This window comes from Anopheles nili, chromosome 3, assembly GCF_943737925.1.
Source record: "Anopheles nili chromosome 3, idAnoNiliSN_F5_01, whole genome shotgun sequence".
In the NCBI taxonomy this organism is placed as follows: Eukaryota; Metazoa; Arthropoda; class Insecta; order Diptera; family Culicidae; genus Anopheles; species Anopheles nili.
Genome location: NC_071292.1, coordinates 35679925 through 35966748, shown reverse-complemented (window position 1 = coordinate 35966748; position 286824 = coordinate 35679925). Strand labels below are relative to the sequence as shown.

The 286824-nt window shown below is 46.7% G+C and overlaps 18 protein-coding genes across 20 annotated transcripts; 9 read left to right on the top strand and 9 right to left on the bottom strand.

The window, feature by feature from the left end:
- The first annotated feature begins 76137 nt into the window (after positions 1 to 76137).
- Positions 76138 to 168831, top strand: LOC128724160 (muscle M-line assembly protein unc-89-like). The gene is made up of 8 exons (XM_053817925.1): positions 76138 to 76159; positions 86981 to 87203; positions 92903 to 93160; positions 93240 to 93436; positions 163311 to 165461; positions 165555 to 165941; positions 167929 to 168456; positions 168542 to 168831. Exons 1-8 carry the CDS (start codon positions 76138 to 76140, stop codon positions 168829 to 168831), a joined length of 4056 nt encoding a protein of 1351 aa, XP_053673900.1.
- Positions 168832 to 176453: 7622 nt separating this feature from the next.
- On the top strand, positions 176454 to 186026 carry LOC128724159 (protein cappuccino). Its single transcript, XM_053817924.1, has 8 exons — positions 176454 to 176811; positions 179639 to 179809; positions 180300 to 181025; positions 181525 to 181691; positions 182097 to 183570; positions 184329 to 185390; positions 185459 to 185756; positions 185825 to 186026. The coding sequence occupies exons 1-8, from the start codon at positions 176454 to 176456 to the stop codon at positions 185934 to 185936; spliced, it is 4368 nt and encodes a 1455-aa protein (XP_053673899.1). The 3' UTR covers positions 185937 to 186026.
- Positions 186027 to 186224: 198 nt separating this feature from the next.
- On the bottom strand, positions 186225 to 188375 carry LOC128725357 (DDB1- and CUL4-associated factor 10). Its single transcript, XM_053819097.1, has one exon. The coding sequence runs from the start codon at positions 188373 to 188375 to the stop codon at positions 186492 to 186494; it is 1884 nt and encodes a 627-aa protein (XP_053675072.1). The 3' UTR covers positions 186225 to 186491.
- A 483-nt stretch (positions 188376 to 188858) lies between these two features.
- LOC128723490 (probable RNA-binding protein EIF1AD) lies at positions 188859 to 190411 on the top strand. Of its 3 annotated transcripts, none has more exons than XM_053817238.1 (2): positions 188859 to 188876; positions 189420 to 190411. In XM_053817238.1, exon 2 carries the CDS (start codon positions 189572 to 189574, stop codon positions 190070 to 190072), a length of 501 nt encoding a protein of 166 aa, XP_053673213.1. In that variant the 5' UTR covers positions 188859 to 188876; positions 189420 to 189571; the 3' UTR covers positions 190073 to 190411. The 3 variants fall into 3 exon arrangements, with proteins under 3 accessions (XP_053673213.1, XP_053673212.1, XP_053673214.1); XM_053817237.1 differs by lacking the exon at positions 188859 to 188876 and adding an exon at positions 189020 to 189102; XM_053817239.1 differs by lacking the exon at positions 188859 to 188876 and adding an exon at positions 189120 to 189190.
- Positions 190412 to 192661: 2250 nt separating this feature from the next.
- LOC128724158 (uncharacterized) lies at positions 192662 to 196081 on the bottom strand. The gene is made up of 7 exons (XM_053817922.1): positions 196078 to 196081; positions 195738 to 195898; positions 195397 to 195657; positions 195141 to 195337; positions 194361 to 195058; positions 194075 to 194281; positions 192662 to 193995 (listed from the first exon to the last, which is right to left on the bottom strand). Exons 1-7 carry the CDS (start codon positions 196079 to 196081, stop codon positions 192662 to 192664), a joined length of 2862 nt encoding a protein of 953 aa, XP_053673897.1.
- A 2654-nt stretch (positions 196082 to 198735) lies between these two features.
- On the top strand, positions 198736 to 199709 carry LOC128726060 (uncharacterized). Its single transcript, XM_053819841.1, has 2 exons — positions 198736 to 199504; positions 199576 to 199709. Exons 1-2 carry the CDS (start codon positions 199262 to 199264, stop codon positions 199687 to 199689), a joined length of 357 nt encoding a protein of 118 aa, XP_053675816.1. The 5' UTR covers positions 198736 to 199261; the 3' UTR covers positions 199690 to 199709.
- Positions 199710 to 199778: 69 nt separating this feature from the next.
- On the bottom strand, positions 199779 to 201290 carry LOC128724157 (uncharacterized). Its single transcript, XM_053817921.1, has 4 exons — positions 201191 to 201290; positions 200984 to 201127; positions 200758 to 200896; positions 199779 to 200694 (listed from the first exon to the last, which is right to left on the bottom strand). Exons 1-4 carry the CDS (start codon positions 201288 to 201290, stop codon positions 199779 to 199781), a joined length of 1299 nt encoding a protein of 432 aa, XP_053673896.1.
- An 883-nt stretch (positions 201291 to 202173) lies between these two features.
- Positions 202174 to 205596, bottom strand: LOC128725662 (nonsense-mediated mRNA decay factor SMG8). The gene is made up of 5 exons (XM_053819422.1): positions 205547 to 205596; positions 205347 to 205485; positions 204400 to 205272; positions 204204 to 204305; positions 202174 to 204133 (listed from the first exon to the last, which is right to left on the bottom strand). The coding sequence occupies exons 1-5, from the start codon at positions 205594 to 205596 to the stop codon at positions 202373 to 202375; spliced, it is 2925 nt and encodes a 974-aa protein (XP_053675397.1). The 3' UTR covers positions 202174 to 202372.
- A 2568-nt stretch (positions 205597 to 208164) lies between these two features.
- LOC128724156 (uncharacterized) lies at positions 208165 to 208592 on the bottom strand. The gene is made up of 2 exons (XM_053817920.1): positions 208350 to 208592; positions 208165 to 208278 (listed from the first exon to the last, which is right to left on the bottom strand). The coding sequence occupies exons 1-2, from the start codon at positions 208590 to 208592 to the stop codon at positions 208165 to 208167; spliced, it is 357 nt and encodes a 118-aa protein (XP_053673895.1).
- Positions 208593 to 209050: 458 nt separating this feature from the next.
- On the top strand, positions 209051 to 210400 carry LOC128725888 (replication termination factor 2). The gene is made up of 4 exons (XM_053819661.1): positions 209051 to 209119; positions 209188 to 209568; positions 209645 to 209771; positions 209856 to 210400. Exons 1-4 carry the CDS (start codon positions 209051 to 209053, stop codon positions 210158 to 210160), a joined length of 882 nt encoding a protein of 293 aa, XP_053675636.1. The 3' UTR covers positions 210161 to 210400.
- Positions 210401 to 216993: 6593 nt separating this feature from the next.
- LOC128724154 (uncharacterized) lies at positions 216994 to 226934 on the top strand. The gene is made up of 9 exons (XM_053817919.1): positions 216994 to 217948; positions 218639 to 219698; positions 220397 to 220578; positions 223855 to 224494; positions 224576 to 224771; positions 224863 to 225226; positions 225304 to 225680; positions 225766 to 225912; positions 225989 to 226934. The coding sequence occupies exons 1-9, from the start codon at positions 216994 to 216996 to the stop codon at positions 226070 to 226072; spliced, it is 4005 nt and encodes a 1334-aa protein (XP_053673894.1). The 3' UTR covers positions 226073 to 226934.
- A 494-nt stretch (positions 226935 to 227428) lies between these two features.
- On the bottom strand, positions 227429 to 229232 carry LOC128722932 (dolichyl-diphosphooligosaccharide--protein glycosyltransferase subunit 1). Its single transcript, XM_053816624.1, has 2 exons — positions 228618 to 229232; positions 227429 to 228548 (listed from the first exon to the last, which is right to left on the bottom strand). Exons 1-2 carry the CDS (start codon positions 229192 to 229194, stop codon positions 227746 to 227748), a joined length of 1380 nt encoding a protein of 459 aa, XP_053672599.1. The 5' UTR covers positions 229195 to 229232; the 3' UTR covers positions 227429 to 227745.
- Positions 229233 to 230323: 1091 nt separating this feature from the next.
- On the bottom strand, positions 230324 to 232584 carry LOC128725259 (guanine nucleotide-binding protein subunit beta-like protein). Its single transcript, XM_053818988.1, has 3 exons — positions 232395 to 232584; positions 231961 to 232169; positions 230324 to 231049 (listed from the first exon to the last, which is right to left on the bottom strand). The coding sequence occupies exons 1-3, from the start codon at positions 232501 to 232503 to the stop codon at positions 230429 to 230431; spliced, it is 939 nt and encodes a 312-aa protein (XP_053674963.1). The 5' UTR covers positions 232504 to 232584; the 3' UTR covers positions 230324 to 230428.
- Positions 232585 to 233646: 1062 nt separating this feature from the next.
- On the top strand, positions 233647 to 240735 carry LOC128725260 (serine/threonine-protein phosphatase PP2A). Its single transcript, XM_053818989.1, has 5 exons — positions 233647 to 233876; positions 236913 to 237122; positions 237223 to 237576; positions 237643 to 237833; positions 237967 to 240735. Exons 1-5 carry the CDS (start codon positions 233775 to 233777, stop codon positions 238037 to 238039), a joined length of 930 nt encoding a protein of 309 aa, XP_053674964.1. The 5' UTR covers positions 233647 to 233774; the 3' UTR covers positions 238040 to 240735.
- Positions 240736 to 241426: 691 nt separating this feature from the next.
- On the bottom strand, positions 241427 to 245561 carry LOC128723615 (tudor and KH domain-containing protein homolog). Its single transcript, XM_053817373.1, has 3 exons — positions 245463 to 245561; positions 242876 to 244160; positions 241427 to 242796 (listed from the first exon to the last, which is right to left on the bottom strand). Exons 2-3 carry the CDS (start codon positions 244113 to 244115, stop codon positions 242390 to 242392), a joined length of 1647 nt encoding a protein of 548 aa, XP_053673348.1. The 5' UTR covers positions 244116 to 244160; positions 245463 to 245561; the 3' UTR covers positions 241427 to 242389.
- A 994-nt stretch (positions 245562 to 246555) lies between these two features.
- LOC128726338 (2-phosphoxylose phosphatase 1) lies at positions 246556 to 248547 on the top strand. The gene is made up of 2 exons (XM_053820142.1): positions 246556 to 246649; positions 246753 to 248547. The coding sequence occupies exons 1-2, from the start codon at positions 246556 to 246558 to the stop codon at positions 248456 to 248458; spliced, it is 1800 nt and encodes a 599-aa protein (XP_053676117.1). The 3' UTR covers positions 248459 to 248547.
- Positions 248548 to 252659: 4112 nt separating this feature from the next.
- LOC128725170 (uncharacterized) lies at positions 252660 to 279155 on the top strand. The gene is made up of 7 exons (XM_053818893.1): positions 252660 to 252749; positions 269935 to 269952; positions 274791 to 277811; positions 277881 to 278018; positions 278090 to 278297; positions 278364 to 278579; positions 278657 to 279155. The coding sequence occupies exons 1-7, from the start codon at positions 252660 to 252662 to the stop codon at positions 278743 to 278745; spliced, it is 3780 nt and encodes a 1259-aa protein (XP_053674868.1). The 3' UTR covers positions 278746 to 279155.
- A 2145-nt stretch (positions 279156 to 281300) lies between these two features.
- Positions 281301 to 284801, bottom strand: LOC128722927 (protein numb). The gene is made up of 3 exons (XM_053816620.1): positions 284724 to 284801; positions 284340 to 284588; positions 281301 to 284266 (listed from the first exon to the last, which is right to left on the bottom strand). The coding sequence occupies exons 1-3, from the start codon at positions 284799 to 284801 to the stop codon at positions 282893 to 282895; spliced, it is 1701 nt and encodes a 566-aa protein (XP_053672595.1). The 3' UTR covers positions 281301 to 282892.
- Between the last annotated feature and the right edge of the window lie 2023 nt (positions 284802 to 286824).

Genomic DNA, 286824 nt, shown 5'->3' with positions numbered 1-286824 from the left:
AATGATAGTCGTCCATTTCATTGTCTGCAACTGGATTGGTAGCGAAAAAAAATAACACAAGATTTGTAGGGCAAAAAATTCAATAGCTACCACGAGTCACTAAACACAGTTTTTGTACTGATATGAGGCACGATTATATTGCTTAAAATGGCACGAAAGCGAGATAGATATACATTACTCATTACATAATAGGTTGTATTTTGTATGAACTGGTAAATGGCATGAAAAACAGAACGTACCACAGTCAATGCACAATGTGTTAATGTATTAGTCGTGTTAGGGGAAGTGTATCTACGTATGAAAAATATGAACATTCTTACTAATCTGCAAAATGTCCATAGAATTAATTCAGCCATTATTCCAAGGCAACGAGCCAAACGTTGAAACTTGATACAAAAGTTAGCTGGCAGATTCTGCGTTCTCCAACAGCGCGATAAATACGTTCAACTGGGCGTACTGGATACGGTTTGAGACCTTTACGGTGTTGATTATTACGACATTTTATAATGTCTCGAGCGAAAGTCAACATTTTGGATCCAGCTTCCAACTAAAATAGCCTCACCACACCGTTATACAACACGGTGACGACCTTTGCGAGCTCCACCGTTACTTCCACAAGAACGATGACGAAGGTTCTGGCCTTACTGACGGGGGTTTTCGCCCGGGCGGTAAACACGAAGCACAACATCGCCAAATGGTACCACCGGCCTAGGGCGGATGAGTTTTTCTTCTTGAGCCGCGCCTCGGTGGCGAAATGGAATTGTGTCTCTGGTGATGCTGGTTTGATGGGGTAATGATGTTATTTTTGCGACTGCTATCTGTTATTACGGGCGTAGTTTGTCACAGCACGGGTGGAGCACTGGCGTCATCGTGGTTTTAGCGACGTGGTTTCCGTGACGAAGCTCCGGCATTTGCAGCGCGCTTTTGTCCCGGGTGGAAGTAAATATGTCGATCGCTCACGGGGCGATAATCTAGCGCCATAGCACCGAGTGAAGCTGAAGCTGGAGAGCCTTGCAGGTTTTCAAACTCTCTCGTCTGGTACCGTGTATCCGGAATGGAGCGCTAACCGCGGTGTAATCCTCGCGTTCGCATGAAACAAACGCTTACGAGAGTGTCGATACCGTCGGCGAAGGAAAATATAAACAACCCAGTTCCGGTGCTGTGGCGGATATCGTCCCTCCGGGAGTTCTGTGTGCAACGGTTTTGCGAGCACGCACTCAATTTCAGCCCACAATTGATCCAACACCCACTAGCAAGCATCTGTTGGAAGTGATAGCATTTGCTATAAAACTTACATGTTTGCAAGCATTAAGTAACATTTAATTTTGAATGTTTTATAGGTGGTCAACAATTTTACCACTTATATTGATGACAACAATTATAAAAACTATTATTTACCTACCTTCAGAATGTGTTGAAAATGAAACGAAAATTCCGATTTTTTTTGCATAAACCACAAGTTATTGGGTAAGCTTCGGTTTTAGGATGTGTTCTTATCTCAAATAGATGTTTTGTCAGTGCTCAAACCCCAATTTCGCTTCAACTCGATTCGAGACTCATTCAATGCAACGCGATTGTTCAGAAAATAGATACGCTAAAAATGAAGCTTATTCGCCTGTAAAATACCTGCCATGTTGTTGATCTGAGCGGAATTCAAATTAAATTTCATGGACAATAAATGTGCGAACGTTTTTTCTTTCCATTGTCTCGATCGTTGACTTATTCCAGCAAATGGCACTACTGTGTTCTGCGTCTACGGTGAATGTCTTTCCGAAAATGAAACGAACCTATTTCGCCTCTTCTGGATGGTGCAAGCGTCGGAAGCAAAAATGAATGACAGACAGCTAAACAGTCAGAAGTTGTGGAATTAATGGAATATGTTGGCGCTACTCGATTGTAGCGTTATTCAATGAACCTAACCCGGTTGAATTCGCATCCTGACCAGCCAATACGCACCGGTTGCTAATTGTCATATCGTCCCGTGACGAACGGGGTTGAAAGCATTCCCGTTTTGCGCAATAAATCCGGCTTTTTGATCCGGCGATTTGTGTGTACCCGGCAGGCCCGCTGGAAGGGCTTTTCTCAGTACACGTTCCGGCTGGCTAGCTGGATAAATCCTTCATGATCAGGTCGCTTGGTCGCTGTCGTTAAATCGTTCGGTCGGTTTAAATGAGATTGAATGTGCGCGTAACGAGAACAACTCGAACGGATTGCCACCGAGCACGGTTGACGGCCAGTGATGGATAAAAGTAATTAAAATTAATAGGACATCTCACGGGTGGATAGTACGGTAATTAAGCTTCCGTTTACAGTCATTGAAACCGAACGATATGGCCGTCGTTTTCCAAAGCTAGTCCCGCACGCCGGTGAAAAGTGACTCCCAATGCCATCGGGAAATAATCGTTATTATCCGCTTGCAAAACACCTTTTTTGTAGCAGTCATATTATGAGCCTAGTCTGGCTTCTGACCCTCCAAAGGTGGACCACCGGCACCGGATGGCCGGAAATGGATGGATTTCGGGCTAACAGTACCCTGGCTCTGGGTGGGCTATTTATGCTCATCGATGGTTTAGACCGTATCCGGTTGGCAGCGCGTCCAGTCGACAATCGTTAGTATTATGATCCGCTTCCATCTCCAATGGTCGTCGTGCTTGCCTTGCTGGTGGAGTTTACTGTGTCGAAAGCGATACTCATTCGACGATGGGATTTCGCAATGGCAGCTTAAAGTAACTTTTCGTAACATTCTTTTTTTTTTGTTTTGTTCTGTCTCAAGTCCGCTCGGTACGATCGTTGAATACTACACCGCGAAACGCCTAAATGTATGCAAGGCATTCGTGTTGGCGGTCGTGGAAACAAAAGTGAACGGACACACACACACCCACACCCACCCACAGGTAGGGATTGGAAATTTTGAGCACTCAGCCCCCCGCAGGACTGCCCACGGCGCTACATTTCCATAATTGACTAATCGACCAGCAGTAAACTCTCTTATCAAAGGCTCATAAATTACGCTAATCAAAAGCGCTAAAAGCCAAACAGAAGGCAGAAGAATTGTGTGAAGCAATCACGTGCAGAAAGTTGTTGTTAACACCGTCGAAATCCACCCCCATTGGCCGCGGGGACACGCAGCTTCGGCAGGGAATGCATTGGACAGCCGCGACGGTGTTCGCGTTGGTCACTTTACCGGACCAAAGTGAACACCATCAACAGCAGCAGCACACACACAAAAAAAAAGTCGCAGAGTATAAAGGAAAGGGAACTTTTCCCAATAGGCTTCGTGTTGGTGCAGTTTGTCGCCGGACCAGAACTCATGTTTAGCATTCCGGTGCGTGGCACGGTGGGCACGATGAAATACCGCCTCTGAAGCTAAAGTTTATTTTTACTTAGCTTTGACTTAATTTTTACGGGCCATATTTTTACTCGCTCGCTCCAGCGCGAGGTGTCGACTGGAGAACGCAAGCCAGCAGCAATCAGCAGGGCTGGTGGAATTTTATTGCTTAGCTAACTTTTCTTGCTTCTCGCCTTTTTTTGTGGTTGTTTTTGTACTGCTTCTTTCGCTTCCTGGCTCTTCCATTCCCTGCCGTCGACCCTAGTACTCGTGCAGGCGCACGAAGAAAAAGTTTAGCTTAGCGTGCTCGATTTGAAAGTCTTCTCAATGGAGATCCAGAACAAAACCAGAACGAACGAAGCCGAAAGAGTCGCAAGAAAGGCAAGCCTCCACCATTGCAATGGTTGGTCCGGTTCGAACTTACCTCGAGGCCGCGGGTAGTAAAATGGTTGTTAATGTTTATCTGCGCGTACACATGGCCAAGCACTGCAATGCAAACAATCGGGTTGTGCTGATGCAAAGGAGAGGTTTGGTAACGCAGTTCTATCGTGCTTTATTTTCCACACACTGACTGTCGAGTGCGTTGGGGCTGTGTAAAATGAAATCGAACGGGTAAGGATAGAAATGGCTGGAAAAACACACATGAGGCCGGCCGCCGTCTTCTTGCGAAATGTAAACGATTGTTGCGCATGTTTTTGAACCATATCGAGCAATGTTTTTCGTGTAAAAAATCGTGTTTATTCTCTTGTTTAAAAGTCATATCCTGCCATACAGTGCAAATAATGTACACTTTAGAACCACTGCTTGAGCTAATGCTTCATCACATGCAATCATACTAGGCGTAGTAATATTGGAGCTGTTTTTTTTTTAACAAAACATTAATGAGCTCCTACGAAATTAGGTAGCTTATGTGATTATAACAATTTTGCGAAACATTTCAATGCAATTGAATTAACATTGAATGGTAATTGTTTTGCGGAAACAAACATGCTACTCTTGAAACAGCTACGGCATCGATCGCATCCGATTCCAGGTATAATAAAGCTACCGATGAAGCAAAGCTGTGGACTAATTTTGTAACCTTTCAAAATGATTGTGGTTATAATTGACGCGTTTGTGTGCGAGAATCGTTGTGATAATTGATGTCAAGCGCTTCTGTAACTAGGAATAATGTATCGCAACAAAGAAATATTGGCTTTCATCCTGGTAATTTACATTACAAAGCATGATTGCAAACCCAGCTTCACATTCTGTTGTGATTACTATCGCGTTGGATAAATATGATCTGAATCATTTGTTAAAGAGCATGATGAAGGTGACACTGTAAATTTTAATTAGGATAATTGACTTAGATACAACAACAGTTCACTGTATTATTTAGCTTCCATTATAGTATAGAACATTGCCAAGAATGTTTCAATTCATGTTTTTTTTACTTATTATGAAGCTAGTCAGATACTACGATAAATTGGTCCGTTCTAAGCTAACAAGCTGTTAAATTGTGTTAATTTATTTCCGGCTAATGTTATCATTTCGACATCGCTAGACGTATTGAAACATGTTCGATCTTTCCTAACGATTAAACAAATTGTATCAGGCAAACAGCTTCATAAAGCTACAAAAAAGCTGCCTCCTCTTTTGTCTACTTGTTTGGAACACCATGTCGATCTTTTTGTACGAATTTAGACATCCACCGTCGCACGGAACAAACAGAACCCCTATCGGGATTATCTTAACTCACTGTCAGTCGCATTACCTACCACGTTGGCGTCTGGCTGAGCTAAGTTGCGCTAAGAAGGCGACATAAGACGCTTGAATCCCGGTGCCGACACGAACGTGGGTGACGACGATAATGCCGCTTCTTACTGTCTCAATTATGCAAAATTTGAGTCGCATCTTTCGGCAACCTGGTGGTTTTTCGCGTTGATTCGCGGTGTGCGGTCAGCGGAACTCGTTCGGGCCGAATTTCGAACCGCAACATCAAACCATCATCCCCCGGCAGCCTCGGAAGGCTCGGAAAGGGGAATTTAAATTAATTTATTGCAACAGGCAATCGGGCTTTCCGAGAAGCGACACTCGGCGGCAGCAAGCGTTTCACAAAAACTGGTTTTATCTGACGGTCATGCTGCATATGTTTCGCGGTGGATACGATGTGGAAGGGCTGTTTTGTGGCTATGAAGATGTTACATTCAGACGGGTGGAGATATGAATCGTATGAGGGAGATCTCGTGGCATGATCACAATGCTGAGCGAGGTCAGAATTCAAACACGTGCATTTGAGAAAAAGTACAAGTTTCAGTTGGAAGAAAGCTAACATTTTAAAGAAAAACACAAACACAGCACACGTTTAGTGTATGTTTTTTCATTGCATTGGCTATTTTTTTGTGAACATACAATCATTTACCTGCATATTAACATCAAAAAAAAAAGGAAGGAAAACGCGCTGTATACCAAAAGGTTCTTTTAAAGTTCTGGACAAGTTCCTTTGCAATATAAAACATTTTCAAACAGCCCCAACGCACTGGAAAGTTCTTTCGAGTATTGGTTCGGTTAAAAAAGCATCAACAAAAATTTCAGGAATTAATGATGCCATCATGCGTTCAATAACTCCACAAATGTCGGTCGATGTTCATCTCAAAAACTATTTCCTTCGAAACGGACGGAATCGAACCCCCCATATTCACAGTATCAGATCTACATTGCTGACATCATCGATAGGGACTTTCAGGGAAACTTACAGAAACATTTGCTTAGTTTTACTGCAGCTATGGGAATCGTTCAGTTGTGTAAGAACAAATTAGATCAATTAACGAAGGCTTGCGAAAAAAACGAAAATTCGTCGAAACTTTCGATAGACCATCCTACCATCGAGTGCATGCAATGGAAAGTCGATTGGCAATTAACCTTTGCATTCGAACTGAGCCGGAATCCTCGTCATTACTTCTCAACATTACCAATTTAGAAATTTAAGCGAAAGCAACATTTCCTTTCTTATCACAGAAGCTCCACCGGGTCAAATACCGTTATTGATATCGGACTGGCAGAAAAAGGTAAATATTTAGACATCACGGTTTAAAGTTACAACCGAGACTTTTTGAGTCGTGTTTTTTTTTTCCTCCCCATTTGGTATATCGATTTCGTATCACTCAAGCTCGGGGCGATCGAGAAGTCAAATAAATTAACGAAAAAACGGCCCCGGAAAAGAAAGCAAAACAAACGTAGTCAAACAACAAAACCGTAAGAATGATGACCCAAGAAAACTATTTTCGAAGATTTCCCACTTTCGATCGGCCGAAATGAGGGCCCGAATGCTGGGTTTCTTTTTGCTTCTCCTGGCTGCTGTCCCGGGATAAGTGTAATTGTTTGTCGAAGCCTGTGCAAACACGCCGATACTTTTGTGTAGTGGTGTTGGGAAGGAATTGGGTAGGGAAAAAAAGCACGCAACATCGCTGACCCTAAGAGCTAGGCGGGTGGAATTCGGAACCTTGGATGGGGAGGCTTCCCACTCGGCTTGAAAGGTTAAAATGATAACACTGACACATTCGAAAGATAAATGCGTTGCCCTTCGGAAGCCAGCAGAAGCAGAAGCCGCAACGGTTCTTGTGCGTGTGATTCGGGTGGGTGCCAGGGATAGGTCTACCTTCCGAGGATGCGACCGCAGCTTAGGGATAAAGCTGTCCTTTTTATGCTCGACCGATGGAAAAATTATGCAGAAATCCTTTCAAACTCGTGCAAAATATGTGCTCGAGGAAATCACAAAAAAAATCCGTTAGCTTTTGGAAAATTCATTTCGCTACTTCCGTATTCGTATATTGGGGCTGAATTGGCACGGTGGTTGGAAAGGTTGCCAACTTTTACTCCTGCCAAATCTTTAAATACATTAACTAGCAAAATGTTCAAGCAGCGGAAGGACTGTATTATACTGATGCAAAAAATTCTTTACAATTTCTAGAATTTCAATCGCGTGAAATTATGAAAATATTCAAGTATCCTGATAGAAGAAATGAGGACAAGAGACAGAAAAAGAAAGACACCGAAAAAGAGAGAGAGTGTTTAAAAAATTTAAAAAGGAATGAATTCGTGCACATGAAGCGTCGGAAGCAGTTAAGATTATTTTTATCAGTTGGAAAACGCCTTCAATGCCATAAAATGATTAAATTAACGGAAACCAATTTTTGAACTTGATTTTTCTGAATTATATTTTTGTATTTTAAGCTAATCCACACTCTCTCCACTTTTTGGAACAGAATAATATTGTGTTGATAAACACATAGTTAGCTAGCTATACAGTTATCTACGAGTCAAAATCCATGAATAAAATGAATACAAAATGAATAAAATGAAAATAAATTTGAAATCATATATATTTTTTATTGTTTCAGTTATCTAAATTATTTTAGTCTACTGAAGTAAAATTCTTCGATTTTTTTGAAAATGAGAACGAGTGTGCACTAAACATAGTTTGCTTTGACTTATGGTTTTCCATGGCCTACGAGGTTCCATAAAATATATGGAAGATGTTCGGGATAGGACTCATTCCCAGAATTTCGGTAGGATTACGGAATTATTTCTTATGTTCATAATGAGAACTGATTTGTTGCAGATGACCGTTTGCAAATGACTTACTTGCGAATTTACTCTATTTTCTACGAAGTTGTATCTTTCATCAATGTAGATAAGAAGTGACTTTGGGGAAGTAATGGTAATGGTAGTAATTCACTAACCGCTTCATACATCTGAACTGACCGAATGTTGAAAGATTTCATCTTACGTATCTGACCGGTGTGCGCATATGAACTTGTTTACATGTTCCAAATAGATTCTGGTCCGAAAAATTGCACAAATTTGAGCCCCCTATTTTCCTTTTAATTTATCTTAAGCCGATATCCCATCGAAATGCTGGGCTAATTAAAACCTCCTTGTAGTGAGTACGTTTTCCATTACACGAAGACAACCTGTACAATAGAGTTGACACTTGTGTGGCGTGTGTTGAAGAAGGAATGACTATGCCAAGTGGACAAATTCCCACGAGACTTTTAACACTACAGTACCCTATCCCCTCAAACACCACGCTGTAAACACCACCATGCATTTACGGAGAAGCATGGCTTCGTATCGATCACCCAATCCGAAGAGCCAATTCTTCTCCCTAAACGCAATGAGTGTACGTGACACTCTTGACATGTGTCAATAACTTAAATTAACAAACAGTAACGATTCACATCCTTTTTGTGGTTCTCCCCTAGATCCTGCCTAGTCACAAGGGTGCTGTGTGCCAAGGTTCAGGGTTACATAAGGTTCAGGTTCCGAAGCGTGTGCCTAATAGAACGAAGTGAAATCGAGATTCCAATGCGATATGTGTGTGAAAGTATTGAATTTTGTGCGACAAAAAAAAGCAGTTACCAAACCACAGCTACTACAGTAGTATCGTACGACAGCACCAGCTACGCTTGTTCTATCATGCATTCATGATGGAAAAGGGATTAACTTCAGCAAACGGTTCCGCAATTCCGGGCTCCGGCAGCGGACCAAACGTGCAGCGGATTCCATAAAAATCCTTTTCACATCATTGCCCAAACAAAGGAGTGCATCTTTATTCAAACACACATGAGTCATTGAATCGACGCATAAAATCATATCCCACTCCGGGCGGGTTTTTCCACCGTTCTCGTTCCCAAAAGCGCTCTATTCGCACGTGCTGTGATACCGTAGCAGTGTGTTCTGCAGCGCGTCCCTTATTTTCTCGAACGACCCAACCTGTACGGGGTTCTTTTTACGATTCGAATATGCTATCTCGCAGATCCGGCGCGGAGGAAATGGCTTTGAGCTACGACATCCAGCAAAGAAAAACCTCGCCGCCTGTATTTGCTACATAAAAAAGGAGGAGATCTTGGGCACCTCCCGTGGCCCAACGCGTCGGGCCACTGCTGTTTGGTTTCTGCTCGGTACGGTAGATAGCGAGCGGGAGTATCTGTTTGCTTACCTTCGCTGTGCTATTTCTAACCCCGTTTCGCCATCGGATGCATGTATCGCTTTCGATATTATGGTAATAGTTTTGACTATGATTTCGTTCGACTTTCTCCCTTCTGCTCTCGATTTCGATCTGCGGCACTGCGCAACACGGACGGCGTGCCAGCGCTTCGGGGAAGGAAAAGCACGGAATGGTCGGAAAAATCGGCACCGGCGAATATTGTGCCGAGCATTACCATAAATATATCTTGCTCCGCTCTGCGGAAAACGCAGATATAAAAGCAATAATGCCCGCCCTAAGACTGATTTCTGCGCTCTGATACCGGCTCCGATGGGTGGGCGTCCCGTTTCCGTCCCGATAAGTGGGTGGATTCTGTTTTGTGTGATTTTATTTGAATTTATAACATTCGTCTTGAATTGATTCGCTGGGCTCTCGGAACCATGTTGAACCGGGATATCGCCCCCATCGGAAAACGGTTATCCTTGCGCATCGGACCCTTTTTGGGGGGGCTTGAGTGGAAGGAGTACGCATTACGAACAAAGCGGATAGTGTCAACCGTTTGCGCAAGGAACCCGCCAGGTACGAATCCATCGGTCCTTAATGATGGCCGTGTCGAGCAGCTTAGCAGCACTATCGTTAAATATGTGTGGAAATAAAGAAAATGCAAGGCAAGTATACGGGCACGGACCTTAGCCGATACGGCTTGTAGCTGAATCATGATAATCCTTCGCAAGAAGATCCCCATCGAGCAAGGGATTTGGTCATGAGTGAAGGGACGACGGAATAGGACGAACAAGAGTATGCCTGTGTGTGGTAGATGGTCAGATTTCATCAAACAATTGGGGTTAGTGATGAAATAGTAAAAAAAATATTATTTTGATACAGTTAATGCGACAAAATCAATAACAAATCAAATCAATAACTATTCACTAAAATTATTACAATTGATCATTTTTCAAAGACTTATGACGGACATCTGCTTTAATAATTCGGCTTTAACTGCTCTCGTTACAGACTCACTCCAGAAATGTGTAATGGAGGTAAAGTGTAAATTAATCGCAATTCATCGTTTGCAACATGAAGGAATTATTGGATGGAATGTCACAAATGCCAACTACTAGTAAAAAATATAAGAACAGCGTTTCCACCGGTCTACATTACACCCCACACCAAACGATATCAGCAGGTTGATAACTTCCGTGGAAGTAATTTGGTTGATCGGTTGATGCAATATTTAACACCCAAACGAGATGTAATTTCACAAGCTTGATCGTAATTTTACTATCGAAGAACATAATTGATTTTCTCCCGATGCACGCGCCAAAGGTCTCAGCGTACAGCGGCCATAGGTGTAGATTGGAGAAAAGTTGCACCATATCCCTAACCAGCAGTGGTACGAGGTGGTGCATAAGCCGTGCCATGCACGTGAAGGTGATTGACGTACTGCATTGTGCGATGTAGATTGATTTTCCTAAAGCCATCCCGAATCGAATCCCGAACCGTCGAAGTTACACGGATTTTTGGATAAATAAACCATGAAGTGGCCGTGCGGTGGCCAAACGGCACCAGGTCCGGACGTGCGGATAGCATAGAATGGCAGGTGTTTCTGGCCGCAAGCCCGTGCCGTAATCCCAAGATAAATCATTTATTCATTCCTTTGCGGTAAATTCCGTACATTGATTTCTATTATACGTCAAACGGTCCAATCGGACCGCGCGGGAGCGCGGGTGGTTCTGAGAATGAAAGGGACAAAAATGGCGAGATTTTCCAGTCGGTCAGTTGCTGGGGATATATTGTCTTTCGGCTGGTGGACACCCATTTGCGCTGGAAATCGATTTGAAAAGAACAACAGCTTGAATGCAGTCGGTCGGTTCATTTCGGGATCGGGTTTTTGTTTTTGCTTCCGGCTGCCTTTTGAGCGATTTGGCAGATTCCGGAAAACTGGTAGCGCGCCCTGGCACCATTTCCTTTGCTCTGTTGTTGTTTATTTTCATGATCGATCGGGTGCCGCTAGGGAAAAGGCTGCTGGCTTTAGAAAACAACGTCCACCTACGATGGTAAGGGTGTTTAGCCGCATCGCAACCGGCCTGGTGACTCCGCTACCAATGGCTGAAAATGACCGAGTTAGAAACCGGCCTCCCACACAATTGTTGGGGGAGGTTGGCGTTGAAACAAACAAACGAAAAGGCAAAAAAAAAAACTGCTAAAGCTGCTCCGTAAAGCTCCGAACCTGATGCACCGATTGTCACGCAGATAAAGGCGTATTCTTTTTGGCGTATGCGCGTTCACAAACGCTGAAGTTTTGAGTTTTCGATCAACTCGCAAACGTCGATCAAGACAAACGAAAATGCGGCACTGTTATCTTCGCTCGAAACGGCATTGCGCATCCGGACGGCGAACTTTTCAATCCAATCAACCGCTTTAACTTAGATTGAGCCCCGATAGAGAGGGGCACGATAAAAGAAGCCATCCAATTGGTGGTAAATCAAATTTCATGGCATGCTGCGTGTTCCGAGCTTATTGACAATTGCACCGATGGAATGGAGCTTTTTCGGAGCCACGCTATAGGCACATTTTATTTCCCTGGTTTTAATTTACAGTACGTGCTACGGCCCGTTGTTGAAGCGTTTTATTTGTGTAACCGCATCGCTCGCAACAAGGCTTGTGATAATTGTGGGTGTAAATTTTTAAATTTTCATATCCATTTGGCTGGGTGGTGGTGTTTTGTTAAATTTAGCTATAACGGCAAAGAAAGGTCTTAAATATTCATGCACCCATTGGGGATGTGCGCTTGCTACGGAATTGCTGCGTCATATTAGTGCTCGTTTTCCGTGGGTGCATCGCGAGTCCTTTTTGCTGTGGGCCAGTGGGTGTTGTGGTGATGACGAGTGGGAAAGTTTTTTTACCTCCCACGAGCCCCAACACGACAGCTTCTAGAAATAGCTCCCAGAACATTCCTCCAACGATTGCACTACGGCAATGCTCGGCTAGGAGCACATGGCGATGGGCAAAAGCGTGCCAGAGTGCGATAACGGCCACGGTCAGCTTCTTCTGGGCACGTGAGCCGTTCAAATAGATTCTCAATTCCCGTGATCGCTGCGGCGGTCGAGATGTGGAGCACCACTAAAAGACAAAGACACCTTGCACAAGATGGTCCCTAATGCGGTTTTGCCCGACGAACGAACTGAAGTGGGACGGAAGTGGACCGACGAAGGGCAGAACAATCACCGGAAAAGGATAAGAAATATTAAAGTGCAATTAGGCAGATTTCTGCTCGGTCTCGTTTAATGATTATTGTTATGACTATTATCATTTTTATTATCGCGACCGTTATGATGACTGCTCGAGGTGATATTGGTGTTGAACTTGCACTTTCGAGTTGCTCGATCGTTTTGCGCTCACCTCAGTCAGAGAGCGCAAAGACAAGGACAAATCTTGGGCAAGAAGTGTAGAACCGGCGCTCAAAAAGTGACATGAGCACATTTTGGAAGCTTTTCCAGAAGCCAGCCAGTGTTCTGGCCTTTCGTGCTAATGGCATTGTTTTAAAGTTTGTTTTTGTATGTCGTTTTTATTTCGTTTTCACTAGGCAAGTTTTTGATAGATTTTCAGTTCTCGAGAGCTCGTCTCGAGCTAGCTCGTCTTTTGCTTCCGATGCAAATCTTTTGCCATCTATCATCGTTACGCCAGAGATTCTACGCCAAGCGTTTAGAAGTGGACAATACCCTTTTAACCGATGCCACTTTGGGTCTGCTATGGGTCCATACATGCGCCGAAACGGATGTGCTCGAACGGATTGCTTCCAAGCCGGGCTGATTATTGGTACAATAAAAATTTCATTCAGCATCTATTATTCGTTTCAAGATGTTTTGGGTGGGATCCTCGATCACGGGAGAAATAATATTTTGTTCTCCTCAATCGGGTTTTCCCCCGGTTGCGATGGTCCTGTTTCACAAGATCGTGCTCGCATAAAGATAAGCTCGAGAAGAAGGAGGAGAAGAAAAAAAAAACGTGTCATGCCGAAAACGTAAGCCGAACCATACCGCTTTTGCTGAAGGGAATTTGAACCAGATTTCTTGCTTCTCAAGTGGCAAGCCCCGAACAGTCGGAGGGTTGCGAGCGAAAAGCAGAACCAACTTGCGAGAGCTGCTCAAGTGCCCTTATCCTAGTGGGTTTCGGGACTGAAAATCGAAGCCCATCGCTTGCACGGTGCGTTGGGAAATATGATCGTGCATAGCGTTAGTTTCGTTTCGGTTCAGCACGGTAAAAGATGCTGGCGAACAGCAGTGCCTGAGAAGACGATCCCTTTTCCAAATTCCCGGCCGGGCGAAGATTAAAGCCGTCCGCCAGGCAGAATGGAAAATAAATCACCAGCAACCACGAAAGCAGCAACCCGTTGCAGCTCGCAGGATGATCGTGATCCTTTCTACGACGGTTGGGCCAACCATCTCGGCCTTGGTGAACGTTTGTTTCGGTAATTGGTTCCCCAGACGTGGCAGTTGGAAATGCGTTTAAGGCTGCGCTGGCAGACCGGGACTCCGTAAATTGTCACATCCTGCCACATGTTTGGTATTTGGCCCAAAACGGTACCCATGAGCTTTGACAAGCGCTGCGAGTTTTGGAATGATTCCTTTTTTATTATGTGTTTTTTTTAAACAATGCAAAAATAAAATGACCAAAAAGCATTGTTGTTGCAAATGGTGCAATGTTTATGGGTCTTTTATTTATATAAAGCTAAAAAAGTTTTATCAATTACTACATTTTTGACACTGATGAGACTAACTGCCCACCAACCATGGGTTATGTGAAATAGAATGAATTACGAATTATTAATTATGAATAACATAGTTTTACGAACAATATTGCTAGGCCGTCATTGGATTATAAAAAGTTAACTCAACTGATGAGAACTAACTAAATATTAGAGAGAAACTTGATATTATTATGGAGCTCTGAATTGAACTCTTTGCTTCGGGCAAACGAAAACTATGACGAAATTTAATTTATCATAGAACTCGAAAAAATAGAATTCACTGAAATTGCATACAATCAAGTAGTTCTTAACGTATTTATCTAAAACACTGAGATAGTTCTCAGTTTTTAGCTTAAATTAAAAAAAAAACAAAACAAAATCCTTATTTTATAAAATTGAAATATAAATTTACACAAATAAAAGACTGCAGAAGTAGTATAAGTATCCTAACTCATAAATGGTGTGTAAATTTATTAAAAAAAGAAACCTTGAGAAACTGTCATGACAATTTGTACTTTATGTTAAAATATTGTTCTTCAATAAACGAACTTTGTTTTACCACCAAAAATCCACCAGTACTTTGCTTACATAAAAGGCAAATTAAAATTTGACAAAAATAAAACCTTTCATAAACGAAAGCCTGCTAGCGGTCGTGTACTCACCGGAAACAGAATGAGCCACCACCACCGGGATACGGATACGGATGCGGGATGTTGTGCAACATTGTTTGGAAGCAGCACGTGGTTGAAAAGTGGCCTTTAGCATCGCAAACCAGTGTGTTCTGTGTCAGCGTGTGAGCAAAAATTAAGCAAAGCTGACGCTGCGGAGTACCACGTTAAATACCAAGCTAATTATTTTCCAATGTTTCAGCACACCAGCCCTGATTGAAGCCGCAATCCCAGATACACCACGAGGCGCGAGGCGATTATCGCGGCAGGGGCATGATAGCAACAGGAAAAAAAACGGACATCCACAAAAGACACTCACACACCGCGTGGGCCTGCAGGATGGCCGATAGGCGGCCGCTAGTGGCCCGCGGTGCACCGAAAATCCACTCGAAAGCGCAAACCAGAGCATGCAGAGCGGAAAAATAACCGAACACCGATCAACTGGTCAACCGAATGTGTGGCGTGCGGTAATGTGGCGAATGGGGAGAAAAATCAAAAGCCAAACAGGAAACAGCTAACAGTTGGGCAGCAAAAGCGACGCGTGGGTGGATTGGTGCATGATGATGCAACGATGCAATTATTATCCCTCCAGCGGTAGTGGGGAACAAATTAATGCAATGAATTTTTCACGATTACGATGTAAACAATACGGGCGGTTTAATTGAACGGTTCACGGTCGAAAGGTCACCCAGACGCAGGATCATAAAGGGGTGCGCCATTCAAAAAAAAGAAGAAAAATACAAACAGGATGGTTCCAGCCAAGGTTCCGGTGAGTGCGCGCGATAAGGCTCCGGTCAATCGGAGCCCATTAAAAATGGTACCGTGGCGTGGCACAGATGGCACCCATAAAAGCAGCAGCAAAAGTGGTTTTGGCCAGCTTTCGGGCACACCTGAGCCCGTGGGGTTCAGGTGTTAAAACAGCCGCGCAATGACACAGCCGAAGGAGTTGCAGCTCGATAACCGGGGCAACCTCTGGCGTGGATCGAGAACGTGGGTGGATTGCGGGCGGTTGTTTTACAGCAAATAAAATCTACTGCAACCCCGGGGCCCGGGGTTTTGCGATAAATCTATCAATCAATTTCAGATAGGAAAATCACCAACCTCCGGCCGCTTTCGGCGTTTGGAGGCGCATAAAGCAGAAAGTATGACGCAAAGCGTGCTCGGTGTTTTTTTTTTCGTTCCTTTCTTTCGTTTCGAGCGTCTGCCAGACGGCGTACCCGGCGTATCGGTATCGTAAAACACGCTTTTTCTTCAGAATTCCGCTGATAATCTCAATCCAATTTGGTTCACTTTCCGGGGCCCCATTTGCCCGGTTTGCCAGGTTTGCCGTGCGAGAAGCAATCGGATCAGGCGGATCCCGGAGCGTCGGTAATGAACCTTAAATCTACCGCATAAAATACGGTGCGCTTTATCGGCGTGCACTCGCCCCCGTGAAACCCGTGACCCTTTTTGCACGTTGCACGTGAGTGCGTGCGTGTGGATGCCTTTTTAAAATATAAATCCCGCCCAGCCAGGCACGAGGATGTAGGCACGAGAGTTTAATCGCTTCGGAACTGCTGCATGGGTGGTTTTTTTTTGTTTTTCTTTTTTGGCGCTTAATCCGCTACCGTGAGCTGAGAGTGACGATTCGTGCATTTTCCGATGGCGATGGATTACTTTGAATCAACCAGAAACGGTCGGCTTTCGAATCCGCAATATCCATTACATCGCTGGTAGTAACAAAATAAGGACCGGCCTTTGCCGATACCGGACTCCACACGTTTGACTGGTGGTTGGCGCCAAACGATAACCATCCGGCATGTTATCCCGTGGAGCGACGTACATTGTGCATTAAAACGGCCAGCATGCCACGCACCCGACCGACCCGGCCACTTGCTGATATATCCGTGTGGATAAAACCTGAAATTAAAATATGCTACACTTGATTAAACCAGGCTCGCCGGCAGGGTTTCGGTGGCTAAAACCTGTCTTCGATTCGGTTCGCTTGTTTCGCTCCCTTCTCGGTTGGGTTAAACAAATAAATCATAAGGAAAATTGTAATAAAATCCAATCGAGAGCACGTGCAATGAAGGGGGATCTACACTGCGAAGATTTCCCGCGGTGCGGCCACATGATTCATGGCTTTCTCACTGCACTGGTCTGTCCCGTGTGCCGGTTCAACCCTTGGATGGGCGCAATTGAGACGCCCTTCCTGCGGTACAAGTGCCAGCCGGCGCTAGGGTTGAGTGAAGTCCTGCCGCTAATCTCCGGAGCGAGCAGAAATGCGTCATTGCGATATCAGGGGCGTGCGTCGTGAGGGTTGTTTCCCCCTAAGGCCTGCCAGCCTGCCAGCCGACCGACTGATGGCGGATTTGCGAGTAATTTAAAAGAAAACATTTGATGTTCCCTTAATTTAGGGATAAGTCACCGCGATTGTGCCGATGACGATGATGATGATGGTGATGCGCATCATCGTTTTGTAGGTCGCGTCGTCGGTGTCGTTATCGCCGGTCCAGGTTTGGCCGTGGGTGACGGTGAAAAATGACACATAGTTTTTTTGTGGCACGGCACTGGGAAGCGGATGAAGTGTGCCCTTCCGGCTTAGGGGTGAGTGCTCCGCCCATTCGTGAAACAAAAGCCCACAAACGCATCCCGTCGCAGTGGAAAGGCGTTTAGGGGTGAAAAGAAAAACGAGAGAGAAAGACAGAGAGAACACGAAAAAAAGAACGCAACGACTTGAGCGATACTTGCCCTTAGGGGGATTCGCCGAGCGCGGGACGATTTCCCATTCCGAGGGGTGATCAATTTCAATTCACTTACGGGAATTCATTGCCATTCTAGAAATAATAGATTGCGCGCGATAACACAGCGGGAAAGTTTTTGGCGGTCTCTGATGAGTGGCTGAATGCGAAAGAGAGAGAGAAAGAGAGAGAGAGTAATGCGTGGAAAAAAAACGAGAGGGAGGCCCATTTCAGATTTCCCACCCTACTATCGCGGGAAGGACCGAATTTTTCCCCTAAGAGCAATAAGATGATAAGCGAACGTTTTATGCACTGGCTGGACTTCCGGTGGTAAGTTTCTCTATCAATTTTTTTTCTCGCTCCCTAAAGGCGGTGTCTCCGGGTTTTTCCCGCCGGCAAGCTCCTGTGCTGCCTTCTGGCCCACGCTCGTTCGGTTGCGATTGTAACGAGCGCACGAGGCGAATGGTTTTTGATGAAATCGTTTCGAGGGAGCGAAAAAAAACAGGAGAAGGAGAAGGAAAAGTCCCAGCAGCGCCCCGGACACTTGTGCCGTCCTGTCGTGGAAAACTCTCGATGGCGAAGGAAAATTATTCAAGCGCAGAACCACACTGCTCTTTTCGGAAGGTGGAATCCCCGTCGGTAAGGGGAGTGAATAGTTTTCGGTGGAAAAGGAGAAGCAGAACTGCAAGGACAAAACATCCCACCGGGGTTCCGTATTTATGACGCTTTGACGGCGAGACTTCAAGCGAGATAGAAAGAGTGCGTGTGTGTGAGTGAGTGAGCAAGAGACAATGACAGTGACAGTGAGCGAAGTGATTGCCGTTTACTGCGCAAGGAATTCAGTGTGGGTCGAAGATCAAAGCAAGCTGCGGGAACAACTAGCCGGCCGGAACTGTAGCCGAGGAAATGGCAGCAAATAATCGATACCCTTGACGATGAGACGACGGTCGATGGGTAACGACCGATTCGAGCGCACCATTTATCGAGAGACTTTTATGGAACATTAAAAATTATCCACCCGTTCGCCACCAGGCGGGGGTGGAAGGTTTATCGATTCACACTGATGCTAGGACACTTGGAGTGGTTGCCATTGGCAACGGTTCGCAGTGACATACGCTTTCGTCTGGTGTTGATGCGTATCAAATCGCAGCGCAACAACGCTCGACCGCGGAATGAGGCTCTTTTGTTGAGTTATTAGCGACTGGCGGGTGGAAATATGGAGCGGTGGAGAGAAAAAAAAACAGCAAAGATAAACACCAGGACATCTGCTTTGAACAGTTTGGCTTTATAAAATTGCATGCTCGCGTTTGCACTTTCCTGCGCCGTGAGTTAACGCAACGCGGCGAGTCGACGGCGGGCTTTCATCGCCATCTCGCTACAAAACGGTTGTGCTGGAAACTTGTCGGCTTCTGGGCTGCCAGAACCGGTGTACGGTATTTTCCATTGTTTTCCCTCTGCGCTGTCGGCGTGGCAAAAATTGAGTCGCAAACTTATTCCATCAAAAACTTGATCGTCCGTCCATCTGAGAATTCATGCCTGCAGCCGACCAGCTAGGAGCGTAATAAAATGCAAGGCTCATCAAACAGCGTCAAATGCACTGTTGAATGAGCGATTCGGACATGTTGTGCGGCCAGATGGGCCAGATGAGCGGATCGACCCCCCCGGTGTCGATTGTAAACGAAGTGGGCGAAATTAATTGTCTGGCGTCTCGTCAACGACAACGAGCATCGGTAAACGAAAGCGATCGGCTAAAAATTTACCATCAAACAACAGTTTCGAATCTGTTGGCGGTTCCAATTTAAACTTTTGCCGGGTGCGCTACGGACCTTCGGCAGAGCGCATCATACGAGCTGGACACGCCAAATCACTATTGGCGGGATTTATTTATTGCTTCTTTTGCCATTCTTGCGTCGTCTTCTCCCCAGGCGATACCGGGAACTTTCAGCCCCCACTCAACACCAAACGGTGTTCACATTTTGAAGTGGAATCAATTATTTACTAGCCCCGGTTACGGGCTCCGAGAACGGTCCCATCAAAAGCTGTGCACCCAAAGAGGCGGACTCCACGGAAGAAAGTAATTTTTCAAACGACTTTCCAACCCCGAATGTAACTACGAACCGGTGGCGTGAGTGAGGTTGACTGGTCAGAGGCAAAAGACGGTTGGCAAAACTGTCAAATGTAGGTTATCACCTCGCTGACCGGCTTGGGACGGCAGATTCCCCTGGGTAGTCCGGTCCTGGGCACGGCACAGGGTGCCCATGAATTATTCAGCTGATCGATGAGCGAAACCGATAATCCCTGGACTTGCTGCAATATTTATCAAACGCTGCAAAGGGTTTGTCGTATCAAACGCACACGGGAGTCGACAGGCCTCACACAATCACGGCTCAAAACGGGCAACTAGCTGATTGAAGCAAAACGTCTCAAAGCGGGACTGCTTGATTCTTGGCCCATCGAACATCTGGACGAACGAACCAACGCTTCCCAAACGAAACACCTGTTCAGAAGTCGATAAATATGTGTGTCAGCAATTATGGCGATGATTTTCTGCGATCCGGTCTTCCAGGGATATGTGATTATTTGTCATATTTTCCGTCGTTATCACTTCAACAAAGATTATCACTTCATTGTTGTAGCATGCACAACTCTCATCCAGGCGTGTTTCCATTCTATGAGATTTCTAAGCCATCCAGAAGGGTTCGTTTTCCTTATCGACAAAAATGTCTCTCAATGAGTCACACCTGCAGCATCGCTCATGAGCGATAAGCAAAATTTTTCATGCACAGTTCTCTTGAGGATTGATTCAGAAGCAAGCACAAACATGAAAAATCCGTGTCAGCTGATAGCCGTGCTGATAGCAGCATGACACATGTCGAGGTGTTTAAATGTGTTTTTTTTTCTTCTCAAGTACTACCAACAAAACATACTTTCACTTTCAAATGTTCCGGTAATTACGAGCTACTTCAACGCAATAAGCGTTAATTTTCCAGCGAAATTGATGTGCTCCTTCCCACGCGTTCCTATAAATTATATCATCTTCCCCATGACGGACGGGGCCCATATTGACCCATTTACAATTAGTCAAACAATTAGTCGTGTGCCAAAGAGAATAGGAAATAAAAACGCTCCCGCTAGACCGCAATCCGGTCGCCACCCCATCGCCGGGGGGATGCGTTCGGTTCCGATATCAAAATCCCGCGTCACCGCCGATCGTTTCAAGCTTCAAATTGCGTAATTAAGAACATTAAACTTTAATAACCATCATAAAACGTACCATTCCACCCCTTTGCCGTGACGAGCCGGGGGCGCCGGTTAGCCGGTCGAGAAACCGCGCCTTGATTGGCCACCGGTAATGATTCATAAAAATCCGATTCCGAATCAAAAGTTCCCTCGGTGGGGTGCTTCGGAAGGCATTTAGAGACAGGCTATGTACGAAAGCTTCCAAGTTCATCCAACACACGCCCACACGTGATGGATGGATCACGCTGCGAGGGTGGTTCGTGGTGACGGGAATCGCCAGTGGAGATAGAGACCAGCTAATAATACAATTTCCAATCGAATTTTCCTTTCAACCGGCGTGCTGGTGCAGCGAAAAATGTGCCACTGGCAAATGTGGCCAGCTCCAACTGCAACCGTGCCGCGCGTGAGCGTTCGTTGGATACCTTCCGATTTTTCACCGATAACAACTCGATTACAAGAAGCGTTTCGGAAGTGAGGAAACTAGACCTTGGAGCAGATTTATTCGCATATTGGTCAGCGCTTTCTCGTTCTTTCTGTTCCCCTGGCGCACGAGTGTGAAAGATGTCCACGCTCGAGAGGAACGGTCTCACCGGAGAGCGTTTTAAATCGCGGGAAAACATTGCATCTGCTCTCGAGCTCTCTTCCTGGGGAACGAATCTCACGGGAAAGCGGTCGGTGAATGTTTGGCAACACGGCCATCGTCGTGAGTGCCCCAACTGGGATGATGGGCGCGATGTGAGAGAATTGTTTGTGAATTGAAGGGTTCGCTGCGGATGTACGAACCATATTCGAGGATTTTTCGTCGTTGCTGTCCAAATCATAAGGCTAGAGGAACGAAAAACATGCCGACTATTTCATCAATTGCAGCTATGCTATAATAGGAACCGAAAGGATCTATAATTTCTATAATATAACTTCTATATCTATAATATAATTATAATATCGATGTTTTGTATTGTATTTTTTTCCATGCGTGCACAAATATGGCAAGACCAAAAGTTTACATCCTGAACTTCCTCCAAAAAAACGTTTATTTGTACCCATATAATTATGGATGGAAGGTCGTTTCGTTCATGAACACCATACATTGTTGATAAAACCTTTGTCGATGTTTAAAAAAACTTGATAGACTTAAATACAATTCAATACAAGCATACTTTTATCAAGCGTAAAGAATCTAAACTATATTCTATCACGAGTTTTCTCAATAACATAAGATATTGAATGTCATGTTATTGAATGTCCTGTTATTATTATTATTTGATCGCCGAAACAGTGAATTCATGTGAGCGATTCAAACGTAACGAACTTTGTCATTCGCAGTCGTATATCACACATGATAATAATCATGATGGTATCATCTCGAGAGAAATACGTTGTCTGAAATTGACTGCTGTACTTTTCAACAGGTTTTTTGTTACGGGTTTTTTATTTCATTCTAGTTAATGTTTGAAGAACTTAACGTTCAGCTCTTGCCTGAGCTATGCGCTTTACTGCTCTGCTCATTTAATGCGCGCATATTTCCAAGAAAACTGGATCAGTCTTGTCAAGCATCAACCAGCAACAACAAGTTGTGAAAAACAACAATCGAAAAATCGCTTGCAAGTTATGAACGTTCTGATGTGCTTCAAGGATCTCTTAAATATTCTTATGCGTTCTCGTGTAGTTTATAATTTTCCGCCCAACAACCGCTACCAAAGATCGAGCGGGACCATATGGATTTTCTCTCACAAATCCACCCCAAGAGCGATCAAACCCACGCTATGAGAGTGAGTTCCACACGGCGCACTCACAACGCCAGCATTTAGCATGCATGCTGTGCCGGGCAACATCGCATAGCATGAGCATATCGAGCAATGTTGGAACTTCCGCTGATTCTCTCACGACTCTCGCGATGCTTTCCTGACTTCGCTTCGCCATCGATGCGTTTCGCTCGCGCGATTCAGTTTGTGGCATCCATTCGTAGTTGCGTGAGGTCCTACGCGGTCTGTGAAGCGCACGGTAAAAACGTGTATTCGCGGTACGTCTTCAGCGAGCAGGCAGTGCGCGTGTATACAAATTATCATCAGCTCGCGCCCACAAGCACAGTGTATTGCTCGGGAAGCAAAATGTGTTCCTAATTGGTAAGCGCAACGTTTTGTTCTATGGCGAGTAAATTATTGCGACATGACGCTGGGCCGGACAGGATTGTGTGATGAGCGAAATTGTGTACCTTTTGCCTAGCTAGAGAAATCGAAGAAGGCCAGTCGTTTTATCAGTGCCAGTGACCTTCAACCTCAACTTATCCAGCTATTCTGGACGTTCTTAAGGACGGCAAAAATAAAACCCGTGATTGGAGAGCTCCTAGCGAACGGCGCGTCCGCAGAGAACGGCCATCATCCGGCGACAGCCAGGAGACTCTAGAAGGACCTAAGTATGATTGATGGGAAAACTTCCGGAAAAACGGCGTACTACAACACCGGGATGGCTCATTGTTGTCTGAAGTACCATACTGCAGTAGGCTGTGAAGCCGAACTGTCATCTGGAGTGTTTGAACTCCACGATTGCGTATAGTGCGGTTTTATAGTGCTGTGTGCAAAGGAACAGAAACGTCCTACTCTGTGCAAACTATGCAAACAATGTGCTCGATACCTGTGCAAAGGTGTATCTGTGCGGCGGAGACAGTGTGTTTGGGGGTTTATTTTGCGCCGGTGTGCTATTTCCGGTTCCTCCATCGTGAGATGTATGTGTGCGGTTAGTGTTAGTTGCGAGAGGTGACGAAAACAAATCCGTTGCATAGAAATGCTTCCGTAATCTAATTTTATCGAACCAGAAAGCCTGCAAAGCTCGCCGCGCATGGCAAGCTGAGCAAGCTGAAACGTGAGCCAACAGAATATCTGGCATGATTTTCAATGTGGGCATGGGGGGCCTTTTGGTTTCGATCGTCCTGCGTCATTAGGAATGAATTTAAAATCCTGCTCGCAAAAATAACACGTCTACGTAGGCGAGAATGGAGGGAATTTGTGCTAGTGCTTCGTTGCACGCGTTAATTATGTTTGCGCGCCACGACAGTTGGGCGGAGCGAAGGCGAGAGAAAGAATGTGTATGATTTTGCGATAAGTGCAACCGAACGAAATGAAAAACAAACAAACACAATTGATTTAACCATTTGCTTTCGCAAGCCGACAAGCGATAATTATGTTGATTACACAAAAATTGAACTCGTGCTCCGGAAAATCTGCACGCCCTGTGCGTTTCAATGTGCCCGTACGTATGGCTGTGTGTGTGTGTGTGTCGCGGTGGTGGTGGAAAAACGGTGCATTTTGTTATCGTGGCCGTTGAACGGGTGCAAAGGAACGAGAAAGCAAAGTGACCGGAAGCAGGAAGTGCAGAAGAGTGCGGGAAATACGCTCCAACACACACACACACACAGCGTGCACACGTGCGTGCACAAGAGAAGAACAGTGATAAACCCGCAGGCGTGTGCGAGAGAGACAGCCGGATAGAGTGAGAGCGAGAAAGAGAGTGCGAAAGAGAGAACGGTGACATTTATGAACGTGCCTCATATCCTGGCAACGGAGGATTCGCTCGCTTGCTGTGTTTATCGATGGCTTACACCTGATGAATTAATAATGATGTTTTAATTAACAATATTGTGAATTATTTTCCCAGTTTAATGTTATTTATTTTTTCTGCCACCGCGTGTGCTCAGGTGCAGTGTGTGCGAAATTCATGCATCGTTGGATTTAGCTGCCATTTGCGCGAGGCTTTTGCGAGACTGAACCGGTGCGATAAAGTGACCCATTGTGGCAGGTTGGCCGCCACAGGAGACATGCCGGCGAGAAGGCAAACGCCCGTGTACAGTGGCGTGGTGAATTAACCTTACCGGAAAGGGTCAATCCTTGTTCGTGGCGGTGCGGTACCGCTTCATTAGCCAGATGGTGCTAGAGGTGCGCCTGGTCGATGCGTGCAAAAAAGTTCACTAAAAAGCGAAGCATAAGCAGCGGCTGGGTGGAACGTGTGAGCCCTGCTTACGCAGTAAAAAGTGTCCCGATTGCAAGTGGCGGAAGTGCTGAACGAAAATAGTGACCCGGTGCTTTAGTCAGAGTGTGGTGGGTTTTGTGTTTCCGCTTGCCGGCGGGAAATTGATGCTGCAGGGCGCATCGCATAGATTGCTATCGTTAACGCTGCAACCATCCGCTTAACGAGATAGTGTGTGCAAATAGCATTAACACAACACCACCACCACGGCAGCTCGGCTGGCAGGTGGGAAGGAAAAATCAAATACAAAAAGAGTTGGTGCAAAAATTGTGCCCGTGTGTTCGGCTCACCGTCGGTGCGGTATAATGCCGAAATGTTGATTATTGAATCATTGTGCCACATAAATAATTATCCATGAAAAATCGATCGCACCGTGCATATTTGTGTAGCCCGATCAACGAAAGCAACAGTGCAGTGAGTGGACGCGTGTGTGAGTGTGTGAATTGTGTGGTGTTTTCAGCGGAAAAAGAATAAACCGGAAATATTTCGCCCCCATTGTTGGCGCTCCATCCACGTGGCAGGAGAGCGTAGTGCAGTTGCGGAGCACTTTTGGCGCTGGCGGCGATGATTGGTTGATGGGTTTTTATACGTGGCATCATCCATTTTCGAACCAATTATCGTGGGCAATTTGAAAAATTGATCCACCCTTTTTGTCTCCGTTCGCATCCTCGCCGCGGTTCCGGCCGTGGGGGGCTCTTTGATCAACAAACACAGTGCGCCAGGGCTCGCGTAGAACCATAATAAAATAAAATCATTAGCAAGTGAAACCCAACGAGGCTTCATTGTGATACGTCGATGCTAGGTGCGGATAACCGGAAACAACAATGAGCTGCTTCCGCAGAAACTTGGTCACACGACAAGGTAAGCAAAACTTGGCTCTTTTTTTGCAGCAATGTATGTTTGGGTTACGGTGTGCGTTTGCTTTCGCAACATGAATGGTAAAGTAAACGTTTATATGTAATGAGCATTAAGTGGCCAAAATGAAGGGTGGCTTTGGCCTGTAAGGCCAATAGATTACAATTAAAATATCCTATAAACACTGTTTCAGCGGTGCTTTAGTGGAGTACGTTAATCCCATGACTCGTTTCCGGTGATTCTTTTTTTTTCACGAATGCAACCAAACCTACCGACCGATGCGATTGCCCGTAAACGCATATTTATTACAAGCAATTTCGATCGCCTCACACAGGTACGGCCATTCGCAAAAGCTTTATGCTGATCAATTCTGCAACTGGATTACATCTTCATTTTTTCCAATTAAAAATGCATCCAATTACGGCTTGTTTGCCTCCCGCGTATTCACCGTACTCCCGCGCATTACTGATAGCGCCTTGAGCGACTCGATCAAACGTACAACTTTACTTTTTAAATGCCGAGCAATAATTTCACGAATCCCGTAGCGACGGTGATTATCGACTATTAATTGATATTTCACCAGCAGAACTGTCACCGGCATAAGTATGATGAAAAATGAAAATTTGTATCGCCGCTCTGCCTCATCGATATCTCGTGCGCCATCCCCAGCGATATCGCGAGCCGGATGGAGCAAAGTTGTACCATAAAAATATCCTTGCCCGTTTCAATTACGTTTTCTCGCGACATGGTCATTATCGGGTATTTACTTTGGGCCATAAAAAATGGTGGAAAATTGTTCACCTTTCGTGCCCGGTTCATCCTACTGCCTACGCTGCTTCATTCGAAGCGTTTATGATCCCGTAGAGAACGGACGACATTTGGCCTAGTTTCGCTTCCTGTTTACTCCATCGGTTCTTCAACGCTGTTATGTCCATACCCAAGCGGCTTAGCAGACACTAATTGAAATAAAAATAAACATAATAACGATCATCCTTAATGAGCTTTCGTAGATTTGAAGTGCAAAACTCATTAACTCAGTTCGATGGGCGTGCAAATGAGAGTCCACAGAGATAGTTTGCGAGAACATTTTTGCCGGCCTTATATTAAGCAGCGATAGTTGCGGCTTGCCCTCGAACTGAAAATATGTCGCTAGAATATGCTTGTCAGCAATTGGTGGAAACGGTAAATCTTATCACAATTCATCATGCATAATCTCGGTTGGAGTACGGGTTTTGATTAACCAAATCCAGTATTCTCCATAATAATCAATTTAAGGTTTTTAAACTCTTGAGTAATCATTGGAGGATTTGTTGCATTCGTATGACCTTTTAAGATTCTGATTAACAAAAAAAATAATGATAAGGCAGACTTTTTCGTTAATCATTGTAAATGGAGGGCGAACTTCGCTACTCGCTGCTAACAAAAAATCGTACAAACTATTATAATCCCTTTTTTGGAATTAAGGCAAAGGTACATGTTATAACGAATAACAGTTTTGTCAGCCAATATATATATATTTCTTTTTTACGTTTTGCATAATTAAAACCATGCAATAAGTACATTTTTAACGGGGTCTTGCAATTGTGAATCACTTTTTACCCGTGCTTCATGGGCCATTTGTAACATAAAACAAGGAAAATTAATTGATTTTTCTTTGCCTTTTTTTCCGCACCAGAAGGCGAAGATCGAGAAAAATCCCGTAGCCTTTCGATGAGCCGGTGGGTTTTAAATAAAAAAAAAATCGTCGGTTTCGCAGTGGCTTTGAGAAGCGAAGGCTTCTATTGCGGCTCTCACCGAGGCAATAAAAATGATTTATTGAATTTCCTCTCTGACCTGCAAAAGTTTCACCCTCTGCTTTGGGTTGAGGTCGAGGCTGGCAGCGTCTTGCGGGATATTTCTGAATATATTTAAACCATCGCGTATTCTGCCGCTTTCAGTCGAGTATACCCGCCGAATAACGCGAGCGACCTGAAGCAATCCCATGTCTTGGGGATCATGACCCGGAATAACTGGGATTTGAACTACAGTAGCAACCGGGGTGGAAAGTTTGCAGCCGTTGCGAACGATCGAGAGTGGAGCTTGTTTTTTCCCTCAATCTTGACGGGTCCTAGAATTGGCGCCGGGACATACGGTATGACGGAGCCGGTTTGAATTTGACGAAGGATCGCGCAGTATTAGGGCAGGATCGGCTCGGTAGGATTTCCAGCATAAATGGGATTTTCGCTAATGATTGCTCTTGGCGTAACAATGTACTGAAATTGGGCCAGATGGAATCAATAATAAATGTTTCGCCGACACGAAACTGATTTCTGAGCTAGGAACCACCATCGGGCCGATATGGTCGATGAGCAGGATTCGAGTCCGGCAGTTGTGGGACGAAATTCGATTTCTAACCCATCGAGCTGGGTCGAGCCGCCGCTTATCGAATGTGGAGCAGGGTCGTGGTTCCAGACCACGGTTCTACGACTGGTGCTGATGCTGGTGCTGATGCTGGTGCTAATGCTCTGCTAGAGCGACCGAGATCTGGACGGTCCGCGGAGAATTCGACCGGATCGGGAAAGGTGAATCTCGTGTCGGTGGGATTTATCGTCCCATCATAATAGCACACGCACCGTCGGAGATTCAGAGATCCCCCGGTTGTTCTCTATATCTTCATCACGCCGTAGATCAGCGCGCCAGGCCGGGACTCCGGGCTCGACGTGGGGCAGGTTCTGGCAATAAATTTACTTTTGACTCACTTTATTAGTTTATCGAACTCGACTGCCCACCGAAATGTACTAACAAGAGCGCGCTGTCGGAGCCTCTCGATGCCAAAGGGCACGCTGGATTATTCAGTAGCCGTCTGACGAAGGGAAAAATAAGACGCTTGGTTCGCCCCGAGAGCCACCCCGGGGTGGCGCAGACATTCGGCTCCTCATCAATGCACGTCCACGGCGCCGGTTTTCGCCATCATCGACCCGGGCGAAGGTTAAGCTCGTCGCTGAGCCCATGTGCGTGTCCTCGGGGGAAGACGCACTTCTTGGGGCGAACCGATTATCTTCCATTTTCTCTCCATTGAACACTCCGCTTGATTAAAGCTCGACCGTATCAATATCAATTTCTGTTAGCTGGGTAAATTTGTACCTAAGGCACACCAGGGAGCAGGTATGTGTTTGTACAAAATAAAACAGGATCTCTGGCCCAAATGGGGAGTCGCTGAAGGTGGTCCACCCTGACACCCTGATGCGGATGGACAGCCGGCTTCTCGCCAGGGTACCGAGAAGGTGACCAATTTGCGATAAGGATTTACAGCTAGTTGATTGGTATTCCTGCTGCGTCGCAAGAGACTAAGGGCTTATGTGTAATTGGAATTAATACGAACGGCTTTCGGAGCCGGGCCGGGTAACGAGCTTCTGCTTTCTGCATACCGTCCAGTGAGGCGTTGCGAGCGTGTTATGGGGTGTGTGGCGTTAAGCAGCATCCCTTCCATGTAAATGATGCTGACGAAACTGCGCCAAATCAACAGAAACTTTTCCCATAACACAATCTCGAGAAAATCTGTCCGAAAGCGCTATCCCGTTTGACTGTTTCTCCGGGCAGGTTTCGTCACATTCACACAGCGCTTGATCCGGTGCTCGGCGTTAACTGTAGGCTGTACTACATCGATATCGCAGGATCATGCCAACGTTTGCTTGTGAATATGACATTATCCTAGCTGCTCGGATGTCCCGTCACTGATCAGTCAATTGCGTGAAACGATCGATTTTGGCGTTGGTCGCTTTGGTGAGCCTTTCCGCCCCAAAACATGCCGCCCAATTGTTAGCTGGAAAATCACTTCCCCCACATACAAGCTGCTGTGCGAGCTGTGAGTTGATCGAGCATCACCACAACGCGGCCTGGTGAGTTCAGGATTTAGGGCTTCGGGAACAAAGAGACGCCAGAAACGTCGAGCATGATGGAAGTAAACAAAAGCGTGCGAAAAGGCTCATTTCTGAAGCACGACAGATTGCGCAACAAGCCTGTCGATTGCTTCCGAAATTTGCATAAGCCGCCTGCCGTGTGCCGAATTTTTTTTCCGCTGCCTCAGTCCGTGGGTTTGAGCACTCAGCCTTGGTGGGAAGCGATGGGCTTTTGCCGTTATGCGTCACGTCGACGTAGCAAGGATGGATTTGATGGATGCTCTCACCTTGTCGGTGGCATCCTGAGCCGTGCGTTAAAAGCTCGTACGCTTTTTGCCTGCCTCGGTTCGTCTTGTTGAATCCCTGGATGCGAGTGCGTACGCTGGTTGGGCCCGCTTGATCCTGCAAAGCCAAGGCTCTTAGTTCACAATACATCCGGGTGATCTCGAGTAGGCTCAGACCGGCTAGTTGCCCTGGATGTTACCGTTCAATTCACAGCCCACATGCGTTTCAATTACCCGTCCGCTTCGACTTCCGCTTGGGTCCACCTTTTTGTCATGGGGTTGTTCTCGGGGAAAAAGTTGACGGAGAAACAACATGTCCAAGCGTCATCTAGTATCGCTCGCACGGTTTTTGTCTTCTGCGCTTATCGAATTCCGCCGGGAAACGCAGTTTGAGCCGTTCGGCTTTCTTCTCGGAAGCAGGGTGAAATTGAAGTGCAAACCGTATTCACACAGGCTATATCGAATCTTTTGGTCATCCCGTGCGTTGGCTGCTAATGGTTCACTGTTTATTTGTTTCTTGCTCGCATTTTGCTCCGCCTCGTCATCTCGGGACGTCATCTCGGGGTGATGTAGAAGCCGGCGTTAATATCTGCCCTCGGCCTACGGTGCTTAGATGTTGCTCGAGCGTCGACCAACGTTCGTTGCGAATTTGGTTCACCCAGGAGACTTAGTGCATGGAGAGGTAGTGCTTTTGATGAATTTCCCCGAAAAACCCGCTCAACTTCCGGGTCCACCTGGTGGGCGGGGGTCGATTTCCCCATTGAGTATCCTCCGCCCAGGTGGAGCACTAAAAGGTGCACAAGCATGACAATCACCCCCAATCAGAAGAAGCCAAGCACAAACACACACAAATTATTCCCGGTACATGGACGACTGCACAAACCATACAAACGTTGAGGTCGAGTTTTTTTATTCAGGGGCCTCGCAAACTCGGCTAGAACGAGTGCTTGAACCGTTCAACTGCGCCCAATCGACTGGGCTGGACTTGGGAAAGGAAAACCGTGCTGGCAGGCTGAATTATTAGGGACGATCTCGTGTGCGTGCTCCTTCCAGGGTTGACGTGAGCGCGGGCGAGGGTTGATTTGGGTTGGCTTGGGTTATGGGTGAAGTACTGATAAGCACTTCACAAGGGAAATCGCAGGACCGACGTCGATTAAGCATTTTCTTCGGTTGATTGGAGGTTCGATGAATGTTTACCGGATCAATTGGCGCATGATTGATTTTCGCTGTACCCGGGATCTTTAACCGAAGCGTGAGCCCATGTGTAACCGGAACACCGGAAGAATGCCACACACGCACACACATTCTCGGTGAAGAAGTAAAGGAGTGTGTTGGAATGGTTTACAATGATGCTGTGTGTACTTATGGCTTTACGGATGGTAAGAAATGGGCCATCAATAGTAATATGCAAATGGGTTTTTATATGATGTCTTGCTACCTTAAAACGAGTTGACATATAATTTATTTCTTCAGTAAATGTTACGTAAAAATCATCGAAAGCACGCTTGGATATCTGCTGTTTAGTTGAATGATTATCCCTTCATTTGTCATCGATCCGAAGCGTGGGTTTGTTTCATGGCTGTTTTCATCCGAAGATGGGACCTATTGAAGTTGCCAACCACCTCTATCAGCGTTGCTAATTGATCTTAACACATTCTGATATTGCTGTGCACGGGTAATTAGGAAAATTATGCGATGTGGTCGTAATTTGCATTTGAAATCAACTTCTCGAATGCCTTCGTCTAGCATAGGGACTGCTGATACTGCTCTTGCTACACGTTGGGAGGGCTTGGTACTTCAAAGTGTTTTGGGAGTACCGCTAAGTCTTCATCTCAGAGACCTAAAGAGCAAATATCAAGTAAGCAATTGAATGGCTTTAATTTTCATCCTTCTTTCTCCAAAGCTAGCCCAAGTCCGGCCGTTATGTGACGCTTTCCGACACCATCCAGTGCGACGGGCGTTCGCACAAAAAGGGCAATTTAAACCGGTTTGCAGGGGGTAATACGTCGTGATCTAATTTCATAAAGCGCCGTAAGAAACGCCGACCCGGGCTCTCGTGGCGACCCAACCCAACTGCAAGAGCAACACGAACCTGGTGGTCAAAGCAACGCGACCGGTCGAGCGACCTACTGCATCGGGCAACATTCAATCGGAGTCAATTGGATTGAACGTGAAGTAATTCTCCGGGCCACCGTGGTTTGTGGGCTGCCATTGGCATTCGCCGGTTTGCTGGCGAGGCGTTTCAGGCGACTTCCGGCAGTGGGGCCTCAAGTCCCGTTACCTCGACCGGGAGGCGACTCATTTTCCGCCCCTTGCAGCGATATTTTTCGCAGCCGATCGGATAATGGTTGTGTGTTTTCCTTCTGTGATTATATAAAAAATCGAAGCCACAATAGGGCATTGGCGTGGTGTGTTTGCCCTGTGGGCAGTGGATTTACCTTCATTTTCTAACCTTGTCAATTTCCACCGACGTGCCTGGGGTTTTCCACGGCAAGAGGTCAAATAGTCTGAAAATTGAAGCGTGTATAAAGAACGAAGCCACTTGAGCTTCACCGAATTGAGATTGGTTTAGTGCTATTATTTGCTGAAATCTTCTAAAAGCTTCACGACCAGGTAAGCTGCTTCATCAGGTGTGCTTATCTGCTGGTGGATCGTAATCATTATATCCACACATTTTTATTCTATTTACCATCGATCGAAGTAAATTTTGTGCATCAAAATTCTGTCCGATTGCTGGTGTACGATAACTCACAAGAGAGGGAGTAATCATTGGTAATAAATTAAACAGATACATTTTTAACATAAGCGCAATTCACTGTATCGTCTTATGCATCGCTAGTATTATTCCTAACAATGTTATTACTGGACGCAAGGGTGGATATGAACTGGTTCTGGAAAACCGACTGGCCGGGTAGCTCACGAGCACATGAGCTAAGCTGAGATTTTGTGTGGTATGAATTATTTCTTTCGCAAGATAATTGCGATCATTATCGATCGGCATCGGATCGGTGGTTTCGCTCGATTCCGTAGACCGGCAGCAGTTCCCGGGCTTGTGAAGCGAGTATATTAAGATTGGAGCTGCGTTCGCTGCGGTTATCGTCCGAGGTCCCGGTTCAGGAAATTCTCTACCCGGTTTTTTATTGGTTATTCGTGGTTGTTTTTTTAGCCCTACTCCTTTCGAAACAGGTAAGGTACACGCGTGAATGAACACGATCGTGAGGAGGAGACGGCAGTGGAACTGATGAAGCACGTCCGTTGCTTTAATTCGAACAAATTATCTCTTCGCAATGGCTCGCAGGAAAAGAAGCGAGAAAGGTAAAAAAGCTTATGCTACAGCATATCTATGCACTTGCCTTTAAAGAGTTAGAGTGTTAGTAAGCTCTTTGGTTAATGATGTTTATGTTTCATCGTCTCGCATTCCGTAGATATATTTTACATATTTCGTGAATGAAAAATTACCTAAAAGTGGCCAAAATTAGTTGGGTGTTTTCTTCTGCAAAATGTTTTAAAAGTTTCATGCATTTCTAAAACTTGCTTCATACGGCTAATAGTAAAATAACCCTCACAGAAGGGAAAGCGCAGCAATGGAGAGAAATTATGCATTGAAATTCTTGATTCGTTTCGACGCAGTAACTGTTTCGCGAAATCCATTACGTTGATTGTCTGCGTCATTCTTAAGTTCTCGCTGCGTTTCCCATCCAGCTCGGCCTTCAACTGCGATTACGCCGATCGTTATCATGATCGTGTTTGGTAAGTTTTGTTTAGTCCATTTTCTTTTACGGAAATCGATTGATAGACGCTGTCGATGGAAACTCTCGCCAATGCAGCATGAAGCAGTACCATTTTCAATTGCATTTATATGCGTGTGTGTGTGTGTGTGTGTGCGGTGAATCAAATGGAACTTTTCGGTAGGAAATCCCATTCAATTAAGCTCGAGGAAATTGAGTATCATACAAGAATAAATATTTGAATCAAGGGGTTTCGTTACGACACATAGCGAATGCTATTTACTGATGGGCGTACTTCCATTTATTTCTTTTTTTTTTTCAAATACAAAATCTCAGAGAGTACGTAATCAGAAATTCTCTAAACGGCAGTGAGCGAAAAGATACAGCTCTTCGCCATACTAATACATACCATGCTCGCAAACCTGGGGTTACTGTGGCGTAAAATAAAGGAGCAGCCCTTTGAGTTTTTTCCCGGTCGAAAGGGCGCAAAGCACGGGCTTAGACATTCATAAGCAAGTAACGGACGCTGCTGTAGCGCCACGAATCTTTCATTTTCTGTACCGTCCGTTAAAACAGTATTTCCACCGGGTTCATTTTTGCTGCTTTTATTTATTCTCCTCGCGTTTTTTCCGTTGAAAGAGTTGTTGAAGAACGAACACTCCGGTGGGTAATGCCCGAGTCGGGACCAAATACGGAAACCTCCTAAAACCCGTAGTACCTGGTCAACTTTAAAAACGCTCACGTAGTAGCGATGAATTTTTAAAATTTAATTTTATACAACCTAATACTCCCATCGATCTCTAACTTTAACTGAGCTATTGCTGCACGATGTTGCTTTACTTGAAATGTCTGTAGTAGCCGCACCATGGAGACCCCCGCTAGGAAGTTGCTGGAAAACTGTGAAATATTAAAGATTAGGCTATTCGTGTTTGACTTAATTGAAAATCGATGTGAGTAGCATAGATCGTGTTTAGCGAATGTTTTATTCAAATGTTCGTTATGGAAAAATGCTAATGATGTAGGATTCAAAAACCAATTCAAATGGAAGAAAACTAACTAAACCATTGTTATATTTGATATTCATAACATTGATGAAGCATCATTTTGTTGAGACATTTTCGTCGACTATACTCATGTTCGTCGATAGATTCCAGAACTAACCATGGCTAGTCGACGCAACAAAGTCCACACGAATCGAGGCTGTGTTGTTCTTTTACTTCAATAGCATAAAATTGCTACTCTTGCCGGCATTAGCCATCATTTGCCCTTGAAATTTCCCACCCTAATACTCGTTGGCTATCAACTATCGTGTAAAAAAACCTACGCTTCCTCACTTCGTAAGGACCGTTCTTATTACAGCCTTAATGTTTGGAAAAAAGCCATGAAAGTTAAGAATTCTGGCAATGATTGCGCTAATGGATCAAAATAAATTATGCAGATTGTTATATATTTTACGATATGCGAATTTGTTCGCGCTGTTGTGCTCGACTGTACCTTGTTAAGATTCATTGTTTTACTTTCCCTTCACGGTGAGCGCAAACACTAAAGAGATTGCTCTCCAGGGCTCGATTGTTGCTCGCTGCGCCCGGTAGTCCCCGGTACCGGCGGAAAGGCGGAAAAAAATCTTCCATCATCAGTCGATCGAGCCTACCGAGCGCGCGGTCTTAAGTCTGCGCACGGCAAGAAGCGGTTTGCAAACAATAAGATTTATAATTAATTTCACTGCCAAAGAACAAAGCACCGTAGGAGCGGGAGAATGAAGCAGAAAAAAGATGCTATAGCTCGCGAAGCAAGGGGGCCTAATAAAAATCTTATAAATTTTAATAAACGTTGAAGAATTTTCCGATCAACTTTTGGTGCGTTCAGATTTTCCACCATTTACTTCCGCACACTTACACCATGAAACGTGGAGGTCGGTCGGAGAAATGGGGCCAAAAAGTGAGTGAAGTTTTCGAGCAGGGCCGCAAAGGTCATCCCTTCCACAGGGCGGGCATCGGACGCGATGTTTTATTAGGGTGTAACTTTTTCGGTACGCTTTGTAGGCCGCGTGCGATTTTTTGTGTCGATTTTTGGTCATCCGTTCCTTAATTATTTCATCAAGAATTTTCTGATTTATGAGATTCTTAGCATCATTAGTTGCGTTTTAGAAAACTTTGCCATGACCCGTCCGTCTATTTCATACTTTTGCTAAAATTATCGACGCCGTGTTCTTGGATGGTGCTACAAAACAAAGGAGCAAAAAGAATGAAAATCGTAAAGAAAATCGCAACATCAACGTAGTAAGTGGCACATCTTTTTCGGCTATTTGTCATGCGATTAGCAGACTGTCATAGGAATCAGGCGGAAAAGAGGAAAGAACCCCGAATCTCCGTTGATGACGATCTTGGGCTTGCTTTTTATGGGTTCCGGTGCCGAACACATGGCAAGCACATTGAAAAGCTCGTATTCCTTTCGTTGCCGTAATCTCATTCATCATTTGCATTTACAAACTCTGCTAGAACACAGCAAGCTTCAAGGGTATGGAGTAGGGTAACTGTTTTGCTTGACAGCTTCCAAATGAAGGATATCATTTGAGTATTAACGGGGGAAAAAAAAAATGTAACACATTCATCCGACGAGCCTTCCAAACCTTAATATTCGTAAGGAGAACCATTCCTAGAAGGCAGATGTAAATGGACAATATTCTGTGGGTATTTTTTCAAAAATCAAAAATCGATATTTAAGCAACACAAACCATACACTTCTTTTAATATCGTTACATTGAGTGTGGTACAAATTTTCATTTGAGCTATTCAAAAATCGTTCAAATGGGCTACCTTTGATGTTCTCACATCCACAAAATTAGAGTGTATGTAAATACCGTTCCACGGCGAGCAACGTTTCTACGCACCTTTGGTACGGGAACTCTGCTCCCCCAAACCGGCGTACATTCCTTTAGTTAATATGACTCCAACGGTTTAGATTTCTAGGATTCTCCATGGTTAACTTGCTGACGTTAACATGATTCTACAAATGCGAAACCATAAAAGTTACCTTTGATAACAAATCACTGGCGTGTAAGGAATGATGCCACCATACCAGCCGGTAAAAGCGTACACAAGTAGGCATTGAGGGTAATGTGTTGCTTCGTTTCGTGCAAATGATAATGACGGCGATGATGATGACGACGATTGGCACGTTGAAGGAGTTGCGGGAATGGTAGATGAAAAGAAACTCGAAACTCGAGCTCTTTCTTCTTTCACCGCGGCTATGAAGTTGTTTCTCGACAACGTAGAAATCCGATACAGCTTGACGTTAGCAGAAAAACAAAAATCCAACCGAATAGGACTTCACTTTTCTTGGCGTTATCTCGCGACTGCGAATATACGGCGAGATCTGGCACCTGTTAAATAAACTCTCTCACCCACACACGTACACACGCAGTCGTGGTTGATGTGGATAAGATTGAATGGTGTAAGAATCAAACTTGAAGGATGGCCTAACAGTCAAAAGACAGTCTGAATGTAATTATTTCTGTGACGCTGATCTAAACGTTTGCAAACGCCTACAGTAGGATAAAACCATACTTTGTACAATTTTACCCAAGCACAGGAGGTTTTATTTTTTCATTTTAAAAACAAATTTATGAACGTAGCGCGTGAGGAAGCCCAAGAAATCTGCTTCGCATTTTCACTCGGCACGGGAGAGTTGTTTTATGAGGAAACCATCTGCAGGATAAGTTTTATTTCCGCTCGAGGGCGGACGATAAATGGAATGAAGGCGCACGAATGCGCCCAGAATCGGCCACAGGAGCGAAAGCGGCAGGATTTCGACGGCAGAGGCGGAGATGCGCCAGAAAAAGGAAGTCTCGCATATGGCTCCATTTCGTGAGTTTCCCTCGGCACGCAACAATGGGCGCTTCCCGAGTGGCGCTGGGAGCATTTCCGGGCCGGATTTTTCCTGAGGGTGTACCACCACAACCCACCGGAACACGGCCCCGGGACCCGCTCGACAGACAGATGCCACCATGTTGGAGAAATCTAAAGAATGCCAGCACGGAGCCGGAACACGGATGGATAGTTAAGTTCACGTGTGTATTGGTTGGTGGTCCGTGCGATGCGCGTCAAGGCGCCTCGTGTAAGCCAGCACGTGGCACCCGCACAGGGCACAACCGGATGGGAGCAGATGGAAAATTAAACTTGGAAAGGAATTCCCCGAGATTTTCCCTTCGCCAGTGCTAGGAGCGAGGACGAGCCTCGGGATGATTTACTTACATCTGCATTCCGCAATTGCCATTTTTGATGGCTGAACATCAGCCTTCGTCAGTCGCTCGTCAGGCACCGGCTGCCTAAGGGATCATTTTGAAATAATAGCATTATTCTATTAGCAACATGACTGCAACCGTAATTACGGCCGTAAGTTGTGTAAAAAAGTCATGTTTCAAGCGATTTTTCTCATCGCAACTGTAAACCACTGGGTACGTTTTGTGCTTTTGACTGACGCCTTTGAATGGTAAAAACAAGCGTAAAAGAATATTTCCATTTGAATGCCGATTTACTTATACATTGTATCACCCTGTACGAACAGATTAGCAATATTATCTGCACGTACTGTAGGTACAGAAGAGAATTGACTTGAATCGGGAAGGAGACGAAAGAAGCAGACCCATCCGCACCAAGTGTTCTTGCGTCTTGTGCTGCTTCCGGTTCTTCGTAGAATCGAGCTAGCTGGCGTTATCCTCCGGTTTTCCCGGGCACACAGACTATTGAGATTCTCTCTCTCTCTCGGGGGATTCTTTAAAGTCTTATTATTATGTATTACGACCATTATCCACGCCACACGTGGGCTTCTTCGCCCATGTGCACCGCACATGTGTATGTGCGGGTGTTTGCGAACAGAATCCTGCCGTGGTGCTCGGTTGGTGGTACGGGAAAATGGAACGAGTGCTCACGAGGACAACGGCGTTCGTTTTAAGCCAACTCAAAAGTTGAAGCAAACGAAGTGGAAGGATCTGAGTAACAAGAACTAGCCTTGCGGTGAGCAGACAGTACATTTGATGAGGGAACGGAAGGCGTCGTCTACGTCAAAAGCAAAATCCATTACATTGATGAGGAGGAGGTCTAAAGGCTTGTTAAATGTGGGAACGTTTTTGGGGCATGTGAAATATGCATAATTTTTATTTGAGGCATGTAATAGGCGTAATTTTTATTTGAGAACTGTCAGTCGACCTGTACAACTAAAATAATCCTGAAACGTACAGTGTGCTTGTACTCTGATTTGTTACGGAAAGTTACCTCGCGCGTTATTAGAGGCGCACTTGGGAATTTCGCATGTTTGCCCGAACGCTGTTACATGAATATCCTCCCAGAAGTGCATAGATATTGGCTCAATAACGGTGCAAAACTTATGCCAACTAGCCTCGCAAGCTAGCCAGCTTTACGGAAGGCAACGTCGAAGTTTCCCGAGGGCCGTTAGATATGATTAAATTAGTTCCCGGTACAGGGATTAATGTTTACACATGTTAACATCGTGCATGGTACCGGATGTGAAGACACAGTTTTTTTTTCGCCCTCCATTTGCTGGCTGCGGGCGTTGCCTGGTTTACTAACGTCGTGGTACAGGTTAAGATCACTTAGGGGCAAACCAATGCACCGCGGTCAAGCTACGGACATCAAAGATCCAGTTCCAGTTCCCTACATGAAGCCAGCACGGCCACAACCCGGATGCGCTACGTCGCCTCCAAGAGCAAACCATGCCACGCAACACCCTCGGCCTCGATAACGGGTGTTGTCACTAGCCGCAGGCATGCGGCCAGCCGATAGAATGCATTCGATTGGTGCATCCGAGGCAGACGAGTCGACCCCAGAGCGACGCTGGTGCGAGGCGTGAAATGATACATTTTCAATGCAAATTATGTGCGTCGTACATAATTACCGCCCGACAGCCACCATCTATCGCCGATGGTCGTGGCGTCTTCTGCAGAGCCCGAGCGTATGGTGCCGGCAACCAGATGCACTCGCCGGACGAGCGACTGCAATAAATCTTCCAGATTGAATGCAGTCGTAATTGACATTCTATAGGCGAGCGTATTATCTCGCATCATATAACAATCATAACAGTATTTGCATCCGACTGCACTGGAGGGCGCAACCACGATGCATTGCGCGCATTCCGTCCCGCTCGCACGAGCGAGGCCTTCGAGTCAGTTGCACTTGCATCGTGCTGGCGTGGCTGGTCCGGTGCTCCGGTTCCGACCGGAATCCGAGCTGCATATCGCAGCAGCATGTGGGATTTCGAATAAATATGCAATAACAGTTGTTATGGGCCGGTGCAACCGGAGCACAAGATGGATGTCTCCTAAGGTGATTAATGAATGGAATATTTCAAAGTAAAATGATGAACTGGAAGCACACTTGCGAATGAAATGTTTCCGAGTGCGACAGTAGGAAGTTGTTCGAGTTTGATTGTGCACCGGTTGGAATACGATATTGTGGAGCTCGTGGAGCTCGTGGAGTGGCAGCTCTCGGAAGAGAGCTAGCACAGTCAGCGCCTTGGGCGTTGGATTGGAAGGAACTCTTTGCCGGAACTCGACTCGAAACTATGATGTTTGGCTTTTAATCAAATTTGTGTCAAAATCAACACGCTGTGTCGTGTCGAGAGTGGTGTCACTTTACGTACCGGGCGCGCACTCTTTTTGATCTCAATTACCTTTGTCACCCTGACGGACGTAAAGTCCAAAGTCCCGGCCACGTGCAAGCTTTCTCGAGGCGTAATCTCTACGGGATCTGCGCCGAACCGCGCTTGCTTGCTCGCTGTCGCACTCGACATAAATACTCTTCTCCGTTACCGGGCCATAATCCGATCTGCTTTATTTGAGCAACCGATCATAATTTGATCCACGCGCCCGCGGAAAGTTTATCGTTTCCGAGGCGCTGTTAGCGTCCATATCCACGCACCGATAAGGGCGGCGAAACCAATTAGGAGCACAATAAATAAATGTGATATGTTTTGGTGGTTGAAGGTGGCGCAAAACTTCGCCACCAGCGTCGCCACGATGCCCGGTTTGGCTTACACAACGCGAAACCAGATCCTTGTTTTGGCATTCGTCGTTAGGCAAGTTTTTGACGAATTTGTCGAAACAATCTGAAATTTGGTCGCACCCGAGTGTGGCACCGTGGCGTGGCATACAACCACAGGTGGGTTTTTTGGACGGATAAACCGCTCGCTCGTTTGCTGCTGGCTGGCTGCGAGCAAAGTGTTATGAATTTGACGACAAATTTGAAACACGAGATTTGCCGGTGCGTTTTCGGTTACTCGCCCCGTCGACGCAGTACACCGAAAGTTCCATCGTTTGCCTCCTATCCGACGGCTCCTCGGGTCCGCTGAACACCTTGACCAGTACCAGAACCAGGACCGTCAGCCGGGACAAACTACTGCAGTAACATAAATACCAAATCGTGCTCATTAATAACAAATGAGAGTATTCATGCTACACCGGATGGCGTCCTGCGAAGTTTCCCAGCGGGATTGCCGGAATGGGGCTCTAAAAACTAGTCAACTTTTATCTTTATCGTTGCCGACGACAAAAGCAGGTTTTCCCGTTGTTCGTACGGTGGGTTCTCGGTTCGTTTTCGTCCTCGCCGAGAGCGAGACGGTTCGGCGAGAACGTCAAGTAAAAGGACACCTTTGGCGCGTGGTGTCCGTCCGGTTAGGCGACGATTAGTCAAATGCACTGCACGACGTTGTCTCGAAGTCCGTTCGACGTGGTCTGTCTTGGCAGACGCGTGCATCTGCGCTCGATGGAACGTGAAACGCTTGAAGTTTTGCCCCCGTCATACGCAACGTTTGATGAAATGAAGTCGTTTACCGTCTGGTGCTGCTGCTGCTGGTGCTAGACATGAGCAAGTATGGCACAAAATACGCGGACACCCGTCGTGAACGGACAATCGGGGGACTCGTGAATGATTCATGTCTAGGTAAAGTAAATTCCTGCCCCTGATTTCGTACGCATTTCCGTACGTCAACGGCGGGTAGTAAATTATATTTTCATGACTATAGCAGAAGAAATATGTTTTATGACACATGTTACCCGTTCAATGAATAATAAAACGGACGATTCTCGGTTATTGCTTCCTGGCCGGTAGCGGGACGCAATGTGGGAGCTGGCCCTTTGACGGGCCGCTAGGCACGTTTCTGCACTGCCCTTGCGCACGTCCGTCGTCGTCCTGACGTGCGTCCTGGTATGTGTGTGTGTGTGTGTACGCGAATAATGCGACGCGTTGCCGAAATATCTCGCTCAGGTTCACAATTTTCCGAGAATCGTCCTCGCTCGTCTGCGGCATTTCCCCGTTTGAATTATCGTCACTTGAGCCGGAAATCGAAGGCGGCGGATTGTGTCGACTCGTTGTAAGTGTTCTTCAAGGAAATTGGGCCGAAACATCGATTCGCAATCGTGTTTTGATCGAACTACTTGAAATGTGATACACGCTGGGCTTACGGCTAAAGTCTGGTAACATTGACTTGCGATGGATATTGCATTGAATTTTCACAAAGTGTAACGACAAACGTAATCAACTCTCAAGTCCGTCTTTTCCGTTGCTATGCTTTGTATCAGTTACAATAATTAAGACACACCCTAGATGGCTCGGGTAAGCTTGTGAATCTTTTCCTTTTAGGCGCATCCTTTTATGAGTTATTTCTCTTTAGCTGACTGCAAAATAATAGAACTCGCCTTTGTGCTGTGGTGATTTCCACAACAACTGTCAATTAAAGCTCAAAAATGTTGCCTCGATCAACCGCCCTCCGGTGCTCCTTACAAACCGGCTAGATGGCGTTAACGAGACGATCCTGCTCCACCGTCGTCGGTGACAATTATTCGCTCCGTTTGCTGTTGCGCCAAAAACCGGCAAAACGACCCACAATGGAGGATGCCGAACTCGGACGTCCAACGCAAAGCCGGTTGGATTAAATTTCATCCTTTCATCCTTCCACGATTTAAATAATCATTCTCTTCTTGTACGCCGAGCGTTATCCTTGGCAGCCTTTTCCGATCCTAGCGACAAGCCCGTTCACGCCCGCTCGGCTCCACTTTCTGCGGAAGATTGTCATAATTCGTGAGGTCGCTGCCTCAAACACGACAGCTGTATTTACGCTTTGTCCATTAAATCCCGGCATAATCTTGCCTACGAAGCCTAAGAAATCCGTTTCTTGAGCCCATCAGAAAAAGGGTTGAGCGAAAGGAGGATGATCCGACGAACAGGAATTTCCGCCATTGAAGGATATTTTTCGGTTGCCCCCAAAAGCGTAGACACGCCACCACTAATAAGCCGATGTTGATGTAATAAATTATGCTTTCATGTCAATGGAAACTGACATTGTTTCCGAATTTCGGTCACAGAAGTAATTGGATTGGTTGAAGCATTTAAATGCGAAGGTAAAGCACGTACAGAGGCTCAAATCCGGCATGCCGAGTGTAGCGTTTAATTTTGCTAAAGCCACAACACCAACATCGACCGACCTTTGCTGTGTTTGTCTTGATGGAGCTTTATTAGTTTTCGCGCGACTTCGTTTTGTGTTTCGTTCCCCCGTCCGTGTCGGTATCGGGAAGAAATTTCCATCGAAAACGAATCCAGAAGGTGTTAGCGTTGCAAATTGATAGACTTTCCGCTTTCTCCATCCATTTGTCTAATGCCGGCTTCAGTCTTGATCACACCGATGGTCCCACATTGGAGCCAATTACGGAACGACCTGAGCTCGTACAACCGTCCGGGAAGGTCGCGGAAGCTGAAACACAGGTTAACTAGAAAAGAAAAACACACAATCACCCCTTCACACACACACACACACGCACACCCAGTACAAAGGACGAGAGAGCCGATGGTAAATGTTTCACTTCTTTGCCTGCCATTCCGACTGGCGATTGGTACCCTGCCACATAAGCTGTGTGTTTTATGCCGTGTGTTGCAGAAGCGCAGAGGCGAGATGGAAATGCTGAGCGGACAAATACACCAAACCATGTCTCGGACTCCTAGGCTCTAGATCGACCACCATCGTTGGAATAGCCGGTTGCCGGAGAAATAAAGGAAAAATTGATTCCACACTCGTTTATGTGGATTATAACCATTTGTGCCCGATCGGAAACAGAACCAAGGCACCGGTGATGGCTTTTCCGTTTCCGTTTGCCCATTGTGCTAAGTGGGATTTCCGTGTAAGGATGTTGGATTGCCCTCGGAACGTTCTCGCATGGAACTCATCGAAGCATCGGTCGAGCTGCAGGCACGCGGTGTTTGATGCCGTACGGATCCGGACTTCTTTGATGCCGCATCACATGAAGTAACCAATGTCTTGAGCCAGATCCGTCCTGATTGCTTCTGCCGAACTGCCGAACTGCCGAACGAGTCAATTCCGTGGCTCATTCGTTATTTCTAGCCGCGACGCGTGACACAAAGAATACTGCCAGTTACCGCCGAAGAGAAGCCTTTTTTTGAACGCGCCTAAAAAGGGCCAAGTGCTCAAACAATGACGAAAGGTCACGATTAAACGGCACAATCCTTACGCAAACATTTCTCTTTTCGACCGCTACCGCAGATATCGCGACGGATGGCTGTCGAAGTGTCACGTCGATGAGGACGGACGAAATCGAGAGTCTACCGATTTTCATTAAACCCATCATTTTAAATTAAACCACAATCACACACCTTTCCTCGTCTCAGGGTCCCAAGGATCTCCACCTCGAAGGTCGGCTTTCCGAGAGCCTTCGCGCATACCGTGAACCTCAGCAATTTTCCACCCACTCAAGGCATTGAGACAATGGCAACCACGAGTTTCACTCAGCTCGATGGCACTTTATTCCACGCCCTCCGGGCCTCAGGCTCGCCCTAGGATGTCGGCATGACCTTAATCTGTAATAAGCTTCCTCCGGCGGTGTTTTCCGGGTGCGGGTTTTCGTCGATTGGGCGAAGGTAAATCAGCCCCACTTTATCACTACGTTACGGTATCGGAATGTGGTGCTCAAGGGAGGTGGGTGTGTTTCTTCTCGAGTGCGTCACATGAAAGCAGCAGCCTACCGGGGACGAAAGGTGCCCACGAGGACGACGCAACCGTAGAGTTTTGAGATTTCCAAGAAGATAGACGCGAAGGCAATGGGTAGTAGTAGGGCTAATTCCAGCACCGAGCAAACGACCTAAGCTCCACGTGTGCCATCCATGAGTGTGACAGCAGCGAAGAAGCTCGAGGCTTGGAGTAAAATATGCAAACAAAGAGAATAAAACCGCAAACTACGCCAAACGGGGTGTTGTGCGAGACTTGGAAGTAGTTTGGTAGTGAAACTCTTTTCGCTACCTTTTCCGTGGCCAGTTTCTTGCGGCTGACTCCGCTACCACGAGTCGTGGCACTCGAAACACAAGATCACCCAGCGGGAAGTAGCGAACGAAGCATAAACAAGCCACGGTAAAACCCCCAAAGGCAAGGCTCTGCTTCATCTCGCAGACGAATGCAACCGAAAACCGACTCGCCCGACTCGTCGATAAACGATGAACACATAAAAGCTTTCGGGAAAAAAGTTTTAATGCACTTTCAAACCACCCAGTGACGGTCTCGGGGAATCGTTGTGGTCTTCTCGCCGCGAGGGTTGCAGTTGCCAGCTCAAAATGAAGACGTTGTTATCGCATCCCGTTTCCCGAGCTGCCCGCGACCTCGAAGAAGCGAGTTTTCTCGTTCTCGTCTTACCGTTGACTTTGCTCGCGGATGCAACGGACCGTGGGTTCTTATTTTTCTTTTTCACCGGACCTCCTACGTTTTGGAATCGGGTCGAGGTGTTGCGCGAGATGGACACGCTCAGGGACCACACGCAAGCCAACGATATGTGATGGCGGTCGGGCTTTTTTTATGATACCATCTACCAGCCGGCGGACTCCCAAAGGGTTGTGAGATGTTTTTTTTTTAGGTGGAAGCGAGATTCATAATCCAGCGTAATTTACGCGGGATATAATGAACGTTTTTAATCACAATCGAGCGGATCCACGCGTGCATTTCGTTGGAGGCTCGAAACAGTTTGCTTTAGAAGCATCATCTCGTTCACCAAAAGCACAGCATACCTACACACCCGAAGTAGGTGATAACACAATTTGAAATAACGTGGTGTCGGTGCATCGACACCATAAATATCACGTCGTTGTGATTGCTGCGGTACGAGCTTCCGGCGCATCTCGTAGCATGTGCCGCGATCGGCGTAATTTAAATCACTTGTCTGTCTCGTGTGTAATTTAACCCGAACGAATGAACGCCCGACGGAAAACATAAACCCCGCCGTTCGACTGATCGATCGATATGCGTGGTTTCGATGGCGCTCAGGTGCAAGGTGCCGGCTGCAAACCGCGAAAACCGCATGCATAAAAATTTGACACCCATACACCCACGTGTGTCTACGCCCGTGCCTATCATGTTCGGTGTTTGGAGGGTGTATTTTTTTTGCCCTACCAGCGTTCCTCCGGTTTAAAAACGCAACCCAACCGCGCGTTCTTTCCACGTGGCTTCGGTGTAGCTACTGCAACACAACACAAATTAGATTATCAATCACCCGGTGGTGGTTGGGTGGGATAACAATGTGGTGTGGGGTGTAACAAAAAGTTCGATCGACACAACGCGAACACGTGTGGTTTGAATGCGCAACGGTTGTGATTGCTTTTTTAAATTATACTCCCAATACGTTCAAAGCGTTGCCATTGATTAAAATATATTTGCAGCCGTTTGAAAGTCACTATTTTAAATCCAGCTCATAGCACCAAACTACCAAACCTTCGTATCGTGCGTCAACGTGCGTATGTATACGAATCATACCACCTACCGCTAGGCTCGTAATGCCACACGCAAAGAAGTGATAAAGTTACCACTTGCTGGGTTTCCTTCGATAACAGTACTGCAGGTCACATTCCATGGAGGCCCGATTTGCTATGGTTCCCCCTCGAATACTCCCTCACTGGCGTCGAAATGTGGCTAAAAGTACTAGTTAGGCGGTTCATTTGGAAAGGGAGCCAAAATAAAAGTCCGGAAAGCCCGGTCGTACACAGTTAAAGTGCCCCCATGCCGATGGAAACCTGTGCCGCTCTACATGACTTAAGGAAATCTGAACCTTGACACGAAATCCTTATTCGGGTGTGCCAAACACCACAGTTACAAAGGCCCACAATGGTTCTGCAATGGCGGCGTGAAATACGAACGAGTCCACCTAGCCTTGGGCATACTTTGGCTTGGCTGCTTTGATCAGAAGCTCACGAGTACAACATCGAAGGGCAGAATATACTACCATTGTTTGAGAGAACTGAAACGCACACGGCTAAGCGATGTGACGAACACCGCTATGTGAAGAGCCGTTGGAGTTCGTAAAGGCGCTACGGACACGGATTGGAGTGCGAAGTACGGTCCCAAGTATCGTCAAACATGGGATAATCATTGATTAGCCGTGCGAATGAACAGAAGGATTTTTCACACACAAGAAACACGCACTGCTCGGTATCATTTCCATGGCAGTGGCACACAGCCTCCTAGATCAATTCGGTCCGGTTGAAGTTTTTTTCTCATGTTTGCACAGCAGCCAAGCGTAGTGGTACATCTCATTTTACGGTGATTTTAGACGGATTTTAAGAGGAATCGAAACAGCACCGCTATTAGGGCGAGGCGCATGGGATCTGATGTTGGGATAGTTTTTTTTTGTTTGTTTGTTCTATGCTGTAGCAACAGTTCAACGACTCTTTGGGAGTGCGAATGATCATGTGAGAGAAATTGCTTCTAACGTGTGTTTTCTTTTTCTGCTTCTTTTCTGGTTTACTTTCAGGTAAGCGTTAGACGCCGATGTATCACACTTGCATGATTGATCTTCGGGACAGTTCGCGTATTAAATGGGACGTATGCGTTTTGTACTACAACAGTTAGGTGAAAATGTATCTTTGATTTGTTTTTTAAGCCCCTCCAAATCGCATTGATTGTGTCACGACGAGAACCACCCAAGCATCCTTGATTTGCGAGGAAAAAAAAAGCTTTTATTTCCTACACACATGCAATTTTACAAATAAACCTGTTTTTTTCACTCACCCACAAATTGTACATCAAATTGAAACAAATTTGAGTAGAAAAGCTTGGTGTTAAAATCAATACCACAACCGGGCGCTGCGAAAAAGGTGCCAAATTTATGCGGGACATGCGACGGCCACTAAGCCATTAGGGACAACCATTGGCAAAAAAGTAAAAGGTCGGTAGGCGGTTAAATAAAACCTGCCGACGAAGAGGCGGTAGCCTAAATGGAAATCCTATTATCCGCACCTTCGCCGCTCGGCATGCATCACACTTTGATCATGCTCCAAGAAGGAAGCTCGACCTGAGCGTCCGGGTCGTTCTATTTCCTGCAGCTCTTTCTGGCCTTCACTTGTGCCTTCGTTTCGTCCAGGCCCGTGGTGAGCGAATGCGTCAAAATGGGATCCATAGTTTTGCTCATTTTCTTGGGTTTCGGATTATTTACGATGAAAGACATCGAATAAATTTGATTTCCTACTCCGATAAATTTCCTATCAATATTTTATCGCACACTCCGGGTGAGAGGGTTTGAGAGTGTTTTTTTTGCGCTTACATAAAAATATTACACCTCAATTTTCCCATCGTTGAGCGAACATCGAACTGTGTGTAGTCGAATTTCGGAGGCCCAGGGCCGCCCGGAATATGATGATGAGGAAAATGATTATGTTTAGGATAACCCAATAATTTACCCACGTTCGATGCTCGATGTTGGCTCAAGGGAGACTAATTGGTTGCTGGCGCATATCAGATATCCTGTATTTGATGAGTATCGGGAAATGCCATACGGTTCAAAGGCTATTTCAGATTACGGTTACGGCTTGGCGTTGTGCACGACGCAATTGATATGGTTTTCGACACATCTACACCTAGCTTGTAATTGAGCGACTTTGGTCTGACTGGTGAACTGAGCTCGGTTGGTTTGGCTTGTTGTTGATCGAATTAAATGTTCACTGAATAACATTGCACATTGCTGGTGTGTGTTCTTCGCATGATGCGCGGACCACAACGAATCTCCCAACGCACAACGGAACCGACCATCCTGGAGGAAATGGAACGTTTGACCTTTCTTCCGGCAGACCGCCATCATCACATTCGCATATCCAACGATCTAGCAAACACTTGTTACACGGGGGGTCCAACGATGGGCTTCCTGTGCCAAGAGTCTGGCGTCTGAAACACCAGTGACAGTGTTTGCAGGTGGTCCCCGGTCGATGGCCACAGTGGCCAAACAGCTATCAATGACAGCGTCCGAACTGGTAAATAATGTTTGATTGGTTAATTAACAGACACAGCCCGGGCCATGGACAAACGCCTGGGCACAAGTGTCGCAGCGGGCAGCAGTGTGTAAAGAGCTTCCATTAATGAAGCACCAAGCAGTCCGCCACGAGTGGTATGGTGAGAATACGCTCGTAAGCACAGCAGGAATTGATTAAGCACCAGGAAGCATAAGATTTTATCCTTAAAGCTTTTGGACAGCGACTGCGTATGTCATGCGATATTCAATGGCGCTTCTACAATTACAGCAGCGTCGTTCTTCGATCCCGGGCCTGCGATTTCGTGCACGAGAAATATTCAAACTCGCTTCAAAAGTGCTTCATCAAATGTTGGCTGGTATCTTGATGAGAAACAATGCGCTGTCTGAGCTCAGCTGCTAAACGCTGAACGCTTCTTCCGCTGATTCCGAACCGATATTTTTCGTTCGCTTCCAACCATCCGGGACGCCACCTGTGGACCCATCCATTTCGATCGATTTTAATTAATTCTCTTTAATTCACGTCATTTTCTATTCAACGAATCCAACACTGCTCCGGCGGGTATTGCCTCCCGAGACGACCAGTTGGCGAGCAGTTGTTTTATGGTCGAATGCGTCGTTATAAACTTTTATTTCCAATCGATAATTTCTCTTCGTCAGGTTCTGTGAGTTTATGTTCTGTTCTCGCTTCGTCGCAAAGATTCCCAACACGACGCCTCGGATATGTTTCCTGTGCCGGGTGCTGCGCTGGCACTGGCTCTGCTCTCGAATTCGAAACCGAACGGATAATGTCACCGGCAGAGATTGATGAGATAATGAGACTGCCCCGGACATGTTCGTAATTTGAATGAACGTTTGATATCCAGCAGTTCTGCCAACGTTCCCGCTGCTTGTCAGTGGCACGGCTAGACCGCAAGACTGTAGTAGTTAATTAATGTGCCCTCAACGCTGCTGGTGGTAGCCGTGTATCAATTGCCAAGCTGCTGTTGGCCATGGGTATGATTCGATTACACTCGCGTTGGCTTTATTGGGTGAGTGAAAGAAGGCTCAAACGGTGAGAGATTGTCTCGAAGGCACTTAACTGCAGAAATAAACCCGATCAAGCTCCGTTTCTTACCGAAAGGCGATGAATCGTGACCTAAAACCGTATGGAATTGTTGTGTTTTAACATCGAAGCTAGTCAATCGGTGCGTTGGGTTAAAAAAGCGACTTCTGAAAGCACACTGCTAGAGCTTTTTATTGCTCTAAGATCTTCTGCCGCTATTCCCAGCATTTACCGATGATGTTGGATCCGTACCGTTGGATGGAGTCAACTTTTTCTCAAAAAAAAAACTCATAACATAGTTTGTTTCACCTTAGCATCATCCATCCGTAGCCGGTAGCGTGCTTTCTTTGGAAAGCGCATGAAAAGATATTTATAAGCAGCAAAAACCATGTTGATCTTACGTGCGAACCCACCAAGAGGGATGTTCGCTCTTCTTGTTCGCCTCTGTCAGCCACTATCAATCCGTTACGCCGAGCGGTTCTACCAGAATCGATAGTGGCGGGGCAGAAGAAAAGTGATCAAAACTTTAACAACAACCAAAATAAACAACCGGTAACCCGGAGCCCGGGAATGGACGGGAAACTGCGGTATGGCAAACAGAAATCACACTTCCGCCGTGCGCTTCGGTTGAGATTTAATTTTCGTTTTTCCATCATCGCGTTTTGGCATCATGCATTGCCACCCGGCGGCTGAATTTTCTGCAGAATGCTTAACTTTTGCGCCAAGCGGTTTTGTTTGCTGTCGGTCAGGGCGGGCTCGTTGTGTGGTTATGAACCGATGAATGGCTCTTCTTTTTCGCCTTCTTCCAACTTGGGATTGGACTCGAGTTTTCCGTGATTTTTGCTGTTCGATCTGCGTCTCGGAGCTTTTGCAACTAGTCTTTTAGAGTGCTGCATGATGAACAGTCATCGGGTTGTTTTTTTTTGTTTTGACACACGATCAATTGACGGTAAGTATTTTCTAAACAACGCCACCGAGCGTGCTGTAACGAAATGTTCTGGACGATGTAGGGAAATTTTTGAAAAGCGATTGTGGCGATTGTCTGTCTTTCACCCGCATCGAATCGATCCCGCATTGAGAGAAACTTTGCCGATTGAACTCGATTTGGCTCGCCGAGCGGCGGACAGATAGACGACAACTTTGTCAAAGCTTTGACAAACTCGCTCGGTTACTATCCGCTCACATCTCGTTAAAGTTCGCCAACACCCCACTCAGACCATTGTCTTTCTGCCGTGGGTATTTCGTTGTGGAAGCCGGCTAAGCAGCGGTTCGTTAGGAAACGAGCTGGCCACCATCACCGTCCGGAGCGATTGTTCGATCTGAACGATCGACATTTGGACTCTGCTCCGCTTAAAGCAGCACCCCAAACTGGAGCGATATATATTTTGTGTGTGTTCGTCTCGCTTTTTCCATCTCTCACATCGCCGGTATCCGATGCTGGAGCCCGCCGGCAAGATAGTACCACGCCGTGCAATACCTCACGGGCCGAAAAACCCGCACACAACAGAAACGGTTGACAGCCCGTTGGGGTGGAATGGAAATTGGGCCGAGCGGGGTTGGGAGGCTTAAAGTCACGAGAACCGCCGTGGCAGCTTCAAGATCCGGCGGCGCGTTCGCTGGCTCACCTTTGGAGACTTATTTATGGTTAATTTAGTGGGAATGAATGTCAATGCGAAGGGAAACGAGCGCGGCTTAATGGAAGGAAACGAACAACCGAGAACGGACGGTCGACGGAAGAAGGACTGATTGTTTCTGCTCTGAGCGGCATTTAAGCGGCCGGTGGGGGGAAGAGACGAATAGTAGACATTTTAATTTCGGTCAAATAACGAAAAAAGGCTGTTCCGATCCGATATACGGCGTGTATATATTTTTCTTGACATGTAAATTTTCGATCCCAGCGTTCCTGCGCCATCAGAACGCACGCGAGTGAACGAGTCAAAAAAGCAAAAAAAAAAAAAGACTTCCACGGACGTGGAGTGAGCGCACGTTGGAGAGCTGGCGAGAAGAGCGAGAACGGACGAAGAAAAGTATCGAAAGGCCAGCGGCGGAGAAAAACAATAACAACACCAAACCGGACTCCAAAATCAACCGAACAACATTGTTCAGCTGATTGAAAGAAGATTAAATATTACGGGCCGTTCGATTGGAAAGAGGTGTTTTCTTTGGTGCCAGGGGGATTAATTTTAGCTCTGTGTGTGCCAAGCGAAGCGGGCACATTGGGCCGTCCGGATTGTGCCGCTCGATTGGTTGCGACTCGGATCGGACTACCGGGTCTGGGCCGGGACACCCGGTCAAACGAGGCCGATTCGTCCTGCGACGACAGCCAGCGCTGGTGATGCCTAAAATTGGTCGAAACCTGGCGTCGAAGCGTTGATAAGTGAACATAGGCATTTAAGCGGATTTACTCGCTTCCATGGCGTCGGCAAAAGGTGCGTAATTCCTTGTACTGTTGGCTCTCTCTCTCTCTCTCTCGGCTGTGTGCCCCGTGTGTCCGTGCAGTACACGGCGTGGGTCACGGTGCTGACACTTCCGGCGAACCCCAAAAAGAAAAACCCAGAACCGGCCAACTAGCCAACGGTCAACGGGCTGTGCCGGTTCGCTGGAGCTCTCTTGTTGCGTCTGCAGATGACAAGTTTCACGTCGATTTATGCCGAGCTCCATCAGACTGCCTCTTCCAAATCGGTCGATTACAGCGAACTTTGTATTGTTCTGTGCGTCCTAAATTCGAGGCCCGTTTCGAGAAGGACCCATTGCGTTGAGGTGCTACTATTAGCGTCATAAATTATCGATTACTTTTAAATTATATTCAAATCCGCTTTCACGCGTTCTCCCGGGCACGTTCCCCTTCTAAGCAAATATCCTTTGCAGGATGGGCATACCGCGTTCGGGCTCGAGTGGAAACAGCCCGGACCCCGGCCGGCTTTATTAATATTCTTCCGGAGCCTCGAGATAGATTACGGAGCCTAAAGGAGTGACGCGTGAGAATCTTCCGAAAATAAATTACTTCGGCGTCGTGTGCCACTAGACCTCCGATCTCAACCCCGTTTTGAACCAGCCATTGTAAACCCAGCCACGTTGTCAAACTTGCCGTTGCCAATGGTGGCGGCATTTTCCCATCCAACACCATGGGCTCACAGCTTCGTTGGGTTCGGCCTGACGGCAATTAGTTCGCAAAACTCTTCAAATAACAAACCCCAGTCCCTTTATGGGTGGGCAAGCTCACAGGACGGACGATACCGGCTCGTCGTGAGGGTCGGGAAGAAAATTGAATTTAGTTCCAAAGTGGCGCTCTTTTTCGGCGTGAACTATAATGGGCCGTACGCCGTACAAATCAATTCATTCGCCCGGATCCGCACGGCGAGCGTTTATTTCGGGGAAAGAGACGTAAACTGATTTCGCAGACGATTGAGCATTTAAGAGGGACATTTTCGCAGATAAATAGGTTAGAAGTGCTTGCTTTTTAATTGGATTACACGGCGATTAAAAATACTTTTGTTCTTATTTGCAATGCCCGAGCCAAGCCGACCCGCCCGGGATAGGTGGCTCCCAAAAAAGCCTATGTTTATCGTTCGCACAATGCGCGCTAGATAATTGGTATTATATTCGAAAAAAAAAAGGAAAAAGAAAGTTAGATCAAACTGCAAAAGCTACTGGTTGTTTGGTGGATCAGTAGCAGGATTGGGTGAAAAAAAAAGTTCAACATCCACGGTGATTATAAGAATAAACGCTCGCAATAAAAAGGCAGAAATTATTTTATCTGATTACCATCCCCAATGGAAGAGGTTGCGAGGTTTTCAGTATATGGTGATTGAATTTCAACACGTGGCCGAGTGTACCACGTTTATCTAAATTGATTTCTCCACTTTTCGTTCCACGTTCTGCGCCGCGTTTTCGTTCCGTCCCCGATACCTGCTCCGATAATGTCCTCGTTTCGATCTCCTTCGATCCGATTGGCGTCCTCGGTAGAGGCGTCCGTCTCTACCGTCCCACTGGGAGCGTGGAAGCGTGGAAAAAGCGCCGAAAGCGAAGCACCGATGGAAACTGGTTACTACCAACGTGTGGCGTGCCATTATCAAGATGTCAACGTTCAATGATGTTCGGACCGGCCACGTAGGTTGGGAGGGCTCCACGCTTGCAGGAGCGTTTCGGAAACGGTCTCACACCGGGCAGCTGCCACACCGGGTCGCGATAAGCTTGTTCTGCTTTTTCCTATCCCATCTCGACGCGCGTTACGATGTAATAAAGCAGAGAGAAGGCAAGACCCACGACGAGGCCGCTGGGATAGCTTTATTTTATTTTAATTTATTTTCTGTTTGTGCGCTTCCACACGCGCCCCAACTGGGGCCTCGCTTCAACGACTTGTTCCACGCGAGTCATTAATATGTTTTATCCAATTTACGACGCATCATCACAACTATGGCTTCGCTGGAGTTTCGATCGAACCCACGACCGCTAGGTGGTGAGTGGAAAATCTTCACCCAATGTCGGTAGGCTCGGCTCGAGGTGTCGCACACACACACACACACATACGTGCAAGCAATGCAGTTTGTGTGTTTGTTTGTTTTTTCTTCTCTCTTCTTTTTATCATTCCCATAAACGTGCCTTTCCGCCGGCATTCGTTCGTGGTGGCAAAGCCCGTTGGGTTGTGTTTATTCGCTGCGGTCTTTTCGTGACACGCCACGGCAGTGGGTTCTGGAAAATATGGGTTTTCAGCACGGTCCGGTGCGGTTCCTTGGCGAAATGCCACCACCAGCGGCCGTCGTCGTGGCAGTTTGAAGGATAACTGACGTTTGACCTAGCCGCCGAGGGACTTGAGGGTGTCGAATATGATTTGTGGCGCCGAGCCAGGTCACAACTGTCACTTCAATTTCGTCACACCCGGCGGAATCGATGCTGTGCTGGTGGTTGGTTGTTTGTCTCTTTTCACTGGAAACATTACAGTGGTGCGCAGACAATCGTAGACGAAAGGATCTCGGCGAAATAATCCAACTTGGGTGTCGATTTCTTGTTTTTTTTTATTTGCGTTACGAAATCTGGAAAGCGGAAACAAAATTATTTTGCATTTAAAAAGCCCTGTCCCCGGGTCATCGATTGGATTACGCTGCTGTAGGTGGCGATCGTTCCATGACCATGATTTCGGCCTGGTTCGTTCGTTCTGCTTGCGACGGAAAAAGACGAGACCCAAAGATAACGGCTCCCCCGCTGTCTAACCCCCTGGCGATCGCCGACGTCCGTTGGCGGAAATGGGAAAAGAGTAAAATATGATATTTTTTATGATTATGTCAAACGTCAATAAGAGCTCTGCGGCTCCCCACGATGGATGAAAAAAAAGCTCAAAACACGGACCGGGCCCAGTAGCTCGCAGCTCAAACTGTCTATCTCATTTCCCGAGAGGTGGTCGATGGGACACGGCTCGAACGGCTCGTCGTTCCAGGCGATTTTCGAACCGAACCGGAACGGGCCGGGTAATCCTCGCTTGCTTTTTCTGCTTGCAGCAGTAGCTGTTCGGCCTGTCCGCGGAGCAAGAGCACTTTCCGTCGAAGGGGAGGGCTTTATGAATTCATGAAAAGACGACGAAACAAAACAGAGAGAAAGCAAAAAAAAACGCAAACGCGCCCTGACAGGAGACAATGCTAAATAACTTGATAAATAAATAATATTGACAAAGGACGTGCCCAGCCAGACCGGAAGATGGCGCAAACGGGCTGGCGGGTGAAAACAAAAAATTGACAGAACCGGAAGGGCATGAAATGGGTCGTCCGCCTGTTCGACGACGTTCTGGTGTTGGCGCTGTTAAAAAAAAATGGCGCCCCTGATGTCGGCTGATAACGTCGCCGGTTACAGACCGCGAGGACCTTCGTTCCGGTGGACCAGTGGGCCGGTAGACGCAGGAATAAGCCACGAAATCTAATCACAGCCGCCGAGACGGCTGGCAAGGGTGACCATTTTTTCGCACCTTTTCTTGTCGCCCGAGGAACGCCGGATGTGAACACTTTAGTGCGGCGTTTACGACACTGCAATGAGTGTGGCGTGCGAATCTCCCGCACACCCAGCTGACAGGGTGCGGCCCTTGTGAGCGTAATTCCGAGTCGGATTAGTGGATTTTCCCGGTGCTGACGCTGGCGGCGTGATCCGTGCTTACGGTGATGAACGCGCTCTGCCGGTGACGGCCATCCGACCATCCGGTGGAACGTAATGTCGCATTAAAGAGTTTCATTGCCCTATTTGCCTTACCGGTCGCGCTGCTTTGTGTTGTTTCTTGACGTGACCCTGGTCGTGAGATGGGCTCAGACTTGGGTGTGTGTTTATTCTGCAACCTCAATTACTGCTTTTGTCGGATTGCGCGTGCACGTGCAATGTCCTTTTGCTGCGACGTAACAGTGTCCGCTCATTTGGAGCCCCATTTCGCGCTGAGAATCCGAATCAATCGGATCGGTTTTGGGCACGCAAACATGTTTCGGAGTTCATTCGGTTCCTTTTTTATTCGAAACCGGTTCTGCGAAACTAAGATTCCAACGCTGCTAGCGTGCACATTTCGCTGTGGTCTGCGAATGATGTATGAACGGCATAAATTATGCACCCTGGATAAGCCCGCTGCATCTTGTGGCCGTATCGAGGGCATTGTCGTGTCATACCGATGGCTCGCATTCATTTATCAGAGGCTCGCGAGGCTTGCGAGGCTCGTGGTGGCGTCGTTTCGTTTCATTTGTATTCCCCGCGGATGACTGTCACGATCCCTGCGGTACCTTTTCAATCAGCCAGCCTCCAGCCAGCGGTGGCACTCCACTGGGGGGCCCAGCAGCTTTCCCGAAACCCGAAAGTAGATTGTCTTCCATTGATAAACGACGCCCGTCGCGGCCGTCTCATTCCGGGCCACCGATCGCACCGTTGCAATCTGCTCGAGATTCGCTCAGCCCATGTCGGCAAAACCGCCCCGTAAGTGTTCTCAAGAAGTTGCTTCAACCTCCGGCACGGGAGGTCCGACCGCTTGAGACCGTAAAAGCTTCGTCTCGCTGCCGGCGCGCCGTTCGGAGGAGAATTATTAAATGTATCATACGCTGTGTCGCCCGAGGGCTCCAAGGCTCGGCTTCAGGTTTCGTGTGCTCGAGACAGAGGAGTAAGATATAAAAATTCATTTCAGTCTGTCGGCTCACGCCCGCCCCGGGGGCCGTGGTTGAGGGAGAAAACAATAAAAATGATGCCACTCTCGACGTTTTAGTAAAACAAACATATTCCCCGATTGATGCCGCGTTCCACACACCGATTCAAACCCTTTCTCGGTCCGACCGACTGGCCCCCGGGGGCGGGTTTGAGTGCCGACGACGAGAAGTGCTATCGTCTTATGCTTTTAAGCTCTTCATATTCCAACTCCTGCGCGTTTCGCTGTGTTCTCGGGTTTCGTCTCGCGGTTCGCCGTGGAGGCTGCGTACAACGCCGGGCGGGCGTGACTGGCTGGAAACTGGAAATTGTATCATTTTTGAAGTTGATTCACTTCACTCCACTCCGGGTTGGGGAATCGTGCCGCAGCGAGGAGCTGATTCCTTTCCGAACATACCCTTTGGTCGGGGTTTGTAGAACGCGAGCTTATTTCGACAGCGAAATAATCTCTCTGTCCGTTGGTTGGCCTGGGCGATCGGGCGGATACGCGCAGACGGCGGCGATCGATTATTAGATAGTTAATGCCACATTTTATACGATGATTTCAAAATAGAAACCAACGCGTGCAGGCAACCGCTCGGCGTTGTAGAGTGGAGCCCTATCCATTTTTCATCACCCCATGGGCATTTTTTTCTTCTCTCAACTGCCCCTTTTTGCTATCGCTCAATTAGGTTTTGTCGAACATTTTACTCAAATCTGCTCATTTTGCGTGCGTCGATTCGATTCGATCCGAAAAAAAGAAAAACAAAAAGAACAACCGATACGGAATATCGAGAACATAATACATCAATCAAAATTAAACGACTGTGCAAGTAGTCCAATCCAACTTACCCGTCGGAAGCGAGTCGCGCAAATTGACCGAACTTCATCGATCGGTGTCACGTTAGCGACCGTGTCCCATTGTCACCCAGCTGTGGTAGCTCGAATTTCGTTTAATTTCATTGATTCGATCAAATAAACTCGCCCCAGCAACTCGACTCGCACGAGCACAGAACGTGGCATAATGCCCGAAATGATTCACCCATCAGAGTGCCGGATCCCGTCGATCCGCTCCTATCAGATTACAGTTTACACACGTGGCCAACGACCGTGGCAACGGAACTGTCACCATCGATTGACTGGCAATTGGCCGGGAGACCTGCTGCGAGCTCGCGACAAAAGCCGCACGATTAAGCTTCACGCGGTGCCTTCGCGGTGACACTTTTTCAAATATGGTCGCTGGCGAAATGTTGTTAGGGAATAATTGAATCAAAATTGACGCAGCTAGACACATCTCGCGGTTTTTGCTATTGACAGGGTTCGTCGGTCCCTTTTCCGAGTGGGAAATTTCTTTGGTGCTCTGGGTCGTTGAAAAGACGAGAAAACGTGGTGGATAAATTTCCACCAAGCTCGAAGGGGTCCACGGACGATGTGTTGTGTTCGGTTAAAAATCGGGCAAAACGACGCAAAAAGGACGCAACGTCTTCAAGCCAGCCTTGTGCGAGTCTTGCTCGCCGATTCCGGTCACGTCCTGCCTGTCGCACTTTAAGTGAAGCAGTTCCGGAAAACAAGTCACTTCCATTGGCACCGACCGGCACTGGCCGGACCGGGTCGAGGCGAACTGGCATCGTTAAATTGAAACGAGAAAATAGACGTAGCCCTTCGAGCGGCCGGGAAAGCGCTCCCGAAAACGCTCCGACACTCGGCACAGTGCCCGGCTGACGGCGCAAAACCAAAAAATCAGCGAAAGCTGAAATAATAATATCATTAAACGGTACTGTTATTGCAGTTGGCCAAAGCCATGCGGATGCTCCGGTGCCCATTACCGACGCCCCCGGAGGGTATCGGGTCTGTTTTCCGGTGTTTACCCTTTGACGCTGGCACCCTCTGAAAAGGGGTGTACGCTTGGGATATTTTCCGAAACCCGACGATCCCGACATCGTGCCACCGGAAAGCGCCTCAGCGCCTGAGCGCCTGAGCGCAGGCGATGGCACACTGCTATGGGGTCCTTTGGGTTTTCCCCCGGATCGTGCCATCGCGCGGGCTTAAACATTACAAAAGAGCGAATTTAGCTTTGATTTGAGGTAACGACCAGTTTGGAATGAGGTGGATGCATCCGGTGCAACATTGCAGCTGAGCCACCGGTGGCAGCTGGGCTGCACCGAGGGAGATACTTTGTGCGGTCCCATAAGGATGTTCAAAGCGTTCCCCATTTTCCACCGATTCGGTCGTATCAGCGAAATCGCGATTCCAGCCCCTTCTCTCCAATGGGATTACAAGTGAAAAATACGATGGGGGAAAACCCATCCGTGGCATTTCACGGTCGGGGCAAACGGTGGAAAATTATCAAACCAGCGTTGACAGAGCGCTATTCGTCTCTTTGAGGTCCCAGCTCGGATGGAATTATTTGACGACCTAACATAAGAGAGAAAGAGAGAGAGATACACCCAGAACATTGTTCGAAATGACCGAAGCAATCAATATTAATAAAACTTAATTAAAAATGTAAATCCCTCGAACAATGATCTGTCGTTGGACACAGGGGACATGTGCGGGGGTGTGTGTTTGGGTATGATGGGAAAGGGGGGGGGGGGGGTGGTGATGGGAGATGACAAGGAATCCACACCGGTTGTTGGGGAAGTTTATTCAATTTACTCTGTTAACAACGTGTGACGTGCGACTTCGACTTTGGGCTGATGGAAGGACATTTTTAAATTATGTTTTCTTTGATGTAAATCATTTCTCTCTTGTTCCATTTATGCCATCGGAGGCATTTTACGCGCATAAGCAAGGCGATGCAATATCAGCAGGGATTCCGCTTTATTTCGTTTCCATAGCAACGTCACAAATACGTCACTCCCATTGGCTTCTGGTACGTTACGTTCGGTTGCTGCGATATTCAATTAGGACATTACAGCCCTTTTTGTGTAAGGGAATTATTCGCTTCTGTTCGTTCGCTCGTTACTAGATTCATCTTAATGCATTTGATTTGAAAACAAATACCGCGTTCCCGGAACATGATCGACCGCAAGAATGTCTTTGAGGAAAGGCCCGCTTCCAAGGATCCACTGAGTGATTTTTCTAACAAAAATGATTTTCTTGGAATATACGCTTCTGGGAAGCAGCATTTGCCGTAGAAGCAATAATGTGATATGTTTTCTCATACCAATTACCAGCATCGGTGAACATTAGCGCATTGATTGCTGCCGCATAGCGACCGGAGCATGAGATCGTAAATTATGAAACACATTTACGAAGAAACATGTTAACAAAAAGGCTTGCATTTTTGATGGCGTTGCTGGTACGCCTTGGTGCCGGTACAGATGGTAAGGATCCCTCGACGCCCGGTAGCATCATCTTGTGCGTTTATTTATATCACATCTGCACTTGTTCTCACCACCGTCTGGGTGAAAATGAGGTGAAGACAGTGGAAAAACCCACTCGCACCCTTTACCCTAGGGGCTGAATTACTTACCATACGGGTTTGCGCTTGACCTAGTCAAACTGCGGCTTCATTCTTTCGTTTTTATTACATTACCTTCGGTAAGCACCCTTCACTCTGGGCCATCTCGGTGGGTGTGCTTGTTAAAAATTCGCTTTCAAAAAAAAAACAACAAAATACAAGTGCTGCTGCTGTTTTTGCATGCCCTCCGGAAGAGCTCCACTTGGCGCGAGAGATCTTGGCCAGGAATCTGGCCCAAAATCTCGTTACTCGCGCTGTTGCGCAGAAACCACCAGCGCTTGGTGTGTGTGTGAATTGCGGCAAACTTTCCCGCGATTTTCCACCAGGTCTTCGCTTGAAGACAACGGGCCAATTTGATGCTACATTTTACGATGGCGCCAAAGGGGTGTGCGCCAAAAACCGCACGCCCGCAAATGAGCCAAGTGTTAAGAAGGAAAAAACAGCAACCCCTGTTGTCCTCGCTGCAAGCCAAAGAAGACAAACGAATAGCACACAAATATGACTTCAAGCGGTGGTGGGCCACCATGGTTCGAATAGAAAAGAGAGTCCTGCTCAGAGGACGTCCCGTCATTGCGTCAGATACGCAGCTATGTATAAATATATTTTGTGCCAGTTTCCTTTCACTGGAAGGCGAAACTAAAGCTCTCACCGGATTACGAGTTCTTGGATCCCGTTCGGTCAGCTCGTGCAAAAGTCCTTTTCCGGCTATTCAAGTGGCGTCCAGCCTCAACGTCGGGATACCCTTGCTCTCGCTTTCCGGTACCCGAACCAGGTAGTAGCTTTTCCACGGCTTTCCACGAGCTTGTTGTTGTGTTGCTGGCGTGCGCTGACGGTTGAATTATTCATGTTTACTGATTCCAGGCCCGAAAAGGTGGCAACCGGCGTTGCTTGGCTGCTTCCGCTCGCTGTTCGCTGCAGACGAATATTTGTCAATGCCAAGGTTCGTTTACGATCATGGCGCAACGCGCGTTGTGCGGGAACGGTGGTCCTTTTCCCGGGCTCGGGAACGCAGCCAAAAACGCAACCAAATGAAGAAGGGACAAAGCAAGCGTACACCTTCCGAGAGCGAGCTGTGCGTGTGTTTAGCCGTGGATGCCGGTCGTTAGGCGAAGCGTAACGACTCAGAACATGGGACACCGGCGAAAGGTCAAATCGGCACGCGTGTGGGTCGAAAAAAGGCGAGGAAACAGCGGCACGCGTTTATAGCGCGGCCGGTGGCGGAGACGCCGATATTTTTCCAAGCATCCATCCATCGAAATGTCGCCCTCAATGGGCCGTGAGAGTGGCGTCATTTTGTTCCGTAGCATTTCCTCTCGCAAATGGTCGGTGGCTGGTCATCGCGGGGTTCACATTCAACCCTCGACAAGGGGTGGACCCTCGAAATGACATACTCTGCTGGTTCCATTTCCTGCATGCTCCGCTGCCAAAGATGCCGCTCATTGATTTTCGTCGAATTTTCCATCCACGAATGGATTTCCCTGGAACGCCCATTTTGCGAGACCAATTTTGCGATATATGTTTCTGGTGAAATGTTTCCCTTCAAAAAGCGCCACCTTTAGTGCGCCACGTGCTGTACGCCATGGTGCATCATAAATTGTCCAAAGGGTGTAAAAATCTTGCGCTATCTGAGCCGGTTGCAAACACCCGCTGGTGAAGGACACGAACAAAAACGACGACTTCGTTCCATCCTGCGACATAATCCGCCCGGCTCGGTGTGCTTTGTTGCCTGTGTTCATTTGAGGATCACACGCGCGGTAGACAACATACCGCTTGAGAAAGTAAACGGGTAAAAGCGAGGACGCAAGCATCGGTTGGAGCTTTACTTTCAAACAAAAAGAGACCGAGAGAGAGAGAGAGAGAGTAAGAGCGAGAGCCCAACAGAGCTGACAGGATACGACGCAGCGAGCTTGAAAATTCGCCAGCAAGTTACAAATGCTGGAGCGAGAGTGTGCACCGAGATAGCTAAAATAACCAATTCATTGGAATGTTGGGGGCTTTGTGATCGTTCTTTTGGAAAGATATTTAGGCTGGAATGTTTCGCACCGCAGCCGACAATGAAAAGATGCCACTCCGTCGCGCTCGATACAACAGATTGCTATTTGACTGCTTTCGTAAGTAAATTAAACGTCATTTGTAGCCTTTATTTAAACGTTGCCAATGGGTCTTAAGCGCTCAAATGGTTGAACTATTCGATTAACACAATTCAAACACAATACGGTTGTTGAAAAATCGAGCCAACTGTACCGTAGAAAGCAAAACAACGCGACGTAATTAAACGTACAGCCTGTGTCATATTCTGTACGTTCTTGATAAAGCGAGCAGAGAAGAAATAACCCCAAGAGAAATATAATTTCCAACCATCCGTTTCACCTGGCAACGGTTTTCCAAGCAATCGACCAGCTGATTGCTTTTTCATGGTTTTTAAGAGGTCCGCTACGTGCGGTTTTCGGTTGCCTTCCTATAGGTCGCGGTTGGCTTCCACTTTCATTACACTCGTTTGGGTTCTAAGGCGTGTTTTTTATGTGTATTTATTTTTGCAGCCCAGAATGCCTCGTCACTGGGTCAAAAAAGTACTCGGACAGCTGAGGAGCTGCCGTCACGGTGGCAATAAGACTAGGTTTCTTGGTTGCCCTACAAAAAAAAACATAACGACAGCGTGGATATCGAAACCGTTTGGTTGATATAGCAGCGGGCCAAGTCGTTTATTCAAAGTTGATCGATTTTTTTAGCTTTTATCGTTACAGAAGTTTGAGGTTTTTGTATCATCATGCGATAATTAAAGCACAAACGTTTATTCAATTCCTTAAATAATTATTTTTAATGGACAAACTATACAATTTTGGGACTAGATAAAAAGCATTTACTTAGATTTTAGAGAAGAAAGTTTGACAAATTACATTATTTCATCAATTTAAGACTTTTGACGCATCCTATGAAGTAACACTCTTTTAATGTTGTCTCTTTACAGGTGAGTTTCTGTGTAGATGAATCAGATTATGATCGTGGAAACAAAACAGTGCAACAATGTACGACGATGGAATTGAAACAAAAAAGCATTGACAGTTTTCAGAGGTAGTCGTTAGCCCCAAAACTAGAAAAATCAAAAGTGCACTGCATTCCAGAACACTTTGCAGTAATTGTTCCTACGTCAAATCACTAGAAGTGACGAGTTTTTTTTTTGCGTGGAAAAGCAAGAATTTCTCGCTCATGGAGGGACAGATTCGATGATCCACTTCAGATCCAGTTCCGAAATCCAGTGCTCTCATCCGGCTCACTTCTCGGTAGTGGGTACATGGCAGCGTACCGAGGGCATCTGGCAAAGAAATGCAGAAAAGATTTTCAATGCTTTTAACTTGCCGCTCCTTTGCAGAGTCCTTGATTCAGAACCATTTCGCCATTTCGAAGAGAATCCTTGATTCCCAACCAGTGTCATCGCCATTACCATAATGCACATGCATTCTTGCCATGGGTTTAGTTTTATTCAAATGAAACCCGATAACAAACCACGCGATGCGCGGCTCGACTTTGCCAAAGCAACGTTCGTTTTCCATTTTTGCCAACTTCATGTTGCTCTGCTCCAAACCGTTCTGCCTTTGTGCATGAAAATAGAAAGCTTTATTATTCGAACTATTTTTAAGCTCTAGTACCGCACTAACGCGAGCTCTTTGAATCACTAACGGAAATTATTACAACTATTTGTTGATATTGTTAACGATCAAAATATCAAGTAACTTTTGGTCCATGCTATGATGAAATCTAAGAAATTAAGTCAAGTTTCCCATTTTGTATTATGCATTCGAATTTTAATATATGCAAACATGCTAACGATCAGCAGTATCGTTTTGGTGAATATGAAAAAATAATAAGACACGATATTCGCGCAAACAAAAACCAAAAAAGCTAAAGAAACAACTTTATTCCACGGTTTATCCATTTAATGTTTCCAAAATTCGTCGTATTGGCACAAGTGCCTTTAGCACATTGAATGGCCAGTTTCCATTCGTCTTTCACCGGATAAGCAGCACCTAAAGGTCGCCCGCTAACCCGACCATAATGCGATAAATTGACACAATCCACATAAATAAGATTAGCGCACCTTAAGTGTCAAACGTTCCGTAGGCGAAAGGTAAACATGGGATAAAACTTTCCAGCATTGTCTTTGACTTGGCGACCTTTTTCTTGCTCTAGTTCTTTGGAACACTAAACCACACCGCTGGCCAATAATAAGTTGTAAAGCCTGCTCAGCATCATAATCCAATGGTGTTGCGAAGGCCTTAACGTAGCGTGAACTCGTGGCGTGGGCTCGTCAGGGACAATTGAGCTGAGGACAATGTTCTACGAGCGCTTCTCTACGAGTTAGGCAGCATTCGTATGATTTGGAATCCACACCAAAAATTTGTAAAACATTTTAAAGTTCACTAACGCAAAAAGGGGTTACATGACAGTACCAATCGTGTGCATGTTTCACCATGGTAAACCGGGATAGACGGATACAAAACTTTAATCCTATCACATGCCACACATTCACTTCTCGTCAGAGCCACGCTACATACCCAGTACGATGCACATCAGGCCATCCGGGCACATCGGCGAATGAATGCTCTGAAACAGAGAGGAAAAGTGATCAATTTTATCTCCAGCCAGAGTACGGTGGTGTGGTGTATGTGCTCGTACTGCAATCATTTGCATATTATGGTAATTTCTGTTGGATGATGCCACTGTTTTTTTTTGTTTTCCCACCGGCCTTTCTTGTTTAGATCGGGAGCTTCCATGATGAATTTTCCACCTACAACAACACGCTGTAAGCCACGCTTCGTTCAGATTTAGTGGAGTGTCTTTTTTGCACTTGGAATGAGAGAGAGAAAAAAAAGAAACGCAAGCAGAAAGGGTGAAATATAGCTTAACCCAATTGAGGCTCATGCCTGAGAAGAATGAAAAAGACATTTTCTCCCAAAAGTGAAATTAATTAAAAATTCAAAATGATGCTTCCAAATCGGGTCAATGCTGCTGTTTCAGGTCGGGACCGAAGCGTCGGTGTGAGAAAAAAAAAAACTCCCAATGGATCTGTCCCATTTTTTATGGGCCCGAATGGGACCACAACCGGTCACTTGACGACTTCCCCATCGTCTGATGGTTCACATAATCGTTCATTGTAAGAAACGGCGACACGGACATACTAATTTAATTATCATTCTCATCGTCCCAATACTTTTTTTGTGTGGTGTGTTCCGGTTCTCCAGTTTGTTAAGTGATCGTACAACCCGTACAACCGCTGTGAATATTTCATGGCGATTTAACGTGGTTCAACAATGATATCATTAGAAATTGTAATGGTAAATGAACTTAATTTTGTAAAAGCAGGGCAATATACCAAACAGTCCTCGGTGGTTTATTGCGAACTTTATACTTTCGTTATAAATTACCGTGACTGCATATGCTTATTGCTGAAAATTGCTGAAAAAACACACATTTTGAGACGCATTGTTAACGGATTTTTTGTACAGATTTTTTTTAATCTGCCAAAACACTACGCCCAACGTAATACGCACCTACGAACGAAGCGCAAATGCTTCATCACGATTTATTGCAGCTTTTCGGATGGCTATACAAACGAACACACCCAACTCGATGATGAGAATGATAGACACGGCGCTGAGGTGCTAGATATTGCTGCTGCGAACCCAACGTGACATCAGACAATCTGATCCAAGCGTCCCACACGTCATCCGCTAATAACAATCGCTTTAGAGTGGCTCCACCGCGGTCTTTGTCATCTCCGGTGGGAAAACCGGAGTGAATGGTACCCATTTTACCCGTGTGACGAGTGAATTCGATTTGACGAGCTAACCGAGTCCAGGGCAGACAACGAACCGCTCTCGAGCTTGCGGGCGACACATCGAAAAGCACCGAACATAGATAATGCCATCGCGATAGCATAAATGTCACCTTACTTTACGCTTATTGACTCATAAAATTCGAAGAAGGGAATGCTCTTAAAAGCAACATAATCATCAAACGCCTTTCCGAGCAGCTTCGCACACACAGTTCGCCCTTCGGTGGGCCGCAAAAACGGTCACAAGGCCCCATCGTGGGCAGCGAATGGATCGCATCCCGGTTTCCTCATATTTGTAACGAAAATAAATAACTATATTGTCTCACCGGGCGACGACGGCCCGTGTGGGTTTTGGCCTTTAAAAATCCGACCGGCCATCGTATGGAGCGCCACGCATGCAGGGCCGCTAAGAGGCCCTTCGGAGACGACGGAACAGCACATTTATCAACCGCGCTATTCGCGTCACATAAACCATTTCACGGGGACAACGCATCGGGCGCATCTCGAGCGCGCCTCAGGCAAATAGAACTGTATGGTATCAGCATTATTCATTGCCATTCTTCACGGATGAAGCAACGCCGATCACCTTGCCGGTTTTTATCGCTCTTGTGGATGGCATCGGGCGTAAAACTCTAGAACAAAGCATTTGGCCCTCAGAACTGTAATGAAAGGCAGGATTCGTTTCACAATAACTTTGGTAATTTCATCGCTTTGGGAGCGTTTTTCGTACCCAACGACAGCCGCACGGCCAAGCCGAAAACGTTCCGTCGACGAAACGATAATTCCAAATGGCCACACGCCAATAGTCCGCGTGCTCGGGCGCTTAACTCTGGCCTTTCTGGGAGCGAGCTTTCAAGAAACATTAATTAGAGAGACATTGCGAACCATCCATTCGGTTTTTGCCAAAAAAAAAGCACCGGAAAATGGCCGACCCACATTAAGGGCGCTGTTTGAAAATTTCATTTCCGATGCCCGTAACTCGCGCCCGTGCAGCATATTCCCATGCCCGGGCGTAAGTGTGCGCCAAATTTTTCACCACCACCGTCGAGAGGAGCGAGCAAAAAAAACGACAAATTTATATCCTTTCCGCTCGGCTGGATTAAAGGCTTCCTAGCGCTAGCGAAGCTCGGGCACGTCGAACTGTTCCGGGTCTCGAAGCCCTCGCACAAGATACTGCACACCGTAATTACATTTTTATTGCCATTTAGAATGTACTTTTCCCGGGCAAATCGTTCTTTCATGCAGTTATCTTCAAAGTCCAGTAAATTGAGCCAAAACGCGTGCGCGCGCGCGTCCGTCCGCCGGTGTTGCTAAACCGACAGCACTGCAATTGTGGTCGTTTTAAGTCGACCTCAAATTACCCCAAATCGGTTCTGACTCGTTGGTGAGAGAGCGGTCGGGCTCATTCCGCGAACGGACAGTTTCCACATCCGCCACGATTTTTCTTGCAATCAAGCTAATTTCACTGCCCAAGAACGACGTTCCTTTCCGTTCGCGTTCTTGCTGAGAGATTTCTTTCGTTCCCTCTCATGCAAACCACCACCGGCACAACCTTTGATCCTGACCGCGATCCCAATTTCAATCTGTTCCTGTACCTCACCACCATACCGGGGCACATATTGGTTTTTACTTTCATATCAAAATTAACTTCTAGGGAAAACAAACCATCGAACGTGCCTTTTCGATCGTCATGATCCCGGCAACGACCCTGCGTTGGAAAGAGGAACCGAAAAAAAAACCCACCCCAGCAGAGCGGAAACACGGGCCAGAGCAGAGCCCCGATAATGGGAAGGTGTTTAAAAGTAATTTTCATTATCCATCCATCCGGCGGTGCGTCGTCCTGCGTGCTCTTTAGCTCTTCGAACGCTCAAGGATCGAACGCGTCCCGGACGCCACAAACGAGCGTCGGAACGTGATCCGACCGGGCAAGACGTGACCCCGAACCCGGACGGGCCCCGATGGTGGGCGAGGTGAAAATTAAAGATAAATATACTTGATCAACACCTGAGCCCGTGTCCGGTGCTCATCGCTCAGCATCGATGCGCACACATCCTACACTTAGAACCGCCACGGATTTGCCCACGGAGTAAATGGGCTTCCTTCGACCGTGAACTGCACTCAACTTAGTTGTGCTTACGCCGTGCAGTGTGTTTATTTTTCTGCTTGCTCCGTTTTCCATTCCACGGATCAATCCGCTTTTTATCGGGGGATTCGTTTTCGTCTTTTTTTTTGTTTTCACTGCCTGTGCCCCATGTGCAAGGGAGGCTGCCATCGGCATCGTCGCCGTCGGGGAGAAGTGATTGATTAGGTTTAATGTTTGTGTTAGTTCCTTATTTCATATGTAATTTATCTTTCGCCCGTTCGCACTCGAGCTCGAGCTGTTGAACGTGACGAAGGCGCACAACCGTGCGTGTCTCAATTTGAGCACTCGTCTGCTTTTTTTCCCTCGTTTTGTTTTCGGTAAACGGATTTGCATAGCTCCGGAAATCCTTTGGAATACGTGATGAAGGACGTATCGGCCCGTGGTGATTCAACAGGGCGAGCGTGAGCGCATCCGGCGGGCTAAACGATTCCGGTCTGACCTCGAGCCCATGAAGCCCTTGACCGGTGATGGCGTAATTTTTCCTCGCCCTATAGCACACGGTGTGATTTATATGTGCCATGATTACAGCAGTCCTGGCTCACGACTCGTGGCATCCTTTTCGCGGGGCGATCAAAAATTGACCTTGAACTTGTTCTGCACTTTTCTCGTTCACTTTTTTTTATCAAATTTCGCATCCCTTCATTCGGGTGAATGACATCACCCTGACAAGCGAGATACGCGAAATCGTCTCTCGCAATCAATCTTCATAATTAAGCCGAAGCGGTGCCATCGTGCCGCCGTCCCGGACTAATTTGCGATCAAATATAAACTATTCTATCGGGGCGAAGCCCGAGCAACAAATTTAAACTGCCACCAAGCCCCCAGCGTGGAACCGAGAAGCGGACGCAACTCGGACTATCTCCGGTTCCACGCCGATTCCATTTCCGGACAAATTGCTGCTACAGCCCATTGTTACGGCAGCGCGCGCAGCGAACCCGACGGTGGCTTCCCTGAGTGAAAAGCCGGGGTTCGATTCCCAGCCCGGCCCCCGGGGTCGCGGGAAAACGTTCCCACCCTCGTAAACTGCAGCGACCCGGAATCGCCGTAATGTAAGCGAACGCGCCCGGAAAGCTGTGTGCGCCGGGAACTGGGTATGTAAAGAGCGAACGAGCCGAAAATAAAAGAAAAGAAGCAAAATAATATTAAATTCTGATGTGCCATTATATTGTAATCAAAATAATCATCATAATGGAAATTAGTATAGACGCTGTTGCTTTCGATTGTATCGTCCGTTGGAGCGATCATTTTCGGCAATGCGTCTCGCGAGTTGCCGGATCTCCGTCTGGTTCGTTCCCTCGGTTTCACGGAGGCGTCTCGCTCAAACTAATGTAGGGGTGAAACCAAAACGGCGTACGGGACGATGAAGCTAAAGTGGAAATACATACGAAAAGCAGCGAACCCCGAAACTGATCGTTGACCGCTTTTCACCGGACGTGCGTTCTTAACGCACGCACGATCCAAGTGGCTTTTCTCGAAACTCCCTCCCATCTAAGCGCAGTGGATTTTCCGTCCACGTCCTCGTTCGCCTGTCCGCACCTGCCAAAATTGGTCCCTCTATTTATTTTTTTTTCTTCCTTCATTCGCTGATTAGAATAGAAAGGCAACCCCGAAAAAGGCTGCGGTGAGGCGCGATGGATCGAAGCGGCTCAGGCGGACGGTGAACGAAGATTAGAAATGAAAATATTATGATTAAAATCCGGCCGCTATCTTCGCTTTTTTTTACTCTTCCCCACTGCGCCAATTGAGGCTTCACGCTTCAACCACGACCCTCCAGCTGAAGGGCTCGCGATTCCACAGCCAGCCCTAAGCCGAGACACCCGTATGAGCGCCTCGACCGCGGTCAGAACGCATTGCTCGCGACCCCGGAGCCAAACCGCTCGTAGAGGTTCTTGGAAGCAGAGTTCTCATTCCATAAATTATCATGTTTACCGTAATTAATGGTCTTTCCGCTGCAGGGAAGGTGCCTACATTTGGCCATGGTCGTATCAGTTCTCTTCGGAAGTTGGCGAGAGCAGAGTGTGTGTGGTTTTATTTTTTTATTCTTCTATTCAGCCGCTTTCTTCGTCCATTCTATCGCATAGCCCTGGCCTGGGAAGCACACCGCTAGCTGGCGGGACATCTAGCCACGAGAGATGAAAACTGTGAAGATGTGCTTGCGGCCGCGGCTGCATGTTCCGGAAATGGTGCGAAAATTAGTTTCTGTTTTATGTGTTTAGGAAATACGGCCGGATTATGTAAATCACTCCCACCGAGCTGCGGCGATGTAGCTATTTGTTTCGGTCTATTACGCACCGGTCTCTTGCCTTGGTAGTTGGCCGGTTGTTGCGTGTTGGTGTACTGACCAACTCGAGATGTCACTCGAGCTGTCGATGAACTTTTTCGGAGGGAATCTCACCATCTTGGGTGCTCTAGTTCAAGTACGAAAACGGCTCGAGCCACACACCAAAAGGCGCCCACCTCCAGTCCGAAAGGGTAAATTATATGTTCGGGCGTTTGGGTGCCGTGTTTGTTTTTTTTTTCTCCCTCTCGCCCTCTCTCTCTCACTCTCTCCGCTGTGATAATGATCTTCAAATTGATCTCGAAAAGCTGACCCCCGTTGGAGCGAAGCCTCTCCAGCCGATCGGGACGTCGCAAGGAAATTATTAACGAGCTGAGAAATGGATCCCGCGTGCCAAACTTTGAAGAGTCTCCAAAGGGCTAAGCTGGCTGCGGGAACGGATAATTAGCCGAGTGATCTTTTGTTGGTTATTCAAAATACGCGCTAGCACGCTGCTAAATGACAGGGTGGATCGCTTTTCCGTTCCTAGAACGCTGTGTCTGCTTTTTAAGCTTCTCTTTTTCCATATGATTGATTGATGTGCGGTGCCGGGTATGGGTCTGTCATAATTGGTTCCTGCAGCATAGCTCGCGATAGAGCGATTTCTATAGCGCGCTCTGCATAAAGAGGCACAGCTACGATAATCGCTCGCTGAGGGAAAAAGCAGCGAAAAAGTGATTGATATGTTAACTCTTTCGTGAAAGGCTCCTGACGGCTTTAGGCTGCTGGCTGGATTGTCTCTAGTTTTCCGTGGTTCATTTAGCGTAAGAAGCATTCGGCCGAGGTTCAGCCAGTTGATCGAATAATGACGAATAAATGGTTCATTGTCGGTTGGTCGCGCTATGCTGCCTCAAAATCCAGCTTCACGCTCCCACGAAATAAATTCACCACATAGACGAAAACAACCGACCCCGGAAAAGGAGCCTGAAGGGAAAAACTCTGAGAGTCAGGTCTCCCCACCGCGTCATGCCAACACCTCGATCACGCGATTTTCGCAATGCATGTCTAACAAGCCGCATCATTGCTATGAATAATTTTCATTTTTCGGTACGTGCCGTTCGCTGGCTCGCTGTCGTTTGTCCTTTCGCAATTTCACCTGCACGGCATCGATAAGCCGAGATTAATATTCAAAGACATCATTATTGTGATGGAAATACAATACAGATGCGATACCGCGAACCTTTGCTCGCGAAATGGCATCGGGAAAGTTTAGCATTATCAGCTGCTTCGGCGTGCGCAACCGGGAACCTTTCTCGCGCTCCGCAGTATTTTCTTTTTCCATCTGCAAGCGAACCCGATAAAAGCAACCTATTTCACATTTTCCTACCACGTGGTGGCGCTTCTCGTGCAAGCATTTCCCACCCAAAGCCCGCAACGACACGCGCGGTTTGAGCGGTTTTCCGTCGCGAATGTGTCAGACACATTTCTTAGGTGCTTTCGCTCCGCCGCACAAACAATGCTGTGATTCGAAAGCTCACATGCTGAACACACGCGTAATTTATTCCTGCTCTGTACGGTTCACAAACACAACTGTGCCGCCTGATCGTACCGCGATATGTCGGGGTGGATTTTTTTTCCCGCGGCTTCCGCGTTGTTGCAGAAACAATTCTCACCAACAAACCGGTGAACTCTTCGCAGGGGACAATTTATGCGATCCGCTAAAATTATCTCTTTTGATTGTGTTTTCCTATGGCACACATTGTGAAATGTGCCCCTTTCGCCACGATTGGTTTACACTCAGTGCTTTCGTTCGGCAAACATTCCAGGTCGTTTCGAGTAGAAGCGTGTTTATCAAAATTGTGGCGATGAGTGATTACTCGCGATCGGATGGCCAAACCATCGTGTCTCGTTTGCTCGAACGCGATCGTCGATTTCCAACGCGATCTGTTTGCCTAACAGCATCCATTTACAGAAAAGTCAATGCCTGCTGTGTTTGCATCTAACCACACGTTTCGCACCCATTTCATTGCAACGCGCCGATGGATCCGATGCATGTTTTGTGTTTAGTCTTTGCAAACGAGAGATGTGCTCCTTTTTTGACGCTTCAAATAATCCTGTAGTGCAATCCATTCCACGTGTGTGTTATGTTTTTTTGTGAAGCCAGAACTTGTGGTGGGTTTGTTGCGGCTTATACGGGAGTGAACACACTCCGTTATGGTCCAACGGTTGACGGGGGTCAAAAATCGAATTGTAAAACGTTCTGCAACACTCCCAGCGCCGATTGCATCCATTTCGTCGAAAATCTCCCAGCGCATCTATTTGCACAGCAGCAGGAAACGAACGAGAAAGAGAGAGAGAGAAAGACGAATGCGCGCATAGCCATTTGAATGGAATAATGTAGAAAAAATGTTGGTTCGAATAATATCAATTTTTTGCCTTAATTTCAAGCCCGTACTTTTTTGCCGTTCAATAAAAGAATTATCAGAACGACCAACGCTGCATGCAACCACCATCGATGCTATTTTTACTAACCACGGTGCGGATGAAAAGCCATTTTCCTGCGTGTTTGCTTTCCACGAATGCTACACCATCCGGTGATTCATCGATTCAACGCCCCCTCGGGGCCGTTTGCTTAGCAATGGAAAATAACTTGAAATTAAGCCACTCTCGGAAGCGTCGTTGGTTGGTGTACGCGTCCGGTTCGATCCTGCCGCCGGTTGTTTTCCTTGCCAGTTTTCGTATTAATCTCGGACCCAATCACAACACCCCTCCGGCGGAGTTATGGGAAGTTTAGCCCCACGAAGCAAAAAAGAACCTTCGCCGTACTACCTGTCCATTGTTACCATCCTTGCGGTCATCGTTTCGCTTGAGAGATGGTTCGTCCCCGTCTCGGAGCCTCGCGCGAAGGGTCCTTGCGGAAGAAAAACACCGCCAGGAGAGGCAGCACGAACAAAAAAAGGCCACAAAGAAAACACTAGACGGGCGGGCAAAACCAACAGATTCGTGTTTTTGAAGCCGCCCTTCGGACGGGGATGGCGAGATTCTACAAGCGGCTAAATTAATAATGAAAAAATAACGTCGCAGCGAGCGGACGGCCCCGGGGGGAAGGTAAATATTTTTTGAAGAAATTAAAATCGAATGAAAAGTAATGCTCCTGATGGGTCGGCCGCACACATTCACACACAGCGCCTGCTGCGATGTTGCCCTTGGCCCATTCGCGCCCATTGTCGTACGGTGACGTCATCATCATCATCATCATCATCATCATCGTCGTCGGGAATGTGACGGGAAAAGGTGAACGAGTATTAGCAGCGAGCCGGGCCTGGAATTGGATTTTCATTATTATTATTTTTCCGCCCCCGAGCCTTGTAAGCACTTCAAGGCTCGGTTCGAAGCTCGTCTTCCGGTGGTTCCGTCGAATGATGGATGAACGCGAACGGAAGATATGGTACTTCCTGATTGAGCATCAGTGCGTGTCACGGCGTAGCGAAGTGTGATGCGATGCAAGGATGGCCGAGTGTCCTAATGGAAAAGGAAGTCGTTCATTGATTCATGGCCAAAGCACGAGCCAGCAAAGCGTCCTGGACATCGAGGAATCGGTACAGAAGTCGAACGAACGCCATGATGACAGCGGATAAAAATGATGCGCGGTAATTGTACGGTTGGGCCGAAAATAGTCGTCCGCCGGCATACGCTGTCATTAGAGGGGTGAACTCTGCTGTACGGCCGCGGTTAGTCTCCGGTCAACAATGGCCAACAGAGATGGAACGCGCCGACGAACGTGAAAGGCTTAAGAGCTGAAAGAGCTGAAAAGGCGCATACTCGCGCGGCATTGTCAGCGAGAAAAGTTTGTCCCTCGACCGCTACACGATGCGATGGCGGTGGCGTTTTGCTGCACAGAAGAAAAAAAAAAGCGACATTGCGCTCGGGAAGTGGAGGATTCCAGAGATTTTAATCTCTATTGATGGTTGCGGCCGCCTCGAATGGCTTCACGTGTTTCTCATGAGCAATAGGTCCGACCCGCTGTCAAAACAATGGCGCGTTGTCGGACGGATCTCGGCTTCATTCCGGCGACTTGGTGGAGCTCTCTCTCTCTCTCTCGACCTTTATTCCTTTTTTGTTTCTGCTTCACCACGCCTTGCGTCGTGTTCTTTCATCCCTGGTGCGCATTCTTACGCCACGGTCGTGTGTTCCACGCGCTCCATTATCGACCACGAGTTTGATGGCATCTTTCCATCCGAGACTGTTGGAGCAAACCCCCTTTCCCGAGATGGACTTGTAACGGCAAAAATGGTACCAGATAACCGGCCACCGCGTGGCGTGCCTCTAAGCTTAAAAGTGCCCGGGGAACGAGCGAAAAGTGCCACGCACAAGCGGGCAGGTCAACATGAGGAAAAAGACAAGCTACACAACCAAATGGAGCCCAGATATTGTCAATTCCGAGCCCTCGGGGCAAAAGCGGTAAAGACAAAAGCACAATTGAGCAGCGAAACGTGAGCAGCCCTTTTTCGGAGGCCTTCAAAACTCTCGCGACGACTCGCACGCCGGCAATTAGTCATCAAGCGAACATCGACCACGAGAGGACCGCTTCTGAGGCGCAAGATCTGTAGCGACGATAAGCGTACCCGGCTTAAGTAATCGACTGCTCTGAAGCCACATCATAAACGCTCGTTCACAGGCCATGAGGGCCGTCCCGGCTTCTTCGGCATGTTATCTGTTGAAGGGTTTAAAAGTGCTTAACTTCCATGGTTTGCATCGGTTTGCTTCCCACGCGCGTGAACTCGCTGGACCTTGTAATGCAGGCAATTACGAGAATTCGCGATCGCTGGATGCGATTTCACGACAATATTTGCCAAAACCTTGAAGCTTACAATTAACGATTGACGCTGTCTTGTCTCCTTTGCTTTGTATCCATGCGATACGCCCTATCGTCATCACGGAATGCACATGGCCACACGGCTTTCATAACGCACCAGCCCAAGGACACGTTTCCATTAGATATGGCGGCGCATTTCCCGAGAGTGCGTTTGCTGGCTCGCGGGTGGATTTTAAGCGTTGACGATTGTAATCCGATCACTCTGCAGAGGCACTCTCTCGGCAACTCTCCAGCAACACCAGCGCATTCCGGCCGCATTCTGGATCATTTCGCCCGAAGGCATTTCCCTTTATTGATAGCGGAAATGGCCGTAATCACGCTGATGGCGGTGATGGATGCGTTCGAATGTGGACCGTGCGCCACGAGGTGCTCTGCGAGACGCGAGCAAACACGCCAAGATGCTGCACATGTTTGCGGGACACCCGAGATTCCCGTGCACGGCATGCGAAATGCGCCCGCACTATTCGAACGTGCACCGTAATGCGACTGTTTGGCATTCTCAAGGGTCCCTGTTGACACGAATTCCACCTGGCGGTGCATGTCGCGTCGTCATTACGGCTTCGCGGAACTGTATGTAATATTCATTAGCCGGATTTGCTGAGTGTGTGCTGCAATGATAGAGCCGTATTATTATCGTAGGCTCATGAAACAGCACCAGAAGGACCGTAAGGGATGCGTGCATTTGTGGGACAAATCGATCTCACCTTGGATTCATATTTTTTCCCCATTTGCACCCGTGTAGCATCGTGTTGTTGAGCTTCGCGACAGGACCCCGGAACATTGTGAATCAATTTGACAAGCTCGAAATGTCTGGTGTACACGCAGCCACATCAATACAAGTTGCCATTTTTGGTCATTTGCATACAAAATTAATTCCTCACACCGACCCTAGCGACCGGCCTTCAAGCTCAGCTTCGGCAGATCTACGCCACTCTAACCGTCGACAGGCGACGATGCCAATCGACTACTGATTGGTTCTATCAGACTAAATTTCGCATCCACCCGGCGTCGAATGGAGCCAGATTCAGCCTCACGCCACAGCTCAGGGAGGTGCTTTTCTCTCCGGACGGCCACAAATGTGACACATTTTACACACTCAGCTAACTTTCGATAGCGTCTCGGAGGCAAATTCCCAGCAGTTTTCACCCAATCTCGTCACGTTCTCGGGCACGACCTGAGGACAAGTCACGTGTGCCTCGACCGAGTGCCCGATCTCGATAGGGATGCTGGGAAAATAGTGCCGAATGATGATTTCCCAGGCGGTTGCAAATCTTTCACCACCACCACCACCACCACTCGGTTGTTCTCGCACCTCCACTAGGGCGATAATCGCGATATAAACTAATGTCATTCGACCGTATTTCGCCTCTCCGTTTGACACTTCTCGCCGGCCTAGGGGGAAAGTCCCTACGGGGCAAACTTTCAGCAAATCTTTTCAATGATCGATTTTTCGATTGTGTTCGATTCTTTGGCCGATTGGCCGGAAGGACGACGAGTTTCGAGCCCATTGGCCCGAGGGCGTTGACGGCTGCTGACGTCGGTTCCGGAGACGGACGGTCGAATCGAACCGTCCCCATTTCAAGCCTTCGTCGATGCGAAGGTAAGAAACGGGGCTTTCGGGGCGATATTGGGTTAAAAGTTGCTGATTGATTACCGCTGCGTCAGAAAGTGTGTGATTGATAGCGCTTGATTGTGTGTGTTTTTTTGCTTCTTCTTCTTTTTCTTCTACTTCTTGGGCGATAATCCTACGCAGTCGTTCACTTTGGCCAAGTAATTGGGCGGTTCAAAAGATTCATCGAAAATATCGCAATAACCTCATGGTGGGGATTTGCTTCGAAAAATTCCACCCACATTAGGAGAAGTTTCGTAACAATAAAATACGCAGACGGGCACGATTGGCTTGCAAACGGTTCGAATTAAACATGTAATTAACCCGCTGAGGCGCTGGCGCTTCATTACGCTTTAATTGCCAGAAAATGCCTTTGTATGCACGGCAACGGAAACTGCAACTTTTCCAACCACCAAACACTGTTCATTAAAACTAGCGCTTAACCAGTGCATTCTTGAGTGGTTGCAAACGCTCGCAAAAGTAGCAACTGTTGCCCATATACTAATTACTTTCCAACGCCTTGGACTTGGTTCATCCGCTGCTGGGTTTTGTCCGAAACTTTTCCCACCCCAAAAAGGCAGCCCCGTTTTCCACCAGCATATAATCCGCGCGCTGATTTTCGCTGACGCGAGAGCGTGCGCTTGGGATTGCATTTCGTGCTACCGGAAAATCGCCCGCTCTGCGGCCGAGCACCAGCAAGATGTAACGCAAGACGAAAAACAATCTGCTTCCCGAGCACCACCTTCCTCGATCGCTTTTCCGGGGCGGCAAGTCCATTCGCAGCCGTGCCATTTCGCAGTTTAAGCACGCCGGGAGCCACTTCAGACGGTGTGGCATGCGGCAGTGCATCATAATATTTTTAACAGTAGTTTATCCCATTGCCACCCGCACGGTCTCGCTCCACCGGGAGTAGCGCGGCTTTTCCCGGAAAAACGGCGTCCTTCACGCGCCACCCCGGAGTGGCGTCGTTGCGCGAAACGAGATCCTGTCGAGAATCTAGTTAACTTCGCAGCCCACCCACCAGAGGGCGGAAGCTGAACGTGAGCAATTTGTACCGCTCGTTCCCATTTGTCTAATTTTGCCTGCATATTTTATTCATTACCATCTCACCTCGCCGGGCACGGCCGCGAAAGCGAACGCTTCCGGAAGGATCTGTTCACCGGTTCACGCAATCCTTGCCGCGCTCGCCGCCAGTGCCGACGCCGCACGCTAACACGGGCACAAAGTGGCCACTTTCGGGGTGGTCCCAGCAGTAAGTATGAAAAATTGCGCAAAAGTGATACCAAACTGAATTAAATTCAATTGCACGAGGGCGCTTCTCGGCACCGAGCGACCATCAGCAAATGGATTCGCCGCGCAATGGCACTCCGCCGTGGCGCGTTTGTAATGCGCCGCTAAACTCCCGGCTGACGGGGCAGCAAAAATTACCATTCCGGGGATTACTGATTGCGATGAATTATGTGCGCCCGGTGTGTGTGTGTGTGCGTGCTGGTTGGCTAAGTCCGTTAGCCTTTTGCTGTCCGTTGGCGAGAAGGGCTTATTAAATTACCTTCCCACCTTTGGTGGGGAAAAAAAAATCCACCGCTCGAAAGAAATCCTCACCTTCATTCGTCATTTCCGCGGGAAAATGTCACCACGGTGCATTTCCCGGGATGTAAGAAAAACTCTCCTTCCTGCTTGCGAAGATGCGAAGGTCAGCGCTGGTGGAATAACAATGTGGATTCCGCGACGCGATTCGCTCCAAATCCCGTGCACGGTTCCAATCTACCGTGCGGTACCGTGAAGTACTTAAAAAAACTTTTTCCACCAACAGGCCACCGCCGGCATTACCATACAAAGTAAACCAATCGGTGGCTTTCTTTCGTCGCGCGAAATGCGCAGAACCGATTCTCGGGGAAAAGTTAGATAAACAAAATGAGATTATGACGCCAGCCGCATTCCGAGCGGATTGTACTTCATTTCCTTCGCCGCCGCCGCCGCCGTGGAAGTGCCGCCGCTTGGGAAGCCGATCGAAATTCATCGCAAAGGCTGGGTGTGCCTCTGGCATCCCGTTGTTCTGTTTGCGTCGAGCCGAATCGCCAAACAATCGAGCGAACCATATGCATTACGGCCCCAGCGAGAGCGAAAGAGTTTTCCGTGTCACTTCCTGTGGGATGGGTACACTTTCGGGCGCATGGTTCGAAAAGAAGTTCGGGGTCAGCTGCAAAACGCCCGCCTGACGCCGTCACTGACAGGTTGAGCTTCGTTATCGTGGGTGGTGGCGAAAGGCGTTCGCTGGGACGGTAGAAGACGAAAAAAAAACGGCACGAAAAGCTTCACAAAATAACAAGCGAAAGGCGCAACCCCTTGGGGCGAAATCGAATCGCTCGAAGAATCGCGCAGGGAGTCGGAATGTGCAGGGCTTTCGAGATCCATTCAACCCCCTTCTGGCTCGCAGGGCTTTGACGAACTTTGGCAGGCTAAATTTGTTTGTGTTTTCTTCAATTAACTTATAATCGAGTTTAACAGCCAGCGACCAACGCGTGCGCGCGGGGTGTTTGCGTTCGCTGCCGAGGCAACACTCGGTCAACATTCAACAGCAATGTCAATATTTGCCCCCGAATGGGAAGTTCTTTCTTTTTGGCATTCGATTTCGTTTCATTTTTTTTTTTCGTTCAGGCGCTACCACGCTCGCCCGTGCATCGCAATTTATTGCCTTATCGACGGCTATAACTACCCACAGACTGGGTGAGATTTAGCTCGGTGAAAATACTATGCGCTATGGGCTTTTTCCGAGCGGGAAAAAGGATTTCATTAAACGCCCAATTCGTCGTACTGCGATACAATTCAAGTCGTTCCCAGAAGGCATAACAATATCGATCAATAGGCGCGCTGCCAATCGGGCGCTCTGCAGATGCTGGAACGTGATGGGACTTCGCTTGGTGGGGCGTTACTTTTTGCTGCTGCTGGAAGTACACGCGTTCGATCAATACGCTGCGGTAATGTACTCGGCGCGGTTGGAATCGAGAGGAAGAAAAAAAAACACCGGAACCGGCACACGAATTTGATTATTCACCCACTGTGAGATCATCGCACGTTTTGAAGAGCCAAAGCCACCTTCAAACCTACTGCGAGCTTTCCTTCGAACGTCCTGGCAATTACACTTTTGTTCAGTTATTACATTTACGTTCTACCCCTCGGTGTGAGCTTTTGTGCGTTTTCGACATCACGGGTCATGAGTGTCACTTCGGGATCTGATGAAGCGACAAATTAACTCCCATTTCTAGGCAGCAGACGGCATCCCCAGCGTCTAGCGTGCTGTGTGCTTGTCCTTCGAGTTGCCTTGCGCTAAGGACAACCACAACCCGGGGAGCACCTTTTCATCAGGCCAATATCGGGCAGGTACGCACGCAAGTACTTAGGTGTTCGAAATGGTCCACTGCCCGTGACAGCATCTTGGCAGGAAAACTGTCAAAACAATTGGACTCGTGTCGGAGCACAAGGGATATGTGTGAAATGTGTGCGCCGTGAAGTGGAGCTATCCTTTGGATCGAAAAGGATCGTCCGCTACCGGGCAGGTGTTGCTTCCAGTCCTTCGCACACGGCTTTCGCGTGGTAAATGACCTTGGGACGGGAAATGGTTTGACTACGCGTTTTCAATTTTCGTACAGCCGCCCTTAACGCGGGTGACCGGTCCGTGCGGATTGGGAATATAAATGAGCTCCAGCAGCATCGGTAGCAGCGAGAAAGGGCAGAATTTCAATTTCTCCCCCAATCGCCGAGGCCGCAAAAGTTTTGATCGATTTTTCAGGGTGGGGCGGTCAAAGAAACTTTCGATATAAATCTCATTTTGCTTCACCGCTAGCGGAAAAATGTGCCCCTTCTCGATCAATCGGTTCACCGACCGTACTGTCGACCGACGGTGGAAATCTTGAATGCTGCTGCACTGGAAAAGTTTATAATTTCTTTTCGAATCCGTTTAGTGTATTATCCATCAAACGTGCGGTGCCCTCGAACCGGCATTAGACGAAAGTAGCCCGAAGCGGTCTACTCCACCCGGATTAGGTCGCAAAATTGGCTTTCGCTTTGCCACACCTTCTCTGGCTGATCTGCTGACACCGAACGACCGTTGGAAGCTCCGAATCTAATCATTGACATTCCTGCCGAAACGCACGTAAACACGGTGTCCCTTTATGCGGCAAACTAGGCCAAAAAGCTGTGTCGAGTTGTGGTTTCGTTTGTTCGAGTTGTGAAGAACGCACAGACACCCAAAAAAAAACAACTCTTACCGCTGCTCGCGTGCACCGACCCCTAGCGGACTGCTAAAACAGCCAATCATACGCCGGGCTAACTTCCGGAAAGGGGACTATAATGGTCGTGATTTGTGCAGGCAAAATTCTGCCAACTCAACGGACCTCCCGTCCAGACTCCGGGACAACACAGGACTCACCGGGAGAACAGGCGGAAACTACAAACCCCCAAAATAGTACGCCAGAACGAACCGGAATGAAATCAGATGAACTTTTCCTCTCAGCAGCTCGTAGTTTTTTTTCTGTGTGTGTGTGTGTATGTCTGCTTCGGTTGGCTTTGCTTTGTTTTCGACTCGCACTATTTCAAACCGGATCCGTATCATTCCTTCATCTGCAGTCGAATCTGATCCAGGCCACGGAAGGAGCCAAGCGGCCGAACTTCGGGCAGCGTCAATAGTTTTTGCTCGAGCTTTTCCTTTGTTTTTTTTTTTTTGCTCTTCTGTTTTTGGCCAGTTGTTTTCCCTCCAGCAGAAGAAAATAGCGGCCGTTTGGTAAATTGACTTATCATTCCCGGTATCGCACCGCCGGATCTACGCGACTGATTGCATCTGTCCCTGGCCTGGCCATGGGATAGGAAACATTGCAGATAGCCAAACAAACAGCATTGTTCCCGAGAAAAACCCTTGTTCCATCGGAACGCATGGGATGGTGAGCAAAAACAGAAAGCAAGCAGCCGAACAAGCTGAGTTAGCTGCAGGATCGTGTAGCAGTCGCAACAGATTTAGCCCGCTTTTTATACGCCAGTTCAATCTGCATTTAATTTGGTTTTATATTTCCGGGACGTCTAAGATGCTGCGAGCTGTTGGGATTGTCGATGAAGCAAAATCGATCCTTAAAGCCCGGCAGATTGCGGTGGCTTCTCGGTGGCTTTCCGTTAAGTCAAAGCCTCATCAAAGCAACCACGGTGTTTGTAAATTATGCACAGAAATTAAGCACCCTTATAAACGCAGCACGCGCACTGGCCAATAAAACACGGAAATCGGATTTTGCAACGAGCGGGCGAAATGCAGGGCTGCAAAATAAATTAAAAAATGCGCTCGCTTCCCAGCGACAGCCAACTCGTGCAGCTAAACCCCTTGAAGTCCACTGAAGGAACCCGATGAAGAAAACAGTATCCAATTTATTTGTGCTTCGGTTCGGTGTTCTGTTTCCCCGCAATCGCTCTCGATATGCCCGGTGTTGGCGAGCCGTGAATAGCAAGCGCAATAAATTGACTCGTGGTGCACGGTATTACTTTGCCATTGTAAACACCGCGCTGGATGTCGAACCACAACCACGGGCTGCACCGCGGAACCGTAAACGGATATAATCGCTGAGAAATTTTATTAAATTTCACAATACCCAACTTCGCGTCCGTACTCCAGGACGCGTTCTGTTCAACCCCAACACATCGCCATGGCTGTGGGGAACATGGCCAACATGGGCTTCTTTTTTGCTTTTACTTTTTGCAGCTCCAGTAGATCAGCCTCAGTCACGCCCAAATGGGGTCGCTCGTAATAAAAGGCACGAGTCGAAGAAGGCTGAGTTGACATGAATATAACTTCCAAATCGCTTGGACTTTTCATGTACGGCTCTCTCTCTCTCTCTCTCTCTCTCTCTCTCACTCGCACTCTTCTCGTTCTCGCTTACATACAGGAGCATGTAAATTTTAATTTATGACAATTTACAAACACTGCCTAACGACCAGCGCGAGGAAAGGCTGTCTGGGTTTGGAGGAGAGCGTGAAACTCGTTCGAAACGAGAACATAACCTCATACAACACGTATCGAGCGGAAAAGTCGTCCAACATTCACCACCCGTCGTCGAGAGCTGCATATCATAAACTTTCCTGGCGCAAACGTAGCCCACGGTCTCGAAACTTTGCGAACACAAACATCGAAATGTCCACCGGTTGATCTTCCGTGGTTCGTGTCCACGTCCAGGAACACGCGCCGACTCTCGGTTCAGCGCAGGTCAGTTTAAAGGGCCAACATGAAACACGGTGAAAAACAGGATAAAAAGAAGAGTCCATGAAACACGAGAAAAACGAGAGAAATGAAAAAATGAAGCTCGCAGCTCGGCCTCGGAGCATATTGTCTCAGCTGCTCGATCTGCCGCTAAAGCCCGGCACCAAGCACACGCAACGGGCGTATGTGGAGACTCACAGACTCGCAGAATGAAAAAGTACTGCTGCAGCTAAGAAACCGCCAACCCGCGAGCGCTCAGAAGCTCAGACAATGGCTCCACATGGTGGCTGGTAAACTGGATTAAAGCTGCAAAGTTTACCGCCCCCGGGGCTAACCTCGGAGACATCTGGACTTTCTTTGCTGCAGCTTATTTCACTCCTTCGTTCGTTCGGGGCCGTCCGCAGTTTTTCAATTATTATTTCATCCCCGGTATCGCCCTCCTCTCTCCGGTGCAAAACCCCTTTTCCGTGGGCCTGTTGCGTCGATGGCGCTTTCTGGCGACACATCGGCGCGCTGTCACGTTATTCCGGTGGAAGGTTTCCGTGCCGTTTACTAAAACCCCGACTCAGGCGATACACTTCTTTTTTTTTTTCTTTCATTTTTGTTGCTGCTCGTCCTTGTTTGCCGTTTGCCTACCCACTTTATTCCACCGGGCACTTTTTAATCTGCTCTCCACAGCTCATCCGCCCGTCGGCCATCTTCGCCACGTGGTGTGGCTTTATGCTGCACGTTTATCGCGCACCAAACACACACAAACACACGTGCGCGAGACAGTGCGCTTTTCCGCCAGTCGATGTGCGCCCCAACTTCACCATGATTAACGATTTGTGCTTAATTTTAATAACTGCACAGCTTTACCACCGCGGCCCGGTCGACACCCACGCGGGCGGACGATGAAACGGATAAACTATTGCTATTTATTTTATTTATTATCTTCAGACAATTTGTTGCGCCACACAAAAGCGTCCATTAAGCGCGTGGACGGTTGCGGTTTCGGATTTATTTTTTTCTCCACATCCTTTTTTTTTTGTTTGCTGTTTGCACGCCCAGTGAAATATTATGCTGCCCAGCCGGCGGCTGCACAATGCTCGCGCTTTTCCTGCATCAGTGGCGTGGCCGTGGCTTCCGACGACGTTGCGTGTGAGGATAACTCCGATGGGACATTGCATTGTTAATGATTTTATTCGATTGTGCTTATTAATTTCGATTCAATCAGTGCGCTGGTGGTGTGCCGTGGAATGAATGTGTCTATTTGATTCGCCGGCTCCACGTGTTCCATCATGTTTTGATTTTATTCGGTCTTTAGAGCAAAATAGTTGCACCTTGATCGTTAAGCGCATTCGATTGTTGTTCGTTGGATCGTTACATTAGATCGTTACATGCGAAATATTTCTCCACGAAATGTGAAATATTTCGCCACAATCATCTCATGCTGCATCATGCTTGGGTGAGAATGCTTGGCTCGGTTGCTAGGCTTGAATGCTTTCAAATTAATTGAGTTACAGAGCAAAAAAGAAACAGTCAGGAAGCCGTTCCTGCTGGGCATGGATTGCACGAAGCAGCGTGATAGCGCCGCGAGATACTTGTCAGAGTCATTTTTCGGGGCTCAAAATGTACGCGCGAATGGTTTCAATGTAAATATCGCTACGCGGCCGAAAACGCGGGTGCTGTTGCAATGTCACCGTCACCCAGAGCGATACCATGGCAACCCGTTTTTCATCCTGGAGGTTTCGTTTGCAGGTACATGCGTTCAAAATCTTCACCACCGGGTTCGCTGTAAGCCTGCATGCCGATGGTTTTCGATGCGGAATTCAGTGGCCAACGTTCGTGTCATGTCCGGCATCGTCATCCGGTACTCACTGAAAAAACAAAACCTGCAAAAAACTAACCCGATGGCAAACTCGCCCGCTAAAACTAACCGGCGTGCTACCCAGCGTACCGGACCGATGTGACGTTCATCAAAGCGAAAACGGGCGCGTGTTGTTAGTTGGTCCCTGGAAGTGAAACACCTACCCGGACACGCAGATCCGGAGCCGAATCCGCACCCAAATCCTAGGTGCTAGAGCTTACAGTCCGGCTTCAGCTCAGTATGTCCGTAACCGGCTCGAAACGGTAAAAAATCACCATGCCGATGACTCGGGATTGGCCCGCAATCCGGTCCGACATCAGGTGCATGGACTGCATGGGCGAAAGATTTTGTGGATTGGATTTTATTTATGAATCAGCCGCTGGTAAGCGCTCGAAAAATTCGTCCACCAACGACGACCGTAGAAGATGGCTCGGTGTTTGTGGGTGGGATAATGAATTTCGCGGTTCGGAAAATTCCGATCTCTGACCGGACTAACACACACCCAAGCCCTGCCGTGGGGCCTTTTTCTTAATGAAAACTTTAAAACCAGCTGCTTCCTCGGACACACGTTTAGGGTAGTTTTGATGATATATTCATGGAAAGCTATAGACACACTCGTGCGCCATTTTTTTTTTCGGCGAAATGTAGCACACACTGGCAATGGTGGAAGCATATTTTGGCGATAAAAATAATATAACTGCCCCATCAGGCAGGCATGTGCGCCCGCCAGATTCGCAGAAAGCGCATAAATTTGAGATGAACTGCGAAGGGACAAATAAAAACGGCTTCATGAGTCGCTTGCAATTGCGCAGCTTTCAGTTCAAACGCAGCAGCTCGTCCGCAAACGGGCTGGGCCGTATTTTATTCGTCTCATTTTACACGCTCCCGCCCGGTTCGCTTCGGTCATAAAGGAAACAAACAACGCTCGTTAAAAAAGCGGCAAAATAGCCGGCGATAAAGTTGTGACAATTTGCGTAAAGCGTTTTCTGTGACTTCACTTCCCGTCATTTTTTTTCCTTCTCTCGCTATTTTTCGTCGGCTCGAGCACAACACTGCACAGTAATGCGGTAATTGGGCTCAGAAAACTCGGCACCCGGCACCTTTGGCTTCGCTTCGATCTGCAACTGAGTGGCGTGTACTAGAAGAAGCCGCACCACTGGTCACCACTGTCCGGTTCCGTCCAGTTTCTGGTGTCTTTCTTTTTTAATGTCCAACCCATAAAGCGAGCGCGAAAAGTACATTCTAACAATAATTATTCACGTAAATGGGCCGGATGGTCTGTACTAAATTTCAAACATATTTCATAATCCCAGCGAGCCGGCAAATTCGCGTGGGGCACATCTGGCACACACAGGCGATAAGAAGTCGGTAGGATGCCATCGTTCATTCGTCAGCAGCGTCGTTCTAGCGTGTCGGCTTTCATCGCCCTCCGTGACGTGATGTTCTAACGGTCGTATTAATCATTTACGTTACGGAACACACCCGCGAAGCGTAGGTTTGAAGCTCTAAAAGGTTGGCAAGACGCAACAATAAATCAATAAACTAGAAAGGATTTCTCGATGCATCTTCCCCGGGGTGACCGAGGTGTGTTAATTGAGCAACAGCAACAGCAGCAGCACCAGCAGTAGGGTTAGTCGTAAAGCTGGCCCCACACTCAAACGCATTAAAGCCCTTATTTTATATCACCTTCCCTGCCATCGTGACCCATTAGCAGCGTGACCCTTGCGTGACGCGGTTCGAGCGCCTTCTGATTAATTGCATTTCTTTCTTTCTTTCTCTCTCTCTCGTTCCAGTGGCGGCATTTTCGGCGGTAACGCTGGCAACATTGTTCGCGCTCGTCATCATAGTGGCCGCGGACGAGATTCGAGACACGCGCGAAGGCGAAACGGTGTCGCTAAAGTGTCGCTTCAGCGAGCAATCTGTTTCCAGCGATTTCTCCTACTATTGGGCACGCTCGACGGGCAACAAATTCGACAATGTTGCCATCAAGGACGTCCAGCTTAACACGAACTACAGGTAGGTGGGGCTGTATTTACTGCCTCAATCAACAGTGCTGCCGGTCGGGGATCCGGTTTAATATTCCGGATGCAGTCCGGTCGGAAATGCACATATTTATTTCCCACCGTGAGCGCGCCGCGGCGTGCAGAATTTTCAGCAAATAAACGAACCATCATCACGAATCCATTATGCGCTGCGTTCGACCGGCTAACAGTGGGTCCTTGTGCCTGCATCGCGTCCCGAACCCACGTCAACGGATGTTTGTCGTGGTCGGTGCAAAACGCCCGCCGGACGCAGGCTTTATCGTCGCTGGTGCACCGGATTGATGCCAATAATGCGGCACAGGCACGGCAACCGAAAGGGGTTTTCGCGAAAATGTGCACACGGTCGATATGATCGGGAAATGACAAGAACCGCTCCGTTTTCCCACATTCCACCGGTTGAGAGCGATGTGCAACTATTGATTTTGTATTCCACCCCAGAATGGAGAACGATTTGGTGGAGCATATTTAAATGCAGCTCGTTCGTTCGCCCAATACACTGGCGAGCAATTAGGAGGGTGCCAGGCCGGTTAGTACGTGAAAATCATTACCGGTGCAATCGTGCACGAGTCACGCTGCCCGACGGGTGCATTAATTTTCATACACCTGGCAATTTTTCATGATCCGCCGAATCGTGCACGGATGATGAGTGAGCGCGCAACACAAACCAGCTCGCTTGTGGGATGAAATATTGAAAGAATTTTTGTAACACACTAAACCGTTGGCACAATTTTTCTTCCTTTTGGATGGTTTGGCGGTCGATAAATCTCGTGCTATCGAAACAAAACAACAACAGCAACAAAAAATACTCGAAATATTAAACCCAGCCCAACAACAACGTGTTTAACGGACGCAATCCCGTCACTAACACGCCGCACACTAATCTTTCCACGGATTTACGCGCGAAACATATGGGTAAAAGGGGATAAACGAGAAAAAAAATGGCCTCATTTTTGTTCAGCTCGCATCGAAAGCGATTAAGCTCGGAAACAAATTTCATTACACCGAGCGGGCTACTACCCTGTAACGGGCGTCCCACCCAGGGTCAAACCCGGGGCCTCGTTGGGTCTATGTGATTTTTGATTTCCAGCACCCTAAAATCCCTCTTGCACCTTCAAAAATTGAATTTTTCGCTTGTGCCCCATTTTTTTTTTGTTGTTTACCGGTATGCTGTCCTGCCCTTTGACCACGGTAAAAAGGACGTGCGAGGGCAGTAGCAGGAAAGATAGAATGGGGAAAAAAAAACACCCCCAATGTGTACACCTTATGTACTGCAAAATGGTACATCCCGCACCGATAACGAAAAAGGGTGTGACCTGGTTAGGGGATGGCTCCGGGATGGTTAAAGGGTTATGATTCACCCCACCAAAAAAAAAAAAGGAGCGCCCCCAGCAAACTCGATTGCCGGCTGGCAAGCGAACCAAAACCGACCGGCTGGCCCCTGGGCGGTTGGTTCGAAAAGTGTCAAGTGACTGATAAAATGTACACCGAAAACAGGTTTATTATTATTTCATTCTGACAGTTAAGCAACCGCAGCATAAAGACCACGGTGATGAATATTAAACATTTTTAGCGCATAACCGCATAAAAACGGCTTCCCGAGTGCCGAGTACCGAATGCCCAGCAGTGGCCAGTTTGGTTCCGGTGCGAAGGAAGGAAAATTGCGTGGAGTGCGCCAGCGGGGAAGAAACATCGCGTCCGGAAACGCGGAAACGCTAGAGATGAAAAACAGTGGAGGAATAAATTTCCGAACATCCCGGCAGGATTTCGCGCAAAACAACAGACTATGGGTGAAAATAAAACGAGAGCAAACAAAAAAATAATACGCCAACCGCTATCACGATTGGTCAGCAGCTTCTTGGGGCAATTTTTCCCGCACGTACCTGCTGACTCGGATTGGAATGAGAATTTGCATCCTGCTTTGCGGCACAGTATCGGTATTGAAGTGGTTCACAGTTTGCTGTTAGTTGCACCGCTGGCATGATCCGCTTTCAATAGAAGGTCACATTGGCGATGCTATTTTCTTCGAGCTATTTTCTATTTCACCCGCGATGATAGAGTAACGATGTTGCAGTAGCATTTAATAATAAATACTGCTTTGTCGTTCCATGAAAAATCGATAAATGTTTAAAAAAAACGACTGACGTCAACTGCCATTGATTATCGTTAATTTCTATTGCTACTCTTGCGCTAGAACTGTTTATAGACTGTTTTATTTATTTGGCATCTTTCACGAACCGGAGCAGCGATAGTATGTATCCTGACTATCAATTACGTAATTTCCAGGTTCAATTTTTATATTAGCTGCTAGCTGTGGAATATTACAGAGCTTCCTTCAAATCAGCAATGAATAAGATATAATTGCTTACCCATTTCGCCCAAATCAAAAACCAAAGCAACTCTATTCATTCATATTTGAGTACACTATAAATCAATTGGTTGATGTAAGAAGCATTAGTTTGCTGCTACATTCCTGACCACACACACACACACCCACACCTACGAGTTGTGCAATAGTTGGTGTATCAACAATGGGCGGCGGCGTTTTTTTTTTTTGGCATCCCGAGAAGGTGTAAAAGTTTCCTACGAACTTGGTCGTCCTGTCGCTCGCTCCACACAGCTGTATTAATGCCTGGCCGAAGGTCCTACGGTCGTCCTTTCGGGACCTTTGCTTTGTCCCATTTGTCGTTTGAACTTTTTTGCGTCATTCCGAGAAGCTTTCATGGTATTTGTCAAATAAGCATTACAACCCCGCAGTGGTACTTGCCATTCGAGTCGACGCGCACGTGCACAGAAAGTACGCCGACTCAACCGTTCGAGCGAAATGCGATGCGATTTGTTTGAGTTGGCTAGAGTTTGGTTTGGTTTTATTCTCGGCCACCCAACGGCCCCCTGTCCTTTGGGTTGCTCGGTTGTCATATCTGCTCATCGAACCGATTGCCCCGAGGCGGGTTGTGGGCAAACTAATGAAAGTATGCGCGGTTTTGTGGGTTGTTGCGAGCGCGACCAGCGCGTTTGAATTAGACTAATTTTCGCAGTCATTAGTAATTCAAACAAATATTCCAATCAATCAACCACCACTTCAAACAGCAGCGCACAGTTCAAAAGGTCTCCATTCGAGAACAGCCGGGCGGTATGCGGCTCAAATCCAAAATCCGTGCTGTATTTTGGTGACTGTTTCCTTTCGTAGCATTTCTAAATATACACACACTCTCTGGAGTCCAACGAAATGTCCTTTGCCTTTCATGCACGTCTTTAAAATGTGTTCCGCGCAACAAGGCGTTCGTTCACTTAGAACACGCTCAATCAAGCCGCTACTGTTACAGAAATAAAACGGCTCACCCGGTACCTGGAAACCGAGGTCCGTAGAACGCAAACTGAGAAAGTTATTCATTATATCGTGACAACCATAGCGCCCCATACCAGGCTTGTTGTTTCAAAGTTCCCCAGGCTTGCAACAAAGCTTAGCAACAAAATACAAAAAAAGGAAGCAAGCTTTCCCAACATAATTATCCCAAGAATAACAACTACTTTACTCAGTGCTCGGTGGCGGCCGTATCCCTCCAGGTCCAAGCCGTCCAAACAGTCTGTCCGAGGGATATGGATCGTTGTTTATGCTTCAGCTGTCGCCTTCAAGCGCTCTTATCCAAACTTTCCGTCAGCGTGGCGCTTCATCAAGGTTTAGCGTTATATTTTGCTCCCCCAACCTGCTCACTGGGTGCCCCAAAAGTTTAAGACCCCTGACCTGACGTCGGCTGCGTCCAGCTTATAATCGGGTGGCTGAATGTGTTACGCCCCCAGCCACCCAAAAAATAAAACAAAAAAAAGAAAACAAAATATCACCGACAGCATGGCGGCTACGCAAACTTGCCGAATCGTAAATCATTGAATCGTTTCCCATTGTAGATGGCGTGTGGCATGATTTATTTTATGATTGCTTTATTTCTTCTAAATTTTTCCCTACTCCCAATGCCGCAACGCCGGATACATCGTGGGGAGAACGAGGGCACGCGTCTGGTGGATTTTTGCGGGTTCGAGCGGAAGCCGGAAATGCCCCCTAGCGAAGGGCTTCGGTTAATACTGGCCTCCTCCTAATTTTATGGCTTCACATTCGCAATCACTTTGCGTTGCGTTTTATGTACCGCTGGTGCTATTGTTTTGGGGCCAACCTTGCCGAACGGAAGCGCCTACTTGATTGGATACGGTCGTACGGTTGAAATTCCTCGCAGGGACCTTTCTGCATCGCGCTCTGTTCGGATTCGTTTTTGTTACTGCATGCCAGCCACAGCCGCCTGCATCGAGTGCATTTCACACACTCGATCTATTTTTCCAAACCAAATCGTGGCGTTCGATTGCCGCGTGTATTCACGCGGAAACCCACGAAAAGTGTTATCTGTGCTTTCTTACCGTGCTTGGTTTTGGCCACGCCAAGGTGTGACGTTGCCAGCTGTACAGATAACGGCCAACACCGATATCTGGGCACCGGGCATTCGCCATCCGCATCCGGGTTTCATGTTTTCTTTGCACCTAAGCGCCTACTAAAACAATAGTCACCACACGACGCGGTGCATGCAGTCGAAACCGCACGCAATCGAACACGGTTTGGAAAAACACACATACGCGCGCGCACCCCCCATGGTGGGTGGAATTGTTTTTCCCGCCGTGTTTTCACAAATTATCTGCGTGGAAAATGCGCGGATCCGCGCGTGCACGAATCGCAACCCACGGCGATGCTCACTCGGAGTCCCAGCGGCGTAACCAAATTCCATCCACACCGTTGCCAAAACGCCCTAAAATACAATCATATCCGGCGGTGGAACGATCTGTGCGAATATCTCGAGCCGGAATGCGGAAAATTGAATGATCGCTCATGCGACTAGCGCAAACGAGCGGAAGTAAGCCGCACGGAATGAGCTGGAAAATTAATTTTACTGCAAGTCGTTTGTGTTCTGTTTGTTGATGGGTTTTTTTTTCGTGCCGACTTGCTTGCTTTGTTTACGCTGCTGCCATTTTTCCACTTCACTCGGATTTCGGTGTTCCGGTGCGGCCCAATTCTAGAAAATCGGCACGAGCCGCGCACTGTCTGCAAGCAAGAGACCAGCCCGGATTGGCATGAATTTTAATTGTTTGCTAATCATGTGGAATGGTTTCGCGTTGGGTCCTAGATCCGTACGGCAGACTGAAGTAAAGCAGACTCGAATATGCAAACCACCCACCCAGGGAAGGCGGGAAGGCACCCAGGGAATACGTGCGGTTGCTCCTTTTTTCCTGGCTGGCGTGGCGTAATCTAGAAACGCTCGATTTGGACAGCCCAAACATGGCGCGTACGCGTTGTGGCACGTGCGTGCCAGATTCAAGCAGTACGCGGAATCTTTCCGTGGCAGTGTAAAGGAGTCATTGTTATATTTAGAGCCTGCGGTGCACGCCGTCGGGTGGCCGGTTTCGGAATTGGAATAATAAACAACGGCCACTCGCTCATGCCCATGTCTGCACGTTTTGTTTGACGCATGAAGATCGAGACGGCGCTGCCGGATGTGGAGAAGTCCATTACTACATTAAATTTAGAAGATCTTCTCGAGCAGACTGGTGCAAGGCGGGGAGATTTTCCTCGGTCCCGCTCGATGCTTTCATCGCCTCATGTGTCATTCGTGCCCTTTCGTTGCTTTTCCGTTCCAGAATCGACTTCCGACCCGAGCAGGGTATTTACGATCTCACCATCATGAACACATCGTACAGCCGGGACAATGGGCGGTTCGAGTGCCGCATCAAAGCCAGCGGTACTGGAGCGGACGTGCATCAGGAGTACTATAATCTGACCGTCCTGACACCGCCCCAGCCACCGTTTGTCGAACCGGTCGAGCTGTTGGCCACCGAAGACGAGAAGTTCGATCTGACCTGCAGCAGCATAGGAGGTTCACCGGATCCGTCCATCACGTAAGTGTTGCCGCCGAAAATCTTACTGTCGACGCGAAACCAAACACGAACTGACGATGGTCTGCTTTTTACTCCTCAGGTGGTATCGCGTGGGATCGGAAAAACCACTCAAGGCCACCTTGGCCAAGGGCGGTTCGAAGGAACTGCGCACCTCGGGCACGCTGTCGATTGTACCACGCCGCGAGGACGATGGTGCCAAGTTCCGTTGCGTCGTCTGGAATCGTGCCATGTCGGAGAAGGACAAGCTGGAAACGACGGTCACCCTGTCCGTAAGATGTGAGTACAACTGCACGCACGTGCTGCACAACAACCTTCACTTCACTTCTCGAAGCTTTCCGACTTTTCCAAAGAACTGCTTTACGCCTCCAAACGATCGATCGTAGCGCTTTGAAGCGACAGTTCCTCAGATGCAGTGTGCTCGAGTCATGAACGAGTCATGACGTGCTCGGGGCTCAATGAGCGTTTTCACCGTGGAAAAACTCCACCAAACTGAACCAAACCGACAACTTTTCCAGACATCTTTCATTCGGTGATGTCGACTTCAGAGCGAGTTGAGTTGCACGCGCGCGCGCGCGCACTCGGAACGAAACTTTTGCTTGGTTTCGCGAGTCAAAACGCCGAAAGGTCGCTGCAACACGCTAATAGCTTCATCCGCTGTCGTTGATTGAAGTTGTTTGTTCATGTCCCGGGTGGACCATTTTTCTTTGCCACACCAGCGTGCAGTGGACAGCGAGAAACGTTTTCTTATCGCACCGGTTCCGCACCGGAACAGCCAAGCAATATGTCGATAAAACTCACGCAAGCACACTGCTGCGACGATCGAATGACATCCTCGGAAGCATTCCCAGACCGCCACCCAACGACTAATGAGGTGGTCCTGCCGTGGATAATTGGCGAGTTTCCCGCGTCTTGCGTCATCACCTGCCTTTGTTCCTTCGCCAGCAGTCGCTAGTTTTCTCGAGTGCAGATTCTCTTTCTCTTTCTCTCTCTCTCTCTCTCTGTGCCAATCGGAAACCAATCGACGGCTCGTAAATCGTGCATTCCGCGAGTGGAACCATTTTTATTGGCTCGATCCCGGATGGAGCACGGAAAATCAATATTTAATTAAACGCAACCACCACGCCAAAAGAAATTGATAAACTGCTCGCTCGATCGCTCTCTCGCTCTCTCCGGGAGTAGAGCGCGTGGGCAAAAAGCGCCGAAACAATTATGGATCCTCATACTAATGAGTTCCGGGTAGAAGCTCATAAAGCTTCCGTCGTCGCGCAGCGCGTACCAATGCTATATTTGGCAAATCGATCGACCGACCGACCGAGAGTCGGCGGCTGTCATTTATCTTGATGTAGTGCAAACTGAACTACTTCGCTTGCCTGCAGTAGGGCAGCCTCTCGCGGCCGAGAATTGGAGGAAAATTGGATCCACTTGGCCCCTCGCAACGGCCGAGAAATTTGATTCCTCGCCCGGGCTAGGACTCATATGTTTTCTGCCCGGTGATCAATCTTCCGCCCGGGATGGGCCTCCCTTTCCCGAATTTCGGGGGTGTGATAAAATGAGAAAGCCCCCGGAAAAGGGCGACCGTCCATTACCCGACGGAGCGCGTTCACGTATTCGCTATCAAACAACCACCGGAACCATTTAGATCTCCGCCCCGGTTTTCCCGGCATTGAATCCAATCAACGAATGGATATTTATACATATATGAAGGAGGGTTTATCATAAAAGCGTATTTATTATCATTTCCCACTTACGCCCGCCAATGGTTATCGATCTTCGGGGCGTCGAATTGATGGAATACGTGTTTCCCTTTCACCCGGGTCTGGGCAGGGTGGCGCTTACTAAACACATTTTTTTTCCCGTTGTTGTTCCCGTTCTACCTGCCAGGCCACGGTTCATCAGCACGCCTGTGAACCGTGGCCAGGGACGTGTTTGAATTACGAATCGAGATTAACCATTACGGGACCGGCGTGTGTTTCGAATTTTCGTTCCAATCGTTCGTCCTCGGGAAAAAAAAACGTTCGGCACAAACATTTTCCGGCGTCAGTTTGACATCGGGGTACGAAACTCCTTACAGTCCAAGACGTCGATTCATTGGGAGTACTCCGGTGTCTTGATCCAAGAAACTTCCATTGGCCAACAGAGATCCGCATACAATAAGCGAGCTTCAAGGGAATGTCCATTCAGCGTCCGGTGGAAGCTTATGCGTGGAAATTTATAATAGTAATTTTCGTGGTTTATGGACTCCGGGAGCGGTCTTCTCGAGCGGGAGATTACGGTGATGGTAAGGTAAGCCGGTCGTCATGACCGTTCCACCTCCACCATCGGTAGCTAATGGCCTGGAGACCGCCCGAGGTCTGGGATAATCGGTCTTTTTCCTCCAAGCAGGAGGGCGAAATTTTGGCCAACCCAAACTGCTAGCTAAGATGTTTCCCAGGGATGGGCATCTCGACGGCACTTAATTGAATCGCCAACTTTTATCGTTGATGTATGGCCAAAAATGGTCATTCCGGAGGAAAACGTAACGTACCGGGGAGGGAACACTCATCCACAATTTATTTCCGCCGTGTTTCAACTCGACCGTCCTGCTTTGCCCTATTGCAGTTAAACCGATATCTTTGGACGTCTTCCACCTCTCGCTTGTGGGGTGAAAACTTATGCAAAATCTAGCACTAAAAAATCGATATCTGAACAAAAGAACCTTCACTGGACCGTGTCTATCTGTGAAACAATTCGTCCGTTACGAAAGCTGTGGGAACGGTAGCCAAACATCAACCAGGATCTGAATCTGAGCCGTCCAAACAAAAGGTGTTGCCCGACATTACGTCAAAACATCGGTCCACCTCGGTCTTCGGACAGACGGTGCGGCCCATCACCAGCTGTGTAGATCATAATCTCCGTTAGCGCGTATCGTTCACCACCGACTACGTGACTCCTTCTGGCCGTGCTGTGCCATTCGTTCGAGGTTCACCCCATCTCGAGACCGGGACCGATTTGTGGGACACTTCGATCCACGCGACATAATTGAAACGATACAAGCAGACCCGAAACCCTTACCACCTGGGCTGCGTTTCACTTTCCAAAACAGAAAAAAAACCCACCCCACAACAGTGGAACTCGGCGCCTCGACGGACAGAGACAAAGACCAAACGCAAATCGCTCGGTTAGAAATTCCGTTCGCGAGACCAATCGAGCGCGGAATCGAATCCGGAATGTGGTGTCCACCTTTCGGTCGTGGCGGTCGTGTTTTTCTTTTCTGCCCTTTTTTTTGGCCCCCTTTTTGGCCTTTTTTTTTCTCCGGCCTCAGTGCCCGAGGTGACACGCGCTGCCAGGAACGATTACGACCGCCACCAGATGGAGTGACGTGCATTGGTCGCGGCCTGTGTCGACCGAACCATTTTCGGGTGGTGCGAGATTATTGTTTCGACCCGCCACAGCTGCCTGCTGCCTTCACTTTCGCATCCCGACGAAAACCCGGGTACTACACCCAAGGGAGCCATTGATTGAAAACGAGCACGTACCGGCCGGGGACCGCTGTCGTGACAACGGACGCGAAACCGGAGCAAAGTTCGGCTCTAATTTAGCTCCAATTACGCGAAACGCAAGATTAAAATGTTACGAGATAAAAACGCCACACAAAGGAAGCAATGGTCCTTCCCGCTCTCACACCGAGCATCCGAGGTCCAAGCAGCGTCACGAAAAGCGATTTAACAATGGAAGTGAGCGATGTTGCGTTATTTGTTCACTTCGTTATGGTTGTTGTTTCTCGTGATTGGTTACATCAATAAAAATGGGTGCTTTCGCTTTTCATATTGACGCGCCGTTTCGGTTGCTTTCGGCGCGCGAAACTTGGCGCGCTTTTCTTTTGCCTCGTTTTCCCTGGCCATTTTTGGTGTGTTGGCGATTGCCAAAAAGTGGCGCTTTTCGGTGGTACGATGGGCAAAGTTTACGGCCGTACGATGATAATTGCGAAATTGGCAAGGGACAGGCAGGCAGACAGGACGTCCCTTTTTGGCGAGGACGACGTGCGTGTGTGGGTGCGATCGGTCGACGAATGATTCACAACCGGCTGTTGATTGCCGCGTGTTTCCCCCGGGTCGGCAGGATTATTTCGATGAACCGGCTCGGAAACCATAATTCCGTCCAATCAATCGGCCGACGGTGCTGTTGATTCGCTCAAGAACGTCGGCGCGGATTACTCGCTGGCCGGTGAGACGTCGTGCGAGATGGAAACACACGCAAGCCGACGCCATTTTGATTGCGTTACTGACGAATCGAAACGATCTTTGTTTCATCCGGCACACCGATATGATCCGAGGCTACGCGCTTTGATTTCTCTCGATTTACAATCCTTCGAACAATTTCAACGTCGAAACTTTACGACGAGCCAGCATGGTAGGATGCGCGTTTTTCAATCGAAAATTAATTAAAATATTAGTGCTCCACAAAGCCCCCAAAGTCTCGTTCTATAGCCCTCCGGAATCTAAAGGTACATCGCAAAACCGATCGATCGGTGGCCGCTGAGTGATTTTGATTAATGATATCTGACGTGGCATCCCCGTGCCGGAGAGAACGAAATATTCAATTATAATTTTCGCATACTGAGATAAATGATTCAGAGTGATCTGGCCGCTGTTCCAGCGTGAGTCGATCTGTGGTGGAGCCGGTGGTAATAAATGAAAACATCAAACACCCGAGCGTCGACGGTGCGATGGCATAAATGGTTTAAAAAATGCGTTCATCTTCCGCACCCTGGAACCGATTTTGGTGCCGCAAGAACCACACCGCAAATCGTGACGCTGCGTCACACAAGGTGCTGATTCAAAGCACTCCGAAATCTTTGCGCCACGTTGCTTTTCCGTCAACAAGAGCGCGGTAAAGATGGCCTTCGTAAAACGAAGCGCACAAGAAGATATAATTCCAGTACGGCTCGTTTCGATTGGATCGAGCTCGAACCCAAAAAAAAAACCCCAAACCGACGGCAATAAAGTGTTTACCTTTAATGACGGGGCAGAAAAAAAAGCGGTCCGATCGGGATAGGGATAGCCATAAACCGATGCGAAGCGATGGACGATGAAAAAAAAACGAAACTGCGAAACGAGTAGTATAAAATTTCAATTCACGCGTAAATTATGGCCTAACAGTGTCCGATGGCGATGGCGTCGGCGTGGATGTTGGCGCAATTTCATTCCCTGCCCTAACCGCAGCACCCGTAGGAGAGTAGACCGTAATGAAGGCTACGCTTGAACGCACGAGCCCGCTTTCGGCGCCTCTTTGGCCGTTTTATTTTTCGCATTTTTGTTTTTTTTTTTTGCTCCACCCACCACCCCACAACATCCGATGGCTCGGGTTGGTTTTGGGGCGCGTAAAAAGTATTATCCTGCGACCGCGACCGATGCCAAGATGTATGGGTGGCACGGCAGGAATATTTCATCCGTTGAATCGTAATCAATAAATGCCAAACCGTAAATGAACGCCATTTGTCATTCATCATCATCATCGTCGTCATGTCATTCTCGTTCAATCGGTGCCAACCGCAACAGGAAGCAATCGGCGGTTGAGGCGATAAAAAAACAAGTGTGCCAATTTTCGGTCGCCCAGTCGTTTTCCCGCAGGACACCTACGCATCGAATGATCGAGGTTTTTCCTCTATGATTCGTGCGCACAAAATTGATGACAAGCCGCGAGAGCTCGTTGAAGAGTGATCGCATTTTTGTGTCCTTCCTGAGCGCATGAGCCCTTTTGGGTCTAGTCACACCCATCGCTACCGATTTTGGGAGTTGATCGAAACGAATCTTCTGCTGTTCGATGTAAGACGCAGACGGGTTTCTCATTAAATCGCCTTTTCGATCGTTTTACCCTCGGGACAAACAATCTAAAATGTCACGCATGCCGTTTTTATGCACCCAGCGCATGATTACCAACCGCGATCGAGCCCATGTTCGATCGAATTCGATACGGACAATAGTGCTGGAGGCACAATTTTGCCTCCAAATTTGCCAAAGGTGAGCCTAATAAGCGCACAATGCCACTCGCCTATCGCCCGAATTAACGCACCATAAAAGATCGATCGTGATTGTCGATCGCGCTCGGAACAATCGACTACACATCGATCGGTGTTTAAGTTTTTGCTCGCACAAAATGCACACCCAACATGATGTCTCGACAAAAAGCGCCTAAGGTCACAACCGGATTAACAGGCCCGCCGGGCGAAGAAACCGAGAGACCGAAAACCGGCGAATGCGTTCCGTCCCATTTCACTTATGCAACTCTAATCAGCAGATTGAACCAAAACCAAAACCTCGAGCACAAGCAAGCACAAGCTGTCTCCGGGAATCCCCGGGAGAGAGCTTTCTGCGCGTCTGCTCGACGAGGGCTGCCAGCGTTCTAATTATGATCGGTAATCAACGCTAACGAAGCTCCCGAAAGGCTCGGGTAAGACGCTCCGGATGTGCCACTCCTCGACGGCCAGAGGCCCTTCGAATCCTCGCGAAGGGCGTGCGGGAAGGCCATTAAAATTAATCAAACACGTCCGTCTGGCACCGAGGACGGGACGGGACGGGACGGGATTGTGCTTTTTCGGTGCGAGCAGGCTTAAACGAATAAGCCTGATGAGCGAGCTGTGGCGGCATCCGCGAAAGCTCCAAAAGAAGCCGCACAGAGTGGTATGAGAATCAAAAAAAGAAAAGACTATACGACACAGGCCAAATCCACCGGCAGAGAGCGGGTTCTGAGCTCCACCCCGAAGGTATTTATAACGGTGGATTATAATTAGTGGGAATGTGATCGAATTATGCTCGATGGTTTATGGGGACAGTGGCACCACGGCCCGGTGTCTAGCTCGTTCAAGCCGAGGCTAATGGAAAAAGGCTCACTCTCGCCGGGTAAAGACACTTTCCCGAGCATAAGCGGGGTCTCCGTGGCCGCCTTCCGACAAACGACCGGTGACATAATGCACGGAACCATATTTTCTGCTCTCCAATGTCGAGGCTACCAACACTGCACGGTATAAAATACACAAATGCACGCCGCTCGATACACAACGCCCAAGGCGGGTTCCATACGCTCGGTCGAAGTACATTTCGCAAGGGTTTATTATGGCATGTATGTGGAACGCAATTTTCCATACACACACACACACACACACACACCCGGTCGCCGTCACGCTGTCGGACGCCTGGTTTGCTATCGAAGACGACAACGACGACGACGACGACAACGACGCTGCCAGGGCTGCCCAAAGAGCCACGGCGCTGTCCCGGCGCATTTGGAGTTTATTTGCCACAGACGCGTAGTGTTCGCGCACTTCTCTCACAGGAGGTTGAGCGTTCTGTTTCGTCGGGCACAATGGTGGTCGAAAAATTCAAAACACTCCGGCACCAACGGCCCGAGCGCTGAATACACGAAAATTGCAATCAACATATATTACCGAGTGAAATTAGATGGCAATAAATAGTTGCATTCCATCTGTTTCTGGCCACCGTGACTGTGTGCTAGAGCCGTGTGACAAATTACGTGAGCTTCGAGTCACGTCCCAGCAGTAGCAGGGACAGAGCGTTCGCATGATTTGTACCACCATCAACAATCATAGTTTATGAGGCCGCCTCCACGGCAGCCAGCTTGGGGCGGTGGTTTTTCGCGATTGAATCGCGAACCATTTTTCTCGTCCGTCTGTTGGCATGAATCATCTGCAACGTTTGGTGGATCTTTAGCGTTCTTTATGCAAGTTCGACGCCCTTGCAGTTCGTCCCAAAGTCGTGACATTGTTCTTGAAACGCCGTCATGTTGAGCGAAAATCGAATCCATCGAGCCATCGCGAGCTGCTGGAAAATTTGTTCAAACGTGAACCCCCGCGAACGGCGTAATCTTTGCGATTAAAAGCCGACTCATGTTCGCGTGAGTGGAGCAGCGAGATTTTGCTCCATTTCTCAACAAGCAAAAAAGGGCAAAAATCAAAAACTACTTCACCGGAGCCCGATGACGAGAAGAGCCGTTTCAAATTGATGGTGGCTGGTGGCGAAACATCGGCGAAAGGCATAATCCATGTCATGGGAAACAATTAATAACGCTCAATTATCGCGGGCGCGCGCACGTTGTTGATGAATAAAGTATTGTCTCGCCCACTTGCCGTGTTAGACAAGGGTGTTTCCACAGCCGCCAGTCTTTCACGGGTCCAGAGCCCTCCAAAGCCTCACGCGCGGGTGCAGCTTTCACTGCAACACGGCCCGGTTGAGGTGTTCGTTTTATCGTATCTGCATGATTTCTCACAGCCCGCGCAACGGCGGCAACATAATCCGGAGCATCCCGTGTCGGAGCAACTTTACGGATGCTTTCGGAGATAATGAGACTTCAATTGAAATGCGGACACAATGGCACACCACAACCCGGCCAACCTGGGTCTTGCGCGAGCGAGAAAAATGCCCAACTCCTCCCCATCAGTAATGCTCACCTTTGCACCATTAATCATGTGCGCAACAATCAACACAATCATAACAATAATTCCACCGACCACCGGGCCCCAACTCGGACCGGGTTCCCTTTTCTCGAGGGTCCTGTTCGTTAGGACGCGTCTGCTTTTGGTCGGCCGTTGAATCGCGCTCAATACGCTCGGGTCCAATTTAACGATTCCTGCTCCATTGTGTTCCCGTGACGGAGCCTCGGACGAGTTTTGAAGCCCACCATCGTGGAAAGAAGGGTTGTTAAACGCTCGGTACGCGGTGCGCGGTGTTGCTGTACCGAACCGAGCCGTTATCAACGGCTCCCAACAGCATGGGCGTATGGCAGCAAAAACCACAAGCCACTAACGTACTTGAGCGCAATTTAGGTAAAGAGGAATGCCAATATCTGGGCGTAATCCCGGGCCCGGCACGCTCAAGGAAGCACTCAACACACACACACACACACACGCTAGAAGATGGAAAAAGCTATCGAGATGGAAGCCAACCGAGCTCCTAAAGAGAGACAGAGAGAGAGAGAGAGAGTGAGAGTGAGAGAGTGTGCCCTTTGCGAAGAAGCAACAAGACCTGATAGGGAAACAAAAGTAACCTCAAAACCCGGTGAAGCAGCAGCAGCAGCAGCAGCACACCACCGAAACGCCCTTCGGAAGGATCATTACGAAACGGTTCGCACCAGCACCCGGGTTTCGAACTGATGAGTCAGGTTTGGTGGGTGAAACGGGCCACGTGGATTGGATTGAAATTTAATGATGAAATGGATCACTTACCCGGCCTCACCGAGTGATGCTGCTGGTACGCGGCATTTCGTCGACCTTTGGGAACGCCCGTGTGGTCGAGCTTTTCGGGGCTTTACCTGCTGCTGTGACCTTGGCCACTGTTGATTGAAGGTACTCGAATGCGAAAGGGCACGAACGGACAGTACGTATGGGAACGGACGCATGTAAAAAAAAAGTGGCCCAAAAATGCCGAACCCTGGATATCAGAAGCCCCAGCATCCCTCATCGTGATCATCATCATCATCATCATCATCGGCGTCATCATCTTGGGCCTCCTTCCAGAGCCACCTTTTGGGGTGCCGGGTGTGGAAGTGATTATCGATTGAGATAAAGCGTGAATTATTTAGAAAACGACCACCCCGTAGACAAGGGCGATCCCTTTCACCGACCGGGGAGGCTTGTTTACTCCTGACACTTTCAAATTATCATTCCGTTTGATATTGCGCGTCCTTTCTGGTGTTTCTTCGCCGGCTTTCATCCATGCGCTTGGTTTCTCGGGTGTCTGCTCCGTTCCTGCTCGTTTCCTGCTTCGGTAGAGCGGAAATTTTTCCCTTCAAATCCAATCCGTCCGATCGCTCCACGCCCGGTTTACAATCAGCGATTTGGGCAAGAGAATGTGCGAGCGTGGGAGTTTATGAAAAGCGCTTCGCAGGAGTGCGAAAAAAAAAGCCAACAACGAAAAACCGTTCCGGAAAGAGTAAAATAAAGAAAACGCACAGCAAAAAAAAAAAAAGAACATCGCCCGCGTTTCGGTTGAGCGCCATCCCAGCGGCCATTCTGGATGGTGTTCTTCGCGGCGGGTGTGCCTTCTTTTACGCCTACCATCAACACCGTCATCATCAACATCAACATCGGTGGCCAGATGCAGCGCAACTATTTCCGTGCGGTTCTGTCGGGTGGTTTCGTTTTGGGGGCTTTCGCTCGATTAACGTCAGGTCGAGGCACTTCCTCCGAAAAGGGCCCCGGAAGTGCGCTCGATCCTGCCGCACAAAGCCTCCCGAATGGCTGACTGGCAGTTGGAGTATAAATAATTAATTATGTGCTCTCGCTTATGGCCGCCGCGAGCTGCTCATCGATAGCGTTCTCACGTAAACGGCACCATGTTCCACGTGACGCTCCACGTGGCGCTTATCTAAACTCCGGAGGTTCGCGAACGTCGCTTTGGGTAAGCAATCAATTAGGATTTTTTTTTTGCAACCCCCACGGTGGTCGGTGGTGTTATTTTCCCTGTTTTCTCACTTGTCGGGGGTGAGCTCTCTCGGGGTTTTTTTTTTTGAGTGGGGTTTTCTTCCCAACCACCCGAAGGAGCCTAGATTGGAGTAGTATAATTTTCGGGCTAAAGGCTGTATACGGTAGCGTCAGCATGACCCTCTCCCTTGGTACAAGGAACAAGCACACCAAAAAAAGGGCATCCCGCACGCTGTGGCTATCGCCATTTTTTATCCCATCGTAACCGCAACGGCGAATGCTGACTTTGTTAAGACAGCTCTCCCGCGGCCCGCCGTAGGTCTTTCGGGCTCGAGGGCCGTGCACAAGTTTAAGGGCCAACGAGGCATAATGCGGTCGGTAACGCTAAAGGCAAGGGAAAAAGTTCAGTCAATTATTGTAATTTGACGGGGCCGCCTAACGATGATGGCGATGATGATGTTGATGGTCGCCGTCGAAGTCCGGCCAAGCCATAAGTATGATGAATATGCGCGCCTCGGACGTTGAGCTCGGTTCGGTTTCCGAGGCTTGATTAATTTTTAAGACGCTGATGAATGGGACTCGGCCCCATTTCAACACCTTCCTTTGGTTGAAATGGTGGTGCCCTACCGGCGGTATTGGAGATGAAAAGTCGGTACGGTACTATTTGTTCACATTCCATTACCGATGTTGGGTGCATGGTTCACACCTCGACTGGCCAAGCGCAAGCGAGTATTGAGATATGTGCCAGAATTGACACCACCGTGGTCGTGGTGTTCCCGGAACGACACCTCACCGATCGAACCCGCCTGTCTCGGAGCTTTTCATGAAGGGACAAATATTGATTTAAGAACGCGCTTCGTTTTCGTTAGCGCGTTAAATTTTCCACCAACGACCGGTCCGGTTCGTTCGTTCATTGAACTCTCATACAAGCCTTTCAGCCACCATCACCACAAGGTTCTTTTCTCAAACGGCACGGGAAGGCAGAAATGGATCCTTCAAGCAGCTCATTGTGCATTGTGCAACGCGATTGCACTACATACTGACTCCGGAACCGTGGGCCTTTTGCGCCCGCGTTTAACGGGTGGTCGCACGAGTGCACCACAGAATGTGCGCTCAATTATCGAAGCTCGATCGTTGGGATGCTGACAAACACGTGCACGTGTGTTGTGCACCGAGATCTGGCACAAAACGCACCACATTCCCGAACACAAATCGACCCCGTTCGATGGAACGCCGCCCATCGGCTTGGGGTTGGAAAAATTGATGATTATTTACGTTACAGTGCGTATTTTGGGAGCTGTTTACGTTCTTGGTATGCTGCATTTTTTTCTTCTTCTTCTTCTTCTTCTTCTTCTTCTTCTACCATACCCACCTCCGTGATCGGTTCGCCGACACCGTGTTGGTGTTGCTGGGCAGCTTCCCTGTTTTTTTTTTTCCTTTTTTTTCTTCCATTTCCATTTCCACACCCAGCACGCGGTGGTGATGCCTTCTCGCGCGAGTCCATTTCGAATGTTTTTCAACTCCACAAAACGAACCGAACCGCGGGTCATTGCATCTGGAACGCATGAGCAGACCGAACAATGTGTACAGCTCGTCGAATGTAAACAAAACCCGGGTACCCCGGGTACCTCCGTATTTGATTTTTGCGCCCTGCACACGCCCTTCGTTCAACGCCTTCGACGAGACGGGGGTTGTGAAAAATGGCCGCAAGAACCGTACGGCCCAGAAGCTGGGAAGACGCACATCCAAGAAGCGATAAATTACAATGTAAAATAAACAATCGCCCATTCGTAGCCGCACAGCATCTTGCAGCTTTGCCAGTGCGCCACGGTTGAGTGCTGCAGCAGGAACACCCGACCGACGGCCCGCGGAATCTGCTGAATGGTCTGATGTTCATCAACTCTAATCAAACCGGATCACACGTAAAAGAGCGAGCAAGCACCGTCCCAGTGCATTGTCCCAAGCCGGGTCGTGCCGTGGGGGGTTCGATAGGTGAGAAAAGCGAAAGCCCCTGCGGTCCCAGTTGCTCCGCTTCTTCTCGTTGGTCCGTTGTACTTGGCCCGCTTTTCACCATTCGCTTTCTCACCGTTCGCACGCCAACCTTTTTTCCCGGGTGCTTTCCGTTTGCCCAGACCCCCCCCCCCCACGAAGCCCGCAGTTCCATTTGATCCCATTTCGCTCGATCCAGTGCCACTTCCCGGGCCGAGCACTCGCCGGCCTGACAATGCAGAAAATTACGGATTACGGGCCCGCGATGGCGTCCGCGGGGATGATGAGCGAGTGTGCCGCGGGAAACCAGAAAACAAACATCATTAGAGGCAGGACGGCAGTTGTAAATTGCATGGATGCGATGGCGCTCTTCGCGTTACGACGTGCGGTGCCTTTTTGCGGCGCCGTCCCCAATCGCCATTAGTCCGCCCGCACCGCCGGGCTCACCCGAGTGACTTTTTCCCGCTTTTCCGGTCCCATTTTTGCCACGCGCTCGCTCCTACCTTTCACCCAGCTGGGCGGATGGAACGCGCCCTCGTTGGAGTTTCTGCTCACGCGCCACAAACTATTTGCCCGCGCCCGGTTCGGTTCGGTGAAGGAAACCGCCACGTGCGCTTATCACAACCTGTGCTGGCTGTCACTCCGATTAGGAGAGCAAAATGGGACCTCACTGCGTCTCGTAATGCGTCTCGAATGAGCACCGACTGATGGGGAGTATTTCAATAACCGTCTGGTTGAGACGATTTGAAGGCGCGCCAATGGCTCCCGATTTAAATCCGCGCGAAGACGCAACAATAGAGAACCCAGTCACGGGGCTTTAAGCTCTGAGGCAATGAGTTTAAACGTACCATGTCATGGGTGTTTTGTTTATGTTCCGTCGCGTTTGACAGCGCGAAAACCACGCACGCTTACTTTGATCAATAAATCGTGCTGAAAGACGTGCCGCATTTTTTGATGAAAACTGTGTATAGTTTGCAAATTTGTCAAAACTTCCAAAACCAAAAGTCAAATCTTCTGCTAATCAAGTGTTTTCTGTTTCTGTTTTCTTTTTTCAGGTAAGTCCGCTTTAGATCTATGCTCCGTTAGCCCTTTTTCGCAGCCGTGACAAAGAAGGTAACATCTGATAGCGATTAACCCAGTGACAAACGCGTGGACCACCGACGATGGCGTGATTATCATGCCCCATTTCACGCCAAAACACCCAAACCACCTGCGACCAGCTCATTACGCTGGGTGCCGCTAAATGGATGCTAATGATAAATCAAACAAATCAATTCACCCCCCGGTTCACGCTGTTTGCGGACGGCGCAAAGTGCCACAAAAGCGCGAACCGTACGCCGTAAAACGTCGTCCATCCTTCGCCGAGCCGCGCGCGAGCCTTCGCGAACAGATTTATGACATTTTCAACGCTCTGCGACTCCGGTGTGCCCTTGGGCGACCCTTGATGATGGCGCGAACGGAAGGATTCGCCTGCCAGGCGGTCAGTCGTCGGGCGGCACTAATTATGAGAGCAACCCGGCAAATTACCTCTAAACACGCTAGCGTTAAAAATGGGAACGAACCATGGCACACGTGCCCGCGTCATCCCTTTTGCGCCCTTGGCTCGCAACCAGTGTAGCCGGCGTGTGTGTGAATTAGAATAATGCACGCGAGACACGCCAACGCGGCGATGAGCGGCGAGGTCCTTCTTCGAACCGGGCGCGAAGGAACACTTCCTGGGCATAAATTCGCCAGTCGCTCCACCAGGGAAGCGTCTGGGAAAACGGATGTGCCATCGAATTCGGCACGCACGTGTGGGTCCGAAAATGGGGCGAAGATTTCCTCCCGTTCATACATCACTTTGAAGTCATACGATATCGTGACCCGGTAGTAAATAGTACCAGCAACACCCATTCCCGGCTAGTGCAAATGATAAACGGATGGGTGGAAAAAAGGATAGCGAATTTCTCGCATACCGTTTTGTCCGCCTGTGCGTGTGCCTCTGTGTGTGTGTGTACGTGGGGGCCAAAGCTCCCACATAAATCATGCGGCACATCATCGAGATCGTGCGCTCGGTTTTCCCGGGGACCGTCGCCGGGAAACATGCCGAGGCCAGGTGCTATTCACATTTGCACCGGGGCCAGTACTTGTAAGGGTTCGGCACATTACATCGATAGGATGGGGCGTACGGATGGGTTTCCCGTGAGCCCGCGTGCAAAAGTCGAACGCCCTTACCGTGGACGGTTGCAAAAAAAATTAAAAAACACACACACACACGCCAGCCAGCAATAATGGTGCACTGGCAAATGCTAGTTGCGGGCTCGCAGGAAGTGGCACTTAAATCGTTCGAAAGGAAAAGTATAATTATACCGTTTCAATAGCACTGTTGCGCTGTGCTTCCGTCGAACAATTCGTTTTCACCTCGACGTTCCCTGTTAGCCGGCAGCTAGCTACTTCTCGTTTGGTTTAGAGTGCCCGTTGGAGCCGCCATCGCTGGTGAAATAATCACAAAACGATTCAATGTTACGGGGGTGCTTTCGTGCGTTGTGAAAGGAGCTTTTCCGGGGATCTTTTCCATGGGCCATTCATCACAATGTTGTAGTTTTCGAGAGCACTGTGAATGTGTTGCTAATTATTGGCAACTCGATGGGTCATTTTTGTGGCTGTTTGCAGTGATATTTGAACATTGCTCGTTTCGTCAAGATCGCCACGTGTTTTGAGACAGCTGAAAGGTGTTGTAGGTCAGATAAAGCCACCAACTGAAACCTATCCTTTGGGTGGGTGATGTTATGACCTCGTTCTGAGGCTTTCGTCCTCGTCAAGCTACCCTTAATTACGAGTTTCACACCCAAGCGCAACACGCACCGGCCGCTTGAGTCCACTACATTCCCTAGGACACACTATTTATCCACTTGGGCATGCTCACCCTCGACAAACAAACCGTTCTGCAAGGCGTTCTGCGAGAGCGTGTGTTCGGCTCAAGTGGTTGCAAGCAGCGAAACAATAGTGCGCCACACAAGGAAAACATGTAATAGGCTCCTTTTTCCCCACTCCGACCACAACCAGCCCAAACACTCGAGACAACCGACGGCTCCGAAACAATGGCGCCTGGTGCGAGATGTTGCTCGAGCAGCTTACAACCGGTCATGAACTTCCGCTCGATAGCGATTGCGTTTCCTTCCGTTTCCTCACACACGTACACACTCTCGCTTGTAATTACTTTAGAATCTCCCACACTCGAGCACTCCACCAGGTCTCTTGCGAATAAGGGCGCGTTTCAGCAACGCACCGGTGTGTGCGAGAAGGATTTCCCAAATATTTGAGTGCTGCATGAGTGTGGGCTTTATTTTGAGCCGTAATGTCCGCGACCCGCCTCAGGTTCAGGCTGCAGGGAAGAACTGTTTAAAGCACAACATCAACCCCCGGGCCCGGCCGGCCGAGAGGCTTGGCGAGGAGTTTTCATGCCACTTGACGGGAGCTTTCGACCGGCATCAGAACGAAAGCTGGAGTGCGCGCCCACTGGAGTGTGTACGGAACGTGATCTTTTGGCTGGGGTTTTTCGGCCGCTCAAAAAAAACCGGCAAGTCATCCACCGGTCCTGCGTTCGGTCGATGCTATCACACGCCGCCCTCTAGCTAGCGGTCAAGATATTACTGCCGATAGACGACTCAGTCAGTGGCACTGTGGCCAGACCAGCTGGAGTCCATCAGGGGCTATGGAGGCCTGGCGGCGAAATAGCGAGCGATTGGAAAAATGGACAAAAGTGCTAAATGCTTTTAAAGAGCGGAAAGCTTTTAACTTTAATTAACAGTCCGAAGGCTTCCACCGGGACACGCGCCCGTGTGTGTGTGTGTGTGTTGTTCGGTAATGGAGACTGGAGCTTCGAGTGCTCGAGTGCTTCGAGCGCCACGATTAGCGGCACGGTGTGGGAGAAAAACCCATTAATTCATCAAACGTGGATTTAGAAGACTTTCGATGCGACGCCACACGATGCGCCTGTCTTTGGCGGGGTTTTTTTTTATGATGAGGTTCGGCAAGGATATGCTGGTTGGCCATCCCGTTTTCGAGCCATGTTTCACTTTATTTAATTCTGCTCCGCGCAATAAAAGCGGCCCTGCGGTTAAAAATAATGCCACCCCTGCCAAAAACATTCACCCCGGTTTCGGTTAGAAAGTTCCCGATTGAAGCACCATTATCGCTAATGAATTAATGAATAGGGTCAGCTATTAGCGCACGCCCGATAAACGATACTCATAGCTCGGTCCTGCGGCCGCTCCGGAAAATACGTATATATATCGACGAGCGGACAAAACATTAAAAATACCGTTTTATCGGGTGTATCGTACTCCCGATGGGTTCCGATCGCGTTTGACACGTAGCACCGGTGGATGGTTATAATTAATTCAATCCCAACCGTCACAAGGCCCATCTGGCCTGGCCCTTGCATACATAATGGAACCAGCGACGCACTCGAAAGCTGCTGTGAAGTCAGCTCAAAGCTTTAAAACGACAGGCATACTTGGAAAAGCTGAGCTGAAAATGTCACACTCGCACGTGGAGAAGCACCCACATAACGGGCACATCCGATGGAGGCTCGGGCAATAATTGAGAGCCTGTAAAGGTACGCCATTTCGAGCGTATTTGCACACTGCAACATTCATCAAACCGGTGTAACGCGACACTTGTACGACGTTGTAACCTAATTACATTGTACAGTCTGACCGCCCTTCGAGTACCGTTTGAATCCAGCGCCAGAACTCGTAAGCCAGAAAGTTTATGCTCGTCCGGAAGGACGTCGACTCCTGGCACTGGCACTGGCACTGTCGGGCAAACAATTTATTTGCTCCCGGAACCATCTGTTGCAGATGGCACCCGAGCGCATGGTGATATCTTTGCCGTGCCATCTTGCTATCACCACCTATGCCTCGTCCGGACTCCGGTCCGGCGGATGCACTCCATTGTTTGCATATCTAATCACCGTAAACCGTAACCCAGGTTGACACCCATGCATCTGTGGAAATTTCGCACCCAGCGGTGACTGGCTGGCTGGTGAAGAGTGTGTGGCCAGGTCGGAAAAGGCCACGACAAAGATCGGGGGGTAAGCAAATAGGGCTCAAGAAAGCGTGTGACCTCACTGGGTGTTTGCGTGTGTGTGTATGTTGCATCCGTTACATTTGTCATTAAAATATAATTTGCGTCCGCTTACTCGCACCACGCGCTCGAGCATGTTGCAGGATAATGAACGACTTACCTACGATGGTGCAACAACTCGGGGTGGTGCATTATGCCATTATGCAAGTTTGGGGGTAAGCGTTCGCGCTCTTTCCCAAAAAAAAAGCAAATGGAGCGAATTTTCCAGGCACAAAACCTGACGAAAAATTGCGGCTCGTTCAGTCGTTGACACCACGTTGCCGCCTTTTGATCTCTCCCACGCCCTCGCCGGCTCCCGGCTTGCCTCCACACACACACACACACACACACACACACACACACGCTGTATGATAAATTTATCCCAACTGACGCGACGAAACACATTTTCCATTATTCCGTCTGACGCCTTTCCCTGTCTTATCCTTGGCCGGGGCGTTTGATCGTCGGGTGAAAAAATCTTGCGCCTCCATCGCGCGCTCCATCCGCATCAGTCGCCGTCGGAGCGTTTTGTCATCTGGTCCCGGTGTGTTGTGGCCCTTTTTTCTTACCCCCCCCCCCCTCCATCTCCCACGATACATACACATACTCGTAAAAATGCTAAAAAGCTGCCATGTCTCCGAGCGCAACCCGAGCATGCCTTTTTGCCATCCATTTCTCACTTTTTGCAGCAATCCATAATAAATTTTATGCAAAACTTTTCCACCACACACGGTTCGGAGTGTGCCACGCGGCCACACACTGACTGGCGCGGCTTAAAGTTGATCCTTGTGCGCTGGTGTTGTTTCACTTACGCAACGCTACATAATTCACACCACTCGGTCCGACTCGGGCGATGCATCGGCGATGTGGACGATTTGCACGCCCGGAAAAGCACCGCACAGGAACGGTGGAAAATCGCACCCGAAATGCAGGACCGGCGGTGAAAACGGGAATCAAAACGGATGGTGAATATTCTCCAAAACCCGGGTCGTCTAATACATTTTCATATATCATATTCTCATTTCGCCTCCGGCGGCCCGTTGGTGGGAGTGGGCCGAAAATTTATGCACACTTTTGATGTGTGTGCGAGAAGCGGCGAGGTGAGGCGAGCAGATTTTCACTTCATATTGTGTCTGCACCACCTTCGCTTAACCCCCGGGCAGGCCCGGACCAGAGCGAAGACAATTTACCATATTTCGCCGAAGCCGTCGGGTTTCCACCGGGCATCCTGATTTACGAGTCTGCTGCATATTTTATTTAATCACGAAACACACGATACACGAGAAATCGAGCGCCACGCCGTGGTTGCCGTGCTCTGTTTGGTGGTTTTTAGTTGTTGAATAGATTATCCGACCTTAAATTGCTTTTTATTATCGGTCGTGCAAGCGCAAACCGCAACCAAAACCTGCCCAAACCCCAAAAGTGACAAATTAAAACTGCCCTCCCCAGGAGGCACAACCACCGGCATCGTCGCCATTCGAAAGGTAAACCTCAAACGATATCCACGACATAACCCTCAAATTGTCGTCGACCCTCTCCGTCCGGTGTGCCTCAACGTTGGCGATCCCAAACCGGGCAACAAGCGCAATCTGATAAAGCGTATTAATTTAAACTATCGACAACAGCTATCGCACTGTGGCGCACGAGCTAATCTGGAAATGGGCATAAATATTTAACCACCCCTAATCTCGCCCGGTCACCTACACATCGGTAGCAGGCGAACGACATCGACCTGCGATTGCCTCGATGTCAACCGTGTTCCGGAATCCATCCACCGACCTACCCGACGGTGGTTTGGCAAAGCGAGCTGCAGCCCAGACACTTCCGGCCAATTTCCGAACAACCCTCCGCCACACACACACACGCACACACGGAACGAGCCATTCGGAACGAGCGAATCGGAATAAAATCCAACACTTTATTGAATGCATCTCCTCATAACTATTTATGTGTCGATAGGAAGGTACGTAAACGAAAAACTATAACCGCCTCCACCGTGCCAGCCAATCTCGGGGCTCGTTCCGGTTGGTCGTTGAAAGAAGCTCCTGCAAGATGCGCCTGGAAAACGACACCAAAAGGACATCTAAACCCAGCCAACATGGAAAACGAGCGAATAATCTATTTTGCCAGCGCCAGCGCAAGGACACACCCGAACCCGTGTGGTGCTCAACTATTTGCGCAGGCAAACGGGACACAACGCCAGCGCTGGCCTGGCCTGATCGTTTTGCTGAGCCGAGCACCGAAGTGCAGTGTCGATTCCCTTTGAAATGCATCCCGAGTGGGGTGACTTGGGCAAATTCGCATTCGCAGAGGACGGAGCGGACAGGACACGACCGACAACGCACCAAGTAATGATGTCACCCGCGTTTCATTGGCTCTTCCTGATGCGAGTTCGAGTGTGCCTCGAGTGGATGTGTGGGAGTGTGTGTGTGGGAGTATGTGTGTGTGTGGGTGAGTGGGAGGAACGATTGTGCATCGAGCCATTTGGCGGATGGAAAAGCGCACCGCTAGCCGGCTAGAAGATGGCAGCAGAGAGCTTGAGAGCCGTTCGGTGGAACGATGTTTATCTAAACAGTGCATTCTTTCGCTCGGCATTTTGCCTTATATTTTTATTCGTCCGCACCAGCCCTCTCATCGAGATGTCCCGGCTTTCCAGTGCATTCCGGATCGCTTCGAGGCAAATCGCTGCCATAGCTCGACGTTTGCCATTTGTACAACGCTGCGTCCTGTCCTGCCTGCCGTTGGCCGCGCTTTGCTTTGCCACCTCTCTAATGACATAATACGATCAGTTTTATGGCGATAGGATTGTGGTGGGTGAGGATTGGGGTGGCGCTGGGTGCATGATGCTTCGTACGACTCGTTCAATTCCCCACCCGAGAGCAACGGAAGGTGCATGAACAATTTCAAGAACTTTCCCCGTTCTCAGCATCCGCCGACAGCGGTATGTGGGGAAAATGTCACAAAAACTCACACACACACACACACACGTGCTCCCCTCATACAGCAAGCCGCCTTGGGCTAGGAAATAGTTCCGTGGCCTTTTAGCCCTTTTTCTCGAGAAGTCGGGGAACCATTCGACGAAAAATCGCCCTTTTTGCTGCTGCTCGAGCTGCGGAGCGATAAACCGTACCGAAGTGGCACCGGTCCAGAGGCAGCTGGGAAAATGCGCCCTCCCCCGTACCAGACCCGGAGGATGGTTATAAATTCACGCAAAGAAAGAACGATTATATCCGATACCTTTTTCCGGGTGGCCTTTTCGCACCAGCAGCAGCCTAACAGGAGAGCGAGTGCACTTCAACACTTTGATGTTTTGGGAATTTACGCCGGTTTCCGTTTCGGAGCATGCCGTTTGCAATTTCAGCAGGATGTATCACTCATTCGGACGGGTTTTTTTTAACAACCGGTACAACAATGGTTTAATTACCGGACAAGTCACCGGGAATAGCAAACGAATGGTAGCCCCCCCTTTTTGGCAAGCTTATATACGATATATACGATTATTGGAACGCATTTTTGTTAGATCAGTGATTATGGAATCTTATCCAGCTCGCAGAAAACCCGGTACTTCATAACATCCATTCGAAAGCACCCCGTGCCACGTTAAAAAGCGTCGGTAGAAAGGATAAAATGTTGCAAACAGAACCAATCGCTTGGCAGGCGCTTTGCTGCATGCTTGCAACGACCCTGTTTTAAGATAATGGTTCAATTCTTTTCAATCCCGTGCTTCCAATTTCCCTGAACGTGCTCACGCGCGCCACATTGCCACCCCCGTGTAGTGGGTGTTCTGGTCTTCTGGTCTGGCTTCACATGCCGTTGGCCTCACCGTTGGCAGCAAACGATGGCGCTTGTCGATTATGGGGTCGGCCCTTCGGTCGCCCATGGGCGCATGGAAACGATCTTACATTAGATCTTTCAATGGACCAGTATTTATATCTGACGATGGGAGTAAAATGATGGAAATAAAAGCCACAATCGCCCAGCCGCCAGAACGACTGCAGGGGCAAGATCGTTTTAGGTGTTGTGTGTGTGTGTGTGTTATGTCCTATCCCTTCCCGAAGGGCCCTGGGGCTTGGTTCCCGTACGACAACGGCATGTCGTCGCTGGCTCTCTACTGGCCAAACCGACGTTCGAGATAATTGACCCAACTAATACAGGCGGACCACGCCACCAGGCAGCCCTTTACTTTCTTTTCTTCATACCGACGGTGAAGAGTTATGCACGCGCGCGCGCGCGCCTTCTTTCTAGGAGGAAAAAAAGCAAAGTACCAATTGCTCGTACCAGCGCGTGAGATGGAGGAGAATTTTCCTAGTCTTTCTTTTCCTTTTTCCCGCGGCCCATTCCGTGTCAGACAGCCTCCTGACATTCCTTTTAAGGCACGGCTAAGTGTTTGCCCGTCGTTTGGTCCACCGCGTGCATGCTCCAGTTTGGTATGCGCTCGAATGGACTAAACACGTTAGGGACACGGTGCCATTTTCCGCCGCCTTGCGCCATGCGACCATTAGGGCGTGCGAGGCATGGCAAGTCGTGTTTCGATCTATTATAGGAGCAGCAAAACGCTCTACGCGATGAAGGTGTCGTATCGATGTATCGGGCACCGCACGGTCCGTTGCGTATTAAATTTCGCTCGCTCGTTTTGCTGCTGAAACCCTCCCCAAAACAAAGGAAACACACCAGCCCGGTGAGGTGAGCGTGCGCAACCTTTTGGATTGAGATAAATTTCTCCAGCAAAAAGGCGAACCATTTCGAGGATCCGATACCGGCGCTGTAAAGGTATCGGCGTTGTAAAAGGAGCGCTCGAAAGCAGCGTTCGAGAGGAGAAAATTGGAATCCACGGTACCAAGGGACCAGCATTTAAATACGCTTCACTCAATTCCATTGCTGCGTGTGTCTCCTTGGGGGTGTTCTCTTGCGTAGGCATCTCAACAGTGAGCTTCTGCAACAACAAAAAAACACACACAAAACAAGAAAAGCAAATCTCTTTGATGCGAAAGCTTTCGCGTAAGCACTTTCCGTTTTTCGTTCGTTGGACCGTTGATTACTAGACCAGCAGCTCGCGTGACACACACGCAAAGGACGACCTCGTTATGTTTTTTTTCTTCGTTGGCGTCATCCCTCCTTTGGCGGACGAAAACACATAAAACATGATCTCAACATTTGTAATCCTTCGGCTGGGGGCAGGGCACAAATGTAGCATTGCACACTGGCACACTGGAGCACCATTCAAATCTTGAATGAAAGCAGCAACTCAGGCAACCCGGGCAGAGTCTCGTGCCGGACGTGAAGATCACATCGCAGCAAGCCATTTCTACAAATACTCTGACAAAATTGACCGAACAAAAGCCATTTTACGGCGTTGCCGGCGCACAAATGGCGGCCCTCGGGAGCCCCGCAAGATGGTGTAAACGGAAGGAATGAATCATTTGATGAAGCGCCATAAAAAAGCTCCTACTTGTCCTCGTTACGGGGCAAAATTTTATGTCCATAAACCATATTTTCGCTAATGCAACATGATAATAAAATCTTCCTATCGTTTGATCCCTCCACCGATCGTCCTGTCCGAGGATGGTGCTCGGAACACATACGCCCGGCTCCCACACATACAAACCCGAGCATTGGAGGTACACATTTTTATCTTATTCTTCACTTTTGCCACGACCCCCCATTTCCCGCGATGTGCACTGGAGACAAAGAAATGAAATCAAATTTTTCCGCAAGTGTGAGAAATGAAATCTGCGAAAGTTGTTCCACTCCTCTGGAGCAGCCTCCGGAGCTAATAAATCACAAAATGAATCCAGCGAGAAGGGCGCTCGGTCCCCTCTCGGTGTTCGGGGAAAATCCTCCCCAAACCAGCGGGAACTAGAAGCCTCCACGGGTTTTTTTTTCCTCATACCTACGCATTTCCACTAGTTGTGGTTCCGAGAACAGTTCGGGTCGGGCTTCTTTTTGCATCTTTCGTTCATAATTTTTCGATTTCCTTGCCATTACATCGGACTAACCGCTTGGCGGGATGGCACAAACGCAAACAAGCGCCCGAAGAAAGCGCCCCAGCCGCACACCACCGACCCACAGAAAGCGCACCCGAATCCCCCTTTGCATCCTGGTTTGTGCGCAACCCAACGAATCGTTTTCGATTCGGGCGATTTAATGCCATCGCAGCACACCTCCTAAGCGCAGGACGTCACGCTGGCTTGTTTGGGCTTACCGCACCAGCCGAAGGATCGTTTTGTGCCTAGTACGGCACTAGTAATGGCACTAGTACTACCCTCGATCCGTAGCCTCGTACGTCCGGTACGCCGGCAGCAGTAAATTGCGCACAAAAGTAAGGGAATAGATTTATGCGGTTATGTGTCATTCGTGTAATATATGGGAAGACAGGATGTTTTTCTTCATTGTGGGAGGGGAGGGTTTCTGTCGGGTTTTTCTCGAGTGCTTGGCTAGCTTTTTGCCCGCCATGAGTGCCATGAGGTCGGCACCCCCACGGGCTCGCTGCCAATGCGACGCACATCCTAAACATATGCTTTTAATATAGCCTCACGCCCGAGCGTCACGGGCACCGAGTGTGAGGGCTTTTCCGGCTTGTTCGAGTTCGCCAGCAGCAGTTCATTTGCATCGAACGACGCCTAGGAGACAAAAGTTTGCAGCCACCGTCACCGAAAGCCCACAGATGGAATCCATATGGTTGGCAAGCGGTTGTACGCCGCACGGAAATTGATTTCCACGCGCGCCCGGCCATGAGGCCACACGAAAGAAAGTAAAAAAGGACGACCATTTTTCCCGCTTTGTCGGAGGATAAACGAACCCCGGTGAAGGAGAAAAACACACACCATTGTCTGTGCGAAGAGTCATCGCCAACGGCGAGAAATTGAAATTTCGCCCTCGCCAAAGCCACACCGGGCATGATCGTGAACGGGAACCCGCGGGAAGCCAAAGCACATGCCGCCGCGGTAGAGGAATATTTGATTTATGAAAAGTGCGTGTTGTGTTCCGTGTACAACGGACGGGTACAACAACGCGAGCCGTAACACGAATGTCACGCCAGCGACGCGCCGCTAGTGGCGTTGGCGGTGAAATACCTTTCTTAGCGAACCGTACAAAGGCTAGCTTTAATAAGCGCTCTCACAAATAACACCTCAAGCCCGTTTGCCGAGCCTAATGAGCTCCAAGCTTGTGCCGGGGTGCTCGCCTTAACCACCCCGAGGGGCGGGGTTTTCCATGGCGTAGAGTTTCATGGCCCGTTTTCCATGCTTTATTCATTCATTAACGTCCCTAAACCTGTGCCGCCAACGTATACAATGTAATTTTCCGTAGCGATGTTTGTTTTTCCACCCGCGACCCGTGATTCGTCCTCGGATGGCATGAAGCGAAGGATTTACCGACCGCCGGACATTCCTGTGCACGCGCGGGTCTATGAGGACTCGGAAAACAGGGCTTTTGCTCTTGTCACGGTTTTTAATAGAGTACGTCGCCGTAACAACTCAATCAAACCGCGCTAGAGCGGCTTAGTGGCAAATCATTTTGACCCGACGTTATCATTAGCTTCACGCCTGTGTCTGTGTCAATCGATACCACCGGGGCGAACGAACACAGCGAAAGATGCCCGAAACGCGTTAACACTTCGCTTATCTATGTTTGAAACGGAGCCAGCATAATTTTGTCGCGAAATTTGCGCAATTTTGCGCTTCGCTGCAGGGCTCACGTTACCATAGCAACCATACGCCATAGTTACGGGAAGCTTCAAGAGGAGAGCTTTTTTCCGTTTCGGTGTCCCGTTTCTCGGATTTTTTCGCGCACTTTTTCGGAAAGCGAACACAAAACCGATGCCCATCGCGCTGGCGTTCCAGAAGCGTCTTGTCTTGTCGGTGCCGTTGGAACTTGAAAGTTAATTAACGCCCGAGAAGATCGTATTGCTACGTGCCGCTCATGCATACTCCTGCCGGTAATATGATGGAAGCGCCCGGGAAAATCCGGTCGCTCCTTCGTTCCGGCGAACGGAGAATCCATCCCCTTTTGCTGAGATCGGAGCGCACGCCCAGCACGTTGTGCTTATTATGCATTCCTCGCCAAGCAACGCCAGGCACGTTGTGCAATGGATTGTGTTGTGAGCAACGGCAGCAGCAACAGCAGTAGCCGCAGCGACCCGGATATTATTACATCTCAAGCAATCGGTTCCTTTAGCTCTTGTGAGCAGCCGAGAAGGAACATGCGAATCAACCATCTCTATCGTTTGCGGGAGACGTGTGGAATCCCGGTTCGATTGCTCAGCATGTCCAGCCGGCTAAATGTGTCACTGTGTGCTGGGTGGAATGGTGAAAAGTTTGATTCAATTACACAAAAACACTCAGCTTCCGGCCTCCAACGGGCAACAGTGCCCGTCCCGTCCTATGACTCGGGGCGGTTATTTTTCCGACCCACTTCGGTGCACTCGGCTCGCCCGTAGCCGTCGATGAAAGCACACACAGCAACGGACACGGATTGGATCGAGCGAGCGAGCGGAAGCTAGAGAAAAAAAAAACACAAATATATATTTATTCAGAACGGTACCGAGTGTATTTCTTTTATCTGCTTCAAAAGCTCACTTTAACTTGCTGCCGACGGGCTGCTGTGAGCGCGAAGCGGCAAGCGGTAAATGAAATTTAATAGAATTATGTTCCGCAGCGTGAGAGCGCAAAAACAGGATTTTGAAACATATTATACTGGCCCAAAAAAAAACCCCAAACCATTCAGCCCTGGCTGCCCTTCTTCCGGCAGGATCCGTCCGCCAAGAGCCGTACTTTAGCTCCGTACAATCACCGGCAAGGCCACCATTATGTGTGCATTTAACTTCCCAATCCGTATCCCTCCGGCAGGGTTGCACTATTTCGACGAATAAAAATACGGACGGCTGCAACGTGTAAGCAGCAGCAAAGCGTGCACCACAAAGAGCAAGAGATTTCCGTGCAGAAAACGCGGAAAACATCCGTGAGCGGGATCGCTTTTCACCCGAAACTATTTTTCCTCGGGTTTTTTGTTTATTTACCTACACTCGTCCGAAGAGTTTCACTTCCTACCAGCGAACCAGCACCAAGGAGGCATGCGGTGTGCATTTATTTTCGTCGGAAGGTAGCTTTTCTTTTCAAAATTTTCCGCTCCATTTGGAGCAACTGCTTCAAAGTAGTCGCACCGGATTTGCTTGCCCACGGTGGCGAAACCGGGACCGGGACTGCGGGCGCGCAAATCTGGCTCCAAATCTGGTGCAGCCTTTTGTTGCGAAGTGTACCAAACTTCCCACTTACAGCAGCGGGCCAACTTGAGAACGAAGCATTCATTCATTCATTCATTCATTCGTTCGTTCAGTCGTTCCTTTCCGACCAAATGCAATCCGGCATTATCCGCTTGTGTGCTGGGCGGCTTACAACTTTCCTGCCAGCTCGAGCGAGATAAGGTAGAAGATAGAACACTCCCACGACTTCGAAGCGCCTTTCGCCCACCAAACAACACCGAGTTGGAACTTTGTGTGGCGAAAATTGTCCCGCCGAAGCGGTGGCCACTTCTGGATGCCATCATTTATTGATAAACCTGTCGACAAATTGGCATTCGAAGTGGCTCAAAAGCTCAAGTTTGTTTACTTCGAAAGTGAAACCACCACCAGTGGGGGGTTGGGTGCAACAACAACAACAAAAAACCCACCTTCTAGGGGGCTAGGATGCTGGCCGCAAAGGTGTCCTGTTGGGTTTGTTTGAATGTGTGCGCCGAGACGCCCGGAATCCCGAAAGTTTGTCACATTTCTGCAAGAATAACAATGAACTCAGCTGCCGCCTTCAGCGAAGAGCACCCATCCGAGCCACCGTTGTGTCGCAACGAAACGTTGTGCGCGCAAACACACGCATCCTTTGGCTGTGAGGAACCCTGGATCCTTGCAGAAGGATCTGCCCCACATCAACATGCCAAAAACCCACCACCGACGACTGGGGGTGGATTCCCGGGCACGACAAATCGCAAACCTAAAACTGTCGCGTCATATGACGGCGACGATGACGTCTGAGCTTTTCCTTGCGGCAGGCAGCCTTTAAACCTGCCTCCGCGCAAAAGTGGAAAAGTGTCTGTCACACTCACTGTCACAACTTGCCCGTGCGGGGAAGAGATAACTTTCCACCTCCGGCCGAAAGGTAAGAGATCAAATTAAATGTTCGAAATAAGTTTCCGGCGCGGTGGTTCCACGCCCGAGACAAACTGTCAGTCATTTCGCGTGCGGGTTGGCGTTTCAGGTCGGCGTGAAAGCTGCTTGCTTATTTCGATTCGCTCGCAAACAGATCAAACAGCAAGCCAAGAACTGTCCCGGGCGCTGTTTGCGAATCTCTTATCGCCTGCTCGGTAGTAAAAGCCGACTTTTTAACCCGTACACATTCGGCGCGTTTTGGGTGTTGGTTTTCGAGAGAAAATGGAACTAATGAATTTGCGTCACCGTTCGGCGTTGAAGCCTTTCTCGGACAGACGCTCGAGAGTGCGCGAACGCTTCAAAAAGCCACTTGCAGCGATGTTATTTTACGCAGTCAGCGACAACGACCTGCTTTTGCTATTTAGTTTAGCACCAAAACCAAACTTTGCCTATAATTTGTGCACGCGCGCTCTAGCGTATCTCGCGGTGCGATGCGTTACGTAACCACGCCAAAAAGGGACGTTTGATCGCACTCGCGGCCCAACGCGGTGACGAATGTCAAGTGCACTAGGGTGCTCGGTCGCCAGGAAAACTTCCCCATAATTAACGATCCGATCGATGCCTCCCGGTGCCACGGTGCATTCACGCCCAAGTTTTCGCGTTTTATTGCCGGCGGCATTGGCATCGCAACCCGCGCGCATTTTGCTCCGGGAAATGCGACTCCACGAGCGCGAGCGCGAGCACGGGAAAGTGCAAAGTACACAGCGATTGAGTGTTTATTACCCGAACCCCACTATCTTCCAGCCTTTCGCAGGAGGTGCAGCATTTTCGGAAGCCCGGATCCGGCGCACGGTGGCGGAACGATTTCCCAAAGTACTGTATTGGTATTAAACTTTCAAGTGAAGGAAAATTAATAGCATAACCTGAGCGTGGGCTTCTCCGGTGGCGGTGGACTTGACCAGGAAGAAACTGTTGGATGGAAGGGAGGGGAGAGCAATCCTCCAGTGTCACGCCTCCACCGGAGCAGGCCGATGGAAAACTTTTGCGAAAATGGAAAACTTTCCGCCCGGAATCGGGTGTGCTCTGCTTTTTCGCTTACATTAGCCGCAGGTTCGTGCTCGCAGACGTGTCTGCGTTTGAGACTGCGGCCTTTTTGCCAGCTGCGCGAGTGAAATCAATATCAGAACCACAAACTTTACAGCATCAGCTCAGCTACCCGTTGGACGCGCACTCGAATTGCTGGCTCGCTATGCTGATCCGAGTCACGGGGATCCTTTTCGCCGCAATGGTGGCGCTGATGACGGCCATGATGAAGATGGCGGTGATTGGATGGCCTCTCATTTATCATCTTATTGCGCGTGGCGTAAGTTTTTGGCCGTAGTTTAGCCAAGCCGTACCGAGCACTACACACGGGTGGGAAACTTACTTTACCCACACTATGGTACCACCTTAGAGCTAGATGGTGGTAATAAATCTTCCCCACCGAAGGCGCGTGTGCACATTCTTTCGGACGATGCTTCTTCCGATAATGCTTATCGCGCCCAAAGAAGCGATAAGAACTCACCGCCGGTGGGATCAGTTGCGTCATGGCCATGTGCAATTATTTTATGACTCCATTTTCCCGACGCGCTGTAATTTTCATATCGCCGTAGTTCTTATCATCCATCAACATCAACAGCCTCCCGGTGGTCCGTCTTGAGAGCCTTTCCACACCAACGCCGTTTGGTCGTTGGTTGGTTGGTTGGTTGGTTGATTTTTTTGCTTTATTTCCACTGCACACCGAGGCAATAATATCCTGGGCCGATCCTTGCGGCCGGGCTCGTTACACCGCGGCCCTGACTGTTCACACCATTACTCAATTAAACGACTAACCTTTAGCACGCGCCCGTGCTCGCAGACTGCTCGTAGCACTACTCGTCTCGTTGGGAAAGCGTTGGGAAAAGCGCTAACGATATCGTTAGCCCAGCGCACGAGCGCTCCACATTCGATCTGCACCGGGAAAGGACACTCAAGACACTCCTCCGCTGGGCAGACACGTACGTGTTAACTAAGCCCCGTGGTTCCGCTTCCGTTCGCTGGGTTGTGCGAAAAAACAAAAGGCAAAGAAACCGGAAATCCACCCCGTCGTGGAGGGTGGCGGGTCGTACCGTGCTCTCGAGCCGTACCGGTTCGCCGGCAGAGTGTAACAGGATAAAAAGTTATCTCCCGAGATGTTTAAATAAGTTTCCCAACTGGAAATTGCACTTTTCTTTCATTTCCCTTCCGACCGCGCCCGGGCTGGTCAGCCTCTCTTTCCCCACCCACCCCAACCGGGCGGAACGGAGCTCCTGCGGAACCATCCTTCTGCCGCCATTCTTCTTTTGTACACGAGCCGCACTGCCACGTTGGCCGGGAAAACCCCACCGGAGCCTGAGCGAGTGGGGAGCACAAGTTAAAATTAAATTCTTTTATTCCGCCATTATTACCCGCACTACTGGAACCGGCGAGCCAGAGTCGGGGTTGAGGGAGACAGACGAGCACTGCCCGTGTTATTCGAACTACATTACCACCATTTCACCAGGGATCGACTGGTTCTGCTAGGGCTTTTCCGGCTGTTTCCGGTTTGCACTTCTGGCGCAACTGCTATCGTCTGCCGGAGATGAAGCTGCCCCCAAGAGCTGCAGTGCCGTAACGCCCGAGTAGCCTCTCGTCCCCCGGTGCATTCGCGCGGGGTGGGAAAAATATAAAAATTAATTTACACATTCATAAACAGGCGCCAAACGAGCCGCCCGTGCTCCTGCTGCTAGTCCGTGCTGCAAATGACACAATCGCTCGCCGGATGGACGCAGGACGTCGTGCCGTCACGATAGGGTAGCGATTTTGAAAGGAAGCAACCGGTTTGTGAGGGAAAACACGACAAGATGCCTTTACCGGATGCGGAAAACTCGGTCGCTATTACAACCTCTGCGCCGGTCGAAGATAGGACGGGGTACAGGTCGTTTACCGAGCACGAGCCCGTGTACCCCTTTGCCGAACTTAATTTCGTTCCATTAATGCTAATGAACGAAAAATTTCCATAATTTTCATTAGTTTCCTCGCCAAAAATTATTTCTATTAAAAGTTTGCCTCCTTCGTGCGTGTGGTGTGCGCTGCAGGAAACGCCGGCACTTTGGCCAACTATTCACGCTAAATGGTCTGACCAAGAATTGAATGCAAGTAACGCGTAACGTGGCCCCAGACCAAGCCGCTTTATGCTGTCGCAGTAATACAGTTGCATGAGCAAATTGTTGCCGTCACATTTCCGACATGCCGTTGCACGAGTTTCCACGAGTTTTCACGAGTGATGGATGGTGACACAAATAATTTCGCAAAGAAAATTCACCCCAAGCAGCTCAATGCTGTTTGATCAATACGAAATGATGCTTTGACGCCTGGTGACGCAAGACAGTTGGTCTGTTTTCCCCGTGAATTTCCACGTACAGCCTACATTGATTGTCCGACGACTGCGCGCGCTCGGTTACATCTCATACAAGCGAAAAGCATAAAACCCGCATCCAAGCAAGCACGTTTATTCGTGAACACTAACGGTGACACGACGGCCTTTGTCCTTTTGGGTGTGCCTAGCAACGAATTCGCGTCTACACTCACGTCAGCATCAAGCCAAGAGAGAGACAGAGAGAGATGGAGAGAGTAGGCGCACATTAAAATAGTGTAATTTGAGACAGCAAGCAAGGCGTAAACTGTCGCCTAGGCGCTTTCGCCGTTTCGGTGGTGGTTAACATTAATTCGCACTATAAAAATTCCTGTCCCACTGCTATGATGAAGCTGGCCGGCCCTGTGAGACACACCGTGGTCGATGCTTTTTTGACAGAAAAACGGTCAGAAACCAGATCATGTGTCGTATGGAATGCCGGTTACAGCGTAAATTATGCTGCCGTGTGACCCAACCCCGGACCTTCGGAGGGTGAAAGTTTCAGTTCCTTCGTTCGATCGCATAAACATTATACGGCGTGTCGGTATTCCTATTTCGGGCGCTTCCCGGTGACTCGGCCTCAGCGTAGCTCCCGGGCAAATGGCGGAAGCGAAAGTAATAAACTAGCGGGAAAAATTGAAATTTAATGTCCCCATATAATAATCACATTATGAGATGCTTTACGATTATGTACACCCGTGGTACAGTCAAATTTTGCTGCCGGCCACGGACCACGAGGTCGACTGGCTCGAACTCGATCGAAAGCTGTGTATTAGACACACACACATACACACTTGCACTCGCACTCGCTCGCACAAAAAGACAAATCACGTTGCGCGTATATGCACGTGTTAAAAGCTTCGACAGCAGTTCCCAAGGCAGTGGAATGTTAATAACGTTGACACTTCCGAGGCCTGCTGATCGATGGCGGCACACGGATCGATCACTCCGGGGTATCTGGCATTGGCACAAGTGGGCAATAAAATGACTGCATTATGTCGCAGCTAGATCCACTAATAAGCACTCGGGCGTTATGAAAAATATCACCCATTAATGGCGTTGCTGGAGGCGCTGAGAAAATAATCAGTCCACAGCCAGCGGCACAGGTAGCACGTCGGTTTTTTTTTTGTTCGCCTATTCAAACATCAACACGAGCAGGCTGACAGGAAACGATAACCGCGGGCCTATTCGATTCTCGCTCGCAATTATAAATCGCTGCTTTGCTTTGCTTCATGCCGTATCCTGTTGAATTCAAATGCTGTCCGATGTTGGCTAACAAAGAGCGACACTTGTTCGTCACCCGCCGTCGATTTAAGGGCGTTACCGCGTACACAGTAACTGCGATGGTGCTTTTCACTCAAACAAAAACATCGTTAAGACTGTGGAGAGTAGAAAAAATGCATACATTAATCCAACGCTCATTCCGGAGACGGGTGGTCCTAATGAAAGCAGCGACCCCAAAGCAGCTCTTAAAAGCCGGCTTTTACATGGAATGGGCTCGCAGAATCAAGCAGAAGCAGAAAGAAACGCCTCGTAAGGGTTCTCTTTCTCGTGCGATGAACGCGTCGGCGATTGCACTTCAATGAAAACTGCATCCATTCACACGTTCGCCCGACGTCGCATACACAACCGACACCGTGCGGTAATGAAAGCCAAACCCCGTGAGAGTGTAGAAATGGGGCTCTCAGATGCGGCTTGGGCCACCATCGCCACTAAAAGATTGAATAAAACGTCGCCCATTGTTTACAAGATTACGGCGGAAGAAAGACTACCGTCGAGGCAGAATTTGATGAAGTTATTAAAATGGGAGGTGTAATTGGTGCTGGAATCAAAGTGGAACGCCATTAGGCGGGATAATTGTTGCCATTAGCGCTAAACGAGGCGCACTATCGGGATGAGCCGCTACTGCAACGCGCGTTGGCGTAATGAACGCAAGCGCTGTTGCGCGGAAACCACGTGGTGAGGGTGGAATTTTGATTCGAGCTGCGAGTGACTTTCGAGCGTACTGGCGGATACATATTTTAAGCAAAGATCGTGAGATTCCAAAGGCCGTTTGATTAGCGTTCGCGAGGCGGTGTACAAGGTGTACAAGAGATTAACCGAGCTCCGTTCACCCAAAAGCATTCCCAAATGCGATTAACGTGCTCCCAAGACTCATTACCTTGCGTTTGATTGTGTTGCGATCGCATCTCTAAGCCGTACCAAACGCCGGCATTTCATCCTTCCAGCAACAACGCGTTTCCGAACGCCTTCACCGGCAGGATAACGAATGTCAAGGAAGCACAAACCGTGGGAATCGGTTCGTCCCAAGGATCGACCAACGCATGGAGCACTTTGTCGCAGAACAATGGCAAACGAAGGTTGAATGTGTGATGGCTTATCAATCAACTGGAAGGCTCTGTGTGATGCGCTGCGGGCGGCAAAATCGAGAGATCGAGAGGGAATTATCATTTTTCTTCCGCCCATTCGCCCATTCGCGAGTCCTCACCTCCGCCCAACGGTTCCTATTGTTCGCCCACCGAACCGAACCGTGACGCTCCCGTGCCGTATCACTTCTCGTTCCTTGCCCTTTTGACATCCGACGCCACAAGGACGCACGGAAGCAGACGAATGCCCTTCGCCATCACGAAAGCCCTAGCGCCAACGCTACCGGGAAGCTAAAGCGGATGGCGGCATTACACAATGCCATCAATACCGGCGAGCTTTCTCACAACGCACCCTTAGCTGCTACACACGACGCTCGCTCGGTGCGTCTGATTTCCGGCGAATTTTCCTTCCCATCCACGTGCTCGCACCTTTACGGCAGGAGGGAATTTATTACCTAACGGTTGGAGACGGATGAGAGATGGGGGCTGGAGGCGCAAAGGGCGCACCACCCACACGACTCATCCCAATCAAGCAGATAATGTACTCGCGTCCCTTCCCGATATCATCTCGCTAGTCTGTGAGGGTTTCTACGAGAGAGGACCGAAGGGCCAAAAAAGGACACCCCGGAGGGGTTGGGGGTGGTATTTTCTTTCGATCCCGACACCCACCCCTGCCAGTGGGGGTGTGCTTGTTTCGGAAAAAGAAAAATCACCTTTCCGGGGCACCTTTCCTGCTCGGCCGATCGGCCTTCACCGTGTGGCCTTTTGACAGTGTTACCCAACGGAAATCGCAAAAACCGTCTCTCCCTCTCTCTCTCTCGCTCTCTGTTTCGTTCTCTGACCAGCACACACACACACGTACGTACGTACGTACGTACGTAGATACTAACTGATCATTCGCTGGCTCTGTCTCGCGTGGCCAGGCTCCTGTAAGAGCACGGTAAGGAAGCTAGAGCCTTCGTTATTTATTGCGCTTTTCATCCTGAGAAGTGGCCTCCACTCGGTGATAAACACTGAGCCAAAGAGCCCTCCTCTGGAGTGCACAAAGGACCGAAACAGGACGAACGGCGCGAGAGCGAATGGAGCGCACGGAGGCGAAAAGAAAAACCTAGCTCCGGTGATAAGCGCCTCCACCTTCAGTGAGCAGCCGAAGGAGGCTGCGTTTTTCTTTTCGTCCTCATCGTCGACTTCTTTCGCTTCCTTGGCCACGATCTGAATGTGGCCCCCAGGACGCGATGTGCTCGAAGCTTGTTTTTTGCACCAAACGCTCGTGCCGTGTTCGCTGAGTGGATAAATTCATCATCCCTTCCAGCATGCGGCACCTTTACGCAACTTCTTAAGCAGGCGCCGAGCACAGTTGCCAAACGATACAAATGAAATAAAAACAGGCCCCGGTGTGTTTTTTTTTTGCTTTTTTCGAAATTCGGTCGCCGTCTGCTGCCTGGTCTTCCACTGCACCGGGAGGCCGGGCTTTACGCTTTGCTGCGCGACGCAGCATAAAACATATTTAATGAGAGCGCTGCTGAAAGGACGGAAAACGGCGACTGCATGAAATGAATAAAGCAAAATAAAACAGCTCCGTGCGACGTTTGTCTTTCCAAAGCACTAAATGCTGCCTCCTTTTTGGGACGCTCCCGGTCGAACAGGGTGTCGGAATGGAATGGTGCTGTTTTACGCCGGAAAATGATTTTTCCCTCCCCATCCACAAATGACACACACACACACACGCGCGTCCTTATCGCTCAGCATCATTAATAACGTTTTTAAGGATTAACGTGCCTTGTTGCCACTTGAATGATGCAACTTTTAAACGCGTGATTTTTATGAAAATAACTTAACACAAAGCGCCGCCAGCAAAGCGTTATCGATCTGCTAATTAGGCTGCAGTTTATAATTCCGAGTGGGAAACCAACACCAACGCCCAGGAAACATAAGCAAGGTGCTCATAATTTTCCCTCATAATCTCATTACCCCCTCCCGAGCGTGGATCTGTTTAATGTTCGCATTAAACTATGTCACATTTTGACGCATTCCCTGGCAGCACCTAAACCCCCGGACCCGTTAAGAAATTGGCGTAAAGCCGACCTTCCGCCGAGCAGCTCGAGTTTGCCGGAGTTAGCATTTTTATTACATATTCTCCCTGCCCACCCACTGTCAGGAATCTCTGTCAGGCATCACCATCATCATCATTATCATCATCATCGTCGTCGTCACCACGTCGTGATCAGTGACGCACGATGACGAAACGTGTCCTGGGACGGGTTCGACTCGATACACACATTGCTCGACGCGTACACACACTCCCAAAAGCGCAACTTTTTACGAGTGGCAACTTATCAGTGGGGTGGGTTGTTTTTTTTCCTTTTTTTTCTCTTTTGCCCTATGCCTTCTCGACTACCCGTAATTACATTCTCCGTTGCCATGGAGATGTATCCTCTCGCTTCCCCGAAGCCCGGCACGGATTACTACGATCATCCACGTGTCTGCCAGGTAGCGCAAGCACGGACAAGTGTCGGGATTTTTTTTTCGTTGTCTCCTGCATGCCACATGCCTAACCGAATGAAGAGAAAGGTAATCATATTAATAAGTTAATACTGCGAAGATCAAAGAACGTATTACGCACACCATCCAGTGCCTGGTCCCGGTCGAGCCGGGAAGGTGGAGTGTAAGAATTTCCGCCTTCATCGAAAATCTTGTTACTTCTCGCGACTGGTTCAGGAAGCAAGCAAAAAAGAAACAAACTGGAGCAAACTGTCCTGGTGGAGGCGCACAAAAACAAAACGCCACCACGGTAGGTTCATTTGAAATGCTACAAATAAATTATCCTGTCCCGGCTGGCGGAGGATCGCCGTACCGTGCAGGATGTGAACGCAAAGGATCTCCCCGTTGTGGGGTCACGCACACACTGACCGTGTACGCGTTGATTCGGTCCAGCGATGGCGACGTTGGGCAACCCGGTGTACAACCCGATACGCCGTCGTCGTCGTCGTCGTTGTCCTCGACCGACAACTTTTGGAGCGTAAAATTTAAACAAAGTTTTGTCGTCTTGTCCCCCCCCAAAACGCCTGCTGGCATCCCTCGGCCCTCGGGTTCACAGGCCGATAAAAGCGGGAAATTATGCTCTCCCGATAAGCTTCGTTAGATTCGAACAAAAACCATGCGGTGCGACCCACCACACCAAGCCGCAACCTTCGCATTTTCTACGGCATATTTCGGCCAGCTATGCGGCACTGCCACCAGCAGTAGCAGGGTGGCCTTGATTGGAACAAATAAATCAATGCGGGAACCGATTCCGGAGAAATCGCTGCTAGTTCCGGGAGCACAACCGGAATGGTACGTGTAGACAAGATTACAAATCATATCAGACAGCCCGAGCCACCGGCCAACCGACAGCGAGCTGCTCCGTTCGCAGGAAGTGGACGCCTTCTTAACCTGTTTCCCAGCTTCCACCCCCACTGTTCCAACCCATTCCACCCATTTCACCGTGCTTGCTAAAAGGATACCGCACAAAGTTCGTACCGTCTGCGTAAATCATCGATCCGGAAAATGAAGGACCCAACGGGGGCTGCTGGAAGGACCTGCTGGAAAGGCTGGAAACGCCCGAACCTGAGGGTCCTGAACCCTGGTGACCGACACTAAAGCTCGACACCACACCAGCTTTACCCTTCCGGACGGTTCCGAGCCGAAACCTGAGAGTTGAATGGGAAGTTACGTAAGGGACAGTAGAGATTTTTTTTTCGTTTCATTTCGTTTTTCCTGCATCTCGATTCGCCGATATCGACCGTTTCTTCTCAATTAGTTCGATGCGAACGGGTGGCGTCCGTTTTTTTTTGTTTCGTCCGTCCTTTCGGAGAAGTAATAACGAAAAAGCACCAACGTACAGCCACAAGTTTGATGAATTTTGCTAATTGACCAGCTCGAAGACCTGCTAGAGTCTAGGTAACTGGGGCGTTTTTTTTTTTTCGTCATTGCGTTGATGAGCGGATGAGCTAAATCCTCGCATAAAAGCAACGATAACACCTTGTCGAACAAGCCAAGAGGATACAATTTGAGCAGTTGTTAATGAAATGTATCCGACAGCGGGTATTCGAGCGCCCTCCAGCATAGAGGCAATGTTTACACGCCATGTCGAAACGTGTGCCTCCATCTCCGAGCGAAACTGCGAGTATCCTGGGCTCCAAAAATATCGCTATATCCATCTCTCACTGCTCCCACAGTATAGGGGAGTGAAAGAGAGAAAGCCATACTCCCACTCCCGAAGGGCACCGATTTATTTCGTTGTCATCAATCTCATTTCTGTGCAGCAATCCTTATTGATCGGCTTTCGCCACATTGTAACGAGCGTCATGCATTACGCACGTCGATTTGAGCGGCCATCAATACACTCCCGGTTTCGACTTCTCCCTTTTCTGGGTGGGTCGGTTATCCTTGCGAGGCCACAACATCCTCACAACGTTTCGCTTCCAAACCCACCCACCGGTGAAAACGGGGTATGTAAATTTTCCATCCTTTCGAGCGCTGTCGGCTTGGTATGCGTGACAGCCAGGCAGAAGCATGTCCGACATTTTGGCAAACGCCATTCGCCAAGAAAGGATTTCGCTCGATAAACCCAGCCCTGCGTACTTTTCCCCGGTTGCCTCTCGAAAGCCCGGGAAGACCTGGAGTCCCGAGTCGCAGACGGCAAGGCACGTCGGAACAGGATAAAGATTTATCTGCAGTCTGCGTGTGCGAGCCCGGTAAAAGCTTTCACTTCGAATTGATCCCGACATTACGATGATTGCGGCACCTAATGCTCCGTACCAGGCGTATCGACACTAATTGGCGAAAGTTTTGCACGAACGGGCAGACATCGGGTCGTCAATAACTTAAAATGGTTCTTCGAAAACTTTTTGGCCGAACGACATCGCTCTTTCGTCGTTTCGAGTGTTTTTCCGACTCCATTTTTGGGAGGTTGAAAATTATGCATTTATACACTGCTTGGTGCATTCGCATGCGCCCATGTGACTCTAGCGATCCTAACCGACAACGGGCACCACAAACACATATGCTCCCTCGAGCGCGCCTCCAAGACACCCACACGACACTCAAGATGGGTGGCAGGAGCGCGAATCATCCGTGCGCAGAATGTTCTCATATTCCGACGATCGCTCACACGGTTGCCGGAAGCGGGCGAGGAGACACTTTTAATTAAAACGGTCAAAATGCGAACCATCTGGTAATGGATTGCAGGGCCACGGCAGAACGACGAATCGTTTCTTCATCGCTCGACCTGCATTTCGACATTGAAGAGGCGTACACTAAGAGAAGTAAAAAAAAAACAATGCGAAAACCCATTCACAAAGACTCTCCGGGTGCACTCGGCGAGTCCCAGTCAACCGGTCGGAAAATGGTTCCATTGAAGAGCATCGAGCAAAAAGAAAAAATCAAATAACGTCCGACGGTGTTCCGCTTCTCTAGCTTCAGTGCTTCAGTGTGTCACCGGATTTATCCGTTTCATATGGGGTTGGTTTTTTTTGCCTGTTTTTTTTTGCGAGCTTTCCACGCCAGCACCCAGAAACCGGAAGCCTGCACAGCGAGCATCAGTTGCATTCTTCAAACAATCCCCTTTAAGATAGGACAATATGAAAGCACTTTCATTACATGTCATCAGCAGCACTTGGCCCGAAAATGGATGGGTCAGATGATGTTTACATTCCTCGGTCCAGGGATCGCCTCCAAAAGCGTCCCACCATCGTTGGGGTGACCTCGGGGTCGTACTTCACACTTGACAAAATCTTTTCACCACTGTTGCTCCCATGTCCAACAACCGTAGAGAGGGAACGTTTGAATCTCTCGAAACGCGCACATGCTGGATGATGCCCTTTGCAGCGATTAGATTGGAACCGGGCGCCTCCATCGGGCCATCGTCCCATCATCCTGCTACGGTAGATCGATTGCACAAAAGGGCCACACATATAACCGCCCTTTTTCCCGAATGACGTATCTAGGAGTGCTAGGTGTTCGTGAGCTGGTGGAGCTGGGAATAAAACAGATTATCCTTGGCACGAGGAATCGGTTACGTAACGACCTCGTGTCCCATTTCGTTGGCGTTGGCGTAACGAGACGAGCGCTAATCTTGCAAACGCAAAAAAAAAACCAACCACACTCCTTACCCTCCTGAAGAAGCACGTGATGAAAAATTCCCGGAAAAAGGGGTCCGCCGGTAATGAAATAATCATTTAATATGCATTACACGTCCTGCCGCGTGGCTAACACACACGCGCTGGAGCTGGATGATAAAACAAGCGGAAATGGCGAGAAAAAAAAACGTAAAGGAAAAACGCACCTATGCGGCAGGGTGGCAGAACGGCACAAGGATGCACTGCTTTTCTTTTCTTTCCCCCGATGGTCCCGGAAAAGGGCTTCCGGGTCCGGGCGTTGGCGGACCTAAGAGCGAAGGGCGATGAATACGCCGACGGTTGAGTAATTGAAAAATAAAATCTAGGAAAAATGGAATTACCTCCCTTACCCGGCACCTGTGGGACGGAAAAGCCACCCATCCACCCACCCTCCCTGTCCGGGAACCCTATGCCGTGTCCTTGGCGGGCAGATATCGCCTTACGCCTGCTGCGAACGCCGAAGGAAGCCAAATAAAGTCAGCCAGTTTTTGCATAAGTAAGCCAGCGTTAAATTTATGGTTGTATCTAATGTTACGCTGACAATAACGGCCTGGCAATAACAACAGCTTCAGAGAAGAAGAAGAAGCTCACACACAAAAGAAATTTTCCTCGCATGGCGGCCTAATGCGTATCGCTTAGGTGCCGTGCCGTGGTGCCGTGTACGTTCGCATCTATTTTGGGTTGCCCGTCGTCAGACGCTCGAGAGCAACTCGCGAAAGAATAATGTCGGGCTTTTTACCCATATGCATACAATTTAGCGGCTTCCCGAGCCCCCGTGCCCCGTGCCGTGAATGTGGTTGCGTTCCTCCAACCATTTTTTGTATGAATTAACCATAATGCTATCAAAAGGAGAGCAAGCTTTCATTACGATTCTCTGCATTTCCGTTTAGCTGTAATTTAGTTTCAACAGCACGCCACGTGAAAGCGGTACACGCACGTGGCCACATACCGTGTGCAATGTATCATCTGGGGGCAAATTGTGCTGGCAATTGTGATATTATTTCGTGTAATTGGAAGCTCACGTCCTTGCGATTTCGTTTGGGGTGGCTTAATCGGCCTAATAACGCATCGGAATTTGCTCACAAAGCTGCCTTAAGGACAAGAAAATTTTCTTCAACAACGCCTACTCGGTGACATTTAAAAGTGCTCGAGTGCTCGAATGATCGAAAACCCACCGGAATGAAACCACCGACCGGTATGTTGCTGTAGCAAGGTCTTTAAAAAACGTTTCTTTTTTGCCTACCAATCGGCCTGCGGGTCGGAACTGGCTGTGAACTGGAAAGAGCGAAAGCAAATCCCTCCTACAAGACTCCCACACCGGGCGACACCGTTAACGTTTTGCGCAGTCCTTCGCCCCTAGATCCAGAGCCCCCAGGCCCTTCACGTCATAACTCGACGGTTTTACGCCGTATGGCGGCTGTCACCGTGCGTCCGTGTGTCCTGCCGCATTTGTCATCCTTTGCCACAATCACTATCCATCAGGGCCCATCAGCAGCGCCACCCTCGGAGGGAGGTGAATGCTCGGAGGGAGGTGAATGCTCGCGATGGGCCACCACCACCACCACCATCACCAGCAGCAGCGCAATGTTCTTACCCATGTGTCATAAATTTAAAAAGAGGATCTCGCCAAAAACGAGTTTAGAGGCTCACTTTCGCCACATTTGATGCATGACACTTTTACGGCTTGTCAGCGGCAGTCGGCTTGATTAATGTATCATCTGCCGTCTGTGTTGCGCTTTTGCTTTCTCTTTCTATCATCGCGCGCTCTCTTTCTGCCTTCATCATCCCCCATTTGCCAGGACTCGCCACCCACCCCCAGCCACGTTTTCATCTTTATGGCCAAGGCTCATTTCATTTTTCCGACCCGCAAATTTCCTTCAACATTTCCAGCCGGCGGCTTTATCGCTCTATCAGTCCCTTTTCTTTTGCGCGTCCGATCCTTTGCGCCAGCCCTTACCGCTCCGGGTCGTTCGCAGGCAAAATGTGGGCATAAGCTCCCGGCCCCAGCTTGCGCTATTACACTGCAAGATACTAATGCTTTTCGAATTATTTCCCTCGGAAATGTGACTTTTTGCTTCCTCATCCGATGACTATCCTGTGGGGGCCTCCCTGTCCCGGTCTAGTATGCCTCCCAAGCGCAGCCGTCAACCTCGGCAACTTTGTCAAGGGCTTTGCGTGACCAAGACGACGCCCAACCCCATCGCGAGGAGGTTTAATGATTTCATAATTAGGCCCGCCGCAACCGACCGGTGGAGGGCCGGAAAAGTGTACCGGAAAAACTGGAGCACGCCGAGGACGTAAACCGGCCCGAGCCGACAACACAAATCGGGGCATACCCGCGATAAACTAAAGCTTCCCTTTTTGCGCAATTATCTGTTTTATGTAAATGACGCCGACAATTGGGCCGACGGAGGAGGAGCGAGTGCACGATTCGAGCCAAAAACGGGTAGCTGTGGCCCGGGAGTAAAAGGATTAGAGGGCTGGTCAATCTTTCTGCCGAAGGCGAACCGCTAAGATGGGCGCCATTTCGGCGTATATTTTTTTTCCTTTCCTTTCACTGAGCCGATGAGCCGAGGATTTGAGCTCATTATGGAGGTATCATTCGACCGCGCTCCAGATGGTGACAAAAGCTGACCCATCTGTTGGAGCTCACCAGGCGGGAACATTAAGCGAAACTTTCGCTCGAACAATGAACCAGTTTCGCTCAATGAGGTGATTATTGGGGCATTAGATCTACGCCGAGTCCGCGTTCGCTTTGGGCTCATCGTTATTACAAAGAAGGTTCTTTAAAAGACGTCCACGTCGCAACCGCAATTCGGTGGGGCAAAAAGTTCGAAAGCTAAATAAGCTTTCGAGTTTTGAGGCGGCATTGTTGCGGTGACAGAAGCAGTAGGCCATGTAAATTATTCGTCCATATCTACACCCCACTGCTTCAGCGGACACTGCATACGGCCGTTCCATATCGTTCCCGTTCCATAAAATAAACCTAAATCACCTCACCTAACCCAGAATGTCTCTCTTATCGTGCCGTGTTTGGCTTGGGAAACACTTAAAAATAAAACGCTCATCTTCAGCCCAAGTAGCAATCAAACGCTCGAGATTTCAATACTCATTGGCATTCGACGGAACGATAGAAAATGCATTTCAAGCGCTCTAGCGAGGGTTTTAGAAACCACTGCAAACAAATCCAGGGCAACATACTGATAAGCACGATGCACGATGGCCACCCTCACCCCAACAGAGGACGTGAATTTGGAATCAATAAATTAATGACGTCGTATAAATAAAGCCGGATTAAAGCTCTCCTTCAGCACGTGGCGTGAGCATCCATTCGAGCAGTTGGAACGGTATCACCCTTGTCCAGTTTGCGGCGCTTATGAGCGACCAATCGTTCCATCGGCGTCTCCTTCCGTACTCACGTTTCGCCAGACCGAAAGCTGATTGCTTGTATTAATTACCACGCGTCCCGAGTCCAGGGACGTCGTTCCAATCGACACAATGTAAGCCAGAGCTGTGACCCGGACACTACGAACGATACCGGTCATCGGAAAAATGGGTCCCGGAGGCGTTGCGCAAAAAAAAAACAAAGAAAAAAGAAAATCCCGTCGTTACGGACGACGCCGCAGACGAACGGCGATCGTGATTGCAACAGCTTGCCGTATATTACCTTCCGCTCTGATTTGCGATAGCAAACGCGCGCGATTGCTCCAGCGCAGGTCGAATCCATCGAGCATGCCAGCTCGCCCAAGGGTCGGTCAGCTGGATCCTTTCAGCCATTAAAAAGCGATAAAATAGCTCTTCCCGATTGCACTCCGTACGCATACACAACCCGATGGAGCAATCCATTAAAATCCCGTCCATGGAACGGAAAAATGGTCCGCCCCGGGTTTGAGCTGATCCGGCTGGCCTAGACCACCTCTGTTTCTCTGTGTTGCCGACATTTTGGCCGACATTCTCACTCGGCACCGGATCGAGCATCACCAGCAGCATCTTGACCATGAGACGCGCATTCTTTCCCGGTGCTCTGGCGCTACGTCCAAAACAACACGGCCACTTTGGCCCGGCCAGCACGCCGGGGCGGTCTAATTAATAATTTATGAAGTTCCCGAACCAATAAAATTTCTATTTTTATTGCCCTCGATACGGGCAATCCGTTTTCTACCGGAAATCAATATTTATACTAATAAACTGATTTATGGAGTGTTTTGTTCGATATCTGTGTGCACTAAACTCGGTGGCCACTCGCGGGACCGTTGCGTACACTCGGGAATTTCTGCGGTCATTTGTTGTCGCTCTTTCTCTCTCACTCTCTCGGGACCATTTTGCTGGCCGCTAATAATCGCCGTTGGACGTTGGTTTCGAAACCATCTATCGTAAACTATCGAAAACTACCGAAGCGCTCGAGGTACCACACTGGTTCTCGACTGTTGTCCACTTGTGGTGCCGAACCCGGCCAAACTTCACTGTCTGCCCCGAGAATTGGCTCCCATTTTCCGGCGCTATGGAGTATCGCTTTGATTGCACAACTCGTAGAACCCGGCACGGTCTATCGCGCCGGAAGAACGGAACAGTTGCTGGCAGCAGAACCGTTTTATTACCTCCTTGTGTATGCATATAATCAGCGCACAACAAACCATTCCCACAATTCAAATCCGGCACGATAAAGACCGTTTCCTTGGCCTGACCCCGACTCCGGGCCTGGTTCCTACCGGGGTTCCGATTTTCGTGAGATATTCTTTATTGCTCCCCGTCCGTTCGCATTATTTCGGACTTTCGTGTGTCCGGCTGGCCATTGGGGCCCGCACCCGCTGCCAGCTTTTGTACACTTTGCCTAATGCTTTGGCTAATGGTGCGGCCAAGTTTCGACAGGAACCTGTGATAATGATAAGCCGGATCGGGTTTTATGGAAGTCAGTTTATTTTGTTCCTATTTTGCACCAATTTATTTTGCATAAAGCACCACAACACACAGCCCAAAGGAAAAACGCCTCTCCGAACACGTTGGGCGCTTTTGGGAAATTATAATTCAATTGCTTTCCGCTGCGATTGGTTTCACACCTTCTCGAAATGTTGTGCGCAAAACAAAAAATAACAAACCGTGGGGGTGATGGTTTTTGGAAAAGTTTCTGTTGCTCGTTCGGAAAACTTTGCCATTTGCCCTCCATCCAAGCGCCCAATCGACCGGCCAGTGCCCGAGAACCGACCGCGGTGCCTTATCGAGTGGCCTTTATCTTTATACGTATGTATCATGAACGACTCAAAAGTGGCCAACGCTCTCGGTTTCGTGCTCGCGTGCCAGCTCACTTCCATTCGGCAGGCCCGCAAAGCAAACAGCACCATGCTAATGTTGCTCCACCGGTCTATCGGTCCTTGTGTTGGGTACTACGAGACGACGAACGAACGACGCTTGACTTGGACCACGAAACGGACAAGGAAATGCGCTACCCAACTATGGTCACACAAATTCCACCCACCCGGCGTGCAAAGGGGGCCCTTTAAATAAAAAAGCAAAATTTACGAACGGAATAATGGCAACGGCCATCGCATGGAAACCGGTACGCGAATGTAAATCCGAGTGACCGAAAAAGGGCGGCTCGTACGGAGACCAGTACCCGGGAATGTTTCCCAACGAGCGCGCTTGCTTTTCAAGCACGAAAGAAGGGCCCAAAGTACGCCAGAATTAAGGTCAAGGCGGTAAAGAATTCGACGTCCAGGAAGAAACTTTTCTCCCGGACATCTCCTGGGCGTCCCGAAAGTTCCGGTCCCAGTCCGCTTCGTTCGCTAGTTTCCCAACGGCTGATGTTTGATTATGCTTGGGTGACGTTTCGTTGCTTGGTTGGCAACGCGAACGATTTACGGATGATTAGTGTCGCTGGCGGAGTTTTACGCTAATTATTCTCGCCACACTGTTCGCGCGAGACTATTTAACGACGCTTTTTTTTTTGTTCCTTTCTTTTCACTAACGCCTTACAAACGAACTTCGCCCCTAAACCGGGAGGGCCGAGCACGTACTCGAAACGATCGAAACGAGGCGAACATACTTCAAATATTTCCTTCCTTCAGTTTGTTGGCACTTTCGGCGTGCCCGCGAGCCCGCGGTTTATTAGAAGATTTATGACTAAATAAACTACCTTCGACCAGCGAACGCAAACGCGAGACCGAGAAAGTATAACTAAATATGCTGCTAATTGATAGTGCTGCCCTTGAGCGTATGCTGCGTCTCACACGAGAGGCCAACATAAAAGCTAACCGAACGAGCCGTGCTCATAAACACTCCATACATGGCGACCACCCACCAATCAGTGGCCGCAATGACATTGTCACGAAAGGAATCAACATGATTAAAGTTCGTAAAACTCATCGCCAGCAGCTAGGAGGGGTTGGCTTTCTTTTTTTCGTCAGGCTTGCCCAATTATCGTCACCTTCAGGCACGAGAAAAAGGGCACCGGGACTCAACCAGTGGTTTGATTGCTATCGGTCCAAGGCACCGGCCTCATAATGGCCTGTAACCGACGCCGCCAAACCACCCCGGCCTTTATCGCACGCCGAGCTTCTGGTGTGGGGAACGAAAAAAGGATTAAATGCCGACCAGGGAAAATCATGCTTTCTTCGAAAGCAGCAAACGAAAATGAGGGTGTGGAAAAAAAGTGGGTGGAACCATGTGGAAAACTCCTGCGGTGGAACACCTGAACGCCTCCGTGTAATCACGAACCGACCGAGCAGCGGGAGTAATGGCTTTTCACCTCCATCACTCACGGACGGTGACTAATTGCCCGGGAACCAATGCCAATTAATCGTTTTCCATTTCGCTACCGTTCCGCAGTATTATTTATGTTGTTAACTTATTTTCCTCTTCTCATCTTCATCACCTTTTCTTTTTTCTCTCTCTCTCTCTCGCAGGTAAGTTGCATGACGTTCTTTGGGGATCAGGCTCCGCCAAAACGGCTGCCTAATCACACATCACCTCACCGAAAGTATGGTAAAACCTGAAGTATGCCACAGTTGTACGTCAGCTGTACCTCGTAAGTGGAAGCCATTCTTCAGACCGCCTGGCATGAGCCGCCATGCGAATGATTAGAAGTTGGGCACGGAACCCCTGGAAGGCTTTTTGTCTCAAACGACGACAGCGCAGGTGGATCGCTAGTGGTTTGTTCTGCAATCACTTTCGAAATCCGTGCGAGCTGGTTCGGTACGGTGCGTGTGCAATTTGGTTGCAACGTTGTTCCATCGGCGAACAGACCGGTCTCAACACCTGCCACTGAGCTTGACAAACATTCAAGATTTGATTCAATTGTACATTCCTTGGCATCAACGGCGTCAACAGCGTGCAGCCTAGGCTCGAGTGGCCGTGTGGCAGCGAAACTGTTGAACATGCAATTCACTCTCACACGGCAAAAGAAGCATGCTAGGAAAAACTAGCATGAAACCCACCCATCCATCCACATCGGTTGCAGAAGGAGAAAACCTTCGCAAAACGCTTCTGCAACATGTGACAATGGCAACGTCTGCCGCAGGACGAATTGCACGAACGGCGGCACCACGATAAGAGTCGGTTGGTGAGCTGGCATGGGATGGTTTCATTTTCGTGATGGTTTCAATTTAAAGTTCCTCAGGGCCAAGACCGCCATCGTCGACCCGCTAAAGTGCATGTGAACGCAGGCTGGGAACATTCTGACTTTGGCATCAACGATCGAGGTCGGTTTTCGCGCGTGTTGCGGTTCAAGAAATTGTTACCATGGTAACGGTTTGGATGATGAAACTCGACTCTACGACGCTTTTCCCTGCGGCACTCATGCCATCACAAGTAAACGCCACACACACACGGTCAATCGTTTTGCTCACTCTCTCTCTCTCTCTCTCTCTCTCGCTCTATCCACCAAAGTTTCCAGCTAGCTTTGCAGCCAGTGGCGATGAGAGAACTGCTTGTTCTAGCTCCTAAAAAACCCCACCCATTTGTGGCATGTAACCGGAGCCAACTGCATTTGAGCCTTTCGTTCGCAAAGAAGTATTGCAAGCAAGCAAAAAGAATTGTGTGATTGTCGAACCTAAAATGAAAATTGCCATACACCTGCCAAGACGTGCCGACCAGCCACTCTTTTCCCGGTGGGCGATGATTTTATTTATGACGTAGGTAGGGGTTTCCGTTCACCGGACCGCAGCCTTTTATGGATTGTTCCAACCGCACGAGAACTTCCACCGACCACAAGCGTGTGGGTGGGCGGGAGAAACATATTTATGCGGCCCAAAATTTGGCCCCACGCGCACGAGCTCGAGGAATGTTATTTCCCAGCGCGAAATATTTTCCCCCAGCTTTATACCGAGAAAAATTTCCGTACTGTGAGCGAATTGCGTTAAAGGCGGTAGAACCGTTTCGCAGCGGGTCTGAATAAGGACATTTCGCTACTCTCTTCCGTTGGCTGTGTTTAAACAGAACGCCAATTGATGGTTGCCAAAACAATACGAAAAAGCAAAAGTATACATTTCGATTAAGCTCAAGTGTTGTCTTCCGGGTGCTCAGTGTCACCATCGCTAGGAGTTTTCCGAACGTGAGATTATGTGAACCCAATAAATGGCACAACTTCCAAACGGATCAAAACTAGACACGCTCCCAAACGTCGATGTACCACCACGCGTCCGATCTAAGTCCGATCGCTTCGTAGAAGCACTTGCTCGGTTGAATTATTAAAACCTACGTCTCGTAGAGCGCCTCCACCCGGAAGGCACATCTCGACGACGGTGTTCGGTTAAGTGTGTGCCTTAATAAAGCCAAACCGAGCGACGAGCGTTGGGGGGTTTGTGTATGCTGAGCAACCGAGCTCCAGTGGGCTGGCTGCTCGATGTTTGTCTGCTTTTGATCCGCAAATCTCTTCAATGTTGCACTTTGGTCGCCGGAGCTTCGGTGGCTTTGGCGAACTTGACAACAACGCAAAAAGAAATAGGCACGAAGGAAAGGAAAGCGACCAGCCTCGTTTGCTCGTATGCATTTCGTATGCCGAGTGGTTTGGGGGCGTGGGACGAACCGGGGGCGAATTAAATCGACCGGCACACCGACCGAGGAAGAAGTACCAGTTGACAGTGTAATTTGGGAATTTATTACATCCTTCTCCGGTCCGGATTAAGGATACGGATTGTGAGAACATGGTGCTCTTTGGCCACCCGTCGATCCCTTGCGGTGGCGTGTTTGCATCTGAAGGTGTGTGTGTGTGTGTGGGTGGGGTGGGTGTTTGTCTGTGTGCATCGGGTAAACAGGGACAAGGATTGAGCACTGCACCTTTGAAGTGTGCTGCATCCCTGCAACATCGCCCAGCATCAGCAATATTACGACTTTTTAGTCAAGCACCATCGACATGGCACTAAACAGGCTCGTGTGTGAGTGCGATGTTGTCCCACCCTTCCCCTCCCCCCCAAAACCTACCCCAAGGTGGCTGCCGACACACGAGCTGCTGGATAATGATAATGTCGTAACGATGTTTTACGACACTCGTCGTGCGCCATTTGCCACACTTTATAGCACGTTCAACACACACGTGAACCCCCAAAAAGGGTGCATCATTGAGGCTAAATACCCAACAACTCGAAGGCTGCTGACACCGCGTGTGTTTGTGGGTTTGTTCCTTTGTGCTTGGTTTAAAAACTATTTATATCCATTTTTGAACCAGTCGCTCTGTTGAAAGCTATTCTTATCTATCACGTAATTATTTTCCTATGTTGCTGTGTCTGTATTTATTTCGAATAGTGTACTAAGCGTGAATGCTAATTTCCGGACGCAATTCCACGGTGAGCTGTGTTGCCACTGTCGTCTAACCTAACCTCACTGTTCTGCACAGCCACATTGTGCCGTATTCCGTGTCCCGGAGAGTTCTAAACACACGTCCTTCATGCTTTGAGGTAGTCCTTTGTTTGCTGACTGCCAGTTTATCCATCTGCCCCTGCGCCCGCACGCTGAACCAGGAATCCTTTATGGTTGTCCTGGGACGCGTGTTTTTTTTTTTTGTTGTTTTTCGCTATTTTTTATCAACGCTGCACAGGAGGATCGTACCGCCCACGTACGGTACGGTGACTGGTTTTCACCGAAGAAAAGTGGAAAAATAGCACGAAACTCACCGAGCGCAACTACTAATTGCATTTATTCAACGTAAAAGCGCAAGCCCAGACTCGGTGCCGGTTGACGAGCTCCCGAGTTCTAATGATGCCCGGGCTTGCAGATGATCAACGGGACAAACGTGCAGCGAATGCAAACTGCGAACCGACCCACCACCCCGGTGCAGGCAGCTCACCTTGTAAACACTTTGCAATGCTTCTAATTTCCGCGGCAAACATTTCATCGGCCGCCCGAGCGACCGGTGGCGATAGTTAGCATAACAAAGCGCCACAGGATGTGCGCTCACGGTTGGTCGGGAAATGGGTGCATGGGTGAAAAGCAGAGTCCAGAGGGAGAGCGAAAAAAAAACAGATGCCCTCGTTTTACAGCGCACAACCAGCCCAAATCGCAGCCGCGCTTGGACAGAGCGTGAAAGGCGGCTGGTCCAAGGATCCGCACCACCAGTGGCCTGTATGTGCGGGTTTTCGGAAAAAGGCTGCTAAAAAATGCATTGCAGTATTTAGCAGTTTATGTGCATTAAAATTCAACCCCACCTGGACGCCGTTTCGGAGGTCCACCGGTGGGCGAGAGAGAACGAAATCGAAAAGAAACCGTCGTCGTCAAAAGCACACCGCGAGTGTGGCCCTCGGAATGGCCTACGATGAGTCTCGTGACGGACCACGATCAACCGTGAGGTGTGAGTGTTTTTTTTTCGCTCCTCCCGGAAATGACACTTCTGCACGGTGGTGCACACATACGCCTATCTCTCTTATGGGTGGCACAGACAGGCTCACACTCGTGCAATTCCTGCAGTCTAGCTCAGGTGTGGGCATGCAACACATCAGCTCACATGCGGGTCCGAACGGATAAAGACCGGCACAAAGGCAGTTTAAATAAATCTAAATTAAAAGAGTGCGCTTCTGCTATTCATCCATTTATCATACACATAAAGTCCGGTCCCGAACGGCGTGACCGCGCTTGCACACACACACACATACACTGCAACCGGCCGAACTCAGCTGAAACCGAAACGCAATCCTCAGCCGGTAATGAACAGTCGCAGTCGCAAGAGGAGTAGTCCATCTTCGCTGACCGCCACCGGACTCGGCCCGGGTTCCGTTCTCGATCGGGCCATTTATGCAAATTGCACACAATCCTTCCCAAAGCCAAATCCCGAACGAACGGGCTGGAAAGGTGGCTGGTTGTTTGGTTGGCCGGGTGAAAAGCGTTTGTACGTAAACATTCAACAAAGCGGTCTTACAAACACACTGCCGGTGAGGCGTTGTGCATCAAAATGGGCACCAGCAGCAGAACCGTGGAGGTGCATTCGAGTGGATCCCCGTGTGCGTTCATCATGCAGCCCAAAAAGGGGCTTCAAATGCTCGTTGGGTCGGGATTCAACCGGGAGGGGATTTTGGTATTCACGCTGGAAACATTCGCCGAACCGAACCGAGCTGGGTTGGTTTTGGCAACATAGACGGCATTTTTTCGAATCAACTGAATTCCTATGGTGCTATATGGATGTTTGGAGATTGGAGGTTTCGTTGATTTGCTTCCATTTTATCGCCCATTCGCCCATTCTCGTCGATGCATGAATTTTGAGCGTAAAAAATATGCTCATAAATCGGCTATCGGAATGTTTCATAGTGCATAGTCGCATAGAAACAATCATGATTATTCAAAAGGTTAGTGCGCAAAGCAACGAACGTAGAATTTAATTGTGAACCATTTCTGGGCTGACTTTTTATCTCACTACGCTAAAGTGGAGAATACGCAGCATTCGAAACGTGTTGCATACATTCCTTCCTCTATATCCGGTTGTATTAATTATTGGGAAACAGAAAACCTAGCTTAGTTGTCGTCAATAGCTTGCAAAACAATTCCAACGACATTAATCAAGAGTCAATAACGATCGCTTCAATGAAAAAAAAACTACAATGCTGCGGTAGGAGAGCTGAAAACACATGTATGAATCAACGACTCTCATCTGCAACGCTGCTTCGTATTCTGCTGCCTGTTGTTCTTGTGCTTGTGCACGATAAACCAAACCGTACATGGAAAAAAAAATTACAACACACTCATCGTCGGCCGATTCCCTCCGGGATGCTGCTAAAATCTATTTAGTACGAGATAATGGATTCTGCCATGTCTTTTCCCCCCGGCTTCGTTGGTCCCCACTAACAGGTGCACCAGGTGAGTGCCTGATTGGAAACAACCATGCCTCCGGTAGCAACCCAACAGGGTCACACATACAGCAAGTGGGCACACACACACACAACTCGAGAGACAAACGACACGGTCGAGAAAGTGGAGAAAAGCCAAACCGCCACCACGGGGTGTTACAAATGAAATAAACTAACAGCACCTGCGACTAGAATTTCATTAACTTTTATCTGCACAGTGCCCATCCGCGGTCGCGGGTGTAAAATGGCACGGCCCCTGGGTGGGTCAGCACCTTCACTACGACGTGTGAGGGTGAAAATCGTTCCATTAAAAGCAATAACAAAAAAAAATGCTCCGATTAAGAGCAACTGATCGATCTGTTTCACCGCACCCACACACATACACGCGCGCGCGAGCGTTTAATATCGCTTTGCCACCTTTCAGTGTTCGTTTTCCCTAAGCACAAATGAACCGAAGCTGCAGCGACATTGGTCCGTGTTATCAACACACGATCCGTTGGTCTTGGTAAATGAAAAATCATCCCAACAGCCGCACACACTACCTGATGCCGAATGCCGTGGGGATGCTTTTGCTTTTCGAGCGCTTTGCAGTTTCTCGCAGAACCCCGAAGCGATAACGTGATAAACACACTGATTCTTCCGGAGCTGACCGTGCAAGGATAAGGCGCACGGACAATGGAAAGATTTAAAAGAAAAACAGATGGCTGCTCACGCTCGAACACAAAACAACTTCTGCCGTGGCGCATCCTTGCATCGAGCTGCGGAACAAACGAAGAACAAATCCTCCGTCCGCACCGGGACCGAACAAATCCTTTCGGTGCGATCTCGCATTGCCGTAGAACATCCGTTTGCACCCGAGCCGGGAAATCGCCCTGCTGCTGTGGCCAGCACGCGTGCGGGTACGAGGAAGCGCAATGAAAAATGGATTCCGAAAATAATGATTCCATATAAAACAAAGCGTCCGAAGCAGAAATAGCCCCACTCGAACGTGTATTACGCTTTCCGCCCTCGGTGAGCGTCCCGGTCGCATGCGGTTGCGGGCGACTGCCTGGTTGGCTCTCCTGCCAAAGATTCTGCCCCTACGGAACTTTTAGCTCCCAAAAATGCAACCGATTCCGGCAACCGACTGGGAAGGGTGGTTTCGGAAGAAATTGCATTTCCCCCGACTGGCACTTCCGGGACGGTTCCGGCCACCGGCCACAATCCCAAGAAGCATGCAAGAAAGGACACACTCCCTGCAGGCATTCGGGACGGAATCGGAACGAGAAAAAAAACCCTTCCCACACCCACACACACACACTCGCACAGAGAGGAAGGACTCGATTCGACCAAAAAGGAAGCCACACGCCACTGGACCAGGCCGGAGCGCTTTAGAGCGCTCAAGGGAGGGCTTGGGAAAACCGAGCTCAGCTCCGGCGTAGAACAATGCAATCGATTCCATTTGCTCGGGAACTTTGGGGGAAAAACCCATCACCATGGGCCGGCAGACCGCGCCACACCGGTTGTTGGACCCCGTCGCCGCGAATGATGTAGAGAAATTTGTAGCAGGAAATTGCAGGACTTTAAGCTTCGCCGAGCAGAACCACCTTCGAGCCACCGGCCACCCGGCGGATAGTCGATTGTTTTTAATTCCCTTCGTTAGAATTCCCGAGGACCAATTTCCACCGGAGCGAACCAGGCGCACCCATTGTTCGTCCGCTCGGTCGTCCGGTTCGTTCCGAGTTGGATTGAATTCCCGTTTCCAATGGCTATCGGGACTAGCTGGATGAGCTGACGGTCTGAAGCCGACGATGGTCACTGCTGCTGAGAGAGAGCGAGAGAGTGCAAAAAAAGCGCCCAGTTCGCCTCGGCCGCAACCGGTTGCCCGGGACCCCTTCCGCTTGACTGGCCAATGCATCGAGCAGGATACAGGAAAGAAAAGACCACCCCGAACGTGCGATAAACTTTGCACCGGAAAAGTTTGCCATTTTTTGGGGGGGAGTTTACTGGTTTGGTTAGTCTTATCTATCCGCGGTCAAAACGTTGCTAAACCCGATGCACTGAGCCATCGATGCCCGCGCGTGCCCCAAGGCGTGCATTTTCTCGCACGTACATACCCGAAGAAAAAAGACTCGTCAAAAATGACTTGTGCCACCTTCCGCGAACTGGGAACAAGTTATAATGCCATACAGATGCCACCCACTCCTGATGAAGCCATTGAATAATTTAATGCTCTTATGAGCCTCCTCGCGACATGACAAAGGTCGATCTAAATTTAAAAGCAATCCTGCTTGCCTTCGCCACATTTCCAAGCCAGTGCGTCCTGTGCGATCCTTGGGGTTTTTCTTTTTTCTTCTTTGTCCATAGAGCTTCCAGAGAAACGCTCACTCTCCTACGCACTACATTAGTGTGCTGTGGAATCAAAGTTTTCCACGCCAGCAAACGCCCGAGCAAATTAAACGACGCCAAACGGGCACATTGCCCCAGCCACACAGCGACGAGGGAAACTTTCCATCAACTCGATGTTCACTTTATGACGTTTCGGAACATGTTGCGTAATGCAAGGACGGGATGGGACAATTTGCGGAAAAATCTCCCTCCAACCCCTAGTGGGAGGTTTCTGCATCACCGAATAATTGTATCGAATCGTGCCGAAGAGGATTCGCCTCGATGGTTACTCCCAGCCGCTTTCGCTCACTCATGCGCGACAACATTTTCCTTTACTTAAGCATCAATCATGTGCTACTTACCCGGGGCCCGTGGTGCGTTTTCCCTTTCGTCGTTGCCCTTGTAGCCGGGTGGTAATGCCGGGGAAAAATGTGCCATTTAAGGGAGGGAGGCGGCTATAAGCGAGAAAAAAAAAGATACTCACATACGACACATTCGCCCGACAAAAGAAAGCAGCCCCCCAACCAACTCGGATGATTGAACGCTCCAGCCCAGGCGGAGTGAGTGCAGGCAGCAGTAGCAGGGTTAAGGAATTAGAACGAACGCAAGAACATTCGTTTTTTTTTTCGTTTTTTTCCTCTCTTTGCCACGACTTCCCACCCAACTCTACCAGCGCTCGACCGAGTGCCGAAAACCGATGGCACTTGAGGGAAATTGTTTCCCATTTTCTCACTCTCTATCTGCAGGCTGGCATCGTCTGTCTAATCGAAAAATGTGTTTCCAATCGACGTGCTACGTGACAAATCCACCGACCGATTCCTTTCGCGCCCGAACCCGCCAGCGTTATCCTTGCGCGTCCTTGGCGTCTGGTCCGCAGCGCTCGCTTTGGTTTCCCGGAAAACACGTATTGTCAAACACGAGATTCGTACACACACACACACACGCGCGGACGGACGGAATGAGTGTGTGCGTTGGCACTTATGTGTGTTGCCCGTTTACGCCATCAGCGTCCTCAATCTCAAGTCAGCATGAAGGCAAAGAAAAATTCCAATTAGTTCGTCTCGACACCAACTGGTTGACTCTCGGACATCCGTCCACGGAGCCGTTGAAAGGGAGTGCAAAATCGCGCTTTATTTGAGAGAGAATTTGTACACCCCAATTTCGGATTTCGGCGGGGGTCGGATGGTTATCATTTACTGCAAACAGCACATTTGCGAGTGGTTAAATCATTCGAGAACGTTTCCACTTCAAGCACACGAGCTGGTTGTGCATTAACTCGAAACACCCGCACATAGTTCTGTAACAGCTGCATTTACATGGATCTGTTTGAACAGTAGCTTCCACAATATGGCAAAAGCGATCGCATCCTTATGCACAAAACCCATGTATTCATTAATATATTTGCCATCGTCAGTCGCACATTCATCGCTTAAGGATCAGCTGGACGACAGACAAAAAAAACAAGGAAAAACCCATAAACACATCGAAAACAAGGCATGCGTTGCATATTAATGAAATCATCGCAATCCAATCCATCTTAGGAAATGCAAACAATTTCCGAAGGCGTACATCATTTTGCATAACCCTAGCAAACCACTCCGTGCGGATGGAATTAAGTGCAATGGTACCTCCTTCATGGCTGAGCGATCGCTGCCCTGCATTACGTAAGACGGATTTAATGAAAAGTGAAAACTAATGCAATCATGATAATCTTATTAGTGAACCCTGTGAACCAATCTGCAAAACCCCAAACGATTCCTGCCCCCGGTTCGAGTCGGCCAAGTACTGGTCCAAGCACCGGCACCAGCCACCGTGGCACCGGCAGGCTAAATCTCGGCCCCAAACGGGTGAGCTATGGCAGAATCGTTCATCATCGTTATCATTATCATCGCCTGGGTCGTACGTACTGGCGTCGAGCGAATATGTCGGAGCCAGCGCGCGGGTTTCCGGTTCCGAGAGGCCGACCGTGACATATGCATGTGAATATTTTATGCAGCAAGCGCCCGATTTTGATGCACCGGCTAGCAAAGCCGACGACCGTACGGAACGGTCCTTAGTTCCGCCGGCAATAGTCCGCCGGCACTGACCGGCATTGTGTGCCGGCAGGTCTTCACGGGAACGGAAGATGCACCGGAGCCAAATGGAGGTTCCGTGCGGTCGTTTCGATGCGACCAAATGTCGTCACTGGACCCCAATATTTAGCCTAGATAATTGATTAATAATCCCTTGTGGTAATGCTTTAATCTCCTGTCAATAATCGAATGATCCATCGACGCTGACGACGTTAGCTGCCGCTCTGGCGGACGATTACGTCAAACGGTTTGGCGAGTGAGCCGGCGGCGAACTCTGCCCGAGGCTCGGCAAGGCCCGGATCTGTCAAATGGTAATCATTTGTTAGTTCTGACGGTAGACTGGCCCACGTTGGGAGAGGGCGTTTATATCCCGAACCCCCGTTTGCCGCGGGACATACGGATGATTGCGATTCCGGGCTCGATCGAATCGATAAACAATCGTTCGTCGAAGCCAACCAAAACGCCATTGACTTCAGAGCCACCCTGTGGCAGTCTTCTCGATCCCACTCTATCACAGGCACGTAATCACGCGGCGATAATCATGCCACGGATACCCCCGGGGAAGAGAACCGCTCGTTGCGGATCGCATCTTGCGTTGCATTAAAAAATCCATTTTTCATCCTCCCGGCGTCCTGAGCCATGGGCAATCCGCGAAGGCCCCTCTTGACATGACAGCGATGAAAAGTGCTGTGCATAGTCCGCGATGGCCAGGTCTACGCCCGTCCAGCCAACAGGACAAAGCCAGCCACACACACACGGCCTGACGAGAGTGATGAAAGCTCTTCGCGCGTGATGTTGATGTACGGCCTTTTTTTATCCACTCGCGAGCACTCCAGACAGACCCTGGTTGGCCTTTTTCCGGTGTCCCGTTCGTTCGTCTGGTCGAACGCTTACCCATGATTTTTACCGTGAGGATGCCGGTTAGCGCTGCCAGAAATAGCTATCAATCCACAATCGCTAGCCTCCGGGCCCGCTAGCGAGACGCAATAGTTCGGGAAGCATTTATGTTAACTTTGAAAAGAATAATATTTTCCTAACCCGGCAGCTATCGAAAAAGGCGCGAGCTATCCGGCCAGCTCGCAATGCAAGTCACCATCTGGTCATTTAGTATAATGCTTCCTTGCCATCGTGCCAGAAGGTGGGACCCTTTTGCACCAAGCGAAGGGCGAGTTTTCTAACACCCCAAAAATCCGCCTATCGCTGGTGAGTGTTTTCGTTGCGTTGTTTTTTCCTCGGGGTCTTAGGAGAGGCCTGCGTGCCGTTCCCAGAGATCGCCGTGTTTGTTCTACTCGATCACTTGTTGGCGATTTAGACGGCCCAGACAAACGTTTCACGTGCGAGTGGCGTGCGATTTGCAATTTCATTCGCACGCATCAGCTTCGACCGACCGTTGTGGTGTGTAAAAAACCAGACGCACCGGAAGTGGGTCAAACGGGCATTAAAATTAAACTCCGATCCGATTTCAGTGTGGCCAGAAAATATGCACACGCTTCGAGCGATCACGCCGAAAAAACCCATCAACCGCAGCACCCCGTGGCACTGGCTGGGCTCAGAGCATCAGATTACGGGCAAAAATCACACAACAATAAATTCAGCCCTCGCTCGACTCACGCCCCAACCACCCTGGGCAATATTTTGTGAAACCTTTAAACGGGAGGCGGTTTCCCACCGAACTTAACGCCACAGTTGACATCGCGGTTGGGCGTAGCATAGACTCCTGGATGCACCGACACCGGCGAAAACCCTGGTGCCACGCGTAAAATGTTGCACTGGGAGCGTGAAAAAAAAAAGAAACCCGAAACAACAATGACAAACGAGCATCCTCGGTGTGGAGGAGATTCGGATTTCACGCGAATGATGAAAAAACAAACGCACTTCTCCACCGATAAGCCAATAGAATGCAGGCGCATGGTGCGAATGGCTTTTTTTTTTAGAAAAATGCATACCCCCCACGCAACACACCCTCGCAAATGCACTCCGATCAGGGGGTGCAGTTGGGAGCAGACAACGGTGGATGATGAGCACGTGCAGAGACGTGAGATAGAACGGGATGCAATTCAATAACAATATTGCAATCTATTGCAACGTCGCAGCTGAGCTACGGAAGGCATGGAACATTGTATTCACGCGCTGCATGAGTGGGGTATAATTTACAAACATTTCTCCAATTTTCACCCAACGTGCACCAGAGTTGATCGTGAGCCAACGTTCGAGGGCGAAAAAAAACAATGAATGTGGATCCCAAACTTCACCTCAATTGGGCGAAACCATTTCATCGCACACACACAAAACCCTCCTCCAGGCACATTCTCGATGCAGCAACGAGCTGCCGGAACTCGTTCGGGTTGGGCACTTTATTTTGCTTGCTAAATTGTTACTAAAATCGTGTTACACACAGCAGTACGGGTCCCGTGCTGTTTTGGCCGTATCCATGAGTCAAAAGAGGGATTACGATGGTTGGGGCGTGCATTGTGCATGATCGGTAGCAATGTCACAAAGTTGGCAATGGTACGGTGCCCAAAAAACCCATTATATTTGCTGGTGCACCACTTGATGCAAAAACTGATTTAAAACACGAGATTGTTTGAGGTATGGCTAGTGCGCTATAATTTCGGATTTTGCCTTCGGCGTTGTATCCTCCTGTGAGCTGGCATGCAGTGAGGCAAATTAATATGCAACATATATAGATATATTCACTTTCATCGCCTATCACACTGCTGTTTTGTGCAGTTAAAGCGAGCGGAATCTAGCTCCTCCAATCTCCAATTGCAGTTACTGACAAAATTCATCCACATTCGAAAATTCGCTCAACATTAAGTACCGAACCTACTCATGTTCGTTGCAGTTGCATCTTTTTTGTCGAAATTTGTACTGTACATTTCCTCAATGTTCACACCAAAATAGGCTTCAGCTACGACCGCGAAAAGTGTGAGCGATTGGTTGTATAAAACAGGGAACGTGGAAAAACAGGACTCAGCAGGCAGCTCTGGTGGGATGGAAATTGTTGCCACTTGAGCGGCCGAAGAAGAAAATCCCGCGTGCCTACTCGAGCTCCCTCCATTCGACACAACACAACACAGCGCTCGTTTATGGGGATCGTTTTGTTCTATTTTTTGCTTTATCACCGCGCCGGTGTGGATTTTTAGACTTTTTATTTCACACGCTACGGCCAGCGATTGTGTCTCTGGTGTCTTGGGTCGGTAGTTGTGCATTGCTCGCTGCGAAGAACAACAAATCTACGGGTAGGTGTGCGACCAAAGACCATCCACAGGGAACACAGTGATACGGGAGTACCAGGGCAGACAATAGCCGGTAGTGCATCGAAACCGGATGAATGGATGCACCGCACGGATCGTCTTGGATGCGGGCACGAAAATAGAAACATCTCCACCATAAGCATCATCGGTTGTGCTACGCCAGGCAGCAACAAACTGTGGCGATGTTTTGTTTCAGCTTTACATGATCAACGACCTGGATTACGCTTCTGGGGACTGTTTTTTACACCTTCTCGGGCCAACGAAACCAGACGCACTTTTGCATCGATTCCATCCAGTAAGGGGGAAAGAATTTAGATGTTAAAAAAAACCTACGCACACGTTTAGAATACGCCATGTGGATCTAATTTATACCGCGGATTAAACCCCCGGAGTCATTTTGGGTGAAACGGATCAGATGTGTATGACATATCAACAGTTTAACCTTAGCAAATCCGGTGGAATGCACTTGCACCCCATATACATTCGCCCTGTGACCGACCCGTTCGGCCCACGCGAGAGATGGTGGCATTCCCCCCGTGGAAGAAGAAGAAAAAAATAATGAAAAAAAAAACACTCGTGCTGATGAAGAATGGAAAATCCCAACGCAACATGCAACACGGATGAATTGAACAATTTGTTCGAAATTTTACGGCCACTCGATGGGGGTGCCTAAATCGAACGCTCCGTATTTAGGAGTCATAAAATCGCTCGATAAACCGAGTGCAATTTGTAGCCGCCTGTAAGACCACATCGTTATTGGTTTACACAGGCGGCTCTTGTGTATTGCTCGCTTACGGTGGATTTTCGGAGGATTTCGACACGGCCCTGCCACGGATTCCGCCCAACACGGATGGACGCAAAACGGTTCGCATAATTAATTTACACTAAGCGCCACACCATGTAATCTGCGTGGCGTGAACTAGCCAGCTCCCAGTTGGTTTTACGAATGTCACTGCTGGTCATTTATCAAACACAATTTCGATTATCTCGGACACGGATCGGCTCCCCAGCTAGGTCCGATCCGGCTTAGTCTTAAACGGTCCTTTGGTGCGATAAAAATATCAGTACCAAGCTCTCTCTCTCTCTCTCTCTCATGCCCATGGGGACCGAACAATTGGATTATGTTACGAATAATTAATCACCATTCCACACGCCAGCACGCGCGCGTTACGAGAGTCAGAAGTTATGTTTAGCCAAATTCATTTTGTGGCTTTTGTTTCTGCTCTCAATCAGCCAGATCAGTGTGCTCTCTCTCTCTCTCTCTTTCACTCTTTTTTGTTTCTCACTCTCGCATCCAAAAGTCGCCTACTCTGCTCATCTCCACGAAGGGATACGCACAAGCCGACGAATGACGATTGCGGTGCAGATCATCACCCACAGATCGCGGTGAAGTACTTTGAAAGCTGTTGCACTGTCCGAAATGCAGGCGGCTCGCTTCTAGGCGGAAAGCCACTAGCACCGACGCAAAAGCAAACGCAAAGAAAACCGAACACCCCGAGAGGAGAGCTGCTTTCTATCAACGTTTTTCCTCCAAGCCAACGTTTCTTTTCGCCTCCGGGGCCTTCACTTTCGACGCGGTCCGCTATCCAAATATCGTTAATCGTCCGGCTATATTACTTTCATTTGGGTCTCCCGCCCATTGCTTCCCTATGCTCCAGTTTCGCTCTCCTCCCCCAGATCCCGGGGGATTATTTATATTTTCACTAACGATCGGAATCTGCTGACCGGCATGCAGGGGCCACGCCCTATCCAAGCGTTCGTATGGTTTGTGTTTAGCACGAAATTAAGTCAACGTTCCCCTTCGAGGTGAAGCGGATCCGGTCCGGTCTCGCGACTGGCTTAACCACAGAGAAAACGGTTTTCGGATTGAAATATTCATTGATAGCCCGGCTCCGGCAGGCGGGAGCAGGGAGATTTGGTAATTTGATAAATGATTGGCCGCGGTCCTCCCAAAAACCCCGGCGAACCGAAACGGTCTCCGCCTGTCGGGGTCCGCCTGTCGTGGTCGGATGACGGATCGAGCACTAAAATCAGCCTGGATGAAGAGAAGAAATCGGGCAAGCGCAGGAGACAATCTCCGCCCTATCGGACAAAGGGCCAGCCGCAGATGCGGTTCATTAGTGTTATTTTGACGTGTATCGTTTCAACGTGTGATTAATAAATGGAGCACCTCCCGAACGGGGGACGATCGGCACCAGGATTCACGCCCAATTTGACCGATCGGCCAGCAAGTGTCGCCGTTCGCAATGGGTCCCAACTGCCGACCCCAAAAATCTGTCATCCGTTGCGCCACCAGCATTGTGTGCCCTTTCGTCAGGTCTTAATCGTCGCTCCAACTCAACGTGATCGTTGGGTCGCTTGACCGTGCGATTTAATGCCGCATCTATCCGAACCGTCCCAACGAGACCCAGCGAGCCCTTGAAAACAATGGTGATGCATTTTTCATGCGCCCCTAACTTGCGACCACACAGCGTACAGTGCCCTGCAAACGAAGTGGTCGCTCTCTCATCGCACCACTCTTCATCGAGAGTCCAACGAGAGACCCGATAAGGGTGCGCTTTTTGAAGCAAACAAAAACGACCACTCCATCATCCAAACACCCGTTTGGGGTCCTTTTTTCTGCACGCTACTGTCGACGCCTAGCATCGGCACCTTTCAGAATGATTGAGCATCACCGCGAGCGAGCCCCCGTTCGTCGTCGGCTTTCGCTAACTTGTTTATGCAAAACGCGAGCCCAACCGCTGCCGCCGGGTGGCGAATGTGAATGATGTGCAATGGTGCATCAACGATGCACCCAGCTGCATGCAGAATTGTGACGAAACATTTGTGGTCCTCTCGCAAGGACGCTAAGTCGCGTTTCGTTCGTCCTCTGATCGGCTGGCTGTGAACGGAACGGAGCAACCAAAGCGGTTGCTTTCGGCTGTTGTTAATTTCCCGCCCGGGTTGCGATTTGGGCGGGCGAGGGTTGATTTCAAAGTTTCCCCATTATAGGCGAGCTAGCGCAGGAAGCGGCTGCGTTGCAGAAGATGCACTCGCTGGACATCATTATGAACGACGTCCAGCAGCAGGAAAGTTTCTCTTACCGGACGGCACAAAGCCACGGGAAGCTTTATGGGCTGAAATGCGAGTGCAGTGTAGAATGCCAGCGAGTGGAAAATGCGTCCGGAAAAGCGAGCAGACGAGCAGCCGAGTGCTGATTGGATCGAAAGCACAGCTCTTCAGGATCGCAGATTGCGTAATTCCTCTTTCGCATACATAGTCGTCTCTAGTCGTCCGCGCTCGGGCAGGTTATGAATGCATTGTGCCCCCAATCTGCTTTGTCAAAATGGACGTTCAATTGACGGTGTAGCGAGATTCAATTGGAACTAACCGAAACGGCTGCTACGGCAGCCTGTAGAACTGATCAATATTCTGACAAGTTAAACGAGCAGCTTTCTTATGGAAAAAATATATCTAAATCTTACATCTGCTTTGGTCGAACATTTAAACTACACACTCTCCAATGATGGAAAACCCGCGTCGAAAGCTCGAGACCCATCCCCCGTCAGTTGAAAACAAAATTGTCGTTAGAATATTTATTGCCATTTCTCTGAACTCTCCGAACTTCCAACTGTGGCTGCCACACATTGCCGGGTTTCGCCGAAACTAAAAATGTTTGCTCAGGACCAACTGGAGCGGCGATGAGTGGCGTACGTAGAGTGGGAATATCATTAGAGTTGGATAGATGCGGCCTCTTGGCGTACCCCACGAGTGCCCGTAGACAAATTGCGAAATCCCACGTGCAATTTGTGGCCCGGGGGCCAACTTTTTGCGTAACACGCCCAGCGTCACAGCAGAAGGAAACCAACCGCCTCGTTGTGAGAGTTCGTTCGTGCAACTCCCGGTGGCATTAAAAACGGAAACTTTTACCATGTTTTAAATCCTTCCTTGCGGAGCGAATGATAAATTACTCATCCTTGTACGTCGATGTACGCGTACCGTTGCGATTATCTCCCATCGGTCGTTTTGTCACTTTTGTGCATAAACCACTTGTGCACGTCAAAGCTGGAGCAATCGCCGACGCAAATGGTACGCCCGTCGTCATAGGCGCCACGATTCAAACCGGCTCCGGGACGGATGTTTCGAACTTCAACACCGCTGAATGCTGCGCTTCGGTGCGTTGCGTTTCATTTAATTATTCACGGAAGAGAAAAAAAAAGTCTAATTGAAGTTAATTTATGCACCAGGCGGTCCAGGCGGGCGCGCGCGAAAACACGTCGGCTTTGCCCGCGCAGCCACTGTAGCAGGCGAAAAAGAAATTAAACTTTTTTTTTAAATTAAATTTAAACAGACATCGCAATCGGCTGCCAACATTGATGCTGCTCCGATCGCGTTCACACGACCGTGTCACGAGACCTCCTTCCGCCAAAACTGACAGCCAATGCTTGGCTGCTGGGGAAAAGGATTTCGTTCGATTAAAAATTTTATCATCCTCCCACCACCGGTCGGATTCGTTGACTCTTTTGCGGCACCATTTGGCGGCTCTCGATGCCCGCTTTCCGTCTAGGCTTTATCGATCGAAACACAAATTTCCAAACATCCGCCAGCAAGCAAACCTGCCAGAATAAATTGACAAACGTGGTTTGCCCGATTTAGCCTATTATAAATTCAAGCAACGTCCGCGCAAGTCCGGCACGTGTCACGTTACAGAATGTAACATCAGTTATCCAATTTAGTTTGCCCATCTTCTGCGTTTGCGGTTCGATCGGGAAACTATTGATAAACGTAGGCCAGTGTTTCTTTTTTTTTACATTTATATACATATATTTCCATTTTATTGTCATGCCGCTGGAGCGGTTCTAATTTTGCACGGAACACAAAACCACCTGACACCGGAAATCGGCTGTCACAAAATACCAACCCAAAACGGCTCGGGCGACTGTGGGTAATTTTTATCCTTACCTAAACCGCCTAAACCGTCATGCGCCGGAGGAAAACCGAAATGACACTGATGGACACGGCCTACAACTTCATTAGGAAAGTAATAACTGGAGCCGGGAATCGGAACGGGACGAAATGAGTTTTTGAAGTTAAAAAGAACTTTCTCTTTGCTAGCTGTTTGCATCATTAACCCGACCAATCCGAGAATTTAATGATGGACAAACAGCTAGCAAAACAGCCAAGCCTTTGAACGAGATGTTTGACTTTTTATTCGCTTAGGTTAAAGCAGAAGCGCAAAGAGATCCCATAATCTATCTCTTCTATGAACGTTAAACTCTCGCCCTCGCGCGATTCATAAGACTGCTCGTTGATTCCGCGAATTATTCAGAGAAATCACGGGAAGTGTTGATGCCAGCCATGTTTCATGGAATTTTTTTAGTAATAGCACTTGGCGGAATGAGGAAGTAAAGACGGTATAACTCTCACCTAAAAAACGATGACTTTTCGTTTTGATTTCAGCATCGTAAAAAACAGTGCTTGATATTTTTATTTCTTAAGAAATCAGAAATTGTATACATTTTCAATAGAAATCCAGTTCAAAGCAACTCATAGTTTATGTTTTATAACTAGTTTTATGATTTGGATGGGATTTATCTACATGTTTAATTGTAATTTGTTATGTTTCTTTTTGTTTTAATTAATTGTATGATTGAAAACTATGCAAACAACTATTGAAGCTTCGCAGCATGATAATAATCATTGAATAGAACTTTCTTATTATTTGAAGAGCTTAAAGGAAAGAACACTTTTTTTCTTATCCTATTGAAACTATCACCCTGTCGAAAGTCCACACACGTACTGTGAATTACATATTAAATGTCGAATATAAATGCATCCACATAAGGGCGTCACAGTCTATTACGTTTAATAATCGTGTTGATGAGCGTATGACCGGATGGGTCGTGTTCGTTACTCGCTCGTTTCAATCCCACCCACAAACACGTATGTGACCTTTATACTGTCGCTACATTGAATGCAAAAACTCCATGCTTCCGGTTCGAGGAGGGTTCGGGCAAGATTGCGCTCCATGCACCCGAAAAAGGTCCTGGTTCAAAGTTCATTCTGTTTATTCGTTCATTATGCTCATCACCGGCGGCAGTGGCAGAACCAACGTCAAGCCAGAACCAAAAGCAGAGTTCCAAAGTACATCAACACTACATTATCCTTGTGAAAGATCGGCCTGACCGTAGCGCATCTCGGGTGTGTTCGTTCCTTGCGGCGAGGCACTCTCTGGACTGGTCTTTTGCGGAACCACCACCACCATAGGGACAATCCGATGGGATAGTGTCACATTATCAATTAAAACTCTTCGACACGACCCGGCCGTCGGGTTTTTCGTTTGAACACGCTGAACTCTGTGGCGAGATCGGGCAAGGTTAGTCCCCACCGAAAGCTGCCTACCTGTTTTTACTACCACGAACGAAAGCACCGGAATGGTCTATCCAGGGAAAACGCCACAACCACAGGGCGACGCGTAGTAGCGTAGAAAGGATTTGCTGTCATAAGGAGTGTTTGCTTTTTTGCCCCCTCTTTTGAGCTCGCAAGGATGCGTTTATCATGGCCGCACACTCACGCGGGAGGCTCTAGCTTCACTCGAGGGGAAATAAAATAACGCTCCGTGACGCTTTTCAATGCACGGCGTAGTTTAAACAACACGACTGCGGCCAAACCAGATCCGCCTACTCAGCGTCTGCAGTAAAACCGAAACGCTGTGCGCGGTTTTCGCGCAAATGCGCAATCAATCATTAATCGATGAAAAATAAGCATCACCCTGCGGAAGCGCAACGGAGCCTTTTGCGATCCGTGCTGATAAAAGGGTGGAAAAACCGTGCCACCGTGGGCTTCTTTTTTCTTCATCTTCACTCCATTCCTTTGTCAAACAATCGCACACATGCGAGGGAAACGCTTTCAGCTGAAAGGAAATGACATGCCAAATATCTCCTTGGAGATAAGCTGTCTCTCCTAGCCGGCTCGTCTCCTGCCGATCCGATCCCCGCCAGAAGTTTTGCATTCAGTCAACACAAAACTTCAATCAACGACCATCGTCGTCGTTGTCGTCCTCGCCATAGTCAGAGCTCGATCGTGCGCCAAAAGCACAAAGGGAAGGGCGAAGGTGCAAAAGGGTTGAAGCACCGAACCACCCTGTGTCGGGATCGACGGCACCCTCAGGACTCTCGCAGGCGTGACAGAAGCTCGGTTGCCCTGAGGAAGATTGATGTATGAACAGCAAAAAGGATTTATCGCCTGCCGAACATGAGAATTATTATCCCACTGAAGAGGATGCGGTGTCCCTTTCTCTAGTTCCCGGGTGTGCGTCTGTTTGAGTCCGGCATCCCCAGCACTGCGTCTGAGCACGTACGGCCCCGGGAAAGCCACAACGTTTCGCACGCACACCCACACCCACACCAGCAGAAGAAGAAAATCCATCCTTCAAACGAACGCGCGTCGCCGTGAGAGAGTCAAGTGTATTTGCTCCGCTTTCAACCCGAGCACTAGCTCGTTCACGTGATAGCACACCCGCAAGATTGAACTACAACGGCGCGGAACTAGTGCTCTGTGGATGCAGCCGAACGATGGCAGGATCAATCCACCACGAGCTCATCGAAGTCTGCTGAATCTGCTGGCCTGGGAAAAGGCCCTCTCGTGTACGCGGTGATGGTCGTTTTGGAATTGATAATCACTGCTGTTTCCGAGAAGCGCTCGGCTTGGGCGAAAGCGTAACCCAATCGACCCGGTGTTTCCGCGGGCTAAACTGCGGTCCACTTGGGTCCTTCTTGCACGTTCAAACGATCTACCGTTTTTGGTCAGAAATGAAAACAACGATTCATTATCGCGCCCCCTCCGTTCCGGACGCTGTGTTCCTTTTTCCAGGCACGGGTCCATTTTGAGCGGTAACGCGACGACTCGATTTCCCAACCAAACGTGGAGTCGTTTAAATCGACTCCTTCGACCGCTTTCGAGCTGATTTTCGACGCCGTCATTCGTCGACGGTGGTGACCACGTGTCGGTGCAATCAGCTATTTGCCTCTCCGGAATTTGGCTTCTCTTCGAAACGGCCAGGATCAACAGCCATTCATCGTGGCGAGTCGCAATCCAACCACGGGCCGGGTCTCGGGAGTAAAATTTCAACTCCATCGACCGAAACCGATCACGCCGTCCAGAGGATGGTCTCAAGCCCGGAATGAAACCATTTCCGGTTTTCTTTCATCCCGTCCCGGTGAACCATAAGTTTCACCTGCGATTTGAACGCAATTTCTCGAGGGCACGAGCTTCGATTTTCAGGAACGCTTTTGCAACAGTAATAAACTAAGATCTTTACCAGCGACGGCTGATAGGTAGGTGGGGTTTTGTTTTTTCGTTAGCTTTCATACGAAGACGAACTCGTTGTATGCGATCGTCTGATGGAAAATGGCACCGGTACACCGGTGCTCTTCTTCGCTTAACAAAACCCGATGCTCCTTGGAAACAGGAAAAACGGGCATCGGGAAAGAAATTCCTAGCTTACCTGGCATCTCGTAACGATCACACTGGTGCTTGTCCTGGCGCCTTCTGGACGTTTCGTTTGATGAAAATCGACGTGAAAAACGAGATCCACTATCGGGATCGGGACCTGGGAATTGGAAAAGCAACCGAGAGCTCTCGAAACACGTTTGGCACGCGTATATCGTTATGACTAATTGCATTTCCAAGCGAACGGGAAGCGTGCAACGTCTGCTCGCAACCAACAACCGGTTATTGCTTACGCCAAAAAGGCGTCCACAAACCCACCATCCAGTAAAACATTCGTACATACATTCATTAATTGCATCCGCATCAGCAAGGGCAGCGTCTGGAGCCGTCTGGAGCGCCATGCACGCGTGTACGAGAACGCGCGAAAAACCAGTTTATTACCAACGCCGGTTGAGTTGGCGAGTCGCCTGTCTCACAAACAGGTCGCGTCAACGATGCCATCGCCGACCTGGCTCCTCGTGAAAGCCCTGATTTGTTGGCACGAGCGGCAGGACACGCACGCGTTCTCGTTTTTCGGCCCCAGAATGGCCACTTTGACACGTGTCAATCAAGATGGTAACTGGCGCACACGCTGGCAGCCCAAACTCGCACTCCGCAAGGCGTAACAGATGGATTGCGTTGCTACTTGTTGCGTTCCTGTCCCTTGTCCCGAGCACCAGAACCGGCGACCGGTAAATGAAATTTATTCAATATTATCGAGTGCTTAAGCACGAGCCACGAGTTGACGGTGCTGCCTCAAGCACTCTCGCTTGATAAAGTGTCCGAAACTGTAACAATTAAGCTCTACACAAATTAATGAACTCGCAGCCCATCCTTTACGCTGCTGCCACTCAAAGGACCTACTTGCGAGAACAAATTAAAAACCCATTAAGCACAATTTGCCAACCAGAAGGAAGCGAGGAGGGGATGATGCACTTATTTATTATTTATTTTCACTTAATTGCGGCCTAAAATCGAGAGAGATGTTGTTGTTAGGCCGACCGCTCAAAGAGCCTGGTTCGCCGAAGAGATAATTATGACGTAATGATAGTGTGGGGTGGGTTTCCACGAGCTACGCTAAGAACTGTTTGAGACACGGATTAACTTCCCACCCCGAGTGGGTTTTCGGAAATCCATAAAGTTATGCTCTCGTGTGTCGTGCGCCGGAGGAAATGATTTTTCCAATAATCGTTCCTAACCCGCGAACGGCGCAAATCCCTTCAATGCAGTTTATCTCCAACACCACAGCAGCAAGACGACCGTGTGTGACCTCGTCACAGTACTTGAGCGCGGTAACAGCGATGTTGACAGAAAACGCAAACCGAACCATAATCCCATCAGCCATCGTGCCGGTGGGATCGATGGAAAAATCACGCCAACAATACATTTCCATTTGGTGTAACAATACCACCCCAATCGGATCCGCGTGAGCACAAAGTCCGTTCCATTTTGCCAGGACATCCAGAAATCCTTTTTCACGGTGCGCCTCGTCTGGGGAGTTACTTTACGGTGGACCTTCCATTCGCCAACAAACTGACGGACGCCACCGTTCACGGCACAACAGAGCATTCCATCCATTCGCGAACATGGGTGGACATGGGCAGAAAAACTTGTTGAAACTTTCGATCGAAGGTTCCGTGTTCCGGGAGCACCAACGCAAACGCGCCGAATAAAAACGAATCGAGCAACACCGACTTGCAAGTGTCACTACAAATCGGTCCTCATTTACGGCAGCACCGTAAGCCGCTACCGTAACACTCGTGTCTCGTTTTCTTTCGAACGTCGTGTGGCGTGTGGGTGAAAAACAATTCGACCTTAACACATGGCAAGGGCAGGGCAGCAAGCTGCCAAAGGGCGCTGGATGGAGCGTATTTGTGCACACTTGTGCACCCCCAAAGGATTAGCAGAGAGAGAGAGAGGACGACGTATAACTGGGTACGAGTGGCAAAACATTCTCCGAACAACGCCGGAAACACAAGAACGCTGATCCGTGTTAAAAGTTATTGCACACATAAAAGCTAAATGCTCGCCCGTTTCATTGCCGACTTGCTCACATTTTCATGTCGTCGTCGTTTTTTTTTTCTCCATTCTCATTCACAGACTATCCACGGGTGAAAGTGGGCCCGGAAAATCCTCTGCGTGTCGAGCGTGACAGTACGGCCATTTTGGAGTGTGCCGTGGACTCGAAACCGAAAGTCCCGAATGTGCGATGGATGCGGAATGGACGACACATCAGCTCATCACCGTCCCACTCCATACAGCGCGTTTCGGTGCAGGATGCTGGTAACTATGCGTGCTCAGCGGACAACGGATTGAGCAAGGTTGGTGAGCAGATCATCACACTGGACGTGCTGTACGCGCCGATCGTGGTGATCGAATCGAAAACTTGGGAGGCTGAGGAACGCTCCACCGTCACGATCCGGTGTAATGTCACCTCGAATCCACCACCGGTGTCGATCGAATGGTTCAAGGAGGGAAGCGCAGACTTCCGTTATGCCGGGGACATTCTGCAGTTGCGTGACGTGAAGGCTGAACATGCTGGTCGGTACGTGTGCCGGGCAGTCAACATGATGAAACCGTACAATGGGAAGATTGTTGAGCGAGTTGGTAACTCCACTGTGGCGTTGTTGGTGCGTCATCGTCCTGGGCAGGCGTACATCAACCCAAGCAAACCGGTGGTACACGTGGGCAATGGCGTTACGTTGACGTGTTCAGCGAATCCTCCCGGATGGCCTGTGCCGCAGTTCCGCTGGTATAAGGATGCCGTCGGAGAATCGAAGACGATCCTGGCACAAGGTCCACAGTACGTGATTCCACGGGCACATCTCGGTAGTGAAGGTAGCTACCATTGCCATGCCGTGAATGAGTTGGGCATTGGACCGATGGCAACGATCAATCTGGAGGTTCATCAACCTCCACAGTTTATCGGCAAAATGCAGCAGCACATGACGAAGCGTGTCGGTGATACGGACTTCTCGGCTACCTGCCATGCTAAGGGCAAACCGCGACCGATGGTACGATGGTTGAAGGATGGTCGCGACATCACGACCGATGCCAACATGTACCGTATCAGCACGAACAACAATGACGGACTCAGTGGTATGGTGACGGTGCAGAGTACGCTCCTATTCCAGGGTAAGGCTCGTCCGCACAAGAACCAACTGCTTCCGAGCGATCGAGGCACGTACACGTGTCTGTTTGAGAACGAGGTTAGTACGGCGAATGCGAGCATGAACCTGCGCATCGAGCATGGACCGATCGTGCTGCATCAATACAACAAGGTGGCGTACGAGATCCACGAAAATGCGGTGGTAATGTGCCGCGTGCAAGCTTATCCTAAGCCCGAGTTCCAGTGGCAATTGGGTACGAATACGGCCGCCCTTTCGATGTCCTCGGACGGGCACTACGAGATCAACACCACCACGGACAACAACGACATCTACACGAGCGTGTTACGCATCAACCGAGTTAAGCACGAGGATTACGGTGACTACACGTGTCGGGTGGGGAACTCGATCGAAACCATACGTGCACCGATCAGGCTGCAACCGAAAGGACCTCCGGAAAAGCCGACCAATCTCGGGGTGGCCGATGTGGGCTCCAATTACGTCTCGCTCGTTTGGGATCCGGGCTTCGACGGTGGCATCACCAATACGAAGTTCTTCGTGTCGTACCGCAAGGTCGCGATCCCGCACCACGATCAGGTGAAGGAAGACTGCGGCATCGTGCAGCAGGTCAGCTCGGAATGGATGGAGTACGACTGCCAGCGTGATGTACCGTGCAGTGTGACACCACTCGATCAGTACCAGAGCTACGTGTTCAAGGTGAAGGCGATGAACAGCAAGGGCAACTCGGAACCATCTAACGAAGTAGCCACCACTACGAAAATCAGCAAGATCCCCGTTCCATTGCACGTGGGCTTTGATCCGGATACGAAGCAGCTTGGTTTGAACGTGGGAGCCACCTGTTTGGCGCTGATCGCCGTTGTGGAAACGATCGGTTTCCACGAGAGCCCGATCGCAACGTGGCAGATTGTGCAATCCATCCAGCTGGATGTGTCCGGAAGTGGACCAACGTACAAGGAGCAGGTACTGGAGAACATGTACTCGGCTCGGCGCTCTAGTGGTCGATCAATGGCCAACGATGACGATTTTCCGATGGCCCTCGAGGAGGAAATTCCACCGAAGGTGCGCGTAAAGCTGTGTCTGCGATCGAGCCATGAGTACTGCGGCGACTACATGGATGCTGAAAGTGAGTAATTTTTCCAGCAAGAACGCTTGTTACAACCAAGCTGGACTGATGCCTGAGGTCATAACGAATCACCACCATCTTCTTCCATTGCAGTTGGTCCAGCTCTCATACACGATTCCGCCTTCATCGCTACTCCGACGCTGATTGCGATCGTCGTATCGTGCGTAGTGTTTGCGCTGTTCGTTGGTCTCATGCTAATGTTCTGCCGATGCAAGCGCAATCAAACGAAGAAATCCAACCAATCGAAGGACTACGAAATGGACTCGGTACGCCCGTCCATTGTCGCCCAGCAAAGTCAAGCTCCACCACCGTACTACCCAACAACCACCGGGCTCGACAATAAAGCCCTCGAACACTCGATGGACCTTGCTTTGGCGCTTGAGGATCAGAAGACCTCCGTCTACGCGACGCACAATGGTTACGGCTATCACACCGGAACGAGCATACAAGTAGCCGGTCACAGCCTGCCAAACAATGAATGTAAGTATCAGCGTTGTTCAGGCCTTGATAACAGGGTGTTGGTTCCGTTGTAGAGATCTGCCTTTGTGTTTGAACATTAAAATGGCGGCTACAGTTTAATGGAAGTGTTGCGAATCAACCCAGCCCGCTAGCTCTAGTTTGGGCATTTCCTAGTATATGTAGGTAGACAAACTTAGTTTGACTGACCATCTTTCGGTTCCCTCGGTTGTGCTGGCCAGCGTCCAGTGCCTGTTTATTTTGTTATTGTTCTTTTTGTATCCCGCTCAACTTTTCACTACATACCATACACATGATACCATACACATACCACAATTTATGCACACGCAACAAAGTCGATGGTAGGAAACAACAGTTTAAATCATGTGCCTAGGTGTTCAAAGTATAGTTTTTTTTAATAACAACCGTTTTTGACATACCACCTGGACACCCCCACAATAACACGAACCAAAAACCATCAAATTTTAACCCCACCACTACCATTTCTTCTCCGCGATATCGCTTCTACTAATCCAGGACTAGCAAGCGCCATTACTTCCATTCCAGCAGGTAAATAGTGAATAGTGATCTCGCACCCATGTGTGTATACGTGTGTGTGTGTGTGCTGTCCGCTGCACAACCGTTTTAGTATTTTTATTCCCACCCCCCTGCAACTGTTTAGGATTTTAGTGCACTCAATTCTATTGCTAGCTGTTCCTTGCTTGACTTGCTCCTTCGACACGCTCTCGCTGGTTTTCTCGAGTGGTTTACTAGTTGAACAATTGTTTGTGCGTTTTGTTTGCCGTGTTTGCTGATTGCTCTGTACTCGATATCGATGTCTTACGAACCACTTTAGAATGCCTTGCTTGATGACGGGAATCTTTGCCTGCGCTGCACAAAACGACCTGCACGACAACCTCGGTCTTATGGAGGAAACTAATTCCAAATCAAAAATGTTATCCATCGACACACTTGTGCGGAATTGATGCACCAATCTGCATCCTGCATGCATTGCCATCCTTATTATTTTGTGGATTTGTTTTACTTTTTATTCTGTTATATCATTTGTTTTGTTTGTTTGTGTTTGTTTGGTATTGTTTCATGAGCACCAAAGTACCTTAAATACCTGTGTCAGAGGCACTTAATATATCTATCTTATTCTGCAAACTGCACTTCTATACGCACTACGCTTCAAGTTTTGATGACCGCCAGTTTGGTTTGATCTCCGCTAAAAGAAATTGTCATATCCGCGTTTAGATGGGTTTGCTGTATTGAAATTTAATATTATGGATTAAAATTTGTCTGACTGGTTGAGGAAAATCGGTCCATTGATTCATCGCCACACGAATAAAACCAACCATTTTAATCCAGTCAAATGAACTTACGGGATTAGACTTACCATCCTCGAACAAAGAGGACTCCGAAAAAAGGTACAACTGAGCTGTGCTTCATTTTTTTTTGTTCAGAAAAAAAACCAGCAGGCTCGAATGAATGCGGGCCAGCTGAAACAAGCGTAATCACACGACAAAAAAGGAGTTGCAAAAAAAAGTAACATTGTTCTATCATCGCTGCAGAACGTGCCCCAGAAATGTCCTGCCTCTCTCGCCGTTTGGGTCCATGTGCACCCAACAAAACCTCCCCCTTAAACAATGCGCGTGGAATGCGGACTCGAATGCAGCTCCATGCCGCATTTTATTTCAGTTTTGTGTTTTCCTGCGAGCGCGGCGCTCTCTCGCCCGTTTTTACGATTAATCCTATATCCGGTATTGTCCTGCCCTGACGACAAAATAGCTTTATCCTGAATGCAAAACCTCGAGAAACACTTCCACCTCCAGCTCGCACTGTTGCTAGCACCACATTACCCTCCGGTGTAGAGTATTTGTTTGTTTTTGTTTGAATTCAAATAAACTGTACTTAAAAAAAATCTTCTATTTTCTCTCTCTCTCTCTCTCTCTCTCTCTCTCTCTTTCACTCTCTTTTTCTTACCGATTGCGGGTTGGTTTCATCACAGGGGTCACGATGGGCTACACGGAAAACAGCTACACCAACTCGAACAACGGCGGCAGCGTCAATTCGCAGGATTCCATTTGGCAGCTAAAAGGAGCACCACAGGGTGGCCCCACAACCGTAACCATCGGTCTGCAACCGCTATCGATGGCCAGCTTACACGGTGGTGGTTCCGCGTACGCAACCACCACAACCACGACGACGGCAGCACCCGGTCCAGGAACGGCCGGACTTGCGGCCTACGGATACGACCCAATCGCATCGCACTCGAACGTGTACGGCGGTGCGATGACGATAGGAGGTGACGAATATAACCAATATCCCCACCAGGCGGGCACTCCAAGCCAGCACGGTGGCGAAGACGATTACCTGCACCACCTTCATCATCAACAGCAGCAGCAACAGCAGCAGCACCACCACGTGGCGGCAATGCGCCAAAGCCAGAATCCCTCCCGGCAGCAGGAATATTGCGGAGATTCCTACGCGTCTGTACATAAAGCAAAGAAACGATTAGACCAGCCATCGCATTTCGGTACGACGATATCACCACCATGCGTCTCCATTCGTCGACAATCCCCTTTCTAACACCCGGACGTCTGCTTCCGATGTAATTACAGATTCATCATATCACGACGTTAGCGGTCTGCCGGATCCCTATTTGGACCAGCAGCAGCAGCAGCAGCAGCAGCAGCAACAGCAACAGCAACAGCAGCAGCAACATCAGCTGCATCAGCTCGATCAGGAGGATAGCAAATCACTGCTCCAGCTCAACCACCCACAAGACCACGGTAGCATACACCTGCACGCACAGCAGCAACCGCAGCCGATCTACGAGGACAACCTGGAGAGCGGCTACTCGACACCGAACTCGCGGAATCGTCGCGTCATACGGGAGATAATTGTCTGAGAACAGCCCCGGGTACGGTTCGCCGATGGCGGATCGTGCCTGTAAAGCTGGAAGTGCAAATCCATCCATCTATTTCCAGCACTCGGTTCTGCTCGGTCCTTCGTCCAGGAGGTGCTATCTCGAACGTGACACGTTTTCTGGCCGCCGCACGGAAGCAAAACAACAAAAAAGCATGGTCCCCGGCATCGAGAGCAGCTAAAAAGCATCCGCAGCAGAAGCGCCATTAGCGAAACGATTTGCATAAATTGAACACACCGCCGTGACGCTCCGTACCTCGCGGGTGACGTTCGAACCGCTTAGCGGATATCAATTAAGAGGCGGCAATCCTACCGGTATCATAATCAGTCGATGCGGTTTTAGCGAGGGAAAAACGGGCCGACGACGGGGCCGCAATTGATGCATTATTTGTTTGTTCCTTTTTTTTGTGCACCTAATTCGCGCACCCGCCGCGTAGCAATCGCGAAACTATGAATGTATCTCTATTCATTATTGCTCCATCGATTGCGAGCCACAGGGAGAATTTCACCCACCCACACGCATGCAATGTTAGAACGAATGTTATCAGCAAACAAGCAAAAAACAAACACCCACACAAACTGGAAACATTATCCGATGGTTGTGGCGCAAATGGGCATCAGACAAAAACCACTATCGATGTCCATACTGCTGTGGTTGCCAGTTTGTTACAGTTTGCGCGATGCTAATTGTTTTGCTTGACACTTTAATTTAAACTCACTGTTGAGCGAAAAGTAGGGAAAGGAGCGCAAACCACCCCAACAGAACAATCCCTATGGTGGGTTGTACTTTTTCTTTTTTTTGTTACTCGAACCAGTCGTTATGCTATTACCATTTACATGACGCCTAAACATGTCCATTAAATTACATGCGAATTGGCCGCAAGCCGGCTAGAACAGGCCTGTCCCCCTTCAGGCCAAGCACGATGCCCGACTGAAGCCGTCTCCAAACCGACTGATGCCGACTGAAATTGAATACCAACTCGTTCGTTACGGGTTACCGTGCCGCCCAGCGTTACTATTGTTACACGTCCGAGCGACAACTCTCCAAGGAGCAGTGCACGCGTGTTTCGAAGCCGCTGTGAGCGTCCTTGCGGGTTGGGATATCTCGTGTTTGAGCGCGTTCTATACCAATGATTAGAATTAGGTTGCGTTTTATGTTTTAAGTCCCTTCGAGCCAACGGTTCGGCCATTCGTCCAGCATGGTGAATCAAATACATTCGCAGGATTCGCGTCGCGAGCGCCGGGTGCACCCACTACTAACTAACCGACAATGTTACCCGCCGCCGTCGCGTATGTGTACGTGTTATCACTGTGTGGGCGGAACTCGTGCGGTTGAGCTGGGGGGTTTTGTGTTATCTTCGGTGGAGTATGTGTGTGTGTGTGTGCGTGTATTGTGATACAATACGATATTGGACTAAAGGTTTGCTAGCACTTTAAACGTATGGACAAAGAAAAAAAAAACAAATATGTGCCCTTAAAATCTAACGTTACGTAGAAAGCGATCGCAAACGGTGGAAATTTACATGTACAGACGACGGCAGTAAAAGCGACAATTCACACACTCTCCGCTGTTTGCTGGTCGCGAAGGTGGGTACTTACGAATAATATGTGGTTTTCATTTTTGCGCCTCCATTCTCCGGATCTCTACCGGTAGGAGTGTGTGACGGAGTGACTGCAACGCATGGAATCCTTCCGAGTGAATGAAGTGTACACGTAGACTCGGTAACCGTAGGCGGAAGGCTCATTTGTAAAACAATTTTAACCACGGATATGATGCCGGCATATGATGCCGGAAGCGTTGCAACACACTTATAACTAACCACACAACAACCCCGGGAAGCATCGCACCGCTTCGGGGCGATCAGAGGCAAACCAAAACCACCTACTAGAACTAGGCACACACACGCTCTCTCTGTCCCTCTCCTGCTAACACACACACACACATCCAACTGCACAAACAGCACACACACACACACAGTGGGTGTGTCGCTCAACCAAAACCGCACTTATCAATATCGGATTCGATCGCAGTAGATCAAACGTAGTAGCACGTCAAAGTAGGCGTCCGGCTGGGGTTCTAAGAGTAGGCTGCGCGTATGCTCGTGTTTGAGGATATTTAGCCTTTCACTCATTCCTCCTATTCTCGCTTTTTGTCCACCGTCCTCCCGACGGTCAACCGTTTGCTCGCTTTCCGTTAACACAACGCACCTTAGAGTCTGATCAGAAAGGGAAAACCACGCGATCACTCTTTATGTTGTCCATCCGCAATGCCCCAGGTCAATGTGGGTTGTGCAAATTGTTTTGCCTAAGCATGTTCGTGCATTTGAATTTGTTTGTGTGCGTGTGGGTGTGTGTGTGTGCGCGCGTAAGTGTGTGTGTGCGTGCGTGCGTGTGGTGTATAGGAAATATCGAATTTATCTAACGCAAATGCATGTTACTGTCCGTGCTGTAGGAAACAGAGAAACTCACGAGATGGGTGTGAAACCGCGAAGAGACTCGCTGGTACTAACGGAACCAGATTTGTAAGCCTTTCCTTCCCGGCTTCTCACTGTCCGCTGCTGCTTCTGTGAATCGCAGCACCACTTACTTTAAAGCACGGTTCCCTCAAAATACTCACGAGCATATGACAGACATAACATTTTCGGCAGGCACGCATATCCCTTACGCCTACTGATAACCTTCCTCCCATGGAAGCGTTTCGAAACGATCTGAATTACGAAACGAGAGATTTTCAATCCCTTTTTCCCGTTCAGTAACACTTGCCCATTGGAAAAGAACCCTTTTAAATTCCCAAAAGAGTCTTTCGAATTCCTAAAGTCATAAATTTTACTGTGGAAATGCTGTGTAAATGCTTTGCATCGCAAAAGCTTCACTAAGCTTGCGACGCTTCAAAACGCTTCAAATCAAAACCACACAAGGAAACGCTTGAGAAGCTTCGACAGCGCGTGAGAGATGAAAATGCTTGTTTTGTTTCACTCATTGATTTGTGCTCACTATTTCGCTCTCTTTCACTCTCTTTCTCCTCTCTGTCGAACGCGCTGAATGCAACAGTGCCGTGCCCGTTATTGTGTTTGAAGCGCTGGAACGTTATACTTTTGTCTTCATACAATTTAATATATGTGCAATCATAAAAAGACGGCCTTTTTTATATTATGAAACAAAAACATAATGAGCTGCAATATATTTTCCAAACTAACACACAACTTCTGCGGAACTTTCGCCAACGATATTTACGAGCACAAGCGATTTAATTTTCTTTGGTTGAAGTGGCAACTTCTCATGGCGAGGGAATAGAAAATCTCATAATCGTATTTCGCTTCACCGCGATCCTTTCCTAACAAATCAGTAAACATGGGTGGTGTTGTCGCCGAACTCTCACTGTATATTAGAAATGTTCTGTATTGTTTGCTTCTGCGTGTTCATAGCTATTCTAAAATGATCTCGATCGCACAAACATTTTCACACATTGAACAAAGATGTCACCTTTAAGCCGAATTTTCTGCAGCAGTGATTACGACGCAAGCACGGAAGGTAGTGTACGATCAACGTTATCACCCAAAGCGCTAAGAACTCGTGGCAAAATGTGCTACGTACCATGCTGTTCTTTTTTTTTTACATATAAATATACGGTTAATAATTTTAAACTCAACTTAGATAGATAGGAAAGCTTTTGCCCGCCATACGAATGCGAACAGTGCAGTGAGGGAATCATTGGAACAAAGCAAGTTGTAAGCAGTAAAGATTGCGCCAGGGGTAGAACCGGGAATAATAGCAATGTAAAAACTAGACCATAAGTGTAAACATTTAACTATAATTATTTTAATTTATAGCGAATTCGGAGGAAACGCGATCCAAAACGAGCAAAGATTCTTGAACTTGGAAGAAGAAGCGAAAAAAAAACTCAACACTGAAACTTATACAACAAAATGTGACGCTAATATAAGAAGAGAGTAAGCAGGACGTGGTTGGTAAACCGAAACGAGGTTGGACAGGTGAAACATATGCAACATGTAAATATATCTAACCGTAAGCCCATCGCATAGAGGAAAATTACAGCGGATTCTCCTATTACATACATTCATGAATGCAAAACAACTGTCAAAGGCGCGATTTAAGCAAAATATATAGAACCCGTAAAATGAACGTTCACAGAGCCACAGAACCTAAGTAAGAACATTTCACGAAATGCAGGGCTTTTCTTTTGCCAGCCGGAAGGAGATCTGATCGGTCCATAGATATGCGCGTACGTTCGGATGTTGGAAAGTATATAGATTCAGATTCCGTTTTGACTGGTTTTGTTTCGAACGGCAGGCAAAGGAAACAACACTGATCAAAAACTGAAAAATGATATTTTAAATAAAGCAAATACGAAAAACAAAAATAAAACAAATCATGTTACCATCCGTGTTCTTTCTAAATGCAACCGAATCGATGATTTGTGTGTGTTTATGGTAAGTTTTATCAAATAAACAAGATGTGCGATAAGCGGCACTGGCCTGTTAAGAGAAAGTGAGAGACTAAGCTGCTATGAAAGTGTATTGTTCGGAACAACAAGTGGATACTTAGCATCGGTCCTTAATTCATAACTTTTCTTTGCACGCTTTGCACGGTAACCAGCTACCCTAGGAACTGTTGGAGAACTTTCAGAGAACTACGAGATGTAGTTTAAGCGCGAATACCCAGGAAACCCAGTGTGAAGCTACGAGCAATGGACACAACCAGGAGCAGCAGCTCAGCTACCCAAGAGGGGACAAAAGTTTTTCAATAAACAGCATCTACTTTGTAATACATACTTTTACTGGTGCCACCCCGAGGAACACAGAATCACCAAGCCCACGCTGTCTTAGATTTATGTTGCGTTGTTTTTTAGCGAGAATCTTAATTTTTGTAACACCTTAAGCGGCTTTCCAATCTACAGGTGCATAAATCGCACTGTACTTCATACAGAATAAATAAAACTGAAGTGCGACGAGTAGACCTGTTCTTCGTTACCGACCGATGATGTTCTACGACGGTAAAAATGTTTTAAAATTCTCGTCAAGGTGGAACAAAAGTTTTTCCATACTTTTCCAAGTGCATCGAAATGCTTAAGCTTGCTACTAAGAATGCGTATATTTCGGTTCTAAGACTATCTGCAGTTTGTGTGAGCCTTTTTTACCACTTTCTTTGTTGCATCAATGTTAAGTCCGAATTTTGCAAGAAAAAACTATTAAATAAAAAAAAACAAATATTTTAAAAATAACATCATTTATTTGTATATTTAAGCATTTAAAAAGATGAAAAAAAAATTGATTTCATATTTTCATTATCTTTTTCTTCTTCTTTTTAAATGGCTCATCAGTGGGTGTACAGTCAGGTCAATTGCCTGCCTTGCTAAGCTAAGCTTAAGCTTAGTATGACTTAGTATTTTTACGAAGCTGGATAGTCAGTCCTGCAAACGTACAGGGAAGGCTCAGTCGAGATACAAACCCGACACTATATCGTGTGTTTGTGCCGCACACTAACGCTTCAGCCAATGAGCCCCTTCATTCCTTTTGTGGTCACTCTAAAACATGAAAATATAAGCGTTTACTGTTTTTACACGATTTTAGCTGACTCGTTTCGCAATCCTTTACGGTGTTTTCACTGTTAACATCAAGGGATATGCTATCTTAAGCTACTAATATTATCATTGTCATTGATACACGGTGTATTTAGAAGATCGGGGACCGAAAACTCCTCTCCACACATTAGTTCAGGGCTAAGTGATATGGTTTAGATAAAATATAGCTCTAGCTAAAATTATGTTGCAACAAACCACTCATTTTAATCATTGCACTAATGACCCCTTAAAGTAAATTTGAAATAAATTAAATGGACGATCGATACTCGTGTGGTATCACTTAATGCTGCGTTGAGTTTTCCTACCCTGCATCAAAAGAGCGATACGAGAATATTACAGCTTCCTATCCCAGCTGGAGTCTATGAGTGCTTTCAGCGCTCTAAAAAAAAAATAAAAAATATAAGAAAAACAAAACCAACATCAACCAGAATCAACGCACGGTACATAAGAGGTCTGCCTTCCATTCTCCGGTAGATCTCGGATAAATTATTTTTAGCTTTTCCACGCATCCGTACCCCCGGCGTTTCCCGTATACGTCCCGCACGAGTGGCAACAATTGTATTTTCCACGCTCGTGTACAGTAATTTCCATGCAATGTGCTTAACTGTGCACGGTACCGTGAAAGAAAGAAACCGGGAAATATTATTTTAACATACTTCTCCAGTTCGACTGCGAGCGCGATTTATTTTCCCCACTCGGTATTTTTCCAAACCATTGTTACAAAATCATTCGCCCCATTCCCCATTCGTAAGACCATGCAGTAAGGCGTTATACCATCGCTTCTGCTAGAATGCACCTTCGAACCCTTTTTGCATGAGGCGTGGATTTTCAAATTGTTTTTTTTAAGGAACAGTATCGTTATTTGCCGAATGTGTTTCGAGACAGAACCCACGGAACCGTGCTCTCCAGCCGATTCCAAAGCCATAGAGGTTTGAACGGAATGAAATAAAAAAAAAAACACACACACACACACCGCAGACGCTAGATCAAGTAAAGATTACACTTTCGTTGCGGTTGGCTTTACGGGGTGTTGCCACCACCACTCGGGGCGGCGCCACGGTGTGGTGATTCGGTCGTTATTTGGGCCTCCCCGGACCAATCAACGGCAAAACGAGGGCAACGTGCAGCAGTTCCATTTTCCACCTCGACGCAACAAGAAGCGGTCTGTCTGCAAAGTGCGCGTCGACCACAGGGGATATGTGTACGCGAGCGTCGTGAAATTTTCTCACCCCCAAGCGCGCACGTGGAAATGCGTGCTCTTTCCGTGCTGCCCCGTCCAAGCCAACGGCTCGATCGAATTGACAGTTCACAGTAGTGCACAAAAAAAACCCTTCGAGTGCGTGTGTATGTGTGCATGCCCGATAGTTATGCGAGGAAAAACGCGCCAACTTCGATCGGCCTTCGCATTGCGCAGGTCGAGGGTTAGTTGCGAGATTCGAACAACATAACAAAACAGCCGAGAGAATCGAGCCCTTTGGGAGTTACGAAACACGGAGCAGCAGTCTCTCGCGAGGGCACAGTGAGTGTGAGCAAAACGGCTGCACTCTGCGAGCCTGCAGTCGGAAAAACCAAAGTAGGCTTCTCTCGCGTGGACCCAGTGAAAGGTGTGCCGGAAAAATCCATACACCGCGCCGTGCATCAATGTCGACCTCACCGGGGACCTGAAACAACCTTGCTAGCCGTAGCAACGCGTAGCAACTTGTGCTGCAATCGCGAAACCCGCGACTATTGGTAAACCAGCCTAATCGAAGTGCACTGTGGCAGGATGTGAAATAGAGGAAATCTTGCGGCTGTTTGTGTGGTGTGGTTTCGAAGGTGTTTTCCTAATTGGCTGCGAGTAATTTTTGTCAAAGTGCTAATGAAAGGAGATGTTAACCGCGTGACATTTACGCTGGCCAAAGTTACGCCAAATGATCCGGCAGGAAGTGCAATAAGCTGTACGTGTGTTATTCGACTGGAGAAATCAAACCGAACCTGAGACTGTGTTGTGTACGAGCCGCGATATGGGGAATGCACAGACATCCTCCCAACCGATCGCGTCAGCTGAGCAGCCCGCATCAAGGGCAGCCAAAACGCCATCCCTCTCGAAGGGACGGAGTTTCATCAAGTTCGGAAAGCGGAAGCAGCTGCTCGTCGAGCACGATAGCAGCGGCAAACCCAGAGACGACAGAGATGACATCAAGCCTGACCTTGCCGGTGCTGATGCGGAGGAAGATGGGTTTTCGAATATCCTGCTGGATGCGATATCTCACTCTGGCAAGAGCACCTCCCGCTTGGATGAAGAAGGCAGCCTTAGTAAGCATTCGAAATCAGCTGATAACAACGAGCGGGAACCGAAGGAGCTTGTGGAAGAACCAAATGGTTAGTATTGTGTTACTTTGCTTATGCTCGTACCCAGCTTGATTTACGCGTCAACATCGCGTCAAAACATAAAAAAAACTCTTCCATTTTCTAGTCTCAGGGAAAGAGCTTACGCGGTATCAATATTAAACAAGCCCGATTGTATTATTAGCTTAAGAGTCGAATTCATTGATCGGCTTTAAATTCACACCTCACAAACCGAGACATGGTACTTTCACGCACTTTGATACCACGGCGCCCTTTTGCATACATGTGCATGCATTTTGCATACGGAGCAGGTTGAAAGCGTTGGTTTAAATTTCACACCGCTTAGGTTTAATTTTTCTACGGCTTTCGCGTGAGAAGTGTAACATTTCGCCTAGCAAAGATAATGGCACATGCAGCAGGTGCTATCTTTTTCTTTTTAAACCCGCCTGCATGGAAAACTGTGCGGTGAAAACTGGGTGCGAAATAAATTTAAGCCAAATGCTTTGCAAACATTTGAACACGCATATGTAACATATGTAAATTGTGAAACATATGAAAATTCGATGCAAATTCAATTGCCGTATGCTCGCTCTGTTCGTAGAAATGCATCGTTGGTTTTACGATGTTGCCAAACTTTATTGATAACGCTCCACTCATTTTGTATAATCATATTTCTTTGAAGTGCTTTACTTCTAGTAAAACTGCTCTTTGATTTTTATATTTACAAAATTATAAAGATATGTTTATTGATTGTCTTATTTTACCCCTGTATTTTTATTATTTTCCATTCTAAGTTTCGTTTATTTTGATAGTGTTTGTATGTTTTTGTATAGTGTTTGTATTGTATATTTTTTATCTTGTATGATTCTAAGGCAGTGCTAATCCATTTAAACATTTTATTCAATGTTTCATAACATCAACATCAAAATATTTTGAATGTATTAAAATTATGCTTTCGATTGTGCCTCTTGATTGTGCTTTATTGTAATTTTTCATCCTTCATAAGCAACTTCATATATTACACTTTTTAATCATATCTATTGGATTCCATTTAGTGTTTTTCATATTTAGTTTATTTTGATTCCTAATTCTTCATCATATTTTTCACGTTTCTTAGCTTCTCAAATTTTTGATGCATTGCAATTTGAATGGCTTTAAATTATTCTAAAGTTTTTCTTCCAATGTTTCTCGATTGCTGATCTCATATCCAAGCGCGAATGCTTAAAAAATTATAGCACCTTTTCTTTTTTGGGAAGGAAGAAAATAAAAACGTGATTTTTCGAGAGACTACAAAGTTATTATTTAAAAAATTATGACACATCGCTTTGAGTCTGTATTTCTGGTAAATAATTATAAAAATTCTCGGTACCCAGAAGTATTTCCACAACATGCATACATGCTATACATGCATATCCTTGCTAATATTATCAAAGACTACGAATAAGTGATCTTATACAGTTCATTTCATTTTTATCATTTGAACCAATACTGTTTATATATACTGTTTATATAAACAGAACGGATGTGGTCTACATCTGTTTAATTTTCGAAAAGCAGTCTTTGGCCTATTATTATTATAGGTCTTAGCACACCTTTATTTTTGAGCAATTAAAATAAGCTTACATTACAGCTTTTTCTTGTGACAATTGTATCAACATTTTGTATCAACAATTGTATCAACTGATGACAATTTTGTAAGCATCAATGGAAAATTTGAATGATACTATCTTTCTTTGATCTCTATGGGGTGATTTGTTTTCTAGAGCAAGTGAAATATAATAATATCATTTATTTTACTTATGATTTTGATTTATTATATGACATTTATTTTATTATTTTATGACATTTATTTTGATTTTAAGCCATACTGCACGATTTTTGAATGGGAAACATTTGCCTGCACAGACTTTAATTTAAGGGCATACTTATTATGAAAATAGAAAAATCAAATTTCATGACCAAATATTAGATTGAATAGTGATAATAAAACGAACTTATATATAACGTGTTTCAGATCATCAAACTCATTATGTTTATGTTTATTTTATTTCATTTGCAATGTTGAATGAGGGCGTTCGACACCCTTGCCTTACAATTCTTCACTTGTTTGATGTGTTAGTAGCAAACAACTGCGGCGACAGATAAACAAGCATCTCTTGCAGCATATTCTTTACTCAAGCACTTTGCTAAATGATCATTTCCTATAAGTCCTGTGTCGCACACGACCTACTATGTTTGTAAATTGAGTAAACTATATTACGATGGAGCATCTAACGATCAGATCATACGCATTTCCATACACAATTTAAACAATTCCATTCCATCTCTTCCCTTCCGCGTCGTTGGAGTGTTGCTTTGAATCATATAACTACCTGTCCATTCTACAAACACATTCCAACACCACCGTTTCAGTTGGCTCTAGCTGCAGGTATCTGTGACTTGAGGTCAGTTCTGTTTGGACATCGAAGTCACCGGTACATAAAGCATACTTTATTATTTTAGTTATAAAATTAGACAAAAATCGAGACAACGGTGTAGCATACATTTCACTCATTCGCACTTATTTCTCTGATTGGCTCAAAGAATCATTCATAACTTAGAAAATCGTTTATTCATTTTATGCGCCTATTGATTTCGTGTAACGAGATTCATACAACTGTTTTCATTAGCGTTTTTACTTTGCAAGTATGCATGTTCACATGTTTTGTGTCATTAGCATGATCTTCTTACGCATCGATTGTTTTGATCAAAAAGAGAAGAAGTTAGAGCATAACTACACGTGTGCTGAAAGAGCAGCTGCTAGGTGATCTAAAAACATGCTTGTTTATTTTTCTCTTTCTATTCGTTTCTTTCGGAGAAGCCGATCTTTTGGCCGTGGCTCTCAGTGGTAGTGTTGTCGATCGACAGCCAACCCACCCGATCGTTGTCACCACCGATTCGTGGAAAAGGGCCAATTCGCTCAATCAAAATTTAGCTTCCGAAGATAAACAGACGCCCGTGATTTCGTCCGCGCCACCGCTCAACAGCAAAGGTTGGTGTCATGATAAACGGTTTGTTCCTTTAGGGCAGCATGCAACAAGTGGTTTGGCAAGTGTGGCAGCATCTCAGCTAGTGTTTCTATCGCGGAAGAACGAGAAATTTAGCTTCATTTCACGGTGGTCCCGTTCTGCAGACAAAGCGACCCAGTGATCGCAGTAGGCGAAACATAACGGGGTATATGCTGGAGTATCCAACGTTACCACCACTACCGCACGCACCCAAGTAGCCAAGTTGAGTCTAGGAATGAATGATTCATTGAATCCAGCGAGTGCATAAGCCAAAGCAAGAGTGAGCAGTGCTATGCGTGTTGTGCGAATGAAATGAAATGAACGCACAAACGATGTGCGTTACGTTGTGGTGCATTCTCGTTTCTGTTTAAACTATCTACATGCCAAACAGGTTTCCCTAAAGTGGTCACGTCATTTTGTTCGTTTAGTCGTCGATTTTATAGTGCTACTCAACGATAACGATCTTCTTTGTAGATACATCGAATGTACTTCCCTTGCGCGAACGTGCAACGTCGTCCAGCTCTGACTCGATCTTTACGGATCCGGTGTCACCACAGGGCGGTTTTGCTACCGAAATCAACGAGGCTTACTATTCGGAGGAAAACATCTGTGATCTTGTCGTAACTCCCGCGGCTGCAATTCAGGCCACAAGCAATGCTTCGGTGCATTTAACCATCTGCCGAAACGCTCCGTTGACACTCGATGGCGCTGGCGTAGACCGAGAAGAACGCCTAAAATCTAAGCTGCAGTGTGAGAATGTATCCAATATCGATGTACCGCCCTGCCACGAATGGCAATGCTCAAATTGGACGCCAACAAACCTGCACATCGAACACAACGTAAGCAGCGTTTGTATCGAGCCAGAAACTGTAGTCGATGACTCGCCGCAAACGTCCCCTGAAGAGAACATGGATCGCAAACGGATCCCTCTGTCCCACCGAAGGGCGGCTAGTTCCGTCGGAACAGACACCAATGGAGCCACATCGGGAGCAGTAACAACGACGCGGGCGCTGGAAAATGGAAGGCCCTCGCGAGTGCTGACCAAATCGAACCTTTACGCTGGAACGAAATTGCCCGTTTTGACCGACCGAAAGATCGCTGCAGCTAGTAGTTTTTCGAGTACAACACCTGCCAATAGGGTCGTACGGCCATCCTACGTTCCGGAAAAGTTAAACTTTTTTTCGTATGAAAAGTTCGAAGGTAAACTCCAACGCTAAGCTTTTTCGTGTTTCGTAAGATGTTGCTCGATGTCATGTGTTTAGAATTATTTGATCTTTTCGTTCCATTTACAAACCATGAGTAAGATCAGATCAGATCGGCGGATGATCGTATTCAAAGCTTTATGTGTGGATCTTTGTATTGCTACATTAGTATTCAGTGCCAAATTTTTTTAAGCAAAGCAAAAATGCTTCAGTCGAAGCCAATCAACAAATCTCTTTCATCCTCACAGTTTCACTGTGATGTAACTTGGGGAGCATCATAATGCACGACGTGAAATAATTGTAAAAAACAAAAACAAACAAAATGTTGTTTTTAAAACTGTTTCGTTTTATTTTTAGTTGTTAAATATATAGATTGTACATATTCCATGAGTTTTTTTTAATTTTTATTTCAATCGTCTCTTAGTTTTGTACAGATTTTGATTTTTACTTTGTCATGAGTTCCCTAATAATGTTTAATTTTTCATCGTTTATTTTAGGTCATATGTTAATCAATTGGCTTTCGTCTTCACTGGCGGCAAACTTACCCGGAGTTAACGAACAAGATTTGCAAGCTCTACTGTTTCAGTACTGTACAAATCTTCTCGTTGCGGGTGTTATGAAACAGATTCCTGATAAACATGCTCCACTACAAGACACCTTTCGGGTAAGTCAATAGCCCTCACCGACGAACTCATAAAAACGGTTTCAAGTATCTAAGCCTCAACGTAAACTAAAATTTGCAATCATTTCACTTTGATGCTTTGTTTCTTATTCACCAGACCTTTTCTCTCTCCAGAGAGATAAAATGGACGTACGTTGCGATAACAGTTGTTGGTAAACGAAATGATAAGACATGATAGCATAGGCTCCATGCCTCAGTGTCGTTAATATTCGATTATTGTGAAAAGGTTATTAGAGAGACAAATTGTAGGCATGTTACAAACAACAATTAGTTCGTAGGTTGAATAATAATGCACAATATATGTCGAAAGTATTGCCGTTCGATGCCGCTTGATGCGTGATGGTGTTTTGTTGTTGATATTAAAATCATGTACCTGTTTGTTTGCAGACAAATCTCATGTACCAGTGGACACATACCGAGCCCCCTACACCGACACCCGTTACCCCTGGTCGGCTTGAGCCGCACATAGTCTGGCCGCATGTGCCGAACCAGTGTACTACGAAAAGCACCTGCCACCAATCAACGAGCACAAATACCGAACCTGAAAACAAAAAAATCATGAAACCTGATCAAGATCAAAATGGAGATCACAAAGAAACCGATTTTCAGCGTTTGCGTCGCCGCATTACAAACTGCGAAACGATCGATCAACTCAAGGGTATTTTGCAAGAGCTGGTTTCTAACGAATGTCCCGGTAGCGAAGACGCTACAAATGGTAGTTACATCGAAAGGCATACATCGCAACCAGGCAAATATTTACGGCTTCAGTTACACGATCGCCTCAATGAAACGGACTGCACGATATACGAAAAGGGCAGGATGGATCTGCTCAACGAAACCGAATGCACAGTGTTCGAGGCATTCACAAGCACGCCTATCAAGCGATCTGGAATCGCTGCAGCTTCCAACTGCCCGTCTAACCCGGAGTCGGATACAGCAAATCAACAGCACACAGCCGGCGCACAAAATGTTCCGATGACTGCTACCATTGAATGTGATACAACGATTAACTCTACTCAACAAACATTCCTCTGCGCCAATCCCGATGCAAGCTTTTCAACTGGAGAAAGCGAGCGTAACCGCAGCAGCAATTGTAACAACGTTGTCGCGTGTGATTTGAATGCGCCACGTTATGTTTGCTCTAATTGTTCCCAACCCCTGATGCTGTCTAATGCATTGCCAAAGCTTCCAAAGCAATCCACAGTAGAATCTAAACATGATCCACAAGAACCGGATTACACGGCATTTTCAGAGGATCTGAAACCAAGCTCAGTAACACGAGAAACGCAAACCGACCAGACTGACCAAAACAATACCCAACGGGGCATGGCCGATTCGTGTAGTTTGGGCATAATGCCACCATTGCCACCGCCACTACCTCCACCTGCACTACAGCCCGTGTTGGCTCGAGTTGCAAATGAGGCGGCACCTTCAACACCTCCGCTACCACCTCCTCCACCGCCACCACCACCACCGCCACCTCCCGGTAACCTGCTCCCATTCCCATCACCTCCGGTGCCACCACCGCCTCTTCCACCTCCACCGCCGCCTCCAGCAATGGCGCCATTCGGTGGTGCTGGGAAAGGTCCTAGTTCCATGTGTCCGCCACCTCCACCGCCCCCACCGATGGGGTTGGGTTCTGTAGCAGGAGCTGCTGGATCGGCTCCACCAGGACCTCCACCTCCTCCTCCCGGTAGTGTTGGTGGTGGGGGTGGTGGCAACGTGGGTGGCGGACCGTATGCAGCTGCACCGCCCGGACCAGGTAAATTAGCGTCAAGTGCTTCCCCTAGTGCGAACACCAGTGGCCCTCCGCCACTACCACTACCCATACCAGTGCCCGGAGGATGGTATGCGGCGAATAGTAAGCGTTTGTTTTTGTTCTCAATGTCAATCTCTTTTTCTTTGGATTTCTACTACTACCCATATTTCTGCTTTCCCTTCACCTGTTTCACTTTCTCGGTTAGGAAGAAATGTACTACTCCAGCTGCAATTGGAATAACATTGTACCCGTTTTGAACTATCATTCAAATTCCACTTACTACCTCCCCCACGTTCACACACACAATATACCTCCTTTCACCATATTTGTCGTTTCTTTCACGAAGTAATGCACTTAAGTAGCACTAGCAGTAATATTATGCTTTTTAGACGATTAATCCGTTAACGTTTCTTTTATTCCCTTTTTTGTCCCTGCGATTTTCACGTTTAGAGCACATGATGTTCCCATGTTAAAAAAGTATTCCCTCATCAAAAGCTGTACAGCAATCCTTAATTTTTGACGATATTATTTGACCCGTTACTTCTAAATGTAAGCATTGTTCGAACATCATCTGTGATCCACTCCTCGTTGGTTCGGTCACGATCTCAGATTCCTCTAAAATGGCACCTTTCTAGATGCAGTGCATAACATTTTGCCTTATTGTTACGAACCTTTTACTTGTGGGTGAAACTTTTGTAGAACTTTATCTTCCCTTGTATGTTTCCTCATTGTTTTACACGTTTCCTTGGCTGTTAGAACCACAGTTTTATTGTAGTTGTCAATAGTCAAAATCTCCTTGTGTATGTTCAAAACAAGCAAACAGCACAATAACATTAGCATCATTCTATTTCTTTCGCTAGCTCTTCGCAAGCAACCGGTTAGTCCACCAAAACCGATGAAACCGCTCTATTGGACCCGCATTCTAGCACCAAAAAGCACCGTGACCAAAAGCACAAGCGCAACGTCCGCATCGTTCGCCGAGGAAGTCGACGGACCATCCTCGTTATCGAGTGCGACGAATGTGCCGGATGCGGGTGAAGGAGCGTGTTCGGAACAAAATGTAACGCCTCCAGCATCGCTGGAAGTCGAAAAGCAAACAGGCCTATGGCAAGAACTGGAGGAAACAAGCCTCGACAACTTGGAAGAGTTCACGCAACTTTTTTCGCGACAAGTGATAATTCCAAAGTTACGCGAGAAGGTGGAAAAGCCAGAGAAAACCGTCAAAATACTCGACTGCAAACGTTCGCAAAATGTGGGCATATTCGCAAAAAGCTTACACGTCGAGTGGGATGAGATCGAATGCGCGATCTACCATTGCGACACGTCCGTAGTTAGCTTGGAAGCGATGCAGAAAATTCTTGAAATCAAGGCAAATGAGGAAGAACTCGCACAGATCCGAGAGTACGCCGAGAGCAGCCTAGCTAACAACAATAATGCGATCCCGCTGGATCAACCGGAACAGTTTCTGTTGCGCATTTCGAGCATATCGTTCTTTTCAGAGCGAATTTCTTGCATCGTTTTTCAGGCTGAGTTCGACGAGCTGTACAAATGTGTTTCACGCAAACTGAAAACAGTGAAGCAAACGAGTGAGTTCCTAGTAGAGAGCGAAGAACTGAAGCACCTGTTTTCGATCATTCTTACTTTGGGCAACTTCATGAACGGTGGCAATCGTACGCGCGGACAAGCCGATGGATTTGGGTTGGAGATTTTGAGTAAATTGAAAGATGTAAAATCCGCGGACACCAACACGACGCTGTTGCATTTCATCATTCGCACCTACATCAGCCAATGCCGCAAGAGTGGCATTATATTGCAGGACATTAAGCTACCCATTCCGGATCCCGGTGATCTCGATAAAGCCGTACTAGTGGATTATGACGATTGTCAATCGCAGCTCACAATGTTGCGCTCAAAAACAGAAGGTAACGTGTATTTGGCAACTGATTTTGTTACTTCATCACCAACAAATTTCTCACATCCCCCGTTGTAGAGTGCCGCAGGACGGCGGATAAAGTTATACGCGAATCGACGGAGGACCATCTGCACCCGTTCAAGGAGATAATGGAAGAATTCATTCAAAAGGCAACTACGCGCATCGAAAAGCAGTGCTGCAAGCTACTCGAGTGTCGCGAATGCTTCTTACGCACGATGCAGTTCTATCATTTTACGCCCAAAACTGGCACGCTAGAAGAGTGCAAGCCTGAAATGTTCTTCGAGCTGTGGCTCCCATTCGCACACGATTTTAGGAGCATTTTCAAGAAGGAAATGCAACATCATCTAAACGAGCTGTAAGAGTGCGCCTAACGACGTAGGTTTTCCGACTGAACGTAATAAAGCTCTATTACTCTAATTTCAGGTTGAAAAAAACAAAACGTCCTTCTTCGACAACGACGGCGGCGAGGCAAACTACCAGCAAGGCAAAGCCTGGTTCCCTAAAGGAGCGTATGAAGCGATTAATGCAAACTTAGCTATAGCTGCCCTAGGTGATACGTTGATATAGTGGGCGTTCGAATTGTATTTTTGTGACACGCAAGAACTCAATAAAACGGTATTATAATACGTAACTTTTCAAACAAACCATTACGAGTTACATTTAACATCAGTTCGCAAAATAGCTCTACAGCGTCCGAATATATAGTGAAGTGCAAAAACAACTACAATACAGAAAGTTTTAGCTATTTTTCGTATGCCTTCGATACCTTATTGCCCAGTATGTACACAACAAATCCCATTTATGCTGCACAGACAAACCCAATTTTATTATGCTTCTTTACGGCGAATGATACACACTAGTACACTTTCATTCGTTTCACTCCGCTTGCTAGTAATGTACTAGCCACGATCCGATCGATCCAACTTGTTGTAGACGGGTTTTGTTTTTGTTTTTTTTTTCATTAAAACCAGCTTTACCTAGCAGTCCTTGTATCTTGTAATGATGATGATTAGATTATTTGTTGGTTTGCCATCCTGAACGAATGCAGTTTGGCTAGGCAGTGGGAATACAGTGTTGCCACGATGAAGCATCAATTTAGTGCTGGCTGGTACCAGACTATTTTCCCCCGTAAACACCCGGTGACAAGTAAAGGAAAGCGAGGACTAAACTGGCTACTAACGACCAGCGACGAGTGGCACTGCTTGCGCTTCACTTCTATCAGCTGCTTTGCGTCATCGTTGCTCGACAGATTGGTGGCGTATTGAAGCTCGTTACAGTTTTCATTGAATGCCAACAACCGGAAGCCGTTCTCGTACGGCGAACAAATGACTCTACCGTCTGGCGAGAAACAAGATTCCTTCATGTAGCCCTGGTTTGTGTTGGACTCCTGAATGTAATAAAGCATGCGAGCCGTATTGCGAGCCACGTTTCTGCAAACGCGTTTCCTGCCGGCACCCGAGTACCCGGTACTAGGGGACGAGCTGACGCCCGAAACTATGCCGTAAATTTGACCTCGGTTGTTTCGCACGTTCGTATTGGACAGATTATTGCGGTCTCGAAACATTACCTCCGTTGCCCAGATGTCCGTACTAGAGATGTCGGAGCGTGCGTTGCGTCCCGTGCCCATCATCCGGCTACCACGCCTGTTTCGTCCGCTCACATTCCAGGGCGTTGAGGGTTGCGTGCTTGGACCAGCCTCCATGTTCTCGACTTCTTGTTGCAGTGAACCGGAGCTGGACCCGGATGGTGCTTCATTATTACGATCCGAAGCCGCGCTCCGGCTGGTGCTCGCCTCTCCGGGACGTTCCCTGCTTGCACTGTTTGACGATACCATTTCACGCATGGTTACGTTGAGACGAAACACGCTGCCCATATGATTGGCTCGGGTTAACCGTAACCCGCTCGTGCTTGGCTGTATTCGCGGTGCCACATCCGCGCTGTCGTCTTTCGTTTCTTCCTCACCGCGACGTTCGTTTTCGCGCTCAAGCAGCTCCTCTTCATCATGATCCAGATCGTCGTTTTGTGGCATTTCCTGAATATCGTGAACTACGGACCATTCGGTTTTTTCGTCGCAAGAAACGTTTCGGCTTAGAGTGCACCAGCCCTGCGGATGAATCGTCAGGCCGCTCACCATTTCCGGAGAGTTGTCGGCTGGAAAGTCGGTCACCAGCTCCACGCGATTCTTCTTGCGCTTACTGTAAAACATGTGCCTGAATCGGGCCGCCATCGGGATAAGCTGCCTGCCGAATTGCATTAACCGGTAGACATTCGGGTAAAACCCGTCGAGATCTCCCGCGAGGTTGGCAAGATCGAGATCGTGAATGATCAGCAGATATCCGCTGCTCGTGCTGAGCACTAACCGATTCTCATCCGGCGTCAAACGTGTTCGCAGCAGCCCAGAAGTATGCAGGACTCGCCGGCACACGGAGCCGTATTCAGTGCAATTGTTAATCTCCCAGGCGTAGATCGACCCATCGAACCCGGACGATAGTAGCACGCTGTCACGCTTTGAGTACTCTACGTTCTTCACCCAGCCAGTATGCCCGTTCAGGGTGCGAAGTTTGCTACTTAGGTTACGGATGTCCCACAAAGCAACCGTTGTATCATCGGAGCAGGTGGCGAAGAGCCGATCATCTATAAACTTTATGCAGTTTACGCTGTCGTTGTGGGCATTTTTAACCGCGCATATTTGTATCTCCGTGAGTGGATCAAACAAAACAATCGATTTTTTCTCGCATGCCGCCACCAGCAGCGAGCCGTCATGCGAGAATTCCAGATTGTACGTTCCGCCGTAGTCCCGCACGATGCTGGAGAAACGGCCGGGATCATTCCAGATCTTTTTCGGTTCCAGCGACCGGTAGATGGTGCGGTGAATTGTGTCTGCATCGCCGAAACGCGGTTGTAATCCACGCTCCCTCCCTTTACACCATTGGTACAACGGCATGAATCGGGTTTTAGAGCCCGCCGAATCCATGCTTCTTGGTTGGTTGTGATAACTGCTTTGTGAGAACAAAGTCTTGCGAAGCTAATTGCTACGGTTCCGAACACTTTAGCAGAACATCTCAGCAGTTATGCCACAACCGGTGGCATTCGATGGAAACCGCAATGCTATTTCTTCGTTCAACGGGATCTTTGCAGCAAGAATTTTTTTTTATTTCTCGTTCAATGTATGTCGGGAATCAAATGACTAAGCAACCACAGCTACTGAAACAATAAATAAGCACTATTTTTTGTGATCTAAAATGAAGAAACGTTCATTTCTACAAACAAAAACGATAAAATGAGTATTGAAAAATAAGAAGATGGTACTAAATAGAAATAGAATTAGTTATATGTATTTACGTGTCAAAGCTCCGCTAGGCCATGCAAATTGTTTACTATGAAGTGAAATAAATCGTATCGTGCTGTTTTGTTTACCAAATGCTTATTTGACACTACACCCATCCCATTGCTAACAACGCGATTGAGTTGTCCGGTATGTAAACATTTACCCGTATGGCTGAGGAACTGACATAGAATAGTCCAACGAACCTCTGGAGCTATTTGTAACATTTAGTGTTTTGAAATAAAAGTATTTGGCTTAAATTTTGTTGCGGCATTTTCCATCACAATGGAAAACTGCAATTCAACCATTAAAATACAGAAAAACTGTTAGCTTTGACGTTTACAGTGTCACAGGATGAGCACGCTCCATTGTTTCGGTCAGAATCCATCCAAGGAAAAGTTTATTTTGCTTTTAAATATCTATTAAAATTCAATTGCTCCGGTATCATTATCCTCAGCCAACAAGTAGGTACAATCAATAATAGCTTGTGTTTTGATTTTCAATTCCGCTCTAATTACTGTCTAGTCAAAGTTTCTAAACCAGCAAAAAACGGAGTATTGTTTACCAAAATAAAATCATCTTTCATCTTAGCGTAATAATTGTAAATTTAAAAAATGATCATTGTTATAAATGTTGAAGATCACTAAAATTGATCGAGAACATTCACGCATTTTCTTGTCCATCTCGTTGCAGCGAACTCTTCTGGGATTTGAGTATAAAAACAAGATAATTTGGTGTATGGTGTTAAGCCAATGCAATATCCCACAGTGAAGATAAGACACGACGTCGCTAGATGTTACTTGGAAAGTAATTCTAAATACCACTAATTGGATTGCAATTGGAACATGTCACGTGTTACGAAAATTAAACACGTTCTAAAGGAACAAGAGGCAGACGATTACGAAGTGCCGAAAGAAAATCAGCGCATCGTCCGCATCGTGGCTAGCAGGGGGAACAATTTGCATGAAGTCGAAACTGCAGAAGACAACGAAGAAAGCTTTCTAGTATCAATGCCTGTAAAGTTTCGCAAAAATGTGTGGGTAAAGCGAGGCAATTTTGTACTGATTGAACCAATAGAGGAAGGCAATAAGGTGAAGGCCGAAATATGCCGAATTTTGACACCGACGCACATCAAGATCTTTGAAAAGGAAGGTGTTTGGCCTCGAAAGTTTAGCAAAAAGCGAGAATTAGAAGAAAACTTGGACGAGGATGGACTATTTCGAAATACCAACCGGAAATTTGTTGCTCAAAGCTCAGATGACGATGACGACGAAGATGAGGATGAGGATAGCGCGATTGATGAAGATGAAGATGATAGCATTAACGACGATAGATGTAACAAATAAAGCATCTAGAGCACCAAAATGATGTCCCTAATGCATGGCTAAACTCTTGATTCGAATGCACGTTTTCTGGCATAACGGCGTACAATGCGTTTATTAGTTTATAAGATGGAATTATCAATTATACACGTGTATGTACATTTGTAATTGCGTATGCTTAATTTTATTTGAAAGAATGATTGTTTATCAATCATTTAGCACTCTTTCATATTTTAGCTTTGGCTTTTGCGAGAGACAGAGCGAGCGATGAGAATAGAACGTAACAATACGTTTCGACCTATTGACGTAGAAGTAAAACTCCTTTGTACGGTTGATTCAAACGTTGCGTACCAACGCTGTCTACCAATCAAATATATATCTCCTAATCGAATTTCGTTGCTTTTCAACTATTTTCATTGAATTTTTGATTTCCAACGATTGCAATGCATTCAAAGAGTGCACCCCAATGCAAGACATTCTACGCTATATTGTATCAGTTATATGTCCTTGGAATGCTTCTACCTTTTGAACACTAAATGTAATACTAGTTTGAAAATCCTCGCGACGATGGTCTAGTTCACCTTTAAAAGCTATAAAATAACATACAATAAGGGCATAATCCTACTATATGTGACTATCCTACTATTTGAATTCTGCAATAACTGTACCTTTCGATTACGGTATGGTACTAACTCAATATTAAAATTTTCTTAAGAGCGGTAAAGAGTACACTGAAAGGGTTTGCTTGTTACGTATTTCTAGCTATAGTACTTTTGCTTACGGTAGAACAGTTTGCAGCTAGTAAGTATGTTTGAACTTTTACTACAGCAAAATGATTTCCATTATGTTTTCTTTTAAAACTCTACGATTGTAGAAACCTATAGCCCTGTTCAATGGAAATGGATATTTAAAAGGATAATAGGAGCGCTGTATTCCAAATCATAAAGCCAATTTTGAAATACGCATTTACAACACAGGTCGAAAAAACACTTTCCTATTTACTTTCCTTATTTCTCGCACCAGTCGTACCCTTTCAATTTAATCTTCTCTGTCTCTAATCGATTTATCATATTTGTTATTCCTTCAAACAAAGTAAAATACAGGCACTTGAAGAGTGGATGAAGATTAAAAGTAACTGCGGCGGGCTGCAGATTCGCCGGAGAAAGACTCACACGCTTATTACACCATTTAGCATCACAAAAGCAAACATGATTACTTTCTGAAGTAGCTTACTCACTTTCATTTCCTATTTTTATCTTTGACTTTTGTTAGTTTACTCCATTACACATCGCTATCACTATCATGATAGTATTTTTTATATATGAGTTGTTCCTAATTCCTTACGCCACAGACCTATGATGGAGCACGCCATCATAATTAGTATCAACATTAGCACCGTGCTTTGAAGCACAGATTTATAGAACAGATTATTTTTGCTGATTTGTTGTATTATTCAAAATTAATGTACTGCAGTGTATGATTTAAGTTGTGTTTGTTTCAAAACGGACTTGTGGAGCTAAGCATTGCATTCAATTGTAGTTTAACTCCCTTTGTGTATCTAATGAAATGTAGATACAACATCAATTAAATCATACTGTATACTTCAACAATAGGTTTTTTGAAAAATGAAGTACATTAATTAAAAATGCATATTTGAGCATTGAGACAAAAAAACTACGCGGTTACGAAATGCAGGTAAAGCAGAAGAAATTTAACGATCGAGAACAATCAAATAAATAGCTAAAATTATGAGCACAGAAATACTTGTATGCCGCCTTCATGTCTTAAGATTGAATTTCAGTAACAAGTCATACATATCATTCCCAAGCGATTTCAAGTGACTGAGACACGTGTTTCTTCTTCTTCTTAATTGGCTCGACAATTGGTGTACGCAGTCAAGGCGTACCTTGCTATGCTTAGCCCAGGCTTTCTATGAATTTGAATTTCTCGTAGCTGGATAGTCAAAGTCCTGCGTACGGGAGAGGCGGCTCAGTCGAGATTCAAACGGCTATCGAGCCCCCCAGACACGTGTTTAGCGCATAGTTATACAGGAACACGTGTTTAGTGTTTAGTTCATTATGATACTTCATTGATGGGAAGCTGCGGTTGACGCTCTTTGGTATGAAAAGATTTTTTTCATATTTTTTCGTTTGCTTTGAATATTTTTTAAAACTTTATGCCTAACACAATAAACAAATGCCAGCCGTGCTGTACGAGTCACTGCCACCGTGTTTGGAATGTGGAATGCATCGGGTTGATTAAAGAATGTTTTAGAACATGTTTGCTAGAAATGTAGCGGAATCATTGTGTAGGAATAACAAAACATATTAGAAGATAAGACCTATTGGAAAAGTCTATCACATAGAGCTTTATGATAAATGCTATTTTAAAATCATAAGAAACCACAACAATAAAAACAAAGTCATTGTACCGCAGTATCGATTGTACCGATAAATAAAATTGAGAATGACTACCTTTGCGTTTTAGACCAATAGCTTAAAAATAATCAACAAATGTAGCTGGTCTACGCATGTGCCCACGCAGATGCCCAGTAAAATGTAATTACCGTAGAAGCTTCGTAAGGAATGCCCGAAAAAGCCCTTCCCCAAACTCTTATGTGCTAATCGTTTCTATTGTACCTGTGGTAGCCGCTTCAACTAGGTCTTCATTTTCTTTTTCGTCACGTTCCTTCTGCTCACCGTCATTATTCTCCTCATCATTTCCACGATCCGCTTCTTCAATCTTCATCGCCTGATTACTATCAATCCGTTGCTTCGGTTCAACAGCTACAATATCTTCTATGCTTGTTAGGCAATCTTCCCCAACAACAGGCTTGGGAGACGTTTCTGTGGAGCTTATCGGCAGCGTTGAAGGTCTTGAAAGTTTACCGCTGCCGGTCGATACATTAAGTTCTTTTTGCTCGCTAGCGGAGCTCGACGAGTCGAAGGGAAATGTTTCCACTTGTTGTTCTACCCGTGGTGTAAAAACAGCTACGACATCCGTTTGGGTTTCAATAGTACAACGAGGAATATTGCCGGCAGGCTGTTGGGTAGGTTGTGGAACATGGACTAAAAATTGCATACAACCAACAATATCCCTAACGGCTCCTTGCAGTTGTTGCACTTGATTCATCAGCATTGAGCACGATTTTGTTAAATCTTGAAGAGTATTACTCTCCATCACGTCGCCTCCCACATGAACGCCTCCACACGCTTCTTCTGCTTCCAGTACTGTTGCTTGCATTTGGCCACAGCTGTTATTGCCAAGGGATGTAGGATCTGCGGATTGATTCATAGCGGAAACTTTTCTCCACAGTTGTCGAAGGGCTTTCATTTGTAGCTGCTGAATTTTACGACCAGATTCCAGTTGTTCTTTTGTCACCTGCATATCTTTGGTAAGTTGCAGAATATGGTCGTTAGTTCGTTTATGAAATAACTTTTCCACGACGTCACGCGTACGTTTGCGAGCTACATAGCCGCGCCATAGCTTCTGTATGAGAATGGCTGAATTTTCCGTTGCCTTGTTATCTTCCAACGTCTCCTTGCCAGCAGGAGCGACATCCTTCGTTTTCATTTTCAATACCATATGTTGGACGACAGGTTGATGATGTTGATGCGTTTGCTGTTGAGCGGCCTTGTGACGTATAGTACGTAATTTTTCTATATTGATTGCCTCACTATCATCATCGGAACTGACCGCGTTACTCGACCCACCTTCTGAGGGTGTTGCCGTGGGTGCATGCACGGAATGCCTTGATTGTGCCGAAACAGGCCTCGAATGATTGTTGTTCATGCTAGCACCATTGCTACTATTACTATTCAGGATTTTTCGAGGGGAAAGCGATGGCGACGAACGTTCACTGCTATTGTTTCGTTTCGATGGACGCGGGCTTGCACTTTTGGGCAGAGAGTTGCACCCGCCAGATTGACTAGCAGACCGATTGGTATCTACAAATAATAAACATATAAACAACAATAAACATTTTACAATAATGCATGAATTAAAAAGTGACTGCCCTAAGCTTACCTTTCGTTTTTATGGCTTTCGGGATTTGAGGAGTTTGCGGTTGAGGTTGCATATTACAGTGCTGCAGATTTCGCTGAACAATACTGGCTGCCGTGGTGGTGGTTGGACCACAATCAGGACTCATCAATGATTCTGGCACGGGTACCATTTTTGAAGCAGCAGTTAGTGGACCGCTACCAGCCGTTACAGTTGCCCCTGTTTGTTGATCTGTTAGGTACCAGTGGTATTAGAGCATCGTAACAACACCGTCGAGAGCCGACAATTAATCACAAGGATTCATACTTACCACTATACAATACCCCGTGATTTTGATTCGTTGTCGATGCAAGTTGTTTGCTTAGAACAACACATTCGTGGAATGAACTTGGCCCGGTGTTAGCCGTGTTTGATGCACCACCGTTGTTAGTTGCTAGCATATTGGGATCCAAACTTTGCGACATTATGTTACTGTCCGATGTTATGTTATCGATAAGAGATCTTGTCAACTCAAACAATTGTGATCCACCCGAACTGCTCTCGTTATGCCCAGAGGAAATTGAACTGGTCGAAAGGTTACCATGGTAACTGTTTGACATAGCATCGGGCGAATTTTGGCGCCCACTGAGACGCGACACCCGGGGTGACTGTATTCTTGTCGCCTGTCCTTTCCGTCGCAAAGATGATGGTGAATTGTTTGCCGACTGGTTTGTACCATCGCTTCCCAGTGTCGTTTGCTCTTGCAGTTGCCGCTGATGTTGTTGAGCCTTGCTAAGGATAAGTCGCAGTTTACGTTCATTTTGATTTTCCAGCGCTTCCCCGGATAGCGGACAAACACTGCTAAGGTAACGGGCCAATGACGACTGTTCCCCTATTCGAAACTGACGTCCACGTCCCTGGCTGTACAGCCACTCCGCTTTGAGACTTTCAATGGCAGTGACAACGAAACCATCGATTTGCTTAACGCTCATGCACCAGTTTAGCACAAACGGACGATAGTCAAATCCACTAGAATTAGGCATGTATTAGGCGCATGGAGTAATGAATGATCAATCGAAAACGAGTTTACGAAGCATGTCCTGGTACTTACATTGCACTGCCAGTCATTTGCACGCATGGATTATCCGTTATCGTGATACTGTTCAGGTTGTTCAAATGGCTCAAAGTGCAGATTTCATTGAGATCCGATATATTATTCTTCGCTAGTGTTAAAGTTTCCAATGATTGAGGTAAATGTTTATCACATTGCCTTAAATGCGATATGCGATTTCCATTGAGAAGCAGTTCCTGAGAAATTACATTCACGATAATCATAAATGCGGAAATTTAAAATCAAAATATATTACCTTTAAATTTTTCAAGTAAGAAATATCTGACACACTCGTAATGCTATTTTCCGACAAATTTAGATACTGCAGGTTCACATTGGTATTGAGATGTTCGATGGTTTTGATATTATTACATTCTAGATTCAAGTGCGTTAAATATAGCAAATCTTTAAGCCCCTCGATTGTGAGAATTCCATTATACGACAAGTTCAGCTCGCGTAAGCAGTGCAACCGGCATACGCCGTACATTCGTAGCAGCTGGTTTTTGCATAACGAAAGCTGGAAGATCATAGTTAAAGAATCAGTTCACGTTGTAACGTTGATCCATACGGAATGGAAGAGTATAATGATTGCCTCACTTTTTCAATTTTTAAGTACGAATCGATATTATCAATCTTTTGCAGCTCATTGTCATCTAGTATGAGTACTTTATATTGTTGAGCGTCTTCCATTTTCGGCACCTTTTTGAGGCATTTCTTTGCCAGATCCAATGTAGGCTTTTGTGCATCAATCTCCAAATCTATAAAAATAACAAATACATCCATAATCGTGTTGGGCGCATCATTAATCACAGAATAAAGAAACTCTAGTGAAGCTTGTTGGCCGCCTAGCACCATTATCACAGGACGCGTCGGAACTACACAAACGAGCCACTCCTTCACGAGTGGAACAATAAGAAACAATCATTCAATTATTTACCCATGATGCTGCGTTCGTGTAAGACAACCACACTGATTCACGGTAAATATCGCGTAAATATTGTTGCCACCGTTTCACCTATTGCCTATTTCGTCCTATTTCCTACTAATACCAAATGCCAATTTGTATAAATCCATAATATACTATGGGCAGTGCGTTTTATGAACAATACTCTAATACTCCGCATCAAGCGACATGTTGTTGTACCATTCGCAAACGCCCATGCGCTGTCCTGCCCGAGGACACTCAAAGGAACACAAAGAATTCAACGCCACATGATGTACGCCAGAAAAAGGACACACTACGCTTGCGAACAACGTATTTCCATTGTTACGCTATTCACTGTTCAACAATAAAAGCTCAAAATTACGGAATTTACTTTTTCTAGGTACGGCTCATCAATGTGCAGCGATAACACTCGCGATCGTATTCAAGACCTTACGCGCCAAGCGTTTTTTTAAGGAAATTCTAAAGAATGCCACTATTGAAGCGTTTTTTTATTATATGTGTTAGCAACGATTGCACCGGCTCTAATTCTTCACGTTCTACGATTATGATGAATTTTTGGCTTTTTTTACGTTCATTCGTAATTCCGTGTGTCCATAAATTTGAAATTCATGGGGAAAATGGGAATAATAGCTCTTTTAAATATAAAAAAATGCATATTAAAATCAAGCGTGTTTATCGTCACCCCAAAATGGGTGACATGGCATTCCAGAAAATTTGCCATCACCCATTTTGCGGGTGACGCAGCATTCAAGGTGTTAAATACTGAATGTAAATAAAGCCGGAAATGTTTGAAAAAAAATTATCGATGGAAAACATAAATAAAAGGCCTTTTACGCAAAGGTTGTCATTTAAGTTGACAAAACGAATGTCAACTTTCATTTAGCAAAGAGCAAAACACCAAGAACACATTTACCAATTTTGTACAGAGTACACCGCATTGAAACAAACAAAAACTACAGCCGGCATAGCAGATCGAAGGAGAACATATAATAAATAGCTTAATAGATCACACAGTACAGGGCCATGGAGGAGGATTCCTCACCAAATATCAACGTGAACACGGGAGACATCAATGAGTTGCCAGCCTGTTGGCTCAGTTGACAAGTTAGAAACGCGCCGTGAAGCAAGGCGCAGGATATTAGAAAATTCCAGTACTAATGGATACATTCGATATTTCCCTTCAAAGATCACATCAGATCTCTCTTATATAGTATATCCCGATCCACAAGATGAACGAATGGAGTATGTTCATCCACTTGTTGAGATGCTCCTGGCCAACTCTGGATTGATCGACGACTCTCATGAATGCAATGAACGGCGGAAATGTTGCTAGTGGCGGTCAAAATAGTGATGTTTTCCAGCTACTCAACACACTTAATCAAGTACGGTCAAATTTTGGTAGTAGTGGTAGAAACGTGGGCTCATCTCAAACTCCTACGAACTCATCCCAACGAGCCGTAGTAATTCGCGATTCGCACAATTGGAATGGTGATCTTGCTCGGTGGCATCACAATAAAACGTCGCAAAATCATGAAGCTAATTAGCACAGTCAACAAGGTATGGCCTATTTTATGTTTTTCTCTGTCATCACTCACCTGCTGTGGAGTGATCTGTGGCTCGGTATTGAACTGCGGTACGTGCTTGGTTACGATTAGCTCGATCCTACCGTGGATACTCCAACTGTCGTTTTAACACAGTGAGTCACAACTTGTTTACACTTATTTTCAGTAGTTTTAATATTTTTTATTGCTTCTATTAACGATAAGTTTCTCTTACCATTTAATCTCGTCATAAAACTGCTCCCAATCTGGTAGCAGTACGCCAATTATGAAAAGCAAGAAAACTGTTAGGGGCTGAACAGTCGGAAAGAGACACCCAAGTTCCTATGGACGGGAAGCAGATTTTTTGGGTTTGCCCATGTGAGCAGCTTCGACAGTAAGTCCTCTTTTAGCAGGAAAAGGGCTCATCAGGGAAGACGGCAACAACACGTTCTTAACGCGCACTGCTTCCAATTTGTCTGACGCTAGCATCTTGGTCTCCCAATATTTTATCTTCTCTTGATGGCGTTTCATATCCACTTCGGCCTCTTTGATATAGCGCTCTTTTTCGGCTTCGGGTAAACGCTTTCATTGCATTCCAAGATTTTTCTTTTGCATTTTGTTGTCTTCGGTTGCCAGACCCTCAACCGATTTGTTCTTCAAGCAAAAACGCAAAAACCCGTTCATCGGCCGTTTTGGGCGACCGAGATCATTCATCATCCGCTTCTGATCGTGTTTGACGTTATTTTTATGCTTCTCCTGCTGCTATGCTATGCTTATGCTTCGTAGAAGCACTAGATAATATTCTATACTAAATATCTCACCAATCCGTTGCCAAAAGAACCATTACAGCATTTATGTTGAGATGTAATATAATTGAAGGGCTCATTCAAACAATTACAACAAATGCTCCCGATTCGTACAAATAATAGCAGTTTTCGGTCAGAAAACATTTTTATGGAGTGCTAGTGAGTCGTTTATCGATAATGCCCAACATTGCAGTCCGTCAAAAGACATTAACCCCTTTAAATGGTCCAGATAGTTAGTTTTTTTCAAAACACACCCTTCAGAGAGGAAACTGTGTATACCCTCCTTTTGAATTGCAGCTCATCCTCGTATTAGTATGCTTTCATGAAATACTGATTGATTTTAGTAGCATATCTACCATCATCGTCAATAGACAAACGGATGGTTCTTTACTCTAACCGTCTTAAGAGATAAAGAGAGCACAGGACAGTGAGTAAGATCACTTTTTGATGAATTGAAGAAGAGGCAGTGCATGGAAGCGAGAGCAAAATGTGAAACGACAGTGAGTGAATTTTTTCGGTTGGTTGTGGCGTAACGAGAGGTAGAGTGAATCATGAAGGCTGATGAGTGAGAGGGGAATAAAAACAGATAGCAGATAAAGTGAGATCGCAACATTATACTACGGAAAGTTCTTGTTGGGATTGCTTGCGAGTGAGATGAATGTTAAAAACAGACAAAACAGTGACAGCAGCTGCCAATTAAAATGACAGTGGTAAGTTGTCATTGAAAAATAGCGCGTATTCTTCCAGCCACACACAAAATCATTCTTGAAAGTATTCGTCATTAGCACGCTATTTTGGCAGCAAAGTAACGAAACAATATCGAACGCAATGGCGCAATTCGAGCGTAGATCAATTGTAAACGGTGCTCTGCTGAAAAAGCACATTGGTAAACCAGTAAGCATCCATCTGAAAGTAGCCAGCGCGGATGATGGCTGCAAGTCGTTCAGCGGCAAATCAACAGATGGTGTTAACGTTCAAGTGATGCTATCGGAGCCATTGAATGGTGCTTGCGCCGAGTGGGTCGAGGTACTAGGAGTCTCGGCACCCAACGACACGGTCCGAGCTAAGGAAGTACGTACTAGTAGGCCTGGATGTAGCATGCTATCGAACGAATCAGCTAACCAATTAAAATGTGTTTTTAGATCATAACATACTTCAACAGCGGCGAGAAAACTGAAGATTTTGATGTGGATGGGCATAACATGCTTTGCACATTATTATCTGTATGCAAAGAACCATTTTACATCGGTTCATAGATATAGTGTAAAGATTAATATACGAAATTTAAAATTCAAGTTATTGTAAATTCTTTTGGCAAGTCGTTGATGATCATTTTGTAATGTAACTATTCATGCAGCCGTAGACTGACTTCTACTAGCAGTCGCATCATTCGCCAGCATTCTAGGACCACACCGTAACAAATCGGAACGCATTCAACGACGAATCCAACAATCGTACTACTGTCGACTATTCCTTTGCATCCGTAGAGTAGTAACGCTTCAGTTTCTCTCCACGCGTACCATGGTACCATAAGCGTAACTATAGCTAGAGTTTTCCAAATGAGAAAGATACTCTCCTTGAGTAAGTTTACGGGTTCAAGCGATTGCAAAAATGTATCGCAGATAGTACGCATCGTTAGGTTTCGTTTGTCGATTTCTCGTTCAATGAGCCGCTTAAGATGATCGATTTTGTCGAGTGGGCTTCCTTTGATGGACCTAAATGAGCAAAAGAAATCCCCGCAAACGTACACAACGGAAATGAACATAGCAGAAAGCAGTTGGTTCATTCCTGCGTACTGTTTGCGTTCGATGTCGGGTGACTCGAGTGGATCGTGCTGGTACACGAACTCGTTCCAGTGGTAGCGTATAGAGGAAAGAATGTAATTCCACAATCGGGGAATGTAGTACGGTTTCTCAAGCACATTGTCAAACAGTGGATCTGCACGTTCCAAATAACCGTTCGTTGGAATATAGTTGAGACTGTGCTTTTCCGCATCACTGAGCAGCTTCAAATCGATCATGTACAACAGGTAGTTGGAGGTGACGCATTTTTCGTTGTACTCGTTTGTCGTGTCGCCAACGATGGGAATGCACACGATCCGCCATGGAAGAAAAGATGTTTTGCTCGTTATCAACGAATCTTTAACGTTCGTATTGAAACTGTCGACTTTCGTTATGTTTAGTAAACACATCAGTTCCTTCATATGACGATTTCGATGCATGGATGGGGCTAAAATTATGTGCTCATCCGCACAACGAGTTCTGAACGAAAAAAAAAAAAGATTCTCTAAAATTTTCCGCAAGAAATCGCAAACGAGTATTTACCCCTTCAGCCAGGCATATTTGTTCCAGCACGACATAAAAGGCAAAATAAACTGTGGCAAGCAAAGTCGCATATGTCTGCTGCTGCAATCGCTAATGTGATGTAAGAATTCTGCTCGCAATTGCACTATATCAATTTCTCCTAACGGCGGTGGGTGGAGGAAAAAAGAAAAGCCACTGATACGTTAATCACCAACGTTAATCTGACCTCACGGTTTGTCGGACAAACCTTCCATCTCCATTAGCACACACAACACCTCAGGATTTCGTGACCGATCTACGAAACTTTTGATGCCTTGAATGTTCGTTCGCTTTAGCCATGGATAGCGTTTGAACAAGATTATCAACCAGAGCTTGCGGGAAAGTGCAATAGCTGTAAAGCGCAAGGCATAGTAATTTTTGTTTATTTAAAAAAACGTAAATTAACATTACTTACTTGTATAACTGATAAAGAAAAATGGTAATAAGAAACAAAAGAGAACGGTAAATGCGATCGTGCTCATCGCTATTCTGGCTGTCGTTGCATATGCCAACATTGTTCCAAATGCCTATAAAGATGAGTGTACCGTACGCTGCTCAATCCTGAAAGTAAGTGATTTGGACTGTCTGGCACATGGATTGGAACTAGCTGGCCAATTTGAGCGTAGCAAAAACAATCGCAAGCGATACCGTTTATGCATGGATGCTTATCAATGTTTTCTTTTATATTTTATTTCATCCAAGAATCTTCCATTTATTGGTTTGCATACAGGATAGGCTAGCACAAATAATTAGCACAATAATAAGTTATGTTTTCCCGTGGAACTGAAACAAATTACATCATGATCAACTGTAATTTATAATCTGTACTTAGAACTGTTGATTAATCAAAACAGTCACAAGTGATGAGAAAATCCAAGGATTGATTTATAAAATCCGGAAAATGGCCAGTTCACCGGCAAAAATCAAAGCTGGAACAATCAAACAAGCTATAAGATTAAAGAATTTACCCTAATACGAGTTGGTTACTATCGACTAAATACCTTGGGAATGATACACAGTAGGAAGGATGGAAAGTATTTTTGAAACATTTAAAGATATCTCAAACTGGAAATATAAAAGTTTGTTTTAAAATAATTTTCACCTGAAAGTTTTAAAAATCAAAGAGCATGTTTTTAAAAGAGCTCCATGAAACAGTGGCTTGAAGTTTTGGTCTTGCTCAGATTTTAGCTTTTTCTTATTTATGGAAACTAACGTTATCTGTAATATTTAGAGAAATTGTTTGTGGAACGATATTGAACCTATTTTCTTGATGAATCAACAAAGTAAAAAAAGCATTTGTTTCAAAATTGAACACGAACGAAACAGTAATAAAACAAATCTTGATGCATAGTTGCACAACCACATTGCTGGGCAATGTAAACTTTTTATTTTGGCTATATTGCGTGTTGAAAACTAAAACCATGTTGTAAATTAAGTTAGCTGTTGATATGCTTTAACATAATCAAACTTAATACACTAACTCCACTCGTATTTTTACATCCCAAACTAAGTAAAAGCTTCACAAATAATATCAGTTTGAGATCGGGAACGTTTAAGAACGAAACGTTCGACCTTTAAAATGAAACCTTGCAAGAGCTTAACTAGAGATACCCAATGATAACGTTTCTTCATTTAGCTCATTTTCTTTGATACCGTACATTCCGGACAGGAGAGCGCCATGCATGATCGCACTAGCAGGATTAACATCCGTCGGTGCCAGTATCGTTCCGCTATCCCCTTCATACACGAAAGGTAGACGAAGAATCCAGTAGGAACTTTGGGTCAACTTTATCGGCTCTGCCATCCCCGTCGTGAATGTAATGCTGTTTTGCATGTTATTTTGAAAAATTTTCACCTTTGGATCGATAATTACATTCACCGGTGCCTTTGGAGTGATAATATGAACACGCATCAGTTGCGCTGTATTGTTCATCGCGTTTCGACACGGACATGGGAAATAGATGGGCATATCGTTCGTTACCACTTTGCTTCCACTATCGCGCGTAATTTCAGACCCACTGCGAAGAATGCTATCTGGCGCGCTCATGATAAATCGATGGCCTACGAGACATTCATATTCAACACCGATGAATATTTTCAAGCTAAAGGTTTTGTTAAGCTCAAAACTTTTTGCCGAATGAGGATTGACTTTCTTGCGGTTGCGAATTTTTTCATACGACGCCGCCCAAGATTGCGCGTGTTCCAGCCGCACGCTTACATCCCACGGTAACAGAAAATTCGACCCAGACAAAAACCCACTTTGTACATGTTCTGGCAGGCCTGTATTGTGTGTGTAGATGGAGCTCGATCCTAAGCACACCAGTGACCAGGAAGGAAATCTTGGAAGCAGTCCCGCCGGACTGGTAGTATGAAGCATACCCGGAAGATACTCGGTAGTAGAAGGTAGCCGGGTTGGTCCGTGTGGGTGTTCAATTTCAGTAGACGAAGATGCACCAGCGATACTGGGTGCTCCTACCTTTATGACTATTTCTTCAATTTCGTCGGTATTGCTGGCAAGTCCTACATCTAGGTTGCTATTCCTTGTTTCGGCATACTCATAACGATCATCATCTTGTTTCCCCTCAGATGGCCTCCTTTCTCTACGTGTTTGTCGGTCATCCATTTGAGCGTCATTATTTACAAGCTCATCTTCATCTCCTACAGATACTATGTTGAAGCTTAAACTGGCCGAACTATTCTGACTTCGCTGACTTCCCGAGAGGAAAGGCGTGTGGCCACGAATGGGCCGAATATTCGCCAGCCCCATGTCCGAAGCGGTTCGACCAGTACTATCGAAAGACATGAGGTTGGAAAAATTTTTGTTGATAAATTCCGCGGCACGAAAGTCGCTAATAGAAGGTTCGAATATGGGAAACTGTACACGTTCAAGACGGTTGCAGTTGCTACAGCTTTTAGCTATAATTTGAAAGAACTCGTAATTCGCCTGTCGTATTGTGTAGGGATCTTGACGGTGACCCTGCGTACGACCGCAATTACACGACGCTATGTAAATAACCCCACTCGAATGATCGACAGGATCAATTGTTCTATGCTTTCCTAGCACGCATGGGTTACCGCGCAAACTAAGAAATTCACACTGCTGTTTACCATTTTGCCAAATCGCATCGCAGTACTCTTTCAGTCTCTCAATGCTCGGCTTCAGTTCGGGTCCACGAGCATACTGCAGAAGTAAGTTTAGCGCGTCCTGGTATTTTGTTTCGTGAAATGAGGCACTATAGTGTGGTGGTAGCACATCCTTGTACTTGATCATGGCCAACTCCAGCCCATGCTCGCATATTTCACCGAAGAAATGTTCATCGATGTCGACAATATTGTGGAAATTCTGCAAATAAGCGGCCTGAAACAAAACGTGCAAGTGTGTTTGAGTTAGCATATTTGTCGCAGTGTCATTTTTAGGACATACTTACATAGTCTGTGTCGTAGGCATCGTAGTACGGATCGTTTGGGTTTTCGATAAACAGTTCATGCATAAATTTAAACATCTGAAACCAAGCGCCTGTGGTAGGGAGCTGTTAAATGTTACAAATGTTATGTCGGTAGGACGGATATGAATAAAATGCGCATACATGTTTGAAATAGTTAGCACATTAGCAATCAACTTACAGCAAAATGTGTCCTGATTCTTTGTCTTGATTGGTTGTCACTTTCGTCAAATCCACATTCCAAACCATCGTCGACGTGATCCTGTATCAATCCCAAAATGCTTCTTTCTGCTTCTTGCGTTGGGTCCTTCAAAGGAAATTTGTATTTCAAGGGGAAACCAAAACAATCATACGGTTTCGACTGCTCCAGGATGACCTGCTCATCATTTTCAGGTAACATTCCCATGTTGTTCTGCTGTTGTTTTACGAGGAACATTGAAAGCATATCGATGGAATCCATCAATGGATCCTGGCGGGATGCTTTGGACTCGTTGTAGAAAACAAACTGCCTGCTTCTTGGTACCGAAAACAGGGACATTGCATTATTGTTCGTGATTATGAATTCATTTCGTAGTGTTTTGTTGATAAAATCTTCCACTTTCGTTTCAAGTTCTTCAATATCTTCTGCGGAATGCTGTTTGCTGTCACTGTTGGGAAGATTGAACATGAAGAGCAACCGTGGGCTGCAAAGACGACACTCTTTACCCATGAATGAACCAATATTTGCTGCTTTCAGCATTCTTGGAAGAAACTTCAGGACATATTTCTCACGAATAATTTTCAACGATTTGAATATGGAAAGATATGACATGTCGAACGACATTGAGGATTCTACGAGTACCAAAATATGGCACACTTGCAGGGCAAACAAAAGCACCCTAGCAAAACGGGTGCGGATCGCACTATTGAATTCTATGAAGTGCAACGGGGATTCAACGGTTTTTTCCGCCATCATCCGTTCGGCGAGCTCTAACAAAACAAAGCTATCAAATGTGGCATCGAAATGAAGAAACAGCGTTTTTCCTTCTGTACGAAAGTAGAATTTTACTTGTCCCTAGAAACAAAAAAAAACAAACAAATATTAGAAAAAATATTGATTTCGCAAGTTATGGTGTCATACGACAGTACATCAATTCCAGGTTCTTCTGCGAGCGATGGATGAACGTTTAACAGATCAAAATCCACTAATTTATTACAATGAGCCTCTGTAGATTTTCCCAACACTCCGACTATTATCATTGATTTATCGTTTTGGAACAACTTCTTCCTGTGTGCAATAAGGTTAAATAGATAAACGACGCGTCGTACATAGAAATCGTAACACTTACCTTACGTCCACGGGGACGTTGGGAAATGTAAAACTTTCAAATGGTTTCATTTTCTAAAATAATCTTAATATGCTTCTTTGTTGTTGAGATTTTATCACACTACGATACTGGATTCCCCAGTTTCACAGGGATTCCTGTATGGCACCTTGAATAGCAGTAATATTCATTTGCAATTTTTGACAAAAACAGCGCAACTTAAGTCAATAATTGTTTAACATTCTTTGCTTATTAAAAAGTAATGCTTTCTGCCTACAAAATCGAATTATAAATACTCATTGGCATCCCACTGTTTTGTAGGCATATGTCGATAGCTGTACTGTCAGGTTTGTTGTGAAATAATGTTTGTTGACAGACGCGTGTTGTCGAACACAGGGGCTTGGTACACACAGCGCGTTGGCAGTATATGACGTTTTGAAGTTCGAAAAGGGTTATACAGAATGAACCGATGAATCCCATCAATGAATTGAAAAAATGGTCGGTAATTTGTACACAATTTTGGGGCGCATGAGAAATTGTTTCCGTATTCGAAAATAGGGAAATATTTGAAGCGTTAGCGTGCGGCACAAATATACTGCCCTACCAAGAAAGACAACCGTGACTCCATTTAAGCAAAAATGTGGGGATCCGCGTTTTTCTGTTTTTCGCGATTCGCATTGATTACTCGTGACGTGTCGCGACAAAATAGATAAACTGGATGCTTCACTAAGTTCTTTTAGGTGCTCTACAGAATGGCGTTTAAGAAAATCATCTATCTTTAAAAAAAGCCCCGAAATGGCGATTACGATTGTTTAGTTTAGTGACTGGCATGAAATCAAAGGAGATGTCCAACATAAGAAAACCGTAAAGAGCGTTATTAAATTCCAAATTTCTTTGCGAACTTTCGGTTATCAGTTCTACTATCTTTAATAAGTAATATAATTTCAATAGTTTTATTTAGCCTCGTTTTTTCTCTTCATAGTGAATTTTATGACACTTAAAATTTACAACAAATGAGACAATATTGCGTCTTTTGTTGGTTTTTTGTTAACTTTTTTGAAGGATGAAATATTTTTTGTTTCTAAATAAAAGTTTTTTGGGTTGAAAAAAAGAAAATAAGTGTCAAGAAAACGGCATATGTCTTTTATAAACAAGAAAGTTATGTTATTTTTAAACAACCGCTATCTAAATTGAATTACAATCGCTTTGCTTATAGATGTTGATAAATGCAACAGGACACTTATTTGTACAGAAAAGCTATGAATACGAAAAAAGACCCATACAAAAGGTTTTTATTTAAACTTGCTTATTCAGCGCAACCTTGAATACAAAAAACGCGTAACGCGTAAAAGAAACAAAATACATTTTGGTTTCCATAAATCGAAATTATTGCTAAACTTGAAAAGATACATGCTTTTATCTTCATATCAAGCCAATCTCAGTCATCATATTTATCGCTCATATCAATCTCAGTCCTTAATGTTAATGTTTTTTTGGTTTTGGGGCTTTTCCCCGCTATACTGATGACGAAAACGCATCTAAAGTCTGAATATTTTTAAAAACTCGAGCAATTATGTTATCGTTGCTTTGTTCTTTCTGTCTTTATTGATGAGGCAGTATATGTTCGGATATAGCGTTTTTAACGTCTACTATTGTTCTTTTTTTCCAAAGAAATTGCATTAGCAAATTTTGAAAATAAATCTACTACCGTTAGTCATTTGTGTGCTTTGAGAAAAAAGATGTCAACGTGAACTTGTTCAAAAGGTTTTTCGGCAAATGTTTTTTTTGTGTATTTTTATAGAGACTTTGAGCCGGCGTGGCTACATTCGCCTCTAATTTCGGCAAATGTACTTTTTCTTATTAGTACACTTGCCTTAGATAGCGTGTATCCTTCGCAAGGAGTTTGGTGTCCTCCAACTCGTACTCGGTGGTAACATTGATTATCAATATTATTCCCAATTGTCGCATAATATCAACCGTGGCGGCACTTCCAACGCAGAGGTAGAGATTTTTTCGGATTGTTGAAATTCTATCATTCCATGGCATAATTTCCACCGAGGCAGCACTTTCACCATAACCAAGGAGTTTTTGGAGCTTGGAAAATCTACCCATATCTAGTAACATGGGGAATTCGCGAGAAACCGTACTACATTCCCCGTTTGTGGAATTGCATTCTTTCCTCTATACGCTACCACTGGAACGAGGAGTTCGTGTACCAGCACGATCCATTCGAGTCACCCGACATCGAACGCAAACAGTACGCAGGAATGAACCAACTGTTTTCTGTTATGTTCATTTGCGTTGTGTACGTTTGCGGGGATTTCTTTTGCTCATTTAGGTCCATCAAAGGAAGCCCACTCGACGCTTATGGTACCATGGTACGCGTGGAGAGAAACTGAAGCGTTACTACTCTACGGATGCAAAGGAATAGTCGACAGTAGTACAATTGTTGGATTCGTCGTTGAATGCGTTCCGATTTGTTACGGTGTGGTTCTAGAATGCTGGCGAATGATGCGACTGCTAGTAGAAGTCAGTCTACGGCTGCATGAATAGTTACATTACAAAATGATCATCAACGACCTGCCAAAAGAATTTACAATAACTTGAATTTTAAATTTCGTATATTAATCTTTACACTATATCTATGAACCGATGTAAAATGGTTCTTTGCATACAGATAATAATGTGCAAAGCATGTTATGTCCATCCACATCAAAATCTTCAGTTTTCTCGCCGCTGTTGAAGTATGTTATGATCTAAAAACACATTTTAATTGGTTAGCTGATTCGTTCGATAGCATGCTACATCCAGGCCTACTAGTACGTACTTCCTTAGCTCGGACCGTGTCGTTGGGTGCCGAGACTCCTAGTACCTCGACCCACTCGGCGCAAGCACCATTCAATGGCTCCGATAGCATCACTTGAACGTTAACACCATCTGTCGATTTGCCGCTGAACGACTTGCAGCCATCATCCGCGCTGGCTACTTTCAGATGGATGCTTACTGGTTTACCAATGTGTTTTTTCAGCAGAGCACCGTTTACAATTGATCTACGCTCGAATTGCGCCATTGCGTTCGATATTGTTTCGTTACTTTGCTGCCAAAATAGCGTGATAATGACGAATACTTTCAAGAATGATTTTGTATGTGGCTGGAAGAATACGCGCTATTTTTCAATAACAACTTACCACTGTCATTTTAAATGGCAGCTGCTGTCACTGTTTTGTCTGTTTTTGACATTCATCTCATTCGCAAGCAAAGGTAGCAATTAAGAAAAGTGTTTTCTGTACAATTTTCAAACATTTAATGGAAGAGAAGTTTCCTTCAGATCTATGTGATACTTGGTATTTGTATTTGTTGGTAGAATTGTACATAATTCACTTCATTTGTCAAGCACAAAGTGACATTCTAACATCGTCATTCGTTTATCAAAATAAAACATTGGGTTTTTTTCCTTCGAGTCTTCTTGTAGTTTGAAGCATTTTATAACAAAAACAACGAAAAAGCTTGAATTTCCATAATTCGGAAATGGGGTGCGATGGTGGTACAATTCCTCGCCGTGATGAACTAGTGCGACTGAAGAAAAAACCAGAGCAGGTATGCTTACATCAGATTGCATTGCAAACCTCCGTCGAATTGTTATTAAATTCCATTTCTTTTTTTAGAAAGACAAAGATTCTGAAAGACAATTTCGTTGGAAACATTGTGCACTTACCCAGTTGAAGCTCCAGCAACCGATTGTAATGTGTGGCCTAGGCAGATTGTACTCGAAGCAAAACGTCATTGAAGCTTTGCTGGATAAGGAGAAAATAACCGAATCCTGTGCCCACATCAAATCCCTGAAAGACATCAAAAACCTTAATTTAACGGCCAATCCTGCCTACAACGAATCAAAAGATGACAAGAGTTCCCCGTACATTTGTGCATTGATTGGACTTGAAATGAGTGGACAATTCCGTTTTGTTGCGCTGTGGACGTGTGGTTGCGTATTTTCAGAACGTGCGCTAAAGGAAGTTAAGGATAAAGTCTGCTCTGTGGTAAGTATTGTCCTGGGGAAATCAACTCCTCGCAGTGGAAATACTTCTCTTTCCGTATTCATTTTATGTGTATGTGCATTTTTAGTGCCAAACACCGTATACCGAGGAAGATGTTATCATCCTAAATGGCACGGAAACGGAAATGGAACAAATGCGTGTCAAGATGGAAGCAAGAAATGTTCGAACAAAATCTGCAAAGAAGTCAAAGGGGAGTAAAACATCCAAAACTGTCGTACCTTCTGCCACGGTCACATCAGCTGAAGCATCTGGGTCTACAGTGACCGCAGATTCAGCAGGCGTTTCCGGATCGTCAAAAACTTGTGACCCGGAAATAAACGATACAAAAATAGCTAGTTCGTCTGCTAAGATCACTGGCGAAGGAAGCAGTAAAGGAAGCAGCAAACCGATCGTTCCCAATAAGCGTGCGCTGATAAGTGACAAAATCGGGGAGGATCCAGTTTTTAAAAAATCCAAGGACGACTATAGTGTTGCAAAAGATCCAAAGGCATCCGCCGTGTACAAATCACTTTTTACATCTCATGAAAGTGAAAAAGATCAAAAACGTGCTCATTGGGTCACTTATAATCCATTCTACAACTAAGGTTGTACATGTTCTTTATACCATAATTGATCACGTTTTCTGCTCCGCTCGTTGATGAAATATTTCATTATCAATTGAGTTGACTTAGCCTATCATCTTTATTTTCCGTATTAGACATAATTCTGCTGCACTATCTGAGGAGTTATCAAAATCGTATAATTAAAACAAATATATGACAAGGATAATAAATCTTATGAAATGTGCATACTATAACACCCAACAACTATCTTCTTCGTTAAAATGCTAACTATCCTCTTAAAACATTGCAGAAATCATAGACAGATATACTAATGTACGGATTGACCAAACATCTTTTTAGAGCTCTTGTTCTGATTTTAATGTTTACTAAGAGTTTTGGATATTTTAAAATTTCCTAATACCAAAGTTCAATTTGTATGGAAATACTATGCAGTTATGTAGTATAACAGATATCCTTCATGAACGGATGAACACTACTCCATTGTCGACTGGATGAGCTTTCCTTTGAACCATAGCAAAGTGGACATAGAATTTGTTAGCATGGTGTACAGCGAATGATTGAGTTTTTATCGAATTATTTCGAACCAATTGTAGAGATTTTTTTCTACGACTTTGTTTTCCATAATTTAAATGTGTTTTGTGCGTTACTGGGATTCTGAAGTTGAAATTCTGGAATTGAAGTTAGATTAGGAGATGAAATCACATTTATTACGAGCATTACGCAGTTCAATAGTGATAAAGCTCGTGAAATTTGTTGTTGTCACAAACTCCAAAATACATTTAGCAAAAACCATATCGCGCATTGCCTTCTTGTCTAATTTATCTCGTATTTTAAAAACCTGTTGTCAGCGCTCAGCCATTATGCACCGAACGAGGTGAATAACGTCAAAATGAAACCTGTTCTAGCTTCCCATCTCTCGAACGTCGAGTTTGACCAACCTGCTGTGTTGCATTGAAGAAATCTCGCTGACGCTGGGAAGTGGTTTTTTGTTTGTTCGCTACGGAGTTTCGGTGAATCGGAGTTTCAAGAGGAGTGGCAAAAAGTGGTCAACATTTCGTGAAAGCGTTTTACGAACGTGAAATCTAGTGAGTGCTCCTGTTACCGTATAAACTGGTAAGTGCAGACTTTATTTTATTTTACCGGCTCACATGCACGCTAGGGTGGATATCGTTGATCTACGAATGCGCAAACGCTCGGTTGGGATGGGATAGTGGTGGGTCGGGCCATTGCCCTTCGGCTGGTTTTTTGTTTTGACGGCCGGCTGCGGCGTAACCAACTTCCACTATATATTAGCATCAACGGCTAGGGATCACGATGGGAATATATTCTTGAGATAAAAACAATATTCCGTTACATCGGACAGGGCAACGCCGCGTTCGTTCGACGGCTGTGAGTGAGCCATCGTCAGTTAAAAGCAGCGTAATGCTCAATGACTCACAAAGGGATACAATCATACACCCGATTCGTCATAGCGCTGCGATGAAAGGGTGGGGATCAACAACAACAATGTTAAGCTTACTCACGGACGGATTGATGTGCCGGATAGCGCTCTCCAGCAACCTGTATTTTATTCGTACTGATGCTTAATGCAAAAAAAAAAGGGATGAGCAAAATCTGCAGGTGGTGTTTATTTTACTATATCGTTTTTGGCCCTACACGTAGCGTGCAAGTATGCGTGTGCATAGCTGCATGTGTAAGTGGATACAGAGAATGATACCGGCCTGCAGCGACAACCATTTACGGCAGGGTAGGGTTCTGTTATCTATCGATTTGGGCTGAATTCGATGAAATGATTGCAAAAGCGACAGCAATCGAAAAAAGTTGCTTGCCGAAAATAGATCCGATCGTCGAGAAAACCACTCATTTACTAGGCAGAAAAAAAAGCGAATAAAAAATCGCGCACGGCACGAAGTTGTCTAGTAGTTTACATGGCCATGTTTTTTTTCGCTGAGGCGGCGATCCGTTTATTTCGGTGAGTTGTGTCACCCAGTATGGTGCCAGTAAAATTGCACACGAACTCCTCGATAGTTTCCTCTTTCAGTACGAGATGCTTCTTTCCTAAACCAAAGAAGCCAAAAAATCGTACTCAGGTGAAGTATGACACCCCAACGGAGAGATTAATGGAGGATATCATCATCGTTATTACCTTCGCGAAGTGCATAGCGGGCCTCTACCAATTGCTACTTGCCCTCATGTGATGCAAGATAAGACCAAAAGTGGTACCTATCCTGTGGACATTTTGCTTGTCCCTTTATGCATGGCATTGATGGGACAGTCTGTGGCCCCCTTTCTATATATGTGCATGCGTCAGAAAGCGGTTGGAATTGGTTGCCTTAAATGGGCATGATCGCGTCCAGCGCAAATGACTTCTTCTAGGTGCGGCTTATGAGGTAATCTGTAAATTATGATTTTTATCTGCTCAAAAGTTGGACTTGGAGATACATGCTGTAAATCTGCCATCAAACAGCGAGAATGGCTACAAGAGCCCCCAACAAATTGCTAAGAAAATTTCCGACTGAGCTTACTTTCTCTGCTGCACGCTCAACACCCTTTGATGATGTTTAATTCATCAGCCAGTTCGGCGCAACCGTGTGTGGTTAGACATCGAACGGTTCTTGTTTCCATCCAGTTCCGGCTCACGAGTCGAGGAAGGCGCAGGTTCGGTTCTGACTGAATAACGATATCAGCTTTCTTCCCTTTACACTGGGGCGGTTGAATTCCTGTTTGTGGAGAACGTTTCCTGTGCGTTGCAGAGCAAACGCGCATCGCCCGCTCTTATTAAGTGGCCCAACCATGCAATGTATACGCGTGCGATCCTCGTACCGATCCGTGCTTATTTGCGGCGCTGACACGCCATTCCAAGATGCAATAGAAGTTATTTTGTTAGCAGCAAACTTTAGCTAGCTCTTTCGTCTGCAATTTACAATCACTTTTTCAACCGAAACAACACCCAAAAACGGTCTGTAATCGTTTTCCTACAATATTTTGTTAATATTAATTTCCTCATTTTTCCATTCGCATCATGGCGCTATTAAACAATAGTCACGTACTTTTTTTAAGCTTGATCAATCATCACAATCACATGCACTCGATTATTTTTCAATGAAACATTTAAACACATATGTCGCTACATGAGCTTAAGGTCATCGAAATCGTAAAAAAAGGAATAATGATGGCTTTTAATTTATGGCAAAAATGAATATAACTAACCCTAAGATTAATTAAAATCGTAGCCTGTTTATCGTAATAATTTGAATTGTATATTTACCATTGGCATCGTATTTGCCCATTGTCTGTTTAATCGATCACCGAGAATTAAATCATGTTATCTATTTCTTCTTTTAATCTTAATATTCGTTTTTTTTTCTTTAAATAATCAGTTCATGGTCATTAAAGAAAGGTTGGATGGATAACAAGACAAAACTAATAGATTTGACCATTTTTATAGTTTTTATAGTGAAGATGTCTCTCCCAATATTTGATCAAACTTACGTTTTTAAATAGATTGTCTTAAAAGGTCAAAAAGTTCCCAATAGTGGTTTTTATATTAAGAAGTGACTTGGATATTTTTCGTGATCTTCGTAGCTATTCAATCGTTATTCGTTTTGTAACTCTTTTTTAATCGAATCGTTCATACAGGAAAAAAAGCTAAAAAAAGACAGGCCCTAACCGATAACAATTGTTGCATCATTAAAGAAGAAGAAGCTATTAGGACATATTTTATTAATTTTACAATTTTCTCTCTTAAAAAAGTTTGTATTGATTATTTTAGATAAAAATTAAAATTCATCTGTTAACTTAATTAATCATTAATTTCTCTTATTATCATTAGAATATTCCATTGCTTACGCTAATACTAATATTTACTTCCAATATAAAACATTGAAAATAGAATAAATGAAGCCTGGTTAAGCTGACGGAATGATGAACTTTTATTTTTTCACAGTTCCAATGCATCTTTTCTAAGAAATCAAAAAGAAAAGAAGATCGAGTTCCTCATTTGAAAAAAAAAAACGATGTGGGTTTTTTTATGTCACACTCATTGATTAAAGAAGCGCTATTTGTTTTTATAATAGATTGGTTGGGGTGTTGTCCTATCCAAGGTGTCATCAACACTTTCTCTTCCGTTAGCTAATGGGAAAGATAAGTTTCAATCTAGAGAGAAGATAGAACCATGTCGCTTTTGGTGGGGAAAAATACTAGAGCAAAAGTCGTACGGAGTCTGCGCCTTGGGTGGATTTGATTTCGCTACCAGGCCATGTTCAGTTTCTTTTGTATTTTTTGAATACATTCAATAAATAAACTTCATTAACCAGATTGGTTAGAAAAAAGGTCCACATACTTATGTGTATGTCTAAAATTTTGTTGTTAAAAGTTTTATCACCTTGTTTTTATCAAATAACGCGTTACATACTTATATTATACACATGTTCAATGCCTCAATCGCACCCTTCTCACATCAAAGATACATGAATGAATCGTGAAGAATGCTAGTGAGTGATTCGGTTCGGTAGGTTTCGAGAGAGCCGGTAGTGCCCAGCAGCTTGGCAAGTCGACGATCATGGAGGATTTTTTTAAATCTGCAAATGCTCTCGTGATAGGTCAGTGCAGTGTAGCACCTTTGGAGCATTGTATTTGAGATACGAATCCCAGAGCGGAAATCCTGGGGAAAATCGTGTTGCATTCCAACAAAACAGAACAGGAAAATGTAGCTCGGGGAGGTGTATACTCGGTTTGGCTCAGGACAGCAGTAGCATGCTCGTGGTACTCCCGGAAAAGTTACGTCAACCGACGGTGGTAAGCATCATCTCCAGCAGCTTGATACGCGTTTGGTCCGTACACATCCTTCTCGACTGGGACTCGCAGATTTCATCCAGTTCGAGCAGAGCTTCCAGTCGAGCCTGGAGTTTTGCATCGATCGGTAGCATTTACTGCGGCACGTTGCGGCAGCTAGCTCTCCACACGGCGGGAATTTATCTGAAGTGTTCCGAATTTGGCGTATGTGTTACTGTCTTCGAATTTGTGTCCTTGTTTCCAACGACGAACAGTGAACGTTGTGAAACGCAACATTCAATTACTAGGATAGTTGCGTTTGATCCTTTTTGCCGTGGAGGAAAAATAAAACACCAAATTAGCTAACGAAATTCTCCCAGCGACTGCTGGTGATTACATGTGGGCGTGGATGGAAGTGTATCCGGAAGCATTCCGCTGCCGCCACACCCACCCGATTGTTCAGTCGCTCGTTAGTCTCCACTCTTCGCTTGGAGTGTTCGAATGTAGCTCGTATCCGTTCGATATGATATCCTTTTACCGTCCGGGGAGTCTTGAGTGCGATTCAGCGTTCGCTTATCACATATGCAGAAGCTTTCAACGGGCGACAATAGCCTGATAGCTGGTTGTTCGTTTTCTTCTCGTTAAAATAGAGCGCCCGTAGACAGAAACAATACATTGGTTTAATTATATTGCGAAAAGTTCATAATAAATACGTAAAGGACGAATACTATGTTAAAGGTGGGATTTATCAAAAAAGGCAAAAATGATTTGGTTTTATGTTGAATTTTTTTAAGGTGTTCATATTAGCGAACCTGATAAGCGAAATGGTTTCGTGCTTAAGAGCAATAATTGCGGAAATCCCGTTTGAAAAATTCTCGGAAAGGTCAATGAAATAAGCGCAGGTTGAATAGAATCATAAGATTATACTATCCTCTATTTCATTTCCAAGCGCCTCTCGTATAACAGATGGGTGGATATAGTGGCCCGCTGCTAGGAAGGATGGAAAAATGCTCATTAAATATTGATTGATGCGACTACGAAAGTAGTCGTTGGTGGTAGCTGTTTTAGCTCATACTTATTTTGAATGATTCCGTAACGAAGCCATTGTGTTCTCAATCCCGTCAGGATCTTATATTGCATGGTGTTTTTTCGTGAAAGCGTGTGACCTAGTTTCTTCGTTACGCTCAGATTTCATCAGTCCAATAATTCACTACACGGGTCAGGAAAGCGTTTGCATCCCTGAAGCAAGCAATATTTCTGTACAATGATTAAGGGTGACAAGTGTGTAAGGACAAGTAAGGAGTCCCCAATAAAAATCGTCCTCGACATTATTTTCTTTCTTTTTATAAGAGAAGCAAAAAAGAGATAAAAAATAAATATAGGAAGAGAGAGAGAGAGAGAGTGAAAGAGAATTATGCGATTAGTGTTGCTCTTATATACATCAGCGAAACAAAAAATAGTACCCTCATTTTATTTTTTATAAGCTTATTTTGAGACATTTCAATAAGTTCAATATAATTGTTTAGTTCACTGCTCAACAACTTGTGATTAGTTTTGATTCCATATTTCATCGCTACGCAGTAATACGTGAATGAAAAAGGTTAAAATCAAAAAAAATTTAAAATTTCATCAACGAATCGCTCAGAATTGTTAAAATGTGTCAGCCAGGAGACTTATGATCCAGCCTGATATATCGCCAATTATCTTATCGTACGGACCGTGATACTGCCATTAATATTTATTTTTATTAGTTCTTAACGTCCTCTGTCTGAAAAAGTTGGAATTATGTGTTATCGAATGTTGTAAAAATATTGTACACTTACGTGTGTGGGTGCGGGTTTGCGTAATAAGTGCATTATTCACAGTACCGCGGTACAACCGCGAGATTTAGCTGTAATAGTTAACGGTTATTTCGTTTAAAAACCTAACAATAGCTTATCTTGCAAGCAGAAGGCACGTGTTGAATTTTACCACATGTTGGAATACAATATCAGTCCGTGTGTTCAGTGTGTTGTTTACTTGTTAGATAAAGAATAACGTTTACCAGTGATAGATTGAAGCAAAAATTTAAAGTGTCAGCATGTTTTCGTGTTGCCGTTGCGTAAATCCTAAATCTCCGAAGCAGAAAGACAAATCGGCCACCGGAAAGGGGGATAACTCGTCGGAGTCAGATGTTTCCCACGAGGAGGACGATAACGAGCAGCTAAAGAAGTTGAACGAAACGAATTCGAGTGCCTGTAAAATTTCGGCTGTGGATAACCTCTCACAAGATGACGAGGAAATCAAGGTAGAAATTATTGAAAACTCCGATAATCTACGATCATACTCTGGCTGCTCGGCGGCAACGACTGCTGTCTTGAATGGGTCTGCGTCACCGGAACCGAAGGAAGCGGTCGAAGTTCCATCCGATTTAGAACAGGATTCCTCCTCGCCACCGTTTAACAACCCACCAGCTACGGGTAACGCCGAAAAAGATGAACAAAACACTTCATCAAACCCTGTTGATATCGATGAAAAAACCACCGAAGAGAACGCTACCGATGCAACACCGGCCGGTACAACCGGGTCCACTTCATCGTCACCGGCCAGCAAAACGCTTTCGAGTACCGAACGAGGCCAAACTGATCAATCAGGTCCATCGTCGGGTGTGGTTACTGAGATTGAGACAAAGCTGCCCAATGAATCTACCGATGCGGACTCAACCGGTGATGCGACCAATACCCCGCAAGAAATTCCACTCCCCGTTGGTGAGATGCTGGAGGAACAGCGCCTTGAAGAGAACGAACAACGAACAGAAGAGGGAGCAATGTTGCGCTCTCTGGAAAACGATGAAAATCCGCTGAGCGAAACCCACCATCCGGTGGTTGTTCGTCTATCATCGCGGAAAAATTCATGCGAACTCTCCGGCAGCTCTGAGAAACAAAGCGAAGGTTCTCCGACGCGTGGAAACGACGATTTTCCACCGCCTGCGGATGATTCTAGCGAAAAGCAGCTGGAACAACTGGAGCCACTGAAGCAGCAGCTGTCAGAAGATGGTAAGGATCAAAGCCGCGGAATAATTGAAATGAGAAAAAAACCAACCCTATTTGTGGCCAAAATACTGCACCTGACAGCTCGTGCTGCTAGACTCTATCCCATTGCCATTAGCGGGGGCGTAACGTTGTCCACATTGGTTATCCTGCTCAATGTTTCAGCTGAAGCTTGAATGAAACTTTGTTCCAATTGTCTTGACCTTTTCAGTTGAAGCATAACTTTTTTTTTGCTACCATCGGCATATACGCGCGAAACTTAGCGCTTGAAGTAATGTCATGAAAAACGCACATATTTTATTCAAATCAATAACACAAAACAGGTCTTGGAAAATAAAGATTAAATATTGAATTTTTTTGAAAGCAGCAATACTCCAAAATTATATGCATGCTGACGTTCGAATATTGACGCTCTAATTTACTACTAAATTTGAAACCATTTTTGATATTGTCTTCTAAATAGCGAGCATGTGTTCTTTATGTCCTTTAACTGAGGATGTATCATATTTTTTGTTAGTCTTTTTAATCAATTGTTTTCGCAATTCGATGTGCGTCTTAGAAAACAAAAATGAATACATAATCAAAACTCCGATAATCTTATTTGTGGATAACGTTATATGAAATTCTTATTTTTTTTGCACGAAGATTGAAGCACTGATCGTTGTTATACTGTAAACTTTGTGTGCTTTTTACCAGATGAAGCTGAATGTCAATCATTACCAAGAGAATCATCAATTGAGAACGATACGGTTGTGAATGATCTTGTATATCTGGTGCAACACGACGAGAGTGGTGCTATCAATGATCAAAAAGGATCAAATAATTCTCAGGACAGCGATGAGATTGCTTACAGCACTGCCACTGTTGTTCCGCCCGTGGAACCTTCAATTGAGTCGTCTGCAACATCTCCACCTCTTTCGAGCTCCGACGAAACGGTGGAGTGTGATGGCGAGAAGCAAACTTCATCGTTCGTTGTGTCCAAGATGGACCGCCTTAAAAGTGAACCAAGCAATAGTGAGGAAACAATAGAGGAGACAATCGACGTGGAGCGCTTTTTACCGCGGCCAGACGAAAGCAAGAGTGACGATGATAATCCACTCAGCAGCTCCAGCGATGGAAGTGCTGCAGTCGAGGGAGGAAGTGCCCCCGTCACCACCAGCGACAACGAAAACGAGCCAAAAAGTTCCGGTGCAGCGGACACGGCGACGGCAACGCTCTCTTTGACGCCATCACCACCGGAAGCGATTGCGGGCGGTTCGCCGGAAACGGAAGGTGACGACGAGGAGGAGGCAGCGAATGCGGCCAGCAGCAATAACAACGATCAGGTTTCAAAAAATTCAAGCGAAGAGCGTGAATCAAACAACGACGACACTTCCACGTTGTCCGAGTCGGTACCAAACACGACCACGAACGGGGGCAGCCCGTCAGGGAACGAGGGTGACAATAGCAGCAGCCGTAAGGAGTCGGTTAACAGCGACGACACGACGATTCGAACGCAGGTCTCGTTTCGCGAAAGCTGCCTCTCGCGTCGATCATCCAAGTCATCGATCAAAAAGAAGGTAGCCTATAACGATAGCACGGAGGTGATTCCGCCACCGGAGTATCCCCCGCCAGAAGATGATGATTCCGTGTTTTCGGACTCGGTTCCGGCCAAGTTGCCACGGGGCGACATGTGCACACCGTATGCTACCAAGCGGGGATCACTGCCAGGCATGATAGCGCTTCCGGACTGGTTTGCCGAGGATCGGTTGATGATGTTGGTATCTTGCATTTTGACGTACTGAGCAATTTTGATCGTGTAGTGCTCTGATTCGTTTTCTCTTCGTTGCCACTGCTACTGGCTTTAGCTTCTATTATTCCATATCCATCAATTTGTGCTATCATTCGATATCATCCTTAAATAGTAAAAGAGTTAAATAGAAGAATACAAAACGTTCTATAATGCGCATGATATGCTACAATTGTTACAAACACACGAACGCCATGCTCGTATCATCGATCACACATTAATCATGCACTAGGTATTCATCTTTCATAATGCTTCTTCTTTTGTACATTGATATGCGTGATTTGTCGAAATATCTGTTTTATTGGGAATGTATTGAGTTGAAGAAGATCATATGTTTTATTTTCACGCAATCATGAGACAAGAATTTGTATTCATCATACTTTCATCTTGCTGTAGTCTTTGTTCCCATGAACGTCATAGAACATTCGTTTCACAATTCAACACGTTGTGTTTTGCTTCTTAGTTCATAGTAGAACTTAGTAGAAGTTCATAACTTTCGCTCAATGATTCCGCAATAGGGTAAACTAAAGCTCATCTCATTCAATCGTACAAGTTAACCGTAGTTCTGCGCTATGTATGTCTTCTTTTTTTTTTTTTGGAAAAACTGTAAAACACCTCTGTAAATCTGTTTGTTTTTTTCGTACATTTTCCCTGGAAACACTTAGGGAAGAGGGTGGTATAATGGAGCCGCCCACTACACCTATAGGACGCGATGAATTGGCATTACGCAGGCATCGGTTCTTCTCAGAACTGCTCAATGCAGCCCATGCCGCCGTGGAGCACCGTGTTCGGTTTGATCCGTTGGGACCAGAAATTGCCAAGGTCCCGACGGAAGAGGAAACTGAGGGTATTACGCAATTGAACGATATTCCATTTGTTTTTCTGTCTGTTTTATCTTACTTTTTTATGGTTCCTGTTTTGTTTTACCTACATTCATGTTATCGGTTGTTGATTTATAAATTCTAAGAAAAAAAAACACTATTTATGAACTTTGATAAAAGCTTAAATTAATGTTATTCATGGAAAGGATTTTGATGATCCTAATTGAAATTGGGTTATATGTTTCATTAAATGTTGGTTTTCTAGGAACATTTTGGTGGGTTATGAAACACACAGTCCTTGCCATACCATGGAGTTTTATGATCACTATCTTCAAGGATTTTTCATATATTGGTGCAGGAATGTTCCAATGAAAAATTCTAGATTATTTGTACGGTGGTGAGGTGGAATTATGTATCGAAGACGGCATTTCTTCCTACTAAATCACACAATTATATCGAGCTCCTTAGCTTAATCTTAAAAAATATCAAAATGTATCATCTATTTCGAAAAAAATCGAAAGGAATCGATACGGCATATCGTTCATCAAAAACAGGGTTGAACAAATTTCACTTAGATACGATTGCATTCGAACGAATTTCACTTACATATGATTGCATTCATTAAATTTATCATAGGATCAATTGATAGCGACCAACTTGTTTAACGCTAAAAAGTTCAGACGAATCTTAGAATAATTTTTGACGCGTGTTTGTTTCGTATTTCATAAAATGTTTGAATATGATAGCTCGGCCAGTGCATCAGTACCCGTTGGTTCGGATACTAATAACCTTTCCGTGCATTTTATTACGACTCGAGTCCTAAATAGTTACGTTCCGATAAAGGCAGTAAGCACCTGTAACAAGGAACAATTATGCTAAATGTGTGGTTTCCGGTTGATGCTCCTGACCAGAGCGAAGTCGGAACTAACTGCGCGATTCCGGTTGCCCAACTGCAAATACATCATCTTCTCCAATTTGATTCCGGAACCGGGAGAACCATGCCACCATTGTAAAGCGGACATTATGAATAAGGAGAACAGCCTTCTCCTGCCAGCGTTTAGTGTAGTAGATATGGCTACATTCATTACAAATATTGAGCATGCATTCAACTTAAGATGAGAGATTGGGCACATATTTCACTACCACAATCCGTTGGCGCCATTCGTTTGAAAAAAAAATCAAAGCTTCTGACTAGTGGCTCTCCATCGATTGTACCTTTTCAGCTTTGTAAATCCTGTTGTTTCAGCGATGATTGGAAGTGGAGTAAAGATCTCTTATTCTGTGTAAAAAGAGTCCAATATGAACTTTTGCAAGAGCACAGAAGAAATAGTTCAAGATCGTGGGGGACAAACTCGAAATGTGCGTGGCTATAATATTCTGTGCGTGTTTATTTAAACCTGTAGGCGGTGGACTAAAAAGTTGAAAGATGAAGCTAAGAATAGCAAATATGCATCCTTCGTCGAATAGTTGTATACTCTAACACCAATCATATTCCAAGACACAACGAGAGGTCATCCGAAGTGTGTTGGTTTTCGTGTAAACAATAGTAGAAACGCGTTCAAAGGGCGATTAGAAACCGCTTTCTAAAGATTAATGTCAAACGCATGAGAAGATGATTATTTTTTCCACCTTGTACAATCGTGCATCTCGCGAATGGACATGGGTTTTGCAAAACGACACACCCAGAGCGAATGAATGCACTGTATTGTACTGTCGGGGGGTGTTCGCCTCGTTTTTAGTCACTGTTTCGATTAGCCGGGATGCTCCTATCTCGCTCGCTGTTCTACCGAATCTGAAATACTGCCGCCCATACGTGCAAGCTGTACCAGCTGCTGCCCCACCCAAGACTACTGCTGTCCGCCCGCCCTCCGTCACCTTAGCAGTCACGATCGACGTCGTTTTAAGCGATGACACTGTCGGGAAGACGGTGCGCGAGCTACGCTAAGTTGTTGTGCGTTTTAATAGCGTTTTAAAATTAGTTCGAATTTTCCCACCATTCCAACACCAGCGCACCACTGCTGACGTCCAAATATACACCTCCGCGTATAATAGCCGCGTCCGTTTGCCAGGATCGGGACGGGGTTTTTTTCCAATAGGCGAAAATTATTCTTCCTGCGTTCCGATCGCGTCACTAGTTCAGCTAAACTTTTTAGGTCGCTTGGTCGAAATTCAGGAATTTCGGGTTTTAATCACACAGAACGCGAATACGGATGTTTTCTATCGAATGTGTGAATTTTTCTTCAATCGCGTACAATCGATCTTTTGCATATAGCCATATCATCCACACCAATTGCCACAACGACCATGAAGCGTCGGCAGGAGTGTGAATGTTTATGCTGCTAGCATTTGTTTTTTTTTTCTTGTGGCTTATCGTTGTTCCGTCCAAAAGTGCGTCCGGTCGTGCGCGATTTTTCGGAGGTAAATTCACCTGGATTGTGTAGTAGAGTTGTGCATATGGTTCTTTTGCTGGTGTGTTGAATGGGGCAGGCCCTGAGCGCCTGTTTTGGGCGCACGCTGATCATACACGATGTGAAGACGTGCTCCAATCCAGGTAATGATCGCGAGTAGTGTCCGTGTTTGTTGGCAATATTTGTGGAAAACGGGAAACGCTATAATAACAGTGCCCAGTGAACTATGAATGTGGTTGCAGAAGCGTTACATGGCCTTGTGACATAGTGAAGGTCACGCAATTTGTTCATACGATGAAGAAAAAAATGCGCCTGGACTTGATCTTCTCGATTGATTCCCGTGGGGAAGGGGCTGAACTCAATGTTTTCAAGGGAAAACTTAAATAAGAGATCGTGAGAGAGGAGGATAGAGATCAAGGCCACTCTGAGAACTAAAAAAAGAGTATAGAACCTCCAAAAATAGGCAGGCACAAACATTTCATCACGTTTATTCATCTCAGCATGTTTTAACGCGATCGAATGTATTTTAGGCTAATGCTTTGATGGGAGAGAATATTTCAGTACATGGTTGTCAAGCTTTTGGAAGATATATTCACGTTCGTTCATTCATCGAATCGAATAAGCGTTTTTTTATGAATGGGAGCATCCACACAGCATGACACATCAATGTTTGAAGCAATCCATATAAATTTTGTTGATTAAACTCCACAATTAACAGTGTATTATCTCGCGAGTTTTTACGTTATTTACTTTCTCTATTTTACGTATCGTATGTGTTCTTGATTCCTTCCTTTGGTTTAAGTTTCATCAAAAGTGGATCGTTAAAACTGATTTCCTATCTCGAACGTTTCTCTCTCTCTCTCTCTCTCTCTCTCTCTCTCTCTCTCTCCACAGAGTGTGATCCAGACCTGAAACCGTCCTCGGCGCGCGAGCTAGAGTGCTTGATAGATCGTCTAGAGCGTATCGTGGATCGTCTCGAGCGTACCGTTTCTGCGCGTGAATTAGAAGAAACGCGACGCATACTCAAAGACGCCTGCATTGTCGGAAAAGCAGTGATCCGATCGAACGGCACCACCGGGAGTGATACGAAAAAACCATCATCATCGGCGTCGATCATCTCGCCGCGCAAAACTTTGGTAGACGATCAGAACGATCTGCCAACGGTTCTTCCTTCGACCCCACCGCCATCGGCATCCTATTTGCATCAGCAAATAGACTCCCTCGAAAGCAGCCTATTTCCCGAGTTTTCCGATCGCCCGGCACAGGAACGGCAGCCAAAGCAACTATCCACTGTAATACACAAACAACCAACTGATATTTTAAACCATACTAATCAATTGACCACCCAAGAGCAAGGCGTCGCAGTATTATCATTCTCCTCGCAGCACGGCACCGTAGCAGAACACGCCAACAAGATGAGCATCAATGCTTACGAGGATATTATGCTCGGCTCATTCGCCAGCTTCACTGCGTTGTCCAGCAAAATTGGAGGCGATGTGGCCACCCAGGCGCAGCTCGTGAAGGAAGCGTTTGAGTGAGTACCCGATTCCGAGCACGGTGTCCTGGAATAAACGAAGAGAAACTGTCGTTCACCACCATGGTTTTGTTTTTTTAGCGCCCAATTTGCGTTTCTCAAGGTGGCTGCTGCTTCGAGTGCCCCATCGAACACGGAGCTACAAAACCTGCTAAAGCCTACCTCGGATAAGATTTCTACGATTCAAAGTTTCCGCGAAAAAAATCGCACCTCGCCGTTCTTCAATCATCTGTCGGCGATAAGTGAAAGCATTCCGGCACTAGGATGGGTCTGTGTGGTAAGTGTTTAATTGCAAGAGTGAATACTGATCGTTGTACTGATTGTTGTAAGGATTTTACTGAATTATGCATGCACATGGTACATTGTAGGCTCCTACTCCTGGTCCGTACGTAAAAGAGATGAACGATGCGGGACAATTCTACACAAATCGTGTGCTTAAAGATTGGAAGGAGAAAGATAGCACTCACATGGAGTGGGCCCGTGCCTGGATTCAAACACTGACGGAACTGCAGCAGTACATCAAGCAGCACCACACAACCGGATTGGTGTGGTCCGGCAAGGATAAACCGGCAACTGGTGGAGCGGCGGTGCCACCACCTCCACCACCCGGTGGTCTGCCACCGCCACCACCGATGATGCCCTTGGGTGACCTGTCGGCTGGTGCCGGAGGTGTCGGTGATGACAGAAGCGCTTTGTTCGCCCAGATCAACCAGGGCGCCGACATCACGAAAGGTACTTTAGACACATCTCCACGTCCCTCGCTAGCGCGAACCTCAATTGCCGTTTTTTTTGTCTCCCGTCTGCTGCAGGATTGAAGAAGGTAACGGCCGACATGCAAACACACAAAAACCCGGGCTTGCGATCGGGCCCTGCCCCATACAAGGCTCCAACGGCGGTGACTAATGGTACGAAGTCCGTGGCAGCCCCGGCAGTGGCCAAACCACCGTCTTTCACGCGGGACGGTAAGAAATGGCTCATCGAGTATCAGAAGAACAATCCAAATCTCGTGGTCGAGGACGCCGAGATGAACAACGTGGTGTACATGTTCCGTTGCGAAGGTTCGACGCTTCAAATCAAGGGCAAAATCAACAGCATCGTGATGGATTCGTGCAAAAAGTGTTCCCTCGTATTCGATTCGCTCGTGTCCTCGGCTGAATTCGTCAACTGTCAGAGCGTTCAGATGCAGGTATGCGATAGCCGTTACTCGTCTCGTTTTAAGAGGATATTTTTCAAAATCTGATTTATTTTTAATTATTCGTACCGTTCCGCAGGTTCTCGGTAAAGTACCAACGATTTCCATTGACAAGACTGATGGCTGCCAGATGTACCTGTCGGCTGATTCGCTCGAGGTTGAAATCGTTAGCTCCAAATCATCCGAGATGAACGTGATGATTCCGAAGGGATCCGGCGGAGATTATGTAAGCCTTGTTTAGTGTACGGTTTGGGAACGAGCGCGTGCTGATGTGTATGCATTTTCTTCCATTTTTCCTGCAGACCGAGCAGCCGATCCCGGAACAGTTCAAAACGGTAGTGAAGGGCAGTTCACTGAATACTACCTGCGTCGAGAGTCTTGGTTAAAGCAACGCAGCCCAGCAGCACCCTGTAATCCGTTGTCGTGTGGTCGTTTTTGCTGTGAGGTTTTGTGTGCGAGAGATACGTTTTATGAAAATTTATTAACTAATAATTTCCTTTTTTATTATGAAGCTGGAAAAGGAAATAAGATGAAAGTTGTAACTGCAACAGTATCTAGAAATTACGACAAACGCCCGTTCAAGTATCCCAATATCTAATTACATAATTTTAAACTAAAAACTAAAGTAAAGAATCCAGGCCAATGCAGGGGGCTACCACAGTGGTCCTGGAGGGACGTTTTATATAGGAACTTAAAAGTAAATATCCAAATTCAACAGGAACCAACCTATACCCAGTCAAACCCAACGAACAAGATCGCAATGTGTCTATTGATTCACTTTCACGTGAAACTTTCAAGAAAGAACCATAAAATTAGGATTTCTTTATTTGAATTACTCTTCATTACTATTGTTGCGTGAGTGGTGTTTTTCCTTTGCGTTTCTGTCCATGATTTGAATGAACACTCTTCATGGTCTTCCCTGTTGTTTACGGCAACATGTGTATGTGTAAAATAAAAGTACGTCGCTTTCTTTTACTTGATCAATACGATACGCTCATGCATTTTTTCCAAATTGAGATTACACAGCAAAAAATGTCAGATTAGCGGCGTCTCTACTAAATTGAAATCGCACCCTTAGAATCATCGCTTTTAGCAGCATTCAGAAACACCCCATTAATGGAATGATTTGAATGATACACGTTTGCTTCAAAATAAATTCCAATATTTGACCAACCGATATACAATTCATTCGAGAAACAATGTCCATCAATCATGTTATTGGAACTAAACGAAGTCGGAATAAATAAAGACACGAAAAGTAACCATTGCTGTGTTAAGTGCGTTTGGAACCTTATGTAATGTTGTTGTCCTAATCCCAGCGATAGTCACTATTTTAATAATACAAGAAAGAAAGATCGGCACGCCAATTATTTCAATTTGGCCAGGTAAGTAAATTTATCAGGAATCTCGAGGACGGTGTCTACCAGTGTCTGGTAAGTCTGGAACAGCAAATGAACCCCATGGATCCAAAAAGGTCGCTCAAGCACAACACAAGCAGGACACTTGCTTCATAATTTCGAAAAGGTGCTTAAATTGATTGGAAACGCCCAGTTGCAGGAAATTTAGAATATCGTGTCCTTTACAGCAATTTAAATATGCTCTACACTTTCTGTATGGCCTACCTAGGTATTGTCGTTTAAATCGAAAATTGAGATTGTGACGATAAATTTCACAGGATAATGGATCTTATACAACAATAAACGAAGAACATGTAAAAAAAAAAACAATTCTAGAACGGGTGTTATTTTATCAATTTGTTTTATTTTCTACTTTGTTCAGACAGCGCAACGCCCCATCTCTGAATAGCTGAACGCAATTGGAATTATTCGATCAGTTCAAAGTAACGAAAGAAGACATCTAACCTTACATCGTGCAGTGAAATAGAACTATCTCGATAGCCTAATTAAATGCTGAGATACTTGCGCTATATTGGTATGTTAACTCAAATTTGGAAACGCCTAGTGAAAAATACGGTAAAACACAAGAGTTTGGAGGGACAATGTGTGACATCGAAAGAAGATGGTTAGGATTTACTGTTCTTTCTTCTTTAGTCATTTCTCTAATCCTTATGCTGATGCGGTTCCTTCTCCTTGATAATCGAAAAGTCTAGCCTCATCCAAATGATCACAAACACGAACAGCACGTACAGGAATCCCACAACCAGCAACGGTTCCTGCAACATCATCACGCGGGAGAAGTTGTACTTGAGATTGAAATCGTTGATGTGATTTTCGACCACATTTCGCTTGCTAAACGTGACCACCGGACGTCCGAAAGTGTCGAGGTACGTGTAGTGCAGCGAATCCGGTTGCCTCTGAATCGAGTAGGGAGCGATCAGCTTAATGTTGTTAACGCCCTCCGGTAGAATGATTTTCGTCACAACCTCATCGACCACCATATCGTCGAAGATGTGATCGACTACACGCATCTTCAGCAGGAAGTTGTCCCCGTTCTGGAACAGGTACTCAAAACTCGGCACATTGTAGCCGAGGGTGTAGTGCGTGCGCCAACCGCCAAACAGGGGAAACCGAGGACGCAAATCTAGCTCGACGGCATCCTTCAGCGTACGTAGCGCCGAGGTAGAAATGTTACCATTCGTATCGCGATAATAAACTCCGGTAGCCGACGCCGGCAGGAGTGTTTTGTAGGATTTCACGCTGGGTTGATTCGAGCGGGTGTCCTTCTGATAGTCGTAGCGGGAGAAAGCACCCTTTAGCGTGGCACCCGAGTGAACGATATCGAGCGTTTCTTCCACGGCAATGTTACCCCAATGCGATAGCTCGATTGTTCGTTCCAGCCGGGTCACGGTTAAGAACGGAGTGTAGTTTTCAAAGTGGACTGTCATGGCTTCATGAGAGAAAGCTAAAAAAAAAGGACAATATATTTCAAAAGTTCAGTTCGATGTTTGCTCTTTGGCAACGAAACACCCACCTGCCACGTTATCGTACGGGCCGTAGGAGATCGTACTGTCGGCTTGGGCGCTGGGTTTGAACTGCGTGAAGCTTTCCACATTCCGGGAACTCAGATGTACCGTCGTTTTTTGCGTCACCGTTGGGTAGGGGGAGTAGAAGTAAACATTTCCAAAGTACTGCACCAGTTGACGGTCGGTCTGTGCGATGGCCGACGGGAATGGTTTTAGTGATTTCGTGAACACGGTCTCGATGTACACGACGGGACTGGAGGCACCGGCCGGCAGAGTCATGCTGAACGTTACGCCCTTCGGAGTGGTTGTCTCCGTGAGCTTCAGTTCCTTCTTCGAGGCATCCTTCGCCGATATGAAAGCCAGCCGGTCGCGATCGGCTTCCGGCACAAGGAACAAATAGCTGCTGATGGGCTGCTTCGATTTGTGCTCTAGCGTTATTTTGTAGGAAATCTTCACCAACTGCGACGTCAGATCTATCGTTCGATCGACGGCTCTATTTTCAATTTCCATATCAATTGCCGCGTGGACGAACGCACCAGCAACCACGGTGGCCACAACGTAGAGGAAAAACGTCAATTTTTCCATTTTTTCGAAGTATTAGCGATATTACACGGCTAGAGAAACTTTCCGACACAGCCGACCACTGCGCCTTCCTGAGTTTATCAATTTTGTTTCTCGCCCATTCATAAAACACCGGAATGGTGGGTTGATTTACGAACGCAAGGCTGGAAGCTTCAAATTGGTTCAGTACAGGGAGATTTGTGGTCACGAACCGTGTTTGATACGGTTTCAAGCCGGATTGAAATTTACCAATTGGACACGCCAGCCGACATGAGTTATTGACGTGTATTTTTTGGCGTAAATTGTCAGTGCTGTTGCCAAATTGGCTCAGACAAAAAGCGACCCAAACGATAAGTTCGATGATGAGGCTTTTTAGTTTCCCAAGACATTTTCAATGTATTTTTAAAATTAAGACAAAGTGTTACAAAAGCATTGAAAAATTATAATACATGATCAGTATCACTAACTCTAGTAAAAAAAGGGAATTCAGTTGCATTGTATCTCATGGTTAAATAATTGGGTGTACTCTCGTCACTGATTCATGAGATTTTTTAAACTACGGTAAATATAATTAATATCTAGTACACAAGATTGTATTCGAAAATTTTAAAATTATATTAGAAACGTAATCTTTACTGTAGGCTATTATCGCATAAAATAAAACCTAATATTTCAAGAATCAATTTGAATTGTTCGTAGTTTATTCTGTACGTTGTCCATTAATCATCATACCGATGAAAAAGTTGTATTTTGTAGTATATCTAGTAAATTTGATATAGTACTTATGTTTTATGCCTTTTGTTGAAGTTCCGATTGTTTAGTGAAAAAAACTAAAATGTTCATTTAATCAAACCCAGTCCTAACAAGGTACAAATTTCATTTGTGTCGAAAAATTTATCCATATCTATGTATGCATCTATTTATCAGTATTAAATTTGCACTAAGGTTGGATTGATAAATATAAGTAATTTCATTTGTATTTTTTGCTGTGGCCTTTAGCAAACCCAAAATAATGCCTCTGCTTTGCACTTCTTACGCATGATCTTTTACCCATAAGGCCTGTTTTCTCATATTTCCGATACTAGCGGCGACGACTGAATTCCATACACAAACACATCACCATACGGAAGTATTAGAACTCTTATTTGACAATATAATAGCTAAACATAATATTATTTAATTTTTAGGTTTTCGTGTATTTCATCTTTTCGAAAAAATTGAAATAACATACATTAGTATCGGAAATGATCTCTTCGTCTTAACGAGCAGACACCGACACCTGCCACACGCGGATGATGTTATCGGAGTAGCCAGCGTACAAAGTCTGACCGTCGGTCGACCAGGCCAGCGACAAGCACTGTGGCGGGTCACCGTTCTTGGCCGGCTTCAGCTCCTCAACCATTGTCTTGGATGCAAGATCCCAGATCTTGATCGACGGTCCATAGGCCACGCACAACCAATAGCGGTTAGGCGAGAAGCACAGCGCATTAATGACTTCGTTGTGCTCCAGAGTGTGCAAATGTTTGCCGTCGTTCAGATCCCACAGGAAGGCCCGGCAATCCTTGCCGCCCGACGTACACAGAGAACCGTCCGGTGAAACGGACACCGAGTTCAGATATCCATTGTGGCCGAGGTGATCGATCTTCAGCTTGCAGTTAGCCAGATTCCAGACCTTCACCACACGATCCCAACCGGCCGACACGATAATCGGGTTGGTGTGATTCGGCGAGAATCGTACACACGATACCCAGTCGGAATGGCCATCCTCCTGGATGGTGTACTTACATTCGGCCAAGGTGTTCCACAGCTTGATCGTCTTGTCACGCGATCCTGACACGATCTGACGATTGTCTACCGAGAATGCAACGGATAGAACATCCTGTAATAGGAAAACAAAATCAATATTAAAATCTGTTCATAAATGTTTCAAACACGTTAGGAATAATGATAGCTCGTAGGGCAATGTACAAAAACAATCTTCAAAATTGATCTGTCTCTCAACGAAATGGAGCTCTAAATCTTCCACGGAAGAAAGAATTGGAAAAATGAATTCCATCGAGAGTACTTTTCTTTAGCACGATTTAAATTTAATGAACGCCATGCGATTCATTTAGATAGAATTACACGGAGCTGGGATTGTGCGAACTGTCGGCAACATTAATTTTGAAGAATTGTTTTTGTAGCAGAACTTTCATTGTGGAATAATTTCCAGCTAAATTTTCACTTTGCTATATACGCTCCGTTATCTTTCATTTAAACATCGCTCGGCTTACATGCTGAATATCAACTCAATTGATAGTAAGTGGATGGGCAGTGTATCTCTCTACACCGTAAGCACAATCTCTCCCAAACGGTGAGTATACCTTTGTTTCCGTATCCGTGGTCGATCCTTAAGCACGCTCAGCAATCGCAACGTAAAATTATATACGGGTTGCACAAAATAATTCTTCTGCCACGCATTGGCGCTTTTATAAACCACCTGACTCATTCTTCTGCCTCGCATAGGCGCATTTTTAATCGGAGCCGTGAATTATCCTGGCTATAGCGAATACAGATCATTCATTTGCTTATTTCAACATGAAACAATACAAACGAGTGATTCTTTCTTCGCAAACGTCAATCAATCCATAGAGACTTTACCAAGCACGTGCTCGGTGACGCCAATAAGGATCGATAGAAAAATCCTAGCTAACGTTTTGTTTTCCACCAATCACACCATTACTCGGTATGCATTTACGTTGCCTGACTGCTTGACGATGCAAGCATTTATGAGAAACATAATAGTCACACCTTGGTATGGTCTTCAAAACGACGGGTTGACTGACCAGCTGCCAAATCCCACAGACGGAGGGTTTTATCCCACGAGCCGGACAGGGCATAGTTGCCGTCCGAGGACAACACAACGTCCGAGATGAAATGCGAGTGTCCATACAGACGTTTTTGCGGAATGCCATAGCTTAATTCATCCCGAGTCAGCTTCCAGACGATCAGAGTCTTGTCTGCAAAGAGTAGAAAAGTGAGGTTAGGTTTGACGAACATCGAGGGAACTTGCGAGGACCCAAGACCACATAACTGCAGTATAGCAAAACTTGGTTAATTTGGTAGATTTTCATTATTGTTACACTTTACATCCACATGAAACGTTTTAATTTCAATTTTCTCGTGGTGATACTCGGTGTGCTGATGAACGTGTTACGATTGCACGCGTCACACGTCGTACTTACCACGGGACGAAGACAAAATCATATCCGGGTACTTCGGATTCGTGGCGATTTGGGTCACCCATCCGGAATGGCCAAGGAGCTGGCCGCGCAGCTGCAGCGTTTCAGTCATTTTTAACCTTGGTAAACTTTTCACAATTTGCCAGGCAAATTAATTTCACAGCGAAGCGGACAACACGCCCGGTCCGATCGGAAGTTGCGAAGAAAAGAATGTGAACAACTGTCATTTCTCATACCTAACTGGTGCGAGCGGTAAAACGACCTAAACGATAAGTTCAACAGAAAGGCCTATTGAAATCTATGCGATCATTTCGAACTTTCAGATTTATACGTAGTTTTAAGATAGTTTAATCATTTCTTATTTATTGAACTATGGCGGCATGGGTTCAATAAACGCTGTATTTATGTCAAAGGTTTTTATATGTTACGAGTATACAAATATGTTATAATTATATTTCTTATGTTATAACTATATTATTATTCTCGTGTTACTAAAATCAATCTGAGTTAAAAAATGAATTTAAATAAAATTATTATTATTTATATTATTAATTATTCAATTAAAATGATTTTTCAGTTCACTACAGTACGTGGTATCGTTAAAATACCGGCAACCTCAAACGATGGGTTCTTAGTTTACAAAAACCACTGTGATGAGCAGTGATTAATCTAAATACACCGATGTGTCGTGATTCAGTAAGTTGCATTCACTTAAAGCGTGAATATCAGAATTTTATTGATTGCCTGATTAAGGGATTGTGTATGTTTACCGCTTAATTGTGTAACTGATTTATGATTATTAAATAAAATATAATAGGGAGAACTGTTCATGTATGTGCTTCCTTACATCAACAGTTTTAAAAGAACAATATTCTTTAAAATGAGATTGCAAATGAATAATCAAAATGAAGTTTGGCCAAGTGCATTTATTTTTTATTTTCTATTGCCTTTGTTGATATCTTTTTTATGGGTATTGAATTGATGAGGATATTTACTTAAAGGGTTTCTGCGGATTGAATTCTACTAACGTGACGCTTTGTTTTTTAAACATGATTATGTTCGAAATATTTTGTTTTGATTTCACAATGTTGACGTCTGCAACCGGTTGAGCCCTACAACATTTAATGTTACGTTACATTTATAGCGTTTCTCGGTTTGGTCATGTGCAATATAGGTGTCGTCTGTACTGGCCTTTAGCATTTTTTACTTACTTCTACAACGAACAACGCCGCGGCGGCCATTTTGTCAGAAGTGTGCTTCGCAGAGAGTTTGAATCATCCCGAAATTCGTATGATTTTCGGTATAAAAACGGAGGAATCAATTGGAAACTAGTGCGAAAAGAGTGGTTCGAACTCATTGTACGATCGAAGCATACTGAATATAATGGAGGATAAGGCTATGTTAAAAGATTTAGACCAATGGATCGAACAACTAAACGAGTGCAAACAATTGACCGAATCGCAAGTGAAAATTCTCTGTGATAAGGTAGGCAGACGACGAAGAAGATGAGTGGTGAATGCGCTAAACTATACCGATGATGAAAAATTAGTGAGCTGAAATGGAATGGAGTACTACTGACCAGTGCTGGAATCTTTGCGGTTAGGGTTTGCTGAATTATGCCGAAGAAAAGTGTCTGCTATAGTTTTTGCTTACACTTGGCGAACAAAGAGTGGTTTTGTGCTGTACAAGCTTTTGTCTGTTTCAAAGTTACCTACATATCACTTGCTCCAGATATCTAACTTCTGTTTTGCTATTATTGTGTTTGCAAGTGCAAGAAGTGAAAAAAACCGCACATAATTCAACGGAGGTGTCCTTCAGAGATCAAGCACTCCGTCAGACATAGGATACGGTAGAGCAAGAGAGATGCAAAGATAGATCGATAGCTGAAACAAGCAAGAAGCCGCAACACATGAGTGACGTTAACGAAGGAGTGAGAGCAAGAAAAAAGTAGAAAAGATAGAGAGAGTGTGTGTATGTGTGTTTGATGGAAAAGTAAAGCAATTTAACGGCACTCTACTCACGCAGGTCTTCTTGCAAAAACTCGCGTAGAAGCTATAATTTTCTCGCATCAATCGGTGCATTCTGTCTGTGACAGTCGTGTTTTGGTGAAAATCACTCAAATTTGTATCAGTCCGTATATGACTGATATGTGCTGTATTTATGATGATGATGGTACTTTCGTGGGAATGTAGTGTTGGATTGTTGGACTATCCCATGAAATTACTTATTCTTACGCGAGTTGTGCAAATTCTCGTTCTTATGACAAGTCATGCGAATGCTGTAATTGCTGTGCCAATAGCGGAGCAGATAGATGAATTATAGTTTCTTTTGTGTATCGTGATGGCAGTTGTAATTTGTAAAGAAATAAAGCCCACATACACGAACGCATGCTCGCTCGCGTACAAACACACGTACCCAATCAAGTAATCAGTCGCGTGTCGCGTATGTGAGACGCGGGCAATGAGTCATTGTACTCTTGTAAGCACACGAGACAAACTTGAAATATGATTCGCAAATTGTTCCAATACGTTTTTTAAACGTACCCAGCAGGTCAACAAACATCATGGCAAAATATGCATGATGGCCAAACCGAGAGAAACCGGTTGTTTTTGGTGATAGCTCATTAGCGCCCCAAAAAGAACCGACTACTCATCATTGTACGTCAACCGTCGATGTGGTCAATATTGGTACTAGATTATATTTGACATTATCTTATCAGTGTTTAAATTTAACTTGCCTTATAATTCTTGATCTTGAGACAAGTGTATGGAATGGCAACGACGTAGAATTGGATATACATATATCTGAGTAAAATCACTTCTTCCAGTCGCTTAACGAAATCGACACTAATCAAAATTGCATAAGCTCTAACCGATTGCCTTTTTTTTAGCACAGAGAACCATTTCAATCGTTTAACTGCGTAGAATGATGAGACACGCACATGATACACATAAAGTTATTTTCTAATTTTGTTCCACGCATGTGTTGCGATAAAAAGTGGTCACTGAATGTAAAGGGGTATGGAGAAAAATTCAACTAAAAGTTGAATGTAATTTATTTTTGCAATACTATTTTGCGTCTATTAGTTGGGTGAATCAAACAAGCTGAAACAAATCAGGGAAAAACAGCCCACCAGTGTCTGGCAAATTTGTTCAGTCAGTGTATCTATTTTTAGGTGTCATAACCCACGTCGTTTCCGCCATCGCTGTATATCGTGGCGTTTAGGAAGACGAAAGTGACCGGGAAATCGTTCAATATTCAGACATACGTTTCTTCGGTTCAAGATCTTGGCACGGGCACAAGCAATCTTACTCTTCCGTTTGTAGACTCTACTATGGCATCTCCTTTTCACCTTGTTCCACTGAAAAGACCCCGTGACCTATCAGAATCCGGGGTGGTTGAATGGACGAAGTAAAATACACTTCCGGTGGTTTGTTGAAGGTACAGGTGCACTAAGATTAGATTTAATTCATTTGTGGCAAGGATTTGCGGGGGTGTAGACCAGGGTTTACCAGGGCGTTTATACTGTTGCCGGTAAAAGAAAAGGACATCGTCTTCGAGCTGCCACTAGCAGTCACGGTCGTTTATCGCGAGTGCAGCAAAAGCAAATGTTTGCAATTGACGACCCCGAGCCGAAACACTACTAATGGTGCAATTTACGATTCCTTTTTTTTAAGCGCATCTTTTACACCTTTCTATTTGTAACGCTTCAAAGCTTAGCGCGGTGAATGAATGCGAATGCCGGTTCAAATGTCATTAGCAGGTCGCCTTGGCTTTGAAGGACCTAAACCAGATACTACCGATTGTCTGTTGTTGCCCTCCATCGCTTTGCTGTGCAGTGAGATCTGGCAGTCATTCATAAAATCTAAATAATCTACGTCAACTCACACGTTGCTGAACGAATGTTCAGCTAGTGCTATTTTAGACACGTGATGTATGTTTTTCGATATTGAACATGTGGCTGACGGTTTTTACAATCAATAATTTTGTGCTCTCTGCATTTAAAATTGTGCAGCCATAACCTCTGTGACTGCAGCGCTCGATTGTATCTCTTACGGAGCTATGGTCATTTTAAACTTGAAACAAAGACATACATATATTAATATTTCTATTCAGAATCATTATCGTTTGCGTTTTGAGCAGAATATGATTGGAAAAATTTTGGTAAAAAAAATGAATACTACAACGATTGTTTGTGCAAATTCTTTTTTTTAGGTGATTGGTATAGATATTTCATGTTAATAGTATACCATACTAGGAAAATATATGATTAAATCATTTCTCTGTGTTATTTTCATCGGTCGATCGTAGTAGCGAACTTACATTATGAGTTCTTGGTCCGATTTATGATGTCTTTTTGTTAATTGATAGCATCTTTTCACACTTGATTAAAGTCGTTAATGCATTTTATGTGTTCTATAAGCCATTATTCGTTGGTATAGCTCTATTTCACTGGCGCTCTAGTTTACCTACAAAAAGAAATATGAAAAAATTTATTTTATTTTTTTTGTCTTTTATTAGGCGAAGGAAATTCTGTCAAAGGAATCTAACGTACAGGAGGTAAAATGCCCGGTTACAGTATGCGGCGACGTGCATGGACAGTTCCACGATCTGATGGAGCTGTTTCGGATAGGTGGACGATCGCCAGATACCAACTATCTGTTTATGGGTGATTATGTCGATCGCGGATATTATTCGGTAGAAACCGTAACGCTGTTGGTGGCACTGAAGGTAAGTAACTCCCATCAGGATAGTTACGGTAAAATTTCTGCAAATGATAAGCATCCCTTAACGTTGTTCTGTCTCTTTCGTCACTCTGTTTTGTGCGCAGGTACGATATCGCGAAAGAATCACTATTCTTCGTGGTAACCACGAGTCAAGACAAATTACGCAAGTGTACGGTTTCTACGACGAATGTCTGCGGAAGTATGGCAATCCGAATGTATGGAAGTTCTTTACGGATTTGTTCGATTATCTGCCGCTGACGGCCCTGGTTGATGGACAGATTTTCTGCTTGCACGGAGGGCTCAGTCCATCGATTGATACGCTTGATCACATTCGAGCACTCGATAGACTTCAGGAGGTACCACACGAAGGTCCCATGTGCGACCTGCTCTGGTCCGATCCGGATGACCGGGGTGGCTGGGGCATATCTCCGCGAGGGGCTGGGTATACATTTGGACAGGTATGTGTGTGAAGCATTATAATGCGCCACGTAGCAAACAATAATTGTTATGGTACGCTTTTCCAGGACATTTCGGAGCTGTTCAACCACACAAACGGTCTGACACTAGTATCAAGAGCACATCAGTTAGTAATGGAAGGATACAATTGGTGCCACGATCGCAACGTTGTCACAATCTTCTCTGCACCGAACTACTGCTACCGCTGTGGCAATCAGGCAGCATTGATGGAGCTGGACGATGCACTCAAGTTTTCATTGTAAGTTTCGTGAATTCCAATCCACACTCCTTTAATTCTACCCCTTGCATGCTTAAGGGGCTGTAATGATATACAAACTCGTGTTTTCTAATATCATTTTGCTAATAAAAATGTAACGTTCTTTCGTTATTAGCCTACAATTTGATCCAGCACCACGCCGTGGCGAGCCACATGTAACCAGAAGGACGCCCGATTATTTCCTTTAAGAAGAATATCCTTATAATATGATGCTGAAGTGAAATCAGAAAAAGAAAAACAAAGGAGCAAGGTACACAACATACACACAGAGCCAGGCCAAGTAAATGCAACAAAAAGTAGAAAAGGCAAAAAAGTTGAGAACCGTTGTCAGTAAAGAATTAACTAAAACACGTAAAACCAACAAATTTAAGCGTATGATTAAACCGTAATAAAATAATAAAATGAAAGTTCTATTATTTAACAATACGAGGAGAGCCAAGAGATCAACACGCGCGAAGAAAATCATTTCCAAGCTATTTACCAACAGTTGGTCAGTTTCCGCTATTGCTTCACGACTGTAACAACACCAGCAGCAGATGGCAGTAGAACGGAGGTAAGGTTCTGGCTTGTATGATTGCGGCCAAGATTCAGCAAGGAGGTATTAAGCCGCTTTTTCAAAAATTAACCCAATGGAGAGGTCCTGAAAGCAGAGACATCACCGAGAGAGGAGGCACAATGGCATCACAGCATGATGGGAATGGGTTTCTATTCCTACCGCCTAGTGAGCTGCAGGTGCATTATAAACAAATAATTGTAATAAATCGCGATTATTGTGTACGAGAGCGTCAGTCTGGAAACATAATTACGTTTGCAATCAATCCAATGAATGAGCAGTATGCAAATTGCAAGTTCCTTGCGTCGTTGCAAACCGATTGCATCCGTCGGATGAAATATGTAAGGGGGCAAAGGGTATTGGCTCAGTAAGCGAATAAACCGAGAGAAATGTATCGCAAACTACTTAAGCTATAGGAAAGAAGGCAAAAGCATCCGTCTATGCGTGGCTAAATAGAAGGAAGGCAATTGTGAACATTATATGAAGTATTTGCAAAATCACAAAATGGTAGAACACAGCTGCAGGGTATTTTATCTTTTTTTTTTGATTCTGTGCGACTTGTTCGCCTTCCCCTTAAGAAGCCTACGAATAAGCTGTGCATTGCTTTTGGACTGCGTTTGTTTCCCGACCCCAACCCCCCTCATTGCGATGGTACGTAAAAGTCATTATAAGCTAAAAATACGTGTCACAGTGTGTTGTACGGAAATTATTTACTGCATCCTTGCGAGCACGATGTATTGTTGAACAATATGGAAGAGGATAGCTTTGTAGTCACACTTCCCCATTAGTTTGCGAACAAAAACAGAAATAACATTTAATGGTCATTATGCGGGGTCTACATTGGATCTTCCTGTTTTACTTTTAAGAAGTGCAGCTTCCGATATGTTAAACCGAGTTTTGTTGTAATTCACTTCGTAGAAAAGTAAACTGGTGGTATAAAAGTGAGAACAATTTAACACCTTTGTTTATTATGCTTATTTCTCTATCGCACTACATGTTGAATCATGGCCACAGGTGATGCAATGCCTCCCGATGCCTTTTTCCGCGACCATCCCACGCTATGTGTGACGATCGTAGTAGACTAGCAGCGTTCGCTAAAACAGTAAGGCAAAGAAAATGCGCAGCGGCTGAAGCATTGCTTTCCGTGCCCTTTGTGCGTACTGTTCCTGGCAGGTGACCGTATTTCATTTCACTCGCTTAGCGGAGAAGGGTTCAAAATCAAAGCAAGGAAGGAGGGAAGTCGTCGAATCGAACCACTTCAGTACGCGTTTACGATACATCGGACTAATTCGTTAGATTGCAAACATAGCATATGATAAACTATAATTTTGTTGTCATAGTAGCGGGTTTTACGTTGTTGGAAGAACGTTTCTCATATTCGCTAGCTTCCTTCAGTACACATACAACAAATAAAAACGTAACAAATGAAAAGTACATCAATGGCAGTGCGCAATTATGTTCCTTAGTGCGTTCGGTTTATGTGTGGTTTTTCGCGAGAGAAACGATGCTGTTTCCTGAGGCTTTTGATCTAGCGGAGGCGATCTTGTTAGGTTTACCTGTGTATGGTTGGTTGGGTATGCTAACGTATGATTTCATTTATCGCAACGATATAACCCCCTCTCCCTTAGTTCCCCCATTGACATGGTGCGTATACTCGGAGTACGTAAGCAGTATACTTGGGACCGCAAAAGTTGATAATTCAACGAGCATTGTTTGCTTTGTGGCAAAATATATGGGATCCATATGATAAATGCGTCCAAAGCTGCAGCTTAAATACTTCACCTTGCGCGGCAAGCGAAGCCTGCGTAATAACGTGGAGCAAACCAGAAAAGAAAATCGCTACAACCAAGAAATGTAAGTGAGAAGAAGAGAAAGCCATCACTAAAGAGACGATTGAGCCCGATCAAGATCATGAGGACGAAGCAGAGGATGGTGTACAATTTTGACGCTCTTTAACATTCGCATGATGCGGTACGAAAAGTAGGACGAAAGGCCGATCAAAATACGCATAGCCACGGAACAGGACGAAAGTAAACCGCGAGAAATAATTCATGAAAAACGCGAAGAATGCTTAGTAACAATAAGACGAGAGGTTTGCTTATTTGTCGTATCGGATGCAACGGAATGTTGAATGCAGTAGCGAAGGCATAATAAAACAAAAACTCTAAGCAACCAATAAAACCACGGCTAAAACATTTACCGCAAATTACAACAATACACTCAGTCTTAAATCCACCACACATACACACACACACATACGCAATCCAATCGCATAGTCCTCGTTCATGTCTACCGGCGAACAGAAGATAACTGGAAAACCCAATAAAATTTACGTTTTAAATAATAAAAATTGAGTTGGTTATCTTTTTGGGAACTACATTTGTCTTTCGATTCGTTCGTTTTACTTCATCATTGATCTTCTACGGGGAAATTGGCGTGCCATGTGAACGCGCCAAACGGACCAGTCTGGGCTCCGAAATCGACAAAATCGTCCCCAAACGCATCGACTTCGTGGAAGTTCAACCCTCTGGCTTGATCGTGGTATTCCTCCGTCGTTGGTGTTATCTGTGGGCTTACACGTTTGGGGTAATAGTCTGCTAAAAACGAATGAAAATCCAATATGTTAGGTTTTGCAGAGTTTGATGTTACATTTATACCTTCATCACGCACGATAATAGCATCGCAGAGCACCATCAAGCTAACTAACAATATCACCCGCACCTTATTCTTCGTTTGATTCAACATTTTGTATCTAACTGCACGGTGGCTTCCAGAGAACTGACGCAGGAGAGCATGGACATTATGTGATTTTTATACCACGGCTCGTAACGCCCCAAAGCACATGACGATGAAAGCAATCATGGGAAACGGAAGTAAAATGTGTATTTCAATTTCTGATCAGTTCAGGTGCTTGGGTGTTGGGGCAACCATTCGACACGAGTGACGCTTTTTATATATTGCAGTTTAACGCTTCGGATATTTCCGAGAGACGCCAAAAGCGACAATATATTATTGAATTTCCTTTTATTTGTTTAAGAGTCTACATTCGCTGGAAATTATAGCCAAATTTATCAAAGACAATAATATACAGCTAAGTGAAAAGAAAACAAGAGAAAACGCATGCGAAAGTTACAAATGCTTTTTATTATGATATACTTTCAAAAAGGGCAAGAAATTATGGTTTCATAACCTTGGCCAATTGGCACATCCTGTACCCTTTTCTTTACGTTGAACGTATTTTTGCCTTTCAATCATTCATCAAAATTTGAGCAATTGCTTCAAAGTGTAATAGCAGTACTACAACAATTCTTTATCGTCATTCATTTCGCGGGATATTGCAACATTGCGTGCTATGTTTGTTCCGATTTTATCATTTGTTTGAGAACAGTGTTTTTTGTCATCCAGGACAGTGATATTTAGTTTCCCGTCTCACAAACGTACAACTAGAGTAAAATAGAACAAGTATATCTCAATAATAGCATGTTGATTACGGTAGCATGATGATTGATTTTGCTTAAATACCTTTCTCTTCACTTTCTTATGGTCCTACTCAAGAGCACCGTAACGGTCAACAACCTTCCAACAGCTTGCATATTTCACATTTTTCGCATACAATTTAAACACGTGCAAGTATTTACATGCCTCAAAAATACAATTATGATCACGATATGAAGCGCAACACGGTTTAAACTTATTTAACGTAAGATCTCAAGCACGCATTACGTTTTTTCCTAAGTACGATTTCGGTTAACCGAATAAAGGAACCAGGTTTCGAATGTGTAGCTAGAGCAATATTCGATGATGCTACAGTGATGTCAGCTTAATATTTGGAAAGCTTGTTCTGTGAACCAAGATATTGGTCCACCTTGATCGCAATTTGCGTTTAAATCTCTTTATCTGCTCACATGTGATACTGAAAAAGCTCACTATTACAAACATCCTGTAGACCTTTGCTTGAAGTCGACAAAATTAGCTCTATTGGCATTTAATGAGTACCGTTGGCCAAACTCCTAAATTGCACAGATGTGGTATTTTCCTGTTTGGCACTAACCTGCTTGCCTGCTGATATTATCGTCGACGCGGATGCACTGCTCGAGGCGCTTGTATCTTCCACCTTGTCCACGCTTGATGACTGGGAAGATCCGCTCGTTCCATTCGTTAATCCAAGTCGAAATAGTTGGCTGCGCGTGAGCTCGTCCGACCGATCGTTGGTCGAGTAACTCGCTAATCCTGCCGTCACCAGTTCATGCGCAATGTTGATTAAATCCACCCCATTGGATGCCGTGTCGTAGAGTTCCACTCCGGGAACGGGGGATGTTTCACGCCCGTGCAGGGGGCTCTTACTATTACGGTATGTTACGATTTTTGAAATAATCTTTTTCCATTGAGCCACTACGGAGAGAAAGAGAATAAAAAGAAGCTTGTTTTATCTTAGATATGTGTCTAGTAGCTGGAATCGTCCGCGACATACTATGTGTTAACTCTTCGAATTTGCTCACTACCACCGGATCCCATTTTTCTTCAGAGACTGCGGCTGAAGAGAGCATAGCACTGCTTTGCACCGGTTCTACCTTAGCGAGGAAACATTCTATCGCTTGAAATCGCAGCGCCAAAAAATCCGGTTTCAACTCGTACACCTCCGTAGGATTCGTATACTGATTGTCGCCATAGTCGACAAAGTAAAGATCCACCACGACCTCTCCGGGTTTGAATGTGTTAGGTAAAATTGCATTAATTTCCGCTCGGTACCATTTATTGTCGGCGTTGAATTCGGCCGCCACGATCTGTCCAAGGTACGGTTTTCGCAATCGATGAAGCTCCCGATTCTGGCTTTGGTTGTAGTATTCCGTCATGCTATTGGTGAGCAAGTCCAGCTCCAGCGACTGTGGACCCACCAGCTGCACAAAGAACTTACTCGGTGAAACAACGGCGGACACATACACTTCCATTTGACCAGAACCCAATGCTGCTGGGCTCTGTGGTTCCGCAGGCGGTTTGGGAGATGCAGCTGCCTCACGGGGAGTTCCGTTTGGTGTGGGTGTTGGCGCCGAACTTGATGGTGGGGTGCGTATGCGAGGTTCTCTCGACTGTCGGAGAGATTCCGAGACGGATTTTCTACATTCGTAATCTTCCTGCACCTTCTGCGCAATCAGTTCTTTGGCGACTTTTATTTGCGCCTCAGTACCCGTAATCATCACCCGCCGTTCACCTTCACTTCGAGCGCGACCTTCGAGCCAAACCTTGGCCATCGATTTACGGCAGATTTCTTGCAGTTCATCGCCGCAGCGACCCAATATCTTTCCGCAGGCGGCTTGTGGTACAAATATTTCTTCTGTAATAGTAATCGGCCGCGCTGTTTCTTTCAGCACCAAATCCTTCGCTTTTTGTACGGATGCCTGAGATGGACCCTGAATGCGACACAGCTGGTTCGATTCGTCGTGATCGGTGAAATTAATTGCTGTCCCAGTACTTTGCTGGATGTGCTTCAATGTATATCCTTTGCGTCCGATGACCAACGGTACCAAGCTGTTGGGTATTACCAATTCCGACACAACCGAATCCTGCTTCGACGATTGCCTTGTGAAAAAATCAACCACATCTCCTTGTGATGGGGCACGCTTTTTTTTAAACAGCATGTACAGATACGCTCCACTTGCTCCTATTAGGGATAACCCCAAGATAATAGGAATCGCCGGGACTAACGGTCTCATCTTGATTGTCTTTTATCAGCTTTCTTGGTGAATATGAAAAAGATCCTTTAAAAAAGAAAAAAGAAAATATCGGTTACCCTTCAGTAAAAATAGAAAAGCGTTCAATTGACGTCAAGTGTACCAACTCAGTAGCCATCCGAAGGTTGACTAAAACGGCGTCTCACTAAATTCGCTTGCTTCGCAGCTTCTCAACATTTCGCATTTTCGCATCCAACTAGAACGCATATGATATTTAACACCTATGAAATCCATTGCTATGCATCATGCTATCGAACCAGAAACAAATCATGCGAAAAGGCTAGGCACGTTGAGTTTTGCCACTCCGTTTCATACGGCTCTCAAATGTCATTTTTTTCTCAAATTATTAAGTCTCCTCACTGTAACACCCATGCAAGAGATCATCACTAGGCAGTTGGCGTGTAAGCCCTTCTGACTAATAATAGAGATGTGACATAACGTAGTGGACGAATGAAGCGTGCAAGTGGGTAAGTTACTTCTCGCACATGTAAATATCCAAAGGTGTAAATCGTTCGTTATGTAATTTATGATATTACAAGATAATGTGATGAATCGAATCTCTGCCACGTTTAGAGGTTGTTTCTACGTAATTATGTTTGCAAAAACGTCGCTTTTACTGACCGGCCTTGACTTTGGCCTTAATGCATTTGGTGGGGAAACAGTACATCACTACTTATCGACTGCATCATCATCCCTTGTAAAAGAAGGAACGAGTGTTCTTACCTTATGATTATCGTTTTGATTGGGCACTTACCTCATGTAGTTTAAAGCCAAACAAACATGCAATAAAAATCACATTTCGTTCGTTCGTATATAACCGTAAATTAACTGGACAAGAAATCAAAAACCAAACCAAAAATTTTGTTTAAAACACAGAACTAGACACATTGACGATGATCTGTGACCAATGTGTTTAGGTTTCAGAGCAAGGAACGAAACGACGGGACTTGGCAGACAGCTAATGCAACAACAAAAAAGTTTTCTGAATTACACCTAAATACTCCGTTAACAAAATTAATCACAATCTGGTTACAGTATTCTTAAATTTTCTTCCTCTAATAATTGTCACACACGAAAGCAAAAGAATTCAACTTCTACAGGGCAGTATTACGTCCTGATAAATGAGAAAAACATCCGAGGCTTCCAATAGATGCCTAAATTATTATTAATTTAAAACTCGCTACTTACTGATAAATATTTTGTTCCCAATAATAAAAAATTATAACAATCGATATTTACTTACTTACTTACTAGGAACATTCAAACAAACCAACACAAAAATTTCTAAACAAAAACAATTTTTTCCTCGTTCATAAAATCATTACTAACCGTATCGTTTTACAGAAACGTATGCTGTTCGTTGCACTCAAAAATGCATTATTTTCTCCATGCATCAGGTTCAGCAACGAGTTAGTAAGTAGAATTTTGTTAGTAGGATTGATGAAATTCTTCACTATTAACTATGCCGACCAAAACAACCGCGAGCACACACACTTTCGATTAGAAAACGTCAAACTTGACATACCTTATGCATGTAAAAAAAAGTCAGTGCTTAATTTGAAGACGCAAGAATGTATGTAAAACTGTTTTCCCCAAATCAATACATCCTGAATACATAATTGATTCCCGCTGTTACTAAACGATCGATTTTAAATATGGCAATATTAGCCGAAATCAACCGGTGAGATATGGGGTGTATTACTAAAAACACGATTGTGAATCGCTTCTACAATTTTCCCGCTCTTGAATCTTTCCAAAGGCAAATGCACACGTTTGTTTATATTGTCGTGTTCAAAACGTTATTGTAAGGCGGGCTGTCTTATCTATATGAATACGTTAAAAATACAATTTTGATTGCTTCATCCATTTTGCTTGTTTTATGTGAATTTCCTAAATACGGCCAGGTCGTTCTCAAATAAATAACAATAACATGTGAATTGCAAAACCAACTCATTCAAATTACGTAATGATTTTATGATTTTCGAATCATTGATAGTTTTAATGAATTGTTTTAAAATATGATCTAGCCGTATGAAACTTGTCCTTATTAAAAATGCTTGTATTAAGAATACTGTAAAGATACTAATATAGCTCTGCACATATGTGGTGCATATATCGTCAAATTGGCAAAACTTACAGATTCCATAAATTCATTTGAAATCATCCTGAGTAATGAACACAAACAAACCATTTCTTTATCGAACAGAAATGATAAAACACGTGCGAAAGGTAAAAGGCAAGAGAGCCTTTCTCGTGGTGCGCAGCCGCATCAAAGAATGTTGCTTCATGCATATTGATAAAAAACAAGTTTCAAATGACAGGAAAAGTTTGTTATTTGGTGATTGTATAGCATTCGAGGTTAAGAACAGGTTTTTGAATCATTAGGCAGTGCGCAGAGATTTACTAGTGTGATATTACCACTATGATACTAAAAGAAATTGCAAGGTTTTCCTTACAACATCGTACTTTATACTGCTACCTGATCCTAAGCATTTGGATATTTCTGCTGATAGCGGGTAAGTCAGGCAGTAGTATTTTCTCACGAGATGAAAACGTAGGAATTCTTGGTTCGTAAGCAAGAAGCAACAACCTGTACAAATGCTTGTTACTCCTTTGCAGGCATGTACAAATACATCGGATCGATAGAAAACGGCAACAATTTGTTAAATCCCAAAGGGTTTGGTTATAGGAAGTCCGAGGCATTTCTTGTCGAAGATGGGGACGTCGTTGGAAGTATACGTGATAAGGACATCAAGCAAACCGATTGCACGCATCCTTTCACAATCGTCCCGGGAGAGGAAGGAGGCGCTCTTGAAGGATGGACGCTTCAAGGTGTTTTGCTGCTTATACGCCACGGAGACCGCGGCCCAATGGCTCACGTGCGTGGCATAAACGAGGTCGACTGCGGTTACGAGAACGATCCAACACTTTCGAGATACATCAACTTCCTGCAGAATACTACCACGGCCAGCACTAGCGGCGGACACTGGATGAAAACGGGCCCATTTCACGGGTTTCCAATGTTACCAGCTGCGTCTAAGCTGTGTTTGCTGGCGCAATTAACGCACAAAGGAGTCGCCCAAATGCTGCACGTGGGAGAAGTTGTTCGCCAAGCCTACGCGAATGCTCTCGGGCTGTACACCCGGACCCCGATGACGACTCAAAGAACTTCTCCGTTTAACGGTTCGGACGGTGCTTCGATTCCAACGTCTACCATTCAGTACGCAGTCGATGATGTCGTGGTTTATTCTACACGTTATCGGCGAACCTTCCAATCGGCCATGGCCTTGCTGTTCAGCGTTTTGCCGCCGGAGAAATGGCTTGCAATACAGATACAGGAAAGCCATAGTCTGTCGTACTGCTTCTCGGATTGCGCCTGTCCGCAAGCGGAAAAGCTGAAGAAACAGTTAGCCAACGAGATGAATGGGTATCTGGTGAAGCATCCTGCGATCGGTGCGATAGTCCAGTGGATAGGGGCGGCATTGTTACAGAACCCTCAGGTAGCAGGGCAGCAGATAAATCCGCTGGAAATTCGCGACGCACTTTTGGCGCATATTTGCCACGCAGCTCCACTACCTTGCCGTAAGATTCGCACAAGTGTTAACGCAGTGAATGGGTATCGATATGGTTCCAAGGCTGCGAGTAGTAGCAGTTCGACGCAGGATCCCTTAGGGTTTGACGTAATCAACATCGATTTGGACGAGAGTGCTCTGGCAGGAGGCGCTGGTCCCATTATCAATACCGAGCAACCGGATGACTCGGACGCCACGGAACAAGAACCGGAAATCGAGGGTTGCGTCGAAAAGAGCCACGTCCTAGCGTTGATGTCATACATTCATTGGGCTGGCATGAAAGAGCTGTATAGTCCATTGATGCGTCAGCAAGGTCTGTTACGATCGTATGGGTTGATGCGGAACATTGTCGCTTACATGCTAAGGATGATCTCGGGAGATCGAGTAAAATTTGTGCTCTACTCCGGGCACGATAAAACGCTGGAATATTTAATTGCTTCGCTGGGTGTGCAACTCGAGAGTCCGTTCATCCCGTACGCATCGCGAATGGCATTCGAAGTATACAAAAGCGATAAGGATACACAGTACTACTTTCGGTTGGTTTATAATGGACGGGACGTCACGAATACGATTGATGTTTGCGAATGCGGCAAGAGCCTTAATGTGCCGAGGGGTATCCGGGGCGGTCGTGGTCACCTTTGTCCAATCGAAAATATTATTCGATTCATTCACGACGATTATTTCCTTTCTCTTAATGCAACTAATTATAAGGATGCGTGCTTGGCGCAAGCGAAACAAGAGGGATATTTCTAGGAAAAAAGAGAAAATTACTCAGAAATTAGTTCCATTGCGTGGTAAATGTATTACGTTGTATCTGATTCGTTGTGAAACGAAAGATATTTACCTACCTGTGATATCTCAATACTAGGTTTTAAGTATATTTTTACTAGCGAAATATCAATTGCTAAAGCGTTATTGTTTGCATATAAACACAACACGTTGCTTGCTCAACAGGGTTGGTGGTGATTTAAATGTCGTATATAAGGCGCACGAAACATAACGATACTTCCGTAAAGCAGGAGTAAAAGCTGTTAGGTATAGAATGAAAATCGACACATATCAATTGTTCAAGGACTGAGCCGTCCTTTAAGTGTTTTTAAGTGTTTTCATGTTGCTAGAGCAGATCTGTTGATATGATATGATATGACTACGCAGCAGAAGAAAAAAATAATAGTAAGCAGAATAAACATGCTTCCTTAACGTATGAAAGATTATTTTGTTTTATATCTTTCGTCTGAACCAATAGGCGGATGAGCCAGTTATCTGTAAACTTAAATTCCTTTTATGTACGGTTCCAAGGAATGATTCAGATGTTAATCAGATCTCGGAGTTCGGCTTCTTTTTTTTCAGCACCAACATCACAACTCGGTTACAGGGATGTGTAGTGTAGAATAATAAGCATTATTCCAACACGTAAGTAACCAATACGTTGTATATTACGTTGTATGTATTAAAAAGGATAATATTATTGATACTAATGGCGTCCGTATAAAGAAAAGGTAAGGCTTGATAACAAATGAAAAAAAAAACAATCATAGTCTGTTTTTGAAATGTCCAAGCTAAATTATTATCATTTCTATTCAATTATTATAGTGACGGGCATGCGAGTATATGAATATAATATATGTCATATTTATTTAATATATATGTTTAATATATATGTTTAAAAAATGAAGGTTTCGATTCCATATAATTCAAAATCAGAGTCTAACACATTATGTAGTGAGCTACGGCTTCGAAACAGTATATCAGAATCTAGCTCTACAAGTTTCGAAACAAACATTACAGAGTACGGCCAAACATTATCGATACTGCCCTGTATAATCAGACATGGCTGAGGACGTCGAACATGTATTGTAACTTTTCAGTAAAAAGATGCAGCAGTTGGATATTTTTCAAGTTTGGTAACAAGTTAAAGCGTCCGCCAGCCACCTGATAATCCGTGGAGAAAGCATCTCAAAGATCATGTGGACGAACTGTATGCAATCGATATACCAACGCCATACATGAACCCAGATGATAAAGAAATTACTTAGCAACTATAAGAGAGCAGTATCATCCGTAAAGTAGAATCATTTCTACTTTCTTTGATAATAATTCATGATTCATTTTTTTTCTTTGTAGTTTATACTAATATCCTCGGTACGACCATTGTTGAATTTGTATTGCTGGTTGCATATCCATTAGGCGTATAGTGTAACAAAACAACCGTTGCGGGATTTTCAAATTTAGACAAATAATCCGTTTTTTGTCAAATACAGTTTTTTTATCTCCAACTGATGTCCAATGCCAGAAGGACTTAATTTCCAAACATAGATAAAAACAAATTTTATTTTTTACTAAAACGAAAAAAAAAATAATAAACATTATTCATAAAATTGATTAATTCCGACCATGTTTAACATATAAAATTTCGTGGGCATATAATGTATATGTATATATATATATATATATATATATATATATATATATATATAGTATATATGTATATATATATGTATATATATATATATATATATATATATATATATATATATATATATATATACCCTTAAATTTTCCAGTGTTTTCATATATTTTTGATGTCATTTATTCATGGTCTGTATAAGAATATTTACAAATACATTAGATGCATTTTCACAACTATATTGCGGTTTACGGTAATCCTTCGATTGCATTCCTTCAGTCACCAGTGCAGAAGCATTTCTTAGAACTTAGTTGCGGCCAAAATCAAGACCAAAAGACTTTATCATTCTAAATTTGGTTTGTCGATTCAAAATAATATATTACCCATTTCGGTTTTACACCTTCACTCGCAACAATCCCTAGCATCCGTGTTTAGATGTATTGAAACTGAAACAAATGGCGCCAGCAGTGTTGACTGAAGCCTCGAAAACATTGTAATTGCGTAAGGTGCTGTCTCGAGTGGTTTTTCGCAGAGATTATGAATTATTCAACACAATTGAACTGCTGTACACCACCAGTGGCAATCGAGTAAAATTTATAGCTGCTGTGGGTAAAGAAATACCCAAAAGCTTGAATTATAGCTAAGCGTGCAAAACCACACAGCCTCACTTTGTGTGCGAAATTAAGAAAAAGGGAACACGAATTGCTGAATGAAAATACGGCGATGGAACGTTTAATTATTTGCGGGGTATCGGTGTACAGGCCAGAGAAAGGTGCACTGCCGAAACCTCGGCTGCTGATGATTTAATTTGTGAGCGATTTTAGACGATACCAAAGACACTGAAGACGAATTTCTTTTTGTACAATGATTGTACAAATTGCTCATCTTTGTAATAAGCCAAAAAGTTAACCAAAACAAATTACCCGCAGGCCGTGCTGTAGCTTCAGTAACATTAAAGGCTGGACAGGCTTCATTATACGAGTTATTTACACTATTGTATGTTGGAGGGATATAACTTTCTTATGAAGGCCAATGGCCGAATCGTTTGCTAGATATTTGTTAGATGGACACTTGATACAAGCACTGATTGTATGTTAAATGGAATTAAACTCGCATCCCTTTGAGAACAACAGACATTTAGTGTAATTGTTGGTTTTTTGTTTATTGTTAATATGATGTAAAATATGTGTAAATACAACAGATCCACAAATGTAAATGTGGAAAACAGATCCACATTTTTTATGATCATCATGTCAAACCAAAAAAAAATGATTAAATAATAAAGGAAAATTTACAAGAATGCTGAAAATACCTTAACATACTTTTCTGCAAATTTATAAATTTTCTACCAATTATAATGAACGATTTGCCAAAAAAGTTGATTTACCAAAACGAATGATCTTCATTATAAAATCTGCAGAATAAAATAATACAAAAATACCACAATTAAAGCACCATGACAGAATGAACGAAACAATCTAAGAGCTGTGGTATTATTATTATTTTATTAAAGCTGGACATCCTATGATTAGACCTCTGTCTCCTTGCAGTTAATTTAGCGCGGTAAGAATTGTTTGGCCAGCTGTAAGGGCGAATAACGCCAAGCACAACATAGGCAAACCCATGCCGTGGGACAGCGACACATTTGCAGTTGATGAGACCCAAACTGTGGTCACTAGGTGCGTGCAAAAATTGCACGTGCTATCCACACCGCCATGTGCGATCGTCATGCGTGTACTTGTGTGTGCGCGCGCGCGCGCACCCGTCCATTGGCGTGCGACGTGAACACACAAACGCGACGGCGCTTCGCGATGACGCGAGGTGGGATTTGTTGTGAATGAAAACGAAAACGACGGTAAACCGTCGCCCCGGCGCGAACTTTCCTTGGCAGATCGGCTGGCGAACGACGAAAGGGAAAGAGAAAGATCAACTCCCGCCGAGGCAGCCGACCGAAATGGATGGATGCTACAGTCAAAGCAACCGCCCAGGCTCAGCCACGGGCCCGAGAAAGTGCACTTTGCTGTAGAGTGAGCAAACGGGCGCCCCAAGAGCCACCGTTGGGGAAAGAGAGATAGGCTCCAGTGTGCGCCCCACCATCATGTGGCTGACTTGAAGCCTAGCGAACCCGTGCGAATCAACTCTGACGGATCTCTGGTGGGAACGCAAGACGCACAGGCTGCGATCGTCAGTGGCGTGCTCATCGCAGGCATTTCCACGTTGCTCGTCCATCGAACAGGACGCAGTGCTAGAGACGAGTCGCGAGTCGGTGCAGGACATCTTGCATGGGTTCTGACTGCTAGGTCGGACTGCTATCGTCGTAGTTTTTTTTTCATTTTCCCCAGTGTTCTGCCACCAGTGGCGAACGGTGTTTGTGTTGCTTCATCGTGCGAAATCGGTGCTGCCCCTGATCGGAGCAAAAGTGCATAATAGTGTCCTCGACATAACCCGCAGCAGGTGCGAAGATATTGGATTCACGACTGCACTGTCGAGTGATCCTGATCGAGGGCCCAGTGATCGAGGGCCAGTGATTGGTGGCGTGTAGCCAGTATGAAGCTTCCGGCTTTGCTGTTCGGCCTCGGGCTGATAACAGGTGTGCTGTCGCAAGGATTCGGACAGCAGCCCCCGCCATTCCGACCGGTGAGTAAGAGCCAGAGGCGTCGGCGGGAAGAAAAGCGAAGCTTAAAAATAAGCTCTCACTTTCTCCGATTCTGCCACACACTTGATCCGCACCCGTACGATAATAGCAATAACACCACCAGCAACAGCAACAGCAAGCAATATTGATAAAGTGTGAGAAACGGGCAGAAAGAGAGCGTCCCGTAGGGAGAGAGAGAGAGCGAGGGATGGGTATCTGCCGGGAGGAATAGAGAGAAAGATAGGAAAGCTTAACAACGGCAACGGCAGCAGCAGCAGCAGCACCGAAACCGGTCTGTGACAACGCCAGCCATCTTTCCCCGGCGGTCAAAGGCGTGCAAAGGCGCGGCGAGATGTGCCAAAAACCGGACGGAAAGGCTTCTCGAGCCCTTGGCGCCCTCGTTATGCGGAGACGGCCAAGAGTCGAATTTCGGTCCACCCCGGGGTGGCACTTGGCGCATGGGGACAACAACAACGAATGAAAAACAAAAAATGAAACTGAAAACACCGCACGAAAATTGACTGACTCCAAAAAAAAACAAAAAAAAAACCGTGCCCCCGAGGAAGTTACACGATCGTGGTTGGGTGGGGTTTGGGCGACATTGGGGTGGCCAGGGCGCACCAGGCGCGTCCGTCCATCCGACCCGGTCGCCTTTTTGCTTCCTTTGACCTTTAAGGTCTTTTGTGGTCGTTTCGAATTTTCTCTTTCACCTCGCCATTCCACCGTGTTCGGTTTGGTTTGGCAGCGCGGGAAGATCGCGATCTTCGCCGATCGCCCGTTCCCTTTTCCCGGGTTGCGGTTTATTCGATTCGAAATATGCGGCATTTAAATCCCACTCCCCAGCGCAGTGTGGTGCAGTGGAAAAATGAGGGGGTAAAATTTTAAATTTTAATCACAGCTAAACTCTAGGGTGGCCGTTTCCGCGTTTCGCAAACAAACCAGCTGGTGCAGCGGCCAATTTGTCGATTGCTTTTGCACCGCGCATTGTTCATGAGCTTTTGCAGTGCATTGAGCTGGTTTAGGGGTCTCAATCGGGCGCCCAATCTACACGTGTAAAACCCCGTGGTGACACTTTCGATTGACCGTTACCGAAAAAACTGAACGGAAAAACCGCTCGATCGCACCACGCGTGCAGCCTCCGAAAGTGAAGACAGCCCCAACCGAGCAATGAACCCGGGCATCATCTCCATTCGCAACGGCCGCGCTCGCGGAAGGTGAAATGAACAACGACGACGTGATGCGCACCGAACACATGCGCTCCCGCAGTGGCATTGGCGTAGTGTTAGTGCCGGGTTCAGTAGGAAGTGCCTCTGCCCGACCCGGGAGAGACACTAAATGGCAGCACTGTCGTCGGTTTGGCGTGACCTACTGAGGGCGTGTGTGAATCGCAGGATGGCATTACAGATTCAAGACGCGAGAAAGAGACACATTGAAAGACAAGGCGACGCGACGCGACGCGGCCTATCACACACGCGATCACGTACGAGATCCCCTTGCGCTCGTGAAGATGTGCCTCGAAGACGAGATGAGACGACCGGAATGCCCGCCCATGGTTGCGGCGTGAGTCGGCTCAAAACCCGAGAAAGGTGTTGGGAAGAAAGTGAAACACTCGTCGGTATGTTACGGAACCCCTTCTGGTGCTCGACGCCATCGCGCTTCGCGACCACCACCACTAAACGGCACACGGTGAATTCCCGCGCGGACGCAACTGCACATGGCGCATTCATTCGTTTATCATTTTCGTTTTCGCTTTCGACAAGTGTCACTTCGTTCGTTCGCTTCAAGGCTTTGCTTCCTTCGCGTTGTCCTACTTCCGAGTGGCCCAACCTGGCATTCCTGGCCGGAGGAGGTAAATTTTGCGCGCGCCGCAAAATTTCTCCAAAAACGAACCTGTTTTCTTGGCGCTTGTCTGTTGGCTCGCGCGCCACCTTTCTCACCAGGAATGTACATTGCTGCGTGCAGGTCCTGCAGCTCATGGTTTTGCCATTTTTTTTGGAGTAATGCGTTCAAAAAGACCGCGCACTGCTGCACATCTTCGACATGTCCGGGACGTGCAATGTGCACAGTATGGTATGCTTGTGCAGACATTATTATGGCGCAATATGTCGCTTCCACTGCATTGTAACGTCCGACAACGACGCTCAAATGGCCTGCTTTCCGTGCCGCCACATTTACGCAACCCTGACACGACTTTGTACTGATCACCCCCGGACGGGCACTCGATCGCGAACCTGCGTTCCTACAGAAAATAGTATGCATTGTAGCAAAGCTTTCGAATGATCTCTAGAAATCGGGTTGCACTGGAGAACCGTACCGTGATCCTTTGTCGGTTGAAATTACTGATCGAATCGTGACCGAACCGGTTGTACGTTCAATTAAGTTCTCGTGAACTCACAGAACTTCGATGGCAAAATTGGCTAAGACGTTATCCGCACAAGACCAGGGTGCCCATGCTTTGCTCCGTGGCGTTATTGCGCTGATCCGAAGATGTTCATCCACGCGCGTAAGTGATCAGTAACGCAGTAGGGAAAGAAAACATTCCCGCGTGCTGGAGCAACGCGCATTGACGCTGCAATCATCAATTGCTAATCGAACCCAACGGCAAGATACTCGCGACGCATCCAACCACAACGAGTGGCGTCTTGATAAACACATCAGCATCAGCGACCAAGCGTCCATGTCGGATGGATGCGTATTTCATGTTAGTGGTTCGAGTGGTTTTTCCACGCAAGCGGTTTATTTTTACCACCACACATTATCACACCATATTTTGGCCCATTGGCCATCATTTGGGGCGGATGTAAACGGTCGATTTTGCTTTATGGAATGCCGTGCGTCGATCTTTATAGCACCGTAACGAGATGCGATTGCAATGCGGGGTGCTGTGAAACGAAAATCGCTCTGTTCGCAACCGCCGTGTTGCAGCTGACTGGCTTCAGGCTTTAATTAAAGCCGATTGCGGAGGGGAAAATAAAGAGACGACCATCCGACGAGCAAAACGAGGTGTGCATATGAGAAGTGCATATGGAGCGTGAGCCCAATGTCATGTCGAAAGAAAATGTAAATATTTAACGGGTCACCACGCGTGAAGCGCATCCAGCATGGAGCTGGCAACTTTGTTTGCGTTTTGTAACCGTTTGTTTCGATTCGTGCTGATCGCTTTTCTCAATGACTTGTTGGATGCGGCATCCCGTAAGGAGTGGCTCGTTTCGGAGCCATTTCCTGCCATTTCTGAGAAGAGCATCGTGGCTGGGTGTGTTGGCTCTTCTCATAGCTAATGACCATCGCCAGCGGGCTCTGCCGCCCATTAAACGATCATTGTAAAAATTAAATTGCGATTAAATCAATCATAAAGCCCCGGGTTGGGGTGGCGTTCGCGAGAGTGTCGGCTTCTTTTCCAGTGCCGTTTCCCGTTCGCTTGTAGTGACGCCACGCAGCGAAATAGTTTCCGGCGCCTGGGCGCACCTTCAGCAGGGCTCCCACCGGAAACCTGGTCCGAAAATGGCGATACGACTCGCGGAGAAGCCCCGACCACCCGAAGAAAGCCGGGGCCAGCAAGTGCGTTCAAATAATTGTTCGAGCTTACGTAAGGCTCGCTCATCCATCTCACGCTGATCACGATCGTCTCTGACGCCTGATGATCGTCGCATGGGGGATGAAAAGTGGGACGCCAGTGAGGGGACTTTTACTTTCCTTCCGCTCGATTCGGTGTGACTTTTGGTCGAGCTGTGGCCATCTTTACAATGGCCAAGCATCCGCCATCGCACGGGTATCATAACAAATGGTAGATCTTTCCTTCTTCTCCCCACAGGGTGTTTGTCTATACCCTTTTGCTTTCGCTAGATCAATTCCGATTGCTTGCGTCATGATGAGCATTGGTGGTGGTTTCTCCGTAAGCGACAGGTTAAATACGTATTAAGCGGATTAATGCCGGATTTTGGACTTGGAAGTCTAATCACTCCATTCTGGGAACCGCAAAGCAAGTCGACGAAAATGTCGATAAAATATACTTAACTAGACGTATTTTATGATCAGACGAAGAAAAATTGCACTTTTTTAAACTATTTTAGCAGCCAACATTTTGGAATCCGATATTTGTTGTGAGATAACGCAGCTAAAATTATATGAATGCAGTGTATCAGATTACAGCTTCAAGCTTTAAGCTCATTAAAATTTGTGAAAAGATTGTACAACTTCATCATAAAATATGCCAGACCCTTTCGCTAATTCAGAACCTGCCAAAAAACTTCAAAAACCTAACCAAAATCCGTGTATCACTGATTGCGAAAAAAAAACAAGGCACCAGCTAAAATGCGTTGACAATTCACAACCCTTTCAAATTCGACGCATAAGAAAATTGTACTTTCGTTCGTGGCAACAGCAGCAACGGCGGGGCTTTCTTCATCTCAACTCCCCTAGCCCGCCAGCAGAATGTCAATATTTCCTCGCGGTTAATGTCACTTTCGCATCTGTGGGCTGTCTAATTAATTTCCCTTGCCAGCCAGCGGGGGTAGCGCATCCATCACATTCTCGAGATCGGGCGAGTGATTTCCGCAAGTGATTTGCCGTGAAAATACAGGTTTACACGGTGCCGTTAGTTGGTGAAATTCCAGCAGGCTCTCACCGTCCTGCGCCTGCGGTCCTGTCTGCGATCACGCTTTCCGCGCGCCGTTTGCATTGTGTTTCCCGGGGGGGCTACGATCGTTGGCGAAGGGTAAGGTAAAGCACGCCAAGGTGGCTTGCATTTTTCCAACAGTATCAGTATTCGCCCAGGCTCGAGCCGGGAGCAGGGAAACGATGCTCATCGCGAGCTTACCGCGATCGAAAATACTTACCGATCGGTCGAAGCCACCGTCTCGATACGGCGAATGCAGACGAGGAAAACCTCCCAAACACACACACACGCACACATACACGTTGCGATGCGCATGCAGTCCGTCGAGCGAAAGCACACGCCAAGCGATGTTCCCAGCTTTCAAGTGAAACCCGAAACCAAGCCAAATCAACCATCCAACACCGCATCGCCGCTCCGTTCGTTCGCCATTTTGTGAATACGTTTTCTTCTTCTTCTTCTTCTGTTGCTGTTGCTGTTGCTGTTGCTCATCGCTTTTGAGCCTTAACCGAGGAGGGGTGTGCATTCGCGATAGAAATTTCTCTAAATCCGCTCTCCAAAAGCCTATCATCGGCACGACGCCATATTTCGCGAATCTGCGAGACAGAAGCCATGTCGCGATGGCAGAAGCGCGATCGTTGCTTGAGCTTGTTTGGCTTGTTGGGGTGGTTGGATGGGTTCTACCCCCATCTTGTCGTGAAGCGAAGGGGAGAAGGGGTTCCGATCGGATGCACCGGAGCGAGGATCGATTGATTTGAATGTGAGGAATGCACGCGGTGGAGCCGAGAAGCGGTTGAATAAATTATTTAGAAGCCGTGGAAAAAGGCCCTTTCCCATATGTACACACAAAGAGAGACATTCGTGATGTACCGGCCTGTCTGCCTAAGGGAAATGGATAGGCACCGCACGAAAGCGCACTCATCTCCGATAGCGACGATGCGCGTGAGATGCGCTTCAGAGGTGCAGTTTAAAAATGCATCCAAGGAGTAGGCAAGCAGCCGGCTGGGCTTCATTTTTTTGTCGTTGTTGCTATTTACGCTGCCTGATTGGGCGATCGTTGGCGGGCTTGCCAGCGAAAAGCCGTGGAAAGCTGGTGCTGATGGTGGAACGGTCCACGGAACCGATAGCTGCCGGCATTGATGGTGGGTATTAATTTGACCGTCAAGGCTTGAGAGAGGTGGGCGCAGAATTCGCGTGTGGCCGTGGTTTGATACTCGCGGTGGAGCGAATCGCTGGTAAATGAAGTCGTAATTGCCACCGCAATGGAGGTAGAAAGGTGCAGCTTATGCAGCTGGTGACTTTCGATCTGGGCTTCGAAACGGTAAGGATCTTGGTTGGAAGGAGATGGAATGGCCGTTCGCAACCTGAGGTCGACGTTGAGGGACTCAATTATTCCGAGGATGAGGCTCGAAAAGAAGAAGCAAGCACAAATAAGACTGAATGCCCACACCCGTAGAGCCGCTAAGGTGGTACTGGGGTAAAAATTAGAAATTCCACAACGATGGCCGCATTTTGGCGTATTTAAGAAACGGGCTGGGTTGGCGTAATTAGGTGTTTTTGTTTGCGTACACCCAAGGACAATCGTAAACGAGCACTTTTGCCGAAACGGTTGTCCTTCGAGGGAAATGAGCATCTTCACAGAACAACAGAGAAGCAGAAGGTTGTACCAATTCGCATAGCACGAGTGCAGCTACGATCTGTTGGCACGATTTATGTTCACAATTTCAGGCGTTTTTTTTGTGTGTGTAACGATCGCTTGGGCAGCCTTTTAAATCGCTCAATTTCACCCGGACAGTGCAATAGCGATGGCGATAAAATCATAATTAATAATTAACACCTCCTACTGCCATTCCATTTTTTGCATTTCTACTGCTTTGCCTCTTCGGCGACATGTCTTCAGCCACACCGCAACATTGTGGCCGGTCGCTGGTTTTTCTGCCTTTTCCAATCGCGATCAAGTGATCGAGCGTCGCGATAACGTTTTGGTGGGCGATTGCAAGCGATAGCGCTGAAACGCCCAGCCAATTTCAGATAACATCAGCGTGGAGTCTTTGGCTAGCTCGTGCGATGGGAAGAAAATAGGTTTTTGCAAAGAAGCACGCTTTCATTGCACCCGGACACGGAATGTCAAACCAGATGTTGCAGGTGTACGTACGATCGAGCAATCGATTACCGCCTGATCGGGTATCGATAATTTAATTTTCCTTAAGCATGCTTATAAAATATCCGTTGCGTGGAAACGCTTCTTGGTTGGTTTTCGCTTCGTTTGGTTGGGGAAAATCGAGCCTACAAGTGTACATGAGGCCCGATTGCTGCCGCTCCGTTGCTGATTAGCACATAAGCATAGCAAATGGAAGCAAATGAACCTCCGCCTCGTATCGCCGGGTTGTCTGCATACACACAACCACCCTTCGAATGGGGTGGGTGGGTTTACTTTTGCACACAAAACCGCCCAGCCCTACCGCCCTTAGTTATGATTTACGTCGACGACGCTTTTTCTCCGCTCGCTGCTGCATTCGGCCGCATCATTCCACGCATTGTTGGAACCGTTTCGCGGGCCACTCACCACCACAGTCTCTTCCCATGCCACCTGGTGAAGGAAAAACCCACCCCACGAGTAGCGTGATCGCGCGCTAAATGAAGCTGCAGCTCTGCAGACCGATGGGTGGGCGGCTTTTGTTGCGAGTGGCGCTAGCTCGGATGCTTTTCAGACCGTTTCAAGAGCAAATCCACACTCGCGAGGGTTTTCCACCGCTCCGTGTCCGTGTTTCTAACCGCCGACAGACAAACGCCTCACCGAAGTGCCTTGGGGTAATTATGATGGGTTTTGTGTTTTCACTTGCCAGACTCCGTGTGTTTGATAGAGCGAGAGAGATTGCAGTTTTCCGCACGCTGGCTGGACGCTTGCTGGACGTTCGCAAGTCAAACACAAGTCAAACATAAAATCGATCATCGATAATGATTGCCCGAGCACTGAAACGCTCAGCTGAAAGCGCGTGTTTAAATCCCACAATGTCTTGATCAAAGCAGGCGGTGGAGTCTTAAAACAAAAAGTGATCAAAATTCTCATACTCGTGTGCGTTATGCACGCCCATGTGCTGCGTACTACTAATTTAATTAAAACCAGTACGGCGCACTGGGATTTCACCTCATGCGCTCGTTAGATTCGTTTTGTAATTAATGAGGGACACATTCCATCGCTCAATTAGTAGGACTCGGATTAAATCTGCCTTTTGGCTGGCATTAAACGTTTCCTCTGGCGACTTCATCAGCCCCATCGCATGCCACCCTGGGGGAGCGTGTCATAAAACGCAGTGTCCGGGAATCGGGAGGCCAGTCTCGCTCATTTACAGCCCACGGACGAAGATGGGAGCTATATTTTAAACACTTTTTATGGACACCCCAGCCCGATGGAACCGATCAAAAGAAACCGCTCGCCGTTGTGCCGGGCAGTTTGGTTGGCTGGCTGGCTTGCAAACAGGAAGGAATGCCAAGATTGAGGGTAAGATCATCTTACCCAGTGCCAGCATGGTGCAGAAGAACTGGCTGAAAATTTGGCGAAAGTGTTGCCAGCCAGCCTCTCCGCCCGGTACCAGTTCTTCGAGCTACCCAGTACTACGAACGGCCCCCGGAAGGGCTCGAAATGGAAAGCGGATGATGCGAGACGGGCCATTTGTTTCTCTTTTATTTTTTTTTGACTGTCCCTGCAGATGTAAATCGACGTGCCGCGTGTGAGCGATTCGAAGGTGGTCGAAAAAATTGTCCGATCAAAGCCCTGAAGGTCAGGCTCGACGAATTAGACCACCGTAATACGCACAATCTGCCATAATCCTACACCACGTCTCGGTGCTAATGGATTTAATTATGATGATGAGTTGTTTGCCTCCCCCTGGTGTGGCATTTTCCACCATTCTTTGATCTCCTCCAGCCAGCATCGTGGGTTTCACTTTTTTCCACGTATTTTTTGTTGTTTTCGTTGCGTACTCTCTTTTCTCGTAAGACACACTTCCGATGTTGAACCTTTGGAAAAAGTCTGGCAGCGGGCGCAACCCCCACGTCGCCCGTGTTGCCAAAGATTAATTAGCTTTAATTTTCCTTCGCCGTTTTTCCAACGTCACCGCCATGCCACTGCTTTACATAATTCTTTACCGATCGTCGTGGCGTCGTCCCAGCAAAAGGTGAGAGGAAACGAATTAGAAGCTATTTTTCATCGAATTTCTCCACCACCAAAGCACCCGCGGTATGATCGGCTGCCACCTTTCGCCGAACCTGGCCACATCCGGTCGCGTTCCGCCATAATTGACACTGGAGCGGTGTCAAGTTGACGCTAATTTTGTCATTACACCCAACCGGCCGGTGACGTGAGGTGTGATGATGGACGCTGCCGTGTGCCGCAAGTCATTTCCATTTTTCCACGATCAACCACGATCGGGGTCCAGTGTAGAGCGAACTCCATTTGTTAGTGTCGCATTAATGCTATTTGTGGTGGAATGGTCTACGATCAGCACTGGCAGCATAAGGGCTGTTTCCGGTTTCGCAGTTCGTCGGGAGAGAGGCTATCAATCTTGGCAGTATTTAATCCCGGGTGACGGATTCACTGCAATATGCATATATTTATCATCCACTCACTCTCTCTCTCTCGCTCTCTCTGTGTGTTAGGGAACTTCTGGTGGAACTCCGATAATTTGACCATGCGCCATGTGCTTAAATTTTGCCCAAAAACCAACCCCATTGACGATGGGCTGGAAAATGTTTTATGGTACGAATCCAGCGTTTTCTGGAACGAACCGCACCAGCAGTGACACACGCGAGACACCAAACTCATTATCACTTTCGACTTCCGTCCGGTTGGGTTGTATCTCCACCGATCGGTATTTGGGTTAGCTGCCCTGCGACGTGTGACTTTCCTTCGACAAGCGCGACGGAAGGAGAAAATGGTCGAATCTAAACTCATGCACCAGCACCAGCGGGCTCTTGCCATACCCAAAAAAAATCCCAAAACCCCCTCGAAACAAGGTCACCCGGGTTGATGCTCTCGCAGGCCAATCGTCGCGGACACAAGGCCAGATTGGGTTGGGCGTAAAATATTCGTCGCACTGTCAAGCGAAAGGAAACGCATCTCTGTTCGAACCGGACGCGAAGCGGTTCGAGAGATTCCCCCTAACATTTTGGGGTAAAATCTTCGCAAATTCGCTTTCTTTATGGGTGGATTGAGCAAAATACATTCCATAGGCCGTGGTGGCGAGGCTTTCGAAGAAGCACATTCGGCGGCACACGGGAATTTCCAATCGGTCGAAGAAGCGTCGCTGGAAAAGGAAAGTAATTTGTAGGATAATTCGCTCATGAATATTTACGCGCATTTGGATACTTTCCCGCTCTTTATCGGTGGACAGATACATGTGCTTGTTATATTTGCAGTCGACTATTTTATTTTCTGCACCAGACGCACGCTCCCGTAATGTGCCAATTTGTACAGGGAGTTCCGGCGCTTATCTCGTCGAATAACACCTTGATCTGGTCGACTTATCCGTACGCATCGTGGGCATCTTACCGTTGATCTTTCAACAACCACACTAGCGATTGTGTGCCACTAGTGATCCTGCTGGCGCTGCTTCTTTCGACCCATCGATGGCAATGCAGTTTATGGTAAAACTATGCCATTCCTTATCCGTACACTGTTCGCGTGTGTCTCTTCCTCGGCCGTGGCCACAGCACATCATCTGCAACCGGCTCAGCCGAGCGTTGGAGCAATTAATTAATCAACGGCAACACCGGGGGAGGTCTGCATTTCGCGGTGTAACCACACGAACATGGACGCCGGTACATGCCTGCATGGATGCAGCGCGATCGCTGAATCGTACGATCGATATTCATGCATGAGCTCGTCGGTAATTGAAATGAATTCGATTTGCCCTATTTAGAAAGTGCGATGAAGAATGACGGTACGGCCGGCTGGGAAATCGCTCCAACCGACCACGTGGTGATGGATAGCTGCCAAAGGAATCCACTCTTGCTTGCGCTGGTTTAGTTGGCAAATTTTCACACCGCTTCCATTTTCAAACGCATATTACACACCGGCGAGTTATGATTGCGCATGTGGCTCAAGCAGATCATTTCGGTGACTACAGTATGTGGGTTTTGCAACACGGTAGTGGTCTGAGAACAACGACACAATGTCACACACGCGGTGAATGCACCTTAGAGAAGTGCTCACTGCAGTGTAGCTTAACTAACAATGCTAGGTACTGGAGCATGGCACGGATAGCTGGAGAAAAGCACGCATTTTCCCTTCGCTCGATTGATAAACGCCGTTGCATAATGTCGCGTGTCGTTTGTCTTTGCATACGAGCGCCACTATTACCACGGCACTGGTGTAGTGATCGGTGTGAGAAAGGAAGTGTACCAGGTGCACTACTGACCCAGTGTGACGACTTGTCTGAGCAGACTAGGAAATTACGCCGGACTGAACGGTCATTATCTTAAGCGTACAGTGCGTTCGCACACGGTAGGTAGCATTCAGCCGAAGGTTGAGCAACATTTAGGTTGTCCAAATCGATTCTTTGGGAGTTCTGAGCGGCCAACCTACTGCCACGCTTGACCAACACCAATTGCCAATGATTACGGGCAAATGTGTGAGCTATTAGCCGCGAAGTGCCACGGATTCGCGATGGACGGCAGGCTGAACATTACGACCAAATATTTCGGGCAGGAACGCAGTGCCAGGCTGCGTAATGTGGAGCAATTACTTGGTAGGGTTTTTCGCTTATTCGCGCGGGGCTTTCATAAAACGGTTTGGAGCGCCTGCGAGCATATTATTTCAATTATACCGCTCATCAATATGCACCATTTGCCGGGCCAAAAGCGAACAATTTCGCATCGGCGAAACGAAAATGAAATAAAAAACACCTGAATGCAATCGGTAATTGTTATGCGAGCTGAGAAGGTCTGCTAAAACCTCGGGTAAGCTTTTGCGTGCGTTCGAAGTAGGGCAAACGGGTCCGGAAATTCAATCGACGTGCAGGAAAATGGTACGCAACCGGTTGCGGGCTTTGAAAGCTGCAGCGGGAATGAAAAATCCTTCCAACCCAAATGAAACGTTGTTGACCAAACGTGTTGTTTTGATCACGTTTAAAACGCGATTGAAAACAACGCCATTTGCCAATTTAACGGCACGCACACTCACAAAATCTCGCTCTATTTAATCGATTTCGTGAAACGTGCACCATTTGCGCAGCAAGCAAAACGCAAAGCAGCGATGCTTCATTATGCGGTTTTGTACAACGATCTGCATAAGATGCTCCGAATGACCCTCGGATCATGGTCGAGCCAGGAAGTTATGCCGGCGCGTTGCATGTCCGATGATAATGCGCCGGAAAAAACGAAGCGATCAAAGCAAAAGAGGAAGCCATGCATCACCCCAACAGTGAAAGGTTACCCTTACACGGGTGCGTCTAATGTGTGCAGTTAATTTCTTCGATGCGGTTCAGGTTTCACGTACGGCGCGCTGCCAGATGATCAGTAAGCGATCGGGCAATACGTTTCCATCGAACCGGCCCAAGGGTAGCTAGACACTGCTCCTGGAGTTGTCTGCGGGTATAAGGGGGAAAAAAATCCCAAGCTGACTGTAACGTTTACGCTTGAAATAGAAAAAAAAGAAGCTATCTGCAACAGGTTGCTGACCACGGCTGGCCAAACATCGGTAGAAGGTCTCGCTCCCGTGTTTGAGCTCCAGACGGTGGTGAGATGGAGGACCAGGTGGTAAAAGGCATTCCACGCATATTTGCGCCACTGCAACAGCGCTTTTCACTTTCCTTCCATTTTTACGGTGCAGTTTGAGGCGATCGTCTCGGTGCATTGCGCGATGGTGGCGCCATCTGCGCACGTGGCTTTAGCGCTAGACTTACCTTGCCTTCCGCTTTGTGGCACGAGGTTTAAGCGCAAAGTTAATGTCGATTAGCACTGGGACAGCAACTGGCGGATGGTTTTTTTTCCATCAAATGTGTGTCACTGCGTTCGTCGAGTCATTGACCCGTTCGAAGAGGAGCAAATGCATGCACGCCCCAAGAACACTCGCCAAACGGGCAAAGGGTGAAAAAGGCAAACCAAATGGACCATACACGGCGAATGGTATGGAAATGAGCATCCCGGGATTGTCCCCCATGTCCGGGCGATGTTTATTCAACGATCTCAACCTTGGAATTCCGGTCCGATCGCGGAACGGTTGGGCAAACTTTCACGGCTCACGAGACACGCACACACAAACAATGTACGGCTCACTTTTTTTGGTTCATTCCGAGAAAAAAACATCTCAAATATTATGTCGCTCCGTATGCCTTTTGTCCCGTGCACTTGTATTTGCACAACTAACTGGGGTGTTTGTTGAAATCGAATGTACCGTGGCCCGTGGGAGATGTGTGTGTATGTGTGTTGTGTTTGTGTGCCCAAGTCAAATAGGGTTCTCAAAGCCGCGCATTAAATTCATGCCCATAAAATTAGTTTCGGTCCCGCTTGATCCCAGCATCACGCGCATAATACCGATCAATTAGCCGAGCATTCCCAGCAATGCAACCGAGCATCATGCAACCGGCGACCCGGCGATGCCACTCAGGAAGTGGCACCTTGCCACTCGCAACAATGCATTCGCTAATAATATGCTACGCCATGTGAAAGCGAACAACTCCAGCGGAGTGTGATAACTTTCTTCGTCGAGAGATTGGCGGCCTCGACGTCTGCCAGCAGCGATAGATAAGCTCGCCTTGGGGCCTACTGCAATGCAAAAACTGCGTTCATTTGCTTCTGCTGAGGCTTCAATCGATCCAAGCAACCCACGCCGCCTCGGGGTACGTGTGATGAAGATGATTTAATATTTATTTATTTTTTTCTGTTTTGCGCGAACCGCGAACGGCAACCCGGTTTAATCAGTTCTAAAATCTGCCACATGAGAAAGCCGGTGCAACGGTGCGGTGTGAATCGGGAGACGAAAAAAGAAAAAGCAACGAGCAAGAAAACCTCCGGAGAAGGATTCGTTCCTCTTACGCCATTGGCGTGGGCCGCGTAACTGCAAGCCGGTCTCGGTTGTGGCGGAGATAATAAAACAAAACCACGGCCAGATAAATAAATTCTCCCACCGGCGCAATAATTGGACCGGCGCTGCTTCCCCTTGGGCTTCGTTACGCGGCAGGCAAGCCGTGGGAGTTTTTCCGAACCCGAATTTCCACCGTCGTTCCCTTCCGGGGAGTGGAATTAAGAAGCGCTGCGCCTTTTGGGGTGGTGTTCGGAGGGCGGGTCCGTTTACGGCTCTTATTATAAATCATCTGCGCCGTGCATTAGTTCATTCCTGTACCAGACAAAACACAAACAGCTCTCGTAACACCTTATTACGGCGAGGCAAATATTACGTTCGCTTCGCGGTCCGGGTGCTGAGCCTGCGATGAAGTTGGCAGCGAAAGTTCACCATTAGGACGTGCCTTCGCGAATTGGTCCGAGGAAACCGCCCTCGAATAGCGCTAGTAGGGCGTAAATTGACGCGACTTGGGTTGGTTTAGAAGTCCCCGAATAGCGCCTCGAACGAATGAGCCATCGTGAAGGGTCATTCGGGCGTAGTTCTCCTCTCCACTAACGACGAATCTATTTGTGGTTTTGGATGCAAGAAAACATGAAAGAAGTGCGTACTTCATGCAACCAAGTAAGCGTTAGGATCAGTCGATTAGCATCCGACGACGAAACAGTTTGATTGGGTTTATCTCATTAGAGCAGCACCGGATCACAGCCTCTCAAACAATGCCTTGATTTCTCTTTGTCTTTTTTTTACTAATTTGATTGGTCCGATTAGTACCGACGACCAAGCGAAGAATTGCACCGTTTGTTTGCCAGCAAGGACAAGCGGCATCTAGTTGGAAAAAGTGTCCGGCTTTTGAAGGGAACTCTGGTCCAATTGAGAGCACTCCGACTCATGATTACGGACCATCACAAGCGTCGAAATTCCCGCCGAACTGTTTCGAGCTTTCGTCCAGGCCCGCGCTTTCGACCGGTCCCGTCGAAAACATACTTTCACAATGAATCAACATTTACCCGCCGTTTAGCCGTTTAGTGTGGCGTGTCTCAGCAAGCGGACTTTCGGAACCGTACCACGTGGTGCATGTGCTCCACGCAAGATGGATGAAGTCGGCCATTTGTCGCTGACGTTGGCTCGGTTTGTTCCCAGTGCCCGAGCGCACATTTCCCACCGGGAAGACAAATCTTTTCAGAACAAATCGACCAATTTATCTTCTCACTCGACGAGAGCACAAGGGACTCGACATCCTTAAGAGCCAGCGCCTTCTCGTGGGACGCTTACTAATACCCACGGTTAGTTGCCACTTGCCACACACAACCACACACACACATGTGCGGGTCCTGGTCAGTGACCGTTAAATTGACGTCCCCATGGCCCAAGTGGGATGGCAGGCGGACAAACAAGAGTAGTACCTACGCGCTTTGGCAAACATGATAGAAAGTGGCAGTGGACATATTAACAAACGTGACAAAGCGATAAAAGTGCGCCTTCCGGCTTTGGCCGCACGGGTTGCGAGATGGCGACGGACATCTCATTTCGGGCACTCATCAAAGGCCGCCCCTCGGCAGTGGCCGTGGCCAGAGCGTGTAATTTTCGCGAGCTCAACCCGTTCCGCGCGTCAAACAAACCCGGAACAGTCCCCGCGGGAACCGCCGGCTGATGGTGACAGGGCTTTCGAATGTTTGTTTTTCGTATTGTCACTGCTATCTGGCCCGGTCCCGGTGTGTCACGGACGAAATGGCCGTTTTCCGCCACACGCCGTCACGGAAGTGATAGTGAGGCATTTTAGCACTTTGACTAATGTTACGCCACCGGTACACGCACACGATCGGAACGCAGAAATTGGTGGCTGTCACTTTGCATCGCAGGGCTCGGATTGGCGGGGGCCAAATTGGTGAACACACAGGAGGAGGGGGGGGGATTTTGCGGGTGGCCAAGTGATGTTATGATTTCCTCAATATGTGTTCGAGCGCCAGCACCGCAATGATAGTGATTAGCTGCGTTCCAATGAGCGAAGGAAATTGGAGCTTTCCCTGGGTGCGTTTCCTGCTTCTCGGCGCGCCCGATTCTGTGGATAGAAAACGGAAAATGAGTGGGTTTCGAAACGCCCGTCGCCCGTGCGGTGGAAATTGAATCTCATACACACCGGCTGATGGTGACCCTTTCGCGTTCGATCTGCTAATATGTCATTTAGGCACCCCGAGCTGTCATTTCGCGCTTAGTTTTTGTTTATCGCATTTGTTTCCGTACCGTCCGTATGCCGCTAATTGCCACGGTGCGGTGCGAGAGCGTATGATTTTTTTTATCGCCTTTTTTATCCCACTGTATGTAGACACCCGATTACGTCACCCGTGGATTTGAGTACTGAACTTTCACCATCTTTAGTATTGTGGCGTTGACCAGAAGGATTTCCCCGTACAGCCCACCGTTTAGTATCGTTACCTGTTGAAGCGTTTTTTAGCGATGGGCAAGCCGAAAAAAGCGCCGTTTTGATTGCGGCACAAATAATCCCACATACACACACACACACGCACACACTAACCTCAACAATTAGCGGTTCCTGGCCGGGTGTCGTCTTGCGCAACTCGTTCGCGCGATCGTCATCGGAGAATGTAAAGCGATTGCGGAGATGAAGACGAGATCGAGCGAGTGTTCGCTGGACAAACTCGTCCTCGACGTCGAGATCATGAGTGGTGGCAATATCCATATCATCTTGACGTCCGTATTTGGAATGTTTAGAGCCTCAAGGGTCGTTTCTGTTTGGCCATCGGCACCCAACGGTTTCCCTTTCGCCGTGAAAAGTGGTCGCATTTTTTCGGCCATGATTTTTTTGTCTCTCTTCTCGTACCACAGTTGCTCAGCGTTACCACAGTTGAAACATTACCACAGCTGCGGTCACCTGAGATTGTCAAAAAAAACTATAACATTTACTAATCTCATCAAACACTTAGTATCGCATAACGTTTGGCTCGAAATGTCTGCCTCATGGAGGGTCTTTGGTGTTGCAGCTCCACATTGGAGCTAAGTGGCAAAAAGTGAATTCCTTTTCTCTTTGCCGTATCGGATTTTTCTTTGTTAAAAGACATATTCCTAATTAATTTGACTGCAAAATGCTATCATTTTATTAATGCAACAACACACTGCCTATGCAAGATTAGTATAAGTGCAGCAATATATGCGCCTAATAAACAAACACGATCATCTTCTCAAAGCAAATAAGACAAGGGAATCCGTACAACGTCAGACCATCGAACATCGAGCGGCACTTTACCCAAACCACTCCCGAAGATGTTGTTCATGTTGTTGGAAAAAACGGCTGTAAAAACCTTCAAACGCTGGCTCTAGCTCAAACGATACCGACAATGTGGCTTGTTGTTTGTAAATATTTTCCCCGCACTCAACTGCACCGGACACCCGCCCCACCAGGCACCCTTGAGACGCTTAATGCTTCAGATCACTCAAATACGCTTGTTTTTTTTCTGTGTCTTCGTTTTGCTTTCTTTTCAAACATTTTCCATAGATTCCCAAATCGTTTGCGGTAAGTTCGCGTACCTTCTTCACCGCTCACGTGCTGCGCCATGTGTGTGCATCACAAACGAACGGCAACAACAACCACGGGGTTGTTCAGCGAGAAGCGAGCTGAATCAGCGGACGGCTTTTTTTGCGATGGCTCCTGCAACGGTGTCTTAGAAAGTGTTTCCCTCTCCGGGGTCGCAAACAAAACAAGGGGGGATGGGGACGAAACGGTGGGGTTGCTTATTTTTCTCCTCTTAAATTCCACTCTCGAGCGCATCATCGATTAATCAATCAATCAACCAATCAATCATAAGTGATCAAGTATTATGCAGACGGCGCTCGCAGCGGGCTTCTTTTTTTTGCTCCTTTTCCCCTCAGGGGGCAGCTTAACGTTACCGCTCTGGAGGATGTTTGCCTGTTGGTTGGCGATCGGTTCATTTTCGGACACCGATCGATACGGAGCTTTTTTTTACGAAAATTGAAATTCGAACCAAACTGGCGCTGCGTGCGTTGCGTAAGTGACGAGCAAAAATTAGCCACCAATTCGTCCAAGGTGTGCATCCCGCCGAAGAGCAATGTGCCAAGGAAAACACTAGGCACCGTTAGTGCGATCGCTGCTGCGGTTATTTGAAGGGGTAAACCTTCCGGCAATTGTGCGAGACCCAGTATTACCCGGGACGTGCCGAATGCAATTTACCTCTAGCTGTGATTTGCGCCACGCGATCGACCCTGTGCATTATGCAATCGAGTAGAGCCACATGGATAGTAGCGTCGAAGTCGAAGCGATCGTAGGGCGAAACCAGGTAACAAGACCCTACTGTGTAGCTTTGGTCAGAAAATGGTCCATTCTTCCAGTTCGGTGTGCTTCTTTCATCGTCATCCCAGCCAGAGCTAGAAAGCATTCGACACAACAACGCGCTCTGATAAATACAGCATGATCGATGGCGATGTTCAGTCGAACCGGACTGCATTTGAAGCAACTTTTCATTCATCATCAAACCCAAATGCACGGGAATTTCACTCATTCATCGATTGTAATGAGCGAAGTTTATCTCCATCGCTCGTTTTATCGAGCCGATCCTCTTCGAAGCGGGCGCCGCCTTAACGGATGTAATTGAAACTTGCGTAAAGTACATTTCACTTTCGTTTAATCATGGCCGGTCGATCCCACCCACTTGTTGGTGTGCCGGCAACTGGGCCGGTCAGTTTGGCTTGCCCCCGCTCGGATCTGTACCGGTGGCGGAGGCTTGCGGAGGGATCATTTAATTATACTATCCGTGTCGGTGGCGTCAGTGCCGCAAGCTACATAAATGCAGTCATTTTCAACCGATAGAGCTACACTTTCTCCCCTGTCCGCCCACCAGCCGAGGAGAAGCTTGCTAGAGATCGTGCAATCGGCATGAAAAAATGGTTTCATGCGATCAACCTGATAACCAAGACAAATCACTCCACTTCTGCGGCTTGACAGTTTAAAAATGCTTCATTAGTTGAACCGAAAACAGGCGCCTTTTGTGTAACAACGAAAGGACAAACTTTATTTAACTGGTTTGTTACCGTTTTCAGAACCACGGGAGAGTTTGTCGGACATTCTCATTGCGACGCATGCATCGCGATGCCAAGCGGAATAATTACTCAAACCTCAATGCAATGTCCTCGGGATCAAAAGTTGATTGGCTTTTTAAAAAAACACTCTCAAATCATAGAAACCAAGCTGCAAGCGCATGCGAGCAAGGGGTGCAGAAAAACAAGATGCTTTTAAAACCAGCAAGCTCTGGTCACAATGGCTCTGGTGGCGCAGTTTGCCTTGAACCATCTCGTTATTTGACCCGTTTCCGAGTCCGCTTGGTTTTAACGTTGGGCCGCGTTTGCTAGCTGCACAAGAGCACGTTCACTTCACCCTAAAAACGGCAGAGTGAATGCGCTGCTTATGGTCGATCGAAGATCTTCTCAGGCTCCAACGGTGGACTCGTCACGACGGATCCGGATCGAGAGATCGGTGGACGTTATGGCACAAAAATAATGATGCTCTACCTGCGCGATCGGTGCCGGTTGTACCGCATTAAATTAATATTCATCGGAACCGTAATGAGTCGGTGGACAGTCGAATGTCTGACCATTCGTCGCTCTCTCATCCGTCAGGAAGGAACTGCGTCGTAATGGTAATTACAATCATCTGTGGCGGCAGGCACCCAGCAGTACGGTGGCTGAAAGCGAAGGATTTCAATTGTGGTAAATTCAATTCCTGCGTTTCACACATCAAGGGTACTTTCACGACAAGCACTTGTTCGCTGGTGACAGCGGACCTGATGATCGAACGCACTCTGACGATCGTTCACGTGAAATGTCAAGCGGGACGCGTAATTTATGCAAACACAGGAGTTATGTCTTTTCTCCTGCAGATACCCATGTGGGCAGATGACGAAATTTAGCATCTTCAGCTATAAAACCTCTAAAAATGGGCTTCAGCCGCGCAGACAAAGTGGCACATTCATTGCTGGTCCCACACATTCTTCTGGGCGGCGGGCGAATGGAACCGAGCCACACCGCCGAGGAGCAGTTGGAAAGTGGGAAGAATTAAATTCCACGCTTGGCTGGACGCAGGCATGTGGAAAAAACAAAAATATATCCTACGCACACCGCGCCGGATCCGGCCCGCGGTGCCGAAAGCTGAGCAATCAGTGTTGCCAACGGAAAGGCATTCGATCGAAAAGAGTGAAGTGAAAGTCGAATCCGGACGGATCCGCTCGCCGGTGGCCGCACAAAAGAATGCAATCGATCGTGGAATGTCCACGAAGGAGATTTTCCGCCGGAATGATGCAACAGAAAAAAAAGAGGCGTACAAAGAAACGTCGTGCATCCATGCAAGATGGAACATTGCAATATTTCATGCACACGGCCAGGCAGATTGCGCTACACTTACGATCCAAGCAAGCCAGCTCCGTTAGCTGACGATGAAGTCATTGACAATGCGTTGCCTAGGTACAAATATGTTTTATTGTGTGCTGAAATGAAGTGAAAATTTGAAAAAAGAGCGTGGGACTTCATACGAATGTTCCATCCTTTGGTTCATACACATGTAGCTGGACTACAAGGATTCATGCTGTCAAACGTCGAATCAACACCAACATTGGTCGCTTTTATGATTGTTACGTTAATTACAGGCTCTTTAACGTAGTGCAGGGCTTTATAGTGGAGTATATTTCCTGCGTACCTTATTTACGTAAGATTTATTCAATTCAAAAGATCCACAAATCATGGCACGAACGGCTTGTGAACCAATCATGTCAATACTCCTGAGGTAGTACGAATTCTTAATCAAACACGATGCTCATTCTTCGGTATTTTCCCATCCTACGGTACGGTACTGTTGGATCCTCGTTTTCGCAGTCCTCACACGTGTATTGCTGTAACCTCCAGACACATGCACCGTCGCTCAATTGTGTAAATTTGTATTATGTTATTGGATTACGCGCTCTACGAAGAAGTTAATTATTCGTCAATTGAGCAGCGTGCCCAACCCGTCCAACATGTTATACGCAGACGATGCTAGTAGTTTGCTCATTGGCAGAATGAAACCGAGTTTCGTAACTTTCGACCCGATTTGCATATGCATACACATGTCTCGATGTGCACACATCATCATTCTCTGCCCGAAGACGTCGTGGAACAAAAAAAAATACAACAGCATTAATCAATGCCCCTCGTAGGTCGTCCACATTCGCCTGGAGCTATCGGGCACTCCAAAATGGCGTCATTTGCAACACTGCCAAGAGAACCAGGAACAGAAAACGCCGCTTTAGGCACACGATCACAGGTTTGTTACGCATCATTGCAGCATTCCGCGGTCGATCGAAGCTTGCACACTTCCCAGGCCCCGTAACTGGAGCAACCGATTGTTCCGATTCTGGTGCTGAACGCCAGGCGGACAAACGCCAGAGCCACCACGCCATTACTGACGTAACAGTTGGCGCGTGAGAGTGCGGCTTCCTCGCGAAATGATGCTACCGAGTCGTGTTCCATTCCGGATGGAACGCTTCCCTCCCAAAAAAGGGAGGAGATGAAAGCTGTGTTTTCAGAGCCACCAAATACCGCGACGCCATGATGCAAAGCGCCGCCATGACGCATCATCTGTTTCCTGCGCGGCTGTCAAAACAATTGACCATCGCGTGGCACCGCTGTTGTTTACGCTTAGTTACGTACCACACGCGTACCACAAATTCAGTGTGCTTCAAAACAATCGACCTGCAAACTGCATAACCTCTTAGTAAACCGCCCATCTGGCCGCTTCCAGCGAGCATTCGGCCACGGGGAACTCTGGTCCGGATCGCTCAATGAGCGGCCAGTTGTGGCTGGTTGGAAGTTGCGTGCTAAAAGAGGCGCTAGGTTACATCATCCCGGACCGTGCTTTGAGCGCATCTCAAACGAACGGTTTGTGGAACCTTCGCTTCCCGGTACCTTGGGTTTGCGGTTCGCGCTACTTAGCGTTGCAGATTCGATCGACGGAAAGCGTTCCCTTTCTCTTGCCGAGTGGGTCATCTGCCTAGGGAACGGTGTAATTGTGCAAGCCGGAGTGTTGAAGAGGATTTTAAGCGACGAACGCGCCGGCTTTATGACCGGTGTGCAGATATCCCACGGGGTGCAAATAAACACGCTCTCCGCTGATTGGGTCAATTTATTGATAGTGAAAGGGTTTCTTGTGCGGCCACTGTGAGCGAAAAAAAATTACGCAACCCAACACCGGTGTGAAGATCGTCCCCCCAAACCGAACGAGCTGAGTCAAGTGACCTTAATGATGCATGCCGTTCTCCCCCAAATGCTGGCCGTTTGCTGACGATGATTCTTCTTTTCCATCCACTCCAGGTGCCACCAAAGGCGCAACGTCGTCAGCTGACGCAACAGCAGCAGACGCACATTCTAAGCGACATCCAGAAGCACCAGCATCGCTTCAACCTTCACCAGAACCAACGATCGCCGAATGTGTTCATACAACCGTCGATTCAAATACCGGTGCCACCGCAACCACACGCTGGCAGACAACCGTTTAGCGCTCCCAGCAACACACAGCAACACTTCCAGCCGAACGCACACTTCCATCACCACTCGAACAACTTACATCCTCCACCACCGCCAGCTGGACCGGTGAGTTCACCGTCCGGCAACTTCAGAACACCTTCCAGCCGACCAGGACCGGGCTTTGGAACACAAGTAAACCGCTACTACTTCCAGCACCACACGCAAACCACGTTCATACCCAATTTTTTACAACTCTTGCAGCAGGACACACGACTGCCACCGCAACAGCGCTCCGTACAGAACCAACTGCAGCAGGCTCAGTTCTTCAACGGGCCTGTCCCACACACCACTGGCGGATCATCGCCTCCACTACTGAACAGTCAGTCACCGCAATTCCTGAACAACATTGACACTGGTGCGTTCGGTACATCCGCCAACAGACCCACGAACGTGCAGGGTCCTCCATTCCTGCAGGCACCACCTTCTTTCTCCGCCAACGGTCAGGTTCGCTTCCCGAACCAACCACCATCCGTTTCCGGTACACCGACTTTGGGCTTAGTCCAGCAGTCCGCTCCACTGTTCTCTAACCAACAGTTACCGCTGCAAGCATCACCACCAAACTTCAAGTTATCCGCACCATCGACCATTGGCCAACCGTCGTTCGGTGTGCAACCGGTGTTCCATGGACACTCTGGCAATCCAGCCCTTCAGTTCCCACCGGTTTCACAACCTCTCGGTGGTAGCTTCTCGCAACCAGCTTCTCAATTGCACCAGCAGCAGCAGCAGCAGCAACAGCCGCAACAACAGCTTCCGAGACTCCAACCGAACGTACCGTTCGTGCAGACATCCGGAAACTTCAACGTCCAACCGGTGGCTGGATTCCCTCAAGCTCAACCGCAAGTGCAGTCGTTCAATGCACAGCAGCCACAGTTCGGTGGTCCGATCAGTCAAACGGGCAGCTTCCATGGGCAACACCAGCAGCAACAAGAGTACGAGCGTCGTCTCAAGGAGGAAAGCGAGCGAATTCGCGAACTACAGGAGAAGCAAAAGGTGATCCAGAAGCACGAGCAATTCCTGCAGAAGCAGTACCAAAAACAGCAAGCCAAGGTGCAACAGCTGCATCAGGAGTTCCTGAAGAAGCAGCAGAAGATTCTTCAACAGCAGCAGCAGTATGAACAGGCGCAGAAGACCGTCGTTCCTACACAGATCCGTTCGCGCGAGGTTCTGCCCTCTGAGCGCACGCTGTTCGAGAAGGTGGTCAAGATGCAGCCGAAACCGGTGACCACATTGGAACCGGTGACGGTGACGTCCGGACCGACCGGTACCGGACACCTTTCGGTGATTCCGCTCAAGCCCAACAGCAAGAAGGACTACAGCAGCATCACGCAATCGGATCTGGACGTGCTGCTGAGCTCGAACCGTCAGAATCTGTTCCAAACGATCAAGAGCGAGACGGTTAAGCCGGCGAAACCGAAACCCACGAAGGTGAAGTCTACGAAGGCTCTCGGGCGAGACGATTTGTTGAAGCAGCTGAAGTTGGCCTTAGCGGAGACGTCACCGGATTTGGGCGGTAAGAACTACAGCTCGACGGATCTGGTCTTGCCGAACGGTGAAAAGGTGCAGGTTATCCGGACGACTGATCCGGAGATCATTAAGCGTGCCAATGCCAACTCGGAGGGCGTACTAACGCAGCAGCTCGATTCGCCAACCACACCGAAACCGCTCTCCTTCGAGGACATCGCACGCAGTGGTCTGCTTCCCCCGGGTGCGGACTTTGAGCTGATCAAGCAGACGGAAGACGGCCAAATCCAGGAGGTCGGTAAGATTCCACCACAAAAGAAGGTTACCTTCGTGTACCTGGAGGAACAGGACGACGGATCGTACAAGGTGCAAGGCGTGAAGGGAAGCGGCGACAAGGAAACCAAAACGTCCGGTGCCGATGTGGATAGCATTCTGAGGAGGATCAAGAACGGGGAAATTCAACTCCCACCACCATCGGCAGTTACCAAGGCTCCTGCTAAGGCCGAGATTCCGGATGTACCGATCACGACCACTACACCGCGCCATCAACCGATCAAGAAAACCAACTCGGTCACGATCATCCCCCATAGCACTCCGATCGAGGATCATCATCCTTCGACGGCGTTCCTGTCGGGTAGCACCATTCAGCACACAGCCTCACCGGCTCCAGCCACGATCTACGCCTCTACGGCGTCTCCGTCGAGCGCCAGTGTGGTCACTGCATTCGCACCAGGTGGTTATTCGGGCAGTACACTTCCACAGCACGCTTCGGCTCGACTCTCAACACCTGCGCCAGTTTCCGGTAGCTTCCCGGCCGACAGTACGGCTCGGTACTCTGAGGCGAACTCGATCTACACTCCGGTAGCGACTACGGCGATCCCACCGTCACCAGCAACTCCAGCACCGGGCATCTACCAGACATCTAGCAACACCGAGAAGTACTTCTCCGATGCCACCGCAGCAGAGCAACAGCAAACGGCCAGCACCTACCATCACCAAACGCATCAGCCCACTGTGAACAGCTTCAATGACGTCGTTCCGACGGCTTCCGCTTCGGAGACGATAACCCAGCAGCAGCAGGAGAGCAACAAGCTACAAGCTCAGCCAACGCCTTCACAAGAACCGACCCAGCAGCAGAACGAACTGCCAGCAATTCTCAAGAATAACGGACTATTTGCCATGGCCAAATACCTCCGTCAGTCTGGTCTCGACACGATTCTGAACGAAACGGGTCCGTACACGATCTTCGTACCGACCGATAAGGCCTTCCGGAGCCTGCTCGTCCAGCTGGGTGGACCCGAAAAGGCGGAAGAGAAGTTCCGCAACAATCCACGATTACTGAGCGGGGTAAGTGTGTCCACGAAGTGGATGTCCCAAAGTCCTCACTTCCAGACAATAACGCTTGCCTTCTTGCAGTTGCTGTTGCACCATGTCATTCCCGGATCGTTCGAAATTGCTTCGCTACAGGACGAGATGACTGGTGTGTCGCTGGCCGGAACTCAGCTGCGTGTAAACCAGTACAACATGCACGATTCCGAGTGGAACGATGTCAAGGTACTGACGCTTGGTGGAAGAAACGCTCGACATTTTCACCACTTCACGTATGTGTGTGCTTCTCGTTACAGGTTACGACCATCAACGGCGCCATGGTCGTCCCGGACAAGCAGGACATTGTGATCCCTCAGGGTATTGCGCATGCCGTCGATCGCGTCATGTTCCCGCTACCAGTTGGTGATATCCTGCAGACCCTCCAATCGGATCGTGAGCGGCGTTTTACGCATTTCTTGCGAGCTTTGTTCGCATCGGGCATGTCGGATACGCTCCAGAACAAAGGTAGATCGCTGCGATAAGCAACTCAATCGGCGTGATGTTGATGGCCATTTTTTTTTTTGCTTGCAGGTATCAAAACGTATACAGTATTCGCACCGACCGATGCCGCATTTGCTCACCTCACGACGGAGGAACTCACCAACCTAGTCACGGATAAGGACCAGGCGGAGGAACTGGTGCGAAAGCACGTCGTTCCGGGCACTCTGTTCACCGCTGGCATGCGTTTCTACCAGGTGAAGGACGTCATGGCGGAAGGAAAAACTGTGACCCTGCAGAAGACGGGAGGTAAGCTAATGGCTTGGAGTTTGTTCATGACGTCCGGCAGTGCCGTTATCTAACGATGTGTATTTCGTACTTCTTAGGTAAAATCAAGGTGAACGATGGATTCCTGCAGACGTCCAACATCCCTACGACGAACGGCGTTATACATGCTATAGACTCACTACTGTAAACCGCAACAACTAGCGTCTTAGAATAATCCGCGTCCATGAGCAATCGTTTACGAACGATTCCCGTGCGAGAAAAAAAAATAACACAATCCGATTGGTTTGTGTAGTTGTTAATTTATTACGAATTCAAAATGCGAATCTATCCAATGCCTATCAATGAAACGCACCATCAATTTCAATCAAAATTTCGTTCAGGTTCTACGCACCGGTTGAAAAAACAAATTTTCAGAAAAAGCAGTTGCGAACGATCGAACGCTGACCAGGATCGAGTTCCGGGCCGTGAACATGCCCGGGTCGGCAATTTTGCTGTTTGTTGAAGGAGCGCTGAACTGTTTTGATTATCGTTAAGTTTATTTGATAATTTATTCGTTAAGTTTAGTACATGCCGTTTTGTACGATTTCCCGCAACTTGACGGCCCGCGAACTAGGGGATCGTTGTAAATAATATGATGAGCAGTGTAATAAAGTAAATTGGCTTTAGTACCCGAATTGGTTTCAGTTATGTGTGTTTGCTTCGGGAGATGGTAAGTTGTGCAAGAAATGTGTAAAAATCTGTTTTTCACGGTCGGTTATGCACTGTATGCTGTAACTATACGTCACACTAGTGCTATGTGAGCATCAATCCTTCGAGCACAATGCCAGAGAGCAATCTTGAGGCTGGCGTCAATCAATCCGCCCTGTAGCACTATGGTAAGAACAACAAGTTCGCATAGGCTGGTGTGCACCATATGTTTCTCTCGGAAAGTTGTATCGTAACACCCGCCCTAAGGTATGCAATCTGCATGCCATACCACGATACAATTCCAATTTGATTTGCTTGTTTTAGTTCTTTTCGGTAACGGTATCAACAGCTCAGCATGATAATGAAAGAAAAATCGAGAAAACAAAAGAACAATCACAAATGCTACGTTTTTTACGTTTTGATTTCCATTTCCAATATTGATTTATTATAATAATTATTTGTATATATATATATCATCAATAACAGTTCAATAAATTGGTACCGTTTTCTCGTCTTGCCGCAGTTATCGCTCCCTTACTAGGGCTATCGAGTTGATGGTAAGCGTTCTAGCACTTCATTCTCCGAACGACATCATTTAGATACTTTGAATTGTGTTTCATGCGGTGTTCCTTACTTCATACACGGTTAATTTCCTAGTTCAGCATTCTCGAGTTCCTGGACTGTTGGTACCACTGCCCGGTACCCGGTTGGATGTTCTTCCCATTTTGTGAGCCATTAAACGACAGTACAAGTTTCTTCATCACCCATCAACATGCCGTGGATGGGAGCATCAGTCAAGATTATATCATATGTCGTGTTTGTAACAACGCGTGTTCAATAAATAAGCGTACCAAGTGTTGGGTGAGTTACTATGAAACGATCGAGAGCCGTTACACGGGCTAGAATATGTATGCCTTTGCCTTAGATACTGCACGTAGCAGGCTATGACGACTTTCACGCCCAAAGGACTCCGCTCATTGTATAAGGTTTCCTTTGCTAAATGTTGTATAGGATTGAGTCACTTCCGACAAGAAGCCGTAAGATAGTAGTGTTTTAGTGCATTCATCGGGCTGCAGGCCCTTGATATATGGTGTATAAAAATATCCGGTGAAACATACCAAAAATGGGGGTGACAGAGTTGGCAGAAGACGGCAATAGAAAGCTTCTGCTGGGTCTCTGTATATATGTATGTATGTATGCTGTCTGCGCATGCACTTTTAGGTGAGTTTCATCGTTTCATTTCGTAGATTAGACCAGTGTGTGTTCCGTTGCAAAGCTCCCAGTTTTGATTTTCTTTATCTAAAGTGGGTAGAAAATTGATATGTCTTACACTTTTGGTAGTAGTCTGCACCTCGTACGCAACGAGCTTTCATAGTGTGCGACGCCTAGAACCTGCTCCTGGGGGTGCTCATGTGGGAAAAAAAAACATTATAACGCTATCAACTGAAAATTGTGTCAAATGTAATACAAAATTCTTGGACTCTTGGAAACTGAGCATTTCACCGTTTTGACATTTACGAGCGGAATTTCCAAACAAGTTGAGGCAATGAGAAACTGTGAAGGGGTTTCAAGCAGATTATGTATGGTAATGGCTTTGTTTTTTCACTAGTTCGATCCATTTACTACAGTGTTACCTCGATAGCATAAACATGGTGTAATAGGTCGGATTGCTAGCGTTCTATGTCACTTTATGCCTGTAGCGGTCTCATCAGCGATCTCTTCATCAACGTTACTATGTCAATACACAATTTACTGTCCTTTTTCAAATTGATCTAAACAAAGAAATCAAGCGATCGCGCACGGCAAGAAAATGAAAACATTTTGTTGTTCCTAATATGTATTTACACATATCTACAAGCGTAAGCCAGTTTAGTTTCGCGTCTAGAGTTATATATGTACAAAACGTTTTAAAGACACTTAAACAGCTGGACGAATACAGATCAATGAAATTAGCAGTACTTCTTACGAAACTTCGCGCATAAACTAAAATCGATAGAATAGACATTACTCTGCGCAGCGTCGATTAATCCGCTCACCCAGGGCAGGCACGACGATGTAATTTTTTGCGTTTATCTTGTGTGACTATTCCGACACATTTTAGTCGCTATTTTCCAAATGCATTCTTGCGCTTCTTTCATCATGTAATTCATTTCAAGTCGTTAATTTTGCATCCAGATTTGCTTTAATAGTTTTCTTTGTCTCGTAACCTTAATTTTATGCTAATAGATGTATATATTAGTAATCACAATACGTTTTTCTATACTTTCTTTTTATCCTCGCACGTGAAACATTCAACCAAAACAGTAGAATATAGGTTTGCTTGTGCAAAAAAATGGAACCACGTCCAGCCACATGGCTGCTCACGGCGATCGTATTTTGGTAGGAGAAGGGGTGACAGTGGGAGGAGAAGGAAGGAAGAGGAGGGTAAATAAAATGGACATCATTTCAACACGTACAATTTAATGCGACCACTCCCTCCTTTGGGACGATAGTGTGGGTAAGTAATTTTGCAGATACATTTCCCGCTGGGTTTGTGCAATACTCACTAGTTTACTATTCACTACTGTTGCACCTAAAGTACACTTGCTATTACCGACCAATTGCCACCACTGCATGATACTTCCTCTCATACAATCCTTCAATCACTCCAACTACAACACACGATCAATACTATCCTTTTTTCATATTTTTCCCGTCGCTCGGTGAGCGGATACTGATCCGGCTACCGGCAGCGCATAACACAGACGGACAGATACACCACTACAGATAAAGCTTCATAAGCCGCAATGTGATCGTTTTATTCTTTCGTTTGCTCAGGTTAATAGTAGTTAAGCAGCTATAATAGTATTGGTAGAGGTTGTTAGTAGCGATAGTGTGTTGCCTGCGAGTAGATTGGGCTAGGATTATGTATTACAACGTACCTCTCCGTCAATGCGATTGCTTTAGTTTCTAAATTCATCTTTGATGTGAGCGGAACACGGAATAAATTCCGTGTACCTACTACTGCGCGAATACATCTGCCTCATAGCGAGTGGAATCATCTCTTTCAGCCGTCTCTCTATGAATAACAAATCAAAACCTTGTAAAACTTGTCTGCTTCCCTCTTCCTCGAACGGGGAATGATCAATGTTACGGGTGGAAATGTTCGTCAACATTCGGCAAATCAAAAAGGTGTTGGCAAAAATACGTTCCTCACTAAACCGCACTATCGCTTGCTGGCTAGTCGTAAGTAAGAAGAATCATTCGATAAAATGCTGCCATTGAGAATGTTTCGTTTATAGCTACAATTAAGTACTGGTACAGCTTTGCGCGGCTGCTCTAACGTAAGTAGGTAGTCCCATTTGCACGATCTAACTAAAACAATGAATCGCCGCAACACGACTGTTTCGTCTCCGATTTCGACTTTTCGATCATTCCCAGCGACACAGCGCAATAACAATCAAACAATTCAGATAATACAATTAGCTACCAATCAACGATGTCCCCAATAAAGTAAAAATCCCGAAAGCACCAATGAAAGATGGGAGCATGTGCGCTTCCATTTCAACCCTCGCATGGACCACCAGCCACTCCAGTCTCGTCTGTGCCGGTTAAACGCCGGTACGATGGCAGTAGATGGATGGTGGAACGAGTGGCCACGACAGCCCTTACAGATGCACCTGGAACGTCTGCGCCGGAGGTTTCGGTGGCGAGATGAACGGATTAGTGCTGTGTATTTCCGGTTTAGCCACATCCGACACCCATTCGGCGTCAAACGGATCGGCCGCATTCAGCGACTTGGCCCGATTGTGCAATGACGGGGCGCGTCGGGGCGATGGAGAGACGTTCTTTACAATCTGACCGAGCCATTGTTCCGGGTTTGGTAAGGGCGATGCCGTTTCGATGGGTACTACTACACTGGATGTTGTGGCCGCGGACACTGTCGCTCCTGCCGTCACCGGTTCCGTTGCTGCGCTTGTGCTGCTGCTGCTGCCAAGACTGAGGGTCGTGTTGTTACTTCCACTGCTGCCACTGTGGTTGCCGAGTGCTGACAAGTCCAGAGTTTGCTGTTTATTGAGCGGCGAAAGAGATCGTGGAGGAATGGTCGGTACGGCGGAAAGTGACGACAGCGTCGGTAGAACAGGAGGCATGATTTCAGCCGGACCGCTCCTGGCTAGCAGCCCTGGTACATAACTGCTAACTGCAGAACCAGAAGACGACACCAAGGCGCTAGAAGTGATGCTCGCAGTGGTGGAGCTGATCGAAGATTTTAGCTGCAGCTCTTTGTTGAGATAGAAATCATCCGCATCGTTTTTGGTAAGCAGCGACAAGCCCTGGCTAAGCTCCTGGCACAGCTGGCTGACCGTGTCCGTGGGTTGCGGGGACACTTCCGGAATGGGCGAAACGGTCGTGCGCTGTGGCGTGCCTGGCTCGAGGAATGCCCGCTGCCGCTCGGCGTTGGACGGAAGATCGTTTATTCGCAGCGACATCTGGCGCTTGAACGGAGAAGCCGATCCGATTTGTGTAAACCCGCGGAAGCTACCCTGACGTTCCAGCATCGAGGGTGTTGCGTGCGGTCGTTCGATTGCGAACGGGTTGTACGGTTTCGAGGCATTATTATTCTGCTGTGGGGCAACCACGGCCGTATCTGTTGCTCCGGCCAGCCTTTCCGTCATCGTTTGCTGCCGGAATGACCCGGTTCGGGTGAACGTGGAATTCTTCATATCGAACGTCATCGTAACTCCGCACTCCTTATCACGACGCTGCTTGCGCTCGAGACAAACGGCGAACGCACAGCCAACCGCATGCGACAACCGTTCTCCGGAGTCTTTGGAAGCCAGAAAACCATGGCACATCCATCGTCGTGTCGTACCGTCCCGGCAAATGTAGCTGAAGCCACGTTCGTGATTGCGATCCGGCGCACAGAAGGAAACCTTCTCGATCGTTTGATCCACGATCAATCCCTTGGTGTCGTCTTCGACCACACGTAGTCCATCGCCGCTGACATGCAGCTGCGCCCGTATTGCACGTCTTCTAGAATTCTACAATCAGAGGAAACCCAGAATGAATACTTGAACATTGACATGAGCCCGCCGCCAGCCGTCTCGTACGTACCCGTAACACCTTCAGCGCTTCCTCGCAAACTTGCATGCCACGAGATTCGAACACCTCTACGCATCCTAAATACTTCACCGAAAAAGTACATGTGGCAGAACGGACTGCCTGCTCATCCGATTGCCACTGATGCGGTTTCGCTGCTTCCGGTACACGATCCTTACGCCTGCGAAACGAATCGCGGAATGATTTTCGCAACCGATCCATTTTCTTTGGCGATCGTTTGCTTTGTCGGAATGAAGCCGATTTCTGTTGGCACGAAAGAAAAACGATTAGTTCATGTAAGGAACGATATGTGGCAGTAGAGAAAATAGCGCATGAAAGGATACACTGTATTATTATAGAATGTTGTAAATTATTATGTTGATGGATTGATCTACTAACCGTATTTTTTACATCTCCGTACGTTCCACGGGTAAACCCGCGCTCTAGGGGCTCGTGCGATGAATTCGAATTACCCATTTCGATATTCTAACTAGATGCAGCTGCTGTATTGTTTTGTGTAATATGTGATTTGATTATCTAAGCTTTCCCTCCTTTCTCACACAATCCCTGTAGAAATCGTTGTCTGTTTCGAGGTAGCAATGTGTTTTGTTTTCACAAACTTCCACCGATTACTGATTAGCTGCAGATTTATCACATTTGAAGTAGCATGTAAAGCAATGGGCCAAAACACGGCTTCACGCTTGCAGCCGACTTATGGTACTGCGATTCAACGTGGTATGCAACGATTATATTACATTCAACGCCGGTGATTCGCAGGTATGGCACACTCTTTAACAATTTCTACACGAGCCAGCACGCCTAACCAACTTATGTGATGTCGAGATACGGAGAGATGATGAATACTTGGGGGACAACTATCAAATCAAGGACGGATTTCGGGTGCTGCTGTCTGACGGCAGGTATGCCTCGCCGTTTTTGTGGATTATACAAATCCCCGAGGAGGTAGCAATGCCAAAGCAGATAAGTACGATCCGTAGACGAATGTGACTGAAATTTGCCCCTTTTTGTTAAGGCTCACTGTAAGGAAAAAATATATCAATTGTTTAAACGCCGTGTGTTGTTGTTGTTGTTTATCTAGCGTCAAAAAAATGGCGAAAGTATTCATACTACAAAAAGGATCATCTTTGCCAGTCGAAGCAAAGCAAAGTCTCTAACAGTCCGTTACGAAAACCTCTAGTAACACATGTAAATAATAATGCACGTGGAAGATGTGTTTTGATGCCTAAAATGTTTACTTATTTTTACGATATTTACTCCACCACAGTGGCGCGCTTAAGCAAAACACCATATCACGTGTATCACGTTTCACAGTACTACACAATGCAGCTTTACGCCGATACTGAAGCTGACTCATCCCAACGTAATCATTGTGTTTTATACAAAAGAAAAAACGTCACATATCAATGTGTATCAGCAGTTTAGGCACCAGTACCACACACGTTTCTTTTACCATCCATTCACAGCTTTGGAAAAAAAATCGAGTATTTTTTTTATAAAATGATGTATTGTGTATTCGAAGACTTTTTAGCAATCAAATTACTAAAGGTCGAATGAAATTACTTTCTGCAAACCGCACATCTAGAGCAGAACGAAAATTAAATTTATTAGCTCGTTTCACATACAGCGAGGCCTCCTTGGTTAAGGAACAACGATCAATACGGCTGCATCTTGCCAGTTAGCCCCTTGTCGAAAGAGATTTTCCGAGCAACATTACTCATCGCAAACGAGAAACGGGCTCCGGATGAAAATGAGTTTTTTAATGTGAGAAAATTAGATTCTAATCCACTTGGGGTGGCACTTAACGGGGCGTACTTTTGAAGTAAGGGAACCATCGCGAACCAACAACGTAAATCACTGTTCTTGTTAGCTTCTTTGGCCACACTCCCTGGCGTTGGTGTTTATCCCAGACACAAAAAAAAACTTGAATGAATTGTTACCACGTTAACTCAACTGCTGCATTTCCCTCTTCCGGGATCCTTACAGGATGGTGCATTTTTTGTTCATATATCGCCGGGACACTCGAAAAAAGGGAGCTGCTATTGCGCGTGTGAACATTTCCATTCCCTTCACTAATCACACAAGCACACCCCCGATGTGGTTCTTCCCTCAACGAGCTCAGGGCATACTTGTGTTCCCGCCCGATATATGCGCGACCCTGACACCGTCTTGACGACGTCAGCTCCCTGCAGTAGAGACACCGTCGGAAAAGCGGCTGTTGCTGTTCGATGAAGAAAAAAAAACCTATATGCCCTCACTCCGACCCAACGAAATCGAACAGTCGATTGACGCCGCCTGCTATGACTGTGCGATGGAATGATACACACACGGCGGCAACACCAACCGGGGCTCGATAATGATGACGCCCCGCACATAGATGGACTCACGAACTGGTGTATGCATCGTGCGCGCCATTTGTCTACCATTGGCAGGCAAAATATCACCCATTTGACCGACAAAAAAACTATCATCCAAGTGTGCC

Bases quoted from the DNA above. Each gene is read 5' to 3' on its own strand.
- LOC128724160 (XM_053817925.1), top strand. From the start codon at position 76,138: ATGAAACAGCACCAGAAGGACC. The intron at 87,204-92,902 runs GTAGGTGGGGCT...TTTCCGTTCCAG, and splicing joins CAGCTTAACACGAACTACAG to AATCGACTTCCGACCCGAGC. The intron at 165,942-167,928 runs GTAAGTATCAGC...GTTTCATCACAG, and splicing joins CAGCCTGCCAAACAATGAAT to GGGTCACGATGGGCTACACG.
- LOC128724159 (XM_053817924.1), top strand. From the start codon at position 176,454: ATGGGGAATGCACAGACATCCTCCCAACCGATCGCGTCAGCTGAGCAG. The intron at 183,571-184,328 runs GTAAGCGTTTGT...TTCTTTCGCTAG, and splicing joins AGGATGGTATGCGGCGAATA to CTCTTCGCAAGCAACCGGTT. The intron at 185,757-185,824 runs GTAAGAGTGCGC...CTCTAATTTCAG, and splicing joins CAACATCATCTAAACGAGCT to GTTGAAAAAAACAAAACGTC.
- LOC128725357 (XM_053819097.1), bottom strand. From the start codon at position 188,375: ATGGATTCGGCGGGCTCTAAAACCCGATTCATGCCGTTGTACCAATGG.
- LOC128723490 (XM_053817238.1), top strand. From the start codon at position 189,572: ATGTCACGTGTTACGAAAATTAAACACGTTCTAAAGGAACAAGAGGCA.
- LOC128724158 (XM_053817922.1), bottom strand. The intron at 195,658-195,737 runs GTGAGGCAATCA...ATGATCTTCCAG, and splicing joins CGTACTTAAAAATTGAAAAA to CTTTCGTTATGCAAAAACCA. The intron at 195,338-195,396 runs GTAATATATTTT...GTAATTTCTCAG, and splicing joins CTTACTTGAAAAATTTAAAG to GAACTGCTTCTCAATGGAAA.
- LOC128726060 (XM_053819841.1), top strand. From the start codon at position 199,262: ATGGCGCAATTCGAGCGTAGATCAATTGTAAACGGTGCTCTGCTGAAA. The intron at 199,505-199,575 runs GTACGTACTAGT...ATGTGTTTTTAG, and splicing joins ACACGGTCCGAGCTAAGGAA to ATCATAACATACTTCAACAG.
- LOC128724157 (XM_053817921.1), bottom strand. From the start codon at position 201,290: ATGTTGGCATATGCAACGACAGCCAGAATAGCGATGAGCACGATCGCA. The intron at 200,897-200,983 runs GTTTGTCCGACA...CACCGCCGTTAG, and splicing joins TGTGCTAATGGAGATGGAAG to GAGAAATTGATATAGTGCAA. The intron at 200,695-200,757 runs GTAAATACTCGT...TTTTTCGTTCAG, and splicing joins AAATATGCCTGGCTGAAGGG to AACTCGTTGTGCGGATGAGC.
- LOC128725662 (XM_053819422.1), bottom strand. From the start codon at position 205,596: ATGAAACCATTTGAAAGTTTTACATTTCCCAACGTCCCCGTGGACGTA. The intron at 205,486-205,546 runs GTAAGTGTTACG...TATTGCACACAG, and splicing joins AACGTCCCCGTGGACGTAAG to GAAGAAGTTGTTCCAAAACG. The intron at 204,134-204,203 runs GTAAGTATGTCC...GTTTTGTTTCAG, and splicing joins ATGCCTACGACACAGACTAT to GCCGCTTATTTGCAGAATTT.
- LOC128724156 (XM_053817920.1), bottom strand. From the start codon at position 208,592: ATGGCGCAATTCGAGCGTAGATCAATTGTAAACGGTGCTCTGCTGAAA. The intron at 208,279-208,349 runs GTACGTACTAGT...ATGTGTTTTTAG, and splicing joins ACACGGTCCGAGCTAAGGAA to ATCATAACATACTTCAACAG.
- LOC128725888 (XM_053819661.1), top strand. From the start codon at position 209,051: ATGGGGTGCGATGGTGGTACAATTCCTCGCCGTGATGAACTAGTGCGA. The intron at 209,120-209,187 runs GTATGCTTACAT...TTCTTTTTTTAG, and splicing joins TGAAGAAAAAACCAGAGCAG to AAAGACAAAGATTCTGAAAG. The intron at 209,569-209,644 runs GTCCTGGGGAAA...GTGCATTTTTAG, and splicing joins TCTGCTCTGTGGTAAGTATT to TGCCAAACACCGTATACCGA.
- LOC128724154 (XM_053817919.1), top strand. From the start codon at position 216,994: ATGTTTTCGTGTTGCCGTTGCGTAAATCCTAAATCTCCGAAGCAGAAA. The intron at 224,772-224,862 runs GTAAGTGTTTAA...GGTACATTGTAG, and splicing joins CACTAGGATGGGTCTGTGTG to GCTCCTACTCCTGGTCCGTA. The intron at 225,227-225,303 runs GTACTTTAGACA...CGTCTGCTGCAG, and splicing joins GGGCGCCGACATCACGAAAG to GATTGAAGAAGGTAACGGCC.
- LOC128722932 (XM_053816624.1), bottom strand. From the start codon at position 229,194: ATGGAAAAATTGACGTTTTTCCTCTACGTTGTGGCCACCGTGGTTGCT. The intron at 228,549-228,617 runs GTGGGTGTTTCG...CTTTTTTTTTAG, and splicing joins CCCGTACGATAACGTGGCAG to CTTTCTCTCATGAAGCCATG.
- LOC128725259 (XM_053818988.1), bottom strand. From the start codon at position 232,503: ATGACTGAAACGCTGCAGCTGCGCGGCCAGCTCCTTGGCCATTCCGGA. The intron at 232,170-232,394 runs GTAAGTACGACG...TACTCTTTGCAG, and splicing joins GATTTTGTCTTCGTCCCGTG to ACAAGACTCTGATCGTCTGG. The intron at 231,050-231,960 runs GTGTGACTATTA...TTCCTATTACAG, and splicing joins GTTTTGAAGACCATACCAAG to GATGTTCTATCCGTTGCATT.
- LOC128725260 (XM_053818989.1), top strand. From the start codon at position 233,775: ATGGAGGATAAGGCTATGTTAAAAGATTTAGACCAATGGATCGAACAA. The intron at 237,123-237,222 runs GTAAGTAACTCC...TTTTGTGCGCAG, and splicing joins CGCTGTTGGTGGCACTGAAG to GTACGATATCGCGAAAGAAT. The intron at 237,577-237,642 runs GTATGTGTGTGA...ACGCTTTTCCAG, and splicing joins CTGGGTATACATTTGGACAG to GACATTTCGGAGCTGTTCAA.
- LOC128723615 (XM_053817373.1), bottom strand. From the start codon at position 244,115: ATGAGACCGTTAGTCCCGGCGATTCCTATTATCTTGGGGTTATCCCTA. The intron at 242,797-242,875 runs GTATGTCGCGGA...TTCTCTCCGTAG, and splicing joins ATTCGAAGAGTTAACACATA to TGGCTCAATGGAAAAAGATT.
- LOC128726338 (XM_053820142.1), top strand. From the start codon at position 246,556: ATGATACTAAAAGAAATTGCAAGGTTTTCCTTACAACATCGTACTTTA. The intron at 246,650-246,752 runs GTAAGTCAGGCA...ACTCCTTTGCAG, and splicing joins GATATTTCTGCTGATAGCGG to GCATGTACAAATACATCGGA.
- LOC128725170 (XM_053818893.1), top strand. From the start codon at position 252,660: ATGAAGCTTCCGGCTTTGCTGTTCGGCCTCGGGCTGATAACAGGTGTG. The intron at 278,019-278,089 runs GTACTGACGCTT...TTCTCGTTACAG, and splicing joins CCGAGTGGAACGATGTCAAG to GTTACGACCATCAACGGCGC. The intron at 278,298-278,363 runs GTAGATCGCTGC...TTTTGCTTGCAG, and splicing joins GGATACGCTCCAGAACAAAG to GTATCAAAACGTATACAGTA.
- LOC128722927 (XM_053816620.1), bottom strand. From the start codon at position 284,801: ATGGGTAATTCGAATTCATCGCACGAGCCCCTAGAGCGCGGGTTTACC. The intron at 284,589-284,723 runs GTTAGTAGATCA...TCGTGCCAACAG, and splicing joins ACGGAGATGTAAAAAATACG to AAATCGGCTTCATTCCGACA. The intron at 284,267-284,339 runs GTACGTACGAGA...CTCTGATTGTAG, and splicing joins AAGCGCTGAAGGTGTTACGG to AATTCTAGAAGACGTGCAAT.